We start from the raw sequence: 288,358 nt of genomic DNA on the forward strand, positions 1-288,358 counted from the left end.
TGCCCACCCCCAAGGTGAAAAATGACTCTGATGCGGTCCTCAATGAAATTGAGCTTGACACCCCTGCCGTAGGTCCTATTAAAATATCCATATAAACATATTTTCTGACTCCCAGAAAATAGACTGTATGTCAGCATTCCAGTTTAGAAGTTCTTGCCTTAGAAAAAAATTTGTGTGAAAGAAACACAATGATAACACTAGTATTATTGCCAGACAAGGGATACTTTTTAGTGTTTCTTACTTCTGTAAAATATGTGGAAGGCTTAATAATGAGAATTTGTTTAATTTTGACAGATTGAGAATAATTATTGAACACTGACATTGGCAAGATGAAGGAAGCAATGACTATTACAATGAAAATAAATCGCACAGGGCTAAATAATTGGCTACAGAGAGGCAGCAAAGAAATTGTCCTAGATACAATGGCAACCTTATTCATTCCAATCTGTTTCTGGGGATTGATTGGGAATGCAACTGTCCTTTGGCTTCTCTGCAGCAAGGTGGAGAAGACAACATTCAGAACTTATTTTCTCAATATGATTGTAGCCGATTTTATTGTGGCTGCTTACTATTTTATAACGTTTTTTATTTTTGTGACATCATATAATCCCAATTATCATTTTTCATATGCAGTGGAGAATATGTATTCATTTTCAAGCAATGCCAGCATTTTTTTATTAACTGTTATGTGCTTTGAAAGGTATTTCATGGTCTCTTTCCCACTCTATTATCAAAGGTACCGTCCAAAGGTTTCCACCATGAATGTGTGCGGCATAATATGGTTCTGGTCTTTCCTAGTGGCCCTGATAATATATATTTCCTGCTTCCAAAAATTGTTTTCAATCAACTCTTTATGTTACGACGCACTAATATTTGAAGGTATTGTTCACTTTGTGTTTTTGGTTCCCATCATGTCCTTTTCTGCTTTGAAACTTTTTATCAGAAGAGCAAAGCAAAGGATGGAATCAAGACTTGATATCACCCTCATAAGTATGGTTTTCCTTTCTCTTATTTGTATTTTTACATTTCAAATTCTTAATTTCTTAAGCTTTTGGATTAGCATATTTCGTAGCACAATTATATATGAACTCACTATGCTGTTTGTAGCCATCAAGACCTGTATCAGCCCTTTAGTCTATTTCTTCGTTGGAAATCGGCAAAAAGAGAAAGACACAGAACCCATGTATAAGTTGCTTGAGAGAGCTTTGAGCGAGAAAGAAAGCACAGACACGGCAAACACCAGTTAGCTACAGCTGGTCACAAAGGAATTTGGACTTCCGAAATGAAAAGAATATATAAAGACATATCTATGGAACTTTTTCTTCCCCAAAAATGCATATTACAGATACATTTACCGTTTGCTATTTCTAACTTATTTACTACCTAAGGCCTTTAGGGGAATCAGCTGATACTTTTTTAAAAATTGAATTTTAAGATTTTATATTTGTAAGAGGAACTCTATTAGGGGGCAAAAGCCTTCAAAAAGCATGATCAAAAAATACACATAAAAATAAAAACTACATATAACATGGACGATTAATATTGTTTTGCTGGAAAAAAAAACAAGCACTCTTTACCTGAAGCATTTCATCATGTGTGGCCTCTGAAGCTGGATTAATTTCTCCTACGAATAGGAAATGGCTATACAAATAAGTGTGTTTTTTCTATATCTATGGTACAAGAAAAAGAATGACAAAGAGAACACAAAGAAGATTCTACATCTATCAGGTCTTTCTGAAAAGATAGAAAGACTAAGAATACTACTGTGCATGGTAATGCCAGGGAATGGAACGGAAGAGAAGAGAGGAGAATCCTTATTCAATAAATTCAGTTTCTTCATTAATTCAGTTAAGAATTATTTATTGAGTACATGAAAACACACTTGAATCTGCAACACTTAAATGCTCTTTGTTCTATCTATTACACTGTTGATAAGGCATTAATCTATACACCATCTGGTAGAAAGTCATTGCTCCTCAAGAGTGGATTCACATAAAACAGCATATACTCTTGTAGTATAGGAAATGTTTTATGAATACAGAATTCCTTAGACAATTTCACAACACGGCAGGGACGTGCAGTCACTAGAGGCAAGGGAGGCGGAGCCTCACCACTCTCCTCAGGAAAAAGAAAGAAATTTAAATATTTTTTTTAAATAATTAAAGCCAAGATAGTTGCTACCAGATTCCAGGTCACAGTGGCTTGGTGTCTGCTTAGTGTTAACCAAAGCAGGAGGCGAGAGAACTCGGGGCCTCATTTCCATAAGGAATTTTTCGCCTTCTAAAAGTTAAGAAAGAGTTAAAAGGCTGTTCAGATGGAAAAGAGGCACTAATTCTCCCGCCTCCTGATCTGGAAGCAGCCAATCATGTCTTCTTGAGCACGCTTACGTTGGGTGGGTTATTTCGGAGAGCGTGCTTCAGAGGAGAGAGGAGTGGGGGAGAAGGAGGAGGCTCGCTCTTTGCTGCAGACCTGGGCGCTTGGCAGTTCCCGCGATGCAAAGTGACCCGCCGCTGCCACCCGCCCACTGCCCCAGTCTGCTTCTCCAGGCTCTGCTGCTGGAAGTCCTGGATCGCCTCTGGGGGAAGGCTGGGTGAGAAGCGGAGCGAAGCTTCTCCGCGGCCTCCCAGCGCTGCGCAGAGGCTCTCGCAGGAGCGCATGCCAGCGGCCGGCAGCCCGGAGCGGCCCTGGCTGTGAGACAAGAGGCAGCGGCTGTTTTAAGTGCTGCCTTGTCTCGCAGCCGGGGCCGCTCCGGGCCACCGGCCGCTGGCACGTTCTCCTGTAAGAGCCTCTGCGCAGCACCGGGAGGCTGCAGAGAAGCTTCGCTCTGCTTCTCACCCAGCCTTCCCCCAGAGGCGATCCGGGACTTCCAGCAGTGGAGCTTGGAGAAGCAGTGGCTGCAGGCTGGGGCAGCACGTGGACGGCGGCATCAGGGGCGTTGGGGCACTTTGCATCACGGGAGCCGCCAATCGCCTTTGCTGCAGACCTGGGCGCTTGCTCCCGCGATGCAAATCCCCCCCCCCGCCGAGGCCGACTGCTGCCTTGCTGAGCTGCTTAGCAAAAGGATGCCCAGCTGAGCCTCACCAGGTATAAACATCACCGCACGTCACTGCAACACGGGGACCACACATCAAAAAGGCTTCAATTATATCTTAGATGGATGGACCTGCAGTAAACATTTTAGGCTCTATCACATGTTAGAATGAGTGGTGTGTGTTGGGGAGGGGATTATGCTTCAGTTCAGTGGTGGGATTCAATTTTTTTTACTACTGATCCTGTGGGTGTGGCTTGGGTGGACATGGCATGGCTTGGTGGGCCTGGCCTTGTGGATGTGGCAGGGGAAGGATACTGTAAAATCTCCATTCCCTCCCCAGTCCAGGGGAATGTTACTTCAAAATCTACATTCCCTCCTGATCAGCTGGGATTCGGGAGGCAGAGAATAGATGGGGGCGGGCCCAGTCAGAGGTGGTATCTACTCTGAACTATTCAAAAATTCCCCAGTTCTGGTTCTCCAGAACTGGTCAGAACCTGCTGAATATCACATCTGATTTTAAGTCCATACTATAGAAGACTTTATTTCGTTTGTCTGAAATTATCATCACTATCCTATAAAATGTCTAAATATTGCAGCAAAGAGGAATAATTTGTTCTGGAAAATATGATGGGAAGGCAAGAGTTAAAATAGCAATTATTAACAACTAAGCTAGTGAGGGCTTCATTCAGGATCTTTAAATTTTGGCATCCGGTTGCATTCAGCACATCTGTAAACACATGTGTCAAATGCTCTGGCATTCATCCTTGTTCCTGAAGTTGGACCACAAAATGCAATAGGATTTGAGACATTTAGTTCAAATCCACTCTACCTTGGAAACTCACTAGTGAGTTTGGTATCTTTCACCTGGTATCTTTCAACCAATTTACTCTACAGGGTTGTTTTGGAGATTAATAAGAGGCAAGAGTATTATTTAGAGCAGAGGTAGGCAACCCGGAACACTTTATGATCTGTGGACTTCAATTCCCAGAATTCCTGAGCCAACATGGGAGTTAAAATCAGCAGGTCATAAAAGGCCATAGCTGCCCACCTCTGATCTAGAGCTGAAATTCCAGGAGGAAAGGTAGGATATTAATGTAATAGTACATTTTAGACTGAATAAGGTGACTGTATACTGTAGAATCAGACAAGAAAGTCCCAGCAAGCAATTTTTACCCCATCTCATTATTAATTTCTGAACATTTTCTGAAACCAGGACAAAGTTTAACTTTATTTTTATAGTGGTCTATAATCAATCAGACCAACATACAAAAATACCGAGACATTATACAGAGGCACTTCTATTTTGCACCCTCATCATCAGTTAAAAAAACTTCTACACTTTAATGAAATAATGGGAGGGGGGGACTGCCCAGAAAGCTAAAATTTTGTCTTTTAGGCCCAGCTCATCTGCCAACCGCTGAAATCTATTGACCTCCAAGCCCCCAGCCAATAGATTAGTGATAACTTTGAGAATGTCATCATGGCGGAAGTAAGAACCACTGTGAGGTCATAAGGTTCTCATATTCCTTGGCTGTACTGGAACCAAAGCTGTCCAGGCCTTGTTGGGTATCAATCTTTTGAGAAGAATATAAAGACGATAGAAGCAAAGTTGAAAAGAAGAAGAAGAAAGGAGAAGATTCATGGAGGTAATTCCAACAATGACTTTTTCTCTTCAGCAGGCATCCTGGAATGTTGCCAAGTTCATCCTTCTGGAGAATTAGTCATTTTATTTATTTATTTATTTATTTATTTAATATATTTATTTATTTATTTATTAAATTTTTATGCCAACCTGCCTCACTAACCAAAGTGACTCTAGACCAGTGGTACCCAACCCCATGTCTGTTATCTGGTACTGGTCTGTAGCACATTGGGAACCGGTACGTGCAAACAGCGGACGAGCAAATAATGCTCCATTTGTCCATGGGAATAGGTTGTGTGTGCGAAACCATCCCCTCCCCCCAGTGGTGGGATTCAATTTTTTTTACTACCGGTTCTGTGGGCGTGGTTTGGTGGGCATGGTGTGGCTTCGTGGGCATGGCAGGAGAAGGATACTATAAAATTTCCATTCCCTCCTCAGTCCAGGGGAAGGATAATGCAAAATCCCCATTCCCTCCTGATCAGCTGGGACTCGGGAGGTAGAGAATAGATGGGGGGCAGGGCCAGTCAGAGGTGGTATTTACTGGTTCTCCGAACTACTCAAAATTTCCACTACCGGTTCTCCAGAACTGGTCAGAACCTGCTGAATACCATCTGTGCTCCACCCCACAGTCACTACAAGTCTATGTTGCTGGGAAGGTTGGGGACTGCTGTTCTAGGCAGCTTACAATGTCATAAAAGTATAAATAAAAAAGCATTCAAAGCATTAAAATTAACAACAGTTAAATAAAGGTTGAAGACCAACAGCATGAATGGTACAGGGCAGACCTTTTGACTCTCACTCAACCAAAAACCTCAGGTATACCGCAATCCCACTAGGGCCTCAAGCTAACCTGCAAAGCCATGTTTAAGGACCTTCCAGAAGGCCAAAAGGGTGGAAGCGGATCTCACCTCCAGTGGGAAGATGTTCCAGAGGTCATGGGTTACAGCAGAGATGGCTTTTCTCCTTGACCCTGCTAGCTGAAATTCCCCGGCCAATAGGAGTCCATTGAAGGGCTCATCTGATGGAGTGTGTAGGGCAAACGAATCCCACAGTTCCTTAAATAACCTGGCCCCGTACCATGAAGGGCTTTAAACATGATAATCAACACCTTGAATTGGACTCTGAAATAAAGCAGTGCAGCTCACATAATAGCGGGTGTTATATGTACCACTTTAACGACATCCAGAACTGTCTGTGCCACTGTATTCTGTACAGTTGTAGCTTCTGAATACTCAGAATACAAGGGTCACACCATGTAGACCAGTTGCAGTAATATGTTTTTTTAAATGTTTTACTTTTCTCCTGAGAACACCAAATCAGTAACTATAATATGCATACATCTGTCCCTTTTGACCTCTTTCCAAAAGCAAGTCTGGTTTGCAATGATGGAGTTGGGGGTCTCCAAGGTGCAGAAACAAATGGCTAACTTGACAGAAAAGATGGCAAAGGAAGTACATTCCCTCTAGAATAGTCTCTCCTCCAGAAACTCCAGAATTTCCAGAATCATTCTGCCTTTTTGTGGCCTCACAGTTTGAATCTGGCCTCACAGTTTGAATCTGGAGGCCATGGAAGGGGTGGGGGAGTGGCTGTTGTCATCCAAAAATCATTGGCACCTCATAGGATCCCTGCTCTAGAGACTGTCAGGTGTGAGTCCCTGCTGGTGAAGCTGGACCTTAGGGGTCAAGTGGCCTTGTTGTTAACGTACCTACCTCCCAGCTGCGTTGGAACAGCCCTGCCTTCGCTCCTGGAGTCAGTAGCTGGTTTGGCAGTTGAGTTCCCCAGACTTTTAGTACTGTGGGACTTTAACCTGCCATCTCTCGGCGAACGCTCTGATGGGGTGCAGGAGTTCATGGCTTCCATGACAGCCATGGACTTGACCCAGGTAATTCAGGGTCCGACTCATACAGCGGGACACACTCTTGACCTTGTGTTTCTCTCGGGGCAGTGGAGAGGTGATCTGGAATTGAAGGGCATAAAGATCTTGCCCTTGTCATGGTCAGATCACTTCCTACTGAGGCTTCATTTTCTGAAACTACTCTCCCACTGCAGGGAGGGGGAACCGATTAAATGGTTCCGCCCCAGGCGCCTGATGGATCACTCATGCTCTCGTCACCTCTAGGCTTGATTACTGTAATGTGCTTTACTTGGGGCTGGCCCTGAAGAGGGTTCGGAGACTACAATTAGTCCAGAATGCAGCCACGTGAGCAATATCGGGTGTACCTAGGTACACCCATGTTACACCTAGTCTCCGGGAGCTGCATTGGCTTCCCATCGGTCTCCGAATGCACTTCAAGGTGCTGGTCGTTACCTTTAAAGCCCTACATGGCTTAGGACCTGGATACCTACGGGACCGCCTCCTGCCACATACCTCCCAATGACCTATAAGATTGGGCCTCCTTCGGGTACCGTCGACCGGGCAATGCTGGTTGGCGACTACTCGGGGGAGGTCTTTCTCTGTAGCTGATCCGGCCTTGTGGAATGATCTCCCAGCAGAGATCTGGACCCTTCCCACTCTCTCGGCCTTCTGTAAGGCCAGTAAAACCTGACTGTTCCAGCAGGCCTGGGGCTGTTGACCCCAAAATATGGTCCAGCTCCAGTTGGAATGGAGTGCATGGTGTGTTTTTAAATCTATTTTTTCTTTCCTTCTATTCCTTTTGATTTATTTGAGTTGTTAGCTGCCTGGAGTCCTACAGGATTGGGTGGCATACAAATGTTATTAAACTTTGAAACTTTGAAACACTGTTTCCTCCTCCCTGTCTTGGATCCTTGTTCCCATCAGGGCCTTATAATTCCTTCCAGCTTAACACAAGATACAGTGCAAGGTCCTATTGAATTCTGGCTCTGTTCTCCTGGAGTACGGGTTGCTGTGCCTAAATGTAAACATTCTCATAAAGCCATTTGTTTCCTGAGGATGGCTGTTTTTTCAACATAAATGCTTGCCCTGGTAATGGGATGTCCCAAAGGGCTGGTTTTTGTGCAAGGTTCCCTTTAACCAAATATTAATTGGGTCTCAATCTCAAAATGTTAGTTGGGAATAACAGAAATAAATGAGGCAATACTTTAAAGATGTTAGCATCTCCTGTCTTTAAGAAGAAATTAACAATAAATGGACAATGGACCATATCGATCCAGTTATCACTAAATTTGTTTCAGAATGGGATGGTGACCAAAATGCATAAAAATGTATTCTTGTATCATTCTGCACATAGTTGGAAGTAGGTTTTTGGCAAATAGGTTTGATAAAGGACAATACCAGTGTAGTGTTTCCAGGGAAACCATTATGCTATTAACAGTATTGCCATGGATAAGCCGAAGGACATTTCCAGAAGAGAGAATAACACCCTAGGTCTGGGATGTCAGGTGCTTAGATCTGGCCCACGGGACTGAAACAGCGAAGGACTGGCACACAGTGCCTCTTCCAGCAAAAATGGAGCTCGGGCGGGCTGCACGTGCCCCCCCCCAGGGCCCATGTTTGGCTGTGACAGTCTTCTGCAGTCCTCTGCCAGTGAAAACAGAGCTCGGGATGGGGGGCATACATACCCCACTCAGGCCTCATTTTTAGCCACAACATCCTCCTGCAGTGCTCTGCCAATAAAAATTAATCCCTTCAGCCCCACCTGGGCCACCACAGGTACCCCAGACACAAGCGATGTCAAGCTGGCCATGCCCATCCCCCAGCCATGCCCCCACACTTCCCAAGGTGAAAAACGACTCTGATGTGGTCCTCAATGAAATCAAGCTTGACACCCCTGCCCTAGGTCCTATTAAAATATCAATATAAACATATTTTCTGACTCCCAGAAAATAGACTGTATGTCAGCATATATTCCAATTTAGAAGTTCTTGCCTTAGAAAAAATTTTGTGTGAAAGAAACACAATGATAACACTAGTATCGTTGTCAGACAAGGGATACTTTTTAGTGTTTCTTACTTCTGTAAAATATGTGGAAGGCTTAATAATGAGAATTTGTTTAATTTTGACAGATTGAGAATAATTATTTGACACTGACATTGGCAAGATGAAGGAAGCAATGACCTTATCTTTCCACACTATTACAATGAATACAAATCGCACAGGGCTAAATAATTGGCTACAAATTGGAAGCAAAAGTTTTTTCCTAGAAATGATGGCAGCCTTATCCATTGCAATCTGTTTCTGTGGATTGGTTGGGAATGCAACTGTCTTTTGGCTTCTCTGCAGCAAAGTGAAGAAGACAACATTCATAACTTATTTTCTCAATATGATTGTAGCCGATTTTATTGTGGCTGTTTACTATGTTATAGTGTTTTCTGTATTTGTGACATCATATAATCTCAATTATCATTTTTCACGTGCACTGGAGAATATGTATTTATTGTCAAGCCATGCCAGCATTTTTTTATTAACTGTTATATGCTTTGAAAGGTATTTCAAGGTCTCTTTCCCACTCTATTATCAAAGGTACCGTCCAAAGGTTTCCACCATGAAGGTGTGCGGCATAATATGGTTCTGGTCTTTCCTAGTGGCCCTGATAATATATGTTTCCTGCTACCAACTATTGTTTTCAATCAACCTTTCTGGCTCTTTATGTAATGGGGCATTAATATTTAAAAGTATTGTTCAGCTCGTGTTTTTGGTTCCCATCATGTCCTTTTCTGCTTTCAACCTTTTTATCAGAAGAGCAAAGCAAAGGATCGAATCAAGACTTGATATCACCCTCATAATTATGGTTGCCCTTTCTCTTATTTGTATTATTACATTTCGAATTCTTAATTTTTTAAGCTATTGGGTTATGTTATTTCATGGAACGTATGTATATCAACTCACTATGCTGTTTGAATCCATCATGATCTGTATCAGCCCTTTGATCTATTTCTTCGTTGGAAATCGGCAAAAAGAGAAAGACACAGAACCCATGTATAAGTTGCTTGAGAGAGCTTTGAGCGAGAAAGAAAGCACAGACACTGTAAACACCAGTTAGCTACAGCTGGTCACAAAGGAATTTGGACTTCCGAAATGAAAAGAATATATAAAGACATATCTATGGAACTTTTTCTTCCCCAAAAATGCATATTACAGATACATTTACCGTTTGCTATCTCTAACTTATTTATTACCTAAGGCCTTTAGGAGAATAAGCTCATATTTTTTTAAAAATGGGATTTTAAGATTTTATATTTGTAAGAGGAACTCAATTAGGGGGCAAAAGCCTTCAAAAAGCATGATCAAAAAGTACACATAAAAATGAAAACTACATATAACATGGACGATTCATATTGTTTTGCTGGAAAAAAAACTAGCACTCTTTACCTGAACCATTTCATCATGTGTGGCCTCTGAAGTTGGATTAATTTCTCCTACGAATAGGAAATGGCTATACAAATAAGTGTGTGTTTTCTATATCTATGGTACAAGAAAAAGAATGACAAAGAGAACACAAAGAAGATTCTACATCTATCAGGTCTTTCTGAAAAGATAGAAAGACTAAGAATACTACTGTGCATGGTAATGCCAGGGAATGGAACGGAAGAGAAGAGAGGAGAATCCTTATTCAATAAATTCTTGTAGTATAGGAAATGTTTTATGAATACAGAATTCCTTAGACAATTTCACAACACGGCAGGGACGTGCAGTCACTAGAGGCAAGGGAGGCGGAGCCTCACCACTCTCCTCAGGAAAAAGAAAGAAATTTAAATATTTTTTTTAAATAATTAAAGCCAAGATAGTTGCTACCAGATTCCAGGTCACAGTGGCTTGGTGTCTGCTTAGTGTTAACCAAAGCAGGAGGCGAGAGAACTCGGGGCCTCTTTTCCATAAGGAATTTTTCGCCTTCTAAAAGTTAAGAAAGAGTTAAAAGGCAAAAAAGTTCAGATGGAAAAGAGGCACTAATTCTCCCGCCTCCTGATCTGGAAGCAGCCAATCATGTCTTCTTGAGCACGCTTACGTTGGGCGGGTTATTTCGGAGAGCGTGCTTCAGAGGAGAGAGGAGTGGGGGAGAAGGAGGAGGCTCGCTCTTTGCTGCAGACCTGGGCGCTTGGCGGCTCGCTCGATGCAAAGTGACCCGCCGCTGCCGCCCGCCCACTGCCCCGGTCTGCTTCTCCAGGCTCCGCCGCTGGAAGTCCTGGATCGCCTCTGGGGGAAGGCTGGGTGAGAAGCGGAGCGAAGCTTCTCCGCGGCCTCCCGGCGTTGCGCAGAGGCTCTCGCAGGAGCGTGTGCCAGCGGCCGGCGGCCCGGAGCGGCCCTGGGGCAGCATGTGGACGGCGGCATCAGGGGCGTTGGGGCACTTTGCATCACGGGAGCCTCCAATCACCTTTGCTGCAGACCTGGGCACTTGGCTGCTCCCGCGATGCAAATCCCCCCCCCACCGAGGCCGACTGCTGCCTTGCTGAGCTGCTTAGCAAAAGGATGCCCAGCTGAGCCTCACCAGGTATTAACATCACCGCACGTCACTGCAATACGGGGACCACACATCAAAAAGGCTTCAATTATATCTTAGATGGATGGACCTGCAGTAAACATTTTAGGCTCTATCACATGTTAGAATGAGTGGTGTGTGTTTGGGGGGGAATTATGTTTCAGTTCAGTGGTGGGATTCAATTTTTTTTACTACTGATCCTGTGGGTGTGGCTTGGGTGGACATGGCATGGCTTGGTGGGCCTGGCCTTGTGGATGTGGCAGGTGAGGGATACTGTATAATCTCCATTCCCTCCCCAGTCCAGGGGAAGGTTACTTCAAAATCTACATTCCCTCCTGATCAGCTGGGATTCGGGAGGCAGAGAATAGATGGGGGCGGGACCAGTCAGAGGTGGTATATACTCTGAACTACTCAAAAATTCCACAGTTCTGGTTCTCCAGAACTGGTCAGAACCTGCTGAATATCACATCTGATTTTAAGTCCATATTATAGAAGACTTTATTTCATTTATCTGAAATTATCATCACTATCCTATAAAATGTCTAAATATTGCAGCAAAGAGGAATAATTTGTTCTGGAAAATATGCTGGGAAGGCAAGAGTTAAAATAGCAATTATTAACAACTAAGCTGGTGAGGGCTTCATTCAGGATCTTCAAATTTTGGCATGCGGTTGCATTCAGCACATCTGTAAACACATGTGTCAAATGCTCTGGCATTCATCCTTGTTCCTGAAGTTTAAGGTGACCAGATTTTCAGATTGGTAAAGAGGGACACCATTGACGGGGGGGGGGCTTGATTAAAAAATTTATATTTTGTCAAAAGGTCACCCCAGGACACTGAAACCAGCATAAATACGAATCTGTTGCCAAACAAAATTTTGATCACGTGACCATGAGGATGCTGCAACAATCGCTAAGTGTGAAAAATGGTCGCAACGGTCGCTAAGTGTGAAAAATGGTCATCAGTCACTTTTTTCAATGCCATTGTAACTTTGGTCACTAAATGTTTTCCCCCCTCCTCGAGACACCTCACTTCTTCCTTCATTCCTCTTGCTTATCTACCTTCACCTTATCCGTCTTCTGCTCTTTCCCTCTCTTCCTTCCTTTCTCCTTCCATCCTCTCCTCTTTCCTCACTCACTCCCTTCCTCCTTTTCTCTTCCTTCCTCCTTCCATTCTTTCAGCTTCATTTCTTTTGCCTATCTACCTTCTCTGTCTTTCTGCTCTTTCCATTTCTCTCTTCCTCTTCGCTTCTGTTCCTTCCTCCTTCCATCCTTTCCTATTTCTTCCTTCTTCCTTCGTTCTGCCTATCTACCTTCACCTTCTCTGTCTTTCTGCTCTTTCCTTGTCTTCCCCTTTCCTCCCTCCCTCCCTTCTTTCCTTTCTAGTTCCATCTTTTCGTCTTTCCTCTCTCCCTCCTTTTCTTTCTTCCTTCCTTCCTCCTTCCTCTTGCCTATCAACTTCATCCTCTTTGTCTTTCTGCTCTTTCCCTCTCTTCCCTCTCTACCCCTTTTCTTCCTACCTCCTTCCCTCTTTTCTGCCTCCCTTCTTCTTTTTCTTCCTTTCTTCCATCTTCCTCCTTCTCCTTCCATTCTTTCTCCTTCCATCCATCTTTTCTCCTTCCATCTTCTCCCCCTTCTTCTTTTCCTTCCCCCCTCCCTCCTTCCTTCCTCTCCTTCCCTTTCTCGCACACAGGAAGGGGAGGGGGCAGCTTTCTAGTCGCTTTCACAGCATAATTTCTTTATCTAACTTTTAAAAAACAGTGTGCAAATCAAACTTGAGATTTTCGTAACCTGCGAAGCACCAAGTTATTATCTTCTGTTGTTGTTATAAATCCGCAGCTACTCCATTCTTTCCGATAGGGAACTGCATTTCCCAAGATGCCTCAGGTCCTCAAAGCGCTGAACGCGGTTTTGCAATTGACTCCAGTGAGGCCTGGTAGCCGCCAGCAGGGGTGGCTGTCAGGGCGCTGACAGCGGAGCAGATGCGCCCAGTTTGTTACTGCTTCCAGGGATCGAGATGGACGAGGGAAGCGGCGGTGGTGGACGTCGGACGTCGGCAGCGACTGTAACAACCGCTCGGGTGAGGTGCGGAGGAAGAATGGAAGGTCCCTTCCACCCATGACAACGGCTCCAGCCATGGACGAGCAGGCTGGCCCCGGCATCTTCAACAACAACAACAACAACAACACGCTGCTCTTGCCGCCACCTCCAGGTGGAAAGCAACCACGCATCGCGGACTCGCTTCCCACTGCAGCACAGACGCAGCACAGGCGTGGTTGCTTCCCACCCGGAGATGGCGGCAAGAGCAGCGCGTTGTTGTGTTTGGGGCCAGCCTGCTTGTCCATCTTGATCCCTAGGAGCAGTAACAAACTGGATGCATCTGCTCCGCCGCCAGCACCCTGACAGCCACCCTGGGCTCTGGAAGAGGCGGATGTAAAGAAGGTGGCGGCGGGGGACCCGCAGCTCGCTTCCCACCACAGCACAGGCGCCGCCAGCGGGCTTGCTTTGCTGAACATGGGGGCAACTGACACTAGTTTGAGCAGCCGCGGCTGGCACAAACTACCATCAGTCACTCCGTGCTCATCAAAAGAAGTCCCATTCCTGTTCTAAAAAAGCATCAAGGAGCGAGACCACATGGAGGTACTGCTCAGCACATGCTCAGCCCCGCTAGCTAGTCCCAGTGAGTAACATTAAGCAAAAGGGCAGAATAGCCCGACTTTAACTTGCTTCTTTGACAATTCTTCTGTCCCGAAGAACAGGAGAAAAGAGACTGGAATTTAGCCTGGCCACCATCCTTCTGCATTACAGACATACGAATCTGCAGGAAAGCGATAATAACGCACTGAGCATTAATCTCGTGTAGCCTCCAGAGAACACCAGTGCTACGGAAGGAGGCAAAAGACGCCCCGAAGCAAATCACCTTTCTCCTCTCGGCACTCACAATTGCTGTGCTCAATATTAATTGATAAGCCAGGCTGAAGGCACTTGTAAATGTTGGAATCCATAGTAAACTGCCAGAGAAATCTCAAGATGCCTGCAAACTAGCCCGCTACCGTACAAGAGCACTCAACCAACTGCCACCGTTTTGAATGGGGCGCGCCGAAAAGGCTGCCGGGAAACGACGTCCATCCAGAGACTTCGATGTTTGCAGAACTACATCTCCCAGCATGCAGTGGGAGCTCCTTGCATTGTCCACTTTAAAATTACATTTCTGAGAGGCTTGGGAGCAGAAGATGGTAAAATTGATTTAAATCTGATGCAGACAGTTCAGAAAGTGGTAGTCCTTCTCAGGACGGCCCGCCCAACTCCGCAAAGGGGGAGAAGGAGAGGAGGGCCGTCTCCTCCCCCCAGCCACCCTACTGTGGAGGAACAAAGGCTAGTGGAGGAGGCGGGGTGGGGGGGAAGCCAGCCCGCAGCGGCTACTGCCAGCCCATGGCCTCCCTAGGTGAGAGGTCCATCTCCACGTCCACATGTGGAATTCGCTTTGCCTGGGCAGCCGCAGAGGTGGAGCTGGCGGCTATGCACTGGGCCGGGCGGCAGAATTGGGAGGGGGCAGCAGGGGTTGCCGGCATTGCAGCATGAGCTGCCAAGTCACTCGGTGCACCCCGCTGTGACTGGCAGGGACAGCAATGAAAGCTTGGGCTCCACTTCTCCATCTGGGGCTGTGGCTAATGGGGCGGCCAAGCGCTTTCCTCAAAAATGGCACTTCCTATGACCTCCTGTCCCTCCCTGCAACTCCCCAGATTTTGGAAGCTGGGTGTGTGTGGAAGGCGGGGATGCGGGGGCAGGAAGGAAAATGCAGAGACCAGCAGCGGAGAAACAACATTACTCTAGCAAACAGAGCTGGCGACTGGGTTTTCGCTAGAACAATGTTTCTCTGCATTTTCCTTCCTCCCCCCGCACCCCCGCCTTCCACACACACCCAGCTTCCAAAATCCGGTCTCCCCCCCCCCCCGAGTTCCTCTCATGAGTAGCTCGCAAGGGAAGGCCTTCCCTTCCCTTGCTAAAGGCCACTGCCGCCCACCCGAAGCAGTGAAGCCTCCCGATTCTCACCGGCACTGCCGGAGTTACTCACCAGGGCAGTGCAGCAAAAGCAAACAGCGAAGGCGAAATGAAATGGAGACTCGTGAGAGTCACGACTCACGCGGCGTGCTTAAAGTTTTCCATCCCAGCCAGCTCACTGATTGGCTGGAGTCCAGGCCAATCAGTGAGCGGCAGGCTGGGGTGGCTTAGATTTTTAGTGTAGATATAATAGATGGGGGAACGGAACGAGCAAGCAAGCGGCAGCTAATGGGCAGGGGAGCCAGCGAGCACCAAAATAAAGCAGGGGTCTTTGAGAACGGCCCGGGATGCGGGAAAAATTATGAAAAGGCGTGCCTGTCCCGCCAGATGCAGGACATTTGGTCACCCTACTGAAGTTGGACCAATAGCAATAGCAATAGCAATAACAGTAGACTTATATACCGCTTCATAGGCCTTTCAGGCCTCTCTAAGTGGTTTACAGAGAGTCAGCATATTGCCCCCAACAATCTGGGTCCTCATTTTACCCACCTCGGAAGGATGGAAGGCTGAGTCAACCCTGAGCCGGTGAGATTTGAACCGCTGACCTGCTGATCTAGCAGTAGCCTGCAGTGCTGCATTTAACCACTGCGCTACCTTGGCTCTAAATGCACAAAATGGACCACAAAATGCAGTAGGATTTGAGACATTTAGTTCAAATCCACTCTACCTTGGAAACTCACTAGTGAGTTTGGTATCTTTCACCTGGTATCTTTCAGCCAATTTACTCTACAGGGTTGTTTTGGAGATTAATAAGAGGCAAGAGTATTATTTAGAGCAGAGGTAGGCAACCTGGAACCCTTTATGATCTGTGGACTTCAATTCCCAGATTCCTGACCCATGGGAGTTGAAATCAGCAGGTCATAAAAGGCCACAGCTGCCCACCTCTGATCTAGAGCTCAAACTCCAGGAGGAAAGGTAGGATATTAATGTAATAGTACAATTTACACTAAATAAGGTGACTGTATACTGTAGAATCAGACAAGAAAGTCCCAGCAAGCAATTTTTACCCCATCTCATTATTAATTTCTGAACATTTTCTGAAACCTATTGACCTCCAAGACCCCAGCCAATAGATTAGTGATAACTTTGAGAATGTCATCATAGTGGAAGTAAGAACCACTGTGAGATCATAAGGTTCTCATATTCCTCGGCTGTACTGGAACCAAAACTGTCCAGACCTTGTTGGGTATCAATCTTTTGAGAAGAATATAAAGACGATAGAAGCAAAGTTGAAAAGAAGAAGAAGAAAGGAGAGGATTCATGGAGGTAATTCCAACAATGACTTTTTCTCTTCAGCAGGCATCCTGGGATGTTGCCAAGTTCATCCTTTTGGAGAATTAGTCGTTTTATTTATTTATTTATTTATTTATTTATTTATTTATTAAATATTTATGCCACCCTGCCTCACTAACCAAAGTGACTCTAGGCCAGAGGTACCCAACCCCGTACCAGTCTGTAGCACATTGGGAACTGGTACGGGCAAGCAGCAGGCGAGTGAATAATGCTTCATTTATCCATGGGAATAGATTGTCTGTGCGAAACCATCCCCTCCCCTCCATCCCAGTGGTGGGATTCAATTTTTTTACCATAGGTTCTATGGGCGTGGTTTAGTGGGCATGGTGTGGCTTGGTGGGTTTGACATGGCTTGGTGGGCATGGCAGGGAAGGATACTGTAAAATCTCCATTCCCTCCTCAATCCAGGGGAAGGATAATACAAAATCTCCATTCCCTCCTGATCAACTGGGACTCGGGAGGCAGAGAATAGATGGGGGGCAGGGCCAGTCAGAGGTGGTATTTACCGGTTCTCCAAACTACTCAAAATTTCCACTACCGGTTCTCCAGAACTGGTCAGAACCTGCTGAATACCACCTGTGCTCCACCCCACGGTCACTACCTGTCTATGTTGCTGGGAAGGTTGGGGACTGCTGCTCTAGGCAGCTTACAATGGCATAAAAGCATAAATACATTAAAAGCATTAAAATTAACAACAGTTAAATAAATGTTGAAGACCAACAGCATGAATGGTACAGCGCAGACCTTTTGACTCTCACTCAACCATCAAGCTCAGGTATATTGCAACCCCACTGGGGCCTCAGGCTAACCTGCAAAGCCATGTTTAAGGACCTTCCAGAAGGCCAAAAGGGTGGAGGCGGATCTCACCTCCAGTGGGAAGATGTTCCAGAGATCATGGGTTACAGCAGAGATGGCTTTTCTCCTTGACCCTGCTAGCTGAAATTCCCTGGCCAATAGGAGTACAGTGAAGGGCTCATCTGATGTAGTGAGTAGGGCAAACCAATCCCACAGTTCCTTAAATAACCTGGCCCCGTACCATGAAGGGCTTTAAGCATGATAATCAACACCTTGAATTGGACTTGGAAATAAAGTAGTGCAGCTCACATAATAGTGGGTGTTACATTTACCACTTTAACGACATCCAGAACTGTCTGTGCCGCTGTATTCTGTACAGTTGTAGCTTCTGAATACTCAGAATACAAGGGTCACACCATGTAGACCAGTTGCAGTAAGATGTTGTTTTATTTTTTTATGTTTTACTTTTCTCCTGAGAACACCAAATCAGTAACTATAATATGCATATATCTGTCCCTTCCGACCTCTTTCCAAAAGCAAGTCTGGTTTGCAATGTCGGAGTTGGGGGTCTCCAAGGCACAGAAATAAATGCGTAACTTGACAGAAGAGATGGCAAAGGAAGTACATTCCCTCTAGAATAGTCTCTCCTCCAGAAACTCCTGCGCCCGGAAAAATTTCCAGAATCATTCTGCCTTTTTCTGGCCTCACAGTTTGAATCTGGTGGCCACTGTTTCCTTCTCCCTGTCTTGGATACTTGTTCCCACCAGGGCCTTACAATTCCTTCCAGCTTAACACAAGATACAGTGCAAGTCTCCTCTAGTCCTCTGCCAGTGAAAACAGAGCTCGTGGGGGCATACATACCCTCTCCACCTCATTTTCAGCCACAACATCCTCCTGCAGCCCTCTGCCAATGAAAATGAATTCCTTCAACACCGCCTGGGCCACCACAGGTACCCCAGACACAAGTGACGTCAAGTTGGCCATCCCCATACCCCGGCCATGCCCCCACACCCCCCAAGGTGAAAAACAATACTGATGCAGTCCTCAATGAAATCGAACTTGACACCCTCCCCTAGGTCCTATTAAAATATCAATATAAACATATTTTCTGATTCCCAGAAAACAGACTGTATGTCAGTATATATTCCAGTTAGCACTTCTTGGCTTACAATAAATCTGTGTGAAAGAAACACAATGATAACACTAGTATTATTGCCAGACAAGGGATACTTTTTAGTGTTTCTTACTTCTGTAATATATGTGGAAGGCTTAATAATGAGTATTGTGTTTAATTTTGACAGATTGAGAATAATTATTGAACACTGACATTGGCAAGATGAAGGAAGCAATGACCTCTTTCCACACTATTACAATGAAAACAAATCGCACAGGGCTAAATAATTGGCTACAGATTGGAAGCAAAAGTTTTTTCCTAGAAATGATGGCAGCCTTATCCATTGCAATCTGTTTCTGTGGATTGGTTGGGAATGCAACTTTCCTTTGGCTTCTCTGCAGCAAGGTGAAGAAGACAACATTCATAACTTATTTTCTCAATATGATTGTAGCTGATTTTATTGTGGCTGCTTACTATGTTATAGTGTTTTCTTTATTTCTGACTCCACTTATTCTCAATTATCATTTTTCACGTTCAATGGAGCTTATGTATTCATTTTCAAGCAAGGCCAGCATTTTTTTATTAACTGTTATATGCTTTGAAAGGTATTTCAAGGTCTCTTTCCCACTCTATTATCAACAGCACCGTCCAAAGGTTTCCACCAGGAATGTGTGCGGCATAATATGGTTCTGGTCCTTCCTAGTGGCCCTGATAACATATGTTTCCTGCTACACACAATTCTTTTCAATCAACTCAGGCCCTTTATGTAACGGGGTATTTATATTTGAAGCTATTGTTCGGCTTGTGTTTTTGTTTCCCATCATGTCCTTTTCTGCTTTGAACCTTTTTATCAGAAGAGCAAAGCAAAGGATTGAATCAAGACTTGATATCACCCTCATAATTATGGTTGTCCTTTCTCTTATTTGTATTTTTACATTTCAAATTCTTAATTTTTTAAGCTATTGGGTTATCTTATTTCATCGAACGTATATATATCAACTCACTATGCTGTTTGAAGCCATCAAGACTTGTATCAGCCCTTTGGTCTATTTCTTCGTTGGAAATCGGCAAAAAGAGAAAGACACAGAACCCATGTATAAGTTGCTTGAGAGAGCTTTGAGCGAGAAAGAAAGCACAGACATGGCAACACCAGTTAGCTACAGCTGATCACAAAGGAATTTGCACATCAAAATGAAAAAATAATATAAAGACATATCTATGGAACTTTTTCTTCCCCAAAAATGCATATTACAGATACATTTACTGTTTGCTATTTCTAACTTATTTACTACCTAAGGCCTTTAGGGGAATCAGCTCATATTTTTTTAAAAATGGGATTTTAAGATTTTATATTTGTAAGGGCCGCTCTATTAGGGGGCAAAAGCCTTCAAAAAGCACGATCAAAAAGTACACATAAAAATGAAAACTACATATAACATGGACTATTCATATTGTTTTGCTGGAAAAAAAACTAGCACTCTTTACCTGAACCATTTCATCATGTGTGGCCTCTGAAGCTGGATTAGTTTCTCCTACGAATAGGAAATGGCTATACAAATAAGTGTGTGTTTTCTATATCTATGGTACAAGAAAAAGAATGACAAAGAGAACACAAAGAAGATTCTACCTCTATCAAGTCTTTCTGAAAACATAGAAACACTAAGAATACTACTGTGCATGGTAATGCCAGGGAATGGAACAGAAGAGAAGAGAGGAGAATCCTTATTCGGTGAATTCAATTTCTTCATTAATTCAGTTAAGAATTATTTATTGAGTACACTAAAACACACTTGAATCTGCAACACTTTAATGCTCTTTGTTCTGTCTATTACACGGTTGATAAGGCATTAATCAATACACCATCTGGTAGAAAGTCATTGCTCCTCAAGAGTGGATTGAGATAAAACAGCATATACCCTTGTAGTATAGGAAATGTTTTATGAATACAGAATTCCTTAGACAATTTCACAACACGGGGACCACACATCAAAAAGCACTCAAAAGCACTTATATTTTAGATGGATGGACTTGCAGTAAATATTTAAGGCTCTATTTCATGTTAGAATGAATAGTGGGGGGAAATTATAGTACAGTTCAGTGATGGGATTCCGATCCTGTGGGCGTGGCCTGGGTGGACATGGCATGGCTTGGAGGGCCTGGCTTGGTGGGAGTGGCAGGGGAAGGATACTGTAAAATTTCCATTCCCTCCTGATCACCTGGGACTTGGGAGGTGAGAATAGATGGAGACGGGGCTAGTCGGAGGTCAAGGATGGGTTCCTGCTGCCGCTACTGCCAGTTTCCTCAGGGATGCGCTGCAGCCATGTGTGCTTCATGTGCACAATGCGCACTTGATGCATGCAATGCATGGATGCACAGTACTATAAAAATGCTGCTGCGCATGCACAGAAAAAAAAAAGATAGTGCCTATGGTGCCACTGATAGAACCGGTTCATGGGCATGCCCAACCGAGTTATATCTACTCGGCCAAACTGATCCAACTGGTAGGAACCCACTTCTGTCAGAGGTGGCATTTACCGGTTCTCAGTACTACTCAAAATTTCTGCTATTGGTTCTCCAGAACTGGTTAGAACCTGCTGAATACCATCTCTGGTACAGCTGTGCCTGGCAGGGATTAGGGTAACTGAAGCTTTAAATGATAAAACAATGATCTTTATACAGGATGGTAATAAACTAGAAGTTTGTCAAGGTGATCCCATAGAATAGGGGCCCCCAACCCCCGATCCATGGAACAGCCCAGGTCCATGGCATGCTGGCAACCAGGCTACACAAACAAGTGAAGCCCCATTGTGGTATACAGGCAGCATACAAAACTCTGGCCCCTCTCTCTGCAGAAAAATCTTCATCCATGCAACCGATGCCTGTTGCTGAAAAGGTTGGGAACCGCTGCCATAGAATCTCCTTTATGAAATATGTGACCTAAAATTTTAATTCTAAAATGTTGTAAATTGAGCTATTGTCTGCCTACTCAGACAAACAAGACAAGAAATAACAAGATCATCTAAGTCTGCTTTTATTGTAAAGCAGTGTTTCTCATCCTTGGCGACTTTAAGTCCTGTGGACTTCAATTCCCAGAATCCCCCAGCTGGCTGGGCGATTGTAAAGGCTACATTAACAGAATCTTGCAAGTCTGAAGGTACAAAATTACCCCTGCCACTTTTAACCCCCTGATCAATTAGGCCCGGTCTTATTTGCTTCTTCCTCTGACCATTAATCCATTGGGGTTCACCCTCTCTTGTTAGATCATTTCCTATGCAACATTTCTTTACCTCATCTTCAATGATAGCCAGATATACAATTACAACTATCAATGTCAAGTTCAAACTTATTACTTAGGCCTATGTGCGGGAATCTCCTCCAACTGATTGTTTGCATCTGGGTAAGTCTAGATAAGTTGGACTTCACCCTCTTGTGCCTGTGCAAGGACTCTAGATCAGGGATCCCCAAGCCCCAGCCCACTATCGGGCCTTGAGAAGTTAGGAACCAGGCTGTGGAAATGGCGGACGAACGCGCACATCCCCACTTGTGCAAGTAGCAGGTGAGCAAGTGTGTGTGTGCTCCCTTTACACTAGGGAGTGTGCATGCCCCCAACTTGCAAAAACAAGACTGCACGCACACATGCTCTTGCCCACTGCTTGCATGGAACCATCACATGCCACAGTGGCTCAATGGTTAGAATGCAGTACTGCAAGCTACTTTTGCTTCCTGCCGGCTGCAAACTGGCAGTTCAAATCTCACCAGGCTCAAAGTTGACTCAGCCTTCCATCCTCTCGAGGTTGGTAAAATGAGGACCCAGATTGTTGGTGGCAATATGCTGACTCTGTAAACTGCTTAGAGTGGGCTATAAAGCACTGTGAAGCAGTATATAAGTCTAAGTGCTATTGCTTTCACACATACACCCCTGATGGTCCACACAACCAGAGGTGTTGGGAAACTCTGTTCTAGACTATAATTCTCTGCTTGATTCCTCCCCTGGGTTTGCCACTTTGTCTCCAGCCATCAATGATTTTCAATCTGATAAGGGGGCAAGAACTGTGGTTGTAATTCTAATTGCCCAGGTTTTAATTCTAATTGCCCAGTAAACTGGGATAGGAGAGGACTTAGCTTGTTGGTTTTTAAATGAGTCTGAGATGGCTACTAAAGTAGAGTTAGAGAACTTGTATTCTGTTCTGTAATCTGAGGGGTGTGGGAATAAGTGCAGAGACCTGCTCCCACAGGATGTCCCATAGTGTACATGAAACAATGAAAGCGCATGGGAATGTGGAAAACAGGATGAATGAATCCTAAAAATAACTGGCCATAGGCAGTTCTGGCCCTAAGTGATAACATTGTATGCTAATGAGTGTAATAAGAATAAAAGGGAGTTTTCGGACTCTGTTCTGAGCTCTCATCCTGAGACATCTTGCCTGAGTGTCTTATTCCTCATGAGAGACCACCACACATGGTGACCCCGATGTGATCCTGTGCCAACGGATACGTCCCTGCTAACCTTCTGCTTACCACCTGGAATAGGCTCGGTGCACCCAACGACGTCGCTGGCGACTGACTTTAATTCGTAAGTATGGGGGGTAGAATGTCTGCAGCTCAGAAAGTTTATGTTGAAAAGCTTAGGCAATTAGGCAGGAAGAAATATTTAAGCACCCAAGACAGAAAAACTACCAAGCCTCTCTCTAAATCAGAGGCTGTCAAATTGCTTGCTTATGTTTGGGCTAACTGTCAATCTTATCCGGAACATGGCTCCTTAAAAGCCGACACATGGAGGAAAATTGGCGCAGTCCTCCACCAAGTTCCGAGGGCTCCCCCAGATGTTCTTTGTCTGTGGAAAATTGCCTATACATTGATTCAGACACATGCTGAATCCCCTCATCAGCCATTGTTGAATCCACCTCCTTATCCAACAATGTCTGTTATGTTAACAACTCCTGCTCCAGACATACGCTTTTGCCAACCCACGGCTCCTGAGGGTCTTTCCCAACCCACGTGCTGTCAGATTACTGCTGACAGCCCCTCTGGCCACGCCCAACAGCCAGGAATTATTAGAGGAGCTTATCAAAAAGCAATGAAAGAAGGACGTTTAGACACCTCCGATTTGCAGGATACTGAGTTGTTTCCAGTCACATACCAAAATACACAAGCAGGTATTGTTTTTGACTGGGAACCCGTGCCTCTGGTAATGATTAAAGAATTAAAAACTGTGGTAAAGGGTTATGGAATTACCAGTCACTACTCCAGAGGACTTCTTAATTCTCTAGCGGGTGCCTATCAACTGCTACCGCAGGATTGGAAAGATTTGGCTCTGATGTTGCTTAATGGAACCCAGTATGTGGTGTTTGAGTCCGAGTACAAAAGGGAATGCTTAATAGCCCTACTATGTGTCAGGCTTTTGTGGATTTTGCATTACAACCTTTCCGTAAATCTCATCCTACCTTTTTGGTTTACCATTATATGGATGGCATTTTGGTTGCAGCTCCTGGCCCAAAGGGTACAGTACAACTTGTGCTATCGGAGCTTGTTACATTATTGCCATGTTTGGTCTTCAAGTAGCCCCAGACAAGATTCAGACCCATGAACCTTTTTCCTACTTAGGCCATAAGGTTTTGGCCTCGTACTCATCTCCAGTAGTACCCTCCATCAAAATACCCTCGCCTTTGACTTTGGTTGCCTTGCAGCAAATTTTAGGCACCATAAATTTTGTAAGACCCTTTTTGGCTCTTACCACCACGCAATTAGCTCCATTATTTATGGCATTAAAGGGACCTTTAGGCCCCTCTTCTATTGTAATTCTTACTCCGGCCCAGGAGCAAGTGTTTAGTTTAATAAATGAGGCAATGACCACCCGTTGGATGGATCGAGCTCTACCAGACCACCCACTCTCATTGGCAATCTTTGCTACTCCTCCGTTACCCACTGGGGTGCTTATACAATGCCACGACAAAAAAGTTTACATTGTAGAATGGTTACACCTCCCTCATACCCTACGTAAGTCCATCAGTTTCCAGCCTCATTTGATGGCTCTTTTAATAAATAAGGCTCGATTTCGAGCTAAATGCCTTATTGGTTTTGATCTTGCTGGTTTGTATGTCCCCATTTCTCTTACTGTGTGGGAACCCCTCTTGGCTACATCTGATGTCTTACAACTTTCCTTGGTCGATTGGTTTGTGTCTTGTCATTTACCTTCTGATCCCCGTTTTCAACTTTTTCTCAACATTCCCCTTTCCTTGTCTACTTCCTTGGTAACCTCCCCTCTCTTGGATATGTTGACACTTTTTGTGGATGGGGGTAAAACATATGGTTCTTGTATGTGGCAACAGGATGGATCCTGGCACACAAAAATCACCCCGCCTCAATCCTCTGCTCAACGTGCTGAACTTGCCGCTATGATTTTGGCTTTTCAGACTTTTCCCCATTTACTCTTTAATTTGATTTTGGATAGACTTTATGTGTATCATGTTCTTATTTCTTTGCCTAATTCCTATGTTTCTCCCTCTTTGGACGACTCTCTCCTGAGCCTTTTTCTTACCCTTCAACTTCTTTTGCAATGTCGTGTTTGTCCCTTCTTCCCCGCCCATATTCGTAGCCACTTGCCTTTTTCAGGCATGCTTCAAGAGGGCAATGCTCAGGCGGATGGAGCTGCTTCTGCAGCCTCCTCCATTTTAGTCCTTTCCCCGGTTACTCCATGGGATAGTCATGCATATTTTCATCAGAATAAAAAAGCTCTTATGAAACAATTTTCTCTTTCAGCTCAGGAGGCATCAGCTATTATTCAACAATGTCCTACCTGTAGCCTTCAAGCACATGCAGTTCCCCAAGGTGTCAACCCTCGGGGGACGCAAAGTTGTCAATTGTGGCAAATGGACGTGACTCAATATTTGCCATTTGCCCCTTGGAAATATTTACATGTTTCCATTGACACCCATTCAGGCTTTATTATGGCCACCCCCCAACGGGGTGAGGCCACCAAACATGTTATTAATCATTGTATTCAGACTTTCTGTATTTTGGGTAACCCAACAGAGTTGAAAACTGATAATGGCCCGGCTTACACTAGTTCCGCCTTTGCGGCGTTTTGCCATCGCTGGTCCATTATCCATAAATTTGGTATTCCTTATAATTCCACTGGTCAAGCCATTGTGGAACGAGCTAATCAAACTTTGAAAACTGCTCTTACTGCACACTCCAAAAATAAAGGGGATAATAACCCTGGCTTACCTGGAATACAAAATGTTTTAAATCTTACTCTTTACACTCTCAACTTTCTTAATGTTACCGGCACTCCGGGTCTCACGGCTGCCAGCAGGCATTTTTCTGCTTCTCCCGCAGACACTCCACGTCCACAAGTGTACTACCGATGTCTGCCGGACCCGTCCTGGAAAGGTCCTGCCTGCCTCATTACCTGGGGACGTGGTTACACCGCAGTTGAAGACCATGGTGAAATTATCTGGACACCTGCTCGCTGTGTTCAGCCTTACATGGTGCCTGCTGATGTTCCCTCGGTGTAGTACACATGACTTGGGGGCTTGGGGTCCCAATTCTTATTTACAGGACTTGAAGAAGCTTTCACACCTTTTTAATTTAACTAATTGTTGGATTTGCTTACATATCCCAGCTGATAGCAAAGGTGGCATGGTGTTACACGCTATTCCCTTTAATGAGACAGGATGGAAACAAGCTACCTGGCCTAGAATGCAAAGTTTGCTCGGCATCACATGCTGTAGCCACCCGTGTGCAGGAACCTGCTCATTACTGTTTTTCAAGCACAGGCCAATGGACGAATGCAACATATCTTGGCACCTACACTAATTGTAAGACTCTGATTCCGTGGAATGGATTGTCTACTTGTTGTGATGCCATTAATACAACAGCGCAGATGGAGTCAATAAATACTGGGCTTGCAGTCAAATGCAGATCATGGTACAGTTTGCCAACTCCTCGAAAAAAGGAACTTATGACATACCTAATATGTGGCTCATATGTGGTAGAAGGGCTTACCGACAGACTCCATGAAATTGGCAAGGCGTATGTACGTTGGGATTGTTGGCCCCGGCTATATATACTATGAAAGAATTACCTAGTGGAAGAATTCGAAATAAACGAGACACCTTCTCTGAATCCCCCCTGACATTGGGAGGATCATCCTGGACTCAATTTTCTAGAGGTGTTCTCCCTCCACTAGGTGTTGCAATGAATTATAGAGATTTGCATTTGTTAAATTATTGGACTGTTGTTATGTTTAATGAAACTATTACTGCTCTAAAATTAATTAATCAAGAACTGGGGGAAATATGTAGTGTTAACATTGCAGAATTGTTTTGCTTTGGATATTATTTTGGCTGCAAAAGGTGGTGTTTGTGCTTTGATTCATTCACATTGTTGCGTGTACATTCATGATAATCAACCTAATATTTCTGCCACAATGGAAAAAATGGAGTCCTTGGTACGTAACAACCCCCTGCATAGTGATGGCTCTGGTACCATCAACTTATGGGGGGCTTTGTGGTCCTGGCTACCTGATGGCTCCTGGCTGAGGTCACTGATTCCTGTGATAATAACCATCATTGTAATGCTGGTGTTACTCTGTTGTTGTATTCAATGCCTCCCATCCCTGCTACAAGTGTGCAAAACCCTTCTTCCCTCTAATAGGGCGGACACTCTGGCCATGGAAACCAAGGTCCATCTGAACTTAGAGGAGGTCTCCATTGATAATATAAAAAAGGAGATGTGGGAATAAGTGCAGAGACCTGCTCCCACAGGGTGTGTACACGAAACAATGAAAGCGCATGGGAATGTGGAAAACAGGATGAATGAATCCTAAAAATAACTGGCCATAGGCAGTTCTGGCCCTAAGTGATAACATTGTATGCTAATGAGTGTAATAAGAATAAAAGGGAGTTTTTGGACTCTGTTCTGCGCTCTCATCCCGAGACATCTTGCCTGAGTGTCTTATTCCTCATGAGAGACCACCACAGAGGGGGAAAATGTTGGGAATAATAAGGCTATTATTATTTTAAGCGCAACCATAATTGTCAATTTGAAATGTTGTCTTTGCTTACATAGTAGTGACCCACAAGAAACACACTAAGATGATCAGCCATGACTGATACCTGGATAGTCAGCTGTCCTTATGCTGTGGGATTCCTTTGCTGCAGATATCTGATCTATCTTCTCCTGAATTTCAGGAGACCAGTTAAGACTTGGTTTTTTCCATCTAGTCGAAGAGGAAGGCATGGTATTTCTACATGAAAATTTAATGTAGATATTTAAAGCTCTGGTCATCAACTATAATAAGGAATTTGATTTGATACTTAAGAGCTGTGGGAGAAAACAGCACCCTCCAAAACAAGGTAAAGTTCTTACAGAAGAAAGACTCAGTTTGGCCTAGTGATTAAGGCAACAGGTTAGAAAGTGGGAGGCCATGAGTTCAAGTCCTGCCTTGGCCATGAAAGCCAGCTGGGTGACCTTGCGCTAATCATTCTCTCAGTACAACAGGGTTGTTGTTATGGAGAAAATAGAAGTAGGAAATTGTGTTGGATATGTTCAGAAGGAAAGTAGATATCAGTGGTGGGATTCAAGTTTTTACTATCGGTTCTGTGGGTGTGGTTTGGTGGGCGTGGCAGGGGAAAGATACTGTAAAATCTCTACTCCCACCCCACTCCAGGGGAGAGATACTGCAAAATCGACATTCCCATTCCCCATTCAGCTGGGACTCAGGAGGCAGAGAATAGATGGGGGCGGGGGCAGTCAGTGGTGGTATTTACCGGTTCTCTGAACTACCGTACTCAAAATTGTTTGCTTATTTGTAAACAAACAAGAATTAGTGTTTTGTGTCATTCTCTAGAACACAGCCAAAAGTGGAAGTTTTGTTTTTGACCACTATTCTGATCAGGCTGACTGAAAGATGTTTCGATTGATAAAATCAAAATGTATTCTAAACACTTTTTTAAAAGGACATATATTTCCTCTCTTTTCTCCACAATTCATCTACAAGAAAGACTCTAAAACTGGAGATAGATTAAAATAGGTCTCAAGTGATTCTATTGTGAACCTTACCATACTATAAATAACAACTGCTCTGAGGTCACGAGATTCTAGTATTCTATTTGTTACGCAAGGAACACATCATAATTGGGGAGCCAGCTCTATCTTGGCAGAATTATATTACAGTAATGTGAAAAACAGAAGTTTGATCAATGAAGCCTAAAAGGAGAACTGGAATCTGATGTTAGTATTGATTCTTTTGTTTAACAGATACTTAGTTTAATCTCCAAAAACCTACATTTCTTGCCACATCATCATTAGCTGCCTGATTAAGATGTTTATAGGAACTGGCCAAAAATACACTGTAGTATATGATTTGTAATATCTCCTTCTTAATAACATCTAGTCAGTGGATAGATTGTTCATTGATCTACCAGAAATGAATATATTACAACTGAGTTATAGAAAACAAAGATAAAGCCCAAGGATTTTAATGGCACTCTTCTGGAAAGAAGTGTAATAACTGTGCCAAAGGTTTAGACCCAAGCACTATGGATTAGCCAGAACTTTCTCCTTTAAGTGTTAACTGAGATTGATGTTCAAATGAGAAAATGAAGCAGAGGTTTGGCCAGTTTCTTATGGCTTTGGAAAATAGTGCTGTTTGAAGATCAGCCATGCCATTCATAAGGGCAACAGGATGATGTTCCTCATACTTGCCAACTCAATGGAAGAAAGCACCCCACTCTCTTTCTAATTTCAATCCTTCCTATCTCCAGACCATTCATCTGTGACCTATAAATTGTGATCAATCCTATTTCCCCTTGCTACATTTCATCAGATACTCTGCCAATCTTACAGTCAATCTATTTCTCCAATCTTTATTTCACCTACCATTTAATTCTGGGAAATGTTTCTTGCCTATTGATACTTTTAACACTTAAAGCATTTTTTAAAAAATCTAGAAGTAATTGATAGTATATATAGGCTGTAATATAGTTATATAATATTGTAAATGTATTGCTTATTCATTCGAGGAAGCAGGTTTTAGGACAGAGAAAGTTTTCACTTTTTATATAAAGATATTTAATTATTTATTTTCCTTGCCTGGCAGTCAGAGAAACTGGCAGAGAGCTGCCTATAACTAATCCAATGCCATTTAACATTATGCTTTTGCTCTTCTGCCGATCTGCTTTGGAAAAAAATAAGCGCTGAAAATTAAGATAATGCATCCTTAGTTAGAACAATATTTATTACAAATTAGGCTGCAATCCTCAGGTAATAATTTGGAATATATCTTGCTGCTTGGCGAAATGAGACTTGTCCATTGTCCATTAGACCTCTTGCCCATCATCCAAAATAAAGCAAAGGAAAAGAGGCATTTCTTTTCCCATGCCATTGATCAAAGAATTCACTTCAAAAGAATGTGATGAAAACACAAATGGTCCTCTTTGGAAGAGAATATTTGTAGATCAGGGTTGAAATAAGGGATCCTTGGTGCTCTGAGCTCTTTTTGCTTTTTTGCAGATGTTTTATTACCAAACTGGGTAACATCATCAGTGCTAGATTGTCAAGAAAACAACCAAGCTCATATGGCAGCAAGGACCCACAGACAGTCCTTGTTTAATGATCACCTGTTCAAGCAACCATTGAAAATTAGGATGGCACTGAACAAACAAGTTATGACCTGTTTCTCAGGATTTTGCCCATCACAGCATCCCACAGTCATGTGATAGCAATTTGCAATATTCCCAGCGGGCTTCCCACAAGCAAAGTCAACTGGGAAGCCAACAAGAGATGGGAAGTTGCAGTCACAAAGTCCTCACTTATTGATGCCAAATGGGACTGCTGGAATTGCTGTCACTAAGTCGCACAGGCACGTGTTGTTGCGCTTTAGACCTGTGTCACTTAGTGATGGCAATTCCAGTCCCCATTGCCATTGTTAACTGAGAATTACCTTTGCAACTTATGAGATTGTACAATATCCCTCAATGCTGGCTTTAAAAATATAGTCAGTTAAAGTCATATTCTGAGTGTGTACTGTATCGGGATACAGTATTTAGTTAGTGGGATGCAGGTAACATCATACTGGTCTGCAAGGTAGTTTCTAGTTTGGACAAACTTGGGAGTGAAATTGGACTTTGATGGCACCTATGCTACATAAGAGACATGGTGGCTCAGTGGCTAAGATGCTGAGCTTATTGATCAGAAGGTTGGCAGTTCAGCAATTCGAATCCTGTTATTTGTCCCAGCTTCTGCCAACCTAGCAGTTCAAAAGCAGGTAAAAATGCAAGTAGAAAAATTGAAAACACCTTTGGTGGGAAGGTAACAGTGTTCCGTGTGCCTTTGCCGTTTAATAATGCTGGCCATATGACCACAGAGACATCTTCGGACAATGCTGGCTCTTTAGCTTTGAAATGGAGATGAGCACTGCCCCCTAGAGTTGGGAACAACTAGCACATATGCGCAAGGGGAACCTTTACCTTTACCTATGCTACATTGACTATGTGTGCTACACTGGCTGAAATTGTGCTGTTAGCATGTAGCGTATTAATCCTACAACCATGGCTGATAATCTAACCTGTCTTTCTTTTGCTGAAAACTGAAGTGAATCCAGAATTACGGTAACTCAAGTAATTACAAAATGTAGAGGTCAGTATTTAGGGATTCTCCTGAGGAGTATCATGGCATATGGGAATATTTGTGCCTTGGAATGGAAGAAAGTAAATGGTAAAGTAGATAAGGCCGTCAACCTGTGTCTTCTCAAGGAGGGCTAACAAATCTCTGGTATTAAGCAGAGTCTCTAGGTTGGCTCTTCCCAGGCAAAGCATCTTATAACTTACAGGTGATTTTGTTCAGTTTCCTACATATCTTAATAATTGTGTTTGATTTGACAGGCTGAGAAAAAGTATGCAACATTTTTTATCAACATGGACTCGGAGAAAAGTTTCTTGTCTTTCTACTTTCTTGATGCAGAGAAATACAATTTAGAAGAAAAAATACTAATCATCTCTCTTCCGATCAGCGTTTTGGGATGCATAGGAAATTCGGTTATTTTATGGATCCTCTGCTGCAGGATCAGGATTAAATTAAATCTGTATTTTGTGTGTGTGGCAGCTGCTAATAACATTGTAGACTTTAGCATCATTGCTAAGTATGTTATGTTTTTTAGACCAGTGTCCTTCAGTTTAATGTATCACCGAGTATTGCATGTTTTGCATTTAAGCACTGATCAAGCCAGCTTTTTTATTTTTACAGCGATTGCTGCCGAAAGATGGTGCATTCACTTTTTCCCTGTTTGGTATAGAAGGTTTCGGCCCATAAATTTTTCAGCCATGGTGTCCTTTTCTTTGTGGGGATTCACCTCTCTGCTATCAATTGTGAACCATTATCTTTGCTCTCCAACAATTGAAGTACACTTCAAGGACATTGAGAAGTGTACAAGTTCAACCATAATACTAATCATCACTCAATTAATTTTTATTCCAAGTATGATATTTTTTTCTTTGGGCATAATGATTAGAATTCATATGAGACAAGAAGAAGTTTCTCCAATGAGACTAGATGTTACCATTGTAGCCACAGTTCTTCTCTTTCTGATGTTGACTGTACCATTTCACATAGCTAGGATCTTGTTATACTGGGTCGACAGCATTGATGGATATATTCTGGGTAGCCTTAACACACTATTGGAGTCTGTCAGCAGTTCTATCAGTCCTTTTATATATCTCATTGTTGGATGTTGGAAGAAGCCGAAAATGGAGACACCCTTTGTGTTTCTTGAAATAGCTTTGTCAGACAAAACAACCATGCTTATAAAAACACAAACAGAGACTTAAAAATCAACAACTGTATGCATAGAAGAAAACTGATGTGCATTCTCTGCTGCAAAATAAATTTCTTTACAAATATTGTATGCGCTGTTACTTACTTCTAGTACATCCTGTGTATTCTGAGTCATGGTGGCCCAGTGGTTAGAATGCAGTACTGCAAGTTACTTCTGCTGACTGCTGTCTGTAGTTCGGTGGTTCAATTCTCACCGGCTCAAGGTGGAATCAGCCTTCCATTTTTCCGAGGTGGGTAAAATGAGGACCCAGATTGTTGGAGGGGGGCAATATGCTGACTCTGTAAACCTCTTCAAGAGGGCTGTAAAAGCTCTGTGAAGTGATATATTAGTTTAAGTGCTAGTGCTATTCTGTGCTATGCCTCATAATATACCAAGCCCTCATAAATTGCTCCTTAACAAGAGCAGTAAATGGAGCAGGTGAACAAATCACATTGGCATGATATTCCCAGTATGAAAATTATATTGTGCATGCATATAAGATATATACGTATATAAAATACTACATGCAAATTTATATCATTTGTTAATGGAGGGGACAATGCTTATGCAGTCATCACCTGAGCCACCACAGAATAAATCAGTGATCCCTTGGATCAGGGGTGTCAAACTGACGGCCCTTAGGCCAGATGCATCACACGCAGGCCATGTCCACACCGACTCCGCAAGGGAAAAAAACAATACGTCTGTTTGACACCCGTGCCTTAGAGGGATCATTCAATGAAAACTCTAAAGAGCAAGAAGTATAGGCAATATAATGAGACCATTGAGAAAGGCAAGCAGTCCCCCAGGGCCAAAATTCAGGGAGTCCTCTACTTACAACAGTTCACTTAGTGACCATTCTGTTACGTCTCTGAAAAAAGTGATTGAACTGTGGATGCTGGGCAACTGGTTCATGTTTGTGAGGGTTGCAGTGTCCCAGGGTCATGTGACCATCTTCTGTGATCTTTTGACAAGCAAAGTCAATGGGAAAGCCAAATTCATTTAACAATCCTGTTACTAACTTAACTGTGGCAAGAAATGTCATAAAATTGGGCAAAATTCACTTAATGACTGTCTCACTCAATAGAAATTTTGGACTCAATTGTGATCATAAGTTGAAGACTTCCTGTATTAGAAGCACATAAAAGTGAGGATTTAGAGATTCTCATCAAAAAAAGAAAGAAATATAGCTAAGTAATCTCCTGTAAAAGTACAATGTGAATGATGATCAATTGAAAGCAACACTTTGGGTCTCTGGGATTCCCAATAATTTGAGGCTAGTGGCAATAGCCATCATCTGGAATCTTACTTTGTTGTAGGTTTACTCGGAAAACTGGACTTGCCCATTCAAAAAACATGTTTCCTTGAAAAAATACATAACATTTATTAGAAAACTGATAATGATTGGCTTCCAGGGCAGCATGGCAGATTGAGCTCAACTGTGCTTTTTCCAAAACCAGCAAGCACGGCCAAATTAGGAACCAATGAAGGGAATGGCTCTCCAGGTCAAGAAGGTAAAGATCACCCACATTTGACCCCTTACAGGCACTCCTTGTGAATAAATCACAAAAAAAGCATTCTCCAATGGGTTTGAGAGGTAAGGCAAGCTGACATTTTTATTTTCAAATGCTCTAGCATATGGAGCCTAAAAAAGCATTATTGGAAATAAGGATACTTGAGGCGATATTCCATTTTTTCAGTATTATCTATCTCTGAGTAACAAATGGAAAAATTAAAAAATAAAAAGCAAACGGAAAAACTAACAGCTGTCTAGAGAACATGTCCAAAGGCCTAACTGAACAATACTGAGGATCCCAGCAATACAAAGCCCTTTTACAGTCTGTCTGACAGACACATTACAGTAGATCTACATGATGTATACATAATGTGTTTAGTCTATGAGAACCTAGTCAATTATGCTTTGTCAACAAACCACAGTAAACCATGAAGAGCTAGTGATAAAAAATTTTGAGAGGCAGAAGAGAATGAGGAAGAAGTTTTACTCACATATTTGTTTACAATATGTTTATTTTTCTCAGGCTTGGGGTGGAATATTTGTTCTAATTAGACAGGAACAAATAAAGGAGCATAAGCTTATTTGCAATCTATGATGATGCTATTTACCAATTCAAATGGAATACAATTCATTAGGTAGCCAAATGGATGATGGCACAGCAATTAACTACTGTGCTTTGGGACATGAAAAAAATCTGCCAAGATTTTCAACTGGGTCAAAATGGGAGAAAATGATTCGCCTGTGGGGCAGATAACCGTAGTGTATATAAACCATTACAATTTCTCATTGAAAGGTGCAAATGTAGAAACGTTAACACAGAATGCTTCATGTATTAGGAGAAATTGCATATAAAACAATGTAGTTTAAAATGAATTCTAATTAGAAAAAAAGAATATATACAATCCAACAATACTAACAAGACAAATTAAAACAAGAATACTCCACATATTCCATGTTGTAATTTAAGGTTCTTTTGTAAGTACTAGTTATTAATATATTTTTTATTTCTAAGTCATCACTGGTTTCTGAGCTGCATATTGATAAACCAGAGCCCCGTAAAAAAAATAAAAATTGAATCTGGTGACCCTGCCTCTTTTACATTATACATCATCTATTCCTGTTGGGAAATTAACGCCCTCTGTGCTCAAACTAAGAAAAAATTCACAATGAAACTGATTCAGGAGGATACCCTTTTGAGCAGTTAAAGTGTGGTTAACAGTTGCTGTGAGGTCACATGATTCTCATTCTGTTGGTCCATCACAGATGCCTGGTCATAGAATTAGATATTTTATAATGAACCAGAAACCTGATCAGACAGTTGAAAAAATATGGTGCAGTAACCATGGTAGCATTTATTTTTCTATCTAATTTGATAAATAGATTAGCCACAAGTGTCTATTTAAGAGGGAAATGAAAATCATCTTTTCTCTTCAGTGTTTTGTATTGGCTTCAGAAAGGCAGAGTTAAGAGTTTGATCTGCAGGTGATCTTTAAGTAGACATTGATAGGCAACTTATTTTACATAGTGTCTTAATAGGTGGTTGTTGACAGTTCCAGTAAAGGTAGTGTAAGAATGGAGATCCTGTAGTCTTCCCAACATTGCCAAACTACAACTCCCAGCATCCCTTCCCTTTGCCAGTTAATAATATCTAAAGGATTACTGATACTTACCTTAGCAGTATTAAAAGAGGTATCTAGAATCATTTCAATTATTGGGCTCCAGTCCAGTATAGAAATTGCTATAAACAATCTGATCTCTAGAACCTGCAGCATTTCTGTTGTTTGCTGGTTGCCCTGGTTCATGGGGGAGTCATTGGGCATGAAATGGAACATTTAACATTTAAGCATAAACCTAGATATTATATTTAGAATGCAATACTGGTTCACATAGTAAGTGGCCAGTTCTAAAAAGGAGTCCTTGCATGTTGCAATTTTGTTCTAGAAAAGCCATTTAACTAAAAAATGTAAGAAAGGAGCTTTATAACGCATTTGTTGATTTAGATAAAATGTATTAAAACAAGTAGATTTGGTCCCTTTGCTCCTTATTATATAAACGTGATTTCTATATTTGAACAGCCATGTTATCACCAAGGAAACTATTTGGAAGATTATGTAGAAATTTGTCTGGATAAATAATCAGTTTAAATTCCCTTTCCTACCTCTTCTTAGATGAATGAACAAACCATAATAACCATGTATTGGGTATGTCTAGTTTAATGAAAAGACGGACTAGGGGAGACATGATAGCAGTCTTCCAATATCTCAGGGAAGAGGGAGTCAAGCTATTCTCCAAACCACCTGAGGGCAGGACAAGAAGCAATGGGTGGAAACTAATCAAGGAGAGAAGAAACTTAGAACTAAGGAGAAATTTCCTAAACGTTAGAACAATTAATTAGTGGAAAAACTTGCTTCCAGAAGTTGTAAATGTAACATGATTCAGGTAGTACTTGTTTAGCGATTGCTTCAGAGCACGGGTGTCAAATTCGCCTTGTCACATTGCCGTTACGTGACATTTCATGTCATTTTTCCCATTCGCAGAGCTGGGGTGAGTGTGGCCTGCACATGACACATCTGGCCTGTGGGCCACCAGTTTAATACCCCTGCCTCAGAGTGTGACCATTTGTATTTACAACAGCAATGAAAAAGTTGCAGCCAATCCTCACATTTATGACCTTTGCAGGTCAGTCAAGCAAAGCAAAGCTGACATAAGATCATAAGAACAGTTTCATTTTCTTTCAGCTCAATGACCAAATTGCCAATCCCACTTGGGGACATTTAGCAAGGACTACCTGTTGCTTTGGTCACCTGTGAAAAAATTATGGTTTGCCGAGTTTCTTTTTTGCAATATAAAATCCCTTATCTGCATGAACAGAGCATAATACCGTAATAACAAGAAATTGTGTTTCTTTTGACAGGTTGAGAAGAATTTCAAAACATGTGAATAAGCGTTGTGCCAGAACAAATTAGCAATATTCCATCTATGCTGACCCAGCGAATGAAAATGAGATTAAAGTGGTGCAGAAAGCATACCACACTGACATAAGCAATGATCCTCATTGCTATTCCGATCAGCATTTTGGGAATATTTGGAAACTCGCTGGTTATTTTTTTTCTTTCTTTTGCGATTAAGAAGACCAGGTTTACTGTATATATCCTAAATATAACTATTGCTGATCTTGGTATTCTAATCTATCTATATACTTATTTTATGCTATTTTTAAAACCAAGTATTGTCAGTGCATCTGTATCCTATGTAATAGAACTGATATATGCAATTGGATGCAATTCCAGCTTCTATATGTTAACAGCTCTCTGCTTTGAAAGGTATCTATTGGTTTTTCACTTTACCTGGTATCAATGTCATCGGCCAGAACATCTTTCTTTCTTTTTTGTCATCACATTGTGGACATTTTCTGGCCTGGTATCGCTTTTGGAATACTTTGCTTGCTATCCAAGGTTCTACATATACTTGGATGAAAATACTTTAAAGTGCAGAATCACAAATCTATTCCAAATATTTCTTGAGTTCCTGATTTTCATTCCCATCATGGTCTTTTACACTTTGGCTATTTTTATCAGAATGCAGAAAAAACCACAGCAAACTCCACCAACACTTGATATCTCTATTATTGCTACTGTTGTTCTTTTTCTTGTATTTGATGTATCGGTTAAATTTTTTAATATTCTTGAATTTTGGTTTGATGCAGTACATGTACCAACGTTTTCAGTGGCGGTATTATTTGACACCATAAGCAGCAGTGTCAGTCCATATATGTATTTTATTATTGGAGGTTTTCTGAAAAGGACTTATGATCCTTTTGATGTTTTTCTTGAGAGAGCTTTGCAAGATGAAGAAACAATAGTGGAGGGAACACAAATGCAGCAAGAACAGCTTTCCGAATGATTCTAAGAATCATTTTTGATTCTAAGAAATATCTTTGAAAAAGGAATCTCATGATTCTAAAAAATATCTTTGAAAAATACACTATTGGCATACAATTCCAAAATAATTTATTCATTACTTATATCATCCAGGTCCATTAATTAAATCAGCCAAATGCTTTATTTGGCTCACAACTCCGTCTATTCCTGCCATACAAAAAAGCAGAATAAAGAAGTCGGTGTCCAGAAAAGAAAGGTTCCTCTGAGGAGAGAATTTTAATTCTGCAAAGACTTTGTTGTGATTATGAGCTATGAGACCAAGAACTCCTAAGGCAGGAAGAGGGAAGGAGAAACTGCCTTTACACATGGAAGATTGGAAGGTAGCATAGGAAGAAGAAGAGAAAGCTGTGGAGTCAAAGGAAGCTGGAAGGAATGCAAAGAAAAATCTACAGATGGAAATATACTGGCATTTATATATCCCTTACGACTGACAGAGCAGCTTTATGTTCACCCAAACAGTATTCATCCCACATCTCCATCAGGAAGGTTTTGATAGTACAAAGTGATGCATCTTGACTCTGAGTTATATACATTGAAAAAGCAAAACTGTTTATCTTTAGAGTATAATGTACTGCTTTAAAGGACTTTAATATAATTAGAACACAAACGGGGAGGAATCACCAAACTTTTTGGATTTTGTATGTTAATGTAATACACTTTTTATTTGAAATTTTATACCTCTAATGTATTGAAAGGTTCCTGCTGATTTACTCTTAAAGAAAAATAGTAAAAATTTGCCAAATAAATGAAAAGCAATGCAGTGCCTATTTTTTTTTTTTAAAAAATCAAACTCAAAATCAGAAGCAAAAATAGATTTTAAAAAAAGCAGCAGCATAAAACAGTTCTAAATTAACTGGAAGAATTGAAAACAGTTCTTCACCTGACAGGGAAAAAAAATCTAAAGAAAACAAAATCTGGTATTGGGTAACCATTTCTGGAAAGACAGAATAAAACACTTCACAAAACAGTTTAATGCTTTAACCCAAATGAAGGCAGGGCCTTTCATCTCTGCCATTTTACTAAAGCAAGCAGGGGAGATACCATCATAAAGGAGAAAGAAACAGGAGCCGGGATGTTTGCAAGGGATTGTGGTAATTAATGAAGTCAAAATGGCAGTTGTGATCATGTATCTGAAGCCCCACCCCTTCTTGACATGTGTTGTAATAATCATAAAGTAGAATTTGATTACATGGTTGTAGTTGCTATATTGATTTTTTTTTGACTGTCACTTACAGACACCTCTGGCTGGGTGAAGGTAAAACAATTTGGAGAACTTGCTGCACTTCTTTCTAAAAAAAGGTGTTCCTCAGATCCCATGTTCAATTATCATGAAATTAGATACTGTGACATTATTTATTTGATGGGTTTATAGAGCCAACTGATCCAGTACGCCACTTGTGAATGCTTATGACGATACCAAACAGCTTCACATAAGTTATTTTGTTTTAAAGTCAAAAAGAGAAAGTTATTTCAATCCTTACCCAGAAGCTAATAACTGGGGTTTGAGACCAGAGTACCAACAACGGGATGAGCTCCTGTTACTTACCTCAGCTCCTACCAGTGACGTGCGGTGAGGTTTATGGCTGGTGAGGCAGCAATTTTTTTACACTTGTGGACTTCAACTCCCAGAATTCCACAGCCAGGCATGCTCAGTTCCGATTTAAAGCGACAGCATTTGTTTTTCTCCTTTGCTAAATAAGTTTCCTTCTTTTTTTCTTCTCTTCCCTTCCCCTCCCCCCTCTCTCAAACACACACACAGACACACAAAGTTGAACCAGGAGGATGAAGTTTGAATTCCTACCCTTCCCTCCGACCCACATGTATCTTTTCCAGCTGTTTCAGAGAGGATTTCAACTCTGCTCTTGCCTGGCATCATGAAAAGAAAAAAAATGTAAGAGGAAAAAGGCAAGAGTTGAGGTCAGGCTAAGCTAGTTGCTGCCAGAGTCACCGTGGATGACTCTGCTTAATTGTTTAAAAAAGCCTCTAAAAAAGTGCCCTCTACAGGAGGATGCAGGAGAACGACGTGCCTCATCTACATCAGGAATTTTTCGGTTTTTAACTCTTGCTTAACTCTACTCGAGTCATCATAAAAAGTCAGACTAGATGAGGCACGTCGTTCTCCTGCCTCCTCCTGTAGAGGGCGCTTTTTGGGGCTTTTTTAAACAGTTAAACACTAAGCAGAGTCATCCATGGTGACTCTGGCAGCAACTAGCTCAGCCTGACCTCAGTTCTTGCCTTTTTCCTTTTACATTTTTTTTTCTTTTCATGATGACAGTGGTGAGGCTCTGCCTCCCCTGACTGCACGTCCCTGGCTCCTACCTACCTAGCAGTTCAAAACCATGCAAATGTGAGTAGATAAATAGATGGCATCAGCCAACTGCAAAAAAACCTTAGTTCCTACAGTCTTCTTAGGAGAAGGTGCTGTCCAGGGACCATGTGGATGATCTCACAATCTCTACTTTCTCCAGAGTGAATTTGGTGGCCAAGATTTATCCTCTGACTGCCAATCTCTGCTGAATGCCATCACTCCTCATTGACAGATGCCTAGGTCACCATGTCCTCATTGAAAGTTCCATGAACGAGCAGTTCCCAGTAAATGTGAGTAATATGTGTCTGGGGTTGCATGTGAACTACACAAATTATAACCTTTATCCATTTTTAATCTTTCCACTTAGGTGCAACTTAAATTAAATTTTCCATTTTTTTCTACATAGGAACTAAAAACGATTGAAACCTGACTTGCAATTCCTTGGGTCCTGAATCCCATTCAGCTCAGAGACCAGAAGGAACAATGGGAAGAAGGCAACTTCTGTGGCTATCAAAGAGAACTGATTACATAAGTGCATTGTAATCCAATTTGACGTACTGCCCTTATAGCCAGTCTTGAGTTAATAAGACTGTTAAATTACACACACTTTATATTCTGAATTATTACCTTTTTTCCATGTTTCTTTTTGTATAGTTGAAATGCACTGTTACAATTATATTCATAGTCAATTTTTTTAAAAATTCAAAGGAGGGACTTAAGGTTTTACCATATACGTAGAAGGGAAAAAAACTAAATATTATATTTCTAAATTAAATTATAATCTTGAATTTCTGTTTAAGCAAGGTGGCTGGTCTAATTTTTGAAAAAGCAACTGGATTGGGCACATCCTTCTGCAAAAAAATAACCGGTGCCATGTTAACTTTGGGGTTTGAAAAATCCATTCAACCTACATAATCAACACCTAGAAATGCTCTATTTTCATCCTTTCACTCGTGGCAAATTAGAGACTGTTCTTTAGTTTGGGATACAATGATAGTGCTGTTCTGAAGATTATTCTTAGTGTGGAGAGATCACTGACAGAAACTTGAAAAGGGGCATTCAATGCCAATCAAACAACCTTTTTCCAGTTTTCTATGAAGGTTTTTATCCCTCCTTGCGGTTAGAGAAAGACCATTTCTGAAGAAAAATAAATGAAGATTGGAATAAATAATGAGTTGAGAATGTGCTATGAGTATCAATATCAAATTGCTTTGTTTTGAAAAATCAACAGCTCTCATAAATATCACAGTGTTTATATTGGATGAAACTAGGAGATATCTATTTACCAAAAACAGATGTAAACTTATTTAAAGCTTTTTGCAGCAGCAATGATGACTGGTGGTTTAAGATTGCTTGTCCTGAACATTGGAAACTGAGTTCAGGGTCATATATTGGAGCTTAAAATCATTAGAGGAATTTTTACTTTTTCTCAACTATAAATAGAAAGAAAATACATTCAAGCAGCATAAGCTTTTTCAAGAGTTATCTCTTCACATTCTCTGAATTACCGAAAGAAGGGTTGAAATAGGCTGTTAGTGAATCTGTTTGTTCGTGGAGAAAAAATTAGGAAGTAAAAAAAATAGGGCAGTGATGATAGCTGTTCTACATTTGGATATATTTTGGGTTTTCTAGGGCTGTGATGGTGAACCTAATGCCCGAAGTGGCATGCAGAGCCATATCGCCTGGCGCACGCAGCGCCACCCATTCCTCTTTGGGTTACTGTTGTGCATGCGCACACGATGATCAGCTGGCCTTTGTGTGTGCAGCAATACCGGAAACTGGAAGTGCTGGTCTTCCATTTTCCAGCGTGAGCGTGCAGTCTGGCCAGCTGATTGGCGCATGTGCAGCAGTAACCAGAAGACTTGCTGGCCAGCACACATGCGTGCGCTGAAAACCAATAGTTCATTTTGGGGGTATGCACATGGGCAGCTCTTCTTCTGGGCCACATCCCAGACAAGCGCTTGCATGAAGCTCTCTCTTTTTGGCATTTGGTGCCACCTACACGCATGTGCTCTCATTCGCCATCATTGTTCACTGGGCAGCTCCTCTTCTGGGTTGTGTCCCTGACAAGCGCACGCACAAAGTGTTCCCTTTTCGGCACTTGGTGCCACCCATGCGCATGTGCTCCCATGCGCATGTGCTCCCTTTTCAGCACTCGGTGCTGAAAAGGTTCACTATCACTGTTCAAGGGCATTTAACAGCCTAATAGCCCGATACATAATGCTATTTTTTCTCCTATGCCAACTTTCCTATATACAGAGCTAAACTTTTAGGGACCTTACTATGAAAAGTGAGCTACATGGTGACTGGAGTGTCTTGTATGTTACAAGTCTCTGCAAGAACTGCCTACTACTGCAATTAGCTTTTTAATATCAAATAGTTATTCCACTTCTTCCACAATTTGTGTAGTTTGTACACAAATTATTTTGGGTTCTCCAAATGAACTGCCCTGGAAGCTTCATATCTCTCTTGAAAATAAAGGAAGGAAAGTTGCTCAGTGCTGGGCAGATTATGTACAAGCAGCAAGCACAAAATATTTGGTGCAATACTTACGCTTTAAGAAAATCCGCAATATTTGTTCCATTACTCCTTTCCATTCTTCTATATATTTTTCCATAATAAAGAAGTTTGCTTTTCGCTGCATTCTATTGAACCAATTTCTCACCCTATTCTTCTTCCCATATCAGGAACCACACAACTTGGGGATCATTGCAATGTGTTTTAATCTATAATTGTGCAGCTTACATTGAGGGGAAAAGAAACCAAGCATTTCTAGTGGATGAGCTGTTGCCCACGACAACTATAAGAGCCTCCAAGCAAGAAAGCCAGCAGAGACCAAGAAGCCACAATGCCACATATTCTGAAAGGGCACAAACAAATAAACATAAATGCAATTGTTCCAAAGCCAAACAACATCAAGAGTTTAATATCAAGTTTAGTTCTACCTGCCTTAGATTCGGTTTCAACTGAATTCATCATTAAAAATAGGCAATTTAATTACAAGGGCATTACACAATGGTTTAGATACTCCATGCTTTACTTATTGTGTAAAACCACATAAGCAGCTTATAGCATAAAAATCTTTCAAATATATTAAGCCATATTCAATAAGCAATTTTAAATAAACCCACTCATAACGAAATACAGTTCCCTGTTAACACAATCCTATTAATCCTGAGAATCCTTCTTAGATTCTCTACTTGCTTAGTCTTTGTCTTCACTACTTGAAGTAGCACAACAAAATGAATATACAATATATATAAAAAGATTTCATGACCTACATCTGCCTTCCCTGAGCAGATTCTTCCAAGTATGTTGGAATACTGCTCACTTCAGCCTCAGCCTATGCAGCTATGGAGGCTAGAGATGATGGGAACTGCATTTCTCAGTCCAGAGCAAATATGTCTGTATATTCAATGACCATTAGAAAGTGGGAGGAACCGTGCTTAAGAGTGCAATATCAATAAAGCTTAAAATAAATCCTGCACTCTTTCAACCCTGGTTCTGTTCTATCTTCCTGTGGCTTTAAGCACTGTATATTATTGAGGTGAAGGACTGACAGGTTTTATACTGGTAAGATCACTACTGTATTCTACAAACAGTGCAATTTGGAGATGGAAGTGTTTTTGATACATCAATTCAACATCTTGAATAATTAAGTCCCTAAATGATGCTATCCAGGATGAAAACTTAGCAATAACTGTATTTTTTGGAGTATAAGATGCACCAGAGTATAAGACGCACCAAGATTTTGAAGAGGCAAATTAAAAAAAGGGTTTTGCACTCTGCAGATCTCCCAAAAATGGCCCGTTTTTCACGAAAACAGGACAGTTTTTTTTAAATCAAAAAAGGGCATGCATAGCCTTTAGGAGGCTTGTAGAGTGCTCCTAGGAGGTGAGGCCCCCCAAAATGAACAAAAAAATGGCCCATTTTTCATGAAAACAGGACAGTTTTTTTTTAATCAAAAAAGGGCATGCATAGCCTTTAGGAGGCTTATAGTATGCTCCTGGGGGCTGGGGGTAAAATTGAGCAAAAAACGACCCATTTTTTGCTCATTTCTGCACTCCCCAGCCCCCAGGAGCACTCTGCAAGGCTCCTAAAGGCTATGCACGGGCATTTTGATGAAGGAGGCAGGGTTTCGGGAGGCAAGTGCACGTATTCAGTGTATAACAGGCACCCAGTTTTTCAGCCTCTTTTTTGAGGGAAAAAGGTGTGTCTTATACTCCGAAAGATACGGTACATATAGTTTGAGAATTATCTCCAATGGTGTATTAACCATTAAGACTAAGCACGTGCTTAGGGCACCAGGCCCAAGAGGGCACCACAAAGTTGAAAAAGAAAAAAAAAACAATGAAGATTTGTAAAGTATGTACAAAGGAGGGGGGCATCAAGATTTGTCAGTGCTTAGGACACTGTGAGCCTTAATCCACCACTGGTATCTCATAAGTTCCTGCTGGTAGAAAAGGCAATTGGGTTAGTGTATGTCATATTAGTGTATGTAGCTGTTCTGTCTCTAATGGCATGAACATCTGAGAATGTCAATCTGGACGATACTCAATAAGCTTTTAATCATTAATACTTTGAAAATTGATGCTTGGACAATAGATGAGTGGCAAGAAATCATGGCAAACAAATGTAGCACACTTCTCTTAAAGAATGTACTTTTAATTGAGCAGTTGCAGCAGATGTAGAATGCAACAACTCAAGCACTTAAGCAGGAGTAGATTTCAGCATCAACACCCAGACTGAATTCAGATATGTAAACTACCATTCCAAAAGGTAGCATAAAGAAAATCTTACTTACTGTAAGAAACTAGTCACTCGTGGGGAATGCTTCCAACGGTGATACATGGAAATCTGCAGGTTGGGATGGGCTTTATATACTTTCATAACTATCCTGATGCTGTAAGAATAATTTGAAGAGAAAACTCAGTTTGCTGGCTAATACAGTAAAGAAGAATGCTTATACAACCAAATAACAGCTTTGCTACCAGAAGAAGCAGGCACTAATCAATGGTGGCAAACTGCTGCCTCAACTATAGTCCCAAAGGTACTTTTTTTCAAGAAGAAACTGGACTTCCTGGTTTTTCTTTGAAGACATTTCGCTTCTCATCCAAGAAGCTTCTTCAGCTCAGAACTGAAGTGGAAAGTGAAACATCTTTAAAGAAAAACAAAAAAGTCCAGTTGCCTCTTGAAAAAGCAACAACCATGAAGTAAACACAATGCATGTGTGTGAGATTGAAACAGTGTCAGTGCCTGGACCAGCTGAAGCCGAGGGTGGGATTGGATTCCCCTCACAGTGCACATAGAAGGACAGTTCAGGTAAGTCAACGGTCATTCTCCTGTGCGCTGCTTGGGGAATCCAAGCATGTGACATGCCAAAGCAATGAGTTTCAAGGGCGGGACATAGCCTGGTCAGGGGCCGTGGATGATGCTACCGTGGCACGACAAAACCGCGCTCCACTAAAGCGCGCCCGATTAAACCGCGTCACTGACGTCATCAGCAGGGTGACAACAGCGACCACGGAGAAAAAAGGGCGCTTTAAATAGCGCTTTGAAAGCAAGCCGATTCACGTTAAGGTAAGGGTTAGGTTTAGGTTTAGGTTTAGGTTAAGGGTTAGGGTTAGGGTTAGGTTAAGCGTTAGGGTTAGGGTTAGGTTAAGGGTTAGCGTTAGGTTTAGCATTAGGTTAAGGATTAGGTTAAGGGTTAGGTTAAGGGTTAGGTTAAGGGTTAGGTTTAGGATTAGGTTTAGGGGGGTTAGGTTTAGGGGTTAATTTTAGCTTTAGCGTTCTCAGCATGCTTTTTTTGTCACGCTGTGATGACGTCAGCTACGCGGTTTTGTCGAGCGCGCTTTAGTCGAACGCGGTTTTGTGGTGGAACCGATGCTACAACTCTCTGTAAGACATGTCGCCCAAAGGAAGCCTCTGCCGAGGCATACATGTCCACTTTGTAATGATGGATGAAGGGCGACGGTGATGACCAGGTCGACGCCCTACATATGTCTTCTACTGAGGCCTGCATTGCCCATGCTGCCGTGGTGGCCGCACTCCTGGTGGAATGGGGAGTGATGCGCCTGGGTGCCAGTCGAGATTGGGATTTGTATGCAAGGGCAATACACACTTTCAACCAGCTCCAAATGGTGTTTGAGGACACCTTCTGTCCCATGGATGCCGGCTGGAAAGACACAAAAAGTGCCTCTGATCTCCTGAATGACACCGTGCGCTTCACATGTTGATGGAGCACCCTGAGAATGTTGAGATGGTGCCACTTCCGTTCCTGAGGGTGTGACTGATTGGGACAAAAGTCAGGAAGAATAAGTTCTTGCGCCCTGTGAAACAAGGAGTTAACTTTGGCAGGAATGCCGGATCCAATCGCAAGATGACTTTGTCTTGATGGAATATACAGAGATCCTCCCGTACTGAAAGTGCCGCCAGTTCTGAGACTCTTGTAGCAGATGTAATCGCCACTAAAAAGATGGTTTTAAGGGTCAACAATCTAAGACTGATGGTACAAATGGGCTCGAAAGGCTCAGCCCTGAGAGCTCCAAGTACTAGGGGCAAGTCCCATGTAGGGTAACGGTGGACTACCGGTGGTTTGAGGTTAGATGCGCCCTTCAGGAAGGATCGGACCCTCGGATGGCGAGCGAGGGAATGGCCCTGGGTGCCTCCAACCACAGTCAATAATGCCGCAATCTGTCTACGTAGACTGCTGGGCATTAGCCCTTTGTCCAAACCTGATTGTAAAAAGTCTAAAACCCATGGAACGGAAGCCTTAAGTGGGTCCATGGATACTGCCTGGCACCATTTGCAGAAAGCCTGCCAGGTAGCCTCATAAATCCGTGTTGTGGACAGATGGCGAGCAGCTTGGATCGTGGCGGCAATGACCTGGTCAGAGAAGTGCTGATACATCAGGATTGTCCGCTCATGTGCCACATGGCTAATTGTAGTAGCTGAGGGTTCGGATGGATGAGAATCCCCTGCAAGAGAGTTATCCAGTCGTCTGGGATTCTCCAAGGTCAGGAAGTTGAAAGATGGACCAGGTCGGCGTACCAAGGGCATCTGGGCCACATTGGCACAACCAGGAGAACGTCCGCCTGCTCCAACAGAATCTTCTGGATGACCAGCGGTACGAGTGGGAGAGGTGGGAAGGCGTATAGGAGACCCTCCAGCCAGGGGCTGCGAAGGGTGTCGGTGCCTTCTGCTTCCTGAATGTAATACCTGGTGAAGAACCTTGACAGTGTGCATTGTACGGTTGAGCAAAGAGGGCCACCTGGGGCCGGCCGAAGCGGTGAGACAGTTCCTGGAATAGAGTCGGATGGAGCTGCCACTCCGTCTGGTCTACTGTGGTTCTGCTCAGCCAATCCGCCTGTACATTGGCTGTGCCTGAAATGTGCTCCGCCCGAAGTGATAACAGGTGAGTCTCCGCCCAATGGTGAAGATATTCTGCTTCCAGCATCAAGGCCCGGGACCTGGGGCTTCCCTGGCGGTTGACATGCACCTTGGAAGCTACATTGTCCGTGAGAACCAACACGTGGTTGGTCATCATCAGGTCTCGAAAGTCACGGAGAATTAGGCAGATCGCCTGAAGCTCTAGCCAGTTGATGCTGTTCTGCAATTCCTGGGCACTCCAGTGACCCTGTGTCACTCGGCCCAAGGCATGGGCTCCCCATCTGAATAGACTCCCATCTATTGTTACTACAACATGGTCCGGCTCCTTGAAGAGGCACCCTTCAAGGATTTTGGAACAAGTCCACCAGCGGAGCAAAAGCAATACCTTGGGAGACAAACGGACCTGGGTCTGTGAGTGACTGGTGTGAGCCCCCTGAAATGGGAGCAAGAACCACTGGAGAGGACGTGCGTGAAACCTCGCTCACGGAACAATATCTATACAGGAGATCATCTTCCCCAGCAGTTGGGAGAGGACCGCGAGGGGAAGAGATTGCTGCATTTGCACTTGACTCACCAGGGTCTGAAGGCTTCAGCGTCTTTCCTGGAAAAGCGACACCATGCACCGTTCGGAGTCGATGATGGTCCCGAGATGGAGGAGGAACATGGTCGGGTGCAAGTGGCTTTTTGGAAGATTCAAGACAAAGCCGTGGAGTTGCAATGCTTCGATCATGGTCTGCAAATTCTGCCTTGCCATATCTGGGGGAGACGATAGTATCAAGGTGTCGTCTAAATAACAGTTGACCCTTATCGGAATTGACTGGAGAGATGCCGCTATCACCGCCAACAACTTCGTGAAGGTCTGCGGGGCCGCTGAAAGGCCGAATGGCAGGGTACGGTATTGGAAATGGTGTCCTGCAAACTGGAATCGCAAGAACCTTCGATGTGATGGTGTATTGGCACGTGGAGATATGCCTCCTTGATATCCACAGAGGTCAGAAGGTTGCCCTGCCGGATGCAGGTCAGAATGCTCTTGAGTGACTGCATTTTGAACCTCTGATATTTCAGGTAGAGATTGAGCCGTTTCAAGTCTAGGATGGCTCACCATCCTCCCGAGCTTTTGGGGACCAAAAAGAGGATAGAGTAGAACCCTAGCCTTTCCTGCCCCTGAGGTACACTTTCTATAGAATTTATGGAAATCAGATGGTTGATTTCGGAGTCTATCAGGCATCTCTTTATCTGGTACCTTGGTATGGGACACTGATGAAACGCCTCGGGGAGATAGCGAGAAATTCCGGAGTGAGGCCCAGACTCATGGTCTGAAGTGCCCACGCATCCGAGGTGGTTTCTGCCCAATGGGAGGCAAAAGATGTGAGATGCCCACCAATGGGCCCCACCTTGTGTGAGTCACCATAACCTGCGAAAGGACCGGTTACTGTTCCCACGAAATGGCCACAGGGCCTGCTGTTGTTGGCCCTGTTAGCGACCCCTGTCCCTGATACCGGAGCAGTCCTGATTCCTGTCCTGTGGCTGGGTGAATGGCCTGGAATAGGGAGGAACGTATGGGGCAGTGTTGTACCCGGAGTCCCCGGCCCAAAAGGGCTGTCTTCTATGATATGATTGTTGTCTCCTGTCCCCACACCTGGTGGTTGAAGGAAGCACTTTGCATTTGTCCCTATTTTCAATTAAAATAGGATCCAACACAGCCCCAAACAGAGGACCTCCCTTGAGTGTAAATCACCTTGCTAATGGTGAAGCCTGAGGAGCCGGCGGGATGCCACGTTGGACGCTACTGCGTGGGATGCAAACTTGGCCCCGTTGAGTGTAGCATCCAAAGAGAACTCCAGCACTGCCACCAGTTTATTTACATCCTGTTGTAGTCGGAAGTCCTCAGGTGGAAGCCTAGACTGCAGCTGTTGCAACCAAACCAACAAAGTTCTATTAAGAAAAGAAGCTGCTATGGCTGTAAGGAAAGTCCAGGCAGCCTCCTGGTGCATTTTGCGGATGAATAGTTCGGCCTTTGTATCCTTGGCCTTAAGACCTTACTGGGGGGGGGGGGGGGAGACAGCCGTCAGTTGGGACCACTGTTTCTGAACAATGTCCAGAAACAGCTTCGGGAGAGGTATGACTTCCTGCTCCTGCACCTGTTCTGCAAAAAAGCCGTCAGTGGAATCAAGGCCCACAGCCGTACTGGCTTGAGTGGTAGCATCACCCATCTTGGTAGTTGTCTTAGCTTTGTACAAAAGTGATTTAAATAAGGCAGGCCAGAATAGGCCAGAGAAGGCCGGTGTATCTTGCACTGGACCGTCATCATCCGACAATTCTAGGGCAGCAACATCCTCCTCCTCACCTAGGATAGAGCCTTCGCTGTAAGCTGAAGGCGGTGGTGAAGGAGGATCAGCCTGAGAAATAGATAATTCCTGGCAATGCTGACAAGAACAGGGCACTGGGCCCTGCGCTGCAGCTCTGGTAATGCACGGGGGAGCGGGAAATGGCTGCAGAAATCATGCTATGAAGTTCTGGGGGCAAATTAAATTCGGGTCCATCCCTGGCCCTGAGGCCTGCAGCCATGGGTGTGAACGTGGCCGCGGGCTCTGATTGCGGGGATGCCTGACTTGTGGTCGGGCCCACCGCAGACAGATCTGGGGTAGATCGGGGCCCCAAATCCCCCTCATCTGCACCCTCCCCAGTGGTGTGGGAAGATTGGGGGACCAGCCCTGGATTTCCGCTGGAGGAATCGAGGGAACAGGAGAATGACGTTCGGCCACTAAAGTAGGAGGGGACCTAGTGGTGGGCCCAGGAGCCGAGGCCGAAGACTTGGCCTTCTCTTTGCACTTGGCAGCCCTATCCGGGGCTGCAGATGGCGCACGTTATTTATGTTTAGAGGCCCTAGTGGTGGACCTACGCCCCCCGGTGCTGGGCCCAGCGGTCTCAGAATGCAGCGGGAAGGAGCTGGAAGCTCCATCACTGCCTCTAGAAACAGAATGATCGGCCATGGTAATGCATGGGGAAGCGGGAGAGAGTTGAAAGGCTCAAGCTCACTTCTGAAACCAGGGCAAACCTCTGATAAATTGGCGAGCTGACTCGTTACGGTGCTAAATAATGGCGGTGAACCGACCTCTGCAGCACAATGACTCTCTCTATACTCAATCACAGTTGAGCATGAAAAGCAAACTTCACCCCTTCCTGTGGCAGATTTGGCACGAAGGCACTAACGGCTCAATTGGCTGGCGTCAGCTACTGTGTCGGTATGAAATTCAAAAGTGCTTCCAAAAAATGGCCGCCGTCGTTCACTGTCCGGAGGGAGGGGGGCGGAATGCCAGCAGCTGAAATGGTGCGGCTGACTCACCTGGAACTGTGCGGCGGCAGCAAGGCTCCCAAAGCGCTGGAAACGGCGATCCACGCCTGACAATTGCGCCCACGCCCACTGGAGGCAAGGTCGCGCTACCTTTATCACGGCAAGCGAAGAGAATGGGAAGCGGTACCAGTGGGTTGCTGAGTCCCGCGCCGACATGAGAGCACTGAACCAACTCTCACCACAGCCACTTATCAGGGAAGAGAGTGGCGAACCGACCCTCTACTGATGAGACCTGTTCCGGTCATCCGGCAAATAATCCTCCTGGCGAACTTTCCTGCGGCCGCTAGAGTAACAAAGGAACTGCGAGTTCTATAATTTTAAGGAAACGAACACCAACCATCCGTAATCAAACAGGTAGAGGAAAAAGAGGAAAAATCCAAGTCAAATGAGCTAATTTTGTCTATTATCCTTGAGGAGAAAACTTTTGCGTCTCTTTAAGGCTAGATTGAGTTAAAAAACTGAACTATCCCAGTCAGAGGAGACGTGGTCAACAATTATGAAACTCAGTCTCTAGGCTAATGGACAAAGTTAACCCTTGCTTGGATTCCCCAAGCAATGCACAGGAGAACAGGAAGGCAGTCAGAGGATGAAGGGACTGAGTTTTTTCTGCCTCTGGCCAATCTACAGCCGCTTACAGTAACTTACCTCCATGTCAACCTTACCAAAGCATGCTTACTCATATTCTCACAGTGCAAAGGTTTTATGTGTTAGCCCTTTCTCCTAAGGAAAAGAAGATGCCACCTTGTTTTCCCTCAAGTTTCCACCTTTTTCTTTTTAATTGTACTTTCTTGGCCAAAGCAAAATACCAAGAGGAACTATTTCACAGCAACCTCTGGTCTTACTTCTCCTACACAACCTCACATTTCATTTAAGTCAAGTTTCATTTCCTTATTTTGTTTTTAGGACTGATAATTAAAAGCTCAATCACAACACTAGTATATAATATACTTGGTTTAGTTTTGCCTTAATATGCAAATATGCATTTGCCTTATGAACTTATCCATTCTGGCACATAAGCCATGGTTTCATAACAAATCTTTAAACCACTGACGAATGAGGAAATAGCTGCAGAAGAGGGACTCAGAATTGTTGAGAAATTACCAATAATTTGTTCCTATTCTTTGAAGCTATAAGTAGTTTTGTTTTCAGATGGGAAAAGGGAAATGTAAGCAGGGGCAGAGGTTGAGAGAAAACAAAAGGTTGAAATACTAATGGAATTTGAACTATTTAAATCTCTAGATAAGTTCCAGATAGTACATAATTAGAAAGTGAGACCATTTTAAAGAAAACCAAGACAACAGATCACAAGACGTTTGAGCATGTAAAGATAATTTTAAGATTTATCCATCTTTTAAATATGTTTGAAAGATTCATTGTCATATTATTTGGGAAGAAAGACAGTATCACTGATAAAATCAGAGAGTTGGAAAGGTTCTTAGAGGTTATCTAGTCCAACCTCCTGCTCAGTGCATGATCCACTAGAACATCACAGACAGATGATCATCCAACTCTGAAAATCCCTAACAAAAGTGACCATACAGTGGCAACCTGGTCCATAGACTGAGAGCCCATACAGTCAGAAAATTGCAGATTCAGGCACAATTGCGATTTTAATCACCTACTCTTTAAAATAATTGGAGAGCAGGAGAAACTGGTTCATTCTTAGCTGACGGACATTAAACCTGCAGAAACTCCTCAACTCTTGATGAATCTGCTCTTCAGTTACCCCATGCCACCCCTTCACAGTGGCTAGTAGGAGGGGTGGACGTGATGTTAGGTCATCCGCGCCAGAAAAATTCTGAGGAAATAATAAATGTTCAGTTACTGAGAGAACCAAATATGTTTCAGACTATTAACTGAAATATTATGGCATTCTATACAAAACAGATACATGCTTGTATGGCAGTGGCAAGATTCAAAAATTTTTTACTACCAGTTCTGTGGGCATGGCTTGGTGGGTGTGCCATGGCTTGGTGTGCATGGCAGGAGAAGGATACTGTAAAATCTCCATTCCCTTCCCACTCCAGGGGAAAGATACTGCAAAATCCCCATTCCCTCTCAATCAGCTGGGACTCAGGAGGCAGAGAATAGAAGTGGTATTTACCAGTTCTCCAAACTACTCAGAATTTCTGCTATCGGTTTTCTAGAACTGGTCAGAACCTGCTGAATACCACTTCTGCTGTACATTGATGGGAACTTAGAATTAATGTAAACATTTTTTAAAAACTAAAGGATCATATCCTTTAAAGGCTGTCTTGCTTATTAAATATATTGATAACATATTAATGGCAAAGTCCAAGTCCAGTTGATTTTAGCTGATCTAAAGGAAAAGTTGGCCAATACTTGCGTGGAAAACAAGCAGGAAATCCCAGAGCTACAGGTTAGAAAGGGACATTAAAAAAAAAAACATTCAGGAAGAAGGTAAAAATGAACCATTTTTAACGTTGTTTGGACTTAACCTGGGAACAGAGGAACCATCAAGTCAATAAAAGGAGGAAGCAGAATCATTAAGGAAGAGATTCTGGAATCCAGGAGAAGGGCAGAATTGTGAGAAACAAACTCAAAAGTAACTAGCTTTCTTTTTTGCCCATTTTTAGAGACACAACTCTGGGCAAGCTCACAACAACAGTAAAAAGAAATTTAAAAAAATTAAATCGGTAGGAAAAACCTGGCATCTTAGCCATTCTCCATCAATGCAACTAAGTTTTAAACTAGGTATTAAGTTGATCTGAAGAATTATTTTGGCAAGCTTTCTAGGTTCTGTTACATTATCCTACTGGCATTAAAGACCTTATCCAGAAATCCAAGTGATACTTGCTTTCTAAATTTGGCAGCTTCAGAGGGATTGGCAATATTGCCACAGAACAAATTTTATGGCCTGATGCAAAAAAACACAAAAAATTGAGTACAATTCAAAACCATCATACAATCACAAACTGCAATGGTTGGAAAAGATCTTGGAGATAAGTACTCCAACTCCCTCCTTCCTGCTGGGGTTTCTCCTACTACAGCAGAATCTTTACTCTCTTCAATAATGTTACATGGTTGGGAATCCTGGATTTGATATTGGGGATAAAAACACACTTGACAGACTGTAGTCCTGAAAACATGAAATGTAAATTTGAAACAATTAAATCTACTAAGAATCTATGCTTTTGGAATATAACTTCACTATGGGGCTACAACATGAATGTTTATAAAGGAAATCTGCTTTTGGAAATTAAATAATGACTAATCACATGAGTCTGTAATTAAGGATGGCAATGTAGCATCCATATATATTTCCCACTGAATTCCAGGCCATCATCTAACCCTTTCCATTAAAAAAAAATTACATAATGAAGTTGGTGAAAAGATTTAAATATTGAGACCTCAAAGCAAGACAGGAGTGTTCTGTCACCACCAGTGGTGGGGTTCAATTTTTTTTTACTACCGGTTCTGTGGGTGTTGCTTGGTGGGTGTGGCATGACCTGGTGGGCATGGCAGGGGAAGAATACTGCAAAATCTCCATTCCCTCCCCAATTCAGGGGAAGGTTGCTGCAAAATCTCCATTTCCTCCTGATCAGCTGGGACTCGGGAAGCAGAGAATAGATGTGGGGTCAGTCAGTGGTGGTATTTACTGGCTGTCCGAACTACTCAAAATTAGTTCTCCAGAACTAATCAGAACTTGCTGAATACTACCTCTGATCATCACTACCCTCTTTTCCTTATATCATATCATATCATATCAAAGGGAATGGTATATTGCTGAATTTCTATCCAGCTACATTAAAACTCAAAAACAGAGTATGGAGAAAAACAAACAAACCAACCTCCCTGACATACCCAAAAATGTTAAAGAAAGCAGTGAAAAGGTCAAAGAAACTGCATGCTGTTCAGATGCCCATATTTAGAGAAAACAGAATGCTGTCAACATTGGGAATTAATGATGTTCCCAAAGTTCCTGATAGCCTATTTTAAGTGGGTCCCTGGAAACATATTTACTCAAAAGATCCTGGAGACTCACACTAAATTTGAAACATTTCTCTATTCATATGAACTAGGGCAAAACGTTTAATCAAATGTGGTAAACTAGGGCATGTAGTCAGCTGCCTTTATTATAGTGCTGCTGATTATTAATCAGAAAAATTGGACATTTACTTTCTTCCTATGATATGAATAACACATATGCTGCCATTAACAGTATCTTAATAAATGATCCTGTTTTGCTTCCTTGCCTATATAGGGAGAAAGGAGAAGAAAGAAAGAGATCCTTAATTTCACAGTTCCTCCCATAACAAATACAAGTTCTGTAAGGGAAAAGGTAGGCTCCTCTGGCTGCAAAAATCATGTTTTTTCATTACCCAACAGAAAAAGTGGTAAGTGGGACAGAAATCTGGTATAAGCAATTCATACGATGAAGTAATAATCCCTCTTTTCCCCCATATTCTGCACTCAAACATCCCAGTCTTTTACTGTGCAGTTATTACAAGCCTCCTGCCCCCAAACACCTTATTCCTGAGGCCCACTACATAGGGCAGGGGTGGGAAACTAGGGCCCTTTTACAACTGAGCCAACATGGCTGGCTCAGGAATTATGGGAGGTGAAGTTCACAGATCATAAAAGAGCCATAGTTCTCCAGCCCTGTTAGAGATCAATCTTGTAGAATTTAAGCAGATGAGGGAGAGTAGTGGCCATAACTCAGCTTTTGTGCTCTGATTAAAGACTCACAGAGGACATTGCTTGTGATGTTATGGTATCATTAGGGCAGCCAATCTAAAATTCAGGGCTTTTTTGTTCTTACTTTTTCGATTTTGGTATGGCTTTAAGGGACAAATGTGCAATAGCAACCAATCCAATTCGGGAATGGGAGGTGGGGGAATTGAAGGAATACATTAAGTGCCTTAATGAAAGATTTACTACATCCATTACAAGACAGAACAAAACAGGGTTCAAATAGTTAGCCCTGCCATTTCAACGGAAATCTGAAGCTGCTCACCCCAACTTGCTAGCTTATCTCTTCTCATAACTGGCTGATAGAATCCTTTTGTATTTCATACTCACAATTTTCTGAATTCCACCTCGAATCAAGTTCACCTGATTCACATATGCAGCTAATACATCAAGGTACTGAGAAAAAGTGGGTGCTTCTGTTTGATGACTAAATGAAAGGAAATAAAGTGAGTTTTTAATCATTTAACAAAGTTGGATTGGAGACAGATACCATGACTGCAATGTATAAATGCCAAATTCCCATTTAAGGCTTTTTGTCCAGCTTAAAATGTTTGTTCTTTGAAAAAAAGAAAATGTAATTAGACAATTTGCACCTTTTAGCCCAATAATCATCATATACAATATCTCAGTATGCCTTCTTCAGTTTCATTTTTTTTTTTAGTTTTTGAGCTGTCAAATCCAAGCTTAATGCTTCTTTTTCAAACAAAAATGCCTAACATTTAACCTTCCCCTTATATAAAAAATGCTCTTTCTTCTGTAACCTGTTGATTTATTCATATCCTTTTTCTAAATCTACAACACCTACCGATTTTACCAGAAATACATGTACCGTATTTTCACGACCAAAAGCCGCACCGGATTATAAGCCGCAGTATCAATTAACGTTAATTTTTCAAACTTTTTCCACATATAAAGCGCACCGGGTTATAAGCCGCACATTTCCCGACGCTTCTGGACATCTGTTGCAGTCGCGAGGAGCGGCACGAGGGTTCTTGGCGCTCCGGGGGGCTCCGAGGGTGGCTGGGAGGGGCGCGCGGCTTGGTTTCTCCTCCCTGGACGTCGCAGCGGCGGCCCCGGGCGCACCGATCTCTGTGTTTTTCGCATCGGGGCATGCTCTTGCAGCGCGCCCCGATGCGAAAGGCACTGGGATCGGTGAGTTTGGGGCTGCTGCTGCGGCGTCCAGGGAGGGGAGGCCGGGCCGCGCGCTTCTCCCAGCTGCTTTCGGTGTTTCCTGGAGCGCCGGGAGCCTTCGTGCCGCTCCTCGCGACTGCAACAGATGTCCAGAAGCGGCTTTTGGGGCTGGTGGGGATTGGATTTCCGGCTCGGTGGCCCCTGTCGCTTCTGGACGTCTGTTGCGGTTGTGGGGAGGCGAGGAGAGTGTGGAGGGGAGCGCGTGACGGTTCTTGGCGCTCCGGGAGGCGGGAGAGGCGCACGGTTTGATTTCTCCTCCCTGGACGTCGCGGCGGCGGCCCCGGGCGCACCGATCTCTGTGTTTTTCGCATCGGGGCGTGCTGCAAGAGCATGCCCCGATGCGAAGGGCGCGGGGATCGGTGCGCTTGGGGCTGCTGCTGCGGCGTCCAGGGAGGAGAGGCCGGGCCGCGCGCCTCTCCCGCTTCCCGGAGCGCCGGGGGCCGTCGCGCGCTCTTCTCCGCGCTCTCCTCGGCTCCTCACAGCTGCAGTGGACGTCCAGAGGCGACAGGGGCTGTCGAGCTGGGGGTCCGGTCCCCATTGGCCCCAGGGGCCGCTTCTGGACATCTGTTGCAGTCGCGAGGAGCAAAGCAGCTGGGAGATCTTTTTCCACATATAAAGCGCACCGGGTTATAAGCCGCACTGCCGATTTTGGATCAAATTTTAGGATTTTCAGTGCGGCTTATGGTCGTGAAAATACGGTATCATTTTGTGTGTAGTAATAAATATGGAGAAATTTATCTCAGTCTCTAAGATGTGATATCTAACTTTATTCACAAAAACCGAACATATTGATTCAACAAGAATTCCAAGGCCTCCTGATTAGTTACCATTAATTCAAATCCTAAAAAGGGGATGCTACTTAGGATTTTTGTCTCCTAACATAAAATAAATTCCTTTAAACTTCTTTAAGTGAAGAATATAACATTTAGAATTGTGAATTTTTTAAACTATTCTAAGTAATTTGGTGAGGTTATCAAATTTATTCACATTTCTGATAACTCTTTCAGACTATTTATCAGTTATGTAGATATTTCTCAACTTCTTACATGAAAGAGCAATCAATAAAAAAAAAATCACTCACTGCCATTCACACTTATCAATGAAAGGTCAAACTGTAACTTACCCAGTTTTTCTGCAAAGGAGCAAGTGAGCTATTTTAAGAAGAACTAGAAGAAAGGATATGTATACAGTTATATATCCATTGTTAGTTACTATTAGTGATATGACTGGAAAAAGAAATGGGAAAACTATTAAATGAAAAGAGAATCCCACAAGGACGTAGTTCTGTGAGCGTGGCTTGGTAGGCATGGCATAACTTGGTGGGCGTGGCGGGGAAGGATACTTTAAAATCTCCATTCCCTTCCCACTTCAGGGGAAGGTTACTGCAAAATCCCCATTTCCTCCCAATCAACTAGGACTTGGGAGGCAGAGAATAGATGGGGGTGGGGCCAGTCAGAGGTGGCATTTACCGGTTCTCTGAACTACTCTGAACTACTATATGAGCCAAGGTGGCGCAGTGGTTAAAGAGCAGCACTGCAGGCTACTGCTAGATCAGCAGGTCAGCGGTTCAAATCTCACCGGCTCAGGGTTGACTCAGCCTTCCATCCTTCCGAGGTGGGTAAAATGAGGACCCAGATTGTTGGGGGCAATATGCTGACTCTCTGTAAACCGCTTAGAGAGGCCTGATAGGCCTATGAAGCGGTATATAAGTCTACTGCTATTGCTATTGCTATTACTCAAAATTTCCACTACTTTAAACTTTAAACAGCCTTGAGTCTGTCTTGAGGGCACCCAACTAACTAACCCTTCAAGTACTCCTACATTTGCCGAATTGCAAAAGCTACAGTAGTAACATTATGGCTGGTTCCTTAGCTAAGAATTTACAACCATTCCCAAAAGGACTGGAATATGTACTCATGCAGGAGGCACAAATGTTACTGTTTCATTTGCTTTTTTTAAATACACTAATGAGGGAATTATAAAAGTAGTCCCTGATAAACAAGCATTAATTCAGCAGCCATTCAAAGTTAGTTATGACGGGACCTCAAAGTTATGGCCGTTGCAATACCTCTGCAGCTATGTCATTCCATAGCAATAACACTTAAGACTTATTTACTGCTTCATAGTGCTTTACAGCCATCTCTAAGTAGTTTACAGAGTCAGCATATTGCCCCCAACAATCTGGGTGCTCATTTTAGTAACCACGGAAAGAAGTTAGTAAAGAAGATTAGCTGGAAAGCTGAATCAATCTTGATTAGTTCAGGATCTGCTGGCAGTCAGCAAAATTAGTCTGAATACTACATTTTAACCACTGTACCGCCATGGCTCCAAAATTTGGGCAGTCCACCTTATTTCTGACTGCAGCATGCACTTCAATTCCTCCTACTTCCCTATCCCACACCATCTCTAGCCTTTTGGCTACCCTCCACTTCACTGAAACCTACCCCTGCTACCCCTCGCTGACCTTTGCCACTTTCTTACTTCTGCTATTGAGGCACATAAAGCATTGCAAAGGGAAGCAGCTGCCTCAGTTGGGAGAGGTGTGAGGTCTTTTCCTAACAACGGTACAGTCTTCACAACCAGGGGAAAAAAACTCCTGGAACTACCATTGCCAAGTGATGCAGTCGTGTGATGATTTAACTAAGAAACTGCTTCAATTAGCATCAGAAATTCTGGTCCCAAGTAGGATAATTAAATGAGGACTGTCTGTAAATGGAAATCGGGAGATTTCCAGCTGGGAATTTACTTTTCAGAGGAAAAGCATACAAATATATTTTTAAAAAATGAGTTATCCATGGAATTTCACTAGCAACAAATGAACATTTACAAATTTTATATATTCATGAGCTGTGAAGGTCAGGATACAGAGAACAAAAGCTGCAAAGTGAAAGATCTAACTATGCTGAAGTTTTCCTTTGTACATTATAGGAGAAAATAGGACAGAAGCTACTTGGTTGCATCCGAACAAGTGGACGGCATAATTCTATAAAGAGCTGTGGTGATGCAATGGTTAGAATCCAGTTTTGCAGGCTAATTCTACCGACTGCCAGCAGTTTGATTCTCACTGACTCAGTCTTCCATCCTTCCAAGGTCAGTAAAACGAGGACCCAGACTGTTGGGAGCAAATGCGGACTCTCTAAATCACTTAGGGAGGTCTGTAAACAACTGTTAAGTGGTATATAAATCTAAGTGCTATTGCTATAACTGTAAAGCTACCTGTTTCCCACCCCTTGGGAAGTCCATGTCTGAAATTGGACAAAGCCTAAAAAAGAAATACATTAGATTCTTAAAGATAAAGCACATACCTGCTCCACAGAGGAATGCATCATAGGCGGCCTCATGAGGATACTTATTTATAGCTGAAAGTTTTCAAATGTAGAGAAAAGATAAATCATGGAAAAAGATATTACAGTAGACATATAAAAGATGGCTGATGTTATAAAAATTAAAAGTGATATATGAACCAATAATTAAGAGAGTAACCAAAATAATTCCTCTACATTGGATTTACACAAAAAAATCTTGTGACAAGGGGGAAAGAAAAACTGAAAGGATATAAAGTTTTGCAACACTTTTTGAATGCACTGAAGAGTAAGATTGTTAGAACTGAAAGTAAGGAATATAAAGTTGGTTTATTTTATTAAAATAAAGTTATAAATGTATTATATGATGTAAAAATGCTTAAAAGATTAAAATAGATATGTTGATAAACAAATCTATAAACAATAAAGGAAAGAAGAGATCATTTATTGTAATTAAAAGGTGATAAACTACTAAAAGTATTTCTATTTGTTGTAATGAAGGTGAAAGTCACTTCTTTATGAGCTTTTTCTTTACTATATTTTTACTTCTTTCTTTTCTATTTTTCATTTTCCTTTCTTTTCTGTGCACTCTACTTTTCATTCTTCTACTTTCTTTAGTTATTTTACTTTTATAATTGTAATCTTTAATAAAATTATTATTTAAAAAAGAGAAGGTAGATAATAGTCATATTCTATTAAGTTGACCTTTCTCTTGTAGATAAGGAATAAGACAGCAATAGAACAGGTAACTCTGTGAAGAGCAGTGGGGTAGCTGATACTCCCTTTCAAAGCAAAGCTGAGTGTTTCCTGCAATGAAGGCAACTGAACTGTGTGATAGTTCTCAAAAGTATGCATATTAATGTGATTTTTTTCTTCAAGTATGAAAAATCTCTTCAAACTAAACAAAAGACATTTTTTAGATTTACCAGTGATAATGGTTTCATGGTAAGAGTTTCATTCCGAACCAGACGTACCATATCTGAGACAATCATCTGAGTGAAAAATCTCTGGACAAAGCTGGTCTGTTGGATTCACAACACTGTTAAGAGGCAGAAATCCTTTTTAGTCCTTGCATGTTTCTTTTTGATAGTACTAATAATCTTCATTGTCTGGCCCTTCTTGAAAAAACTAGGACTTTTAAAAAATAAAGCAAGAAAAGCCAGTTGAATGAGTGAATGTATAGTATAGGCGTATCCATTCTGCTAGCATTTTATTGTAGGGGTAAGAAACAGAATCAGACCTAATGATTCCACCTCCTAACTCCAACTACCAGTAGTTGGGACAAAATTTTAAGTAGGGCTTTGGGGAAGTCATCTCTCCCCCCAGTGAAATCCTATTGCTGCTGCTTTTCTTTTCATGAAGGGGTTGTATCCCTTCTCTCCCTCACCCTTCCTATTCACTCATTTGGCTCCTTTGAAACAGAGAAATTGAGTGGGACTAGAATTTCTTGAATAGGCCTCCAGAGGTCAGCTGCAAAGGCCTCATACCGCTGTTTTATATATACTTTCTTGTAACTTCTCAACCACACCATTTATATAAACTCCCTAATTTATCAGAAACTATGCATATGACAATCCTTTAAAGCAGACCAGAACAAGAAACAAGCACAATGCACATCCTAAAACTACTTTTAGTAAAATTGGCTATAGTAACACAATCTTGCAAGTATGAACATATTCTACTCAATCCTATTTTGGTGTGTGTGTATGCCTATCTGAGACATTTTTGCTCCTAGCCCCCAAATCTGGGATTTTGCAACCTTTATCTCCATCAAGGTCATCCTATTGACTGTCTACAGAATTGCAAATTTATGATCATGACATCAGCAAATTCTACAGATGGATTGACTAATGTTACTGTATTTTTCAGAGTATAAGACACCCCAGAGTATAAGATGCAGCAAGGTTTTGAAGAGGCAAATTTAAAAAAAAGTTTTTGCACTCTGCAAACCTCCCAAAAATGGTCCGTCTTTCGCAAAAATGGGCCTGCTTTTCTCCCCCAAAAAGGCATTAATAGCCTTTAGGGGGCTTGCAGAGTGCTACTGGGGGAAAGAGGGGGGGGGGGAGAAGCAAAAAAAGGCCAATTTTTTGCAAAAACGGGCCTCTTTTTTTTTTTTTTAAAGGGTATGAATAGCCTTTAGGAAGATTATAGAGTGCTCCTGGGGGATGGGGGGGGGGATAAAATTGCGCACAAAGCGGACTGTTTTTTACTCATTTTTGCCCTCTCCATCCCCCAGGAGCTTTCTAAAAGCTTCCTACAAGCTATGCACGGCCATTTTGGTGAAGGGGGCAGAGTTTTGGGAGGCAGAAAATGCTGTATTCAGTGTATAAGATGCACCCAGATTTTCAGCCTCTTTTTTGAGGGAAAAAGGTGCATCTCATACTCTGAAAAATATGGTATCTTAAAATCTGCTGCTTGAGAAGACTACTGTACTGAGAACGACAAAACTTTTGTGCAAAACATTGGTTGCTTATTCCTCTTTCAAATGTGAAACTGAGCAACGTGCCGTTTAAATAAAGGAAATATTGAAGACAGAATACAGAACTAAAACACCATTCAATTTCTGAGAGTTTTTACTGGAATAAACAGTCAGTGAAATGAAATAGTTATTAAGATTACTAATCAGATATTTAGTGATTGAACAGAGAAGAGTGGAGGAAAGAGACATGTGGCTGACCTGCACAGCATTTCATACAACTCCAACAGATAAGAAACCTGAGGAAACTGGAATTCCTGTATTGAAGGTGGAGAAAAAAAAAGAAACCAAATATTTTTAGGTGCCATGGACATGAATCAATTGGCAGGAGGAGATGCCTAGAGCACCGTTGGAGGTCCGATAAGTCCGAATCGAACCGAGCAATGGTAACCACCTGCACCAGGGAATACACCAGGGCACTCAGGGCAGCAAAAAGATCTCACATAGCCACCCTGGTCGCATCCGCTGAGTCCCGTCCAGCCGCCCTGTTTAGGATAACCCGCTCCCTATTGAACAAAAGGGAGGCGGGGGAACCCTTGCAGGGCAGAGCTGAAGAGTATGCCCAATTCTTAGCGGACAAAATTGCTCGGTTTCGGTCGGACTTGGACTCCACCCCCGCAGTTCCAGCCGAGACACAGGGGGACCAAGTAGAACAGCTCTGGGTTGAGTTTCAGGACGTTACCCCCGGGGATGTGGACAAGGCCATGAGAGCTGTAAGTACCTCCACCTGTGTTCTGGATCCGTGTCCCTCATGGCTGGTCACGAACTGCAGTGAGGTGACACGAGGCTGGATCCAGGCGGTCGTGACCGCCTCCCTTCAGGAGGGGAACTTCCCCGCCGCACTGAAAGCGGCGGTGGTGAGACCCCTCCTGAAGAAACCATCCTTGGATCCAGCTGTCCTTAATAGCTATCGTCCTGTCTCCAACCTTCCCTTCTTGGGGAAGGTTGTTGAGAAGGTGGTGGCCTTCCAGCTCCAACGGTCCTTGGAGGAAGCAAACTACCTAGACCCCTTCCAGTCAGGCTTCAGACCCGGTTACAGCACAGAAACCGCTTTGGTCGCATTGATGGATGATCTTTGGAGAGCCAGAGATGAAGGACATCCCTCCATCCTGGTCCTCCTCGACCTCTCAGCGGCTTTCGATACCATCGACCATGGTATCCTTCTGCGACGACTGCGGGAGGTGGGAGTGGGAGGCACCGTGCTACGGTGGTTCTCCTCCTACCTCTCGGACAGGTCGCAGTCGGTGTTAGTGGGGGGGCAGAGATCGTCCCCTAGGCCCCTAAATTATGGGGTGCCTCAGGGCTCGGTCTTATCCCCCCTACTATTCAACATCTACATGAAACCGCTGGGAGAGATCATCCGCAGGCACGGGATTAGATACCATCAATATGCGGACGATACTCAATTGTATCTGTCCGCCCCGTGCCAACTCAATGAAGCGGTAGATGTGATGAGCCGGGGTCTTGAGGCCGTTATGGACTGGATGAGGATTAACAAGCTTGTGCTCAACCCAGAAAAGACCGAGTGGCTGTTGTGTTTTCCTCCCAAAGATTTGACTAATATTCCATCACTCAGGCTGGGGGGGTCAAATTTTACACCCCTCAGAGAGGGCTCGCAACTTGGGAGTCCTCCTGGATCCGCAGCTGTCATTTGACCACCACCTAACAGCTGTGACCAGGGGGGCATTCGCCCAGGTTCGCCTGGTGCGCCAGTTGCGACCCTACCTGAATCGGGAGGCTCTCACAACAGTCACTCGGGCCCTTGTGATCTCCAGGCTGGAATACTGCAATGTGCTCTACATGGGGCTGCCCTTGAAGAGCATCCGGCGACTTCAGCTAGTGCAGAACGCAGCCGCGCGAGTGATCGCGGGTGCACCTCGATTCACCCGCATAACACCTATCCTCCGCGAGCTGCGCTGGCTACCTGTCGATCTCCGGATGCGCTTCAAGGTGCTATTAATCACCCATAAAGCCCTACATGGCAGTGGATCTGGATATTTGAGAGACCGCCTTCTGCCAATTACATCCCTGCGACCAATAAGATCCCATAGACTAGGCCTCCTCCGTATTCCATCGGCCAGCCAGTGTCGGCTGGCAACCACAAGGAGGAGGGCCTTCTCAGCAGTAGCCCCGGCCCTTTGGAACGAGCTCCCTGTGGAGATTCGTACCCTCTCCACCGTCCAAGCCTTCCGCATAGCCTTGAAGAACTGGCTCGCCCGTCAGGCCTGGGGATAAGGATAGTTACCCCTCCCGAATGATGAATGTATGTTGCCTACCATTTTATTATATGTCTCTATCTTGATGTTTGTATCCCCCCCTTCCCAGTTTTATGTGAGCCGCCCTGAGTCCCCTCAGGGAAAAGGGCGGCCTACAAATTCTAATAAAGCCAAACCAAACCAAACCAAACCATAAAAAGACAGTAAGAGCATGGAAGTCACAAGGAAAGTGTGAAACCTATTGTGCTTATGAATGTTTTTTTATAACACTGGCCTCTGGGTCTTCCACTCTCACCTTTGTTTTCCTATGAGGAAAATGAGATTATTATCCATTTCACTATTAAATTTTCTATGCTATAAACAAAACACCCTTAAATAAGCCTGGAATTTACATGCACCAGAACTGATTAAACGTATTTTTATTCTAGCTCCTCTGAAAACACATCTCAACTTCATCAACTACCCCTCCCAAAAACAGGAAGCCTGGGGAATAGGATCCTAAGGTGAAACTCAAGGAAGGCCAGCCCGTTCCTTAAATGAGGATAAGTATTAGCAATGTTCTTAGCAGCCTGCACTGTTGAGATCAGTGTGTAGAACTTACAAAGCAGCCCTCAAACAGGGATATCAGCACTGAGCCGAACCAGTTGTTACATGCTTCCAAATCATTTTTTTTGTAAGTTCAAAAATAGAAGTTCCTATTTGCTCAGCCTTAAAGTGTAAAACTTTTAATAAATGTAATACTCAGGTTCCCCAGGAACCTATCAACACTTTCTTCCAGTTCTTGCAGCACTGGCTTCATAAGCCTGGGACGTATGATAAAGTAGACCAGAAGTTGGCAAGTCACTTCTACTTAACTCTGGGATCACTGCTCTTCTAAGAAGTATTGAACAATGAAAAGCAAATAGTAAGCTTTCTTAATCTTTACTAAAAGCGGAAAATGACTATGTGCTCATTTATTTGAATGAATTAAAATAGTTAATTTGAAAGAAAATGAAGTATAAAAGTGACAGAGTTTGATAGTCTAACAGTCCAGAACCAATCACTTTACGTCAATGGCACTTTATTGCCTCACGCAAGTGTTTTTTCTTTCAGTCACAAACTGAGATTCTTCAGCTATTTAGTCTGGGACATTAAGCATACTTTTTTTTAAAAAAGTAAGAACTGAACTACAGTCCCTCACTTTGTGAGGAAGAAAGAATTGCAGATGAAAACAAGCTGGGACATTTTTAATTGTGGTAGAGAATGAAAATGACCTTCCACGTGGCTTTGGCGATGTTCTTCGTATCCAAAAGAACAGGAAACAGGAAGTGAATGTTATCTTTGAATTCCTCATACTTTTCTGAAAATTGTAAGTAAAAAAAGGGAAAAGGAGGGAGAACAAATTACTGACTTACAACCAGTTTATTAATGACTGTTCATAGTTACAAAGGAGCCCGCGCTAAAAGTACTTATGACTTGGTTCTGAAGTTCCATAGGCTGCCCTCTCCATAGTCAAATAGTCACATGATCAGCAATCAGCCTGAATTTACTCCTAGTTTTCAGTAAAAATGTCCCGTAGGACAAGGCTACCCAACCCCCAGGTTGGTGACCAGCACTAGTGCATGGCCCTCCAGGAACTGGTCTACATAAGTGAACAAAGGGCCATCCACCCACATGCAAGATCCAAGCAGCAAGCAAAACGATGCCCCCACTCCCCCCGGCCAGTCATGGAAAAACTGCCCTCCATGGAACCATCCCTGGCGCCCAAAACATTGGGTGCTGCTGCCTGTTGTGGTCTGCCAGTGTCCTGTGGAGTGAGGAGGTTAGGGAGGAACATTGGCCAGTCCTGGAGTCTGGGGAAGGCTCGGACAAGAGCAGAGAGGGGCCAGGGCCATCTGGGAGTTATGTGCTGCCTCCGTAGCCTGACATCAGCAAGGCAGAGGAACAGGGGGAGCCTGTTCCCAGTGCACACATGCACAGAGCTGCCAGAAGGCAAGAACAGTTAAAATGAAAGGGAGTAAGGCTTGGAGATGATTGGCCCCTCCCATAAGACATAAAGGAGGAGCAAAGGCACATGAGCCTTTACAGGAACTAACTTTGTTCATTCTGGTCAGTTTAAACTCTGAAACTCAGTTTTGAATCTGTGCTCCGTTTGGCCTTGCAAAGCTAATTGGAAATTAGGTCTTTGGCAGCATTTCAAGGGAGATAAAGGTGGGTGCTTATCAGCCTTATTTTGAAAGCCTGTCGGACTCTTTACAAACTATTTGTGACTCATTATGGGCTGTGAATGAACTTAATTGAAATAAAAAGAGGGTTTTTGGAACTAAGCGTGTGCTTTTTACTGTCTCAGGAAGCCTAGGTCAGAATACTGCCATAGAGAACAATGGGTTGACTTAACAACTGTTATTTGTTTAGTGACCACCATAAAAAAGGATTGTAAAATTGGATTGGTCATGTGGGTGACCTGCTTTATGACCATCAAGACTTAGGACCATTATGGTTGCAAGTTGAGGACTACCCATAATGCTTGCTTGTAAATTTATTAACCTAATGCCATTAAACTTGCAAGAGACCAAAACTGTGCCAGTTCTTTTCTAACAGCAAAGATCAAGAGCAATTGCTTAAGAGCTGAAAGAGGGATACGTTCTATACAACTGCTATTCGAAATGACTTTACCAGGAAGGGGTTTGTAAAATTTCTCGTGCAGATACAGAAGATCCATCAGCATATTGTGTCCCACCAGGGGCTACAGAGTATGGAAATAAAAACAAAATTTGGTAAGATTGTAGGCATATCATTGTGGTCCTGCATTGCTCCTTTAAAATCACTAAGTGCAATTTGCTTGCTAGGGCTATGCTTTGCAGAAGGGAAGCTTCCAAACCCAGGGACAGAGTGATTGATTATATGTTAGTGTTAACTTTTTTTCCCCCTAAAAACAAAAAAAGCACTAATTCAAATGCAACAGAATACACATTATAGGAAAGCATTCCTTTCCCTTGGAATACTTAGCAAGTTTGTAGGAGACATCCTATGTACAATTCTACTGGATACAAAAAGCTCCTAGTTTAGTTTTCCTTTTGCAAGCAGCTTTGACCTTGGAATTTGCATTTCAAATCAGGTAGACTCCTATCTTAAGCCTTACACTTGTCTTTTGGAATGACTTTAAAAGTTACTACCAAATTTTAATCTGATAGAAGGGAAAACAATTCTACAAAAACAGATTTATAGGCACACAGAATTTAAATGGATTTTAAATGCAAATAAAATGAACTTTAACTTTTGTCCACCCTTTGTAGAATGTGACCTTTGGAATACTGTTTAAAGGTCAACTGTAGGTCTTAGCCATGAAAGCTTGTCCACTCCTGTTATAGTTTTACATAATAGCAATATTTTTGAACATCATGGAAATATTGTCACTAGAGAATAAAATATTTAACAATATATCCAAAGTGAAAATTAATTTCCACAATCAGAACATGGGATCCAGCGATTTCACAAACAAGATTTCAAGATTATTCTAAATCATGTAGAACGTATATCTCCTACATAAAGTATGTGAATGTAGTTCCTGCTAGGACAAACCCATCCTATTCATGCTGGCAGAGAAGGCTTACTACGGATCCCATTGGTTAAAAAACTCTTTGACTATCAGGATCCAGAAGAACAACCTTCGCTGCCGCAGAACCCACTCTTTGAAACATGCTACTTTCTAGGGCAGGGGTCCCCAACTCCCGGTCTTTGGTCCAGCTCCAGGCCGCAATCAACCAGAAACCAGACCACTCAAACAAGCAAAACCCCATCTGTGGGATGCAAGCAGCATGGGAAACCACGCCCCCTCTGGTCTACGAGAAAAACCTCTCTCCACAAAACTGGCCCCTAGTGCTCAAAAGGGTAGGGGCTGCTGTTTTAGGGTAAATTCTGCCCCTCACTCTCCTATCCTTCTGCAAGAGCTTGAAGACCTGGCTCTGCCAGATGGCCTGGAGTCCCAATGGGAGAGTTCCAGGCTGCAGGTAACTGCTGGATTGATGGCAGACTCCACCTCCCGCCCCCTTGCTCTCTGTTCCCCACACATATTGTTCTATTATTTCGGTGTTGTTGTCACTCTTAATTTTTTTCTTTTCATTGTTGTAAGCCACCTAAACCACGTATATCAAACGTCACGTGACATTTTGTGACGTTTTTCCTATTCGTGGCCTGCATATGACACATCTAGCCCACGGTCCACCAGTTTGACACGCCCTGACCTAGAGTATCCCCAGGGCAAAATAGATGAAAAATAAATTTAATAATAAATAAGCATTTTGTAGCTCAGGTTTATATCATGAATGAACTTTCTAACAGAAAATTGGGCTTTACCTTCTTAGCTTTCACAAGTGTCTGGAAAATATTGGTGAAGCCCCTTGCGGAATAAAGAATTTGTTCTCTTTGACATGGATCAAAAGCAGTGTTTTCCAGGACCCAGCGGTATTGTGGATTCACCTTTTTCACCATCAACTAAGAGATAAGAACAGTAGTTGTCAGTAACTGATTCTCTTTTGTTACATCTGCTTGGGTAAATGTTTAATATACTCAGCCTTTTTAACTGTCAAAACATATTTGTCTGTTCAAACTGATGGTACATTTATTATATAATATTTAACAGAGATAATTTTTCAGTCTACAGTGACTGCAGAAAAATCTAGGCAATAAACCACTGATTTGCGGAGGGAGGGGCAGGGAAAGATTTTTTGTTCTAGACATAAGCATTTTCTGTTTCAACTGCATCAGTTTTTCCCCCTGCATCATCTACAGGTATGTGCGTTTCCTTTGGGCAAAATATAAATAAAGATAAAAAGGAAGATTTCTAAAGAAGAATGAAAGACTATTTAACCAAATGTATATGCATAGTTATATCTATATAATTTTGTTCCATTTATAAATGCATTAATAAAATTTGTAGCACACAAATGCTTAGTCTTCTGTATTTTTATTATAACTCTCAAGAAACAGAGTATCGGAGCATATATAGATGGACTCTAGAGTTTCTACGGAATCAGTCACAAAATAATTCAACTGTTATTGTTGCATGTTCAGTGAAAAGAATACCTCTGTGCCAAATTTTATTACTTTCTACTCTTCTTCAATACTTTTCCCCCTGTTCTAATTATGTTTTCATTTCATGCTAGCTGGTTTCACGGTTTAATCAAGTTCTAGTTGCCCAATGACATGAGTCCCAAAAATTCTTCCTAAAATTATACTGTGAATTTTTCCTTAAGACAATCACTACCTTTATTATTCTAGTATATTTCAAAGAGTTGATTATTTCAGAATTCAGTGTTTTCACTTACTCTATTTTTCGGAGTATAAGACACACCAGAGTATAAGACGCACCAAGGTTTTGAAGAGGCAAATAAAAAAAAAGTAGATAGGCAGATAGAGGGATAGAAAGGGATAGAAAGAAAGAGAAATACAGTAGATAGGTAGGGAAAGAGATAGGTAGGTAGGTAGAGGGATAGAGAGAGAGAAATACAGTAGGTAGGTAGGGAGAGAAAGTGTGTGTAGGTAGGTAGGTAGGTAGAGGGATAGAAAGAGAGAAATAGAGATAGAGAGACATACAATAGATAGGTAGGTGTTTCTGCTGACACGGCACTTAATCAATGTAATTCTCATCGATCAGTTAAAGAGCTTTCCAAAGAGAAAAAAAAAGTTTTTGCACTCTGCAAACCTCCCCAAAATGGCCTGTTTTTCACAAAAATGGGCCCATTTTGTTAAAAAAAAGGCATGAATAGCTTGCAGAGTGCTTTAGAGGCCTAAAAATGAGCAAAAAATGGCCAGTTTTTCACAAAAACGGGCTCGTTTTTTGTCAAAAAAATTGCATGCATAGCCTTATGAAGGCTTATAGAGTGCTGCTGGGAGATGGGGGGAGCATAAAAGGTCCATTTTTGCTCATTTCTGCCCTCCCCAGCCCCCAGGAGTTCTCTGAAAGCCTGCATAAGGGTATGCACGGCTATTTTGGTGAAGTGGCGGCGCTTCGGAAGGCAAAAAAATGCTGTATTCGGTGTATAAGACGCATCCAGATTTTCAGCCTCTTTTCTGAGGAAAAAAGGTGTGTCTTATACTCCGAAAAATACAGTAATTTTCCAACACATATTAATTTAACATTCCATAATACTGTATTTATTTTTTAAAAAAACTCCTAATACAATTTCTAGAATTATTCATAAGCAGACATTTCCTTAAAAGTGTTATTCCTTAAGAATTAGGCGGGATCTAAATGAAGCTCCCTCTATGCCCATGCCTTACATATAGCATAAACTGCTAATAAAGAAATATAGCATAAGCCGTTAATGTAGCAAGAAGTAAGCTGCTAATAGAGAAGAAATTCGCAAGGCTATATCATAAGCCAATTTTGTTCTGTGCCTAGTGATATGGAAAGCCTAATTTAACAACTACCTTTGTCAGAAATCTTTGTTACAAACTTGGGAACCTGTTCAATGGCAGGGATAGATTGACTTTGAGGATACCAATCTTATCTAATATTCTACAATATTAAACTCACTTTTTCATCTTCCAAAGGAATAGTCCAAATATCTGGAAAAGCTTTTCTTAGAATGAGTTGTAGTTCAATCACTTGAAAGCCTGTAAGACAAAGTGTAAATACCATAATGTACAGTTGAAAATAGCATAATCTCAACGTATTTTTCTGTTACTAAAAAGGTTCTTCAGCCTTGCATTAAAGCATTTAAGTGAGAAATTCATCACACTGTTATGCAATTGAGAGATGTGAACACACCAAATAAAAATGTTAACAGAACATAAGAAACACAAGTAAGACGATAAGAAACACACACACACCAATAGAAATGAGATTCATACACATTTTCTTATCCTTTATTCAATATATTATTATTATTATGGTTGGTCGCACAATCAACAACAATCAATGTTTTGATGGGGCTAAATATATCATCACAGATACTGTCATAAACCGTTCCAAATAAAGCTTCCTTTTGCAATTGACTGGTGGAGATTATTTAAGTGGAGCTCCAGATGTTCGGATTGCACCCAAGGTGTCTATTACTATTGAATATCTTTGCTTTTGCCATAGTTGCTCTATTTCTATTTGCAGATCTTTATGCTCTGTAATTTTTATGGTTGGTTGCATAGCTAGCCAGATGTTTAGAGTTGGCATTTTTAACTACCTATCAAGTCCTTCCCAAGGATCTGGGACAGGAAAGGACTCAAGAGGTGGATAAAAATGTCAAATCCAATCTTATTATATTGTTATCCCACCTTTTTATGTATATATTTATATATTTCTATCATCCCAAAAGTTTCATATCTATCTATCCCTATGGCAGTACTAGGTAGCAAACATATCTAATTCTCCTGCCTCCTATTTTCCCAACAACCCTGTGAGGTATGTTCAACAGAGTAAATGGCCCAAAGTTAACCAGTTGGCTTTCATGCCTAAGGCAAGACTAGAACTTATCAGCTCCTAGTTGCAAGTCCAACACTTTTAATCACTAAAAGAAACTATATATAGCAAACAAATATACTTTAAAAACTATAGCCTCTCCCCAATGCAAAAACCCTGCACCATTTCAAAACAGAGTTTGAGGGGAAATTTCCATATCAATAACACTGACCCTTTTGTTAAAAGATTGTACTCATGAATGGAGTTATATAGTTTATGAACTACTTCATATAGCTATGTATACTAAGTAAAGGTTCTCCTCGCACATATGTGCTAATCGTTCCTGACTCTGGGGAGGGGTATGCTCATCTCTGTTTACAAGCCGAAGAGCCAGGGCTGTCCGAAGATGTCTCCGTGGTCATGTGGCCAGCATGACTAAACAGCGAAGGCGCACGGAACGCTGTTACCATCCCACCAGTGGTCTCTATTTTTCTACTTGCATTTTACATGCTTTCGAACTGCTAGGTTGGCAGAAGCTGGGACAAGCAACGGGAGCTCACTCCGTTATGCGGCTCAGCGTCTTAGCCACTGAGCCATCTTACACACATATTAATACCTACAGCTTCCTGAAATAGAGTCACTCATACCATACTATCAATATCCACACCCATGAAGGAGAAAAATTATGCATATTAAGACAATCCTGCCCCCCTACAACCTGGAGAAGAAAAAAAGTTTTGAAGTTTTGAAAGAGAAATGGGACAAAATATCAAAAAATATGACTGAAGCAAGGCTGGGAAAGACGAGAGAGTTTGCAATTCCCCCAGAGCCTGTTTCAAATTTGGAAGCAAAGAAAAGCAGAATTCAAGATAAAAGGGGATTTTGTTTCTGGAATATGCTTTAGCCAGGAATCTATACCACATTCTTGACTTATGTTCCTTTCAGAGATGGGTTGCTCCAGGCATTATTGCCGGTTCGGTGCATGCAAAAATTTTGTGCGCACTGTCTCACTTCACTTGCACACATGCCAAATGCACTTGCTCATATATAGGTCAGTGCATGCGCAAAACTTTAAAAATGAAAATTAAATTTGCGCAATGAAAATTTTTCTGCGCATGTGCAGAACCAAAAATCAAGATGGCGCCACAGTAGGAGAACCTGTTCAGGGGCATGGCAGGCCAGTTCCAGTGACCCAGGTCACCAAACCACTACCAGTTCAGTTGAACAGGTTCGAACCAGTAGGAACCCACCACTGATTCCTTCATTGTGCTAAAGTCATTTTTATTTCTCTGTACTTCTCTTAAAATAATGCCTATATTTATGCATTCTGAAGGCATGTTCAAAATAAAACCTTGCTTTCTCCAGGCTAATACTTCTCAAAGTGTGGTCTGAAGATCACTGGGGATTCCCTAAGACCCTTTTACAAGACCTTTCAGGTGGTCTGCAAAGTCAAATAATTAAATAAATAATTTAAAATTCAGTGACGTGTGGTGAGCTTTACGGCTGGTGAGGCAGCAATTTTTTTAGACTTGTGGACTTCAACTTCCAGAATTCCACAGCCAGGCATGCTCAGTTCCGATTTAAAGCAACAGCATTTTTTCCCCTTGCAAAATAAATTTTGCCATTCTTTTTCTTCTCCCTCCCCCCCTTCCTCCCTCCCCCCTCTCTCAAACAGACACATGCGCACAGAGAAGTTGGATCCCTCTCTCACTCACTCTCAAACAAACACAAACACAGAAGTTAGATTGGATATATTTTCCAATGGCTTGAAAGCAGCTCCTCTGCCATACCCCCCCTCCCATTCCCCTGCTGCCTTCCGAGCCTTTGATTGCAGGCAAAGGGTGTCTCGTTTTGTTTTCCTCGGCTGTGCTTTGGGCTCTTTTTCAGCGGCAGCTTTGCCTGCTCCAGCTCCAGGGTAGACAGAAGAGGTCAGGAAGCGAAAGGCTCGCCCTTAGGAAGGTTGAGCCGTGCCAAGCCCCGAAGCGCGTTGCGCTCTTCGGCTGGCTAGCTTGCTTGTCCAGCAGGGTGGGGGGAGAAGGAGAGGAGCGGGACTCGGCTGGGTAGTAGAGAAAGCTGTGCCTTGCCTTGAGGCTCAGATTTTGCGAGCCGGGGCCTCAGGGAGCCCCCGCCACCAGGAGGGCTAGCGGCGTGCTGCTTGGAGCAAGGGAAAGCCGGTGCCTTGCACCCCAAGCGCGATTGGCTGCGTGGTGACCTTTCCCGCCCTTTGATGTCCCCCACCAGGACTGATCGGATGGGCTGAACGGGACCTCCGCCGGCGACCACCTCCCCCAGCTCTCATCCCTCAACCAGGCGATGGCATACTCCTCGGCTCCCCCTCTGTGCCACACACCGGCCTCAAACTTCCAGCCTCCTTACTTCCCACCCCCCACGCCTCCCAGCCCGGGTCAGAGCTGCTCCGAGCCCCCCCCCCAGCTCAGAAATGGAGAGGGGGATTGAGGCTGTGAATAGGATCCCTTCTCCTCCTTTCTGCTGCTGCCTGCCAAATAATTCTTCCTCACTGAGCATGTCTGGCTGCTGTGGGGAAGACTGCTCCTATGAGATCCTCAGCCGGAGGACTAAATTTGAGGAGAGCCAGCAGGCTCACTTGGGCACTCCGTGCGGAGGCTGTTACCATTGAGGTGCTCCTTCTGCGCCCTCCGAAATAACCCACCCAATGTAAGCGTGCCTTCCTCATGGCTCCTCTTGACCAACAAACGATTTCTTTTTCCACAGTCGCTCAACTGCAAGGCATGATTTGCTGCTCCCAGATCAGGAGGAGGGAGAATCATGTGCCTCCTTTGCATATGGAATTTTTTGCCTTTTAACCCTTGCTTAACTCTTAAAAGGCGAAAAATTCCTTATGCAAAGGAGACCCATAGTTCTTTCGCCTCCCCCTACAGTTAACACTAAGCAGACTCAAAGTCACTGTGACTTGGAGTCTGGCAGCAACTACCTTGGCCTTTTTAATTATTTTAAAAATTCTTTCCTTTTCCTCATGGGACTGGTGAGGCTCTGCCTCCCCTGCCTCCAGTGACTGCACGTCCCTGTTAAAATTCTCAGGCTTAATTTTTAACACAGTAAATATAGATAGATCTAACATAAATAAACCAAAACTCTCTGGACTCCTCAATCATTTTTAAGAATGCAAAGGGGTCTAGAGACCAAATTGTTTGCCTGTAGACTATCCTTGGGAACTACAATACTCTCTTTGCTTATTCCAGACCCAAGTAAACTAGTGGGACTACCCAGAATATTGTATTTCTTTTAGGGAACTTTTTTGTTTCCATAAATTTCTAGTTAAAAAAAATAACTTTAAATTATGTTTACATTTTATCTTTCCTTCATGTAAAAAAATATAGATTTTGTTTCCCTCTTATGGTCTAATTCCTAATGCGGGATATGGGAAAAGACTGAATCCTTTAGCACATTGGTATGCTCTATGACCACAAAGTGGTTTTAAAGATATAAATTAAACTTTTTAATTTTTATCTCTGAAATACATCTGTTTCACCGTCCAAAGTTGGGTCGGAAGCCAAGGCAGCTCCTGAAAAGTGGCAGAAGAATTATAAAGATGCTATCAAGAATTATAATGACACACTTTTGATTGTGAGGATGCTTATGACAAGATTATTATCTTTGCAACACGTACCATAAAGCAAGCAAATCTGCAAAAGTCTTTATTACATGTTGTTCAAATGATTTGAAACTATAATTATCCCCTTTATAATGAATACTGCTCCCTAAACCCAGGAACAATATAAAAATATTTTCAAGGCACCAATAAACAAGAATTTTAAAAATGAAAGAAGCTTAATTAATTCATACCATATATATCATGCAGAACCATAGAATCTTCCTCTTCTGCTGAGAATATCCAGCAAGTTACTTGATCAATCACTTCTTTCAACTTGTCTTTATCAAAACTACAGTAAGCAGAGTAAGACAATTGAATGACACTATTGTCCAACCCAACCTTTCCAGTACCTTCAGGTTCTCAGAAAATTAACACTATTTCTCAATAATAAATCTCTAAAAAGACCTAGCTTTTCAAGAAAATGCCTTCCAAAGGACAAAGCAAATAATAACTTAGATGCTCAATGATTTTTGTATCATCCCAAAAGTTTCATATCTGTCTCTGTCGATGTATTTGGCAGCAAACATATCTCATTCTCCTGCCTCCCATTTTCCCCACAGAAGCCTTTAGTGGTCGGATTGAATCAGTGGTGGGATTCAAAAAAATTTACTACTGGCTTTGTGGGCATGGCTTGGTGGGTGTGGCCTGGCTTGGTCGGTGTGGTTTGGTGGGCAGAGGAGGGACACTGTAAAATCTGCATTCTCTCCCCACTCCAGGGGAAGGTTGCTAAATTCCCATCAGCTGGGACTCGGGAGGCAGAGAATAGATGGGTGTGAGGTCAGTCAGAGGTGGTATTTACCGGTTCTCTGAACTACTCAAAATTTCTGCCACCGGTTCTCCAGAACCGCATTTCCTCCCCACTCCAGGGGAAGGTTGCTAAATTTCCATCAGCTGGGATTCGGGAGGCAGAGAATAGATGGGTGCGAGGCAGGTCAGAGGTGGTATTTACCAGTTCTCCAAACTACTCAAAATTTCTTTTACCGGTTCTCCCAAACTGGTCAGAATCTGTTGAATACCACCTCTGGATAGAATGGTGAGTAAATACAAATACAACACGATGCCTTTACAATGCTTCACAATTTTTATTAGTAGTTCAATTACTTTTCTTGATGTAAACAATTAAAAAACATGTTATGCATCTGTAATGAATAAGACTGAATCCATCCCTAGACAAATTGTAACAAAAAGGAGAAGGACAGAGCAGGTAGCCTATAGATAGAAGTGGGAAATATATGAATAGTAAGCTGCTTAATGCAGAATAAAATATATACTGACGATGAGAAAGAACAGATGCTGTGAATTTGAAGTTAAATAAAGGATAGTAGCTCACAAGACTAGAAAAGCAAAATGGCTACAGAGATGTGAGAAGGAGCACAGATAAATATTCAGGAAGAATGGCGGACAGTTAGAGAAAGACTGCAAGGAGAGTGTCTGAAATTAAGACTATTAGGGAATTGCTTTTTAATTTATCCTAAGGCCTACCAATAAACCTATCAAAGAATCTGAATATCATACAATATTAACAAAACTTTTTTAACAAAGGATTTCTGTATGTTTAGAGGCCTTTTGTTATGTTAATTATCCACAAAGTTTTAAAGACTTTAAATGACAACTGAAGTCTCACTTAGACGATTTCTGAATTTCAGTTCTTATAGAGTGCCATTGGTTGACAGCCATTGTTCTAAGAACAGGATCCTGTCACTCCAGTTACTTAAGTGCATAAAGAAACACAGGTGAAAAAAACCCCACATTAGTATAGAAACAATAGTGTGGAAGAGGGTTACCTTTGGACCATCCAATTACCAGATAACAGATGCTGAAGCTTCTTCTCTTGTGTTTCATTCATATAAGGAATTCCATCTTTAAGAAACTAAAGACAAATAGATAATGCTACATAGTATAGAATTCAGGCATCAAGATCATTTTCTCCTGACTTAAGATAAAATCATCTACAGTACTGGAGTAAGTAAAAAAAAAAAGTAAAGGTTCTCTCAGCTTGGCTTCTAATAATGACATGGACATATTCATATATTAAACCATAAGGTATTCGTTACAAATTCAAGATTAAAACAAAAAACAAAACATTGAAATATTTATCAACCACTTCTACTCTGGTGATAAGGACAATTCATCCTATCTTCAAGTAATCTGATAAACTCTAAAACGTTGCAAGCTGTTGACAAAAAGGATGGAGTAACCATTTACTCCTATAGCTCACAATGGCATAAAATTGAATATATATAACGCTGGTCTAAATTATTCTACTGAGATAGAATGATTGAGAATTAGTATGATTAGAAACCTTAAAATCTCTTACTTTTCATAGTAACCTTTTCATCCCACACTCTACATTCACTATAGTCTTTTGGGGGAAAATGTCGATGAAGATTCTCAGTCATCCAGGTAGTTTCTGGAAGTTAAGTCATGGCAAATGGACTTTTCTTTTTTAGTTTGAAATGTTTCATTGCTTATCCAAATAGCTTCATCAGTTTGAAGAAGAAGCCACTTGGATAAGCAGTGACACATTTCAAACCAAAAAAAAAAAAAAAGTTCAGTTGCCACAACTCAACTTCCAGAACTGGCGAGTTAACAAACCTACTGAGGAGTCTTGATCAAATATCAGATCTTCTCCCTCCTGAGACAGGAGCCCTGTTCTGACCTCAGAGAAAGAATGAAGCAATTCACGGGGCCCTGGGATATTGACAGTGATAAAAATTAACTCTCTATATCATTCAACTGGAAATTAAATATTGAAAATATATTTCATTATACTGAATTTCAACAGCATTTGAAAGGCAAAGTCCAAATCTAGTTTCTTCCTTACTTAAATTCTTTCTACTCCATTAAATAACATAAAATATACCTTATTATAGTCAAAGTCATAATGAGACAGGAATTGAATACTAGATGTTTGGCAGGAGAATTCGGAATCCATTTGGCCAAATGTGGCAGGGAATAGGAAGAAGTTGTATGAATGTGCGATATACCTATAAAAATTAACAAAAATAATTAAGGTTAGCTAACTGGCAGGGAAGACCCAAAAATTATCATCAGGTAAATATAATTGACAATAAAACAATTTACTTACTCATTTGACACCCCCTTGTAAAATATGGACAAACCTAAAAGAAAAAAAATGCAATTCATTACACAGCAATATGCTGACTACAGGGTCTCCTTTGGGTTTTTTTTCAACTTCTGTGTTAACTAACATCTTCAGGGATGCATTGTGGATCAATTTCCTTTGTTACAGCAATAGCAATAGCACTTGTATACCGCTTCATAGTGCTTTTTACAGCCTTCTGTAAGAGGTTTACAGAGTCAGCATATTGCTCCCAACAATTTTACCGACCTTGGAAGGATGGAAGGCTGAGTCAACCTTGAACCTGGTGAGTTTTGAACTGCTGAACTGCAGCTAGCAGTCAGATGAAGTAGCCTGCAGTACTACACTCTAACCACTGTGCCACCTCGGCTCTATCATTAGATATGTCCTATTTGGGAGGTAATGTGTTGAGTCTTATGTGTAAGAGACTTGTGAATCAACATCTTGGGTAAATGTGGGGGTAGTCTATCATGAGCCTTCACAGGGATCCCTCATTCACTACAGTCTAATACTGTATGTAGCAAAATCCACCCACCCCAGTTCCTTAATAGATATATCTCAAAATACATTTGGGAAAGAGGAGAGCATGTATTCTTTTAAGATAAAAACAATTTTTTGGGGGGGGAGAAATTAATATGACCTAGATACTATTCAGATACTATTTCTAACTTTTGATTGCCACTTTTTAAACTATCTTTTAGAAACTAGAAGACCTCACCAAGTTGATTCACTGTAAACCGCTGAACACTCAGTCTGCCTTTCCGATACCACTCATCAGGTAAATCAAAGAGACTGGGGAAAAGAAAGATATGAAGGATTTCCATGTTGTTCATCATGTTTCTAATTTCTATGGGGACACCACTAGAAATATATTTATTTCAACATGCTTACCTAGGCTGACTGTCAGAATGCAAACCTGTGAATTCCAAATCAAGGCCTGCAAAAGACAGAACATGTCCCTTCCACTATTATTAAAGGATGGATACAAAGCTTTATTTAATTCGTATATCACAATCTTACATATGTAGGATTCATAATAATTCATATTGAATATATTAATGAGTTATGTATTAATATAAAATATGTATGTAGTAGTAACATGCTCCTAAATTTTAAAATAAGGATTGAGATTTCTTTATGATCTATTGTACTAGAATAGAAGAGAATAGGATAACAGAGTTGGAAGGGACCTTGGAGGTCTTCTAGTCCAACCCCCTTAGGCAGGAAACCCTACACCACTTCAGACAAATGGATATCCAGTGTTGGAGCATTTACAACATCTGGAGGTAAGTTGTTCCACTGATTAATTGTTCAAACTGCCAGGAAATTTTTCCTTAGTTCTAAGTTGCCTCTCTCCTTGATGAGTTTCTACCCATGGCTTCTTGTACTGCTCTCAGGTGCTTCGAGAATAGCTTGACTCCCTCTTCTTTGTGGCAGCCCCTGAGATATTGGAACACTGCTATCATGTCACTCCTAGTCCTTCTTTCCATTAAACTAGACATATCCAGTTCCAGCAATCATTCTTTATATGTTTTAGTCTCGTCCCCTAATCATCTTTGTTGCTCTTCTCTGCACTCTTTCTGGAGTCTCAATATCTTTTTTACATTGTGGGGACCAAAACTTGCAGTATTCCAAGTGTGGCCTTTCCAAGGCATTATAAAGTAGCATTAACACTTCACGTGATCTTGATTCTATCTGTTTATGCAGCTTAAAACTGTTTTGGCTTTTTTGGCAGCTGCTGCACAGTGTTGGCTCATATCTAATGGTTGTCCACTAGGACTCAAAGATCCCACTCATAGTTACTACTATTGAACAAGGTACCACATATACTGTATCTGTGTGTTTTGTTTTTCTTGCCTAAATGTAGAATCTTACTTTTTTCACCATTGAATTTGAGTTTGAATTTCAAAATGCTTACAGCTGCAATCCTAAAGTTTTTGAGATAGTAAGATTATTTTAGCTTCCCCCATTTCAATAATTTTCTCATTACCCTGTGAGTATAAAATCTAAGTAAAGTTGAAAGAGGTTCTAAAAGAAAGTGAAAAGCCAAGAGTATCCATAGCAGCCTTCTAATTTGTTCCAAATTATGAAATAGATCTGATTTTTACAAACTTGAGATGTAAACATTTGATTGTTCAATAAAGTGGTTTCAGTTATATTTTAATGCACCACACAGATTTTTGTCCATCATTAACAGTATCTTCTCACCTTATCATATTCTACTAATGCATTTATTACACTCTTCAATGTGCTTTATATTTTTTTATCAGTTGGAGCAAAATTCTTGTCTTTATCAATTTTAAACATTAGCAACATTTCTACTATAAACTATAAGATTCAGATATGGAATACCATAAAGGAGGAAGGATACCAGATTCAAGCTCGTCAAATAATCACACTATAGAAAAATATGACTAAAGGATTTATTTTACTGGGGAATAGGAACTGCAGATTTTACAAATATGGAGCAATACATTTGCCCTGGCAAATAACTTATTTTTAAATCACAAAACAAGGTATTTTTGCTCCTCTTGCACAAAGTATCACTGTACTCACTTAGCATAACCCTGGAAGAGTTCTTAGAATTAAATACTTAAAGGTCTGTTAAGGAAACACTGTACTGATCTTGCTACAACTCTCAAAATCCCATGTTGGCTAGGATGGAAATAAAAGAGCTATGCAATTTCTTGAGAATTACAAATTACTTCCAAAATCAGAAGGCATAATCTATATAGCAACATATGGATACCTATTTTCATAAAATTTGCCTACGGCTCTCCTTATATCCTTCTTACAACAACTCTGTAAAGTTGAGATCATGATTGTGATAGATCACTAAACCATGGTTTGCTCCATCAGCTATTTAACCAGCCATAGTTGTATGAATTACATAACCATGGTGTATCAATTACACTGGATGGGTGAGTGTTTTGTGGTCTATTTATTTTCTATATATCATCTTTTGGCTCCCTAACCCAGTCGGTGAGTCATCCAAAGGGCCAAATGGGAATCAAATCAATGATCCAGTCCCCCATCTACAGTAAGCAGATCCTGGTAAGCCCCTGAAGTAGATCCAACGATTTCCTTGGGATCAATAACATTCTCCATTTAAGCTTTCTCCGTTTAAGATATATCCCAAAGTTTAAGGAGGAACGCGCCAGCCGAGACCAAAGTTTGCACGCATAAATGAGGGTGGAGGTGTGTGAACCACAGAACTCTTTCGTAGTTAGCTTATTAAAAAAGATGGGGAAGATTTCGCCCTCCATATCACACCCCTGCCTCACCAACGAAGTCGCAGCCCAGGACAAGCTCCTCTAACCGAGGCAACATTTCTGGAAACTGCGCGGCCCCCACATCCATCCCGCCCCGGCTGCTTTCTCTCCGCGGCGCCCGCCAACTCCTGCCTTTGCGGTTCGGTGAACTTCCCGCTTCTCCTCGGAGGCTGAAAGGGGCGGGACTAGCCTCATTTGCTACTCCGCCCTCCCTCCGCATTTAAAGACTCTTCTCCTAAGCACCCGCGTTCCCCGATCGCTGGAAACGATGGTCCGAATCAGGTCATTGGTCCTTTTCGTTGTCCGTCTGGGAAAGCAACCCTAATGGGGAAGGATTACAACGCCTAGGCTCGGTCAATGGTATAAGGGTCTGAGGAACGACTTAAACAAACGTTTATTGGCTAAAATTCAGATTGGCTATTTAGAAATTAACCCACTTGTATAAATCGATAAAGGTTGTTTTTGCCTTGGAAGTAGCATTTAAGTATGGATTAAGACTAAGGTTAACATTGATTGAATTTCTATGCCACATGACTCTCAGCGACTCTGGACCGTTAATATATATTTGTATACAGGTAGTCCCAAACTTACAACAGTTCACTTAGTGACCATTTGAAGTTACAACGGCACTGAAAAAAGTGAGTTATAGCTATTTTTCACAATTACAACCTTTGCATGATCATATGATCAAAATTCAGATACCTGGCAACTGTTTCATACTTCTGCCCATTACAGTGTCTTGGGGTCATGTGATCCTCTTTTGCGACCACTTGACAAGCAAAGTCAATAGGGAAGCCAGATTCAAAAATCAGATTGAACAACTTGCCTCCCGAAGTTGTGAATGCTCCAACACTGGAAGTTTTTAAGAAGTTATTGGATAACCATTTGTCTGAAGTGGTGTAGGGTTTCCTGCCTAAACAGGGTTGGACTAGAAGACCTCCAAGGTCCCTTCCAACTGTTATTCTGTTTCTGTTTCACTATTTCTGTTACTAATTTAACAACCGCAAGGATTCACTTAACTGGTGCAAGGAAAGTCATAAAACGGGGCAAAGCTCACAACACACTTCTCACTTAGCAACATAAATTGTGGGCTCAATTGCAGTCGTAAGTCAAGGACTACCTGTGTTCTTGCAGGGTTTTTTCTCCTTTTGTGCTCATAATAGGTATGGATTTAAATGGTACTGTAAGATCAATTATGGGCTGCTTAATTACCTTACTGAAAATAAAAACTGCACTGCCTTAATATATCTTGCTGAATATAGTGTCCACGCAGTCATTGAAAATGAGGTAGTCATATGTATTTTGTTTTCTCTAAGCAAAGGTGCTTTTTCAGGAATCAACTGGACTTTCCTGCTTTTTCTCTGAAGACATTTTGCTTCTCATCCAAGAAGCTTCTTCAGCTCCGACAGGATAGTGGGGAATGGAAGGATTTATACTCCTTGCAGACAGCTGGTCATTTGCTTCCTTTTAGAGCAGGGGTGTTGAAACTCGCACTCTGTGGGCTAGATGTGGCCATGCCCATCCGTTTTAGCAAAGGGGGGGAGTTGCAATATGTCATGTGACAATGTTGTGAATTTGACATCCCTGTTTAAGAGGGTCCTTGAAGCACTTGGAAGTTTATCTGTGTCCTCGGGGTCAAAAGTCCTCTACAGACTTTTCTTTAACCAATTTCTCTAGTTGCATCAATGGTCAAGAAGGCCTCTTAAATGGTATCTTCTGAGTAGAACAGAAAGCCATAGTAATAATGATGACCAATCTAGGCAAATAGTTGAGATTTTTTTTTCTCCTAAAGAGCAAGATAAGAGTAGTTTGATATGGTGGTCTAATGCAAATAAAATCTCTATTCTTTATGCTAAGTATCTCTTATCCTTTGTTTTATAAGGGAAATATTTGTTCAAAAAGAGACAAATGAAGATACTGCAAAGCAGGCCCATTGATAGTCCTAATCAAATTTCTGTTACAGAGATGAAACCTATTATACTTCCAGACTCAGCTGAAAATGTGCCAAACTCTGCTAGAATTTAATTAATCCCACATGGCTCAAGATCCAGAATGAATATTGGAATATCAACTTCCAGCATTTCCCATTAAGTAAATCATAATATATTAATCACTTTTGTTGACTAACAAAAGTTTAAACACTGTCAAAAGAAATCTGATATATGCATATTTGAAACAAAATGATTGTTTCTACCATTAAAAGAAATCACACATCACAGTCAAGTGGTTTATTTTAAAAAGCAAAAGGAAATAAAAGAGCCTTTTGTTACTGCAGGTGAGTGCACACCAGACCTACCAATTATTTTTAAAGAGAAATAATATTGGCTGGTTTTTTAATTTATTTTTTAAAAAGAGATATAGATACATTGACTAGGGAACCACCTGTAGCAGGTTATTGTTTTATGCTGTTGTAATATTTTATGAAAACAGTTAATAAGAAAGCAAACAAAAAACTGTCATCAGCATTTGCACATCTGTTGGATTTTTATTTAATATAAAAAGATAGGTATTAAGAGCAGCGTGTGATCAAATGTTTTCCAAGGATAGAATTGCAGGCTTCTAAGACTGTACTTCCTTTGGCAGCTTCTTATTACCATATTTATCATAAATTCTTTCAAGTTCTTTCAGTTCAACACCACCTTCCGTCACAGCCTGTTTGAAACGTTTCAGCTATTTGCATTTAAAAAGAAAGACACAACTATTAATTTTGTCAGTTCCATTAGTACTTTCAGCATACACAGTGAATTACAGTTCTTTCAATTCCTTTCTCTCCCCAAACAATGCAATTCTCATGTTAAGAGTATATGCCAACTCTGCACTAAGCCTTCATTGATATTTACACATTTTTAATGCTTTGGTCATAAAGCCATGCTATAAGTAAACTGTACAATATTGTGGTCAAGAATATAAAATGTAGGATACTGTACTTTTCAGAGTATAAGATGCTCCAAAGTATAAGACGCACCTAGCTTTTGGGGAGGGAAAAAAAATCTGCATTCCAGCAATTTACCTCCTTACAGAAAACAACAAAAGTCTATTTCAATTTAGCCTGATTAGCACAAATAAATCTGCCTCTGCCTCTCAGCAATTTACCTCCTTGCAGCAAACAGCCAGGTTCAGTTTCAGTTTAGCCTAATTAGCACAAGAAAAAAAAAATCTGCCTTTGCTTTCCAGCAATTTACCTCCTTGCAGCAAACAGCCTGTTTCAGTTTTAATTTAGCCTGATTAGCACAAGCAGCTGATTGTTGGTTGGATCTGCCTCCCAAGGATCAGCCGTTTCAAGCTACAGGGATTGCCATAGCCTATTGCCGCCTCTGCGCCCCCGTTTTCGGCCTCCGCATCTCATTTTGAGCTTCTGCACACACTCCATTTTCCACCCGTTCCGGGCGGCAGGGATCGGAATGGGCGGAAAATGGGATGTGCGTGGAGGCGGGAATAGGCAATGGCAATTCCTGCAGCCTGAAACAGCTGATGGTCAGGCCGATACCGACAATCAACTGCTTGTGCTAATCAGGCTGTGCTGAAGCTGAAACTGAAACAGGCTGCTGCAAGGAATAAAATTGCTGGGAGGCAGAGGCCGGCAGGTGGGGGCCGGCAGGTATTCTGTGTATAAGACGCACCAAAATTTTCACCCTCTTTTTTGGGGGGGGGAATGCATCTTACACTCTGAAAAATACGGTAAGTAGCAACCAAAGTAAGAAAAACAAAATCAACTTGCCCCTTCGCCGTGTTTTTCCCATGGAATTATAACCTTGTCATCCACAAAGTTGATTCCAGCTTCGAGACAACGTTGTGCTAATACACGCCCCACATTCTCACAGGCTGCCACACCAGTTGTTTTATAAAGATGCTTCTTAATAGCCCACTCGCGAGTGGAAGCAGAGACTACAATATGACCGCTGCAATGTTCAATGTAGCCTTCCACATGTTTTTGGGTTTTTTCAAATCGTAACCTGGATTGTTAAATATGAAAAACAAAATGTTACTGTTTTCTTTTATTATCAGAGGAATACATTTGCGATAACAAAAATTCCTATAGTTCTGTACTTGTAAATTTTATGTCTCATATTTGAAATTCTACATATCTCAGATTATTTGTATACTAACTTCTTTCTCTCTCCCTTTTCAAACATTAATTATAAACAGGAAAAGTTTGTAATAGGAGGTGAACAATGTTATCCTGAGTGAAAGGTTTGTCTGTGAGAAAATACAATCTGCATAATCCCCATACTTGAATTTTCTCAATGATGGCCCCCATTCTGTGGAACAGCCTGCCTCTGGATACCTGGACCACAATCCCTCTGTTGGGCTTTCATAGGGTAAAACATATATGGCTTTTCCACATAACATTTGAGGAATTTGAATACTAATGTATCCCTTGCTGATAGCATATCAAATGTTTATTTCTGTAATACTTGCTCATTTTGCTTTATTGATTTTAATTCTATGTATTGATGGATGTAAGCTACTTAAAACGTTTAGCATCTAAGTGGCACAAAAGCCTTTACAAATGAATTAACATGCACACATGCTACACTGATGAAAACAGAATTATTCCTCCGGAAAGTATAGGATCATTCCCCGCTAAGTATAGGATTTCCTGCGGAAACTTCTGTGATGGTAGATCCTCAAGTGAGCTCTAAGTCTCTTTGCTCTTGTAGATCCCACCCCCCAACAACAAACCTTTATTTTTAAACTCCATTTTTAGTGCAATAATCTTTCCCCTAAACCAGCGGTCACCAACTGGTGGTCCCCGAGAAAATGTTGGTGGTCCACAGAAAAATTATTTGCATTTTTATATTGCACTAATATATATATATTTAAAAAAAATCATATTAGTGATCCATGGGATTTAAAATTATGGATTTAGTGGTCCCTGAGATCCAAAAGGTTGGTGACCCCTGCTCTAAACTATATTTTCCAACCATAGATATCCCATTAGCTCATCTACAAAGAGGGCATAATCAGAAAGAGAACTCAAAAGAAATATTCAAGAAAATACCTGTAAATATAACTTTGAAACATTGTGGCTGAAATAACATATGGACTATTACAGGCTGTATGTTCTGTCTCCTGACAGAAATCTCAAGAACCAACAAATTGACTTTAAACAAACTATGTACAGTCTTGAATTTTGTCTACAAATGTACACTATAATGAAACAGGAATACAGGTAGTCCTCAACTTACAAGTTTGTTTAATGACTATAGCAGTAATAGCAGTAGACTTATATACCGCTTCATAGGGCTTTCAGCCCTCTCTAAGCGGTTTACAGAGAGTCAGCATATTGCCCCCAACAATCTGGGTCCTCATTTTACCCACCTCGGAAGGATGGAAGGCTGAGTCAACCCTGAACCGGTGAGATTTGAACCGCTGAACTGCTGATCTAGCAGTAGCCTGCAGTGCTGCATTTAACCACTGTGCCTCCTTGGCTCCTATTCAGAGTTACAATGGCACTGAAAAAAGTGACATGCCTATTTTTCATACGTATGACCATTGCAGCATCCCCATGGTCATGTGATCTAAATTTGAAAGCTTGGCAACTGGTGCTTATTTATGACTGTTGTAGTGTGCCAGAGTTATGCAATCGCCTTTTGCGACCTTCTGGCAAGCAAAGTCAACGAGGAAGCCAGATTCACTTAACAACTGTGTTACCAACATAACTGCTGCAACGTTTCACTTAACAAATATGGCAAGAATTCAGTATATTGGCTTCCTATGTGAATTGCTCTATAACTTGCTATATTCACACAAGGCATTGCCGTCAATAGGCAGAAAAGATTAGGGAACTGTGTAAACTGATAGAGGAACAGAATACAATAGCTCTTCAGATAGTCATTCGTGCTCTGGTCATTTCATGGCTTGACTACTGCAATATGCTCTATATGGGGGTGTCCTTGAAGACCATTTAGAAGCTTCAACTAATGGAATGCAGTAACACAAACAATGGTGAGCATATCTCAGCATGCCCATATAATAACTCTGCTTCATCAGCTGTGTTGGGGGCCAGTTTGCTTCCAGGTGCTATCCAAGTGCAATTTGTTACCTATAAAGCCCTACATAGCATAGGACCTGGTTATTTGAAGGTTCATCTGTCTCCCATAACATCTAGACAGCTTATTCGATCTGGCATGGTTTGCATGCTCCAATTCCTTCAATTAAACAATGCCATCCATTAGTACTCTGGAAGTGCACTTTCTTTGTCACAGCACCTTTACCCTGAGATTACCTCTGAGATTGGAATGTTCCCCATCCTGCTGGTGTTTCCAAGGGACCAGGCTCTTTATCGCAGTCTTTGGTAATCTCCTTTTATCCTAGGCTGTTTACTTTTGGTTTTGTTTCCAGCTTGTTTGTTATTCTGCCGTCTCTACTCTTTTCTCATTTTTGTTGTTTTTATTGTCATCCTCTTCATGTTTTAAATCAATTGTAAACCATCCAGGATCACTGGGCATTGGGCCCAATATAAATGTAGATAATAATAATGAAAAGGGATCTATAACTAGTAGTCAAAAAATCTCAAGTATCAATATTGGGAATTTGGAATCAATCAAAAAGCAAACTGGAATTGCTGCAGATTCATATGAACAGTAAGATAGAAAAGATCGAGAGGCTGACAACATCACTATCACTGACCACATATTTGCCCTCTGCAGAATAGAATAAATATTTGATAAAAAGTATTCTTCAAAATTAAGTTAAGTTCTATATTATTGAACATAGGCCATTTTGCATTTTTCTAATTTACCTGTACCAATAATCCCGTTTTGGCCATGAGGTTTTCCAACCTAGATCCTTTCTTGCTATAGCCAATCTTTCCAAATTAAGTGGGTTCCTATTTGTGAACTCAGGAGCAACAATCTCATTTTCTCTTGTATCCACTTCATCAGGAAGAGATATGGGATTGGGAACAGAAGAATTAAATTTAACTCCTACAAGAAAATAAAGAAAAACAAATGTATGCTTAAAGGTCTTAGAAAACAACTAAGAATACAAAAAAGATCATCAGTATAATGTATAAATGAAAATGTACTAGAGTTATCAGCTGATTGTGAAATGGGAATAAGGAAAACAGGTAAAAATGCTTGATATTGCTAATTTAAGCAAGCTGAATCTCATTAAAGTAATAATATATTTTGTATTTCCATTTATTTAAAAAATACCTGGCACATCATTATTTCTAATCTGTGGTTTAGACAGGTTGCAGAGATGCCCTTTAAATGTTTATTTAACTGCAAAATGTTTATTTCGAGATTGGCTATAGAGTATAATCCCCATCACCTACAGCAAAACAAATCCGTATTCCTTAATTCTCCCCGAAGTGCAAGTATCATAATTTTAATCAGTATTTTGCCTGCAATTCAAGTTAAAACCATCTGGAGAGTAAGCAGCTAAGGATGGCCGTCTGTCAAAATATTTTGAAAATCGCAGTCTTCTTATGCAGACTTCCAAAAGGGAAGGTTTATTCAACCTCAAAGAAACCCAAACATTACTGTATCAAAAAGACCCATGCAAAAAAGAGTTAGAAAAGAGAAAACTCTCGCGGGCTTAACCGTTCAGTCTCCTTCCGCATCTTTCTGAATGTCATATTAAAGACACCGATGGCTCTCCATCAAAAATCTGAATCTCGACGACTCCCTTACCGTGGTCTGGTTCCCCGAATGTCCTGGCCGCCCTATTCAGCGTCGGAGCCAACCTCCGGAACGCCATCACGCCTAAGAAAACTAACAGGAAGGGACCTAGCCGGACCTACAAGAAGCTGGGGGGCGCCACCTTTTCCTCTGTTGAGCTAACGTGTTTTTCCCATGGTCTCTTTCCGTTCTCCTAAAAACAAAGAGAGAGAAAGAAATTGAAAGCCTGATTGGTCAACCTCATATTAATCCCTTCATTTCCTCCAGAATTGTTGTATAAGCCAATGACATGCGGATGAACGTGTCTATAGATTTGTAACTGTAGAGCAACGTTTTTCAAATTTGGTGATTTTTAAGATACGAGGACTTTAATTCTTAGAATTGCTCAGCCGGCATGTTTGAAAAACATTGCTATAGAGGAATGGAAAAAATTCTGTTTTTTAAATCGGTAACTTTTCCATTCCTCTATAACAATGTTTTACTATCCTATTGCCTCTGTTCTGTGCACCAAAATCCCTTGCCTTAGGAAATCAATGGAGATATCTTTTAAAATGTTCTTTTCTAATTAGTGTCTCAGTCACCTAGGTCATGGTTGTCTCATGTCTACTTTTTCAAGAGGCAACTGGAGTTTCTGGTTTTTCTTTGAAGACATTTCAGAGCTGAAGAAGCTTCTTGGATGAGAAGAGAAACATCCAGTTACTGGATTTTCTTTGAAGACCTTTCGCTTCTCATCCAAGAAGCTTCCTCAGATCTAAAACATCTTCAAAGAAAAAACAAGAAAGTCCAGGTGCCTCTTGAAAAAAAGAACTTTGGATTTGTAATTAATGCTTTTGTTTTATGCAAGTGGTAGTTTAAAGAAATATTTTTAAAATCAATATATTCTCACGAACATAACTAGATTTATGGATGCTATTCAACAGCAAGTTTTATAGGTATATAGAAGCTTCTTAAAAGAAGTAAAATTAAGTGAGAACAAGACAGCTCTTGCATCAAAATGTGGATAAATTTGTTAGTATCAAGTCTATTAGCTATATCTTGTCCTGCCTTCAGGTACAATGGAGATGATCCAATGTAATAATAACCTCTTGCAGAATATGTATGTTTTATTGGCCCAAATTCTCCCTGCTGGCTTTCTGCCTAAGGCAGGACCACAACTCATTGCTTTTTAAGCCTGATGCCTTAAACTACTAAACAGACCTGGTTTTCAATAATCATAATGAAGATGTAAAGCATTTAAATGTTTCAATTTCACCTCCCTTAATCTGCAATATTGAGGGACTGATTCTGCTGAGACATAGTGAGCATTACTTTTTCCCCCTCAATCTTAAGAAAGCCATCAAGTGTTCTCTTAATTGGGCAGAAATGCTGAGTCAGAAAAGGCTGGCTCTGTGGTCCTGGTGAGTGAGACCACCTGTATAGGAGGGTAGAGACATAGTCTATATGATCTTGCAAGTTCTCCAAGAATAACTGTGTCAGCTGAAATTAAAGGTAAAGGTTCCCCTCACACATGTGTGCTAGTCGTTCCCAACTCTAGGGGGCGGTGCTCATCTCTGTTTCAAAGCCAAAGAGCCAGCGCTGTCCTAAGATATCTCTGTGGTCATGTGGCTGACATGACTAAATGCCGAAGGTGCAGGGAATACTGTTACCTCCCCACCAAAGTGGTCCCTATTTTTCTATTTGCATTTTTATATGCTTTCGAAGCTGAGACAAGTAACCGGAGCTTACTCTGTTACTTGACGCTAGGGATTTGAAGGGTTGTGGTGGCTCAGTGGCTAAGATACTGAGCTTGTCGATCAGAAAGGTCAGCAGTTCTGCAGTTTGAATCCCTAGCACCCCATAACGGTAAGCTCCCGGTACTTGTCCCAGCTTCTGCAAACCTAGCAGTTCGAAAGCATGTAAAAATGCAAGTAGAAAAATAGGGACCACTTTGGTGGGAAGGTAACAGCACTGCGCCTTTGGTGTTTAGTCATGCTGACCAGAGACATTTTAGGACAGCGCTGGCTCTTCAGCTTTGAAATAGATGAGCGCCACCCCCTAGAGTCAGGAATGACTAGCACATATATGCAAGGGGAACCTTTACAGCTGAAATTACAAGCATCCAAATATCAGACTAAATAAATTCTTGCGGATTTCTGAGTACTGCATGTAACATTTGGAATGCCGCTTTTCCTTTTTTCTCCTATCTCCGTTGAAAGGAAACAAGTCATATCCGGTGCAACCTTGATTTGGAGACAGACCACGTGATTGCGCATTTTTAACACGTTATGTACCGTGTTTAATTTCCGTTTTAAGAAGCCTTTGCGGAAAGTTTGATCAGCTCTTATAAGAAACAAAGAAGACATGGACCGTTCTTTTTTATTGACCATTCGTTTTCATTTAGCGAGCCCGCCAGGTAGAAGCAGCGCTCAACACGCCCTCGCGACTACTCTGACCTTCGCTAGAATCTTCTAGAACACATTGATCCCACCCGTCTGTTCCCATTGGTTGTTCCGCGAAACAAAGGGGCGGGACATTTTTGCCCGATTCACCAATCGTCTTCCAGGACCCAAAAGGCCGAGCAGGGGAGTTCGCTTCAACTCACGCTAGTTTTACGACACTCCCGGGCGGCCGATTCGCGTCTCATCCACCGATAGGCTTATAGGTCGCGATCGTGGGGGCGGAGCTTCCCATAAGGCCTCGCCTAGCCGTCCTCAATCCCTGCAGGCTTGTGCGCTGTTGCTGCCTCTGTCTCTTTGTCCGGGAAAATGGCGCTGGAGGGGGCTTTGGCGGTTTTTGGGGAGCGGAGCACCGGCGACAACGTCAGGACACAAAACGGTAAAATTCTCGGAAGCTCTCGGGCCTTAAGCCGCTACAGGCTCGAGCCACCGGAGAGTTAACGGTTCCTTCGCCGTTCGTCTCTGGCGCGTGGAAAGTTGGGCGTGGGCATCCAACGAGGCCGGCCGGGCTGTCTGAACTCGTGGTCTCGAGCAGGATGGCGTAGGCTCTGGGTGCGAAGTCGGCCCTACTGAAGCACGTGTACTTGATTAACCCGAAAGGGAAGAAAGATTGGCGGCGTCTCGTTAAGTGTCCGGAAAGGATTAGGAAGAAGGGGCCGCATTACAGTAACCTTACGGTCCTCTTCCCCCCCCCCCCCGTTCGGTTCTGCCTGGGCTCCATTTAGATCTGCCCGCTCTGCAACTGACATACAGTTATCCCTGATTCCCACGTGGGAGAATTTGAGTCACGCCCCGTATGAATGAGTATTAGGGTTTAGTTGCAACGGCACTGAAAAAAGTGACTTGTGACCATTTTTCACATCTGCGAAACGTTGCAGCACCCGAATGTTCACGAGGTTTGCATTTGGATGCTTGGCAAAGTGACTCAAGATTTGTGACAGTTGCAGTGTCCTGGGATTATGTGATCCCTATTTGCGATCTTCTGACAAGCAAAGCCGAGGGTGGGGAGCCAGATTCACTTAACAACCAAGTTACTAATTTAACAACTGCAGTTGTTAATATTTAACTAGTGTGGCAGGAAAAGTCATAAAATGGGGCAGAGCTCAGTTGACAAATTTCTCACTTAGCAACAAATTTGGGGGTCAATTGTGGTAAGTGGAGGACTGCCTGTAATACACTGGCAGTTGAGAAAAAGCTTGTTGCTGCACTTGGATGCAGAATCTCTTTGGGAGGGAAGATAAATTATCAGTGGGCTGTAAGAGTTTTAAAACCATAGTGAATATATTCAGCAGTTTAAAAGTAAGCTTGATAGTCGAAGCATTTTAGTCCTTTTTACACCATTTTTTTTTCAGAGTCAAATACTCCTTTATGTCCTATTAAAATATGTCATGAACTTCTGTTGAAGTTCTATGTCATTACTTCTGTTGAAGTTAGAGGTGTTTAAATTAAATGTCTCATTTCAGAGACATACAGTCTTGTAAAGTGGTTTGCCACAGTTTATATTTAAATACCAGTATCTAGCTTTCTGCTCCTGCAAGAAATAATGTGCAAAGCAGGCTATTGTAGAAAATAACTGGACTGGGTTCATTTTGATTATTAAATATCAGTATTGTGTTACAGTTAAAGTTCCAAAGTTTAGGAGGACAAAGACAGTGACAAACCACTTTTGTGTTGTTAAGTAAACAGCATGTTTCCATGTGGTTACCAGAAGCCCAGCTGAACTATGGGACTACTTTAATTATTTACATGTTAGAGAAGAAAACTACTGTAAATGCTGTCTCTTTTACTCTGGATCCTGTGGCATTATGCATTTATGCATCTCTTGTTTCAGTGTTAGGAGACAATGTAAAAATAGTGTTTGATTATCCAAGTATATATGAGATTTTTTTTTAAAAAGGGATGCTCTTATATTTGGATTGTCTGGATTGTCATACATTAATTTTCCTTGTTAAAATAATTCCAGAAGAAATTGCTAGGTGTTAGACAATGTCCCATTGTACTGCCTCTTATTTGCACTACAAAATAAGAGATAATCCTTATGGGATAAATAAATGTCTGTCATAGTCTGATGGAGAAGAATGAATATTAGCTTCTTTATATATATGAAATGGCAGAACAAAGCATTACAAAGACAAGTACAGTATTTCTAAGACTGAATCATGTTGTTCCTTTGTTGGTAGATGCAAAAATCCTGAAGATAATTATGCATAAAAGTCTTCATGTCTTAAATTTTGCTTATGATAAGCTGAATGGTTGGATCACAAACTATGCCCTGTGTATAAAGCTCCTGCTTTGTATAAGTTACAGCAGAGTCTGTTTTCAAATTCAACTACAAAATACGTTTGTGTGTAAATGAGACAGTAGTTAAATCCTAAACAAAATAGTAATTGCCAGTTTTATTGCCCAAATCTATTTGTTATTTTTAAAATATTTAAAAGCATGTATTTAGCACTTGCATTGCATCAGTTAAATTTTTAGAAAACAATTCTGCTTATGAAAAAAACAATCTTTTGTTGAAACAGTTACAGCTGCTGCTTCAATTGCTAATATTGTAAAGAGTTCACTGGGTCCAGTTGGCTTGGATAAAATGCTGGTGGATGACATTGGTGTAAGTAGATCTTCCTTTTTTGAAACTACCAGTAGAAAATAATGTGTCTTAAATTTAAAAGTAGGAAGCTGAGTAATCATTTTATTCAAGGTAGCCATTAATATGGTGGGAGGGTTTTTCCTCCACCCCAGCATTCTTTCCGTCTCCCTGATCTGAAAAAGAAGAAAAAAATCCTTTACCTCTACCTCTGTATGTATGTAGTTTTCCCACAGGTGTCAAAAAAGTCTAGAATACTCAGAAATCTATCATAAATAGCCAAACTAATAGCTTCTTCTTTTGCTCTGGAATAGCCAAAAAAAACACAAAAACACCTTGGTAGCAGTTTTTGGACTGCCTCACTAAGTCAACATTTATTTTTAACTTTGTACTATATTTCTAAAATAAAAAAGAAATAGAAACAGAATAAACAAAAACAGGATAAATAGAATTTAAAAAATGGCCAATAGTATTCCTGGCATTAGCCAACGATGGCATTCAAGCTCCTCTGTTTCTTTTTCTTTGCTTCTTTAGCTTTAATTTGATAGAGGTACTTTCACACTGATGTTTCCATATCAGGAAAATATTTTCCATATCAGGAATATATTTTGAACCAGTCACAGTCAGCCCAACCCACTTCATGAGGTAGTGGTTGTATGGAAAATAGGAAGAGGAAGGACAATTAGGTTGTAAAAAATACGGGTGGGATGAAACTAAATAGTAATTCTAGAACTTAATAAGGACAGTAGCATATTCTTACACATTTAATACATTTATATAGCCACACCTCACACATAGGTGGATCTGGGTGGCTTACAAAATTTAAAAAACCCACCATATAACCCTCTCCACTGCCATTCCCCATGGCATCAACAACACAATCAAATCAGCCACTTGATTGGGTCTGTTTCCATTTATAGTCACCAGGCTCATTGACAAAACCATGATTTTTAGAGGATAGATTATGCAAAGAAAGCAGCTATTATTTAGCAGTACCTACTGTTGGATTGTTAGCTATATGATGGTTACATAACTGAATACATCACTAATTGAAAGGCAACTATTTATTATATTCTGTGATCCAATCGATATTAAGCTTCATGAATTATTTTTGTGTATTTGGAATATTAGGATGTGACCATTACTAATGATGGTGCAACTATCCTGAAATTGTTGGAGGTAGAACATCCTGCTGCAAAAGTATTGTGTGAACTAGCAGAATTGCAAGACAGAGAAGTTGGAGATGGGACTACTTCTGTGGTATGTATGGTTATATTATATTCTCTCATGACCATATCAACATTGAAGTAGCATTAATCATATTTAAAACTTACATTTTTTAATGCAAGTATGTGAAATTAACCTCTGTCCCTTTTAATAATTTATAGCACCAAAACAGCACTAGCTCTGGCACTGTCTTCAGTTAAAATACAGTTTCACATGGATATGAAGAATTAGCATGATGTGTCTTCACAGACGCTACAATTCTAAATCCATTTTTAGGGCTAGTTAAATTTGCCTCTAAAAGATGAAACAAAAACATTCCCATTTAACTACCATTTATTTCCTCTACATAATAAATGGCTATGCTTATGGGATAAAGGAATGACTGCCAAAGTCTGAAGGAGAAGACTAACAATATCTTTTTCCTATATGAAGTGGCAGAACATATTATAGAATAATTTTAATTCTATGCAGGTAGTCCTCAAATATTTGTTCAGTGACTGTTGAAGATACAATTATGCTGAACAAGGAGAGTTATGGACAGTTTTTCAAGTTGTGATGGTCACAGTGTCCTCTGCGATCATGTGATCACAATTTGTGTCCTTGGAAACCGATCCACAATTACAGTGATCACAGGGTTCTGGGGTTACATGATTACCATTTATGGTCCTCACTACTGGCTTCCAACAAGCACAGTCAATGGAGAAGTCAGCAGGAGATCATAAATGGTAATCATGGGACTATGATGCTACAATTGCATGAGATTACTAACAACTGCAGCTGGAAATGGCTTTGTAAATTGATGTGCAAATGTGCTTTTATGACCACATCACTTAGTGACGGTGTTGCTGGTCCCAATTATATAGCTAATGAAGGGCTACTTTCAGAAAAAGAAGGCATGTATTTAATTGTGATGTGATCAACATCACAATTTAATTGTGACAAATGTGAGCAACTAACATTTTAATTTCTTGTCTATAGCCAGAGCTTGCTTATTATCTTGCCAACCTACTAAAAGAAATGCAAAAACTTGAGGACAACTAATCATTTTAAACTCTAATGATGGATTAAATAGTTTGTAATACAAGAATTTAAATCCAGAAAACGTTCTTAGGCTCCCAAGATAACTCTAGGGTAGCCTTCCCTTGGGATATTTTTACAAGTACATGCCAATGAGCTTGGCTATTCTAGGTCAGTCTTTTAGTTACGGTCAACAGCATCTGAAATGTCAGCTAAAGGCCTGTGCACTTCCTTGCCTTCAATGTGGCAAAATTATTTTCAGATTATTTTTTGTCCTGGCTGGTTCATTCTACCTCCATGGCTTCTCATTAATTTGTGATTATATTCCATGATCGTAGGGAATATAATATAGCTCTTTCAATGTTGAAAATTTCCAAGAAAATTAGATGTTCTGCACAACTTCAGGCTCAATAGTATTCAAAAGAAAAAGTTCTATACACCTGTAACTTGGACCGTGTGTTAGAGTAAATTGAATAGCTCTGCTTCCCGAAACAAATACACCTTATGAGTTTTTCAAGATGAAATAAAATTTATGTGCGTTTTTTATTTTTGATTTGTTTGCATCAAGGGCATAACTTTTTCACAGTAGTTTTAAATAAAATGTTCTCTTTCATAGGTAATTGTTGCTGCAGAACTTTTGAAAAATGCAGATGAATTGGTGAAACAGAAAATTCATCCGACTTCTGTCATTAGTGGCTATCGTCTTGCTTGCAAGTAAGACCTACTAATACACTTAAATGATAAATTGTATAAAATATAATGGGAAAATTTTACAATTAAGTTTCAAAGTTTCAGCTAATGCATTTTTTAAAATCAATATAGCATTTTTCAAATATCGATGGTCCACATAACTCTTTTTCAAATATTGATGACTTCCTATCAATGATGAGGTAACTGACAAATAGATAGAGCCCTTTCACTGAGGGTTCTATGATGCTGGAGTGCTGTTATCTGCCCGCAATAACAATCAACTGGAAAGCTAGTTTTGAACATAGATGCAAGCAGGTGTTTATGAGTGAGCATGTAAAAGATAAACTTTGTCAGAACGGATTTCACCAATGGAAAGAAAGGATTGTTGTTACTGTCTTAATGTTTGAGGGTTATAGTACAATTTTAGATTTGTTAGAATTCATTGTGCTACCTATACCAAGTTGTAATAAAGCATAAGGGTTTAGGGGCAAGTTGGTCAACAATAGTCTGACTTTCATTGACAGGGAACACTTTGTTCCCATTTTATCCTTTGGCCAAATGAATATTTATCTTTATATAAATCAGTCTATAACTCTACCCCATAGTATTTTGGTCCTGGCTTTTAAGTTGGTTCACTTCGTATTTAATGTTTTAATATTTTATACCTGTGTTTATCATATTTATAAAGTGCCCAGAGTCATTTGTCAATTAGATGGGTGGCATATAAATTTAATAAAACTGATCTAGCTGTTCTGCTAATGTATCTGTCATGATGGCAGCATATCTCAATCTTGATAGCATAATAGGGATTTTGCTAGAATATAGAATTGACCTATATTTCCCATGAAATCTTTAAATTGTTTGAAGCTTTTATGTTTAATGATTAAGTGCACTATAGATATGATATGCTTTGTTTAAAAACTAGATATGCATTTTTAAATGTTTAGTGATACGTTTTAAAATATTAGAAAGCAAGAAAATGCAGGGCCAATTTACTGTTTGGGGGACAGAACATTCTGGTTCTCTTTTCTTCTGGAAAACTCCAGAAGTAAATAGTTGGTCCACTCACCAGAATGGCCACAATTGTATAGTCTGGAAGAAAATAGAACTTACAATGATCCCTGAAGTAGTAAGTTTTGCACACTCCTATTATATGTATTTTAATCAACATTTTTAAATTGAAAGCTTTCAGTTTGAATTCTGATGATTCTGTGAAAATACTGAGTTTCTGAGTTTCTTTTCCCCAACAGAGAGGCAGTTCGCTACATCAATGAAAATTTGGTTATTAATTCAGATGAGTTGGGCAAAGACTGTCTTATTAATGCAGCAAAAACATCAATGTCATCCAAAATCATAGGAGTGTATCCTTTCACAGAGAAAACTTAGGAACGGGTATTGTGTAGAAATCAAATACTGACTGAAGTATTTAACTTCTGAAGAAAAATGGCATTTTTATTAGCATTTGTAATTCTCAGTGTTGTGAGACATATAGGATTTACATTTCATGTATTAGATTATGTTAACCTTAACAGTATTCTTGTAGTGACAGTGACTTCTTTGCCAACATGGTAGTAGATGCTGTACTTGCAGTAAAATATACAGATCAAAAGGGACAACCACATTATCCTATCAGCTCTATCAATGTTTTGAAGGCACATGGTCGCAGTCAGAAAGAGAGTATTCTTGTAAATGGCTATGCATTAAATTGTGTTGTGGGCTCCCAAGGTAAGATCATCCCACCCTATAAAGCAGTAAATAGACATAATTTTAAAAGTAATCACAGTTTTATATTTGCATATAAACAAGTTTTTAGAAATGGTATTTTTGACTGATGTTGGCTAGCTAGAAGAAATAATATAACAACATAGAGGTTGAAATTATTTTACACATTTGTAATAGAGTTGAGGCAAGTATTTTCAGATATATGATCATCCACTTTGGTTGAATGGAGATGACTTTTCTAAATCAGGTTTGTACTTTCCCTATCAGGGTAAGGTATTAGTTAGGTATGATTATAAGTTTAAATTTAATAGTCAGTTTAACTTTCCCCCCATAAATTGTCTGAAAGCATTTGACCAGGGCAGAAAGTGATAGTTCAAAGACTGAGAAAAGTGATAGGATTCATAATGGAACACAGAAATTCTTCGTTATAAATGTATTCTCCTATGGTGAACAGAAGACATCGGGAAACTTTTTGTTTCCACAAGAAAAGTAATTGTTTTTATACATCTCTTAGGGAAGAAAATTTTCTGATAAATTGATGATTGTGCAAGGTGATCTCCGAACATTTAGCTTTGTATTTCAGTAGTAATTAAGCAGAAATATAATTCACTTGATGTATGCAATGATATGCCTTCAAAATCTTGGAAGCAAAGGTGGCACGCGGAACCATTTGTCAGGGCACACGAGGCATTGCCCTGTCAGCTGGCCAGCGCGCATGCGTGCGCTGGCCAGCTGAGTTCAGCCTTTTTTTTTTAGTACATTTTATTTTCATTTTCATACACTCACATGTATACACCATACAGTATTAAACAATAATTGCATCAATTTCTCTTGTCGACAATGCCCCCCAAAATAAAAGCCCAATATACCTCTTCCATTCTCCATACACCTCTTTCTTCCACCACCCTCCAACTTTCTATCTTCCCTCCATCATCTCCCTCTACCCTACTTCCCCTCGCCCTCTACCACTCCTCTCTCCAGATCCGCTGCCCCCTTTTTGCCTTCCTCCCCACCCTCTCTCCCATCCCTCTCTACCCATCTTTCTTCTTTCCTCCTCCTCCTCCCCTTGGTGTATGTATTTCCACTATATGTTAATGTACTTGGCTTATCCTATTTTTAAAGAAAAAAATATAGAAAAACAGTATACATGTGAAGTCACATTGCATTGAGATCTAACACATCGTGTCTAGCCTAATATGTATCCCTCCCTCCTCCCCCCCCCCCGAATTCCCAGAACCCGTACACGGTATAGATTTTTAACAAACACAGTCTAAAATCTATTGAGAAAAAAGAAATAAAGAAATTAATAACATCTCTACATTGATCTTAGCTTCTTCTTGTTAAGCTAACTTTAAACAATTTAAATCATTCCTGATCTTAAGCATAGGCTAATTGGAATTTCTTGGTCCTGTATTTATTTTGTATATAGTCAATCCATTTTTTCCAGTCTCGTTTATATCTCTCATTTGAATGATCTTTAAGATATGCCGATATTTTAGCCATCTCGGCTAAATTTGTAACTTTCAATGTCCATTCTTGAGTTGTAGGCAGGTCTTCCTTCTTCCACTATTGCGCCACCAACAGTCTTGCTGCCGTTATTAAATGCAGGATCAAGTTAGTCTCTACCGCTGTAAAGTCAGTACTTATACCTAGCAAAAATAACTGAGGAGTAAATTTATCCTTTTAAAGATATTTTGCATAATCCACCATATTTTTATCCAAAATGCCTTAACCGTTTGGCAAGTCCACCATATATGGAAATAGGTAGCACTGAGAGAACCACATCTCCAACATTTGGGTTGTAAATTCGGATACATAGAAGCCAGCTTTTTAGGATCTAAATGCCATTTATAGAACATCTTGTAAAAATTTTCTCTCAGGTTTTGAGCTTGTGTAAATTTCACATTTCTTACCCAAATTTTTCCCCATGTATCCAACGTTATTGGTTCTTCAATATTTTGAGCCGACCTTACCACACAATCTTTAACTAACTCTGTTTCCGAATCTATCTGTACTAATACATTGTATATCCTCTATATGCATTAAACTTTGATCTCTTATTTGTTTAAATAAGTTGTCCTCAATTTGGACAAAACCAATTTTTTGATCTATTTTCCACCTGGCCTGTAATTGCCCATACTGGAACCATGTTTGAACTGCCTTCTCCTCTTTTAATACCTCTAAGGATTTTAATTGTAGTGCCCCTCCTTCCAAAATAAGAAGCTGTCTATAAGTAATTCTATCCTGTTTTTGTGCCATATTTATATTTTCAATTGCATGTCTAGGAATTAGGTATCTTATCATTTAATTTTTTCCAAACCCGCAGTAAAGTATTTCTTAAGATATGACTTTTAAAGTTTTTGTCCAGTTTTTTATTAAATAACAAGTAAGCATGCCAACCATATACCAGATCATATCCCTCAAGGTTCAGTATCCTATCATTAGTTAAATTGATCCAATCACTAATTACGGACAACAACACTGCATCATAATATAGTTTTAAATTGGGTAGTTTCAAGCCTCCCCTCTCGCGTATATCTTGCATTATTTTCAGCTTTACTCTCGGCTTCTTTCCTGCCCATACAAATTTATTGATACCCTTCTGCCATTCTAAAAGATTCGCATCTTTTTTAAGTATAGGTAACATTTGGAAAAGAAATAAAAATTTTGGTAAGATATTCATTTTCACTGCCGCGATTCTTCCCAGCAAAGATAAGGATAACTTCTCCCATTTTTTCATCTCTATCTTTATACTATGCCAGAGTGGTTCATAATTATACTTGTATAATTTCCCATTTGAGATTGCAATATTAACTCCAAGATATGAAATATGAACGCAGCAGGGATTTGATTGTTCTTTCCCAAGTATTCTAATGCATTAATAATTAATCTAACATTACTTTTCATCTGTCTCCCTTGCATAAAACCTGTTTGATCAGCGTGTATCAATTGTTGGATAACCAGCATTAACCTATTTGCTAGTATTTTAGTAAAAATTTTGTATACATTAAGTAATGAAATAGGTCTGTAGTTTTTTGGTTGAGTAGTATCTTGATCTTTGCGTATCAAAGATATAAAGGCTGTCTTCCATGAAGGAGGTACCTTACCTTCCATTTGAATCTTATTAAATAATTCTCTAAGAGGTTCTACCATTTCCAACTGTAAGTTTTTATAATAAGCCGCTGTCAAGCCATCTGTGCCTGGAGCCTTCCCTGACTTTAACTGTTTAATTACCTGTAAAATTTCCCCCGAGGTTATTGGTTGATTCGATTTTTGCCTGTGTTGTTCTTTAACTAAGGGTATTTTTTCTTTATCTAAGTATTTGTCTATATCTAAACCATTAATTTTATCCCCCTTATACAACTCTGTAAAAAATGTCTTTTTTACGGAATGCCTTTTGAATCTCATCCTGTTGAAATACCTCCTTCCCTTTGTAGGTCAATTTAGATATATTTTGAATTTTCTTTTTTTTCCTAATCTGATAAGCTAACCACCTGCCAGGTTTATTTGCATTACAAAAAGTATTGTGTTTTGCGTATAATAAACTGGTGGCTACCTGGTCGGAGATCAACATATCAAATTGGGATTTTAATATGGTGATTGCTTCCTTGACCTTTGTATCGGCTGGATTCATTGTTAACTCCAACTCTTTCCTCTTAATTTCCTCCTCTAACTCTGTTCGTTTTACCCCTTGTTTATGTCTGTGATTTATTTATATTTATCAATACTCCTCTCATATACTCTTTGCTTGCATCCCATACAGATTCCATAGGTGTATCCTTATTCATGTTAAAAACAAAGTATTCAGTTAGCAATTTTTTACAATCATTGATATACTTTTCATATCTAAATAAGTTTTCATTCAATCTCCAAGACCTTCTTGCTTGTACCACCCCTCCCAATTCCATCCAGACTAGGTTATGATCCGAAAGGACCCTAGCCGCAATCTTTGTCTTTTTCACCCTAGAAAGCAAATCATTAGTGGTTAATATGAAATCAATCCTGGAAAAGGATTGATGCCTATCAGAAAAAAAGGTAAAATCATATTCCTCTGCATTTCTTTCTCGCCAGATATCTCTCAGTTCAAAGTCATCCATCATGTCAAAAAAGGATTTAGGTAGTTTTGCTCGTATCTTAGTGTTTGGGCGAGAAATCTTCTTATCTCTCTTGGTATCTATAACACCATTCCAGTCACCCACTAATATACAAGACCTATAATCCCACTGTACTAATTTAGCGTGAAGATTTCTATAGAAACTGTCTTGCTGTTGATTAGGAGAATAAATTCCCCAAAACAATGTCTTTTTCCATTCTAGGATTAGATCTAATGCAATGTACCTTCCATAGGGATCTGCTTCAATTAATTCAGCTTTCATATTTTTTCTTAAGTATACAACTATACCATTTTTCTTTTCCATAGCAGAAGCTACAAAATGTTGACCGAATCTTGGGTTACCCAGATATTTTTGATCGGTTGATTTAATATGAGTTTCTTGTAAACAAATTATATCATTCTTGAACTGTTTAAGATAGTGAAATATTTTCCTTCTCTTCTGTGGAGAATTCAATCTGTTGACATTCCATGTTAAAATCTTAGTTGTCACCTTTGGTTAGCTGAAGCTTTTTTAGAGCCTCCTGCATGGCCTGTTTAACCTTTGGCCTAGCTCCTCCCACGGCTTCTGAGGTTGTTGCTCCATTCGTCTGGTAATCATACGGCTAGGTCTCTGTTCCTTAACACCTTGCGCTTCTAGAGGAGAGAGATGATCCATCTTATCTGGTAGTTGTTTGATTTGCTGTCTGTCTTGTCTTTCTTGTGATCTTTCTCTGGGTCCAGAAGATGCAGAATGTCCAACCTTCAAAATATTATGGTAGAAATCTCAGGCTTTCCATACGGAGTTGAGACGATATCTTTGCCTGTCCAGTGTAAGTATGATGCCAAATGGCGCGTCCCATCTGTACTGTATCTGATGATTTCTAAGTTCTTCAACTAAAAAGGCATAATCTCTCCTGGCTCTTAGCATTTGAGGTGGTATCTTTTTCAGAACTGTCAGATCTTGACCCCCAATCTGGAGCTTAGTTTTATAAGACTCTTGTAATATCGTGTTTCTGAGCTCTCTTGTAGTGAAATATATAACAATGTCTCGAGGAAGCTGCTTCTGCTTTGCCACCCAAGAGTTAACGCGATAAACTTTGTCGATTTGCCAGTCAAACTGAGCCCCCGGTCTTCCCACCAGATTATCAAAAGCTTCTGAAAGAATCTGTTTCAGGTTTTCCTGTTTTTCTTCACGCAACCCCCTTACTCTTAATGCGAGTTCCATTTGTCTGTACTGTATCATAATAATTTCTTTTTCAGCATTTTCAACTTTTTGTTGCACCGCCTCTGTTTTCAATGTCAAATTAGTATTAGCTTGATTAAGATCCTCTAAACTATCTTCAACTCCTGAAACATGTTCTGTCAGTACAGTTACAAGCCCCAGCATATCATCTTTAATTTTAGCAACCCTGGCATCAATTTTATCATACAAGTCCTCCTTAAGTTCTTTTATCTCCTCTTTTATCTCCTCTTTAAAATCTTTCAGTTTGTTTTCCACTTTAATTGTCAGCATGTTATGAGCTTCACTCAGTTCTCTCAGGAAGAGTTCTGTCGTTAGTAACTCTCCAGTAGGGGGCATAGAGGGCGGTGGCTGCGACTTTGTACCAAGTATTGGCAATGTGCTTCTGGGGGCTGAAGGAGGGGGTTTCAGATTAGGATTTGGTTTTGAGACCATTCCAAGTTTTATCTTCAAGCAATTAGGAAAACTCTACTGGCCCGCTATACAGTTGTGGAAAGAGGTACTAAATCACCCCTTTATTTTGAGGTTTTTTTAAAAAAAAAAACTTCGTAGGACTTTGCAGAAGGTTTCAAAAAATAAGCATTGTAACGAAACAGTTCAGCATATTCATCACCGTTTTGAATGTCTCTATATTAGCAAAGAGTCTTTTAAAAGTGAAACTAATTAGTAAAGATCTGTTGGCCGGCTGTGACGCAAAATAATAAATCACTCCCTTCCTTTGAAGTTTTGAAACTCCGTATAACTAGATAAACATTGTTACTCAGCAATTCAACTGGCTCGTCGCCATTTTAAGTGCCTCTTTAAATAGATAAAATAACGGACGAGGATCTTGTAAAAAAGAAGCTAGGATTTAAATAAACAATTAATGCTCTCGCATACGAGTTCCGCTCGTTTTGAAATCAAGTAATTCAGTCTTTGTTCTGAGTGGGAGGGACGCTTACTTTGTGCTGCAAAGCAGCTGGAGATTTCCAGCACGGAACAGTTCTGCCTTCAGCTGGCCCCCCTCTCTTCGCAGACACCGAATCTGCAAAGATCAGAAAGGCATTTGCTCGACAAAACTTCTCTCCTTCCCTTCTTGCCCGAAGAGTAAGGTGTCTGTCAGATGTCTGATAGATGATCATCTAAACAGATAACGCGACTGGTAATTCGGGAGCAGCTATGTTTAGCTGCTTCCATCAGTAAGTCCCGCCCAGGAAGTCTGAGTTCAGCCTTTTTTAAAGCCATTTTTTGCCCAGGCTCCAGAGGCTTTATAGAAGCCCGGGCAGGGCGAAAAGAGCCCCCCCGGAGGCTTCAGGAGCTTCCCTGAAGCCTCCAGAGCGCAAAAAAACTGGCCTTATGGGCAAACAGGAAGTTTGGAAACAGACTTCCGGTTTGCTCGGAGGGTCAGCTTAAGCCTTCCAGAGGCTCCTGAAGGTCCCTGAAGCCTCACTTCCTGTTTGCTGGTAGGGTCCTTTTTAGTCCTATGGAGGCTTCAAGGAAACCTCCTGAAGGTTCCTGAAGCCTCGGGGGGGCTTAAACCAACCCTCCGAGCAAACCGGAAGTGACTTCCAGTTTGCTCGTAGGGTCCTTTGTAGTCCTCTGGAGGCTTCAGGGAAGCCTCCTGAAGGTCTCTGAAGCCTCCGGGGGGGGGGGGGGGGCAGGGGAGGCTGTTTTCACCCTCCCCAGGCTCCTATAAAGCCTCTGAAGCCTGGGGAGGGCGAAAAAAGCATGGAAAAATGGGGCGGTCTCTCATGAGCGCATGCACACTGGGGGGAGTCGAACGTTGCATTATGGGTGCGGCACATCCACACACGACCTCCCTGCGCTCTTCCCCCCCATGGCACGAGAGCCAAAAAATGTTCATCACTGATCTAACCTCACTATTTATAATGAAGTGGGACCTTTTCCGTTTCGGAAAGCATATACAAGTCAATTTTTATAATGCTTATAAAAGTGAATAGATGTAAACTGAGGGATAACTGTGAAAAGAAGTTATCACTGTGTTTTAGATGCATTAAAGTTTTATATAGAATCTTAAGAGCATTTTTCTTTTTCTTTTAGGTATGCCTAAGAGAATAGTTAATGCCAAAATTGCATGCCTTGATTTCAGCCTACAGAAAACTAAAATGAAGCTTGGTGTTCAGGTGCTAATCACAGACCCAGAAAAACTGGAACAGATTAGACAGAGGTATTCTATAGACACAGCTTTTTAAACTGAAATGATGCTGATTGGCAGCTTTGAAATAGGAAAAATAAATCAATCTGTATATTTCTATCATTTGTCCCACTTAGTAAGAGAATGGCATCTTAAATCCAAAGTTTGACTAAGAATGTGACAGTATTCTGTCAAACATTCTTTCTATATCCAATAGCTACATTAATCTGTAATTTGCAAGATCTGGTTAAGTTTAATTTATCATTCCTGTACCTAGTTTTTTAAAAGTTAGTAATGCCTTTTATTTATTGATAGTATCCTGAAATATCTCCCTTGAATTAGTGTTAAAAATTAACCAAAAGATCCAATGTAATAATGGAGAAATAGATTTCATCTATACTTGATTTTTGAGGGAGGCATAGTTAAAGTATTATTTTGACACACTTCCAACAATTTTATTTAAAAACTTTTGTGATTCTCTTGAATTTAAGTTCATAGTTTAATCGGTGTGCACTTTCTTATGCAGAGAGGCTGACATCACTAAAGAAAAAATTCAGAAGATCTTGGTTACAGGAGCAAATGTTATTTTGACCACTGGAGGCATTGATGATATGTGTCTGAAATACTTTGGGGATGCTGGTGCTATGGCAGTGCGCAGAGTTCTAAAAAGAGACCTTAAACACATTGCTAAGGCTTCTGGAGGTAATTACAGGCATCTCTAAATATGATCACAGTTTACATGTCTTGTCAATACAGAGCTTAATTATGTAGAACGGGGGCCCAACCCCTAAGTCCATAGCCTGTTGGGAAATGGGTTGCACAAGCAATGGATGAGTGCACAAGCGTATAAAGCTACATTTGCGCAATAGGTGCACGTGTGCAAAACAAATCAAAGCCCACCCTGCTGCTGTCTGTTCATAGAACCAGAAAGGTTAGGATTGCTGATGTAGAAGATTACTAATGTTCCTTCAGACTAGTAGATATATACAATTGTGATTTTATCAAATCTTTTTTACTTTGTGTTAGCCACTGTTTGTTCTACTCTGGCAAATCTGGAAGGTGAAGAAACTTTTGAAGTATCAATGCTGGGACAAGCAGAAGAGGTGGTTCAAGAACGAATTTGTGATGACGAATTGATTTTAATTAAAAAGTAAGGAAATACCTACCTTATATAATTTGTAATGAATGCATTTTGTTGTAACCTTTGAAAATATTTCCCATTTAATTGCTGCCATGCTATTTTCAAATTGTATGAGCAGTTATACGCGTGGGATAGATTGATTTTAGTCCCCCTATAATGTTGAGACAGTAAATGTCTTGACTTCGTTGATGGACTTGGACACACTCAATTCTACCATTTTCCTACCCTCAAGGTTAGATAATTATTTCACAAGGAATTTTTTTCTCTTTCTGAAACAGTACTAAAGCACGGACCTCAGCTGCTATTATATTACGAGGAGCAAATGACTTCATGTGTGATGAAATGGAGAGGTCTTTGCATGATGCTCTTTGTGTAGTCAAAAGAATATTAGAGTCAAAGTCTGTTGTACCAGGAGGGGGTGCAGTTGAAGCAGCACTTTCCATTTATCTAGAAAATTATGCAACCAGCATGGTAAGTATTTAGTTAAAGTTTAAATTAAGTTTTTCTTAGGAAATCAGACTTCTATTAATATTCAGTCCTATCTATATCTGAAAAGTTTATAGAACTGGGACTGGAGGGGGCCATTTAACTATCAAGTCCTATATCCTGCTTGGTGCAGACCATATTAAAGCTTTATTTATGGTGGCTATCCAGTCTTCATTTCAGCACATCCAGCAAGTATAGCTTCATTACCTCTCTGTATTATTTCATCATATATTAACTTAAATATTAATAAAATTTTTCTTCAAATTAGGGGTCACGGGAACAGCTTGCTATAGCAGAATTTGCAAGATCTCTTCTAGTTATTCCAAATACGTTAGCAGTTAATGCTGCTCAAGATGCTATAGATCTTGTTGCAAAGCTCAGAGCATTTCACAATGAAGCACAAGTGAATCCAGATCGCAAAAATTTGAAGTGGTAAGTGTGCATAGAATTGATGGCGACATGAGAATATTGATTTGCTTTATGCATGTTTGCTTAATCTTGTTGAATCCGAATTGGGCATCCAAGGTCAAAATGATTTCTAGTTTTAAGATGCCTAGCATACAGTTTAAAGAAAGTGTTGGTGTTTGGTCTTATATAATGTGGAGTGTTCTTGATATTTATCAGAAGAAATGGAGTGGTATGTGTATTTGGGTGTGCAAAATCTAGAGATTGAGGTAGAATTTGAGGCCACTCCTCCGCCTGACTCCCCGCAGATTAACCTCAGTCTTTGGCCCAGAAAGAGTACTTTTCTGACTCTCGGCTTGGCTTCAGAGGTTTTTGCCTTAAGGTTTTAGTTCGTGTTTTTTCCTACTTGTGATTCCTCCCACCTCTCTCCCTCGAGTCTCTGTACTGCTGCCTTTTTAACTTTTTACCTTTGCACAAGCTGGTCTTGCTGCACTAACAGGAGTCCCGCACCGCTGGACAGTTAGAGAGGAGGCTCCGGGCTGTGAGCTTGAAACAAACTTTCCTTGGGACTTCACAAACGTTTTAATTTGGAGTATTAACTTCTGGAAAACGTATGAACCTTAGCAGAATCAGCATGCCCTGACCGGAAATTGCCATTGTTTGGAATATTTGGATTTTTTTATGCTACACATTATCTATTTACCCTATATCAGTGATGGTTAACCTTTTTGGTACCGAGTGCCCAAAGTGCGCACCTGTATCCCCAAAATGCAATGTGAGCTTGTTGATCAGAAAGGTCGGCAGTTTGAATCCCTAGTACTGCATAACAGTGAGCCCCCTATTACTTGTCCCAGCTTCTGCCAACCTAGCAGTTCAAAAGCATGTAAAAATGCAAGTAGAAAAATAGGGACCACTTTGGTGGGAAGATAAGTGTTCCGTGCACCTTTGGCATTTAGTCATGTCAGCCACATGACCCTGGAGATGTTTTCAAACAGCACTGGCTCTTTAGCTTTGAAACAGATGAGCACCACCCCCTAGAGTCGAATGACTAGCATATATGTGTGAGGGGAACCTTTACCTTTATTAAGTACTATTTGATTTATGTTGCATTTGATGCTGAAAAATTTGAAGTTGTTTCAGGTTCAGGTTTTGAGAATACTGAAGACATTTGAAATGTACATTCCAGTTTAAAACACTATTTCTTTTTCTTTTTTTAAGGATCGGTCTTGATTTAATCAATGGGAAACCACGTGACAATAAACAAGCTGGTGTATATGAGCCTACTGTAGTCAAAACAAAGAGTTTAAAGTTTGCAACAGAAGCAGCAATTACTATTCTTCGAATTGATGATCTTATTAAGTTGCACCCTGAAAGTAAAGGTGAAAAAGGAGGATGCTATGAAGATGCAGTTCAATCTGGAGCAATTGAAGACTAAATGAATTTTTATTTGCCTATTCCTGTGAAATTTTCTCAAGTCTGTATTAACTAGTATGTTGATGAAAGCAAGCTGTCAGACTTCTGCATAACTAGCAAATAAATGAAATATGGCCATATTTTGTATTTGTATCAGTAGTATAATGCAGATTGTAAAGGGGAAGATGTTGGAGAAAACCTGAGGGCTTCAGCACTAATAAAGTCAAGTTACAGCCAAACACATAGCTTTTGGTGCATTTCTTGTAAGTATTTTGCTACTGGGAATAATGCAGCCGAATATAAAAACCCCTCCCTTGTGTACACATAAACTGGTCGTAGCTTATGCTAGTATTGGAGAAAGGGGGAAAAGTTATAATGTAATGGCTATTTTTCTCAAAGGTAGGATGAAGTTATCGCTAGAGGTTATTGGGGTGGGTGTGAATAGTAGGTGTATAGGCTGCCGCCTTCTAAAAGATTCAGTGATCCCTTGTCTTCATTAGAAATCTGAGGCAAGACACCAAGTAGATTGTTGAAAGTTCTACTTAAACTGACAGCAGGATGCTTAGATCTTACCTAGTATCAATATATAGGTATTGGCTAATATTGTTTATTACTTACTAATAAAGATAAGTTGTGTTACAAATTGATATAAAATCAAAGAAAAGTTTCCTTTATCTTTCTATACACATAGCTATGCCCATTCCTCCTCCTATACATAAAGCTGCAACTCCTTGTTTTCCACCTGTTCGTTCTAGTGAGTGCAGAAGTGTAACTAGGATTCGACAACCAGATGCTCCAAGGGCGTGGCCAAGAGCAACAGCCCCACCTTCAATGTTTACCTGCAAAAGAAAGAAAAAGAAAACATCAGAAACATGTTAAATCAAATGTAGAAGTTTTCCTTTCCTACTTGGAACCTAATATTTAGAAAAAGAATTGAAACCTCTGACAATAGATTTAATAGTGAAGTGGGCAAGACTCATTTTCATGCTGAGATCAGAGGAAAGTGTCTGACTGAGCCATTGCTTACACAACACACTTGCCTGTTTTTATTCAAACCTATCTCTTAATTTTCTTAATATTTTTTAAACTAATGCCTGATATTTGGCTATTCAATTTTTATTCCCAACCACTAAATTTGTGGAAGGAATGTTCTGCAATGACCACCAATGTTACTGCTCACCTATGTAGTCCTGGAGCTAGCATAAAATGGTGATCATAACTTCTATGTGTTTTTATTGTCAAAAAAATCACTCTTGATAGCCAGCCCGAATGTTAACCAGCAATTAAAACCCATTCATTCTGATTCCACCCCCTGCGGAAATGGAGAAAAAATCCAATCCTTGGTAGGACAACCCTTTAGGTAAGATTTTTACCATACACCGCTTTAAGCTTCTCTTCCACAGCCTAAATATATCCAATTCCTTCAATCGTTCCATGTAGAACTTTGATCTCTGGACTTTAGTTTTTTTGTTCTCCTGTGTGCTGCGTGGGGAATCCAAGCATGGGTTAACTTTGTCCATTAGCCTAGAGACTGAGTTATGTAAATGTTGACCATGCCTCCTCTGACTGGATGGGTCAGTTTTTTAACTCAGTCCAGCCAAAAGAGACGTATTCCAATTTTCTCCAGACTAATTGACAAAATTCTACCTATTCTTGGATTCAACAAGTTGCTGGGAACGATTCAAAACAGGTTATTGCAGGATTAAAGGGACAGGCAGCAGTTCGCTGCCTGCCCAGACCTTCCGGAGCTCTTACAACGCCCGGGCTAGGTATTTACTGCCTTGGGGGCTGTTGCAATCAGAGCTCAGCGACCGCTGTTGCCGATGCGAGTTCGCTTTGCCGCCATTTGCTGTCCCTGCCATTCGTGCCTTGGGCTCGTTTCTCCACCCGCGCTGTCTGCCTTTAAAATGACTCGCCCTGAGCAGAGTGCCGTTTTCTGGATATTTGTCCACCGCTCTCTTGTGCGGAGTATGGGTTCTGCTGAAGGCATCCGCAGAGCGGAGAGCCTGTAAGCGACGTCGGCTGCAGCCATATTCAAATTTTAGCGCCTCAATTGCGGTCGCCATTTTGGGACCGTTCATGGGTGCGATTAGAGCAGCCGAAAGAGGGTGTTGCGAGTCTTCACGCCCAAAGGGAGCGACTGCGTCATCGGGCCTCCCACTTCCCTCACTTCAGCTTGGCTACCTTAGTGAAAGGATCGCCCTTGCAGCTCCTGCTTGCCACGTGGCCCGTTTCAGTTGCTACAAAAAACTTCTGATACAGTGTGGTTGAGTTTTTTCAATTCTTTCTGTAGAATGGCTGATCAATCCACCTCAGGAGGTATTGTAGAGCCCTCTACCGATTCCCAACCCCCTGCCCAGATGGGGGTTAACTTGAGGCCCGGCAGAGCTCCCAGCCAAAGGCCTAGGGACACATCCAGAGCTCCGGATAGGCCCACAGGCGGAAGGAAAAGGCCAAGGCAGCAAGTAAGGCTGCTGGGGAGGGTAGCAATCCCCCCCCCCATATTGCTGCCTCAACGTGCTTCACCGGCCCCAGTACTGCAGCCAGCAGGGAATCAAGGCTGGTCACCAGATCGTCCCTTGTCCGAAGCTTCTGATCCTGGGGAGGGGGTTTGGGGGACCCAGTTTCCTCCGCTCCTTTGGGAGGCCCATGCGGTCTCAGCCCATGCAATATCGCGTGCTGGGCCTTCTGCCACTTTACCCCTACTGCTGCAGGCCTGAAGCCAGCACCTGGGCCTTCTGCCAGACCTCTACCAGATGATTTCTGCAGCAATATCCAGGGGTGTGGATGCTGAAATGCATCGTAGAAATCAGGCTCCTAGGGTTACCAGCGCCCATGGTGGGCCTATTCCCCAGGCCCCACAAGTGGATCTCCCAGATCTCCAGGCAGTCCCTTCCTCACCTCTCCCCTCACTCTATAGCGAGGATTCGGCCTTGGTGGAAGAAGGGGAGGTGATAGACAGGGATTTCTCGGATGATGAAGGTTTGATTTTCGATCAACCTAATTCCTCTGGATTATTTCGCCCCACACTGTTTAAGTCCTTATTATATAAAGTTAAGACTACTACTCACATGGGTGAGACGGCCTCTAAGGATAGCACTGCTGTTGGCCTGGATGCAACTGAATGGCTTTTTGCTGAGCAGGAGGTTATTCCTTCTCCCAAGCTTTTTCTAGACCTTGTCCAAAAGCAATGGGACCAACCGACTGTGGTTGCCCCACCCAGCAATGGGGACAGGAAATTATACACTTCCACTCCTGACCTGGAGGGCATCCTGCAATTCCCAACTGTGGATCCGCCCGTGGCTGCTCTTGCTTCCCCAGCCCTAATCCCCCATCAGAAATTTCTGAAGGCCTGAAGGCTGAGGACCGTAAGGCCGAAACACTCATTAGTAAGACCCATAGGTTGCGGCCTGGGCCCTGAGCGCTGCCACTGCAGCGTCCTTCTTTAATAGAACCTCCATGCTCTGGCTCAAGCAGTTGCAGGATAGACTTGCTCCTGATGACGTGCGTCTACACCAAGACGTTACCAAAATCATGGCAGCCCTGGAATTTTTGGCAGATGCCACACTTAATGCTGCAAAATTTGCCTCCTGATCTGTGGTGTCGAATGTGGCATCCCGGCGTCTGCTGTGGCTCCGCCATTGGCAGGCCGATGTTAAATCCAAGTGGCGCCTGGCTTCCACACCTTTCAAAGGTGGGGCATTGTTTGGTTCTGTGCTCGACCCACTTCTCATAGAGACGAGGGATAAACGCAAGGTCCTCCCCTCCACTGGGGGGGCGCACCAATAGAAGACAGCAGCATTACAGTAGACGCCAGCCATTTTGGGCCGGTGATTCTGGATTCACTGCCGCCCCCTACGTTCCCCACTACAACAGGGCCTTTACCCAGCCACAGGACCGCGGTCAGGACCGTGCAGGGGCCAGGGATAGGGGCCGCCAGCAGAACCAGGCGTAATCCCAGAACAGAAGGCCATTTCGTGGGGCTGACAACCAGTCCTTTTGGAGGTACCGGTGACTTCCGAAGGGAAGATCCCGTGGGCGGGCGTCTCCTGGCCTTCGCTCATCAGTGGGCGGAGACCACGTCCGATGCCTGGGCTCTTCAGGTTGTGAGGCTGGGCCTCACTCTAAAATTTCTCTCCATCCCTCTGAGGCGGTTCATCAGGTGTCCTATGCCCAGGTGTTCGATAAAACGGCATCTCATGGACGCCGAACTACAACATCTCATCTCCATCAATGCCATAGAACAGGTTCCAAAAGGCCAGGAAGGGTTAGGATTTTATTCAATCTTGTTCCTAGTACCCAAGAACTCGGGGGGGGGGGGGGATGGCGGGCCATTCCAGATTTGAAAAGACTCAACCTGTACATCAAGTATCATAGGTTCAAGTTGCAATCCCTAAAAAGCATCTTGGCATCCATCCGCCAGGGCGACATGATATCAGTCGACATCAAAGAGGCGTACCGCCACGTGCCCATCCATCCCGCACATTGGAGATTTCTGCGCTTTCACTTCGCGGGCCGACATTTTCAATACCGGGCCTTGCCTTTCGGCCTGTCATCGGCCCCTCGAACTTTTACCAAACTCTTGGTAGTTGTGGCAGCGTCGCTTTGTTCGGTCCCGGTGAGAGTGAATTGTTACCTGCCATTTCGGGACCAGGCCCTATGGGATCTACAGATAACAATGGACTCACTGCGGAGATACGGGTTCGTCCTGAACCTCCCCAAGAGTCACCTGCAGGCAACCACGTCATTGCTCCACCTGGGGACCATCCTTCAATTCCATCACATGCGAGGTCTCCCTGTCCCTGGAGGGGCGACAGAGCATCCCACGCCTGGCAGCCCAGGTGTTGTCTCAGAGACTCTTACCTTTGGCTACTCTTTCCCAACTACTTGGGAAAATGATTTCCTGCATCAACATTGTCCCCTGGGCCAGGTTCCATGCACGCCCACTGCAATGGTTCCTGCTTCCCTTTCAGAGGGCACACACCAACCATTCCCAGCTCAAGGTTCGACTCCCACCCAAACCTCTCAGGTCCCTTCGGTGGTGGACGTCCTCCAAACTCCTCCAAACTCCTCAAAGGGTGCCCGTTCAAGGAGCCGGACCGCATCCAAGTTACGACAGATGCCAGTCTATTTGGGGGGGGGGGCATGTCCTGGACTGAGTTGCACAGGGCTGGTGGTCGAGTCAAGAGCTGAACAACAGTATCAATTGGCTGGAGCTCTGGGCCATCCTGCTAGCCCTCCGAGAGTTCCAGGACATTGTATCTCACAACCACATATTAGTCTTGACTGACAATGTGGCCTCCAAGGCTCATGTCGATCGCCAAGGGGGCACCCACTCCAAGGCCCTGATGCTGGAGGCGGAGAAATTACATCACTGGGTGGAGACCAGACTGCTGTCCCTTCGGGCAGAACACATATCGGGCGATTCCAACACACAGGCGGATTGGCTGAGCAGAGCCACTGGGAACAAGCGGAGTGGCAACTCCACCCCGATCTCTTCCAGGAGCTCTCTCGCCGGTTCAGTCATCCAGAGGTGGACCTGTTCGCGCAACCTTCCAACACGCAACTGCCGCGATTTTACACCAGTTACGCGACACCCGGGGCGGAGAGAGTGGATCCCCTGCGCAGCCCATGCCGGCCGGCCTCCTCTACGCCTTCCCGCCTCTGCCGATCCTTCCGCTGGTCATACAAAAGATGTTGACAGAGCAAGCGGAGGTCTTGTTGGTGCTCCGATGTGGTCCCGGCATCCCTGGTACGCAGACCTCGTACACCTATCGATCTCACGCCCGTGGAGGATTCCGGATGACCAGATCCAGCTCAACCAGCTGGGGGTTCGGGTGGCTCTCATCCACCCGAACCCCCAGCTGTTACAGTTAGCCGTGTGGCACGTGAGCGGGCTATTCTAACGGGCTACACTACTCAAGGAAGGTCATTGATACTATTCAAGCGGCCCGTCGTCCATCTACTACTCGTATATACGAGGCCACCTGGCAGGCCTTCTGACCCCCTCAAGGCTTCGGTGCCCCAAGTATTGGACTTTTTTCAAACGGGACTTGACAAGGGTTTAGCACCCAACACGCTTCGTAGGCAGGTCGTGGCCTTAGCCATAGTAATTGGGGGCGGCCAGGGCCGTTCATTATCTCAACACTCACAGGTCAAATCCTTTTTGAAAGGTGCAGCCAATCTCAGACCTCACACCGTGCACCGTTACCCTACCTGGCACTTGACATTAGTACTCAGGGCTCTTATGGCCTCTCCATTCGAGCCTATTACATCCATCAGCCTTCGGTTACCGACTGTGTTTTTGGTAGCTATTACATCGGCCAGGAGGGTGTCCGAATTGGCAGCGCTGTCAGTTCGAGTGGACCTCTGCATATTCCAGCCCAACAGAGTCGTTCTTCGTTTGGACCCAGCCTTCCTACCAAAAATCAACACGTTGTTCCACAGAGCTCAGGAACTCATCCTCCCGGATTTCTGCCCCCACCCTTCCCATCCGCAGGAACGCCAGTGACACCACCTGGATGTGCTCAGAACTCTTCGTCGCTATGTGAAACACACTGCGTCCCTCAGACGGTCGGAAGCACTTTTTGTATCCTTTCAACCATCATCCATGGGGCAGAAGGTGTCTTTCCATACCATCAGCCGATGGTTAAAGGTGTGCATCGCTCTTGCTTATGACAGCCAATCCCGACCAGTCCCTAGGCGCATTACGCCTCATTCTACCAGAAGTGCAGATACCACAGCGGCCTGGGCTACGTAAGCCTCGGTGGAGGAGATTTGCAGGGCGGCTACCTGGTCGTCACCATCACCATTTATTCAACATTACAAGGTTGACGTGTTTGCCTCGGCTGAGGCATCCTGACCAGCCTAGCTCCCACCCTGACTCTTAATTGCTTTGGCATGTCCCATGCTTGGATTCCCCAAGCAGCACACAGGAGAACGACCATTGACTTACCTGAACGGTCCTTCTATGTGTGCTGCGAGGGGAATCCAAACCTGCCCGCAGCTTCGGCTGGCCAGGGCTAGCGCATGACTCTGACTCGATGACTTACCTGTTTACTGACTTGACTTTACTCTGGACGTGACTACTGAGACTTGTTTGGCTACGGCCATCATTGACATTGCTACACGTTGTTAACTGGCTGACTTCGTACAAAACTGACCCATCCAGTCAGAGGGGGCGTGATCAACATTTACATAACTCAGTCTCTAGGCTAATGGACAAAGTTAACCCATGCTTGGATTCCCCTCGCAGCACATATAGAAGGACCGTTCAGGTAAGTCTATGGTCGTTCTTTTTGCTTTGCATTGCATTGCCTAGATATGTTCCTTTGGAAGTGCTACTAGAACTCTACAGTTCAACATAAGCTTTCTTTCCAAAAATCAATGACATTTTATTTGAATACTAGCATCACGGAATGCCAAATTCTATCTGATGTTCAATAATTCCTTGTGTGTCCAATCAAATAATCAAATCAATTCCTTGTATGTCCAAACAAATTTCTTGTCTGTCAATCTAATTGCTCTTGGCCAAAAAAGAATTCTAATATGTCTTTACATTTATCAAGCAGATTTTTAAAAAGTGAACAAGATTCTGAAAGGTTCAGGATCACAACACAGAGAAAGATACCGTAAGCTTTTAATCACTGAATACCAATTTACATTAGAAGGAATCCCCCATCTATATAGTTTTATCAAGTTTCCCCAAATTGATGTCCTGCAATTTATTTCAGATGACAAAACTAGTTTGAATGTTACCCTTTCCATCCCACCTAGCATTATTGCATGTTTGCATCAGACAAAAATATATTTCATTACTCTATTTATCTGGAGCAGCATATGCATTCCATGCTATAACTAATCTGCAATATTTGAGGTATTGTGTTTTTTTGCAATTTTAAACATACCTTTTCTGGCTTGAGTTTTAGTTCTTTTGTTATTGCAACACCTAATGCAGCAAAAGCTTCATTAATTTCATATAGATCCACTTGATCCAATGTCCAACCAGCTTTTTCCACCTGCAAAAGGTCAACAAGCTCATTCAGTTAACATGGTTAAAAATCGTGGCTGAATTCTGTTAAAAACCATGTGTTCTATTTTTTCCCCAAATTTGTAATAATTTGAGATAAATGAGACTGGTTTCAAATACTGTTCAATGCTCAAATCATTTAAAATACTTAAATTTAAATTTAAAATATTTAAATTTAAAATATTAAATTTAAATTTAAAATATTTAAAATACTGATTTGTATCTTAATAAACTCTAATCTGGAATTTAAACAAATAAGGGCCACAAATGCATACAACTCCAATGTTGGCACTGATACTGGACTTATCCCCTCCAATAGCTGTGATAAAAATGCAAAATTCAATTAACTCTTCAATCTTCACTAATGACCAATGCACTTGTTTTCTTTCCACAAAAACATATGTCCACATGCACAAGTGCATAAACAAACACACATTTAATACCCAGAAAAAATACCTGGAAAAATTCACTAATACTGAGAATAAATGAAACATTTATTAACAAAGCTACCATAATTCATTAGGATACAGATGGGCTATACGTATTACGATATGAATATACTATGCTTAAAAAACAGTTGGGTTTTTCAGAATATTAATTCAATGTAATGGACCCCGTTCCCTACTTACAGCTTTTCTTATTGCTGTGATGGGTGCTATTCCCATAACTGAAGGATCAATACCAACTTGAGCCGAAGACACGATCCGTGCCAAAGGAATGAGATTTCGTTTAATTGCTTCTGATTTTTTCATAAGAATAACAGCAGCGGCACCATCATTTATACCTGAAGAGAAAAACAACTAAACCTAGCTTTAAAGTATCTAACAAAGCTTGATAGATACAGCAGTTTTGCCCAGTTTTATCTTCATGGATATTTCCGTCATAAAGCAGTAATTTCCAGTGGATTTTTTTCAATTTGGCCAGGATAAGAAATGAAAGAAAAAGAAATTTCTCCTGGAAAAAATCTAAGATCTGCTCTCTTAAGCTGACATGGTTTTTATCTCTGAAACAACTCTTAACTTTTTAGGTTACATATATAGATGCTTTTTTAAAAAAAGGAAAGTTCATATTTAATTGAAGAGTACATACACCTACCGTATTTTTCGGAGTATAAGACGCACCTTTTTCTCTCAAAAATGAGGCTGAAAATCTAGGTGCGTCTTACACATTGATTACAGCATTTTTTTGCCTCCCAAAACTTCATCCCTTCACCAAAATAGCTTTTAGAAGGCTTTCAGAGAGCTGGCTGGGGAGGGCAGAAATGAGCGAAAAATGGGCCGTTCCCACGCTCCCCGAAGCACTCTTAGAAGCTTCCTAAAGGCTATCCATGTCTTTTTTCTTGTTTTGGCCCCACCACACAGGAGCGCCATACAAGCCCCCTAAGGGCTATTTGTGCCTTTGTTTGAAAAAAACGGGCTGTTTTTGGGAGGTTTGCATAGTGCAAAACCTTTTTTTAAAATTTTCCTCCTCAAAACCTTGCTGCGTCTTATACTCTGAAAATTACAGTAATCTCAGGGTACAAGCGTTCATTTAAAGCCCGTTTGACGTTACAAGATTAGCACCCCCTAGTGTTTACGAACAAGGAATAACTTACTTTACAAGATCTGTCTCCTCTCTGCTGCGGTTACTTTGCTTTTGAGCAAAAGGAGAATTGATGGAAGTTCCTGGGTGCCTGATATCACACAATATCAGAGGGATTTGAAATCAGAGGGATTTGCTTTGTTTTGAAATGCCCCATAGATGGCTATGAGGCCAGGGAAAATGTAGCAAATCCCTCCATTTTGAAACATCCCATAGGCACCTATGAGGCAGTGGTAGGTTTCAAAAAATTTTAGAACCTTTCTGTAGGTGTGGTCTACTTTGTGGGAGTGGCTTGCCGGCCATGTGACTGGGTAGGAGTGGCTTGCCAGCCATGTGACTGGGTGGGCGTGGCCAACTTGTAAAATGTGGTGAAACTAACTTAACAATGCTCTTGCTTAGCAACCAAAATGTTGGCTCAGAAACTCTGGCATTTGAAGCACGCAAGTCTTAAAGCTGTCAAGTTACAAGACCCTTGCACCCCTAACCCATTAGAAAAAAAACCCAGGGGTGTTCAAACTTGACAGTTTTAAGGCTTGTGGACATCAACTCCAAAAATCCTCCTCTCTTTATCTTGATGATGTGCGGACGGGTGGGGGGAGGGAGCTGGAACCGGTTCTAAACGGCACTGTAGATTTGTGGAACCTCTTCTATAGAAGAGATTAGAACTGGCAGGAACCCACCCCTGGTATGAGGCCTTTGAAATCAGAGGGATTTGCTTCATTTTGAAATGCCCCATAGATATCTAGGAGGCCTTTAAAAACTGAGCAAATCCAAATTAGCGAATGCCTTGGCAAAAGCATGGAGTCATTTCATTCAAGGTACGAGATTCACTCTCACGAATTCTCGAGGTACGAATGGAATGGGCAAGGTCCATTACATTCACAACTCGAGGACTACCTGTAGTACCAAAATCAAAACATTTGCAGTTGTAGTTAATGAGCAGTAGCATGGTTTCTTCTTCTTTTTGCCATTTTGAGGGAGCCAGACTTAGCATTAGGTACAATTTTGAATTTTTTGTTTGTTTTTCTTTAATTTAATGTATTTTCTATCTGGTCCTTTGCATTCTTCATCCAAGACCTTATTCACACAACGCTACACTCCAATAATTCATATTTTTTTTCACTAAATCCAAATTGTACCAGTTGAATTAGAAAAATGTACCCCCTCCCTTTATTCTTCATCCTTAATCAAAACAGATTGCTGCAACTGGAAAAGATCCAATTTTATAGCTTATCTTTAAATTGCTCAACAAACCAACCTGAGGCATTTGCTGCAGTCACGGTGCCTGTCCCATCGGTTATGAAGCAAGGTTTCAACTTTGCCACTATTTCTAGGTTGCACCCATGACGAGGATGTTCATCAGCTTTCACTTCCGTGGGGCCTGTCAAAAACAAATATTTCAGTAGCAGCCGTTTTATACTTGCTACAAAAAAGGAAAGGCGGGAATTTTCCTATTAGTAATTCTACTTCTCATTCTTTTTCATTAAAGATACACACTGCCCTTACTGATGGTATTTTACCTGTCAAAAATGTATAAGAATATGTCAAACATATGTTGGATAAAGGCTAAGAAATACTGGGATCAGATATGTACCTTGATTCAGAGAATTCTTGGAATGCAGAATTGAAACCAGATATTTCTCTTTTAGGCTTGATGGATACATTTCTTGAAAAAAATGGGCCTGCTTTTATTTATGGTAACATAAGCAAGACTTTTGTATGCCACAGGGATGGAAGGACATAGGGATACCGGCAAAGGAAGAACTGATGGTGAAATGAATGGAGTTGGCAGAGATGAATAAACATTTTGATCAAAGAAAGGACTTTGTTTCTACTTTGAAACCACTTTTGTATTTTTTTCCTTGAAACCAAGACAAATGAAACTTTGATTTTGGCATTTGACAATCACAACTGTTTTATGATTTCCTACACTCTTTAATTATATGTATTCAAGCATAGGAGTGATAAACTGAGTTCATATATTAACCCATAGAATTCTACATTGGGGATTAGGTACAGTATGAACCCAATCTATGTTGCTTGGTTGATTTTGTATTAACGTAAGAAGTAAAGCCCATCTGCTGTGATTTATTCAATAGATCGCTATTAACCAAACTATAGCACAGATAAATATATTAAACTCCTAATAAGGTGCCAAAAATTGATTTAGTAACTCTTGAAATTAACTCATGAGAAATTTTAAAATTGGGATATTCTTTAAATTACTATTAAATTAATACAATTTTTTTTAAAAAAAAACATGTTACTGAAACAGGAAGAAACTTTGGTTTAACCTATGAACCAGTTCAAAACTGACATTGTGGAAACAGTAATGATAGGTGACATTCTTTCTAGATCTGTAATTATTCTTCTCTTTTGCAAGTGTAGATGTTTATAATTGGCAGCACACAAGGGTTAAATTCACAATTTTATTTTCATCTAGCAGTAAAAATTAACTAATTATGCCTGAGGTTACTAACTGTCTCTGCCTTCCCAATACACCAACTATTCTAACACATGAGGGAGGAAGAATCGAAGCAAATAAAAATGAATACAAAGATGAATCATTATAGTAAGAAACAGGTCCTGGCCCCTTGTCCAGTATGTCAAACTGCTCACTGACCTCTTCTAGAAGGGACAACCACAGGTACAATCTCTTTATCAAAATATCCACCCTTCTGGGCATTTTCAGCCTTGTTCTGTGACATTACAGCCTGTTGGTCTTGTTCTTTTCGAGTAACCTTCCACTGTTTGGCCACATTTTCAGCTGAAACAATTAAAAAATACAGTAGACACTCTAATCACAATCATCAGAATTTAGCTACTATATACTTATTATATTTATTGCATATGTAATATACATTAAACATAAGTAGAAATATACAATAAATGCAATTATACTGATTATAGAATAAACTGTAGCTATTTATTACTATTTTATTATTTATATCACACCTTTTGGCAAGAGCTCCAGATATTATATATAGCACTCCTTCCTCCTATTTTGATAGGTGGGACTGAGAGAGAGAGAGAGAGAGACTGGCCTGAAGTACAGTGAATTTTCCTGGCAGAGGATAGATTAGAACCTGGGCCTTCTACATCTAGTGCAACATAGTAACCATTGTGCCAATTTGGCTTTCAGTGTGTACAATGATGACCTGGGAGAAGCTCTTTGCTTGGGGAATGTAACCCTAAATAGGGTTTCTTTATCTTTACCTTTTCTTCCTAGATCATACATGCAATAGCACTTAGACACCATATACCGCTTCACAGTGCTTTACAACCTTCTCTCTAAGCAGTTTACAGAGTCAGCATCTTGCCCACAACAATCTGGCTCTTCATTTTACCGAGCTCGGAAGAATGGAAGGCTAAGTCAACCTTGAGCCCATAAAAATCGAACTGCTGACCTGTTGGAATCTGGCAATCAGCAGAAGTAGTCTGCAGCACTGTGCCACCACGGATCTTAAGTAGGTATTTCTATTCCTTCGTAGTGTGTGGGGACAGGGATTCATTGCAATTACACCTGGCAAGCCTACATTGAAGTTGGACATTGCTCAATATTTTTCTTCCCATAATTCTTGCTTTCTCTCCACTCTTCCTTTTTCTGTCAAATAAAGCCAGGACATACTTTCATCCAATCTTCTTGTCAATGCTATTTTCATGTGGCTTACCTGTAATACCCATGTGATAACAGTAGAAGGCATCTGTCAAGCCATCTACGATAATAGTGTCTTGCAAAGAGGCTTCCCCCATCTTCACCCCATTACGCAAATGAATGACATGAGGAGCCTGGGGGAAAAATATTTTAGCACATTTAGGACATAGAAAGCAACTTTCTTTAGAAGTGAATGTAAATAACCTCTGAGGCGCCCACTCTCACTGAATGATCCTTCCATTCATTGGTCATATGTAAATCTAATATAGAGAAGGTATCCCAACTCAGTTGTAGAGTACATGCTTTGTATGCATTAGGTCTCAGCTTCAATTCCTATATTTCCCATTAGAAGAATCACATGGTATGTACGACTGAGAAAGACTGTAAGAAAAAAGAAGTTTCCATATTGTTTCCTCCTGAATTCTAGTTGGGAGGAAGGTGAAGGCTTGAAATAAGCTAAAGAATATTTCACTTTAAGACTAGAGGCATATGTAGCTGAAAGAAGTATAGACATCCACTATATGCACAATAATCCCCTTGGTATTTTTTATCAGCAGCAACAGTAAGACAAAAGGATCAGAAGAACTGTTTGGCCTCTGCCATGGAAGTTTCAGAAGAAATTGTGCCATTCAAATATGACATGTCAGGCCAATGTCCAAATGCCATCAGCATGAAGGAAACTTCAACAATGGCATTTTTTCTTTCTTGATTGTGTATATGTCCATCATGTAAGTCTCTCTCTCTCCCTCTCTGTCTGTCTGTCTGTCTGTCTGTCTGTATGTATGTATGTATGTATGTATGTATGTATGTATGTATAGACACATGCAATGATAAATATGTAACAAATCTAACCCTATGTACTCTCACACACTTACAATAAACAAATTCTTTCTAGCTATATTTCTCTTTGCCCAACTAATTCCTTACTACTTCTACTCATATATACTAGACATTCAAAGGAAAGAGTGAGTAAGTTCAATTCATGATAAATCATGGTTGGAATAACTCAGGTTTTAAAAAAAACCAGAAAAACCCTAGAAAAAAAGCTACATATTAGTTATCCAGGGTCATTTAAACCACAGCTGTACAATCGCCCTTACTCCCCAAAAAATGACTACTTGGGTCTATTTCAACTTCGTTTCTCTTCAAGAGAATAGCAATAACCCATTTTTCCTGTAAAATTGTTACTCCTGCCCTACAGGTTTTTTGGGGACATTCTTGCATTAGTGGCTGCTAACCCAAAGCCCTAGGAGTTCTTACTTGGGTTTGGCTGAGCATAAAGTGTTAAGCAATTTCTTAGCACAAAGTGCTAATTCTTCTGAAGAAATGACATGGTTGTGTGTGAGGGTATTTTTAAAAAACTGGACCATGCTTTATAAACTTTTTAAACTTCAAGAAACTTTATATACCCACAAAAATATGTCATTCTATCTTAATGCAAAAAATTCATGATTTATTTGGTTTTGTATTTTGCATGAATCAGGAAGTAATCTAGGAAAGCATGATTACTTGATCTCCTAGTGTTGTATGGAGCCACTCAATTCAATCACTCAAAGTTTTAGATATTGGTGTTCATATATGATTTGTTATGGCATCGAGTCATGTCTTGTTTAACAAACTGTGGTTTAATAACTCTGCTTAAGCTTGTGTGCCAATAAGCATCTCAAATTGGGCTGGACACGGTGCAACTATAGAATAATGGGATTGGAAGGGACTTTGAAGTTTTGTCAAGCCTCAGCCCACTGAAGCCCAAGCTGTTAGGGTTGCAGATGTAACTTGTGAGAAAGAAGTCACTCTTTCTAAAGGCTCAATGTACAGCTTGTGTACTCTTGAATACAATTAATTCTCCTATGGGAATCACACTTCCATGCCTTTTCAGCATAAGCATCTTTGGAGAGGCAAGCCTTAACCTCTCTGAACATCAAGCAGCCTTACCTTGCTCATGTTTTCCATACCACCAGCCACCACAATACTGGAATCTCCTGTCATAATAGACTGAGCCCCGAGCCATACGGCTTTCAGGCCTGATCCGCATATCATTTGACAACTCCAAGCTGGTATCTCATATGGAATCCCTGCCCCAACACTGGCTTGTCGAGCAGGATTCTGGCCAGCACCTACAGAAATAAACACACAGGAACGACTATACTAAAATGAACGTAAAAGTTCATTCTCCTACATCATTTCTTAGTGACAGACAGATGGGTGCCCATGTTATTTGCCTGTAAATTACTCATAACCAGTTTTAGTTTCAAATTGATAGCCTACCTCTTGTTTCCAGGTGCTGCTTTGTAAAAATGAATGTTTCACTCTTAATTTCAATGCCCATGTCTTATTGTTCAAGTTATTTAATTCTCAATTTTCTTAGGATGACCTTCATGGTCTTTGGGCTATATTCAACACTGCTGTGGATAGGTGAAGGCAGTGTATGGTTCTATTTTTGTTTTTAACCATCATAATGTAAATGTTTGTTTTAAGGTTGGTCTGCATTTATAGGATCAAAATAACATAAGTTTCTGTTTCTAACTGAGAAATAGGTCAGGTGAATCTCCTCACTCTTAGTGCAATACCTTAATCACTACACCATACTGACTTTCATAGAGAAACACATATGCAGGTCATGAAACTGGAGAAGGTTAAATTAGAAGGGGAAAATACTAGAAGGAGATCTGAAGCAGTAAAGTATGGGCAACAGTGCAGGAAGTTAGAACAGACTGTCACGTGGGTGATTTAACACACCCGGAATTGTAGGAAAAGAAAGGACCATGACTTCTTCATGACATTCCTGTCCTTGTTTGCCACCACCCACTCTTCTCTCTGATTTATGCGTTCATACTTGGAAGCCCTTCTGTTGCAACAAGTAAAGGAATGGCAGAAGGAAAATCTATGCAAGAATAAGAAGGAGATGTCAAAGTTGTTTCATTTGCTATTTCCAGGAACATTAGACATTTCTACACAAATTGCTAGTTTGGGAGATTGAAACCTTAAACATACGGGAAGAAAGAAAGTACAATTTCAAAATAAGTAAAACTAAAGAACTATAATTCATTCTCTTTCTCTCTATGTGTGTGCAGTTTCCGCATTACATAAACGCAAGAAAAGAGACCATAAATGGAATCCAGCTCAAAATTCTGATTAAATGCTTGATCAAGTTCTTACCTGCAGTCAATACTTGTCCAAGTATAACTTCAGATACTTCTTTAGGATCAATTTTTGTCCTCTCCAACAATTCTTTAATGACTACTGAAGCCAATTCATGGGCATGCAGGGTTGACAAGGCACCATTGAAGGATCCTAGATAAAATATAAACATAAGAAATAGGTGTGTTTTATTTCTACTCTATTCCCTCTTTCCTTTCATTCTATTATTCTTTTAAGCATTCTAGGTAACATATAAAGATTACAATTCTAGGAAAATAAACAAATATATTATCATGGGTATACTTGGGAATTAAGATATATGTATATTATTCATTGAAAGTCTGGCATTTTGTTTTATTATCTGGTCAAACAATTTGAGAACTGATTCTTCAAATATAGTAGCATTTTCTTGGTCAGTTCTCTGTATTACCAAAATTAAACAATCACTAGATTCATTTATGAATCAGATAACATCCTATAGTACAGTACAAGATTTTATAAGGGAAAGCAATATTCAATTTGTTATACCTAGTAAACCTCAACAAACAATTTTGTGTATCTATTTTTTCCTCCTTATGCTAAATAGAACTATTTGAACAAATACATTTTATTTACAGTTCTTTTAATTAGAAAAACCTGGATCATCTAATTTTTGATTATATGTACAAGAGTCTCCATTAATTTCTTGTTAAATATACTCACGAATTATTCATGTCTCTAACTATAATGTCTTACATGGATGTTTAAGAAACTGATTTAAGAAGTTTTTTTAAAAAAATCTTATCATACAAAACTCTAGGAAAAATGGGACTGATCAACTGTACTTGCTCCATCAGGAAGGCAAGCTGTAAACCCCATCAGATGAGGAATTCTACCTGGCGGAGTCCAGGAAAAGTGTTTTATTTTGCTGTGACTTTCAGCCTTTGAAATATTGTGCCACTCAAATGCAGTCTGCCTCTCCATCTTGGCCTTCCGAAAGGTCCTGGAAACCTGGTCCTGCCAACTGGCTGGGGGGCCCAATGGGACATCCCACTCTGGAATTGTTTAGTAAATTAAGAGTAGATCCCACCCCATACCATTTACATAGCCATCCCTTTTATCCAGTTTTGTTAACTTGCAATGTGCTCATTTTTAACCCTTAATTTTTTTTAACATTCTCATTGTTCTGTATTATCATTTTGATAGTGTAAGTCATCCATGATCACTTGACAGTGAGATGGATGGATGGATTAATAAATATAATAAATACATAAAACCATGTGGAAGAACTAATCAGAAGGGGAAAGGATCAAAGAGGATGGGAAACAACCATCCCAAACTAAGATGCAATACTGTGTTTGGAAGCCAAGTCTCCAAGGTTGTTTAGATTCTCTTCTAGATTGCTTGGACGACCTGAAGCTACGTTGCCTACAGTCTGACCTAAGCACAGTACACAAAATTGTCGCTACAACGTCCTACCTGTCAATGACTACTTCCGCTTCAACCTCAATAATACTCAGGCAAACAATAGATACAAACTCAAACTGCCCCAAACTCAGAAGTTTGCAGAAAATACGACTTCAGCAACATAATAGTCAACGCCTGGAATGCACTACCTGACTCTGTCATTACATCCTCAAACCCCCACAGCTTCAACCTTAAACTGTCTACCCCATTCCTAAGAGGTCCATAAAGGGGGCGAGCATAAGCGCATCAGTATGCCTACCATCCCTGTCCTACTGTCCCCTTTTATTTGTATTCATTTCTTTCATTCATGTCCATGTTTACACTTGCTATGTCCTTGTACTGTGTCCTATGTATACTTGTACATGTTCGATTTGCTATACCTGTTATCTCTTACGTGTTTGACAAAATAAATAAATAAATGATAGATGGAAGATTAGGAGTTGGGTTCTACTCATGGGAGGAAAGAAGAGCCAGCGACCAGACCGTTCTGGTTCTACCGGCCAAGCGCCAATCAGAGCAAGAGGGATTCCTCAGCAAGAGCCGCGAAGCAATCACAGCGCATCTTCAGGCGGTGGCTCTATAACGCATTGGCCAATCATTGAGAGAAAAGTACAGGCGAGGGAGGAGCTTCGGGGATTACGCAAAAAGACAAACAAACAAAGCAACTCCTGTGAATAAGCCAACAGATGGGCGGGGAAGAAAGCGGGGATCCATTCCCCCCACCCCCCACCCCCCGTAGAAGAAATACGTTGTTTCTACCGTATTAGCATCAACCCATTTTTTTTAATTGCAAGCCGTCTTGAGGCACTTAGGTGGGGTAGGGTGTGTGAATGAATTTGATAAATAAAAGAACCAGGGCGGCGGGAGGGATTTCACCCAACGTTTACCTGGAGCTTAAGAGTGACGAAGTCTAGATAGCCTCTTTGCTAATAATTTCCCGTGTGTCAAACTGCTCTCCTAATGTATCTCGATGGTTGCTCTGAAGACAAAGGGAGCGAAGGTGCCAAGTCGGCTCGAGCTTTGGGGAGGACAGGTTGAAGAAGGTATGTCGGTGTGGTGTGGAAGGGTAAGAAAATACGATAAAATAACGATTTAGCCTGCTCTTTTGCACACAGCAAGCTGAAATTAAAACTTGTTAAATTCCATCAGACTCCCAGAAATACAGACCGTTTCCAATCTGTTATCCGAATAGTCTTAATGATTACCTAAGCAGTTAACAAGCCCTATATCCTCCCGCCCTCGCAGTTCTACAGTTCTCCACCCCCTTCTCGCAGACCAATTCCAAGCTTGCCTACCACAATCCAGCTCGGTTCATTTTGTTACCTTTCTGTCAGAAAAAGTACAGGATTTCCTCCCATACCCGGCAGCATAAAAGGAGGGGGGGGGGAAACGGGCGAAGGCAAATTTCCCGCAGGCATCAGAATGAATGGACCGTTCAAGGTTGGGAGCAAAGCGGGGATGTCAGTCCATGAAAACGTCCCTTTCAGAGCAATACCAGATCGAGGCAGGAAAAGGCCCCAGGAGTAGCTTCTACTCACCGACAGGGGTCCTTGCAGCAGCAACGAAAACGACGGCCTCGTCCCCGCGATCCATGATGCTTCAAAGAGGCAGAAAACCCCGTCGCTCTTGCAGCCGCGTTCTTGCCCAGTGCAAGCTGCCTCGCGCCTCCTTTAGATTCCGGCAGCGATGCGCACCCAAGCTCTCATTTGTTGCCCCGGTCCCCGCCCACCTCTTATGTTATCCGACAGCGCTTAGATTGAAAGGGCGGCCGTCGTCATATGACAGAAACTGGGTTGCGGCTGACAGGACGGTTCAGCCGGAGACAATCGGGAGGGGAGACGAGGCAGGTCGTCCAAACGATTTCGGGGGTTGTTGCTGTGGGTGCTACGACTGCAGCGATGAGAACTAGGGAACCTGTTTATTCGTAACGAATTTTAGGTCACTGTAATGACGTAAATCTCTTCTTCCCGTAACTTTCTCCTTCCCTAGCAGAAAGCACGAGGACTTCGATCTCCTATCAAATGTATTATCAGAAAATCGCCCTGAATCTTAATGCCAGTTTTCCTACCTGGCACATTTTGTGCTTCTTTCTCCCTCCAAAATGTATAGTTAAAAACCAAATTGCCTAACTTCTTGCAACACTAGCCTGATATCATCACTGGAACTGGAGGAGTCCATATAATTTCCATTGCTGCTCTTTGAATTGCAAGTGGATTTTGCAAAATGATTCAAGGATTATTAATGAAATGTTTCAGGAATGATCAACTTGTCTCTACGAGTCTACTAATAAAATCTTTTTCTACAGGATATGGTGGCCAGTACTGCACAAGAAGTTTGAGGAATGTTGAAGAACTAGGATTAACTGGATTTATAATGCTAAAGCATAAATCATGTTTCTCAAACACTGACAGCTAGGTTTGCACAATGTAATAAGCCAAGGAGTTTTGACAGGTGAACTTTGACAGGAAGATCTTATCAAATAGGGATGGCAGATGTAAAATACAAAAATCTAAACAATCACTAATTAGCAGTTAAGAGATTTTGTGTCCTGTATTTTTTTTTCACTGTCAACTAATGATTGCCCAGATTTTTATATTCTAGATGTAGTAATTGGTTCCCACCTGAGTATAGTATAAGACTATAGCTTTGCTTTCTGTAAATAAGAAAGGATATTCCTCTTTTTAAACATGCCAATTCATTTATTTTCCCCTGTTTTTACAAGTGCTTTTCTTGCAAATTCTGAATTCTACATTTCTAAAATCAAACATTTGTGTATGTGTGTGTAGGCTATAAAGAACAAGCTTTGAAGTTCAAGTACTGTTGGGTCTCAGTAGATATAGTAAATACCTTTTTTTAATGAAAATTATCAGTACTTTTGATCAGTGATGTCATCAAAGTAAACAAACTCACGTGCTGATTACATCACCAGATCATGCCCCTAAAGCGGCGTGGCACGACAAAAGCGTGCTCGACTAAAGCGCGCCCGATTAAACCGCGTCACTGATGTCATCAACAGGGCGACAACAGCGAGCGCGGAGAAAGAAGGGCGCTTTAAATAGCGCTTTAAAAGCAAGCAAGATTCAAGTTAAGGTAAGGGTTAGGTTTAGGGTTAGGTTTAGGGTTAGGTTAAGGGTTAGGGTTAGGTTAAGGGTTAGGTTAAGGGTTAGGGTTAGCGTTAGGTTAAGGGTTAGGTTTAGGGTTAGGTTAAGGGTTAGGGTTAGGTTTAGGATTAGGTTTAGGGGGTTAGGTTTAGGTTTAGGGGTTAATTTTAGGTTTAGCGTTTACAGCGTGCTTTTTTCTCTGCGCTGTTGTCGCACTGTGGTGACGTCAGCTACGCGGTTTCGTCGAGCGCCCTTTAGTCGAACGCGGTTTTGTGGTGGAACCTAAAGCGGAAGTGACGTGGCAGCCCCCACCCTCCGGATGTGACGTGCATACCCCTCCTCTCCGGCTGGGATGTGCATAATTGACCCCACGTGGTACAGGTTTCACAAGATCATAACCCTAGCCGGATATGTTGTAATGGCCTAAGCCCATCATGATGAGTAGCCCTAACAGATAAGGTGTTGTGCAATATCCTAGCCCTATTTTTTTTCAGATAAGACGTTGTAGGAAGTTATCATCCAGCCCTCTCCCAGAAAAATGAAATATCCTAGGAAATATTGAAAAGGCAGAATATTTCTATGGATGTGAAAAGAAAGAAACATGCTTTAAAAGACAGAATAGTTGCCTGTAGCTTCCTGTCCATCCACACTTTGTCAATAGGCCATTGAGAAGGCCAGGCTAGCCCACTTTACATAATAAAGACTTCCCCACTGCAGCTGTAGGGGGAAGGGATATTACTCAACTCTCCACATGGCATCTGAGAACTCATCTATGGCTCGTCACAAGAGACCATCCAGACAGAGACCCAATATTGGCCTAGCTGATAAGGAGTCAAGCCCTGTAGCTCAATGGTTAACACATCTGCCTAACAGGCAATAGAGCACAGGTTCGATTCTCTTGTGACGAGCCGAAGGACAGAGAATGGAAGTGTGACCTTCCTCCCATATTTGGGCATACCAGGGGTTGTGACTTTAAATATATACCTTTCACCCTGGCCTCGCTGATAAGGAGTCGAGCCCTGTAGCTCAATGGTTAACACATCTGCCTAAGAGGCAATAGAGCACAGGTTCGATTCCCAACAAGGGTATGGCTAGCTGATGAGAGCTAAATAGCTTGAAATAGATCTATACTAGTCTCCCTTTATTTATTTATCAGCACAAATATAACAAATGTAACAAAAAGGCAACAGTAAAAAATATTGGGTCTCTGTCTGGATGGTCTCTTGTGACGAGCCGAAGGACAGAGAATGGAAGTGTGACCTTCCTCCCATATTTGGGCATACCAGGGGTTGTGACTTTAAATATATACCTTTCACCCTGGCCTCGCTGATAAGGAGTCGAGCCCTGTAGCTCAATGGTTAACACATCTGCCTAAGAGGCAATAGAGCACAGGTTCGATTCCCAACAAGGGTATGGCTAGCTGATGAGAGCTAAATAGCTTGAAATAGATCTATACTAGTCCCCCTTTATTTATTTATCAGCATAAATATAACAAATGTAACAAAAAGGCAACAGTAAAAAAAATATTGGGTTTCTGTCTGGATGGTCTCTTGTGACGAGCCGAAGGACAGAGAATGGAAGTGTGACCTTCCTCCCATATTTGGGCATACCAGGGGTTGTGACTTTAAATATATACCTTTCACCCTGGCCTCGCTGATAAGGAGTCGAGCCTTGTAGCTCAATGGTTAACACATCTGCCTAAGAGGCAATAGAGCACAGGTTCGATTCCCAACAAGGGTATGGCTAGCTGATGAGAGCTAAATAGCTTGAAATAGATCTATACTAGTCTCCCTTTATTTATTTATCAGCATAAATATAACAAATGTAACAAAAAGGCAACAGTAAAAAAATATTTGGTTTCTGTCTGGATGGTCTCTTGTGACGAGCCGAAGGACAGAGAATGGAAGTGTGACCTTCCTCCCATATTTGGGCATACCAGGGGTTGTGACTTTAAATATATATATATATATATATATATATATATATATATATATATATATATATATATATATATATATATATATATATATATATATATATATATATATATATATATATATATATATATATATATATATATATATATTTCTTTTCTGAAGAAATTGGGACATCAACAGATGATCCAATTCAAATTTTGAACAAAATAGTTGGAAGAGCTCCTTTTTTTTCCCTTTCCTTTTCTCTACCTTCTTTCTTTTCCTTTCTCCCCCCTTTTCCCCATCTCTCCCTCCTCTCCCCTGTGTACTCTACGTACTTCATCCATTGTACTTATAACCTTCCACCCTCTAATACTAATTGGCTATGAGTAGAAAAGCAGTTGCTTTTGGCTCTACATCAACCTCCGCCTCCTCACCTGCGGGAGGCCAGAGAACAACACAGACAATGTCCCAGCATGAAAAAGAGAAGGAAGCAAATTTTGAAACACTTATGCAAATGATGCAGAAAATGCAAGCAGGAATTGACAGTAAAGATAGCAAGTTAGACACCCTTATAAAAAAAATGGAGGTAATGGAACAACAAAATCAAAGCATAGTGCAAAAAGTTGATAAAATGGAAGGGAAAGTTGAAAGCATGCACAACTGGATGCTGAAATACGAAGACAGGATTCAAAAAATTGAAAATAAAATCCAAGAAGGAGAGAAGAAAACCGAGAAGCTAGAGACTAGACTAAGTGATGTAGAAAGAGAGAGCAGTGGAATATTAAGATGGGAGATGGATAGGTCTGAATTCTTCTTAAGATTTCAAAACATAGAAGAAGAAAAAGGAGAGGACTTAGTTCAGATAATTTCAAATATTTTGATAGAGGTTCTGGAGATGTCCCAGGACAAATTAATAGAAAATATAGACGAGAGTTTTAGAGTATACACAAGATATGCAATGCGAAATGCTCTCCCAAGGGAAGTGCATGTAAGATTTACTAAGAAAACAATTAAATCACAAATTTTACAGAAATTGAGAGATAGAAAATTAGAATATAAAGGTAAGGAGATTGTAGTTCTCAAACAAATTCCGAGAGAGGTGAGCGAGAGGAGAAGAGAATATCAATTTCTGACTAAAATATTGATAAAAAAGGTGTTAATTACAGATGGCTCATACCGGAAGGTTTACTATGTACATGACAAGGACAAAGACACAGGATAGATACAATTGAGAAGGCAGAAGCTTTCTACGAAGAATACTTTAGAGAAATGGCTGAGAAAGCTGGGAAAGACGACTCAGCGGTACAAATACTGGAATCACCTGCAACCGCGACCGAAAAAATAGAAGGAGCAGTAGGTGGAAGTGAGAAAGAAGGGGCGACAGGGAATGGAAGCCGTAAAGAAAAACGAGAACCTAGATCTACTAGAACGATAAATCCTGTATATAAAGTATAAACATGGAAGAAAGAAAAATGATTACAATTAACATTAATGGACTTAATTCGGTAATTAAAAGAATGAAAATATTTTATAAACTAGAGAAATTACAACTTGACATAATTTGCCTGCAAGAAGTACATATCCAAAAGAAATATGAACATTTATTAACTCAACCAAAGCTTGGGAAAATGTTTTCATCATTGGCGAATTGCAAGAAAAGAGGAGTGGTCTTTTATATTAAAGGCAACATCCCAGCAAAAGTAGTCTATGCAGAGGAAGAGGGAAGAATTTTGATGGTGGAAATTATGGATACCAAAAAGACACTCCTAATTGGAATCTATGCCCCCAATGAAAAACAAGATGAATTTTACAAAAAACTACACAAAAAAGTTTTGGAACTAGACTATGCTGATATTTGTATGATGGGAGACTTTAATGGCATTGTGAATCAAAATATGGACTATAAAGCACATAAAACAAAAAAATTAAATAGGAAGCCTCTGCCGAAATCCTTTTTTAGGATGACAGATGAAGTAAATCTAAAAGATATATGGAGAGAAAGAAATGCTAAAAAAGAACAATACACTTTCTACTCAAACAGACATTCTTCATTCTCTAGAATAGATATGATATGGGTCTCAGCGGAGTTGAGCTCCAACATAAAAGAAATTGAGATTGGAGCAAGTACCTGGGCGGACCACAATCCAATTTTAATTAAATGGAAAGGCCAAAGGGCAAGACCTAGATGGACACTAAATAACACTATATTGAAAGAAAAAGAGTTTGTACAAAAAATGGAAAAAGAGCTAGTCCTTTTCCTTAAAGAAAATAGGAAAGAAGATACGTCGTTGCAGAATCTTTGGGATACAATGAAGGCTGTTATCAGAGGTTTGACAATAGACTACACAAGGAAGAGAAACTTAAAGAAAAGACAAATTCATAAAGCTCTAGATAACGACTATAAAATACTTGAAAGAGAACTACAGAGAGCACCACAAAAAAAAGATGTCAAAATAAAAATGGACATAATTAAACACAAAATGGACCTATTAGAAAAGGAAGAACTGGCACAAAAATTTAGAGGTGCCAAACAGAATTATTTTGAAAATGCGAATAAGCCAGGCAGGTGGTTGGCATATAAAATGAAAAAAGAGAGAGAAACAAAGAAAATACTTCAACTAAGAGATAAACAAGGAGAAATTCAGTATGGAAACACTGAGAAAAAATATATTATACAAGACTATTATGCTTAACTCTATGAACAAGAGAAGGTGGAGGAGGGACGAGTTAAAAAGTACCTACAAGATGCCAATCTCCCCCAGGTACCAGACGAAACTAGAACAATGTTAGAAAGTAAAATAACAATGATGGAGCTAACAGAGGCACTTAAAAAGCAAAACAATGGGAAAGCTCCAGGACCAGATGGACTACCTGTGGAATTCTACAGAACATTTGAAGAAACATTGACCCTCCCACTCCTACAAGTCATGAATGAAGTGATGTCTGAGAGCAAAATACCGAAGTCATGGTCAGAAGCGTATATCACACTACTACCCAAGGAAGAGACTGATCTAACACAAATCAAGAATTATAGACCAATCTCTTTATTAAATTCAGATTACAAGCTATTTGCATCTATACTAGCTGAGAGACTTAAAAAATATTTAAATGGTTTCATCCACTCAGATCAAAATGGCTTTCTACCTAAAAGACAAATTAAAGACAATATGAGAATGATTTTGAATACCTTGGAATACTATGAGGCCCATCCTGAAAAACAAATGGCACTGATGTTCCTCGATGCGCAGAAGGCCTTTGACAATGTGAATTGGCAATTTATGTTTTTGCAACTGGAGCAGATGAATTTTGGCAAGAAATTCACTCAAACTATACGAATGATATACCAGAAACAAGCAGCAAAGATAATGGTAAATGGAGAACTAACAGATCCGATTGAAATAAAGAGAGGTACGAGACAAGGCTGCCTATTATCACTACCCTTTGTCCTAACACTAGAGGTCTTAAACAGAAAGATCAGAGAAGAAGAAGAAATAAGAGGAATGAAAATTAAGAGAGAAGAGTATAAATTACAAGTGTTTGCAGATGACTTAGTTTTTATTCTTGAAGATCCATTAGAAACAGCATCCAAATTGCTGGAAAGAATAGAGGAATACGGAGAAGTAGCAGGCTTGAAAATAAACAAAGATAAAACAAAGATCATGAATATCCATGCAACACAAAAGGAAGAGCTGTCAGAAACGTTGCAGATTCAAAATACAAGTAAGGTTAAATATTTGGGAATATACTTATCACCTAGATGTAGCACTCTTAAAGAGGATAACTATACCAGACTAAAACGACAAATAGCAATTGACTTGGAGAAATGGGAAAATTTGCACTTATCAATGATGGGAAGAATCTCTACAATTAAAATGAACATTCTACCTAGAATTCTATACCTGTTTCAGACAATCCCAATCAGATTGGGTAAGGATTTTTTTCAAGATTTAAATAAAATAGTTTTGAAGTTTATTTGGCAAGGGAAAAAAGCTAGAATAAAACTTAAATTACTACAAGATGCTAGATCTAGAGGAGGATTTGGGCTACCTGATTGGGAGCTATACTATCAGGCAACAAACTTGATGTGGATTAAGGAATGGATATTATTAAAAAACTCTAGATTATTGAATGTAGAAGGTCACGACTTACTGTTGGGATGGCATGCTTTCTTATGGTATAAGGGTACTAAATCACATGGTTACTTTAGAAAACATTATATAAGGGAGGCGTTGTTGTTAAACTGGGAAAAGGTTAAAAGACTACATTATTTAAAAATTCCAGTCTGGATATCAACAATTGAAGCATTTTCATATCCAATAATATATAAAAAGGAACAAACAGTTAGATATACAGAATTATTGAATACAGAGGGTGAGCTCAAATCTATTCAAGAGTTGAAACAAGAAGGGATGGAAATGAACTGGTATTCATATGTACAGATACAATCTAGATATAATGAAGATAGAAAAACTAAAGGTCTTTATAATAAAATGACTGAGTTAGACAAAATTTTAACAGGCACTGATGAAAAAGTAATTAAAAAACTATATGGATATTTATTGGAGTTTAAATTGCATGAAGAACAAGTTAAAGAAACTATGATAGCTTGGGGAAAAAACTTTAGGTATGGGATTGATTTAGAGAATTGGCAGAAATTGTGGTCTCAAAATTACAAAATGACAATGTCTACTGCATATAGAGAAAACTTGTATAAGATGTTTTACAGGTGGCACCTACCCCCGACCAGAATCGCAAGAATGTTCAAGAATAAATCAGAAATGTTGGAAATGTCACCAGATACCTGGCTCATACTATCACATGTGGTGGACTTGCACTGAAGCTAAAAGATACTGGACTAAAATCCACATGTGGTTGGAGAAAATGACACACAATCAAATAGACTTTAAACCAGAGGTCTTTCTATTGGGGATCATACCAGAAACCTACAAAAAGACTTAAAATATTTGATTGTAAATGTGTTAACAGCAGCCAGAATTGTATTTGCAAAAAACTGGAAAAACGAAACAATACCAAAACAGGAAGAAGTTATCTGAAAAATAATGGACTGTGCTGAAATGAGTAAATTGACATTTGAAATTAGAGAGCAAGAGGATGAACAATTTTATAAGATATGGGATTTGTTTTATCGGTGGCTAGGGGGAAAAAAAACTTTGGAAATGAAAAATGATATACTTATGCCTTAATTGAAGAAAGGAAATGATGATATAATTATGTTGTGAAATAATCTAATAATGACACAATGAAGTGTTAATATAAGGTCTGGGGATATAATGTATAAGGTTAAGAACTTATTATAATAATATTTCACTGCTGATAAGCAATTCTAATAGGGGAACAAATGAAAACTGGTATATATAGGCAGCGATGCTTTGTTGAAAAATGAAGGAATAAGATCTCTGTTTGAAGGTATGAAATGCAAGGTTAACAATAAATATAAATATACTTTCTGGGGAATAATAATGCTAATGTTAACTGAATATATATTGTAGAATGAAAATGAGGCCTTTAGTTATATTAGATGAAATATTTGAGACGGTAAATATTATTTGAAGATGCAGATGTTAAAACACTTGTAACCAAACGACATGCTGTATGTGATGATGGTTTTTTTTCCTTTTTTGTCTCCCCCCCCTTTTTTCCCTTTGTTTTTTTCTTTTCCTTTTCCCTTTGTTTTTTTTTTTTTCGATTGTTATGTGATGTTGTCTATGTAATAAAAAATAAAATTATTTTAAAAAATGATAAAGAAAGTTTTTTATTCAGACCTGTTTTTCATGGCTGCAACATGGAGTGTTGTAATTTTAACGATGATGTGCAGAGTACTTACCGGCCAGTATGTGAAGCAGCGAATGATGCTTCATTATCGCCCTGCAATGGTAAGTAAATATGTTTTTTTATTTATGATGTTGTAAATGACACTGGAGTGGATAACTCACTAACAAGATGTGGTTTATATTTTGCAGACTCCTAAATAATAACTCCTAGACAGCAAACTCTTCAAGACACTCCGATTTTATATTCCGGTGCTATTTGCTGCGGTCATAAAGCTTCTGCAGATTTTTATGATCTAGACTATAACTGGGATTCTGAGCTATCCCAGAGACCACGCTATCTAAACAGTGAGTTAAAGAGCTGCAATTTGTGTAAAGACTGGTTTGCTTGCGGCTGCGGACATGATTTGTGGAATACAGACTCAACGAATTGTAAAATAGCATGTTATGCACCTCTATATTCTGCTTCTGATAGTGGTGATGAGGAATATTTTTCTGATGAAGGGGACATGACCCTCTGAACTCTGTATAGCCAATAAAAGATTGTGTTAATGTCAATGCTTGCCCCATTTGTTGGTGTTCTTTCAATATAATGAAGCATGAAAGGCTCTAAGCCATATTTATTATACTCCAGGATATGTAGGGAGTTATGGAGGAGTAAATACCCTTTTCCAGGAAGCTAGAAAACATGATAAAAACCTGACCATGAAGCAAGTCAAGACCTGGCTGGCAGGGCAAGATGCTTATACGCTTCATAAGCCTGCAAGAATTAATTTTCCTAGAAATAAAACAGTAGTGCTTAGATCATCAATGGCAGGCCGACCTCATAGATGTCTCCAAAATTTCTAAAGAAAACCATGGAAAAAAATACATCTTAGCAGTTATCGAGGGTTATCTAAATATGCCTGGGCCTCCCCTTTATCTGATAAATCAGGGAGGGAAGTTACATCCGCCTGATGCAGGAGGGGGTGCATAGGTAAACCCACCAGTGGCTGGCCAGGTTAGGTGGTCTTAATAGAATGGACCTTATAAATTCATATTAGCTTGGCTTTTCATTCTAGTGCCCTGGAGTTCCAAAGTTGACTTTTAGCTGGAGTGAACTTTCTCTCCAACTTCCTCATAAGTATTAAAAATAGGGCTGAACAGTGTGGCAAGACCCTGTAAAGGAGGGGCACAGGAAGCCAGGCGTGGGTGAGAGAGAGAACAGAGGTGAAACAGCTAACATTCCAAATGAACTTCTCCTTTTCGAAATGTCATGCTTGTCTCGTGTATGGAAACGCCTTGAGAATGCACAATGTGGAACACGGCATAAAAGTAGCATCCTGGGCAGAGCCCAGGAGTTCAGATTTTGGTGTGTGAACACGCTGAACTCGATGCATCAAATAAACCTGTTTCTCTCACCTTCGTGGTATCGAGTCCTGGTCTTTTGTAAGTAGATTACAAACCTCAATCTGCTGCAACACGCCTTCCAGAATATCTTTAAAACAGGACGTGCACCCCGAAAAATACAGACAGATGCAGGTAAACAGTTCTTGAATACGGCGTTGAAGAAACTTTTAGCACGTTATGACATTCATCATTTTGTCACACATAGTGAAACTAAAGCAGCAGTTATAGAGAGGTTTAATAGAACCCTAAAAAACAAACTCTGGAGATATTTCACAGCTAGAAATACCCATCGGTATGTGGACATTTTGGCAGACACCCTTCAGGGGTACAATAGCACTTACCATCGTAGCATTGGGACTGCTCCTAAAACCGTAAATTTGTCTAACGAAAGGAATTTGTGGCTGAGACTTTATGGGGTAGGTTTAAAAAGTAAAAAAAGGAAAAATGTCTTAAGGTGGGGGATCATGTCAGGGTATCTAGACTGAAGGGGAAGTTTGAAAAGGGCTATCAGCAAACCTATACGGATGAGATATTCATCTTCAAAGAACTGGGGACAAGGGGGCAAGAGTGGTGTATAGATTAAATGATTACGCAGGTGACCCGATAGAGGGGGCTTTTTACTTTAAGGAGCTCCAAAAGGTTCCAGCTGACCAACAGCGTATATACAGAATAGAGAAAATTATCCAAAAAAGAGGGTGGGGGAGAGACAGAGTTTCTAGTCAAATGGAATGGCTGGCCAGAGAAGTTCAACAGTTGGGTTAAGGCTACTGAAGTACAACATCTTTGAAATGTCAGATTTTTACATCACCCTCCCAGCAATGCATCAGCAGCAATTTTCCCCCAAAACAAAAATTCTAATTTTACTATTCAATTAGCGAGATCGTTGGATCTTTCAGGGCCATGGGAAGTAGGTCTAGCAGAGATACAATATCCACATAGCTGGCATACATTAACATCTCCTGGATATTTTGAAATTACTAACGAGAGAAAGAAATGGCATTTTTCTTTGAGAAGCGGGTACTATAATAACATTCGACAACTGTTAGAAAATATGAACAAACTTATATCAAATGCCAAGGATGGACCCAAGACAACCCTACATTATGATTCAGTGGGTCGGAAAATTAATCTTAAAGGAGATGAACCGCATACCATTCTAGTTAGCGCGTGAACTTGGACATCTGTTAGGTATGTTCCCTGGATCCAGCACCTTATATGTTTACACAGACATTGTAGAGCTCCAGATAGTAGGTGACTTCTATGTGCCATTACTACGCTGTGTACCTGTGCAGGGACAAGACAATGATTTCATAACTATGACCTATGCCCGTCCACATTATGTGCCAGTCAGCAAACATCACATCGATACCGTTACTATAGAAATCAAAACCGACCAGGACAAAAATGTGCATTTTTATTATGGGAAGGTGATTGTCAAGCTTCATTTTAGGCCTTGGAAAAGTGAAGGATGGTTGTAAACAAGGAGCACGGGAGACCTCAAGACTATGTGGCTTACTACAAGACACAAGCTGGGGGAGGCCTTCCAGGCTTCCGAGGAGCCCCCATTATGTACGGGACCGGTTTAGGAGGGTTGTTCCGTGAACTTTTTCAAAAAGCAATGCCTTTTTTGAGGCGAGGATTAGAAATCATAAAACTGCATGTGAAATCTGCTGCCAAAAATATCGCCAGAGATGTTGCGGGGCATCTTGTATCCCGTGTTGTTGAGAACGGGCAGGATGGATCAGGGCTGGCCATAGCCAGGAAGAATTACGCATCGGGCCCACCTATTCCGTTTAAAAAGAGAAGACTTGTGAAAAAGCCCCGTCATACCAAGAAGAGACGTGTGCAGAAGAGGAAACCCTGTGACAAGGAAGATATATCTAATACATTATGTCATTTATTCATTCTGCTTCAGAGGAATGTGTCAAATCTGAACTGGATCTTATTCAACTGGCGCCTACACAGACCAGTATTGAAAACAGTACCTATATCGAAATCCCCCCTTTATCAGCGCTAACGCACAACAGACCCCTGGAATTTTTCATCACGGGGCATGGTGAGCATTACATGGATTTAAACAATACCCTCCTGTATGTGAGTTGCAAGATTGTAAAAGCGGACAGGTCGGATATTGATGACGGGGCAAGGGTGGCCCTGGCCAACTACCCCATAGCATCTCTGTTTAACCAGCTGGATGTTACCTTGGGAGATCGACTCATTACCCAGAGCCATCATTGCTATTCGTATAGGGCCTTAATTGAACTGATTCTCAACTTTGGTGGTGATGCATTGGGCACCCAATTTACTTCTGGGGGATTTTATAAAGATCACTCAGATCTCATGGAGAGTACTCTCCTGACAGCGGCTGGGAACTCTGGTTTCAAAGCGAGAGCGAGACACACGGCCGGTAGTCGAAAATGGGACCTGCTTGGGCCTCTGCATAGCGATCTGTTTTTTCAAGACAGACTGTTAATTAATGGCATAGATGTGAAAATCAAACTCACAAGAAGCAGAAATGAATTTTGCGTGATGAAGGATGGCCATGAGAATTACAAAGTGCAACTCCTGGCAGCTTCTCTCTTTGTAAAATGTGTGAAAGTAGCCCCGGGAGTGCGCCTTGGCCATGCAGAAGCTTTGCTAATCTCCAATACCAAATACCTCATTGATCAAGTGGGGATGAAAGTTTACAGTATTCACGCAGGTAGTCTTGTGTGTAATCAGGAAAATCTATTTCTGGGTCAACTGCCTAAACAATTAGTGATTGGGTTTGTGGACAATGCAGCTTTTAGTGGGGATTATGAAAGAAATCCATTCAATTTTCAACACTGCTATGTCAATTTCTGCGCCCTGCATTGTGATGGCGAACAGATCCCCGCAAAGCCTCTTCAGCCCAATTATGAGCATGATCTTTTTGTGAGAGAGTACATGCAGATGGTGCAAGCAACAGGCAAAGGCATGAAAGACAGACCGATGTTAATCAGCCGGGAAGAGTTTAACCGAGGGTATACTTTGTATTGTTTTGACTTGAGTCCTGGTCAGGGATGCTCTGAGCACTATTCATTGATCAGGAACGGCAACCTCAGAGCCGAAATTAGATTTGCACAGCCCCTCCCCAACACCGTTAACATGATACTCTATGCAATCTTTGAAAACCTTATTGAAATAAGTCACCCAAGGAATGTACTTTTTGATTATATGTGAGTATGGATACACAGCAGCTTCTCCACCTGTTCTCTGGAAATAAGGCCTTTCTAGGGGTCTACCCTTGTGACCTGTTACCCCAGAGACAGATCACCAAAAGTCCTTTTGGATTAATTGTAAATACCCATCCTCATACTCTTCCTGGGGAGCACTGACTGGCCCTCTACTTTCCATCTCCAGGATATGGTGAATTTTTTTATTCTTATGGAAGACCTCCGGATAGCCATGACTTTCCTGACACCGTAGTGATGTTTTTGGAGCAACAAGCTGAGAAGTACACATTTCACCAACGCCAATTGCAACACCCTAGTGCTGTGACCTGCGGACAACACTGTGCATTTTTTCTACTGAACCGTACTAAAGGAATGACCTATGAAAATATTTTAAAAATGTACTCCAATGCAGATATTAAAAATGATCAAATGGTAAAGCTGTTTGTAAAAACTATAAAGGTGGGGAGGGGGCTTGGACCCTGTAGCCATCACCAGTGCATGCAGGCATGCATGCCTTACTGTAAAATAAAGAAAAAGACTTAAATGTTTTAAAGTTCACTGTGTTTTTATTCATTTTAAAAATTGAGCCAGTCACCAAACCTGAGCTGACTTCTAGGTTTTATTGTCCAAGGGCTAGTGGGTGTGCCTGTAAACATAGCCTTCTGAGCCCCAAAAGGTGCTGTCATAACAGAGTCGGGGCTAGCAGCAGTTTCATCCTTAACAACCAGAGTATCTTTCAACTTTTCTATTTGCTCTTTAACAGCAGTAGACCCCAACACAGAAGTTGGAACATTCACTTCAGCCATAGTATTCATAAAATCATCCCATCCTTTAGGTTTCCGCTTCTCAGTAGGGGCTCAGTGTTGCGAGGCGCCTTTCACCAAGTCCAAAATATTAGTACCGGGAATAGGTACACCTTTGTATAAAAAGGTACCCCAATCATCCCAGGTTGAGACGTCCTGGTGTTGTTTCATTTTGTTCAGCAAAAGTTCTGCATTTTTCCTATAATGAGTGCTCACACCGCTTAGGATATCATCCATAGCAGTGGTCTGTGGAGTTGTTTGTGGGGGCTGTTCTGGTAATGTTGGAAGTGGCTGAGGCTCCCCCGGTGGATAAATGAGATTCAGTTTGTCCTTTTCAGACTCATTTTGCCTGGTCAGTCTTAGATACCTCTGCAGTACAGAATTGTAGAGCTTAATCTTGTCATCCTCACTCAAATCATGCTTCTGAAGTATGTTACGCATCTCATCATCCAACCGGTTAGTGGCTGTAGTCCCCATAGTAGGCGTCCTGCCCTGTAGCTGCTCCATCTGATGATGCGACACCAGATACATTTTCTCTGCATGGTCCATGGTTTACCCTGCTAACAGGCTAGTCAACAGAGGAATAGCAGCCCCTAGCAAGGGACCTATAAAACTGCCCAACTGAAGTATGATCTGTTTCTTCTTTTTGAGTGAAAGCTTTCTAACACTCAGCTTTTTAAGGACACCCTTCTTATTCTTTAGAGGCCGGAATTGTGAAGGTTTCAGAGGAAGATTTCCTTTTAGGGTGTTCAGTGCTATTTCTGCTATTGACCCCACCAGGTCATTATTAGCATTGCATAAAATGGCTTTTCTCTGTCTTGGTCCGGACTTTACTAAGATTTTTAAAAGCCCCCAATTTCTACGTAACCTCTCTGACATCTTAAATGAACTAGTGCTAAGATAACCGGGCTACAACTTTTTACTCTTCTTTTTCATTGTGTAAACAGTAGGCCAATCAGGGGAAGAGTCCCGTTCTTAGCCTATAGGATTCTGGAGTGGTGGCTGACAAATCTACTAATAGGTACCCGTGTGGTTTGTGAGTGGCATCTTGGAATACTTCTAAAAAATACTTTGTGTTAGTGGGATCGATTTGCATTCGATCACGAATAAAACCAAATATTTGGAATTCAGAGCTATTGTCCTCATTTTCTTACCTTGAAAAAACAGGTTTTGTAGTAAAAGCCTTCTCTATTTGGTCACTGTCACCGACAGATGCCATGAGATCATCTATCACAGCTAGAGTTATTTGATTTGGCGGAAACAAAATATCATCTTCAAAAGAAGATGGAAGACCTTCCATAAACTTAATGTAAGGGAATTTATTAAGCAGTTATTTGAACAGAGGTTGCCAACAGCTATAAAACCACACAATATTTTGAGGACTTTGAGACAATACCCCATCACCATGTTCTAACATTTGTTTGATAAAAAAAGATTTGCCAGAATTGGATGGCCCACTTATAATACAGGAAAAAGGGTGTAAAAATTGTGCAATGTTTTCCATAATCCTTAATAACCGTAAGGCAGTGTACAGTAATCCTCACTCTTTAATAACCTTTTATTATACACTACTTTTAGAGTTTTTCGGAGGATCCTCGTTTCTAGGGTCCACTGTTTCTTAACCCTGACAATTCCCAACTGTTCTACAATGATCTCTTTTTTTCTCTCTGCATCAGGCAGACAATAATCATTACCAAATCTTTCAAACTGTCAAAGTTAACTTTACTGCTATTACCACAATTTAGCGTGATACCCTTCACTTTTACCACTGCTTAACCGTTGGACAAAGCATAAGCATACATTTTGGGGCCGGCCGCAACAAACTCTGTTATCATAGTGTTTGGTGGAATTTCGCTTGTCAGTTGTCCTAAATAATAACCCAAAGGGGGTATCCACGCCCCCTCTCTACTTACAAAGATGACTGAATTGGTGTCATGGTACAGACATCTATCGCCCAGCCCCTCCAGTAGTCTATATAATTCTAGCCGTGCATAAGCGGTTGTAAAGCTGGAAATGAATACATTAGTGCATGAGGATTTGGTGGTTCTTGGCTGCTTTCCACGTCATGACAGCTGTCTCTGTATCCACAAACTCACATGAAGAAACATCATAATAGAGCACAAAAAGATATTTGAATAATTCCTCAGGGTTTGTCACCACTGATGAGGCCAGGTGATTGGTGCTCTGGCCAAACTTGCCCCACAATGAATTTAAAAAGAGTTTGGCAATCTGTCTTTTGGCAGGATTTACTTCAATGTGGTCACATCGTAAATGGACCCCTTCCATCTTTTCATAATCCTAAATATATTGCTCTTTATCCTGATCTGTTTTGCACCATTCAGTGTAACCACTGGCCTCCTGTTTCTGTCTGAGATGCATGTTCATATATCCTGAAAATAGCTCATTTGAAGTTCTTTCAAAATGCCAGATCTCATAGATTTCAACAATTCTGTAACCTTTTTCTAAGGCTACATTCAATTCAACAGTACACCATGTTCCGGTCAGAGTTCTTTCTTCATCACTGTGTTTACAGGGGGAGGTTTGCAGTTTTTCTGTGCAGGTTGCACACAAACTAAACATTAATTTGCCCCCTGATTTGTGAGTTAGGACTGGGAAATAGAGATTCCTTTGTGGGTACACTTTGACTTTGACTAGCCCAAAATATTGCTTTATGTCCCCAAAGTTTTGATAGATGATTTGAAGGTGCCCAATTGGATACTCCTTGGTCTTATTCACAAAAGGGTACAAACTGGTGAAATCATAGTATAAGATTTGTTCACCAGGTTTTGGTTTGTAGTACAGGCATGTAGCATTTGTTTTACCACCAAAAAAAGCATCTCGAGGATTCAAAGGAGTTGGGAGCTTATTCTCAACTAGAAACTGCTTCAAAGAGATGTCATCCTCCACCATGGCACGCCACTCATGTTCCCAGATGCAGCACACAGCATAACCCTGTGCCCTGTGCCCTTCTTTAATCCTAGTACGGCTGTGCAGGCTGCCATATGTTGAATCAAGTAATTTGTTGAAGTCTTTTTCAGAATAGCAGACAAGGCACCCATGAAAAAAACACCCGTGAAATTCAAAAGATGTGGGGGTTCTATTTATGACCGCAAAACCATCCAAAAAATATTTGCCCACTTTCTTTTCACCGCCCTTCAGAGCATGTTGAATATTGAGCTTTTCAGTGTGCTCTATATACAACAACCATTGAATCGCTGGAACCGAATACCTTTTCTGTGTATTGTGATAATTGTCCAAAGGATCTAAAGCAATGGTATTGCTTTTCAAATACATGAACAGGTACTGCGCCATGCAGACAGATGCCAATGTGATATATTGGAAGGGGTCAATGCATTGAATCTCCTCAACAATATCCAACCCAACCCCACTGTGGTACTCACGCTCAGTCATTTTCATCAACTGATCCCTAAATCGAATACAGGCCTCTCTTAATATATCTACATCCTGTCTGCAATAGTAAGCCAGAGCCTTCTTTAGTTTAAACACAGTACCTCTATTAGCAGTGTGCCATTTCAGGAATTCTTCTCTCTCCCCGGGCATCAAGGTTTCTGGGCTGTAATACTTGGTTTCAGGGAATGGTCGCACGTAGTCTTGATTGGCCATTGTATTGAACAAGTGAGGGAAATATCCTTTGAAACCCCATAGCTTTGGGTAATTTGGATAATTTAAGTGGTAAAAATGAGAGGCTATCAATAAACCGAATCTTATTGTCTGGAAGGGTAATACACAGTAGTTTCCTCCCCTGACTTATAAGTTGAACCCTAACCTTTTCACGGATCAGCTGCCTTAGTACAGTACTCATAACCTTTGGAGTTGTGTGCAATAAAAGTACATCCTTTAAACTTATGATTTATAAATTTCTTTACAAACTGCTCCAGGCATCTAACACCATAACAATCCCACTTCACAACATCTTTATCGTCCTCATCCTTCACATATCCCTGGCACATGTATAATTAGGTATATGGGTGCCTGTTTCTTGGCAGCATTCAAAATCATAAATAATGTATCTTTCGCCAATTCGTGGTCGGTCCAACGATTTTAGACAGCATAAATGACCTTCCAAGCTTTCAACCTTCTCAGAGCACTGCCCACATTTGACTTTCTTGCACTTTTTGTGGGGGGTAAAGACATAAACCCCACATGTTTCACAATATTTTTTAGTCTTACAGTCAACTTTTCCCTCCTTAGCGAGTTGTGTGTGTCTTTCAGCACATTCCTTAGACCGAAAAGGCACTTTGCACCTACAGCGCAGCACCTTCTCCACCTCAACCTGCTGACATTCTTGCTTTAGGCACGCTCTGCAAATATATTGACGCCCATGACTAAATTTGTGGTGGTAAGCCATGTGGCAGAAGTTACAGAAATAGCGTTCGCCCAGAGAGCCCTTGATATTTTTAATGCCATAGTAATGCTTGTCGTGTAATAATATAAATACTATTTTTTCTTGCTGGGGGTGACCTGTAACAAAAAAACGCCACGTGTCCTGCATGTAAAACAAGATCTTTATAGTGACCCGTAAATGTTTTTCACAGATGTGTACCTGAGAAAAGTCAATCCTGTTTCCTATGGAAATACCCAGTCTGCTGTGAAGTTCCCTGGCCCTGGTAATAATTTCTTGATTTCTACCATCAGAACCAATCAGACAGAGCAAACAGCTAGCAAAACAAAGAAATTCGCCTTCCACATTGAAATCTACCAGATGCTGTCTTTTTTTCTCCAGTAGTCTGGTGAGCAGCAAAGTATTTAACTTCCTAAGCCCTCCTCCCTCCTTGTTCTTCACGGTGGTAACCACTAATTGCAAATTCCCCCCCCCCCCAATATCTCAGCCTTACTTTGAAGCAGATTTTCAACACTGGTCAGAAAATCATCAGCATTTAAATCATTCATGCACCTCCTATGAGAAAAGAGAGGATGGTTTACCCCTCTGCATCCAACCGGAGTTGAACAAAATCATTTGGGCTGATGTTCATAGCTACATTATTCAAAAGAATCTGTAACACATTATGAATGGCTTCTATAGCAACTACAAAAGATCGGATTCGGTCAAGATTAACAAATCTGTATCGCTGATAGTATTCCACAGCTCTGAAATTCCAGATAGGATTTTCCCATGCCTGCACCATATCCAGAGAAACATTGTTCACATTCTGAGAGTTTACAGAGCTAGGAGATTGTAGCTGGGACATAGAATGGCGTGTATCTTCTTCTGGTTGAGAGACAATCATAGAATCACAACTAACACTGTCTGCTGGGGATTCAGGAAGTCCGGCGCCATGCATTTTTGCTTTTTTGCAGGGCGGCTCTGATTAAACAAACAAGCAAAGAAACAAAAAGTTATCACCAACATTCCTAATAAACACGCACAAACACACACACAAACACACACACACACACACATTTAGTTTCTAAAAAATAATACTAATAGAGTTATAGTTGGATAAAATGCTAGATATTATACCTCCTAATGGCATTCGTGCTGTGTGGCTTGTGGAAGACTGAGGGGTCATGTTATGCTGGGGCCCCTGGGGTTCTGCAGGAATAGTGAGATCCACGAATGCCTGATCGTCCACCCATTCTGGAGGAAAAGAAACCCCCCCCAATAGTCAGAATTGTTGCAGAATGTTTATAAGAATCTAAATATATGAAAGTATGAAAGATAAATACCTTCATATGCCCTCAAACATTCTGAGTCTGTCAATTCATTCCAGTGAAAAAAACCAAACAAACAGTCAAACAAGCAAGCAAGAAAGCAAGAATGTTATAAACACTTTTTTACATCTAACAAGGGGTCAGTGCATCAAAAAGAAGTTAGCCATTAGGCATAAAATTACTTACAATAGTAGATTCCATTCTGAATAGGGGTCTTCTTAGCAGTTCAAATTGCTCCAGAGGTATGTTTATGCCAGAAACCAGTAAACATGACTAGACAAGTATAGTCACCTACTTTTATACACCCTAGTGACGTCACAAATTAATCACATCAGAAAAGGGGAGTTCTTCACACCTTTTGCAAAAACTGTGCACCCTGCCTATTCGGAAGATTCATTTGAACAGAAGCTAACGTAGCAAATTAATCGCATCAGAGTTGATGAGTTCTTCACACCTTTTGCAAACACTGACCAGCCCCCCCCCCCAATCAGCATAGGAAATCCCGAATGAATAATATCACATGAGCTTTAATTAAACAGTATCCCTGTGTTTAACATCTGACAAGTTTAAACAGAAGGGTCAGCAAAAAAAAAACATAACACACCTTTCATATGTTTTGTAAAGCACATTTTATTATAAATTTCATAGCTTTAACAGTTTCTTGCAATTAATTTCTGTTACATTCTGGCATATGATCCTCTTCAGAGCCAATGGCAATTCAGCTTCAATCCTTGGCATTAATGACAGCAGTTTATGACTCTTCTCGATACACTGTATGAATGTCTTGAGATCATCAAGTGTATCCCTGGTGAAATATAATTTATTCACTTAGTCAGTAATACTGATGATGACACAGAAAATATGCGGCATAGAAAGCCGAATACATAAGCTGTTAATAAGTTCTGTTTCATTGTTTCCATCCACATTATCTTCTGATTTTAAACATCCCATTAAACAATGATGTATTATTTTAATAACACACACTTTCAGAACTTGCGGCATGCTGACATTTTGAGGCTCCATCGTTTCTAAAACAGGAAATAAGGTAGAATTAGATTGGGGTGTTTCAACTAATCAAAATACTGTTTTCTTAATTTTTATATTGACTTACCATTTTATATTTTGCAGAATCTGCAATAACAAAGCTTTATATGTTCATTCTCTTCAATGAAGCCAGGTCTTTTTCTTATTCTACGCCCATGCTTGGGAGGTTTGGGGGTCAAATTGATATCAAACAAATCCACTTCCGAGGTTGCCGTACAGGGTTTGTTGCATTCTGGTGGCAGGGGTCTTGTGTCAGAGCATTCGATGCTGGCTTTTGCTGTTGTTTTAAAAACATCTTTGGAATCAGAGGTTGCCATCTTCAAGAGACTGCTGAAATTAAGGCAAACTAACCAGCTCTTGTAATGACAAGTACGCCTTGCGCATGCCCAGAATCACAGGGGAGGGGGGGGCAGGTATGGCATGTCCGGATATGCCCCACACATGTCTCTTGTGCATGCCCAGAATCACAGGGGAGTGGGGTGCGCGGGCAAGTAAGGCTTGTCCGGACATATCCCAGGCATGAATGAACAGGCTTATCCATTGCATGCAACCTGGTGAACATATTGTGAACATTTTAATTCCTGTTAATATTCCTTGTCCTTTCCTGTTGGTGGGCTTCAATCTACCTAGAAATAAATATTTTTAGAGAAAAAATGGTTAAATGCAGACCCCATGTCTCAACAAAAATTAAAACCAACATTGCCTAGAAATAAATACCTTCTAGAGAAAAAAGTGGGTTTAAACGCAGCCCTTGGGAGATTGATTACAAATAAAAAACATTTTTTTTATTTTACAACCCCCCTCCCACCACCCTTGAATGTCCATAGAATTAATCTAGGGTTAAACTAATCCATGTACACAGAGTCTTGGCATCTTTCTTGATGGGGTAAGTTTCAACACGTCTTATCTGAAAAAAATAGGGCTAGGATATTGCATAACACCTTATCTGTTTGGGCTACTCATCATGATGGGCTTAAGCTATTACAACATATCCGGCTAGGGTTTGATCTTGTGAAACCTGCACCACGTGGGATCAATTATGCACATCCCAGCCGGGGAGGAGGGGTATGCACGTCACATCCAGAGGGTGGGGGCTGTGCACATCACTTCCGCTTAGGGGCATGATCTGGTGACATAATCAGCACATGGGTTTGTTTACTTTGATGACGTCACTGATCAAAAGTACTGATAATTTTCATTAAAAAAAGGTATGCACTATATCTACTGGTCTCACATCTTAGTATAAATACTATTATGTGACAGTAAATTAACCCATTTAATTGCTTAGTCAAAATCAATGTGAAAAAATGAAATCGGAAGCTTGTTCAATAATTACTTAAAATAGCTTTGTTATTTCCAAGTAAGCAGTCAATAACATAATATACAGTTTATATCTACTCCAATGGCTAAACTACAATGAGCTTGGTGTAGTTTACAGCATAGTGTGTGAATTAACCCAATGTATTGTATTGTATTGTATTTGGTTTATTTGTATGCCGCCCTTCTCCAGGAGGGACTCAGGGCGGCGAACAACTCAAAGGGGAAAGGGAACATAAACAACAGTACACATAATTAAAATACACGAAAATCACACAGCCATACCAGTCGAGAGGGGAGGGGAACTCATCAACCCCAGGCCTGCCGGCACAGCCAGGTTTTGACGGCTTTCCGGAAGGCCTGGAGAGAGGTGAGGGTCCGGATCTCCACGGGGAGTTCATTCCAAAGGGCCGGAGCTGCTACAGAGAAGGCCCTCCCCCGGGTAGTAGCCAGATGGCATTGGCTGGTGGACAGAACCCGGAGGAGGCCGACCCTGTGAGATCTGACGGGTCTTTGGGCGGTAATTGGCAGCAGGCGGTCTCTCAAGTACCCAGGTCCAATACCATGAAGGGCTTTATAAGTTACGACTAGCACTTTGAAGCGTATCCGGAGACCGATCAGTAGCCAGTGCAGCTCGCAGAGGATAGGTGTAACGTGGGTGTACTGAGGTGCACCCACAATCGCTCGCGCGGCTGCATTCTGGACGAGTTGAAGTCTCTGAATACTCTTCAAAGGCTGCCCCATGTAGAGTGCATTAACTTGTAACTTGTAAACCATGGTTTATGTCTTATGCTTTTCGTGTAAATGTGTTTTTTATTTTCCATTTTCATTTTCGTACAGTCACATATATACTGTGCATAACCGGGGCCATATAACATTAAACAATAAACACAGCCATTCCTCTTGCCAACAATACCCCCCAAAATAGAAACCCAATGTACCTCTTCGACCCTCCATACACCCTTTCTTTCACCCCCCTCCAACTTTCCATCTTCCCTCCATCATTCCCCTCTACCCTACTTCCCCTCCCCCTCTACCACTCCTCTCTCCCGGTACACTCCCTCCCTTCCTTCTCACCCTCCCTCCAATCCTCTCTCCCACCCTCTCTACACCTCTTTCTTCTATCCCTCAACTGCTCCCTTCGGTGTATTTCTACTATCTATTAATATATTCAGCTTGTCCTATTTTTACAGTGGAATTAAAGAGCAACAGTATACAAGTGCAGTCGCGTTACTTTGAAATCTAACACATACTATATATCCCCCTCCCCCCCTCCCCCCTAACACCCCACCTCCCTTCCCCCCCGACTTCCCAGAACCCGTACACGGTATAGATTTTTAACAAACACAGTCTAAAATATATTAAGACAAAGGAAATAAAAAAAAGAAGTTAATAACATCTCTGCATTGAACTCCGCTTCTTCCTGTTGCACTAACTTTGAGCAGTTTAGATTATTCCTAATCTTAAGCATAGGCTATCTGTAATTTCTTAGTCCCATATTTGTTTTGTATATAGTTGATTGATTTTTTCCAGTCTCGTTTATATCTCTCATTTGAATGGTCTTTAAGATATGCCGATATTTTAGCCATCTCGGCTAGGTTTGTAACTTTCAATGTCCATTCTTGAGTTGTAGGCAAGTCTTCCTTCTTCCAGTATTGCGCCACCAACAGTCTTGCTGCCGTTATTAGGTGCAGAACCAAATTAGTCTCTTCCGCTGTACAGTCAGTACATATACCTAGTAAAAATAACTTAGGAGTAAACTTTATCCTTCCTTTAAAAATATTTTGCATAATCCACCACATTTTTATCCAAAATGCCTTAACCTTTTGACAAGTACACCATATATGAAAATATGTAGCATCGAGAGAACCACATCTCCAACATTTAGGCTGTACATTCGGGTACATAGAAGCCAGCTTTTTAGGATCTAAGTGCCATCTATAAAACATCTTATAAAAATTTTATCTCAGGTTTTGTGCTTGTGTGAATTTCACATTTCTTACCCATATTCTTTCCCATGTGTCTAACATTATTGGTTCTTCAATATTTTGAGCCCACTTTATCATACAATCTTTAACTAATTCTGTTTCCGAATCCATCTGTATTAGTACATTATATATCCTCTTTATATGCATTAAACTTTGATCTCTTATTTGTTTAAACAAATTATCCTCAACTTGGATAAAACCAGTTTTTTGGTCTATTTTCCACCTGGCCTGTAATTGGCCATACTGGAACCATGTGTGAACTACCTTCTCCTCTTTCAATACCTCTAAAGATTTTAGTTGTAGAACCCCCCTTTCCAAAGTGAGAAGTTGTCTGTAGGTGGTTCTATCCTGTTTTTGTGCTATATTCATATTTTCAATTGCATGTGATTGGACTCATTTAACTAATGATAGAATATTGAATATTGAGAGACACGATCTGGTATATGGTTGGCATGCTTACCTGTTATTCAACAAAAAATTGGATAAGAATTTTAAAAGTCATATTTTAAGAAATGCTTTACTGCGGGTCTGGAAAAAATACCAATACAAATTAAATGACAAGATACCCATGTGGGCAATTCCTAGACACGCAATTGAAAATATGAATATAGCACAAAATATGCTGGATACATGGGAAAGAATCTGGGTAAGAAATGTGAAATTTACACAAGCTCAAAACCTGAGAGAAATTTTTTATAAGATGTTCTATAATGGCATTTAGATCCTAAAAAGCTGGCTTCTATGTATCTGAACTTACAGCCTAAATGTTGGAGATGTGTCTCTCTCGATGCTACATATTTTCATATATGGTGGACCTGCCAAAAGGTTAAGGCATTTTGGATAAAAATATGGTGGATTATGCAAAATATCTTTAAAAGAAGGATAAAGTTTACTCCTCAGTTATTTTTACTAGGTTAAGGTGACCAGACGTTCCGCTTTTGGTGGGACACCCCCGCTTTTCAATGCATTTTCCCGCGTCCCGCCCGCCTTTTTAAAAGGCACGGTTTTTTTGGCGCTCGCAGCTCCCGCCCATCAGCTGCTAGTTTGCTGGGCTGGCTCATCGTTCTGTTCTCTATCCTACCGCTGAGCCAGCCCAGCAAGCTAGCAGCTGATGGGCGGGAGCTGCGAGCGCCAAAAAAAGTGTGCTTTTACCTACCTACAAATTTAAGCCAGCCCAGCCTGCCGCTCACTGATTGGATTGGCCTGGACTCCAGCCAATCAGTGAGCTGGCTGGGATGGAAATTTTCAGCACGCCTGCGCGAGTCTCCATTTCCTTTCACCAAAAGACGAAAGAGGTTGCAGCTGCGCTGACTGGTGAGTATTAAGAGCCGCGAGCGGATGGTGTGAGATCGCCGCCCAGTAGCCGCCAGAAGCCGCTCCCGGCCGCGGGCCCCTGCCCTGCCGCGTCCAGCGTGTCTTCAACAGCAAGCGGGTTGCCCGCCCGCCTAGCTGCGTTGCCCACATGCGCGGGGATTCAAGAAATCCGGCTGGATACTTTGAATCCCCGCGCGTGTGGGTAATGCAGCTAGGCGGGGGAGGGGAGCTTCACTTGAGATGACCATGCTATGCCCTCCATAGCCTGGTCCTCCCAAGCAGAGCCCGCCTAGCTGCGTTGCCCACACACGCGGGGATTCAAGAAATCCGGCTGGATACTTTGAATCCCCGCGCGTGTGGGCAATGCAGCTATGCGGGGGAGGGGAGCTTCGCTTGAGATGACCATGCTATGCCCTCCATAGCCTGGTCCTCCCAAGCAGAGCCCGCCTAGCTGCGTTGCCCACACACGCGGGGATTCAAGAAATCCGGCTGGATACTTTGAATCCCCGCGCGTGTGGGCAATGCAGCTATGCGGGGGAGGGGAGCTTCGCTTAAGATGACCATGCTATGCCCTCCATAGCCTGGTCCTCCCAAGCAGAGCCCGCCTAGCTGCGTTGCCCACACACGCGGGATTCAAGAAATCCGGCTGGATACTTTGAATCCCCGCGCGTGTGGGCAACGCAGCTAGGCGGGGGAGGGGAGCTTTGCTTAAGATGACCATGCTATGCCCTCCATAGCCTGGTCCTCCCAAGCAGAGCCCGCCTAGCTGCGTTGCCCACACACGCGGGGATTCAAGAAATCCGGCTGGATACTTTGAATCCCCGCGCGTGTGGGCAATGCAGCTTATGCGGGGGTGGGGGACTCCGCTTGGGATGCCGGGTCATGCTGTTGAAGACGCGCTGGACGCAGCAGGGCAGGTGCCCGCAGGCGTGAGCAGAGCCAGCCACTGCTCCCAGTTGGGACCGAACGCCCTTAACTTAGCAACCCTGCATTGCTCGTAATCTTGAGGCTCCACGCGAAAGGGCTGAACGTGGAGGAAAGGAAGGCGCGGGCATCCAGATCGCAGCGAGGAGAAGGAGGAGGAAGTAAATACAAGTATAATAAATACAAGTATTTATTATACTTGTATTTATTATACTGTGGATTTGGTCTGCATCAACCTGCCGCCTCCCCTCACCAGGCAAATCGCGGTGAAAACTCTGGGTGAGTCTCCGTGGAGAGCTTGGCGGGCAGCTGGCTGGACTTCTAAGAGGTGGGGGGAGGAGCGGCAGCTCCTTGAAATGGAAAAAGGCTTGCTTCCTCCCCCTCCCCCAAATGAGACCGGGCTCCCAGCAGCGATTTGCCATTTGAGAGAGAGAGAGGGAGGGAGGGAGGGAGGGGGAGAACGTGAGTGTGTGTATCCCTCCTTCCTTCAGCCCAACACTCTAGCCTGGCTTGGCTCCCGCTTCGTCTCTCCTGCCTCTTCGCTTCTCTGTTCGATTGTTGAAAGTGGGAGCCAAACCGGGTCATTCCTTCCAAGAGGCAAGTTTCCCATTGATTGAATGACTCGCTGCCCTAGACCCTCTGCAGTCCCTCTCGTCTGGCCAGAATGCCAGCAAGAGTGTTGGGCTGAATTACCTCCCTGCGTTCCATCAGATCGCACAGGGTAGGCCTCCTCCGAATTCCATCCGCCAGTCAGTGCCGACTGGCGACTACGCGGAGGAGAGCCTTCTCAGTTGCAGCTCCGACGCTATGGAACACCCTCCCCGTGGAGATCCGCACCCTCACCACCGTCCAGGCCTTCCGCACAGCCCTCAAGATCTGGCTATCCCATCAGGCCTGGGGATAGGATTTATTCTCACCCCGCCCGAATGTTGAGTGAATGTTGTGTTTTTATGGTTAATTTCTTTATTCACATTTTTTTTCCTTTTAAGTCTTGTCTTGCACTCCCTTCCCCTATTGTTGTAAGCCGCCCTGAGTCCCCTCAGGGAAAAGGGTGGCATATAAATGCTCATTAAAATCTAAAATCTAAAATCTGAAGGAAGGAGGGATACACACACTCATGTTCTCCCCCTCCCTCCCTCCCTCCCTCCTTCCCCAGCCAGTCCCATGCCTTCTCCCAACCCCCGCCCCGTTCTCTTAGCTGCCCCGTTCTCTTAGCTACGTTCTGCCTTGTGATTGCTGTCTCCAGGCTCTCCTCTCCTATTATCGTGGAAGGTGTCTCATTTGGGGGAGGGTGGGGCAGGCCTTTCTCCATTCAACAGATTCAATATACAGAGTTTTATTTTTTGGCCCTAAAAATATTGTCACTGAGGATGAGAGAAATTTCTTGATCATTGCTATTGGCCTCAAGTAGCAAATAATTAAACATGGTTTTTAGTGTACTTAGTTAGCGATCTGCTTTTTAACATTACATGGTATCAGTTTCAAGAATGCATGCAATCCTGAAAATTTGTAACAAACTTGTTGAAGGGCCTATGAAATATTTTCTAGTTTAGTGTAGAATAAGTATTCTTAATAAAAGAAAAAGTCATTTTTATTTAATCAATTGCATTCCTGTTTATAATGGCATTAATTAACTAAACTGGAAATAAATCTATGTTTTGCTAGAGTTTTAAAATTAAAAAATCTTACATTTTGTTGCTATTATTTTAATCAGAGTTTTGCCAAGTGAAATTATATAATGGTTCCTCATGTCTCTGTAATTTTCTAAATCTCATCCAGAAGTACCACAGAATCTGGCATTTTCAGCAGAATGATGCTGATGCTAATAAAACATCCTGATTTTTGGTGAAAGGATGGAAAGAGGAAGGAAGGAGGAAGAGAGATCTAAAGTGCAGAAAGACAGAAGGCAGATAGGCAAGAGGAAGGAAGGAAGGAGAAAGAATGGAAAGGAAGGAAGACTAGAAGGAAGAAAGAGGGAGGGAGGGAGGGAGGGAAGGAAGGTGAAAGGAGGAAGGAAGGAAGGGTACTTCCACTTGTAGGCCTGGGACTGAATGCAGGAGGAGTCTCTCCATAGGATCAGCTGCTCCTCTGATCATGGTCTATGAAAATGTTACTGCCTGCCTGATGCAAATTTAGACAGATGGTGCTTTGGGCTGCCCCTCAAATCCCCCCTTTACTCCTCCCCCTGTAGAATTCAGCCCCCTGAGTTTTGCCTTTGAGGGGCATGTGTGGTTATGGCGGATGGCAGAGTCAGCTGGAGGTTGAGAGGGGATTGGGGCTTTTGTCCGCCTGTGGAGTTCTCCCCATGGACAGGATGGGATGTTGGCATGAAAGGGATCCGGGCACAATCTCACCTGTTCCAAGTAAAGTTGCCTTTTGCAATTGGCTACCGGTAATCCTCGACTTACGACCAGGATTGATCCCCCAATTTCTGTTGCTAAGGGAGACGTTTGTTAAATGATTTTTGCCTCATTTTGCGACCTTTTATTGCCACGTTAAGTGAATCATGGTGGTTGTTAAGTCAGGAACATGGCTGTTTAGTGACCAAAATTACAATGGCATTGAAAAAAGTGACTGATGACCATTTTTCACACTTAGCGACCATTTTCACACTTAGCGACCGTTGTGGCATCCTCATGGTTACGCGATCAAAATGTTGATGTTTGGCAACAGATTCGTATTTCTGATGATAGTTTGAAATGGTGACAGTATAAATTATTGCTGGTGTAATACTTAACAATGGTTTTTAAGGATTTCTTTTATTTATAGAATACCTTTTTTATTATTTTGGGGGGATTTTTACTTTTAAATTGTTTATAAAATGTATTTACTACAAGAAATGTTCCTTTTTGCAAATGTGATCTTTGCAAATCTTTGTGATGCAATATGTTCAGACCAGGTTTATGTGTCTCAAAGTGGCTGCTATTCTATGGGCAGGCCAGGTTGGTGCAGGGCAGCTTTGCCAGATTTGGTGTGTTTCACCCTCATTGAATTTTATATCGTATAAAGAATGGAAGGAGGAAGGAAGAGAAAAAAGGAGGAAGGGAGTGAGTGAGGAAAGAAGAGGATGGAAGGAGGGAGGAAGGAAGGAAGAGAGGGAAAGAGCAGAAGACAGATAAGGTGAAGGTAGATCAGCAAGAGGAATGAAGGAAGAAGTGAGGAGTCTCGAGGAGGGGGAAAACATTTAGTGACCAAAGTTACAATGGCATTGAAAAAAGTGACTGATGACCATTTTTCACACTTAGCGACCGTTGCGACCATTTTTCACACTTAGCGACTGTTGCGACCATTTTTCACACTTAGCGACCGTTGCAGCATCCTCATGGTCACGTGATCAAAATTTTGTTTGGCAACAGATTCGTATTTATGCTGGTTTCAGTGTCCTGGGGTGACCTTTTGACAAAAAAATTTTTTTTAATCAAGCCCCCCTCCCCCCCCCCCCCCGGTCAAGGGTGTCCCTCTTTTCCAATCTGAAAATCTGGTCACCTTAATTTTAGGAAATCCTAGGCATGAAAGGAAAGAAATGAAAGAAACAAAAGTGAAAGTAGAATGACTTGAGGACCAGAGACAAAAAGTAGTGGATAAATTAATTTTCCAAAGAGTAAATGGAAACTATGCAAGGAATCGGATGGTGAAGCTGCCAGGAAGAAAATGAAAATAATTATGTTACAGCATATTATGGAATTGTACGGCGTTAATGGAAAGTATAAAATAGTATGCTTGCTGGAATTATGAAGTGTAAAAAGCTATGGAAGACAAGAAATACATATAAGACAAAGTTTTGAAGAATTTAAGATGATAGAAAGCTTAAATGGTGTATATATTTAGAAAAAAGGTAATTGCAAGGAATATAGGCTGGAAGAATAAGAAATGCATAAAACTAACAGACACATGAAAATGCAAAGCAATTTCAATGTGACTCAATTACGTATTTCACAAATGGATAAAGGAAGTTAAACAATGAGCATCTGGTAGAGTAAATTGATTTTTAAAAAATGGTGAAGTGATTAAAGCTTGAGGCTGGAAACCAGGAGGCCATGAGTTCTAGTGCTACCTTGAACATGAAGTCAGCTGGAGACAGTATCAAACCACTTCTAAAAAACCTTAGCAAAAATTATTATATTATAATTTATAATAATTAATACTATTCAGATAATATTAGAGAAATCCAGTTTTTAAAGTCTTGATTAACAATGAGCCAAGCCCCACTATTGCCTCGTTTTTCTTTTGGGCCATTAATTTATTTTATTTATTAATTTATTTATTTTGTCAAGAATGTATAAAATAACAAATATAAATATAAACATGATTATGAATACAGGAAATGACTATGAATAAGTGGGGACAGTAGGACAGGGATGGTAGGCCTTACAGACCTTTTAGGAATGGGGTGAGGCCAACAGTAAACAGTCTAAGGCTAAAGTTATGGGGGCTTGGAGATGACCACAGAGTCAGGTAGTGCATTCCAGGCATTGACCACTCTGTTGCTGAAGTCATATTTTCTGCAATCGAGTTTGGAGCGGTTTACCTTAAGTTTGTATCTATTGTGTGCTCGTGTATTGTTGCGGTTGAAGCTGAAGTAGTATTGACAGGTAAGACATTGTAGCAGATTCCAGAATAAAGATTTATTAGGAATCCAGGCCAGGATGTATCTATTGTGTGCTCGTGTATTGTTGCGGTTGAAGCTGAAGTAGTATTGACAGGTAAGACATTGTAGCAGATTCCAGAATAAAGATTTATTAGGAATCCAGGCCAGGATTGTAGTTGCCAGCCGGCACTGGCTGGCCGATGGAATTCGGAGGAGGCCTAATCTATGAGATCTAATTGGTCGCAGGGAGGTAATTGGCAGAAGGCGGTCTCTCAAGTACGCAGATCCACTACCATGCAGGGTTTTATGGGTGACTAGTAGCACCTTGAAGCGCACCCGGAGATTGACAGGTAGCCAGCGCAGCTCGCGGAGGATAGGTGTTATGTGGGTGAACCGAGGCGCACCCACAATCACTCGCGCGGCCGCGTTCTGGACTAGCTGAAGTCGCCGGATGCTCTTCAAGGGCAGCCCCATGTAGAGCACATTGCAGTATTCCAGCCTAGAGGTCACAAGGGCCCGAGTGACTGTTGTGAGAGCCTCCCGATTCAGGTAGGGTCGCAACTGGCGCACCAGGCGAACCTGGGCAAACGCCCCCCTGGTCACAGCCGTCAGGTGGTGGTCAAAAGATAGCTGTAGATCCAGGAGGACTCCCAAGTTGCGAACCCTCTCTGAGGGGTGTAAAATTTGACCCCCCAGCCTGAGTGATGGAATATTGGTCGAATCTTTGGGAGGGAAGCACAACAGCCACTCGGTCTTTTCTGGGTTGAGTACAAACTTGTTAGCCCTCATCCAGTCCATGACGGCCTCCAGGCCTCGGTTCATCACGTCTGCAGCTTCATTGAGTTGGCACGGGGCGGACAGATACAACTGGGTATCGTCCGCATATTGATGGTATCTTATCCCGTGCCTGCGGATGATCTCTCCCAGCGGTTTCATGTAGATGTTGAATAGTAGGGGGGATAAGACCGAACCCTGAGGCACCCCATATGTTAGGGGCCTAGGGGTCGATCTCTGCCCCCCCCACTAACACCGACTGCGACCTGTCTGAGAGGTAGGAGGAGAACCACCGCAACACGGTGCCTCCCACTCCCACCTCCCGCAGTCGTCGCAGAAGGATACCATGGTCGATGGTATCGAAAGCCGCTGAGAGGTCAAGGAGAACCAGGATGGAGGGATGTCCTCCATCTCTGGCTCTCCAAAGATCATCGGTCAATGCGACCAAAGCGGTTTCTGTGCTGTAACTGGGTCTGAAGCCTGACTGGAAGGGGTCGAGATAGCTTGCTTCCTCCAAGGACCGCTGGAGCTGGAAGGCCACCACTAGCTCATCTTTAATACCAGCCCATACCAATACCCCACCTCCAACTTTCTGGCATTAAGTTGAAGTGGAGCTTTGTGCCTGTAACTGACCAAGCTACGGGCTCATCCATCTGGTCCGTCGAGAGTCACTCTCATTTCATCAGTCCATAAAACTTTTGAAAAATCTGTCTTTAGATATTTCTTGGCCCAGCTTGCCATTTCAACTCATGTGTGTTGTTCAGTGGTAGTCGGGTTTAGCCTTCCTTACCTTGGCCATGTCTCTGAGTTCTGAACACCTTGTACTTCTGGGCACTTCAGGTAGGTGGCAGTTCTGGAATATGACAGCACTGGAGGATAATGGGTTCCTGGTAGCTTCACGTCTTTTCAAATGTGGGCAGTAACATAAAAAGAGCATTCATCTTTTTTTCTCAACACATTTCTTGTAACCCAGTTGACCATTTGCCACAAAATGTTTGACGGTTCTGTGATCAAGTTCCAATATCTTAGCAAATTTCAATTTGCATCCCTCTGAAATATTTTTTACAATTTTTGACTTTTCAGAATCAGTTAAATCTCTTTCTTTGGCCGATTTTGTCTGAAGAAAATAGCTGTCTAATAATTATACATCTCAATATAGGGCAGCGATGGTGAATCTTTTTTGGCTCACGTGCCATAAGGGGGGAGCTCAGGGGGGTCATGCACAGGCATGCCGCCCCCATAATGCATCGCACGACCCCCCATTGCACATGCGTACATGAGGGCCGTGACCCCCATTTTTTGCATGCTTTTTTCACCCTCCCCAGACTCCAGAGGCTTTATAGGAGCCTGGGGAAAGCGAAAACAGCCCCCTGCCTCCCCGGATGCTTCAGGGACCTTCAGGAGGTTTCCCTGAGGACTAAAAATGACCCTACAAGGAAACCGGAAGTCCATTCCCAAACTTCCGGTTTGCCCATAGGGCCGTTTTTTTGCGCTCGGGGGGGGGGGGGGGCAGGGGCTCTTTTCATCCTCCCCAGGCTCCCATAAAGCCTCTGGAGCCTGGGAAGGGTGAAAAATGGTTTTAAAAAAGGCTGAACTCAGCTTGCCAGTGTGCACATGCGCGCTGGCCAGCTGACAGGGCAACGCCTTGCGTGCCCTGACAAATGGCTCCGTGTGCCACCTGTGGCACACATATCATAGGTTTGCCCTCCCGGATATAGGGTGTTGATCTGCTTAGGCCACATCCTCCCTCATTACACAAATACACATCACCTGATATGCTTTTATCCACTGAGCATTCAAGTTTATACTGCTTGGAGATGGAAAATATGCATAAATATGATATGGTCCACATACTCACTTGACTAATATTTGTGCATGCAGTGTAGCGTGCAACTGCAGATTCTTCTTGCTTGAATAATTGTATTGTACATCAATAGTTACAATGCTGATGTCCAAAGAGGCCCAACATTCAGAATATACACAATTGCTAAAACGAATATTAACCTCTTTTCATTTTTTAGAATCATATAGATTATACTTTCACTACCTACTGTATGCCTGCTGATTGAATTAATCAGCACTATTATTCATAGCCTAAAACTTAACTTTCTGATCCTTTAGGAAATCTATCACAACAACATAGGTGTCCAAAAGGGAACACATAATATCATGACATAGTACGTCCCATCATTTATGTGGAACTCAAATAAAACTGATAATACCCAGTGGTATGTCTCCAAACCTGGCCAACAAAATGATGTTGTCAAGGTTCTTTTCAGTGTTTGGAGTCTATGGGAACATGGATAAGGAGAACCTGGCTTAAACTTAAACCTTGTAATCTGAGCAACTGTGGACTCTAGGTTTCTTTACATCTTGGAATTTTCTGCCATTTTTTCCCAGTGGGGTTGCATAACCAATCAGGACATTATGATCTTTGTGTGTCCTAAACACTTGTCTTCATTGGTCCGTCTCTTCATAAAAATACTATTAAACATATTTCATATGATTTTCAATATTTTAATTGCATTTTATAGAGAAACAGGGAATACTAAATCATATTTTTATTGGTTTCTAACAATCACTGGCTATTAAAAGATGAAACTGATTTTCATCCTTTTATGTAAAAATCGAGGAACCTCACAAGAAAAGTGGTATAAAATTAAAACTTAGATAATAAAAGCAACATGGAAATATTGTTATCCAAATGTAATACTTACTTTTCCCTTACAAGTTTGTATAATTTAATATAACATACTCCTGTGAACATTAAAGGTAAAGGTTCCCCTTGCACATATGTGCTGGTCATTCCCGACTCTAGGGGGCTATGCTCATCTCTGTTTCGAAGCCAAAGAGTCCGAAGACATCTCAGTGGTCCTGTGGCCAGCATGACTAAATGCCAAAGGCACACAGAACACTGTTACCTTCCCACCAAAGATGGTTCCTATTTTTCTACTTGCATTTTTATATGCTTTCGAACTTTTAGGTTGGCAGAAGCTGGGACAAGTAATGGGAGCTCACTCACATTAAATCGTCAGTGGCATTAAATATATGACTAAGCTTTTAATTTGAACGGAATTATATTTTATTTTACTGTATTCGCATTCTAGTTACTGTATATATTTTCAAGGCAAAAAGCATGATTTCATTCCAGTGTAGTTTTCTGTCCCTATAAGGATAGGTGGAACACACTTGGGGTGGGGAAAACACTGGTTGTTGGAAAATGCTTAAGATATAAAACATGCTTTAGTTTAGTTTACTTTGTTGTCATTGTACCTCGTACAACAAAATTAAATGCCATCTTCAATGTACATTATAACTATAAAAACAAAACACAAACATACATCCTTCACACTCTATATCATGATGGCGAACCTATGGCACGTGTGCTCTATGGCACGAGAGCCTCTCTGCGGGCATACCAGCCGTTGCCCCAGGTCAGCTCCACTATGAAAGTGTGTGTGCTTCCCATCACCCAACTGGTCTTTGGGTCTCTGCTGCGCATGCGCGATAGGAAGGTGGCACCTTCCGCAGGTTCCCTCCCAGCGCACCCTACCTTTCTCCTCCATTTATGCTGTCCATGCCTTCCCCCATCTCCACAGGTTGCCCTCCAAAACGCCCTACCTTTCTCCCCCATTTCTGCCGCAGAGAGGCACCTGCGGAGGGTGGAACCTGTGGAGATCGGGGAAGCCAAAATGGGGCACAGGGGTGCCGTGAAAGTCCCCCCCCCCGTGGTGCCCCGTTTTGGGCCTGGAAAGCCTCCTGAACCAACCTGGAAGCCAAAACGGAGCGTGGGTGTGTGTGATACATGTGCAGGGGCGTGGGTGGAGCGCATGTGTGGGGAGCACCTGCGTTGCATTTTGGGGATTGGGGCACATATACTGCATTTGCGTTCACACACATGCACTTTGGGCACTCGGCACCAAAAAGGTTAACTATCACTGCTCTATACAATTGAATTGAAAACCTGATATTGCATTAATATTGCACTAAATAAAATAAATAAAACTTTTTTGAGATGGATCTTTAAGTACGTTTTGAACTGTCTTAAGGCAGTGGGAGCTATAAAGCTCTTTCAAAGAGGGCAGAGGGCAACCAATGATTCTCTGTGCAATGATGTTAACCTTCTGGAGTGCTGTCCTATCTGCCACTGTGCAATTGGCGAACCATACACAGGTGCAGTAAGTTAAAATGTTCTCTATGGAGCAGCAGTAGAAGGTTCATTCAGTTGTTATTTCCCGAGAAGTCTCAGGTAGTATAATCTTTGCTGGGCCCTTTTGACCAGTGCTGCAATGTGAGTGCCTTTTTTTGATAACACCCATAACTGGCCACTTGCTCCACTCGGTCTCCATTGATAAGCAAGGGCTGGATATCTGATGTATTCCTTCTATAGTCCACTATATGCTCCTTAGTCTTATTGGTGTCCACATCATGAACGCAACCGGTCTACCTCATCTCGATAGGCAGACTGATCCCCCCTGGAGATGAGTCCCACCACTGTTCTATCATCTGCAAATTTAGTAATAGTATTACTAGCGTGAGCGGGAGTGCAGTCATGCATATAAAGAGTATAGAAAGTAAGGGGCTCAACATGCAACCCTGTGGTATATCGCTAGTAAGAATAAGGGGTGAAGAAATACGAGAGAGTGGCCAGACAGGAAATCCATAATCCAAAGACGGATTGAATAAGAAAGTCCAAGATCCATAAGTTTAGACACTAGTCTATGTGGAAGTATTGTGTTAAATGCAGAGCTAAAATGTACAAAAAGCATTCTCACGCAGCCCCCCCTGCTGTTCCAAATGAGTCAGAGCAGTGTGAAGAATGATGATGGCTGTAGCATCCTCTGTAGATCTATTTCTTCTGTATGCGTAGACCAATTTCTCAAAGCACTTCATGATGATAGGAGTGAGTGCCACTGGTCTGTAATCGTTGAGGTTATTGATAGGGAACTTCTTTGGCAGCGAAACAATGGTGGAAGCCTTCAAACAAGATGGAATAGTGCACCGGGATAAAGACCAATTGAAGATCCTGGTAAAGACTCCAACCAACTGATCAGCACACCCTTTAAGCACTCGGCCAGAGATACTGTCAGAACCGGCAGCCTTTCTAGGGTCCACAGCCCTCAGAATGCTCCTCACCTCCTGTTCCTCCACAATGGGGTGGGGGCTACAATGGGCTGGGGGCTGAATTTTTGTTGTCTGTGATGTCTCCACTTCAAAGCGAGCAAAGAAATGATTCAGCTCCTATGCCAATGAAGCATCCCCCTCAGAAAGGATGACATTGGTTGGTTGATGGTTGGTAATTTGTTGAGTACTTCGCCACACCTGCCTCATGTTATTACTGTAAAAATTATCCTCAATCTTCCTCTTATAATCAGTCTTGGCCTTCCGAATACCTTTCTTCAGACTAACTCTGGCAACACTGTATCTTGCCCCATCACCGGACCTAAAGGCCTTGGTCCTGTCATGCAAAAGGCGCTGGACTTCCTTGGTCATCCAGGATTTTAGATTGGGATAGATCCTAATACGTTTATCCACAATGATAGCATCTGTGCAGTGTTTGATATAGCACAAAACAGCTGCAGTCTGCTCCTCTAGATCAGGGTGGTAAAAGATGTCCCAAATTGGGAAGAAGGACCACGTGTCGTAGTGAGACCGGCTGGAAAAAAGCAGGCTCTGCTGAACCTCGCGGAAATCCAGCCAAACAAACCGCTGTCAGGAAGTCTTTGGACTGAAACCTGTCCTAGAGGGACAGGGGAGAAGAAGAGATGACCTAGAGGAACCTGCAATTCCTCGGGAAATTGGAGAAAAACCCTTCAAACCGGCAGCGGGGGAGGCCATAACTTAATGACCGCTATAAAGCTGGGGCACCTGGACTAAGTTATTGTACTGGAGCAGTGTCTGGAGTGAAGTGTTGAAATCAGTGAGTGACTGACCAACTCACAGGAAAAAAGTAAAAGCTGGTCTTAATCTTAAGGAATGTTATTGAAAAAAAGTGGCAGAGGAGGCTAAGCACCAAAGCCTGTCTCAATTTGGAAGGGAAGAAAAATTAACATCTAAAAGGAAAAAGCCCAGGAGGAAGTCTCTCTTCTCCTTATCTGACTCTATACTTTGTGGATTAAGTGTTTTTATTGACAGCTAGCTGTGGGATTGTACTCGGTTTGGAGAGAGCCATTTATCTTCGAGCAGAAAATATTACACCGGCTAGTGAAGAAAAATAATAATAACAGAGGGAAATTCTTCTTCTCCTTATTTTAATTTTATTTTTGTGTGGATTTAAAGTGCTTTGAAAGAAAAGGGGAAAAAAAGAGTTGTAGCCACAGTGTGACCTTGGATTCAGAAAGAGACTTTGAGGCCTTGGGAGTAATTGGGGAGTAGCTGCCTTTGCAAGATTGTTTTGACTGCAACTATCTTCAGCTGTGGAAGAGAAAAAAACGTGGATTGGACTGGATTAATTTTAAAATTGGGCAACAAAATCTGGAAGATCCTAAATTTGCAACTAAATGTTGGCATAACCCAAAAATTAAAAAACTGGTTAAAATAGTTAAATTTGCATAATGGAGATTTGGATGTATGATGAATTATTTGTGATGTTGAAAAGCGTGTGTGAAACGTTAATTGGTAAAGGAAAGCTAGGAAATCAAAGGGAACATACAGAACAAGAAATAAGAGGAGGTAAAAGGGGACATAAATGAGGTAGAGGAAGATAAGGTGGAAAAAAATTGAAAATAAAATGCAGATACAAGATTTCACTGGGATTTACAGTCACAAAGGGAAAGTAGATAAAAGGGGAGATCTCCCAAAAAAGAAATCACAAAATAAGAAAAGGGGGAGAAAAGGGGAAAGCCTGTGTAAAGTTACTAGAATAATAAGAGTAAATACGATGAAGAAAAGATATAATAACTACAAAAATAGGGGAAAGAAAAAGTTGTTGTTAGGGGAAACGGGGAAAAGAAGGAAAAGAATTAAAACTGGGATTTTCGGGAGCTCAAAAGAAAACTGTTAAGAGGAAGAAAGGGAAAAGGAATTATATTAGTAGACTAAAGAGAATAGTAGTAAGATTTTATGTAACTAATTAAGAAATAAAAAATGGTAGTATATTGTTAATGGTAGAAAAAAATTGAAAGAAATGCTCTCTATGCTTAAATTGAATTAGAGGACGTATGCTATTTATAGCAAAATATATCAATGGAGAAAATAAGAATGAAAATTTGGTGTAACTTTGAAGGGGCAATTGAAGATATTGTTTATGTATTAAGAAAAAAATAACTAGAAATGGAAAATAATGAAAGAGAATAATTTGGCTGAAAGTGAAAACAAAACTATGATGTAAAAAAGACTATGTAATTGAGAACATGTAAAAGAAGAGACTCGGACAACTCTTTGTTCCTATAATATGTATAATTTGTATTAAAAAATAAAAAATAAAAAAGCCTTGAATGAGTAAAAAAAAAAGATGTCTCAATTTGTGTTCTCAAAACAATCCTGAAGTTGATGGGAAGCATCTTCTGGCCAAAATTTCACTGGTCAATTTTACAAGTTACATTGGTTAATTCAAAAACTATGCTGTAAACTACACCAAACTCATTGTAGCCGTTACAGTAGATATAAACTAAGTTATTGATGGCTTACTTGGAAATAAAAATAATGTATTAATTTAATAAAAAATAATTTAATAAAAATAATGTAATAAAATTTAATAATTTAATAAAAATAATTTAAGTAATGTATTGAACAAGCTTCCAATTTTATTTTTCACATTGATTTTGACTAAGCAATTAAATGTGTTAATTTACTGTCACATAATAGCCTTCATATTACCTAGGTAGAGATCTAACAGTACTTGAATTTCAAAGTTTGTTCTTTATAGCCAACACACAGACATACACAAATGTTTGAGTTTAGAAATGTAAAATTCAAAATTTGCAACAGTGCTTGTAAAAATAGAGGAAAATAAATGAACTGAGGTTTAAAAAGAGAAATATCCTTGTTGTTTACAGAAAGCAATGCACTCAGTGCACTCAAGTCCTACACTCAGGTGGCAACCAGCTACTGCATCTAAAATATAAAAATCTGAACAATCATTGACAGTGAAAAAGAACACAGGACACAAAATATCTTAACTGCTAATTAATGATTGTTCAGATTTTTGTATTTTACATATGCTATTCCTACTTGAGGATCTTTAATTTAGATCAATAGGATTTGGGGTATTTCTGTATTGACCACACTGAAAGTATTGGGAACCCCTAATTTTATAAAATGGACTGATTTGGACTGATTCTTCAGTCAGAAGTCATAATGTGAATATAAGGTTTACTGCAAGGGGCTTCTTATATTTTGTTGTATTGTGGGAAGTTATCATCCAACCCTCTCCCAGAAAAAATGAAATATCCTAGGAAATATTGAAAAGGCAGAATGTTTCTCCGGATGTGAAAAGAAGCATGTTTTAAAAGGCAGAATAGTTGCCTGTAGCTTCCTGCCTACCCCCACTTTGTCAATAGGCCCATTAAGACTAGCCAGGCTAGCTCACTTTACATAATAAAGACTTCAGCAGCAGCTACAGAAAGGCATGATATTGGAACTTTACTCTGCTGAGCACATGGCATCTGAGAGCTCATCCACACTTGGATTCAAAAACAGCCTAGAGAGTAGCCCCCTGCATGGCCCCATGGGAGTCTGACAACCAATCAGAATAATTTCTTACACAGGAACAGGAAACAGAGAGGTGGGACTAAACAGGGTATAAAAAGCCTAGCAAGCCCCTTCCTCAGCCCTTCTCTTCTTCACCAACATTGAAGCATGTGATCACCTTTTCTGTTCAGGGCTCAAGCCATGTGGCCCTGTCCAACAATAAACCATCTTTCCAAGCAGCCTCCATGTCTCCAGTGTCTTCTTCCCCACTTGGAGCTGAACCCAGAAGGACATTTCTTTCAACAGTATCATCACCGGAATGAAAGAGTATGTGCAATTATAAACGAGTATTTAGAATTTTAAAAAAAATCAACCTTTCCTGTACCCCAACGGATGCTTAAGTTTTACCAGAAATACATAAACTTTAAAAGCTTTGTTTTTTGGTTTGTTTACACAACTTCATCAACTAAAAAAAAAAACAATTACGACGCTTTCTACAAGTTGTTTACAACCCTTCTTGTCAAAGCTCACCTGTCAAAAATCCTTGGCTTACTACTTGTGCGAACCTATCTGTAGGTGTTTGAGAAACATGATTTATGCCTTAGCATTATAAACCCAGTTAATCCCAGTTCTTCAACGTTACTCAAACTATTTGTGCAGTACTGGCCACCATAGCCTGTAGAAAAAGGTTTTCTTAGTAATGATTCGTAGGAGGAGGTTGATCATTCCTGAAACACTTCATTAATAGTTTTCGGGCTGTTCCAGAACGGCAAAAACGTGCAAAACTGAATTAGAAACGAATCGATAATCTTGAAGAAAAGGATCACTCCTACGCAGCGAAAAGCAACAGTATTGCACTGGGCGTAGAAGAACTGAGCTACAATCCTTGAATCATTTTGCAAGATCCACCTGCAATTCGAAAAACAGAAATGAAGATTCGACTCTATTTTCTGTGGCATGTCTCCTTCCGCCAAAACAACCTCACTCTTGCAGGTGGTTATATACTATGATTCTGAATCCTTCCGCCGACAGCCCCCCTCCGCAAGTACCCATCATGCTTTGCAACTGCGCATCCTGACAGACGGAGTAGACCGATTTGACCGTTTCCCACCTCTTTACCATTCCCCGCCCTCTCCGGAAAATATTCATTTTTCTGTCCCTTTTCTCGAGCAACAGCTGTTTGTCTCACTAGAAAGCAACAGAAGTTAACGCCGCCCGCGCGCCGCGGAGGGGGGTAGTGGCAAAGAAGCGGCAGAGAAGTATAGTCCCGGCGCTAAGCGAGCGCCGCAGCGTCTGCTGCGGAGTCAGTTGTTGCCAGGCTGTTTGGGCCGGTAAGTGAAGAGGAGGCGGGAGGGAGCGAGAGGGCGCGCGAGTGGTGGCAGTCGGGCGGGGGAGGGACCGGGGAATTGAGTGGCAGCGGTTGGCTCCGCGCTGCGGCGGCGCTGCCTTCTGGCTGGGTACGAGGTGGGAGTGAAGGAAGGGGCGAGGCGGCTTTTCTCATTTCCCTCTCGGGCGCCATTTTGTAGCGCAGCGAACCAGCGAATAAAGAGCGGGCGGGAAGCGGAATGTGGCGGCGGTGGTGACCGTTTCAGGGCGGTGGTTCCTAAGTTTATCGATGCGACAGGAGAGGCCGTCCTTGGAAGTATCTGGAGCGCTCTGAACACGACGCCTTGGCGGCGCCGCCATCGGCGGGAGGTGAGTGGTGGCCTACTCTTCTTCCCGCGCGAATCGCCGCGGACTCCAGCCTTAACGAAAGACCGCCGGAAAGAACGAAGAAGAGATTGCGAAGGCCATCCGGTGTGCATCGGCGGGACCCCCCGAGCCCCTTGCGGCAGCTCTTCGCGGGCTCCGACATCGCCCCATGCCTGTAGCATCTTCTTGTTTGTCGCTTGCTCAGCCGCCCCCTCCCGCGATTGCTGCGATTTTCCCGAAGGCCCATTTTAGACAGGCGACCTATATTTTCGGGAAGATCCTGATTTGTTTACCTAAACGGCCATAAGGCGAGGAGGATCTAAAGCTGCTGTTCTTACATTATTCGCTTGCAGATCAGTTCCAAACGTGCGGGTTTTAAAAAATATTTATAGCCTGAAAAGCTTGAAATATAGATATAAAGTCACGTGTCTGCGTGTTCGTCTACAAATTATAGAGTCTTTATGCACGGGAGTGTCCAAATATTTTGAGTAAATTAGGTTGAATTGGGCTGCGGGATCACATGCTTATATTTTAAAGACCTTAGCTTGCAAAATGGTTTTAAGTTCATCAACATTTTATGTCTTAACAATTCTTTTCAATAAAAAATAGGATAGGTTATGTTGTATTTTATTAGGAGGTTAACAGTGATTCTGGAGGAAAATATAGATTTACTTTTAAAACCTTAAACTGACTGTAGATTTCATTATTTTTACATGCTCTGTTGAACTATTGGTATTTTATTTGGCAGTTTTGCCACCCTGTAGACAAAAGTTATATAAAACCTAAGGTGTGATTATTTTTCACATAGCAAATGACTCTTCAAAATGATTTCCTCCTCCTATGTTAAATTATAAATCATCTGTTTCAGCATGGTAATTGCTAGAAATGGGAATTGTAGCCCAATGCACTTGCAGAAGACCCAAGTTGGGGAAGGCATATCAGACACAAAATATTTTTGTTCATTCTACAGGTTGCTTAGAAAGAACTATCATCATTGATGTGCTAGAATGCAATGAATATGTTACATGTAGTGGTAATCCAGTTGGCTATGAATAACCTGCCCATGTAAAAATTAGTTGCATGCCATATGTAGAAAGTCAGTTGTACATGTAGAGTTAATATATTGATATGAGATGGGGTATTTGTACAACTGTTTATATTGAAAAGTGTTTTAATCATAGTTGCTATTATATCTATTCCATTGATTATTATGAAGAGAGGACAATATTTTCCACTAAAATATTTTTTTAAATTTTATTTAATAAAGAGGTTGAGAAAAGCATTTCATCTTAAATTGAAATTGGCTTGCTCTACTGAGTATTTATTTCGCAGAATTTACTACAGCATAGTAATATCAAACAATACATATTCTAATTTTTATTGTACTCGTATTTTTGGGGCTGTAGGTACAACTTTGGGGTCAGATCATGCTCTTAATTTTAGGGTTGTACATAAGACATGAAGGCTTTATGCAGAACAATATCTCAAGTCCCTAAATATGGTCCAAATACATGCAAAGAGAAGATAATTGTTTTAGAATTAGAAGTCATCTAATAGAAAAATGGATAATATTTATTTGCAGTAGAAAAAAATCAATGAAGTTGAAAATAATAGATTTACACAAAATTGTTATTGTAATTAGTTTAAAACAAATTATAGAAAGTCTGAGTTAATAAAATTTTATGGTACGATTAAAAAGTGAACTGTGGCTGATCCTTTTTGGGAGGAAACCCTTAAAAATAGTCAGACCTCAGTAATTGGATGGAAAACTACAAGAGAGTAGACTGAGAAGTCAAAACATCCTGTTAGAAAGTAAGCCAATTCTATAGTGTTGCCAAAAAATCTTATATAGATTTGTCCAGGAATTGAGACTTATCATTCAGAGGTACTTACTGCTTTCTTATAAGGTTCTATAAAATTGTGCTTAGTGTTTTTGTTTTTTGCAATTTATAAAAAAATCAATAAGATTATTAAATTATCTTTGCTGATAATTTAAGTAAAGCATTATTTATAGAGTCCTCAGATTGAATTTATATGGTGTTATATAAAACAACAGAATTGTTAATTGCTGCATGCTTGTTGCCATTTCATCTTTGGTTCTGTGAAATAGATCAGACTGCCTCATCTTGTAAATTAAAGTTTCATTGTTCTAGTCTGTTACTGATCATTACAACTATCAGTGTTCTAAAACTTGAGCAAAACATTCTCTCTAAGATATATTTATTTAAAGCATATATTTTCCCATTTATAAACAATAGCTTTCTACTAGTTATGGAAAATGTTAGTTTTAAATTAACCTATGTGGTGCAGAAAAATAGTAATATTTAAAGTCACTAAATATGATCCTGGGTTGTTTACTTCCTGAAATGGCAAAAACCATACATTTAATAAAACAGATTTATCTGTAACTGGATGAATCTGTATTACACAAGCAGTAGTGAGTTTTCACATATACAATCTCAGAAATGATTTTAATGTTCATTATTATTGAAAATAAATGTCTTAATTATCCACAAAATGAACATATTTTTACAATATAGAGTTCAATAGGGCTTAACTGATACATTTCTCAAGAGTTACAATGGGGTACATTGTTGAAACTAAAGTTTTTACCATTTTCCAAAGCTATTGTAAAAATGTATTACATATACTCAAACTGATTGGAACTTTTGTACTTTAAGGTGTATATACATTTAGTTACATTTGTAAGATGATAAAATAGTAATAGTGTTATTTCTTCTACAGAGTTCACAATGACTAATGAAGAACCACTTCCAAAAAAGGTAATCTGGAAACATGTATTCTTCTATTACTTTTCCTTTGTCAATGCTAGATGAAATAATTCAATGAAATTATTTTTGTGCAGGCCCGTCTCAGTGAAACAGACTTCAAGGTTCTACCTAGAGAGGAATTGATCTTAAGGTAAAATCATGCTCTGTCTCATAATAGCAAAAATTCATTTCTCATATCTTACATAGAATAATTTGGATCTTCACAATAGCTTATTGGATAAGAAGGACTAATGAACCATTTTTGCATATGAAAATGTTTAAAAGGAAAAGTAAGTATCCCATTATAGGCAGTCCTTGACTTAGGGTCACAATTGAAACCAGAATCTTTGATCATTGAGTGAAGTGGTCGTTAGGCGAGATGTCATGTGGCTGTTTTGCTCAATGACAGGTTGTGATCATTGAGCGATCTCTTGGGTGGAGAGAAAGAGCTGCCTACCAAAGGGAGATGACCTCATGGGGTCAAAATATTCCATTGAGCAGTACTTTCACTGTTAAACAGCTGCCCGACAGAGGGACTTTCCCCACATGAGTCTGAATCTGTGATGGGCAGCCCTTTCACTCTCAAAGAGACAGATTGAGAAAGATGTTTACAGCCAACTCCCAAAGATGAGGACATCCTCTGATTTCTGCAAATGCACCATGCTGCAAATGCTCTGTGCTGAAACCCTGTTTGGATCTCAGGGCAGACCTTTTTTAGCCTGTCTCAAGCAACCAGAGGGAGTTCTTTTAGCAGGCGGTAGTGGGTTTCCCTGCTAGTTCCCTGTTGACTTTCTGGGGAAGCTATCACAGAAGTTTGCAAATGGTTATCAAATGGTTGTGAGGTACTTGGCAACCCATTGTAAATGATTGCAATCATGTGACCACAGGAATATTATAATGACCATAACATCAGGTACAGCACATCAGTCCTTTTACTCAGCACTATCATAATTTTGAATGGTTGCTGAACAGATAGTCATTACGCAAGAATTACCTGCAGTTTGATCTAGATGTCTGTTTTGATCATAAGTGGCCCCTAGCCCTTTTTGGCTAACCTCTTTAAAAAAAACAGTGTTCATAGGATTCAGTTTAGAAGACGTCCTTTGAAATGTGGATTCACAAATTAGGATCTTTCTGCAATTTGTTAAAGCAGCTATGTTTTATGAGTTTGTACAATTGCTGCGGGGATGCTTTTGAAGTACAGGCCAAAAACAAGCATATTTTGGAGCACCTCTTCTAAATCCTGAAGTACTGCATAATTCTGGTTAAAATTTGAATTGAAGACTGTTAGAATAGCTAAGAGCTATTGCTAGATGAAGACTTTGAAAAAGACAAATTGGAAGAAGACAATGTCAAGCCACTTACTAAAGAACACTATGTTGAAGTGTCTATAAAGTTATCAGGACAGAAGCATTATTCAATCAACTCTTTACCCATGTAATGGATATAGGGTCCACATATTGCACTATTGTTTTTATTAATCTGGATTTACATAATACATAATGATTTATCTCACATGATAATTTGGAAAGCACAGTGGTTAGATTTTCACATTGCACTCAGCCAAAACAAGTAATTTAATCCAGGTGTAGGAATCTCTCTTTCTTTGCATATCTGAAATTAGTTTAAAGGTATGATTGTGTACATGTAATACATATTTGGGTTGGGCTAACGAAACATGGGAAAAAAACTCAATTCAGTTCAATTTAGTGACCTTGAGTCAGTTGCTTATAACAGCATCTCCAACCTTTGGCACAAGAAATCAATTTTGTGGAATTTTTCCATGGACTGGGGTGGGGTGGTGGTGGCAGCTTAGGTTTTGCTTGCTTGCCACTTACCCCCAGCTGTGTGGCACTGGATCATGACAGGCCATGGACTAGTGGGGGGTTGGGGACCCCTGTTTTATAGAATTACTTTTGACCCATCTTGTGCCCTAATACCAGTAGATTAAAAGCAGTTAACAATTTCACTGAGCTATTGAAATCTATTAGATACAGTTTGCAAGGATAGAAAAATATGGGCAAATGATTTTGTTATACATTATGTTTATCTTTTGATTTTCAGTTATGTCTTTATTTTACTTTTGTTTTCTTACTCCTTTTCTGCATTTAACATTATGTTGCTTATCCCCTGAAAAAGAATAGTGTGGGTATGTATATATTTTAAAAAGTGATCAAAATAGCCAGAGATGACTTAAGATGATGTGCAAATCCACCAAAAGAAAGGATTATTTTTGAAAGCAGATTGCAATTTAAAGTAGGGGCTTGTTGGTGTATGTTTCCTGTAACTGCTAAGGGTGTTCTTAGGTATTAAATTATACATATCTTATCATGATAATTAAAGTATTTAATTAGTGAAAGCTGTAAAATGGGTTTAATTCTATGCTGCTATTTTTTTTAATCATATATGCAATCCAGAAATGTTTTTCTTTCTTTGTTAGATGGAAGCAGTATGAAGCATATGTGCAAGCTCTTGAGGGCAAATACACTGATCTAAACTGTAAGTTGAAAATCAGCTGAATATATAATTAGACTCTGCCATATTCTTTGAAAAATAGAATAATAAAAATTGAGTTTGAATTATTGGACAACATATGGACATAGCAATATATATAGACAGTCCTCGATTAACAACAATTTGTTTAGTGAGTGGCTGTTGAAAGCTACAATAGTGCTGAAAGAAGTGACTTAATGAAAGATCCTTGTATTTAGAACCATTGCATCATCCTCACAGTCACATTATTGTGATTCCAGTGCTTGGCAACTGTTACACATTTACAAATTATGTCATCCTCCGGTCACATGATCATTTGTGGCCTTCCCAGCTAGCTTCTGACAGGTATAGTTAATGTGGGACTGGAGGTAGATCACATGTTGTAGTCACTTGATGTCTCACTTAACCATCCCAGGTGGTTTGCTTAATGTCCAATAAAAAAAGTTGCAAAATCAGGTGTGGTCACGTGAGGCATAACTTAATGACTGCACTGTTCTTAATTCTTTTGGTTCCAATTGTGGTTATAAATTGAGGACTATCTATACTCAATCTCTAATGATACATTAAAATTTATACACTGTCTGAATCAAGAATTTGTGATATGAAAGGCTTTCCCTTGACATATTCATTAGGCTAGATATTTTTTTGTAATTTTTTCAGTTCACCAGTACGTGTAAAAAACAAAACCCAAACCATGTTACTCTGAATACATTTATTGAAGCAAGGCTTTGCCAATTTCAGATATTAGCATATTTTCTCAGTTGACATGTGATAAATGTGTACACAATAGTTCACATAATTGATCTGATTTTATCAATTGTTTTCCAATAATTGTTAAATGAAACTGTTATACATAGCACATTTTTAAATTTCATTATTTTATTAGTTAAAGCTTTTTGAGGATTATCCTTTTGGATAGTCATTTCCTTATAAGGTATACATGAAAGCACTACCTGCTTGATAGTACATTTTATATGTGTTGTAATACATGTATTTTCATTAAACCTGATTTATATTTCACTTTCTAATTCTGAAATTGATATGGGGCAACTTTTATATTACTACTTGGCTCCTATTTTTTTTATTAGACAAAAGCAGTGATATGTTATTCTTGTATAGACAAACTTAATATGTTAACAATAAATAAGATAATCTAATTATTAAATAGTCTTTAGGGCACCAACAGACTTTAGGATTATGTTTTCTTCCTTTGGATAGTCAAGCTTGTTTACTTCTGATTTAACAACAATCAACAAGAAACCTTCATAGAATAATGAGCTTGTTAAACTGTGCTATATCTTTGGGATTTGAGTTTAGGTTATTTTAAGTTATTCATCCTTGTCCCAGAACTATCTCTTTAGGGAGAAAACATTGGCTTCACCTGGGATTAATATTGGAAACAATAATTAGGGACGGATTGTGTTTGCAGCCATACAATGCCCCTAGAGTTGGACAAATTACAATTTCATGTACCAAAAAATTGCTTCCTTTTCCTTAATATGAGTCTGCTGACAAAATTCAAAGTAAAATGCAAGTAGAAGAAAATTCTGGCAGCATTTATTATTGATGCTTTTGTGCTTCATGTAGAACTGATAGATGCAAATGAGCAGATTAGATTTTGTAGATCTTCACATTCTCATACAACAGACATGTCCAACCTCTTGGCTTGTCCTGGGATTTACTGAGTGAAGAAGAATTGCACTGGGCCATATAAAAGAAATAAGTAGTTGATGTATATAAATGCACATATTAATGTTAAAAATTAACGACTCTCATATTTGTAAGGTCTCTTTAAAACAAGCTGTTTTCCCCCCCATGGGTATAAAAGATTACATTTGAAAGTGATTTAGGACATTAGGACTGAAAAGGAGGATTATGACAGAGTCATATAGCTTGTATGATACACTGTCATGCCATTACTATTTTCTGTTCTTTTGTGAACTCTTAAAAGACCAGTAGAAAATAGTCATAGAGTGAATTTTGTTGTTGTGTTACCTGTGTTCTTATAGAAGTTATATCTTTCTTATATTTTCTTCCAAAGGGAAATGTATTTATGAATCACATTATTTTGTCTTTGTTTTGTTTATAGTATTTTTATCTTATTGTTTATCTTTTTATCTTACTATTTTGAAGGTTTCTGGTAATAATCCTTGTAATTTCTTCACTTTTTTACCCTAGCCAATGATGTAACTGGTTTGAGAGAATCCGAAGAAAAACTGAAGCAACAACAACAAGAATCTGCTCGAAGGGAAAATATCTTGGTGATGCGACTAGCAACTAAAGAACAAGAAATGCAAGAGTGTACTGTAAGTGAAATTAATCAGATCATTTGAGATTGTTCCTGTTGAAATCTATTGGTTTGTTTTTGAATGCTTTAAACAGAATTCTATTCATTTGTTGTGTTAATTATTCCTACTATTTAGCATGATTTGGAATTTTATATTTTTATCAGAAGCCTGTTCTAGTGATGTGAAATATATTGACATATTACTAATTTTCAAAGAGTTGTGAGCTACTATAATTCAATAGCAACCCTTAATATAGATGACATGATTACACAACATTCAATACAGAGTTCCGCTAGATTGATCACTAACATTAGAGAACCTATAAATAAAAATCATTAATTTGTATTACACAATTCTGTTGTAATGTTCATATTGATCTAAAACGTAAGCTTGCTTTTTCTTTTTGTTTGAGATGGTAATATTGTGTGCAGCCCTGAATCTAAAGTCCTTGAAGTCACCCCCAAATTACACTACTAAAATTTGATAGCAAATTTTGGTGTGTTTTCTCTGTCCATTTAGAGGTTACTGGTATTCCCAGTGTAGCAAACACAATTGGGGCATGCAATACTGTCAATAAGTGAAGCGTCACCAAGCTGGAGAATCACGTGATTGCACTTATACCTTCCTTTTCTCTACTCCACTGCCTTTTGGAATACTGACCCAAATGGCTATGGTACAGGGGGCTCAAAACTGGCAAAACTAATCAGTTTCACACCCTCCACTTTTGTTTGTGTCCTAACCACTCTCCCATACCCTGACTGAGAGGCACTGGAAACATGTAAATGTTGGTATTGGTCATAATTTATTTTTCAGCACCATAACTTTGAATTGTTTACAGTAAATTCAAATTAGCCTTAGGAAATTCAAGTTACCATATAAACATTTGGCGCATCTACTTCCAGTCTAAAAATGTACCTTTGGAAATAGGCCTAACTCTGGACTTCTGATAGATAAATGTGGCTCTTGCTACCAAGATTGCCTAACAGTAGTAGAAAATAAAGAGAATGGTATCCATGTATACTTAGGTAATATTACTGATGTTCCAAATAATGTAGAAAGATTCAGACATAGTAATCGTTCATTTATGCATAGTTATTCATTTGTGCATAATGAAAATCTTCACATAATTGGTTTCATTTAATTTGTGGTCACTGGGATATATCTGTAACAATTCAGAAACAAGATTTCCTGTCCAGTTAGTGAAGTATGTTAACTGAAAAAACTGGAATAGTTTTTGGTATTCCATGATAGTGATAGCATGGAGATTTTTGCCAATGATTCTTTAGAATTTACTATACCATTGATTGGTCTTCCAGTCAAAGCTATATTTTATTACTGTTACCAGTCCACTAATCCATTTTAATCCATGATCCCTTATAATATTACAGACATGTATACAACTCTACTGCATTTCATATATTTGTTGAGCATCCTTTCACATTTTCACAATAGATGCTTACAAAACTTGCAATCAGTACACGCTTGCAAAGCATTCACATTTTTGTTGCAATTGTATCATACTAGATGAATATAGCTCACTTTTGTTTATAGAATTATCTGAAATCTCATATATTTAAGCGAAAGTTCTTGATGGTTTTAGTTGGTTAGAATAAAACCCTACTGATTGTTTAATGCATCTGGTAGATTGTAGTCTGTGTCTCTCTTGTACCTTAATTGTTCTCTAGCATCTCAAAACCATACAATTGAAATTCAGCAGCAAAATGGCCAATTTGTAGTGTGTTCACGCTCAAAAATAATGATGGAAAATGGAGTGGGACACTTCCTAGCTGTGTGTTCCCTCACATTCATTGCTGAAATTTTACTACTGAATTTTAGCAGCATACTTGTTTTGGTAAGAGTTGGGTAATTTTTTAAGAATGGAAATGGAAAGCTTTCCTGAAGAGGCTTTCCATGCTCATCATAAACTATTGTCCTAAAACCCAGGAAAAGTTGAAAAAGTTATTCTGGCCCTTTTTGATGTCACCTACTTTTCAATGATACCACTTGCAACCCTCTAGCTTATTTGGATAGTTCCAAAAGTGGACAAATGAAGATATATTATTAAATTCACTGGAGTTTCTTGGGGTCATCTTCTACTATGTTTAATTCTCTTGAGTTTCCAATCCTCAGCAACCCTAACGTTGAGAATTTGTGATTTTTTTGAGGACAAAATTTATTTTATTAGTATGTTTCTCTAAACAATGTGTTTCCACTATAATAGATTACTGAATAATAAATACTGTATATATTGGAATATGTGTAATTGGAACTCACCATTACAATAATATTTATTCTGCCTCATTAAAATCAAAGCTTACATTTCTTTGCTTGCAATATGTAAGAATTAGGTTTTTCAGATTATGAGATGCTGCCACCACTAAAAACTAACCTTCACAAAAGACTGTAAATTTCTCAGTTTAAAAATTGTTTAAATGTTGTTAATACTTATTTATAAATCTGATTTTATAAAATATAAAATTATATGTATGTATGTATGTAAAATGGAAACATTGCCAACATATAACCTCTGACCTTTTGCACATGTGTTAATAGTGCATGTACATGCAGAAGGAGGGGAGCTGTATTGCAGTGTCATTCTTTAAATTTTTGATTAGTTCATGCATTGTTGTATGAATTATTATGGTGTTTACAGCACCCTATATAAATTCTATCATATAATTTTATTTTCAGATTGTGTGGACGATGATAGTATATATTGACTTAATATTTCTTTCCTTCATGCAGAATCAGATACAGTACCTCAAGCAAGTCCAGCAACCAAGTGTTGCTCAACTGAGATCAACAATGGTGGACCCAGCCATCAACTTGTTTTTCCTAAAAATGAAAGGTGAACTGGAACAGACTAAAGACAAACTGGAACAAGCCCAAAATGAACTGAGTGCCTGGAAATTTACACCTGATAGGTAAACAAAACATACTCCCCAGTCAAGACTTCCCTGACAGAGAATGCTTTGGTGGGACAACCACGTACTCGTTTCCACACCAAGACTCAGACGTTTTGAGCCAAAAGCTACATTTTATTCTGTCCAGCTTGTATTGCTTAATGTAAAACTTACCAGATGAACCTTGTGTTTCAGCTTTTCCCCCCCTTTGCTTCAGAGGCCTGACAGCGTCGGACTGTTCTGAAGAAGTGGCCACCACAGAAAATGTGTACTTTCTAGAACATGTAGACACTTGCAAAGTGGTTCTGTTTGAAGAAAATGAGGGAGAAGCAGAAGTCTAAAGTCTGTGGCACACTATGTCTACAGACAAATTGGAGGAGAACCTAGAGATTTTAAATCATGAATTGATTATATCAAATTCCAGTAAAACATATAAGTGGAATGTGCTTCGCTCTTAATCCTAAACCTAGTGATGTAGAGACTGATTAAGTCAGTTTTGCCATTAAGACTGTGGACTTCCTCCTTGTTCACTGAACTGCTGGGTCAAAACTCAAATGAGGTGAATTTTGTTTAAATCACATTTTTTGCTAATCAGATGTGAGAACATACACACATTTAAGTGTTGATTTGCTTAGCATTTGGGCTTTATAGGAATTCAGTGAAACTTGTCGTGGTTTGGATTAACAAATTATTCTGTGGATGGCTGGTAAAATGTAAATTCCTAAATCTAGTGCTGTACAAACAGATGCAATTTAATTACCAATTTTTATATTGTTGAACAGTTGTATACATGTGAATCTCAACTAGAATATATAAACAAAAACTAGTTGCGATTCCTATCCTATCCTTGACTATAAAATTGCCATATATATTATCCTGAGAAAATATACGGAAACTATACAAGGCATACCAGTCAGTTGCCTAGCTAGCATGATGCGTTTGTATATTTAGTTTCACATAAAGCTGCACTCTTTCTTAAACTGCTTTAAAATAGGTAATGTCAAGTAATTGAGAGACAGCTGGCTGAACCACTGTACGAAGCTCCAGTGAAATATGAACATAAAAGAATGGAGAACAGGCTGCTACCATGTTTTATCCTGTTCTCTGAAAGAAAGATAATGTCAAAGCTTATTGCATACATCCCATCGGTTTACAACAGTTCAAAATCATTGGTATTGTCTGGCGCCATGTCACGTCTAAGTGAATTTTAGGAATAGTTTTACCGGACATTTCAGTATTCTCAAGATTACAGTGGAAAGGCTTCTAAAATTACTTGCTTTGTCTTAGTACTTGTATAGTCTTCTCTAGTAGGTTGACTGAAAAAATTGAGGACTATTGCATAGGGTATCTCAACTGGACAGCATTCACATTCAGTAATTAATCTAAAACAACCATTTTACGAAATGCATATACCTGTGGTAAAATTATTTCAACATAAAAACATCATAGTATACAAATCATGGGTATTTCATCAAAAGGGGAAAAACATTCACACTAATTAAGGCTTTTGGAGATCATCTTGGTGGGATGGTATGGAAGATCTTTTAAAGGTCTATCAACCGAACTGAGGTAAGATTTCTGCAGAAAAAAGTATCCTAAAATGTTACACTTGTCTTTGTAAAACTTGTTGAATGTATAATCAGAAACCATTCTTCATAGGTATGTTTTAATTGTGCCATACAAATTGCCTGTGAATTCCCAACTTGATCAGATTTAGAAGGAAAGATAGTGTTTAGTTTCTATACATATCCAGCTTGTCTATTTTGTTTGCACTTAAAATAGGCACCTGCCATTTAAAAAATGGTTTCAGTAAATGACTAATTTATAGTCTTAATTCAATCTTTGATATGCACATACTTAATCAGATTAATAGATTAATCAGAAGTTAAATGTGAAATTGGTACTTTTAAGTACTCAAGTAGTTATGCTTATTCCTTTATTGTTGTTTCTATGAAATTGTAACAGTGTTTTTTAAGCTGTTGCTACCAGATGTTTTGAACTGCAATCCTCAATACCCCTAGCTACCATATATCAGAGATAGAAACAAGTTTTTTGAAACTTTAGAAACAAAAAACACAGAGGCTCCCAGATTGAAAGCGTTTGGTTCAAGAGATGAGTGTTAATTTATTGTTTTAAAAATATTTTCCTTAAGTTGTTTGTCTTCTGTGTTGTGACATAATTTATTTCTGCTTATGCTTCAAAATGGTAGTGTATTTTTCAACACTGTGAAAGTGATTCTGAAGTACTAAGGAAAGAATATTCTTGTATCTGCATATAATATTTTGTGGATCCTATGTCTTTGCAAGTTTGTGCTCAAAATCTTACCTTTTTTCAACAGTGTTTTAAGAATTGTATTGCATTGCCCTTGTTTACAGGCTTTTGAACTGCAGCAAGAGAAAATCATATTTACAGTATGAACATGAATAAGATACAATATTGGTGTTTCATTAGATATCATTACATTTTGAAATTATATTTGTTTAGTTTTTGAAACTTTTAAGCTAGTCTTTCTTGGCATCCTCCAGATGCTTTGGACAACATGAAACTATTACCTACATTAATTAATGTGTTTGGTTTTTGCTTATCTCAGTCTTTTATAAATTAACTTAGTTAATATGCATAAAATCTAGTTCAAGTTACAAGTTAGAGCGTTGCCCTAAGTTATTAAAAGACCTTTAAAATGTTATTCAGATTCTAAATATTCAGCATTTATGTATTTTATTAGTGGTAAATCTATTGTAGTCTAATTTCTTATTCTCAAGAATCAGGATCCAAAGAATCATCCACTTAATTACAGGAATTTAGAATTGGGATATGTCTTTTTTATTAACCTTCATAAAATACTGCTTTTTAAAGTGTTTAATATTCAATGAAGGTTGCTATTAAAAAAAATTAAGGCATATTCAAATATCTAAAATAGCTTTGTGACAAATTTTGCATTCACTTACTTCATCCAAGTTGTTTATGTATGAGAAAGAAACAAATAAGCTAGATATGCTGTAATATACATCCTTGGAGGCCAGGATTCACAATGGGTTCCACGCATGTACAATATGCACTGTTGGGCATTATGCTATATTTATAGTTTTCCTGTAGAAAAATAATTTATGTAGGAAACTACTTTGTATGATACCTTTGTGTCAGCCTGTTGAATGTCTCAGTTTTTTTCCAATCAGACAAAAAGTGGGATAATTTAATAATTCTGCATTGAGTTACAATTTTGAAACAGTACTTACTAAATTTGTTTTTTTTAAAAAATCCAATGGAAGAATGCTGAAATTAGCTTTCTTAGATTATGTGATAAAAACTTCAAATATATTTGCTAAGCTCAGAAAATAGGCATGATATTGCAAAGTATAACTTCCTAACAGAAAAAAAACTAAATTGGATATATGTACCCAGTTTTTGTGTTTTCTTTTGGGATTTTAGTTCTGGCAGTCTGTTAAACCATGTTTCTCTTTCAAAATAATATGTGTAAAGTTATCTTCCAATGGTTGTAATGTGCTTATTATGTTGAAAAGGTGCTTTCTTGAATTATTAAGCCTTTTAGGATAGGCATTTTGCCTTCTAATGGTGCTTTTGGCCAGATCATAACTTTTTTATTTATATTGAATCATACCATTAGTTTACCCAGCTCAGTTTTTAAAATTAGTTTAAATATAAAATAATTTTGCAAATGTTTGCTGCTTTACTACTAAGCTTGACTGCTTTATACAATTTTTTTAAATACGTGTAATAAACTATTTCAAATAGAAATAGTTCTCAGTTCGATACCACAATTCAAGAAGGATGTGACAGATATATACAATGAATGATAAAGTTGGAAAGCAATACCAAAGTTCCATGAGGACAAAGCTTTTAGCCTAAAAAGGCAATGTAAAGCATATCATTTTCCAATGTTTGAAGGACTTTTATATAGGTCACATTTTCAGTTACTCTAGAGATTTAGGCTTGAACCAACAAGTTCAAATAATAATCCAAGAAAGAGTTCAAACATTAGAAATAACTTCCTGATTAAATAAAATGTTAAGCTCTGAAAGGTATGTTACTCTTAGATGTTTTAGGGCAGAAGCTGGAGATTAAAAGGAATGGATTTCCTGGCCAAAAAAAGAGCAAACAAACAATTATAACTAAAGCAGCAAGTAACTAAATTGGGTTAGGGTAACCTTTTTTTTTGGCAATGCCCCACCTAAGCATCTCTAAAATTCTGACTTCCCTCCCTCCGACATACAATTCTTATTTTACTCAAAAAGTGAACTCTACTCATGAGGAGGAATCCTAAAAGGCTATTAACTTGGTTTAAACAAGATTCAAATTGCCCACATTAAAAATCAAATTGCCACCCTGTGGGGTGTGGGCTCCACGTTGGGAACCACTGGTCTAGGGGCAGCAGTGAACTTGTATACTATTGGCAGAGATTATGTTGGCATTTAGAAAATTTATTACAACTTTCATATTGGTCTTACACTAGCCTATCGCAATATGACTATTCCTAGATTGCTGACAGGCATTTAGGTGGGTGTTGCTGGTTCTGCTAGCATAGGCTGCTTATGCAAAGTAGCGAGTAGCTCAGTGTATATAAAAGGGAGGTGCAGAAGAGCTTTACTTTGCCAGAAACACTGCTTGTAATTGACACTGCAGCAGAGTATCTGGCATGAGGCCAATAGGAAAGACATGAAATGTTCAAACTTTGTTTTTGGTGATTCCAAATTTGGATAAATTCAAAGATATGGAGTTAAACTTACAGACATGACTAAGCTTTTCATTACATAAATCCATTCTGTTTTCTGTTCCTAGAAACCAAAATTTGAATGTTGATGTTTTCATCATTTCTGCCCACGCTTCCTTATTGAGTCCAGTTTCTACTGAAATTGCCTAGTCAGAAAATAAAAGAAATAGATACCTTTTGATCATAATTATAGTTTGCTTATTAAACTGTAGAAACTTGCCTTTCAGCTTGGCCATGTGGGGCCAGAAGACCAATAAACAATGTTCAATGGCAACTGGCAACAAGATACTATAGAAAGATGTGTTACAGAAATAGTGCTCCCAGTGGCAGCTTTTATCAAGGGAGATGAAAGAAAATTGTCTTCATTTTATGATAGATGGCTCTTTCCTTTACAGCCAAACAGGCAAAAAGTTAATGGCGAAGTGTCGAATGCTTATCCAGGAGAATCAAGAGCTTGGAAGGCAACTGTCCCAAGGACGTATTGCACAACTTGAGGCAGAGTTGGCTTTACAGAAGAAATATAGTGAGGAGCTTAAAAGCAGTCAGGATGGTAAGGGATTTTTAAAAAAGAAAATAGAGAATTGTACTGTGTTTGTGTAAGCTTCAAAAGTCAAACATTGTGGGTATTATACATTTCTACTATGGAACACCTTTAAAATGTTCTGGAAGGAATTTCAAGCTCATAAAACTTGTTATAGTTACCAGCACAACTAAATTTTATGGTGAGAATTAAGCATGACCTTTTTACACAATTAACTATAGTACATTTAACTTGTTTGATTTTGTCCTTTGCAAAAGTTTTCTTTTCCACTGAGCAAAATCATAATACAAATTAAGCATGTGTGGTTATTCTATAATATTTTGATTATTTTTTGAAAAGCAGAAGTCCTAATGGTGGTACATAAATTCTTAGTCTTTAAGGTATGCTTTTCTAGTTTCTTACTGTAAAGTTATTTCAGTGCCTTAGAAGACAGTTACAGAAAGTTAGCACTTAATTTAAAATGAATTTGGCAGTTCTTTAGTGTTGCTTCCATGTAAATGTGTGGTTGAATTGAAGACTTTTGTGTAATATTATCTTCGTTACATTTTGTTTTTTAGCCATTGGAAACTTGTTTTTAAAACTTCACTAAGTAATAGGCTCTCCTGGCTAGCAAACGTTAATTTAATTCTTCTAAAAAATTATTTTGAATGCATTTTTTATATTTAGTTATATAAATGCTATATCTAAGATACAAGTAAACAAATGAAATTGCGCTAAAATGATGTGTTTTTGCTATATTAGATACAAAAGGAAGATAATCAGTGCTGTTTCAATGAGCATAATTTCAAAATATTATCAGATGCAGTTACTAATGCTAATCTCCATATTGCTGTTTCATCTTTTGGGGTCTTCAGAAGCCATAGTTCAACTTAGTTAAATTGGTTAGTTATTAAATTGTAATACAACACAAACTTTAAAAATCTTTTTTAAAATTTACTTTTGCTGTCTCTGTGTTACAATGTGCTAAAAGATTTCTATACTATATTAGTCTTAATATTTGTTTGTTAAATGCCACAGAGAACTTATACGTCATTTAATTAACATTTAAATTAAATATATCATATGTCATTATAGTAAAGAGCAACTGCAATGCGATTCTATCCAGATCAATTAGATTGTGCTGCCTAAGAATCCTGGGAACTAAAAAAAAACCCTAGACATACTGAAGGAACTGTGTAGGAGATAGTTGATAAGTAACTTAGAATTTATAAAAAAGAAAATATGTGAACATACGTTTCTTGCAGAAAGGTGGAAAATATCTTGCTACTAATACCAAGTTCTTTTATTTGTATACAGTAAGCAAATCTTATTTATGAACATTATTAATGCATATATTTTGAGTTCAGTACTAGTTTTTATGTTAGGATTTGTAGATTGTTTTTGGACAGAAAATTGCTTAATTCAAAGCAGTTATAAGCAGCAATATGTAGTCATTTAAATAACAGATCCACCACTGGGACTTCTGCATATCTGTTGACCTTTTTACAAGTGTATTTTTCATGTATTTCCTTTATGCTGAATTTAGGCATAATTGCAAAAATCTGTTTACGAGCTTTACCAAAGCTTTAAACAAATAAAAAGCATTATGAATTATGGAAATTAAAATAGGGATTAGAATTTTCATTTTAAAGATATTCTGTTTGACTTTATTGCTCACAGGTGTGTGCGTGCATGCACCAGAAAATAGATTCAAAATTTATATTAAATTTATTTTTTTAAAGGGCTACGATGGAATGTGTTGATCAAGCAAGGTATTAATATCTGAAACTGTGCATGTTGTTTAGTTATGCCCAGTTTGAAGCAACAGATACAGAGCATTAAGTATATGCTTTAAATTGTTTTTCTTCATATAGAACTGAATGATTTCATCATCCAGCTTGATGAGGAAGTAGAAGGTATGCAGAGTACCATTCTAGTACTACAGCAACAATTGAAAGAGACTCGCCAACAATTGGTTCAGTATCAGCAGCAGCAGTTACAAGCTTCAACTCCAGGTACCAGCCGGACTCCATCTTGTGAAATTACAGATCAGGGTGAAACCATGAGCAAAGATTGCAGTCGCCTGGCCAATGGACCAAGTAATGGCAGCTCTTCACATCAGAGGACAGCGGGGCCTGGTTTTTATAGAGAAGGTAGTGGAACAGAGGATGATTTTCCACCCTCACCAAGCAATGGTAATAAGCTTTCCAACCACTCTGAAGATAGAACTGGCAGAGGATCTGGTAGTTATATAAATCAACTCAGTACTGGGTACGAAAGTGTAGACTCTCCCACTGGTAGTGAAAATTCTCTTACTCACCATTCAAATGATACAGACTCTAATCATGATCCACAAGAGGAGAAAACAGTCAGTGTGAAAGGTAACAGAACTTCGGGGTCTCGTCATGTTCAGAATGGTTTGGACTCTAACGTAAATGTGCAGGGTTCGGTTTTGTAACCTTTTTCTGCAAAAAAAAAAACCCAACATTTTTTATATAGTGTCACTTAATTGGGAGAAGAAACTGTCCAGAACTGTTCAAATTAGTGCATATATGTCACAATTCTGCCTTTGTGGGTTTTCTGCTTCAATACCTCTGCCACTTCTGAAATTTTAACAATTGATTACGTTGAATGTTGCTAAAAGGATGTTTGTGTAAGCTCAAGGTATATTTTGAGTTAATGTGAAGTTGAAATTGGAATTTTATTTCCAGGTATAACACAATGATGTATGTACAAATCTGTGTATATCTAGAACTTGTGCTGTGTAAGGGCATTCTTTACTCATACTGTTTATAACACTCAAAACTTTGTCATAATAGTTGTGGGTTAATGACTGCCAAGTTTGCCCAGTACAGTAGTTTTCTAACTAAAATAAACTTGGTGAGGGAGTCCTATAGTAGTTTGTGTTCCACTTTTGCCACTATGCATCTGTGTGTTCTCTTTAGGTGACAATGTTTAAGAATTTTGTGTGCATAGTTACTCAGTTTTAAGAACTGTTGTATCTCCTGTTAATGCATATTGCTCTGTGACTCCAATATTATCTTACCTGTACTGACCAAACCCAAATAAAATTTTTAATAATGTAATTTATTTGATGCTGCTGCATTTATTTATTCAGCATTGGATTTTTCTTCACTGCCATTTTCTGCATAAGTTTTCATACAATCTTTTAAAAATATTTCTTTAATGTACTGAATATATTGGGACAAAGGATGGATCTTGCATTGATGTTTTTACATGATGAAAATGATGCAGCCTACTTTCTGGACAGAAAGAGGAAATAAAATCTGAAGAACATAAATACTGAAAATATTCTGTATCTGAAAACCTTAGTTGCACTTCTCTTTCTTTTGTACATTTGGTACATTTCCTCTTCTATTGAAAAACTGAATTTCTAAACCTGAGGTTCATTGTTTAAGCCTATATTCTATTTGGACTGGTTATCTAATATAACTTCTATCACAATAAATTTTCTGTTTAGTTTAATGAAAATTGTTGGAGATTATCTCACAATAGTTTTCATCTACCTGTCAACTGACATGCCTCAATGTGACTGTAGTCAAGTTGTCTATATATTGCAATTAGAATGTCTTATGTGCAGAGGAATACACATCTTGAAATTTGTGTATTCCTCTGCATGTAAGAATAAGTCTATAAATGTAGCCTATTATAGCCTTGTCATGAATGGTAAATTATAACCATTATAGAATAAATATAAATATATTATAAAAAGCATTATGGATCCTTAAAAGCCACTACAGAGAGCCATATAGTAGTTAAGGCACCAGGCTAGAATCTAGAACTGTGCTGTAGTTCTGTGTTAGGCACAAAACGATTTGGGTGACCTTGGGCCAATCTCTCACGCAATCCAGGGAAAAGGGACGCCACTTCTGAAATCTTTATCAATCTTGCAGGAACTTATCCAGACAGTTGTCACACATCAACACTGACTTAAGGGCACACATACAACGCCTCCCCCCAATTACAATTGATGAATTAGAGATAGCTACAATTTTGATATATTTAATATAAACGTGCATCATTCTAATGTAAAATTGTACTTTAAAAGCATCAATAATTAGTATTTTGGGGGGATCTTAAGTTGTCAAGTAACTTTGTATAAATGATACATTTGCTTTTAAGCTTCATGGTACTTGCACAATGTAGTCCAGACCAGTGTTTTTCTGAATGTTCAAGAGAACCCTAAGTTTCCAGGGGAACATGACGGAATTCTGTGAGAAACAAAGGGCAAAAAAGTTCACTTAAACAAGAGAATCCATAACAGTTTTTCTAAAATACTGTGGGAAGGAGAGGACATATCAGAATATTCAGAAACGCTCCCCCAGAGAGCAATTGTGCTTATGTCGACACAGCATTATGTGTGTTGAGAGACAGGCAACAGAACTTCCAGTAAATTATTTTAATAGGCTTTTCTAAAAAACTTCAAAAACCCCTGGTCTAACTGATCTTGCATTCTGTTCCTTAACATCCTGGAAAATCAGCAATGCCTGGGTAAGTTTGACAACTTATTTTCTGTAATGATCATATAAATATCTCTGATCTCATCTCCCAATATGGCACACTATATTCCTGTAAATCCATCAGCAACTTACCGGGCTTCCTGACCTATCTTGTTTTTTTCTTTCCAAAAGTTCCTTTCAAGTAAAAATGTATGCAGCTTTGCAACTCGGTGGAGGGGGGAGAAGTCCCCAGCTCAAACTAGCCTTTCTTACTTTTTGTTCAGGTTCACCAATTGGAAGAATCCAAGCAAGAATAATGAGAAACTCTGTCTCTCTAGCCAGACTGAGAAGAAAAATGGGGCTCAGCCAAGAGGAAGAGTCATGGCCAAAGCTTTTCACTTCTCAGTCTCTGGCCAAATAGACAGAAGATAATTCATGCTTGGACTCTCCAAGCAGCGCACAGGAGAAATCTGTGATCTCAACTTCCAATATGGCACTCTATATTCCTGTAGATCCATCAGCAACTTAGATGCTTACCAGGCTTCTTGACCTATCTTGTTTTTTTTTCTTTCCAAATGTTCAAGTAAAAATGTATATAGAAAACAAGCAAGTTGTAAAACACTAGAAGATGGAAACACCCAAAGGCATTCTGAGAAAATTAAGTGTGGGGAAGTATAACCAAGCAGCTAGTTTGGAAGATGGTTGCCTGGCTTGAAGGGAGCGAGTGGGGGGGGGGCAATCATATCATAAGCTAAAGGTAGAAAGGAGCTTTGCCATTTTGTTTTCTGGTAAATCCATGTAACCACATCTTACTATGATAGGTCATGTCATGCATTCAAACTTGTAGCTATTTTCCACCATTAAATATACTTAGCTTAGAGAAAGCTATTGGAAAGAAAAAAGCAAGAAAACTTCAGGAAAATTTGATTTGAAAACAGCATGCAGGCAAAGATTGCCTACATTTATAAATGTATTTATTTTTAAAAGCCTGTTAGGCTAATGGTCATTACTAAACCGTAGCAGCAAATTCCAAGTAATTTTAACATAAAATATTGTTTTGCTATTGAATTTCTCATAAGTTCGTTTAATTGGTTGGTCTAAAGACCAGGTTTTTTTCAACTGAAGTAATGAGCAAATTTGAGAGCCATCACACTCACTGTCTAGACAGCCACCTTTTGTCTTGTCCAGGCAGAACAAGAGCAGAGTCTGGCAACAATTCTGTGCATTGCAATTCTGTGCATTGCAAACCAGGTTGTACCCAATGCAAATCACTCAGAATGTTGTGAAGTTGCCAAGGGCAACTTCAACATTTTACGGTGTCCATGCCCTTTTGCTTTGGATATCCTTTCATGTTTAAGTCACTTGCCTGACCACCAAGCCACACTAGCTGCCCTCACACATCTTATTTGGCCTTTCTGCTCTCCTTGAAGCCTGCTGTTTTTCTATACCCAGTGGCATTCCTCCGCACATAACAGGCAAAGATAGGGAGGCAGCAGGGTGGATGGTGTGAGATTGGCACTTCTTAGGACCTTGTGTTCCATGTCGCTATCACAGAACACAGAAGACCGGCTGCTTCTATGGTAGAGGGCAGAGCTGAGAAGCAGCAACATCATCTCAGCAAATCCTAGCAAATTTGGCTAGGATAAAGAAAATGGAATGATATCCTAGTCCAGGGATTAGAAGGAAGGCTGAACTCCTTGTCTGGCCTCTGCTAGTTGCGTTTGCTACTAGCAAAACTGTATTGCCCACACAACTCTCCCATAAGAGATCTTCCTTTATCTGTCTCCCATGAACTTGTAGAAAGCCAGAAATAACTTCAAAATTCTGCTACTAAGGACTATATCAATATTGTTCCACTTAAGCTTGTGGCGTCTGTTTCTTGACCTGCTCTATCTTAAGAGTGTTGGCATCAAATTTGAAAGGCTGATTGTGTTTTCTTTTCCCTGTCTCCTATACCCCAGCAAATTATGGTGGAGCCAAACTGAGCTTCTTTACCACGTTTCTTCTCTTTCCTAGACTTAAAGTGGGCTTCTCTTTTTATAACCATTTCTGTGTATTTTCTCCAAGGTCATTCATGTGGTTCATATTGTACAGAACTACACTTTGGTGCCAACCCTTGCAAAGCAATGGCCATCTTCTTCCTGTTGCTAAATTACCATCCTGCGCATCTCAAAGGAGATGGTCCCTGTTTGTATCCCACACTAATCATTTCCCCTTCTAAAATCCTAAGATATTCTACCTGCACTAGAATTTGAGCCAATCCCTACTTTTACCATATTGACAGATCTGAGCAAAGTTGGACCATCTGAAAGGATCTAGAACTCAAGATTCAGAAATAACTCGTGCCTGGGATACCTGTCCTGAGCTGGGTAAGTTTCCATGTCATCTCTAGCAGTCCCCTAATGCATTTGTGAAAGTTTGCCTTGTCCTTATAGTGGATCAGATGGAGGTTTGATCCTGATGCTCAATCCTATGCACTGGGATTGCCAGCATAGAAGGAGAAACTATGCTGGTAGGAAAATTATCTTACTGGTCTAGACTCCACCAAGTTATTCTGGACTCCAAAAAGATACCTCCAGAAATGGTGAGACTCTGAAAGGGTTCTTGCTGTTCTGTCAAGTCAGCTTGACTTTTAACTTCAGATTGTTTGTTGCCTATTATTTTAAATAGGACCAAAGTCTTCATTATTTGTTATTTAACTATCCTGTTGATTTAGGAAACAGCACTTCCAACAGACTCCAAGGAAGTAACATCAAAGAGATACAGGAGGTCTTCACACAGTACATTTTCTGAGAGGTAACCTAACCACAGTTTACTCAACCCAATTGTAGATTATATCAGAAACCATGACTAACAATACTTGCTGGGATACTTAATGCATTGTGGTATGCTAAAATCAACTAGTTTGGAGTGACATTTTTGATTCAATGTGCCTTGGAAATCCAGATAGCTGAGTTAATTCAGTAACCACAATTCAATTAGCCAGAGAATGAGGGAAAAAAGGAATTGTGTCATCTTCTCTAGCTTTTTATATTCAGCAAATGTTGCAGGACTTGATGGATCGACTAAATTCTGGTCACCATATAGTCACCATGCTTATCAATGCTTTTAGAAGAAAATTGCACATGGACACACACAAAAATCCCTGAACATCTTCTTGGATTGTGAGAGAATTAAAAATTCTGCCTGTTTGGGGGACTTTAGAGAACTATGAAATTTTTTATTTGCTAAATCAATCAGGGCTGCAGAAATTACGGCCATTAATTTCCATTATTATAGAAACTAAATTAATTTCTGCTGTTACCTCTGTGAGGTGGGAGTGAGCTGCATTTTAGTAATATTTGTGCAGCAAAGGTAACATGAAATAACTTCTAATGTATTATGAAATAGTTACCCTAGACACTGGACAGTTTTGCTACATTCTCATTATTTAGTTGTTAGGATGGAAGTAGTCAGTTACTCCACTGGTCAGGTAGCTCTAGCCCAGGGCTCTCCAAATTTGGCAGCTATAAGACTTGTGAACTTTAAGTCCCAGAATTCCCCAGCCAGCTTATAGTTGCCATGTTTGGACAACCCTGCTCTAGGCCAGATCACAAACCATTCAGTTATAGCAGGAAGGGTGTGGACGGAGTGAAAAGTTTTACTTTCTCCAGCGCAAGTTGTATTGCCACAACAGGCCACATCTGGTTAGGGGACAGGAGGCTAAAACATATAAAGAATGATTGCTGGACTTGGCTATGTCTAGTAAAGTTTAATGAAAAGAAGGACTAAGGGTGAAACGATAGCAGTGTTCCAACATCTAAGGGGTTGCAATAAAGAAGAGGAAGTCAAGCTATTCACCAAAACACCTGAGGACAGGACATGAAGCAATGGATGGAAATTAATCAAGGAAAGAAGCAACCTAAACTAAGGAGAAATTTCCTGACAGTGAGAACAATTAATCAGTGGAACGATGTGCCTCCAGAAGTTGTGGGTACTCCATTACTGGAGGTTTTCAAGAAGAGATTTGTCTGAAATGGTATAGGATCTCCTGCTTATGCAGAAGGCTGGACTAGAAGAGCTCCTTTTGTTATTCTGTTAACTGAAAAGGACTAGTACAGTGTTTTTTAACTTTAATACCTTTAAGACAGGTAAACTTCAATCCCCAGAATTGCTTGGCTAGCTTGGTGGCTGGGGAACTGGGAGCCAACCTCCCTCTCTCACCTGCGATGAGAAGGCATCCAAACTGGTCATTGCTTGTGAATAAATAAATAAATAATAATAATATAATAAATAAAATAAATAATAATAATAATAAACAAATAATAATAAACAAATAATAATAATAAACAAATAATAATAATAATAATGAATAAATAAATAAATAAATATATAAGTAAGTAAATAACAAACAAACAAATGCACGAACAAATATTTGGAAAAGAAACTCCAACTCGGTGGCAAACCAAAGTCAGCCACACCCATCTCCCAATTCCTTCCAGGCTACTGCTTCCGCCTCTCCGCCTCTGAGTTCGGCACCTCACATTATAGGCCCGGTAAGAGAAGATGCCCTCCGCCAAAGAGGAGGAGGGCGAGGCGGATCTGCGCAGGCGCCGTAGTGAAAAAAAGGGGCCCAAGGCTCGCGGCACGCCGAGAGCTGCGCGCGCGACGTCGTCCCCCGCGGAGGGTGTTTTTTCTTTTTTGGTGTGCGCCGTCCTTGTTGTCTCGTGAACCCCGCGGCCGTCATGCTCTGCCGCTTAGCTGTCGCGGCCGGCCGTAGGTGAGAACCTTGCGGGGTCCGAAAGCCCTTGAATTCCCGGCCAAGGACGTGACGAGAGGCGGGAGATTAGGAATGGGCAGGACGCGAGGGAGGATTGTTTGGGAGGAGGAGGAGAGCACTGCTGGAAGGACGCTTGGATTCAGTCGAAGACGGCTGCCCCGAGCTAATAGCAATAGCGCTTCGATTTATATACCGCTTCATAGTGCTTTACACCTCCCTCTAAATGGTTTACAGAGTCAGGCCTTCAACTCTCTGGGTCGTCGTTCATTTGAGTTGCAGGCTTATCGTCCCAGTGAAAGCCAGTATAGCTGGAAGGGTCTGCATGAAGCTACCCCGTTAATTTTTTGCATATAGTTTTTATTCTGTGTCCAAAGGAACTGTGCAGCTTAAATGTACTGTTATTTGTCCCTCGCACTGACAGTCCGCTAATGACATGCTTTTCGTCGTTCATTTGAGTTGCAGGCTTATCGTCCTAGTGAAAGCCAGTATAGCTGGATGGGCAAAGCATGAAGCTACCCCGTTAATTTTTGTATATAGTTTTTATTCTGTGTCCAAAGGAACTGTGCAGCTTAAATGTACTGTTATTTGTCCCTCGCACGACAGTCCGCTAATGACATGCTTTCCGTCCTTCATTTGAGTTGCAGGCCTTCATTGTTGGGGTCGTCATTCATTTGAGTTGCAGGCTTATCGTCCCAGTGAAAGCCAGTATAGCTGGATGGGCAAAGCATGAAGCTACCCCGTTAATTTTTTGCATATAGTTTTTATTCTGTGTCCAAAGGAACTGTGCAGCTTAAATGTACTGTTATTTGTCCCTAGCACTGACAGTCCGCTAATGACATGCTTTTCAATAATTTTGGAACCGGCTTTGGCAATTGCACATTAACCTTGTTAGGTAAATTATTGTCATTAGCCAAAGTCATTGGTTCCTCCCTCTATAAACCGGAGTTTTTTTATTCATTGAATTTGGATGCTACCCATGTCACTGTTAACGGTGACTCTTGGTGGCTTACAAAGTAATTAAAAAGTTTAAAAAAGATAGTACAAAAAGTAGGAAGATTAAATAAACTAAAAAACAGAGAGGACTAGCAACGTGGAGGTGGGGATCTTCTCTCTATCTCACCTCCAGCTTACAACGCCCCTATTCGGACTCCATACCAACTGGCAAATAGCTTAGTGCTCTGATGATGTTCCATTGGACATAGATTTCCATGAACATGCTCTTCTTTAATACTTGCTTTTTGGAAGTTTCCACCCCCAGAATTAAAATGAGTTTTCTGCATGTGCTGTCATTTTGTGTTAATCTGGATTTAGAGGCCAAGTGTAGTAACCCTGACAACGTTTTTCTAGCACTTTCCCCTTTGACAGTTTATTAGTAAACATTATATATATTCTTCCATAAAAGAGAAACAAAAACAATAATTGCATTTTATAGCTTAACTTTGGTGTCACATTTTAATGTTTGTGGAGATATGTATGTTGTTTTATTATGTTGTTTTAACTCTGCTGGGAGCTACCCAGGATTTGATATAAGATAAGCACCTGTATAAATGTTGAAAGAAAAAGAATGAATAAATGAATTGGGGGATGGGATGGCAATAGCTTTATTTACTGATTAAGAACATAATTTTGACTAGAAGCACAAAAGAAATCTAATATCAACTTTAATGAAAAATAAAATTCAGACTTTTATTTTTAGCAGTAATAAGTGATAAATGATAGTCAGTGCTTAGTGTTCCCAATCCACATGCACAATACAGCTCATATTTGTAAAATACATTTAAAGAATAAAACAAATATTAGATGTAGTTCAGTTTGAAAGAAATGTGTATCACAGTACAGAAGATATGAAAGAATCTCCCATGGAGAGGAGGGCACGTCTTACACTCTTGGTAAAATTAGAAGAAGCTGTTTCAAACAAAGGAATACAGGTAGTCCTCGACTTACAAGCATTTGCTTAGTGACCATTCGATGTTACAACTGCACTGAAAAAAGTGACATGACTAGTTTTTAGGACCATTGCACCATTCTTCTCTTACGTGGCAACTGGCATGTATTTATAACAGTTGCAGTGCCTCAGGGACCTTGACAAAGTCAATTGGAAAGCCAGATTCATTTAACAACCATGTTACTAACCATCGCAACGATTCTCTTAACAACTGACAAGAAACGTTGTAACATGGGACAAAACTCACTTAACAACTCTCTTGCTTAGCAGTGGAATTCTTGTGCTCAATTGTAGTTGTAAATCGGGGGCTACCTATATGTAAATAAGAGACTGCTGGAGATGATATCTACAGATGGCTGCAGAGCTTGAGATCAGTTGTTTGCTTGTTGAATTTAATGCTTATGTTGCATTTCAGAGGACAGTTACCTCTTTCCCATACCTCATCTCTATCTCAGGTATGAGTGTAATGAGAGCGAACAAATTAATTGTGTGATATTAACATAAACCATACTTAGGGTGATCCCTGTAGCCCTGTCATTGTCTTGGGCTAGGTTTTGTTTCTCTTCAGTTCACAGGGAAATAGAAGTAATGATGATATGGGTAATTGTGGCAATAAATGATAGATAATAATGATTATGAAAATTTTAACAACTAAATGTATTGGGTGATAGCAAAAAAAATCCTACAAAATGAAAATCAATGCATGTTTATTATATAATTTATTTATTGTCTTTCAGAAATAACACTGCGCTGATTACCTCTCTTGGTTGCCTGGCCTCCAGAAAAAAGCACACTCTCCCTGACTTGCCCTATGATTATGGTGCTTTGCAACCACATATCAGTGCAGAAATTATGCAGCTTCACCACAGCAAACATCATGCTGCATATGTAAATAATCTGAATATTGCTGAAGAAAAATACAAAGAGGCTTTGGCAAAAGGTACTGGGAATAATATATCACTGTACATCTTTCTGGTTTTATTCCTGCTAAAACTGACTCTTTATGACTGTTCTATGTACATTTATTTCCTCTGTGCTAAGAGGAATAATTATTCAAGGTGAAAGCTATCTTCTTTGAACTGTCAGTGAGTCAGACCCTCACACAAACTCTTTTGAATTCTCAGAGGAAAACATGGCATATACCGGTAAATGCAGTAATTTTGTTCCTATCTTCTCTTACCCAACTGGAGTGCAATAGGGGCCATTGTAGAGTCCAGGATCCACATGTCAAATTTGAGTTTAAAAGACTGACAAACAATAATGAAACCAATTTGAGGAGTTGTATGCAAAATGAATATGTTAAAGAGAAGGTACTGTATCATATCAGCTAGCAATTGATAGTAGCCTTAACATATTTAGGTTATGAGGAAATCATAGTTGAAATTTATTGTTCCCTTACTTGTGCAGGTAAGCAGAGGAAGCCATTTGTCGTTTGTGCCTTCCACTGTCATGAGATTGCAAACTAATACAGTAATATCAGTGGAGTTAGCTAAACGTATATACAATTGCCCTCATGTTATTGAGGATTATGTTATCCCAGATGGTAAGTTATTGAATATAACTGTCAATCCTTGCCATTTGGAAGGTAACTTAAGTTTATAAGTTTGTTTCTAAGGTACCGGCATACTATTCATGAGGACTTTGTATGATGTTTCTCAATAATTGCTCATAGAAGCTTTACAGATAGAATACGGAGAAGAGATATAGTCCCTAAGAGTTTAATAATTAAACTGGAACAGGAGTGCTTTTAGTTGATGGTTGCAAGAAAAGCAAATACAGTTATCCAAAAATCTTTATTCATAGGATGTAGCCAAGCATTGTTCTTGGTGTGTGGTCTAGAGATAAATAAAAAGAATCTTATTCAAACTGCATGAAGCAGAAAATAATCAATTTGCATAAAGCCGATTTATATTTGCATTGTATTTCAAGTTGCATTCTGTGTTTCATCAGAGGAAAATTTGATTAGTCTGATGATTCTTTTTTTATCAAAACAAGCTTTCAGCATAAGAGTTTTCCTTTTTGGCATTATTTCCATTTCTAATTAAAGATACATTCAAGAAAAAAAGGCTGGGAAAGCAAGTTTTGTTTTATCTTTCCCCTAATTCAGATGTGGGTCAGGAAGCAGCAATTACAATTCCTTGAAATTGATATGAAGAAGCATGGATTTGGAGTATTGGAACCCAGAGCTAAAGGGAGCCAGGTTAAGTTCCTAACAGTTTAGAGATTTTGCTGAATTGAAGAATGCCAACACATGTTTTAATTCAGAATGTGCATGACAGTACTTGAATACATGTGTGAATTCTTAAATGGAAGGCACTTGCATAAGATGTTTTGAGTTAGAACTTAGTACTGCTTTTCCTCTGTTCTTTCCATCTTCAGGGGATGTAACAGCCCAGGTGTCTCTTCAACCAGCTTTGAAGTTCAATGGGGGAGGTCACATTAATCATAGCATCTTTTGGACAAATCTGTCTCCTAAAGGTGGAGGAGAGCCAAAAGGTTTGTATTTGAACTGGTTTATGGTAATAGAAAGTTCGGCAGTTTGAATCCCTAGCACCGTATAATGTAGCGAGCTCCAGTTACTTGTCCCAGCTTCTGCCAACCTAGCAGTTTGAAAGCATGTAAAAATGCAAGTAGAAAAATAGGGACCACCTTTGGTGGGAAGGTAACAGCACTCCGTGCGCCTTCAGCGTTTAGTCACGCTGGCCACATAACCATGGAAATGTCTTTGGACAGCGCTGGCTCTTCAGTTTTCAAACGGAGATGAGCATCGCCCCCTAGAGTCGGGAACGACAAGCACATATGTGGGAGGGGAACCTTTACCTTTACTTTTACCTTATGGTAGTTTTTAGTAATATTGATACAGGCTTAAGTAAACTTTGGGTTTATTTTAGAAATTTTACTTAAGTTTTAAATAAAACAAATTGGGTTCTTTATCAGCGGCAAATAAAAATCAGATCTGAATGTTTGACCTACCTCACTCCAAAATGCTTATTTAATGTTTGCAACGTGGGTGTCCACAGGGAGGATCAACAGTAGCAAAATGGCAGACAGGCCAGATAATTAAAATCCTGCCCCTTTTTACAGGCATCTAATGTATAAAAAGGGGGCACAATGTCTTAGTGGTTAAAGACATGAGTTTGTCAGCTGGAAAGCTGACAGCCTGAGTTTGGAACCAGAGTGCTGTAGGATGGGGTGAGCTCCCATTCCTGCCCCAGCTCCTGCCAACCCAGCAGTTCGAAAGCATATAAATGTGAGTAGATAAATAGGTACCACTTTGGTGGGAAGGTAACAATATCATGCACCTCGCTATATAGCTATGCTGGCCACATGATCACGGAAGGGTCTTCAGACAACACTGGCTCCCTTGGCTAAGAAACTGAGATAAGCACTGCCCCGTAAAGTTGGATATGACTGGACAGGGGAAACCTTTACCTTTATAGTGTGTGCAACACATGTTAAAAAAGTGGGACTTTGCCCAGTTACTTCTGCCATTTTGAACCCCTCCCACACTCCTGTTTGCAGCCTTCAGGATTAGCTTGACACAATGATAATGTCTGGTATGAGAAATAATAATTATATAGATACAAAAGTTCTGTCTTCTGCCTCGACGATATCCATGTTCTCAGGGTCTATTAACAAAGAAAATTCTTCATGTTACTAATATTAGAGTTAGTTTTACAGTGTCTGCAAATTCATGGGCCTAGAGGTGGGGCATCTTTTCAGATGCCATGCTGGGACATATTTATTAGTGGCAACTAAAATATTTCTGTATAGCACTTAGACTTATATATTGCTTCACAGTGCTTTTCAGCCCTCTCTAAGCAGTTTGCAAAGTCAGCATATTGCTCCCAACAATCTGGCTCCTCATTTTACCCACCTCAGAAGGATGGAAGGCTCAGTCAACCTTGAGCCTGGTGAGATTCGATCTGCCAAACTGCTGGCAGCCTGTGATCAGTAGAAGTAGCCTGCACTCTAACCATTGCGCCACCACGGCTCTATATGGTTTTCAAAAAATATAAATTAGAAATCAGGAAAGAATTTATGAAAGCAAACCAAAACATTGGTATTAACATTTATGTCATTTTAATACCAATATTTTAGTTTGCTTTCATAAATTCTTTTGGTCCAATACAGCAATTGATAATCATGAAATAAATCAAGATTATGGCTTTCACCAAAAGGCCGGAGCTTTGTTTATGGAGCATTAATGGCCAATAATAAAACAAGTGATTCGCATTAAGTATTTAGGAGTTGTCATTTGTGCCACTGGTTTGAGGAAAATCCATGGGAATATGTTGCTGGTACTGGACAAAGATCTGACAGTCCCTTGTTTTTTTCTGATCCAAAGGAGACTTATGTTCCAGCTGCACTTAAGCTCTTTCAGGCTGCGTTGCTAGCCCAGTTCTTTTAAGGGACTCTGGTTGCCCCTCCAGCTTCATGTTTGACCTCTCTGGAGAGGGTACAATCTAAATTCACCTGAACAGCTCTCTACACATCTACAACGGAATCAAGATCACGTGAAGTGTTAATACCACTTTATAATGCCTTGGTAAGGCCACACTTGGAATACTGCATCCAGTTTTGGTTGCCATGATGTAAAAAAGATGTGGAGATTCTAGAAAGAGTGCAGAGAAGAGCAAAAAAGATGATCAGGGAACTAGAGGCTAAAACATGAAGAACAGTTGCAGGAACTGGGTATGTCTAGTTTGATGAAAAGAAGGACTAGGGGAGACATGATAGCAGTGTTCCAATATCTCAGGGGTTGCCACAAAGAAGAGGGAGTCAAACTATTCTCCAAAGCATCTGAAGGTAGGACAAGAAGCAATGGGTGGAAACTAATCAAGGAGAGAAGCAACTTAGAACTGAGGAGAAATTTCCTGACAGAACAATTAATCAGTGGAACAACTTGCCTTCAGAAGTTGTGAATGCTCCAACATTGGAAGTTTTAAAGAAGATGTTGGATATCCATTTGTCTGAAGTGGTGTAGGGTTTCCTGCCTAGGCAGGGCGTTGGACTATAAGACCTTCAAGGTCCCTTCCAACTCTGTTATTCTATTCTAACTATAGACAGGTAAGATAAAAGCTGAGTCAAGAGTGCCCAACTTCTATAAACATTTGGTTAAAACTCAAGTTATATCTTCAAGAATTAGCATCTTTCATTCTTTAGGACAATTTTCAATCTGTTAGATTCAAGGCTGTTGAATCTAATGTTTTAAATCTTGGCTAATCTCCCGCCTCAGTTCTTAAAATGGAATATGATCAGGTGAAACACGCCCTGAAGCAAGGGATAAAGGATACAAAGAGGCAAACAGACCTAGAGAAGGCCCCAGGCTTCCTGTTACCAGTATGCAATAGATATATTGTCTCTTCTGCCACCTACCTTACATGGCTAGAAATACCCAGCCATCAGAAAACTTTCTTGCCAATGTCAAACTCTCCTTCTGCAGTATTGGATGGTAAAGATAAAAAAATACCAAGACTCTGCCCCTGTGATTCCAAAGAAGTGGAAACTACAAAATATGTTCTTCGTTGCTCCTTTTATGGAGATGTCCATACCAGATTTATACTGCCTCTGATTAGATATTCTGATTTGCCCAAATTTGGCTTCTACCCAGATGCTGCTCATAGATAGAGAACCCAGTGGTGGGATTCATTTTTTTTTACTGTCGGTTCTGTGGGCGTGGCTTGGTGGGCGTGGCATGGCTTGGTGGGTGTGGCAGAGGAAGGATACTGTAAAATCCCCATTCCCTCTCCACTCAAGGGGAAGGTTACTGAAAAATCTGCATTCCCTCCCGATCAGCTGGGACTCTGGAGGCAGAGAATAGATGGGGGCGAGGCCGGTTAGAGGCCGGTTCTCTGAATGACTCAGAATTTCTGCTACCGATTCTCCAGAACTGGTCAAAACCTGCTGAATACCACCTCCGATATCCCTTCTTTTACAAACACGAAATAGCTCTTGACTTTTGCTGCTTACTGTTCTGGTGGATCAGCATTATAGTAGCAGCATTGCTAAACAATTACCATTAACTAACATATCCTTCTCTAATCTTGATTAGGAGGCAGCTTGATAAATTACAATTATAATCCGGATGATAATGGATGTCTTACTATGATTAATATTGCATTGAATTGATGGGAGGAACATAACAAAATATGTACTTTTTTAAGGCTGCTTTTATTTTCTTCACCTTGGTTAAGATTATGTTGATTTATTTACACCAACTGTCTTTGGAATTAATCTGAAATAGTTGTTTGGGCTACCTGATTAAAAAAAGACAAGTGCTATGTAAATGCAGACTCTTTATATATTTCTCATTTTAAGGAGAGCTTTTGGAAGCCATTAAACGTGATTTTGGCTCATTTGCAAGTTTTAAGGAGAAACTTACAGCTGTTTCAGTTGGTGTCCAAGGCTCAGGTTGGGGATGGCTCGGTTTTAATAAAGAATCTAATAGACTCCAGATTGCTGCCTGTTCCAATCAGGACCCTCTCCAGGGAACCACAGGTAAGATTCTCTAGGTGGAAGTTGACTACATCTGTTAAAGACCATTTTTAGCTGCAGAAGGAATAAAACAATAGCAATTAGCATTTAGACTTACAGTATATATATACTGCTTTACAGCATTCTGAATGGTTTACGGAGTCAGCATATTGCTCCCAACACTCCCTCATTTTACAACTTTGGAAGGATAGAAGGCTGAGTCAACATTGAGCCGGTCTGGGTCAAACTCGAGGCAGGGAGCAGAGTCATCCTGCAATATTGCATTCTAACCACTGTGCCACCATGGCTGCAATATGAGCCTTGATGATTCTGCTTGTGTTTCACTAGTGAATGCTTTTGCTTTATTCATGAGACGAACTAGTTTCTGACAGTCTCACTTGCATAGCAGTTCGGATAAAAAAACAAAAGAGTAAACCAGACACGAGCAATGTTTGTAGGCATATTGATGTTCAGACATTGATATAAAATAATACCTGTTGGTGGAAAAATTTCCAAACTGCTTCTTCCCTGCAGGTAAGAAATAACTTAGTCTCTCTTTCCAGCTTCTCATTTCAGTCTTGTGGTGGCTGACCACCTGTTTTGAACCTGAACCTGTTTTGCATTGAATAAGAATATTTTAGGAGGTATTTTCTGTATCTATAAGAGGAGCATTTGCTTTCTCTTTCTGTCTTAAGACAAAAACGCAATTTTTACAACTTTCTAGGATTAACAAAATAACTCTTCTTTCTACACCTTTATAATTTGCAATACCGTATTTAGAGAAACACTACTGTTTCCTAGAGCAGTGTTTTTCAACCACTGTGCCGTGGCACACTAGTGTGCCGTGACATAGTGTAAGGTGTGCTGTGGGAAAAACACCCGCCGGGTGTTTTTGCCTCGGGACATCTCTGTGTCCCGAAAGTTGCTTTCAGGACACAGGGATGCCTCTATTAAGTCCCTGCAGCCACTGTTCCCTCTAAGGTGCGCGGCTGCGCGGCCGTGCACGTGGCAAGAAAACACCGCGCAGCCGTTTCAAACTGCACACAGTGATTTCTGCCACAGGCTCCTGAAGCTGAGGGGAATAGCTGCTGCTGCCTCCTCCTCCTCCAACAGCACTGCCGGATTTGCCGCCAACGCTGCAGCCGAGGTGAAGCCTCCAAAGCTCCCGCAGGCGCCCCCGCCCATGGCAGCAGCAGCGGTGCCTCCCCCTCCGCTCGGAGCACCTCAGCTGGGCTCTGGGTTACCCCTGCCGCCGCCTCCACCTCCGCGGTTTTTCAGAAGCCATGAGGCCTTTTTCCCTGCCCCCCCTCCGCCGCCTTCCTACTAGCTCCCGCGGCCAAATGGCTCCTCAAAAGCACGGCGGAGGAGGAAGGGGGAGGGGTAACATGGGGGTCAGCTCAGATGTTCTGCGTGGAGGCTAAGTCAAGGACTGGCTGTATTGCAGAGGAGCTGGGAGCCACCCAAGGATTTCACGGCGCTACGAGGGGGAGAGCGAGCCTCTGAGCAGTTGCGGGGAGCCTGCCTGGCCAGGAGCGACCTTCGGCTGGATGGAGGGGCGAGGGCTGCCTGGAGAAACAGCAAGGGTCCTTTTGAGCTAGTGAGCAGGAACAGTGAGCAGGAACATTTGTGGAGCACACCGGTTGTGTGTAGAGGCTCCACGCAGGTGCTGTTGGAGGAGGAGGAGGAGGAGGAGGAGGAGGCGCAGCTATTCTAGTGGCGGCGGGGGCTCGTTGGCATCTTCAGCCCTGCCCTCTGTGAAAACAACCGAAGATGGAGCAGATCCACGCAAATGACGTTGCTGCAACATGACTGGAGGAGGAATTCTGGGAATTGAAGCCCACAAGGCTTAAAGCTGTCAGGTTTGAAGACCCCTGGGTTTTTTTTCCCTAAAGGGTGTGCAAAGGTCTTGTAACTTGACAGCTTTAAGACTTGCATGTTTCAATGCCAGAGTTCCTGAGCCAACATGACTGGAGAAGGAATTCTGGGAGTTGAAGTCCACAAGGCTTAAAGCTGTCAGGTTTGAAGACCCTTAGGATTTTTTTTTCTAAAGGGTTAGGGGTGAAAAGGTCTTGTAACTTGACAGCTTTAAGACTTGAATGCTTCAATACCAGAGTTTCTGAGCCAACATTTTGGTTGCTAAGCAGGACCGTTGTTAAATGATACTGATATTATATAACACTTTTAATTAAGTGGGTACCTTGAATAAACATAACTTTGAGTTTCAAATAAGTTTCGCACTGAGTAAGTAAACGGAAATATGAACAATTATAAAATAATTTCTTTTTGTTTATTTGATTCCTATTCAAGAGAATTACTTTATATATAGTCAATATAGGCACAGAGTTAAATTTTTTAAACATTTTCTAATGGTGGTGTGCCTCGTGATTTTTTTCATGAAAAAAGTGTGCCTTTGCACAAAAAAGGTTGAAAAACACTGTTAGAGGAAGAAGGTAATCTTTGATTTACAATCACAATTGAGTCCAAAATTTCTGTTGCTAAATGAGACATTTGTTAAGTGAACTTTGCCCTATTTTACAAAGGTTTTTTGCCACACTTAAGTGAATCACAGCGGTTGTTAAGTTAGTAACACAGTTGTTAAGTGAGTCACTTTTTTCAGTGCCATTGTAACTTTGAACGGTCACTAAATGAACTGTTATAAGTCAAGGACTACCTGTAGTTCCTTCCAAGAGGCATGATGGGTGTGTAATGAGAGTAATTAAACCTGTCAGGAAATAGGTTCATTTTGAAAAGTATGTTTTATATGCCATTGAAAGAAGCTAGTACTAGTAACTGGGTGGTCAGTGTTTATTTGGGTAATAGTCCTATAGGCTTTTTTTAAAATTGGGGTTGGGGGTATGTTTGTGGCAATAACTTGTTAAAGTTTGCAGTATTTTAGCAATATTTTTCCTCTTTTTTTAGGACTGACTCCTCTATTGGGAATTGATGTATGGGAACATGCATATTATCTTCAATATAAAAATGTTAGACCTGACTATCTCAAAGCTATATGGAATGTGATCAACTGGGAAAATGTATCTTCAAGATATACAGCTTGCAAATAATAGAACAGAAAATCTTATAGAAACAAGATCTAAGTGATCCTCAGATTATTTTCATAATATGTTGCAGTTCAATTGCTAATTATTCCATCACTGAAAATATCACATCACCAGAAAGTCCTCTCTATCAAGCTAATTTGAACCTAATTGTGGCAAACGTGTAGGTTTGAAGTGCTAATTGTATCTCTTAAAAAACGGGTTAGCCGATTTTCTGAAAGAATGTAAATTTCTAAAACTTAAAAATGGATTACAAATTAAATTCCTTTTAGTAACATGGGAATTTGAATGCTTTTGAATAATTTCTTGCAATTTGAGGAAGAGTCCAGGAAATAAAATTTAGAGAACATTTAATAAATTAGATTTTTTGAAAAGTTATGTATCAAGAACTTCACGGTACTTAAATAAGTTATACTGTTACACTCATGTTAATGATAAAAATTTGGCATGTTCATTATAAAGATTCAAAATCTCTGTAAGTTGGTAAATATAGAAAGTTAGCTTGTGAAATTTGAGCTTCTGAAAGGAGGAAAATCAGTGATAAATATAGTGTATCAAGTATATAAAATAAATTGATTGGATTAAAGATGTAATTTGCACTTTGTGTCTTTGAGTGAAATATATCCATTTATTGCTATATCTACTATATATCTCACTATTGTATATACCCTCCAAAAATAAAAGTGCAAAATGACTCTTAAGTCATTAAATAAACATGTATAATGCTAATGGACAATTTTAGAATGAAAGAACTTTAGGATTAAATGCGAAAACTATGGGGATTGGTGTATTGAGTATGCTTGGGAAAATGGTTGTTAAAAATTCAGAATATCATATTCTTATATACTTTATAAAATATGGAAAAAGTGAAAATGAAAAAATTGTAGGTTTAGATATAAGGCAAGCTGAATAGGCTTAAATTATAAAACATTGCACATAAATATGATATTGAAAGTTGGTTGCAGAATACAATAGACTAAATAGAATGCCTGACAAATGGTTCAGCTGTGAGCAGGGAACAAGCCAAGGTTTGATTTGTGTAAGGAATATTTTGATACCAGAGATGTGTTTGGGGACATGAATATGTGTGCATTTTTGTATGCAGATCATGCTGTGTTGTTGGCTGAGAATCCAAATTTGCAGCAGATGTTAGGATAGATAATGCAATGAGTATGGATGAAAAATATAAGATCAAAATAAGTGTTTTTTGAATCAACAGATGTAAATTATATATATAAATGACCAAAAATTAGAGCATGAAAATGATTCTGTGCACCTTATAACGATCTAAAAAACATTAATCCATATCACTTAATATATCAGAAGCAGGGAGGGGATTCAGTTGTCTAGGAAGTACAAGATGTGGATTTTGTGTGTTTTATAAGTGTTCCTTAAGTCATTTCTGTAAAGCCATGAGGGTGAATGAGTACAAAATGTTAACTCAAGTGTTTATGCAACCTGATCATCAAACAGGGAGGCCATGGCTATGTCTGTTGCTCTTGGATTGAGTATAGTAGACTTCCATCCCTTTGAGAATTTACAAATCAGTATACAGTATGTAGAGATGGTTGATTTTCTATTATGTAAAGGTAGCAGAAAGTCTTTAACATTGCCACTAGATGGCGGTGCTGTACCATACTTAGAAATTCTGTTTGGCTAATGTAATAAGTTATAGGCATTTTTAAATACTAATTTGTCAGGTCAACAAATGTAGAAAGTGTGTGCATAAGCTTGAAGAAGTGTGAATATTAGTTATCCAACTCAGCAAATGGAAAGATACACTATATTTTATGGCAGGAAACCTGTTAAAGACTAAACAGATTTTATCATTTTTTTCTTTTAACGGCTTTCAATCCACTCTCCCCATTGCCTCAATTGACATAGATAAGAATAAATATCTATCCCAGAATTGAGGACCTGTATACAGCAACCCTATTTATAAAGACTTACTAGGGAATGGAGGAGCTTTGGAACAACAATATCCAAAGATTTTGCCTAAATCAATGCCAACAGCTGGTTCTATTCACAGAGATATCATATTACACCTCCCCCCTCATTCCTTTTCAGTTAGCAGGTCTGGCATTTGTGTGTGTGTGTGTGTGTGTGTGTGTGTGTGTGTGTGTGTGTGTATGTAATGATCACAGACAAAAAATATGTAACTTGCAACCAAGTAGAAGCTCTTGATTTTTTTCAAATGGGAGAGAGATGGTTTTCAATATCTGCCCTTTTTTTAAACAAATGAAGTTTTCAGTGAGTGGCTGCGATGAAAGTTCTCTTTTTAGTGTTGACAAAATAAACATGGCATAAAAATGGGAACATGTCTCTTCTCTGAAATCCTCTTGGGATTGAGGATCTCAAGGGTGTGTATCTTGGGGACTGCAGTCAAGAAATTAAAAGATGCTCCTGGGGAGGAAAGCGATGGCAAATCTAGACAGCATACTAAAAAGCAGAGACATCACCCTGCCAACAAACGTGCATATAGTCAAGGCTATGGTTTCACCAGTTGTATGCTGTGAAAAATGGACCATAAGGAAGGCTGAGTGCCAAAGAATTGAGGCCTTTGAACTATGGTGCTGGAGAAGACTCCTGTGAGTCCCTTGCACTGCAAGGTGATGAAACCGGTCAATCCTAGAGGAGATCAGCCCTGACTGCTCTTTAGAAGTCCAGATCCTGAAGATGAAACTCAAATACTTTGGCCACCTAATGAGAAGGAAGGACTCACTGGAGAAGAACCTAATGCTGGAAAAGATTGAGGGCAAAAGAAGAAGGGGACGACAGAATGAGGTGGCTGGATGGAGTCACTAAAGCAGTTAGCTTGAGCTTAAATGAGGATGGTAGATGACAGGAAAGCCTGGAGGAATGTTGTCCATGGGGTTGTGATGGGTAGGATATGACTTTGCGAATAACAACAACAAAGTGTGGCTTCAGCTGTAAAAGCATTGAATCTGCGAAATTGGAATTTCTGATTTTTCTAATATTTTACCCATTAATAATCATATTTAAAAAGAAAATTAAATGGCATTGTCTTGTTCATTCATGTATAAAGTTGTTTCATCCACTACAAGCACAATAGGATCTTGTTTATTTAAAGTGTATTCTTTCAACTGATGTTCCAAAAACAGTCTGTTAAACAGAAATGTATGATCTCATAAGTTTAAACCAACTGAAATACTAACGTCCCATAGGGCTTTTGTTGCAGAATAATGTACAAAATACTACACACAAATTCTTACCTATGTTTAAATTGAATAAAATTGCAAATAAATTGACTAAAGGCAGCAGTCTTCTGATCCCTGGAAGTAAGCTCAGAGACTTTTCAGGATTGTAAATAAAGTAAATCAAGAGTTGCGTAATACTTTACCAGCTGAGATAATGCGTATTCTGTTATTTGCAAGCTTTACCTAGTAAATAAATGTACGCAGACACTGCATAGTCAAATGTATGAACTTTCCATCAGTAGAGGGAGTTCTTTAGCTGGTTATGGTTGTCTAGCCTGGATATTATAGCAACTTGTATAAATAGCTCATATTTCTCTGGATATTTTTCTGTTTGGGGGTGCACACAAGCTTCCTCGTGCTGTCATCATGCATTTCTTTCCATGTTTATAACTATTTTTAAAAACTGAAATTTCCACACTGTCTAGCCTATATCTTTAAACATAATTAACAATTGTGAGACTTCAGAAGCTTTAAAACAGGAAAGAGGTAATTGAAAAGACACCAAAGATTCTTGATCCTTTAAAATATATGCATGTGCAGAATTGCTACACATGCAAATATTATATTAAAAAAACATAGCTGACAAACTGACCAAATCTATTTATTTGAAAATCTAAATTTAGGATGGGGAATTTCTTGGCCTCTATGCTTGACCAATCCAACTTGTGAGGCTTAAGGCAAGGTTTCTTTTTGTATGCAATATCCTTTATCAATATCTTGCTATTCTAGTACTGTTTTTATACTTTCACAAGATTATTAGCAGGTTTTGGTTGGCTTTAGCTATATTAAGCTTCTCCCACTTTCAGATGAAGAAATGAAGCAAGGGCCTCTGATGCTGCTTGAAGATCATAGTCGGTCATGTCTAGGTGAACTGTTTTTCTAGGCTGTGGTCTTTTTCATTTAGGAAGAATCCTGTTGGGATAATCTCTTGTATTCCCTGATCCATGATCTTAGCTGAATCAAATCTTACCTTTTGGGGCAAGTGGTGGGCCAGATACATGATGATTCTACTTCCAGAGACATGGATGCCCATCACAAAAATGAATGGGTGATGTCAGAAATCGGTTTACATGTGTCATGAAGTAATGTCAATCAAACCTCATTCCCTGGTGGCATGAAGGCTGCCAATCAAGTGAGGAGCTGCATCCAGGCCATCCACATCAGTTTTCCCCCTAGATGTACTTCATTGTAAGACTGAGAGGGATTGTGGAGGTTTTAACAGAATAACAGAATTGGGAAGGTCCTTGGAGGTCTTCTAGTCCAACTCCCTTCTCAAACAGGAGACTCTATATCATACCAGACAAGTGGCTATCCAAACTCTTCTTAAAAGTGTCCAGTGATAGAACACTCACAATGCCTGAAGGCAAGCTTGTTAATTGTTCTCACTGTTTTGAAGAAGAAACATTCACATCTTCTATTTGATCCTTTCCACTAGAACTTGAGGTTTTCTGAAAACAAAAAATTGTAGACACATTTTTTTACCACTTTATTTTATTATTTTGACACATGAAAGGATTTTTTTTCCATATGTGCTTTGATGAGTCAGGACAACATTTGGTGGGGGCCCACAAATTCTCAACCACTTTAACAGGACCTCTATCAATGGTATATATACCATCTCAATCACTAAGATAATGGGGCAGGTTGGAGCAGATTTAAAGGTAGGAATGATTCACTTTTTGCTTTTATCATACAGGGGCGCAAAAATGTGCTGCTGATATCAGACTGCTTTGATATACACTTTGGCGAAGTGTCAGATTCCTCCTGGGGCTACAAATTGCAGGATGAAGTCTTCGGTTCCACCACAAAAGCAAAGAGGACAAAATCGCGCTCGACGAAAGCGCGCATTTGACGTCATCACAGCGCGACGAAAACATTGCATTGTGATAGAAAAATGTAAAAATAAAGTGAAAACCTTACCCTAACCCCCCCAAACCTAACCCTAAACCTAACCCTAACCCTTAACCTAACCCTAAATCTAACCCTAAACGTAACCCTTAACCTAACGCTAAACCTAACGCTAACCCTTAACCTAACGCTAAACGTAACCCTAACGCTCTAAACCTAACCCTAACCCTAACCCTTAACCTAACCCTAAACCTAAACCTAAACCTAACCCTTACCTTTATGTGAATCGGCTTGCTTTAATTTTAATTTTATTTCAATTTTTAATTTTTTTCGTTGCGCTGTGATGACATCAAATGCGCGCTTTCGTCGAGCGCGATTTTGTCCTCCGCGGTTTTGACGGGTCACAGAAGTCTTCACGTGGTCCATGCATATTGCCCTCCTTTGGAAATATTGAAGAAAAGGCAGAATATAGAAGAATCAGTAGAACTAAAGATGTATCTTTGTATGACTCTTAAAGAAAAGTAAGCAGGCCAAGAAGATGAACACTGTACTTATAGTCAATAGAAATCCAACCTGATTTAGTGACAACTGTGTAGTGATATAATCATTTACATTGTATGCAACTAAAAAAAGTGACACCAAGAATGCTACTTGGTTTCCCCTGTAAGTGATCATGATGGAATTTTTTTACATGCTAGTTTTCTAAACCAGAATTTTGGAAGGATACCAGACTGGGAAAAAAACTAAATTAGTCAATTCCTGTGGACTATTGTAGTTTTAGTGTATCATGAGATCTTAGGCTAAGAATCTTTCTGGTGAAAATATTTCTACTTTCTTAGTAGTCTGCATCTCAGAACCAATGAACAATATAAGTATATTATATATTCATGTTTATTATGTCATTTATCTGTAATATTCCTTCCTATACAATGAGCATTAATTTCCTTCGTCCTGTTGGTTTGATAGAAACCTAGTCCAAAAGACAGGTCCTTTCCACCAAAAATATGGCTTGTAGAACACAAGTGTGAAATCCATCTTACTAACAAGGGCCATTTATAGATAGGAGTGGTTGCCAACATCAATATCACAGAGTACTTGAAATATTTATGCAAAGCAAAATACTGTCTTGGAATCTTAGTGCAAATGTACTAAGTGCAAATGCAAGGGACATATATGGAAGTTTCCATACACATGAGTGCCATATCTAGACTAGTTCAGCCCAATCAGTTCAGTGCTTAGGAATTTGGGACACTGAGAACAAAGCAAGTCTCTTTTCCTAAACCTACTTACATATACGCCTCCCAAAACTCCTGCAGTCTTTATGGGAGAGACAGTTGTTTAGCGTCCAAACTTCTTTTTTCCTTTGCCTTGGAAAATAACTTACTTTGCCTTTTGTAAAGTAAGCCATAGTAACAGTCTGAAAATACATCAGTAGTTTCCATGAGCCAATTTGGAATGAAATACACACTACTATGGTAGCCTGGAAAGTCAGCAATCAGGGCCAGACATCAACGTACACCATCGTTACAAGCTGCAACTTACCTATGCAGAAGACTCCAAGCTTGTTGAAATTCCTGAAAGGGCCAAATGTGTGTGTCATTTTGGATCAGTTATAGTAACTCACCACATCGTGAATGAACAAAGCAGTGGAATAACTGCAAGGGTTTGGCCTGTTAACCCCTGAGAAGCTTGGGTTGTATAAAGACTGAAGTATTTCACCGATTTCTTTGATTTAACTTTATTCAGAGCAAGCAATGGGTTTGTAATTAATCATAGGTTAACAACAATGTTTCCCACTCCATCTCTTTTAAAGTGCCTTTCTGCTAAAATGAAAGTAGGCAATGAAGTCAATTTGATGTCATGGTTGAAGGCATCACTCTGGGAACTGGTAGACCATGAGTTCTAGTTTGACCTTAAGACATAAAGGTAGCTGGGTAGCTTGGACCAGCCATTCTCTCTTGGCCCGGCCTAGGAAGAAGACAATGGCAAACCACTTATGCAAATATTTCCAAGAAAAATGCAAGGACTGGTTCAGACACTTGTCAGGAGCCAACACTGATGTGAAGGGTGGGAGGGCGGGAGGGAGGGAGAGAGAGAGGGAGAGGGAGAGGGAGAGGGAGGGAGAGAGAGAGAGAGAGAGAGAGAGAGAGAGAGAGAGAGAGAGAGAGAGGGAGAGAGAAATCAGGACTGAATAGGAGGTAAAGGAGTGTGATGCAGTATGAGCTAAGAAGTGAAAGTTGTGTGACAGGTTTTTAGTCTACCCAAGTGTATCAACCTGGTGGCCTGTGGGCCAGATGCGTCATATGTAGGCCACACCCACCCCAGCTCCGCGAATGGGAAAAATGTCATGAAACATCACATGATGGCAAGGTGACGCAACAAGTTTAACACCTGTGCTCTACACAATGGCCTAACAGGCAGCCCTTCACAGAAGCTGCAGAAGGAGTTTTCATTTGGTGAAAAACATGAACATTTTTCAACTTTTGTATAATTTTTCTAGGGAAAAAGGAGAACATTATAATTATATTTGGTATCAGTTTGCTTGTTTGCTATTCTCTTTCACATTGCTGTACTATATATTTACACTAATTGTTTGGTTTCTCCCAAAGAATCCAGGGATTATAGCTAGTTGAGGGCACCCAGAATAACTATATTTACCTGGGGGGAAAAAGGAACAAACCAATTTCAGGGTACAATGAACATCTTAAAGAAATGCACCTTACTGACTACATTACTTGGCTTATAGCAGTGATAGTGAAGCTTTTGAGCTCTGTGTATCAGAAAACCCTACCTTGACGTCTGCTAGTATGTCACACCCTACACAAAAGAAAAACAATTCATAGCTAAGAAGAGTAATAAATTAAATAAATTAAATTATTTAGTACTTATGTAATTGAGAATATTTTTCAAAACCCTTAGGTGAGGCAGCCCCAGGTTGCATGAGGCCTAGAAAAGAAGGTATAAATTAAAATTTAAATAAAATCAAGGCTAATGGATAGTCAGTTAGGAAAGAGTGATTGATGACTGGTTTTTGTATATGGTATTCACAGCCAAGTGCATAAAGATAAAAGAATATAGAAATATCTACAATAAAAATGGATTGTGAAGATGGTAAAATGTGCAGAAATGGCTTATTTGGCTTCTGATTGGGGAAGGAACAACTACTTTTATGAAAGACTAGAAACCCTTTATGGACTTTTTGCTGGAAATGGATAAAAATAAACTGGTTATTTCTATATTTAGCATTTAATAAGAGTTGAATAAATGGAGAAGGGAAACATAATTTAGAAGGGACAAAATAGTATCCTTCCCCTGCCATACCCACCAAGCCACACCCACAGAACTGGTAGTTAAAAAAAATTGAATTTCACCACTGCATACAGCTTACCAATGAACAAAACTAGAAGTAGGGGAAGAAGATTCCAGAGCAAGCCTCATATTCAAAAGAAAGAGCCTGACTGCCTTTGATAAAGTTTCCATAATGGATTCCCATAATGAAATAGGACAAATGGCTGAAGAGTATGTATCCTAATGGACTCTTAATTCCCAGAGAGATTTTGATTGAATTAGATCTGTTGAAATCTTTATGTTAACTGAGGGGAGCTTTGCAGCATTAGCCTAAATAATGATAGATAATGGTTCATAGTAAATGTTATTGCATGCTGTATGGGTCTCTGTGTTTTCTGAATATCAGAGAGTTTCTCCACTCAGAGATTAATTTGGGCAAAGATGAGTTCTTCCTGGCTTTCTAATCCATTTTCTTCTGAGAGGAAACATCTGCTAAAGCATTTCTTTTTCTTTGAGAGGCTCTGAACAGTTCCTTTGCAATAAATACACTTTCCATGTGATTTTGATTTAAATATAAAAAGAATGATAGTTTTGCAGCCAAAATACTTTCTCACATGTGTGTTTATATATGTTTTTCAAAACTATCATGCAAGGTCAAACAACAAGACATTATGGAATCCCTTGAATGATGTGAGAGATTGAATTATAATTTTGGAAAACAGAACAAATGGAAACAGCTTAAAACACATTTTATCACGCTGCACTAGGTGTGTACAGATGTGCTTTGAAAATATGCATTAGTTTTTAAGCCAAAAACTTTTGTTTCAAAATTCTGAGGCAATAAAGAAATGCTAAAGTATGTAGTTAGTCAATGGAACATAATATTACCTACTCCATCAAAAACTGTTTTAATTTGGTTGACTAACTGTCTTATTCTTCTGTTTCAAAGATTCTGTTTCAAAGGCTTAGCAGTTCATCAGCTCTATAGATAAAAAGGAGGGAGAACAAGGCCTTAAAATTTTATCCATTAATAATTTAAATTGATAAATTAAATAGCAAACTTCTCTAAGTGTGCAAGTTACTGGGTGGAGAGGAGAAACTTCCCCACTAGGACAAGAAGCAATGGGCATCTTGTTTATCTCCCTCTACTTCTTAATTAAATACCAGTAATTACAACTAAAAATATTCCTGGGTCATGATATTTTATTAATCCATTCAGAGCAGGGATGTCCAAACGTTTTGCAAGAAGGCCAGATTTGGTGAGGTGAAAATGTGTGGGGCTGACCATTCAGCCTGACATTCTTTGAACCATTAACATTAATGTGCAGTGAAGAAAAAAACGCCGGCCAGCGGGGATGAGTGACAGCTGAGCTGGCAGGGAGAAGAGGCTGTGGGCTGCTCAAAATTTGAAAATGGGCCACAATTGGCCCCAGCCAGATTTTGGACATGCCTGATTTATAGAGGGAAGAGAAGTGGATGTCTTTGCAGTGTTTTAGATACTGTCCATACTGTACATTGATGCATATATAAATATATTCTAATATATATATTCTATGCTATAGAACAGTGTTTCTCAACGTTGGCGACTTTAAGTCCTGTGGACTTCAACTCCCAGAATTCCCCAGCTCGCTTAAAGTCGCCAAGGTTGAGAAACACTGCTATAGAACAAATACCGTAGGTGAGTGAAAATGATGAAATAATTGAAAGACCTTATTAAGAACATTATTTTTTAGTAAGTGTAAAAAATGCAAAAAAGAAAATAAGAAAAAGAAATACATAAAGAAGTAACTTCTGAGTAAATATAAACAAACTCAAGAACTCTTCACCCCAGTTAAGTATACAAACAAATCTTTCCTCTTCCCAGATCCCATTTAGTATCTATATACAAATCCATAATTCATCAACCTTTCAGTCCTGGTGTCAGCAAACAGTCCAGTAAGGATTATCAGAACTTTAGAGAAATGCTAGTTTGATCTAGTGGTGAAGGCATCAGGCTAGAAACTAGGAGAGTGTGAGTTCTAGTCCTGTCTCAGACATGAAAGCCTACCAGAGTTCCAGAGATTGCACCAGGCAACACCAGGTATGTAGTGACATTCAGTTGTTTTTGGTCAATTAAGTTTGTTTTGTAATTTTCCAAATGTTTTAAAAAACAATTAACTGACTTAAGTGTAACTACTCCATTCCCAACCCATATTTTCCCCAAAATATTTTCCTGCCCAGTTAGACTTAGAGCAAGATTATACTAATAAAATAGTAGATTCAAATACTACTGGAGTAATAAAATAATATAAAGTGTTTATATTTTACTGAAATAGTCCCCTAGGGGGAGCTATACCACGTGGTAATGGCGGAGGGAAGGAATATGTAAATGCTTGAGAGGAGAACAATGAACTGTAAGAGGAGTGGCTATGAATTGAGCGGGAAAAATGTGATTGCTTGATTGGCCAGAAGGATGCCAAGGGCTAATTGGTTAAAAATTGTATTCCCAAATAAGGTAAAAGATAGGGTAATTATTGTCTCTGATTGGTCTGTAACCACCCTCGTCAGGCTAGCTGACCAGGAGTAGGAGGAGTTAGGTAGGGTATAACTGTTGTTTCACTTTCGAATTTGGTGTGGCTCTCCTTTGTGACTCAGGTGAAGTCAGGGTGAGACCCACCAACGCTTTGCAAACCGTTTTCAAATTAACTCTGATATTTGGATAATAAAAAGGAACTTTATTTTTCTACCCCGAACCTCGTCTCTGGAATTCTTTTAAAATTCTACAAACAAATTGGGGGCTCGTCCGGGATTCAATCTCTTGCTGGGCTCTAGGGGGGTCTCCCTTGGGTGCACCCCTCTCCGAATTTGAGAGGAGGGGGAACTACCTAGAGAACTGCGGAGCTCTTGGAAGCCCGTAAAAATTGTGCGATAGACGAGTAGTAGGGGGAGTTGAATAAAGGGAAAGAGGTTGAATAAAGAGGAAAAGACGGCTTGGAGATCGACCGGGAAACATCTGTGCACAGAACCCTGAGTGAGTACCTGGTAAAGGCACCAGAACACGACCCAGGGCGGTCACGGTTAGAGTTGTGTGGTGAGAATCAACAACGGGGGCTGGGAAGAAGTCCTTTTGAGGGGTCCTGGGGGACCTGCAGGACGGAGTGAGTGAAGGGGATATTGTTGAATGTCCGGGGACGGTGACGTGTGAGTTTGGAAGGGTTGTTGAGAGGGACATAGGAACACATACTCGGGAGAAAAGTTAGCCATCAATCGGGAAGATGGGTGGTGGAAGTTCAATTAAACCAAAAATGAAGTGTGTAAAGAAAATGAGAAGGAATCCCAAACTTAAAATCAATCCAAATGGCCCGTTAGGCCAGATATTGGCTGGGTGGGGGTCCCCACCCTATAATCGAGAGGTTTTAAGGCTGGGATTAACTAAAGAGAATATGGTAAATTTGTGTTGTTTTATTTGGTGGAAAGATAATAATGTTGAGTGGCCACGAGATGGCGCTGTAAAATTACTTTCAATGCCGTAATCTGTATGATTACATGAAACAAAAGGGAGGTTTGTGGGGGAAATGAGCTAGCAAACGTGAGGAAAGATTTAACAAGGCAGATGGAGGAAGAGGAACTAATTAGACAGCCTCCTTTGGATTCCACACAAGAAGGAGAACAAATTAAGCAATTCCCTTTAAGGGAAACCCCGAACGGAAATGATCCCAATGGGATTCCGATCATAACATATGTACATGAACCCTTGCGATCGTCCGAAGTACGGGCATTTAAGAAAGAAATGAAAAGTTTTGTTGAAGATCCCCTGACCGTAAGCGATCAGTTGGATGCCTTATTAGGACCTAACGTTTATACCTGGGATGAAATGCAAAATATAATGAGAACTTTGTTTAGCCCAGAGGAAAGAAATTTAATTAGGACAGTTGCAATGGCAATTTGGGAAAGGGAGAATCCGGGAGTACAAGGAAATCAAATCAGAGGGGACATTAAATACCCATTGGTGAGACCAAATTGGAATAATAATGATGCAGAGGGAAGACAGAATATGATGGATTTGAGATCAATAATCATAAAAGGAATGAAAGAAGCTATTCCACAAGCACAAAACATGACCAAAGCAGTAAATATAAATCAAGGGAAAGATGAGGACCCGGCGATAGATTTGCAGCGTCTTAAAGACGGAATGCGGAAATATGCTGGGGTAGATCCGGACAATGCTCTAAATATCCAATTGGTGAAAATCCAGTTTGTTACCAAAGCCTGGCCGGATATTGCTAAGAAGTTACAAAAGAGAGAGAATTGGACCACAGAAGCTATGGAGGTTCTGTTAAGAGAAGCACAAAAGGTTTATGTAAACAGGGAGGAGGAGGTAGTGTCCTGAGAACACCCCTCCAGTGTATGTTGAAGAATTTTAAGAAGGCATATAATGGGGATTATGGGGACCCCCCAGCAACCCAGGCTAATTTAAAAATATTTTGTGAGTCAGAATGGCCCACTTTTGGTGTAGGATGGCCCCCAGAGGGAACTCTGGATCCTAGGGTTATAAGCTTAGTCCACCAAGTTGTAACAAACTCAGGAACTGGCCACCATCAGGTGAACTGAAGAGAAGTTCTACCTGAGTTTCTTCCCCAAAGCGATTAAGAAGTCCACAGGGACATGTTAGAAAGCTGTTAATAGTTGTCTTTTAAAAGAAAAGTAGAGCTCGAGCCCCACCCAGATGCAAATGATGTGTTAATAAAATATCTATATATCTTGCTCTTTAAAACTATGCCAGCGTTCTGCTGGGAGAGCTAAGAGTTTGGACCTTTAAAACTATGCCAGCGCTCAGCTGGGAGGACCAACCTGGAACCCTGTTCAAGCAATGTGTGGACAAACATCCCTATACATTGTCTCTATAAATCTTGACCTTTATGCCAGCGTTGCTGGGAGATCAAGATAGAAATGGAACACCCCAGGGCAGAGACAGGTATTAACAATTTAGTGCTTAAAGAGATAGAACAATGGGTGTAACTTCGAGCAAAAGTAAGAAAGTTAGCAGATAATAAGGTAAAGCCTGACTGAATGGGAAGACCTAGGTAATTGGACTTGATTAATTTGATATAATGTCTGTTTAAAAAAATAAAAAAAATAAAAATTATTAGGCGTGCATCTATACTAATAACATGTAGAATTGAATGGCGTTGAATTGATTGTGATATGTTTAACCAAGCTAGCAGAATAAATAAGCTTATCAGCTTGGGCTTGAAGCTATGGGGGAGGGGAGAGTAGTTAGGATTTAAACTGCTCTCTCTGAGTTTCTCAGCTGCTTGGAGAATGAGCCATAAGTTCTCCAAGGAAAGAAATTTGAAGATTTAAAGTGACAGGACCTCCCCCAGGCCTGAAAGTGTTGTTTCATGGTATGTGTGCATGTGTGTGTGTAATCATTTTCAGACCTGGAGGGAAGTTGAGATTTCTTAATAATAGAAAAAGGAGCTCATTGGCTTATGTACAGCTCCCTGAAATAATTATAATAATTGCTTTGTATGAAAGAAGAATGAAATGGGATATTTGTATGTGAAATTAATCTAAACAAGCAGCCTGATTGCAGTGCAAATGTATGTCATGGTAAAAGTTGATATGAATGTACTATAAAGAAACAGTAAGCTGCAAGATTGTTTAATGGTATATGCATGTATGCTTGTGTGTTATCATTTCCAAACCTGAAAGGAGGGTGAGATCCTCTAATAAATAAAATGAAGCTTGGTGGCTTGTGAAAAAGCTTCCTGAAATAATTATAATGATTGGTTGGCATGAGCAAGCATGATTACAGTATGAATGTATATGTCCCCGAAAGTGATAACTGAAGAGATCCAAAGACCTGTGATCGCCTGCGTGAATCCCCCCCCCTCTTTTCCCCCTGAGTCATTCTTTGGAGGAAAACAGGAGAAGTGGGGAGAGAGTGTATGTATGTGTTTGAGTGAACACATGAGGGAATTGCGCCTATTTAGGGAAGTAGGTGAGTTATTGCAAACATGATTAATCAAAGATAAGTATGGGGACAGGTTGGACAGTAGAGAGTAACGAGAAAGTGATAAAAGAGTGGGAGAGAGGGAGAAAGAAAAAGAGTGAAAGAGACAGAAAGAGACAGGACAGAATTGTTGCCTATAGCTTTCTGCCCACCCCCAGCTAATGGGCCAATAAGATGGCCCGGCTAGCTCACTTTACATAATAAAGACTTCTCCTCACTGCAGCTGTAGGGGGAAGGGATATTACTCAACTGACCACAAGGCATCTGAGAACTCATCACAGCCTAGATGAGAGAGAAGAATGGAAAAGAAAGAAACAGAAAGTGAACAGAAACAAAGAGATAGAGGATGAGAGAAACAGAGAGAGAAGAGAGGAAGAGGAAGTGTTGGGTTTAGAGGAAGAATGAGATGTGCAGATAGTTAAAATTCAGTTTGTAACTAAGGCGTGGCCAGACATCGCCAAGAAATTGCAGAAAAGGGAGATGAGGTTGAGAAGAAGGGAAACAGGTTGGCAGACCAGGAAGCTAAAGAAGCTGGTATGAATGAAGTCATTGAACAGATCAAAATTATGATTCCCCATGTGTATGAAGTGAAAGAAATACCAATTTTAATGAGAAGGAGGAGAATAAAATTAAACAAATGGGGGGAAAGAAGGATGAAGAGGGGAGATGGTGGTTACCAGATGGGAGACAAATCCTCAATTACCCCCTAATGAGACAAATCTTTGAGAGATTACATGAGGGGAGCCATTGGGGAACTCAGGCTTTGATTGATGAAGTACTAAAGAAGTATGCAGGAATAAAAGTTTATACTGCCGCGCAACAAGTGACCCAAAAATGTATAATTTGTCAGAGGGTAAATCAAAACTAATTAAGGGAAAAACAAAGGGGAGGGAGGCCTTTAGCGCTTTATCCTTTTCAAAATATACAAATAGACTTTACTGAAATGCCACAGGTGGGAAGATATAAATATTTGTTGGTTATTATAGATCATTTAACGGGGTGGGTGGAAGCCTACCCATGTTTTGATGAAACTGCTAGAACTGTTGTCAGATTAATCTTAGAGCATATTATACCAAGATATGGAGTGGTTCAGAGAATCGATAGTGATCAGGGAAGACATTTCACGGGGAAGATTACTCAAGGAATTGCTAATGTATTGGGAATTAAGTGGGACCTGCATAGCCCGTGGCATCCGCCCTCTAGTGGAAAGGTGGAGAATGGAATGCCACTAAGGAATGCTGGGATACGAATGGGGAATTTACCTAGTAAAGACAAAAGGTTGATACAATACTTGCAAATACTGTCCCAGACTTTTGATTCTTTCAGAAAAGCGGGCTATTTAATACAGACTCCTCCATTGAGCTTCAAAGTACATTCCATTGAAGTGGGAGACCAGGTGTGGATAAAGACTTGGAAGGACGATTCCCTAAAGCCAAAGTGGGATGGACCATTCCTGGTGTTGCTGACCACTGACACTGCCATCCGGACGAAAGAAAAAGGCTGGACCCACTACACCAGAGCGAAGAGAGCCAACTTGGAGGAGTCGGAAACATGGAAAGCCCTTCAAAAAGAACCATTGAAACTGGTGTTAAAAAAAAAAAAAAAAAAAAACAACAACAACAAAAAAAAAAACAGTGACTTATATCCTTTTGAATATAACCCTAGTGGCGGTTGGGGGAGAATTATGGATTGAACCGCCTAGAATCTTTGAACCTGATGGAACTTGGACACAAATTCGGTGTTATAATGACAAGGAGAGTGAGTGTTTTCCCATGAATTGGATCTTTGAACCCAAAATTTGGTGGTATGAATCTAAGTTACAACCAAACTGGCAACAAGTAGGTCAGGAGGAAAGTTGGATAGTGGTAACACAAAAGAGAGGGTGTAAGTGTCAAACCACTCTATATTTGCAAATAAACCGAGAGACTGTAGGAAGATATACTTGTACAATGTGGGAGGAGAAAGACTATTTAAACACAAGCTCTTTAGTGGTCTCCCCAAGTTCTTTCGAATTTCCTCCTATCCCCTCGTGGATGCTGACTGCTTCGGCTATTAGGAGACGCTCCCTGCGGAGAAAGAATAGAGCCGTTGGTATGGTGATCTGTTCAAAAAGTGGGGGACATCGAAAGGGAGAGTTCCAATACTGGAAAACTGCCCAATATGGATGTAATCTGACTCTGGAGGTAACACCAAGGCAAACTCAGAGAGATCCAGCTTGGACTTGTAAAAATCAAAGTAGAGAGTGGATGAGTGGAATCACCCAGATGTGTGAAAATGCAACCAGGGGAGACTCAAGGTGCTATTGGATAGGGAAGGCCTTGTGGTTCAGTGGTTGTGGCACGGAAGGGGAAGGCACTGAGAATCTCCACTTTCTATGTGATAATACTAGGAGTCAGTATTTACAACCAGGAAGGGGTTGTGTAAAGTATTGTGGGAACCTGCTCGGAGTCATCAACCAGCCTATCCCTTAAACCCCCATGGAAAAAGAAAGAACAGAGCATTACTTGCCATAACCCAGGCCTACTCACAAGGTATAATGTGACCCTGTGGGTTGGACTGGGAATTATTAGTGGACAACCTGGGGCAGCATTACTAAAATATCTTAATCATACGGTGGTCACCAAAGAAGAAAAATGGGAGCTTTCATTAGATGTATGTAGAGCAATGGATATGATAGCCTTCCGAAAATGTGGTTCACAAACCTGGACTGGCCTGTTAGATGAAGGAGGGTTCCTAGGGGACATTTTCAGAAACTGGAAGCAAGCCTTATTTATGATTGGTGTAATTTTTATTGGATTAATGTTGTTGCCATGTCTAATCCCGGTAATAAGAAACTTAGTAATCACAACTGTGAAAAGTATTATGCAGGCCCAACAAACAGAGAAAACAATGATGGTACTAAAGGAAATTGGTAACCAAATACACCTGTTGGAAAGTATGGACACTCTACACCCTATGAAAAATACTGAAACTGAGAAAGAAAGATTGAAAGAAATAAAAGAAAATATTAAACAAATCACCAAATAAGAAATGGGGGAATTGGAGTAATAAAATAATATAAAGTGTTTATATTTTACTGAAATAGTCCCCTAGGGGGAGCTATACCACGTGGTAATGGCGGAGGGAAGGAATATGTAAATGCTTGAGAGGAGAACAATGAACTGTAAGAGGAGTGGCTATGAATTGAGCGGGAAAAATGTGATTGCTTGATTGGCCAGAAGGATGCCAAGGGCTAATTGGTTAAAAATTGTATTCCCAAATAAGGTAAAAGATAGGGTAATTATTGTCTCTGATTGGTCTGTAACCACCCTCGTCAGGCTAGCTGACCAGGAGTAGGAGGAGTTAGGTAGGGTATAACTGTTGTTTCACTTTCGAATTTGGTGTGGCTCTCCTTTGTGACTCAGGTGAAGTCAGGGTGAGACCCACCAACGCTTTGCAAACCGTTTTCAAATTAACTCTGATATTTGGATAATAAAAAGGAACTTTATTTTTCTACCCCGAACCTCGTCTCTGGAATTCTTTTAAAATTCTACAAACACTACTTCAATTCCAGTTACTAATGTTCTTCAGTTCCTTTTTTTGTGGTTCTCTCTGTAATTCTAGTTCTAATATTTTATGTTCTTCTTCTAACATTATCTTATTTTGTTTCTTCCTCTTATTTTTCTTTCCCATATACATTATTGCTAGTCCCTGTGTGTATGCTTTAACTTTATCCCATACAGTTTGTAGAGAGATCTCTTCCTTCCCGTTCTCTTTGAAGAAAAAGTTCAATTCCGTCTTTTGTATGAATTCTTTTTCTTGCAATATTGCTTGGTTTAACGTCCATCTCCATTTTCATTTTTGTTCTTTCCATACTATTTTCATCGGATTATGATCTGCCTAAACACTGGGTTCTATTACTGTCTCTTGTACACATGCTTTCAGTTCTGGTGTCATCCATGCCATGTCTATTCTGGACCAGGATTTATGCTCATTTGAATAGAAAATTGATGTTGCTTAGGGCGTGTCTCTCTCCATATATCTTGCATTCCTAGTTCTTCAGTCATTTTAAAGAAAACTTTTGGAAGTGTTTTCCTGGCTTTTTAAACCTATTTTACTACTCATATAGTCAAGTTCTGTATCCACAATTGCATTAAAGTCTCCAACCACACAGATGTTTTCATATTCCAATTCTATTATTTTCTTATGTAGTTTCCCATAAAACCATCTTGCTTATTATTGGGTGCATATATCCCTATCACTAAAATTTATTTTTGATTTATTGTTATCTCCACCATCAGTATTCTCCCCTCTTCATCTGCAAAAAATTGTCTAGCCTTTATTGTTTCTTTAATATATAGAGCCACCCCTTTCTTCTTTTGCTGTGCTAATGAAGAACATAATTTCCCAATTTTGGGGTATTCTAACAGCTCACTGTCTTGTTTTTTAATATGAACTTCTTGTTGGCAGATTAAATTTAGTTTTAATTTCTTTAATTCGTTAAAGATTCTTTTTCTTTTTGTTGGTGAATTTAGTAGCCTAACATGGATGATTGGGTCATTTTCTTAATCATTCATTGCAGAGGTGGTTTGCTTCCGGTTTGGCCCGGTTCAGCCCGCGTTGCATGTGAGTTGCGTACTGTTAGTAAAACCTGCAGCAACCCACCCCTGATTCATTGGAAATGGTATACAGGTAAAGGACTTACAACCATTCATTTAGTGGCCATTCAAAGTTACAAAGTGATTTGTGATCAGTCCTTGCATTTATGATTGTCACAACATCCTCGCAGTCATATTTGGCTGCTGTACAACCGGTATAGATTTAAAGTGATGGCAACATCCTAGGGTCATGTTACAACCTTTCCAGACGGCTTCTGAGAAGTCAACAGAGGAAGCCAGCTTCCCTTAATCACTGCAGTGATTTGCTCAACTGTAGCAAAAAGGATCATAAAACTGGACACCACTTACTAACAGCTGCCTTGCTTAGTTATGGAAATTCTAATCCAGACTATGGTTGTAAATTGAGGATTACTTGTAGGCAGGTGGTGGGATTCAATTTTTTTTACTACTGGTTCTGTGGGTGTGGCTTGAGGGCATGGCTTGGTGGGTGTAGCTTGGTGGGCATGGCAGCGGAAGGACACTGTAAAATTTCCATTCCCACCACACTCCGGGGGAAGGTAACTGTAAAATCCCCATTCCCTCCCAATCAGCTGGGACTCGGGAGGCAGAGAATAGATGGGGCGGGGCCAGTGAGAAGTGGCATTTACCGGTTCTCCAAACTATTCAAAATTTCCGCTACCGGTTCTCCAGAACTGGTCAGATCCTGCTGAATACCACCTCTGCTTGTAGGTGGATACTTAGAGAGTCACAGTTAGCCCAAGGCCAGCTGAGGATAAATATGAATAAGGCACTTTGCAACTCACGCTGTCTCTCTCTCTCCACTCCCTTATATATCTTTGCATTTCTTCCTAGTTTTTTTTTTTTCCTGGAGATCTGAAACAGATTGAGAGCAGCGCTAGGGTTTTTGTTTATTTATTTGAACTTTCATTTTGACTTTTAAAAAAGAAACATGCTTCTTAATGTAAAGCCATGAGTCAAGCCAAGCTAACATGCAGAAACAGCACATAGATAATTTCCCTCTCCTAATCCAGCATGTTTGGTTGAATGTGACTTCAGCTCTGCTCACCACAAGCAAGCCTTCAGGGTATATAAAATAGACTTATTTGGCAGCAGCCAAACTGTCTTGAACCCAGTTTAATTCTAATTGTCCTTTGGGCATGTTGTTTTAGTTATTTCAAAGCTAATAAAAGCAGTGGGGAGTTGATATGTACTGAGTATTCCTAGTCTAAGGTGACCAGATTTTCAGTTTGGAAAAGAGGGACACCCTTGACCGGGGGGGGGGGGGGGGGCTTGATTAAAAAAATTTTTTTTGTCAAAAGGTCACCCCAGGACACTGAAACCAGAATAAATACGAATCTGTTGCCAAACAAAATTTTGATCATGTGACCATGAGGATGCTGCAACGGTCGCTAAGTGTGAAAAATGGTTGCAACGGTCGCTAAGTGTGAAAAATGGTCGCAACGGTCGCTAAGTGTGAAAAATGGTCATCAGTCACTTTTTTCAATGCCATTGTAACTTTGGTCACTAAATGTTTTCCCCCTCCTCGAGACTCCTCACTTCTTCCTTCATTCCTCTTGCTTATCTACCTTCACCTTATCTGTCTTCTGCTCTTTCCCTCTCTTCCTTCCTTCCTCCCTCCTTCCATCCTCTTCTTTCCTCACTCACTCCCTTCCTCCTTTTTTCTCTTCCTTCCTCCTTCCATTCTTTATACGATATAAAATTCAATGAGGGTGAAACACACAAAATCTGGCAAAGCTGCCTTGCACCAACCTGGCCTGCCCATAGAATAGCAGCCACTTTAAGACACATAAACCTGGTCTGAACATATTGCATCACAAAGATTTGCAAAGATCACATTTGCAAAAAGGAACATTTATTGTAGTAAATACATTTTATAAACAATTTAAAAGTAAAAATCCCCCCAAAATAATAAAAAATGTATTCTATAAATAAAAGAAATCCTTAAAAACCATTGTTAAGTATTACACCAGCAATAATTTATACTGTCACCATTTCAAACTATCATCAGAAATACGAATCTGTTGCCAAACATCAACATTTTGATCGCGTAACCATGAGGATGCCACAACGGTCGCTAAGTGTGAAAATGGTCGCTAAGTGTGAAAAATGGTCATCAGTCACTTTTTTCAATGCCATTGTAATTTTGGTCACTAAACAGCCATGTTCCTGACTTAACAACCACCATGATTCACTTAACGTGGCAATAAAAGGTCGCAAAATGAGGCAAAAATCATTTAACAAACGTCTCCCTTAGCAACAGAAATTGGGGGATCAATCCTGGTCGTAAGTCGAGGATTACCGGTAGCCAATTGCAAAAGGCAACTTTACTTGGAACAGGTGAGATTGTGCCCGGATCCCTTTCATGCCAACATATCCATCTTCTGCTCTTTCCCTCTCTTCCTTCCTTTCTCCTTCCATCATCTCCTTTCCTCACTCACTCCCTTCCTCCTTTTTTCTCTTCCTTCCTCCTTCCATTCTTTCAGCTTCATTTCTTTTGCCTATCTACCTTCTCTGTCTTTCTGCTCTTTCCATTTCTCTCTTCCTCTTCGCTTCTGTTCCTTCCTCCTTCCCTCCTTTCCTATTTCTTCCTTCTTCCTTCCTTCTGCCTATCTACCTTCACCTTCTCTGTTTTTCTGCTCTCTCCTTGTCTTCCCCTTTCCTCCCTCCCTCCCTTCTTTCCTTTCTAGTTCCATCTTTTCTTCTTTCCTCTCTCCCTCCCTTTTTCTTTTTTCCTTCCTTCCTCTTTCCTCTTGCCTATCAACTTCATCCTCTTTGTCTTTCTGCTCTTTCCCTCTCTTCCCCTTTTCTTCCTACCTCCTTCCCTCTTTTCTCCCTCCCTTCTTCTTTTTCTTCTTTTTTTCTTCCATCTTCCTCCTTCTCCTTCCATTCTTTCTCCTTCCATCCATCTTTTCTCCTTCCATCTTCTCCCCCCTCCCTTCTTCTTTTCCTTCCCCCCTCCCTCCTTCCTTCCTCTCCTTCCCTTTCTCGCACACAGGAAGGGGAGGGGAGGCTTTCTAGTCGCTTTCACAGCATAATTTCTTTATCTAACTTTTAAAAAACAGTGTGCAAATCAAACTTGAGATTTTCGTAACCTGCGAAGCACCAAGTTATTATCTTCTGTTGTTGTTACAAATTCGCAGCTACTCCATTCTTTCCGATAGGGAACTGCATTTCCCAAGATGCCTCAGGTCCTCAAAGTGCTGAACGCGGTTTTGCAATTGACTCCAGCGAGGCCCGGTAGCCGCCGGCTGGGGTGGCTGTCAAGGCGCTGACAGCGGAGCAGACGCGCCGTTTGTTACTGCTTCCAGCAATCGAGACAGACGAGGGAAGCGGCGGTGGCGGACGTCAGCAGCGACTGTAATGACCGTGCAGGCGAGGTGCGGAGGAAGAACGGAAGGTCCCTCCCGCCCGCGACGACGGCTCCAGCCATGGACGAGCAGGCTGGCTCCGACGTCTTCTTCAACAACAACAACAACGTGCTGCTCTTGCCGCCACCTCCGGGTGGGAAGCAACCACGCCTTGCCGACTCGCTTCCCACCGCAGCACAGGGGCCGCACAGGCGTGGTTGCTTCCCATCCGGAGGTGGCGGCAAGAGCAGTGCGTTGCTGTTGTTGGGGCCCGCCTGCTCATCCATGGCTGGAGCCGTCGTCACGGGCGGGAGGGACCTTCCGTTCTTCCTCCGCACCTCGCCCGAGCAGTCGTTACAGTCGCTGCCGACGTCCGCCACCGCCGCTTCTAATTAATATAATTCTCCCTCTCTTTTTCACTTTCTCTCCAGCACACAAACACAAATGCATAGGGCAGCCCACCTCACACACAGGTAACTCCGGGCAGCTTACAACATTATGATGCACGTCTCCCCATAGGAGAGGAGATGGGGAAGCCGGGGGCCCGGAGATCACCTGGGGGATGCCGAGGATGCCTTAACCAATCGAAAGCCGGCGTACCTCGTCATAATGGGGGATGGATTTCTTGCCAGGAAACGCGAGGGTTGGACAACGGCGGAGGCTCGGGTTTGTTTTTTTCCCCAGGAATAAAAGTAAACATAAGACTTCTAAATCCCCAGCAAGAAAAGAAATGCAACTGTAGTGGTCTCTCCCCCACTTCCTCTAAAGAACAAACGTTATCCTGCCGCAGAAGCGAAGAAATCTCAGATTTCGCCCTTCTGCAACAGCCTCCCTCAGGATCCCGCTCCTCCGCTACAGATGCATCGCGTCCCAACAGCGGAACTTCACAGCCCCAAACCCAGTTTCTGAGTGACCCGTCGAGAGACTAACTGCTTCTTCTCCCCACCCCGAAGACTGTATTTCCCCGCCGCTCCCTCCCCCCGCCCCGCAAAGCTCTCTACAGCCCTTCCAAGCCTACCCAGCACCACGTCCTCCTCTCCAGCAAATCCTACATGCACCCGACACTCCTCAGTGCACATGTCCCTTGCTTGCCGGCTCCGGGAGAGCTTTTTGGAAAGGCGCAGCTGCTGCTTCTCTTTCAAACTACACAGCTCCCAAGTCGGGGCATCTCTCCCTCCCCTCGCTCCTGCTGCTGCGGCGGCTCCCCCAGCTAGCGCTCCGTTTTCAGAGATTTTCCAAAGCGCTCACCCTCTTCCCACCCGGCCGTCTCCTTTTAAGCCCCCCCCCCAAGTAACCCCTTCCTCAGGCTCTCCGCCAGCACTCTTCAACTTCATCCCCATCACTGCCCGCTCCTCCAGCCCCTAAAAGCGGTGGGGCTGGGGACCGATCCTGAGCTAACCTACGCCACGAAGGCTGCCCCTCCCCGGTACCTTTGGTGCATCATCCCATCGCTCCCTCCCCCTGCCCCGCAAAGCTCTCTACAGCCCTTCCGAGCCTACCCAGCACCAAGTCCTCCTCCTCTCCAGCAAATCCTACACACACCCGACGCTCCTCAGTGCACACGTCCCTTGCCGGCTCCGGGAAAGCTTTTTGGAAACGCGCAGCTGCTGCTTCTCTTTCAAACTACACAGCTCCCAAGTCGGGGCATCTCTCCCTCCCCTCGCTCCTGCTGCTGCGGCGGCTCCCCCAGCTAGCGCTCCGTTTTCAGAGATTTTCCAAAGCGCTCACCCTCTTCCCACCCGGCCGTCTCCTTTTAAGCCCCCCCCCAAGTAACCCCTTCCTCAGGCTCTCCGCCAGCACTCTTCAACTTCATCCCCATCACTGCCCGCTCCTCCAGCCCCTAAAAGCGGTGGGGCTGGGGACTGATCCTGAGCTAACCTACGCCACGAAGGCTGCCCCTCCCCGTACCTTTGGTGCATCATCCCATCGCTCCCTCCCCCTGCCCCGCAAAGCTCTCTACAGCCCTTCCGAGCCTACCCAGCACCAAGTCCTCCTCCTCTCCAGCAAATCCTACACACACCCGACGCTCCTCAGTCCACACGCTGGCTCCGGGAGAGCTTTTTGGAAATGCGCAGCTGCTGCTTCTCTTTCAAACTACGCGGCTCCCAAGTCGGGGCATCTTTCCCTCCCCTCGCAGCTCAGGGGCTCCCTTGAAGGGCTCCTGCTGCTGCGGCGGCTCCCCCAGCTAGCGCTCTGTTTTCAGAGATTTTCCAAAGAAGGAAACTCACGACTCGCTCGGAGCTCTGCCTTATCCGTCTCCCCACCTCAGCGTGGCCCGTCTCGGTCCAGACCCTCCGCGGCTCCGCCCTCCACTCATCCTTTTCGCAGCCGAGGGAAGGAAAGGGGGGGGGAAGGCTTCTGGCGGCTCCCGTGCGGCGACCCCACTGCCATCCGCTCGCGCCTCTTCTTTGGATGCCCAAAGCCTTCCAGCCCACTCAGGGCGAGTCAGCTGCAGTGCAGCCGGTGGTGGGCAGGAAGGTTTTCGGGCAGCTCCTGGGCGGCAGGTGTCTGGGTGGGAAGAGCCAGAGGGGGTGGCGGTGGCATTTTCGCTGCAGAGCAGAGGCGCACAATCACGAACGGACTCCACGGCAGGAGGAGAGGGGGGGGCAGCGGCAGCCGCCCGCAGAGAAACTCCATGCGGTTCAGAGCCCCGGAAGCGAGAGGAACTTCTCTGCGGGTGGCTGCCCCCTCCCTCTCCTGCCGCGGCGATCCCAAATTTAATTCATTCACTCAGCTGGGGCAGGCGGAAAATTCTCTGCACGAACGGACTCCGCGGCAGGAGGAGAGGGAGGGGGCAGCCGCCCGCGCTTCAGGGGCTTCTGCCAGGCAGCGGGAGCCCCGGAAGCGAGAGGAACTTCTCTGCGGGCAGCTGCAGCTGCCCCTACCCTCTTCTCCTGCCGCGGCGAGCGGAAAATTCTCTGATTATTAGATAGAATAGATTAGATTACTCACCAGTGAGTAAGCTCAGCTGCAACCCCAAAAGAGGAAAGGAAATGGAAACTTGCGCAGGCGTGCTCAGCTAAGCGGAGTCCAGCCAATCAGTGAGCTGGTTGGGATGGAAAATTTTCAGCACGTGGCGTGCTAAAAATTTCCCATCCCAGCCAGCTCACTGATTGGCTGGAGTCCAGGCCAATCCAATCAGTGGGCGGCAGGCTGGGCTGGCTTAAATTTGTAGGTAGGTAGGATAGAGAACAGAACGATGAGCCAGCCCAGCAAGCTAGCAGCTGATGGGCGGGAGCTGCGAGCGCCAAAAAAAGCGTGCTTTTTAAAAAAGCGGGCGGGACGCGGGAAAATGCATTAAAAGGCGGGGGTGTCCCGCCAAAAGCGGGACGTCTGGTCACCTTATCCTAGTCCAACTACACTAATTGAGGAGATGTTTCCAAAAGTCAAAGACAATGTGACAAGAGGCAAGAGTACTACCAAAAGAGGTCCCCTCAGTGAGCTATTCTGGTTAAGTGTTTGATTTATCTAGCCGAGGGTTGTCAAACTCAAGGCCTGCGGGCTGGATTTGGCCTGTGGGATGCTTAGATTTGGCCTGCGGAGCTGCCCTGGAAACAACGAAGGATCAGCTTGCAGTGCCTCTGCCAGCAAAAATGGGCTCCAAAACTCCATTTTCGGCTGCAACGGCCTCCTGCAACCCTCTGCCAGTGAAAACAGAGCACGGGACAACTGCAACAGGCATGCCCGACATGAGTGATGATGTTGAGCTGGCTATGTCCACCTGGCTACGCCCACCCCAGGCCCCTAAGGTCAAATAACAACCCTTATGTGGTCCTCAATGAAACTGAGTTTGACATCCCTGATCTAGCCCTTTCTCTTGTCTTTCCATGGCTTTGTACTTTCTGACACTTCTGGGTGAGTGAGAAACTACTGTTTCTATTATTTTGAACATTTAATCTGAATCTGCATTTTATTATTCCATGTCTTTCATTCTAGAATGATGGAAAACAGGTCTTAACTTCCTTTCTGGATGCTGTTATATGTTTGATGACCCAAAGAAAGTTCAAACCTGTTATGTGTCTGTTAATTGTACTGCTCTCAGGCTATACTTAATTAGCTTACTAATCAGATTGTCATGATGCATTTTGTCAAGCATGTTGCTGACACTAAGAAATAACAATGTACAGATTTCTCACAATTTACTAAGGAAACTACCCAACCTGGACATGCAGTGTTCACTGGTTTTGGAATGGGACTTCATTACATTTGGTTTCCATTCTAGACCATGCCGAACTTCCCACAAACTACATGGTTCTGCAGGTACTTGTGGTGTTTCCGTGATTCCAGTATCTCCCACTTAACAATTTCTGAATCTAGGTATCTGCTGCTTATATATTTAAAAAATGTGGCATTGTAGAATGTAGATCAAAAAAATTGAAGTATCCAACAGATTAGCAAACTAGGATGATGCAAGGATATTGCTGAAAGGGAACTGCTGACTCCCCAAATTTGATATCTAACTTGAAGCATAGTTCTTGTAATTCTGACATCTCTTGAAGGCATGTTGACTGTTTTGGGTAAAACACTTCTAAAAAGATTCTTGAAGCAGCTTATTTTTAAGGGTCTGGTCTAATTTAATTTACATTCTCTAACCCTCACAGCTTCAACATCAAACTGTCTACCATGGACCTCACTCCATTCCTAAGAGGTCCATAAAGGGGGCGTGCATAAGGGCACCAGCGTGCCTAACATCCCTGTCCTACTGTCCCCATCTATTTGTATTCATTTCTTTCATTTATATCCATGTTTATATTAATACCTGCTATCTTATATGTGTTTGACAAACTAATAAATACAAATGTATTTCCCAAAATATGTTCAAATTTTCTTGTGGCCTTAATAGATCAGTCTGAGAGGGAGGGTGGATATAGAGAAAATACCCCCCCCCCCCAAGAGCTACTGGTAATAATAGTAGTGTTACCTTGGAACAGTCTTTGATCAGCTCAAAAGACAGAAGGGTTTTTTTTAAAAAAAAATTGAAACAGCAAATAAAAACCCCAAGAAATAATGACTAGGCTGGGGTGGGGAAGGTATGCATGCTTAGATATGAATTTTGGTTTTGGTTGTACCTGCCTCATGGTGTAAAATTATGTTAGAAAAACAACATAGAACTTAATATTCATTCCTTAACAATATTATATATATATAAACTCAGAGAGGCAGACTTGGTGCCCCTCCACCTTTGTCAATGGACCATTAAGGCCTAAGCCAGTCTCTTCTACATAACAAAGATAGGATTAACTCTCTATCCACCTTACCACATGGCACCTGGGAAGATTATATCAGCCAGCAAGGCAAAGCTTGGGTCTCAGGACAGCCTGCAAAGTTAGCTAAGACCCCCTGCCCCCTGGGAATTGACAACCAATCAGAATACATTTCTTACACAGGAACAGGAAGTGGGGCCCAGAGAGGGCATAAAACCAAGGGACTTTCAGCATCCCTTTCCCTTTTCTGCTCAGGAACTCAAGCCATGTGATTTTGCTCAGAAGCTCAAGCCATGTGATCCTGTCCACCATTAAATCATCTTTCCAAACAGCCACCATGTTTCCAGTGTCTTTTTCCCCACTTGGAACTGAACCCAGATGGACATTTCTTCCAAGAAAACTGTTGTTCAAACATTGTTAGCTTCTTTTGTAATATTAACTCACTGCTTCAAGAAACAACCAGTTAACATTAGGAGAATTCAGGATCCAGGAATAAGAAAGTTACCACTGGGTGCCCAGAACATTGACCTCTCAGAAACAAAAATGAGGCAACACAAAGGATTCAATCTCTGAGAGGAATGCAGAAAGATAGAACATAATAGACTTCTTAGCTTAGACTTCTTAGGCAGATAAATAAATTCAGTGCATATGTACAAGGCAATTTTCTGGACAGATGTTTTCTTTAAGGATTTTGGGCAAGCATCTATGAATGGTAAACAAACACCCTGACAATATGTGGTTCTCAAACGATGATGACAGCCAAATGATCTAGGACCTTTGCAGATGATTTAAAAGACCAGATTTGTTTTTCTTAGTTCAATTTATTTTTCCTAGACAAACCCCACACAATCTTCTTCTAATGAAAAGGGAGGGGGGAGGGTAAGGTGACCAGATTTTCAGATTGGAAAAGAGGGACGCCCTTAACCGGGGGGGGGGGGGGGGCTTGATTAAAAAAAATTTTTTTTGTCAAAACGTCACCCCAGGACACTGAAACCAGCATAAATACGAATCTGTTGCCAAACAAAATTTTTATCACGTGACCATGAGGATGCTGCAACGGTCGCTAAGTGTGAAAAATGGTCGCAACGGTCGCTAAGTGTGAAAAATGGTCATCAGTCACTTTTTTCAATGCCATTGTATCTTCCTGATTATTAAAAGTGCAAATTCACTCAGTGTCAATCATGACTCCATTTGTCAATCACTGAGTCCATTTCAAAGTATTGTGCATATGGCAAATGGCTTGTTTCAATTTATTTTGGATAGAATCTTTTTTTAAATAGTTTAAGACAATTTAAAAAAAGAATCAACACAGAATAACACTATTTTTAAAAATCATATGCACAATAAATAAAATATTATTTTAAAATACATTAAAAAAATAAAAGAAAAAACCCAGCTCACTTACCAGCAGGCAGGCAGAGTCAGCAGATCTTCGTAGGGATGGATGGAAGCACACAGGGAGCCTATATATACGCAACTGCAGTGACAATGACAATGATGAAGGATTGGATTGAGTTAAAGAATAAAAGAATTCTGATCTTAGAAGGCCATGACCTGCAGGCAGGCTGGCATAATTTCTTATGGAATGAATGACAAACATAAAACGCACAAATACTTTCAAAATCATTTAATTAGAACTTTACTGCAACAATGGCTCAAAATCAAAAAAATCCACTATGTGAAAACCCCAAATTGGCTATCACCAACAGAAAGAACGACACACCCAAATTTTACAGATTGGAACAAAATTCTAAGATACAGAGATCTAATTGACAGACAGGGAAATTTAAAAACAATTGAAGAATTGGCAGATCAGAATATGAAAGGTGACTGGCTAACCTACCTCCAAATTAAAACTAAATACAATAAAGACACTAAAATATATGGTATTGAAACAGAACCACACAAATTGAATAAAATTATTCAAAGTCTGGACAGAAAGATGATAGGGAAAATATACAAATTCCTCTTGAAGTATCAAATGGAAGAGGAAATTGGAAACTGTAAAAGAACCAATGATAAAATGGGCACAGAACTTTGGCTATAACATTGAACTAGACAAATGGGAAAAATTTTGGGGAATAAATTTAAGAATGACACTATCAATCCCATACAAGGAAAACCTTGTTCTTTCAATCCTTCCAATATTTTTTTCCTTCATTCCCTTGTCTGTTTCAATATTAAGTACATTTCTTCCTTTCTTCCTATAATTTTTTCCATTTTCTTCCTTATATTCTTTTCCATTTCAACATTGTCTTCCTTTTTTCCTTCCTTCCTTCCTATACGTCTTTCCATTTTCTTCCTTATATTATCTTTTCTGTTTCAACAGTCTTTGTTTCTTCCTTCCTTCCTATACTTCTTCTTTCATTCATTATATTTTCTTTTCCATTTCAATATTAAGTGTAATTCTTTGTTCCTCCTTCCTTCTTTCAATCCTTCCAATACTTTTTCCTTCATTCTCTTTTCCTTCAATATTAAGTGCAATTCCTTCCTTCCTTCCTTCCTAAGTTATTTCCATTTTCTTCCTTATATAATATTTTCTGTTTCAACATAAACTGCCTTCCTTCCTTCCCTCCCTCCCATCCCTTTCTTTATGTTTTCTTCATGCTTTCTTTTCTTTTTCCTCTGCTCTTTTTAAATCCCCCCCCTTCTTCTCCTCCTCTACATTTAGGTTGGATTAGTTTGTTTATTAGTTAAGTCAAACGTTTTAATAAAAGTTTCATCTTTTAAGATTCGTCCAACACATCCAATTGTAACCTTAACAGAATCCCATTGATCCACAGACAGCAGCGGGGAGCCCCAGAAGCCAGAGGACGTTCTCTGCTGGCGGCGCCACTCCCCCGATATCTCTTCCTTCCGCGGCGAATCCCATGGATTCACGAACGGACTCCACGGAAGGAAGAGAGATCAGGACAGCAGCGGGGAGCCCCAGAAGCCAGAGGACATTCTCTGCTGGCGGCGCCGCTCCCCCGATGTCTCTTCCTTCCGCGGCGAATCCCATGGATTCACGAACGGACTCCGCGGAAGGAAGAGAGATCAGGACAGCAGCGGGGAGCCCCAGAAGCCAGAGGACGTTCTCTGCTGGCGGCGCCGCTCCCCCGACATCTCTTCCTTCCGCGGCGAATCCCATGGATTCACGAACGGACTCCACGGAAGGAAGAGAGATCAGGACAGCAGCGGGGAGCCCCAGAAGCCAGAGGACGTTCTCTGCTGGCGGCGCCGCTCCCCCGATATCTCTTCCTTCTGCGGCGAATCCCATGGATTCACAAACGGACTCCACGGAAGGAAGAGAGATCAGGACAGCAGCGGGGAGGCCCAGAAGCCAGAGGACGTTCTCTGCTGGCGGCGCCGCTCCCCCGATATCTCTTCCTTCCGCGGCGAATCCCATGGATTCACAAACGGACTCCGCGGAAGGAAGAGAGATCAGGACAGCAGCGGGGAGGCCCAGAAGCCAGAGGACGTTCTCTGCTGGCGGCGCCGCTCCCCCGATATCTCTTCCTTCCGCGGCGAATCCCATGGATTCACGAACGGACTCCGCGGAAGGAAGAGAGATCAGGACAGCAGCGGGGAGCCCCAGAAGCCAGAGGACGTTCTCTGCTGGCGGCGCCGCTCCCCCGACATCTCTTCCTTCCGCGGTGAATCCCATGGATTCACGAACGGACTCCACGGAAGGAAGAGAGATCAGGACAGCAGCGGGGAGCCCCAGAAGCCAGAGGACGTTCTCTGCTGGCGGCGCCGCTCCCCCGATATCTCTTCCTTCCGCGGCGAATCCCATGGATTCACGAACGGACTCCGCGGAAGGAAGAGAGATCAGGACAGCAGCGGGGAGGCCCAGAAGCGAGGGGACGTTCTCTGCTGGCGGCGCCGCTCCCCCGACATCTCTTCCTTCCGCGGCGAATCCCATGGATTCACAAACGGACTCCACGGAAGGAAGAGAGATCAGGACAGCAGCGGGGAGGCCCAGAAGCGAGGGGACGTTCTCTGCTGGCGGCGCCGCTCCCCCGACATCTCTTCCTTCCGCGGCGAATCCCATGGATTCACGAACGGACTCCACGGAAGGAAGAGAGGTCGGGACAGCAGCGGGGAGGCCCAGAAGCGAGGGGACGTTCTCTGCTGGCGTCTGCCGCTGCCACGACCTCTCTTCCTTCCGCGGCGAATCCCATGGATTCACGAACGGACTCCACGGAAGGAAGAGAGGTCTGGTCTGGGCAGCACGCACAGAGCGGGAAAGGCAGCACCAAAGCCTGGCCGCGAGCGAGGGAGCGCGCGGTGAGCAGCGACGCCGGGCTGCTTCCTCCTCCGCCGCCGCCGGCGGCTGCTCCCTCCGGGGCAGGAGAGCTGGGAGCAGCCGCCCGAGAACTTCCACGTGGTTCCAGAGGTTTTGCCGCCCGTTCCAGCGCAGCACAGGGGCGAACTCCACAAGGGGGCTGTCTCCTTCCCCCAGCCCAGCGCCTCCCAATTCCCACGGTACCAAATTTAATACAAAACATGATTTACTCACCACCAGTGAGTAAGCGCAGCTGCCCAAAACAAAGACGAAATAAAATGGAGACTCGCGCATGCGTCCTCAGCTAAGGAGTCCAGCCAATCAGTGAGCTGGTTGGCCAGCTCACTGATTGGCTGAAGTCCAGCCAATCAAATCAGTGAGCGGCAGGCTGGGCTGGCTTAAATTTGTAGGTGGTAGCATAGAACAGAACGATGAGCCAGCCCAGCAGCTGATGGGCGGGAGCTGCAAGCGCCAAAAAAAGCGTGCCTTTTTAAAAAGCGGGCGGGACGCGGGAAAATGCATCAAAAAGCGGGGGTGTCCCGCCAAAAGCGGGACGTCTGGTCACCTTAGGGGAGGGCCTTGCTGAAGCTTCATGGGTTATAGTGGGAGACAGCTATATTTAGATCGCTTATCTTGCAACACAGGCTTTAAGAAATATGCAAATAATTTCATCAGAGGCACAAAATAATAAGAGTATTGCTTTAGGGCAAGAAGATAGTTTATTAATATTATTTTTTTAAGGGAAGGGTAAGAGATTTCATGAACAATGCAGAGGACAATTTAGTTTTTCAAATAAAATAAAACAGCTAATTGTAATGTGACTCCTGAAACATAATATATATGCATTTCAGAAATTGCTCCAATAAAATGATATATGTTGGAATTGGCCTGTTTGTAATAACTGAAGTTATTAAGTATATGTAGGAGGAAATACACACATGTGAACTGATGTAGTGGCACACTAGGAACTCTAAATGTGGGCAATTCTTCCTTGCCTCATTTAAGTAGACTTAAAAGACAAAAAATGGACAAAACAGGGGTGGTTAACAAATTTAAAAATGATGATATCCATGAGAGAGAGAGAGAGAGAGAGGGAGGGAGAGAGGGAGAGAGAGATACAGTTGAATGTATGCATGTTCACCTGGGTTGCAACTTTCTTTGGGCAAATATCTAGCCATATGTAGGCCTACCTAAAAGGGATGCAGTGGCTCAGTAGCTAAGACGCTGAGCTTGTAGATCAGAAAGGTTGGTAGTTTGTTGGGTTGAATCCCTAGTGTCACGTAACAGAGTGAGCTCCCGTTACTTGTCCCAGCTTCTGCCAATCTAGCAGTTCGAAAGCATGTAAAAAATGCAAGTAGAAAACATAGGAACCAGCTTCGGTGGGAATGTAACAGCGTTCCGTGCTCCTTCAGTGTTTAGTCATCCCGGCCATATAACCACAGAGATGTCTTCGGACAGCGCTGGCTCTTCGGCTTTGAAATTGGGATGAGCACCGCCCCCCCTAGAGTCGGGAATGACTAGCACATATGTATGTGGGGAACCTTTACCTTTACCTTTAGGTCTACCTGCCTTCCTTTCAAGCAGATCAAAATAGAGTAAGAAATTGGTTAAAAAACTCCTATCAACTCTAGGTGAGTTCAAATCACCAGGATCACATGGATTATGTTCCAGGTTTCTGAAGGATCTGGCAAATGTGATCTCGGCACCACTAAACAAAATCTTTCATGGTCTTGGAGCATGGGGGACCTGCCTTGCTTTTTGTCAGATGCTTTGGAGAATAAGTCTATTCCACCTTCCTATGACTACCCTTCAAGTACCAGAAGACCCTTTATGCCAATTCATAGTAAGCTAGTTTGTATATCACACTAAGCCAAAAATAAACAAAGCATATGGCTTAGTGTAATACACAAATCCAGATTAAGTACCACCTGATTGTTTTGTTTTTATTTTCATAAACATATTCACAAAAAGTGCAAGGGGTGTCTTCTCTGGAGATAGTACAGGGCGGGGCATAACCTTTTCCTAGGGGGTCACAGCAACACTTGTAATAACAACACAAATAATTCATACACCATTCGAAAGCCCATCAAAAACTGAGTTTATTGACACGATTTAATAGTCAGTATGACCACCATTAGCCCTTCGAACAGCATTCAAACGAGGTGGATAAGAACACAACAAATCTTCAAACAGTTCCGTTCGATTTTCCAGATTTTTCAACACAGTTTCCAAATTCATTCTCAAAGTTTCAACCGAAACAAATTTAACATTTAATAGCTCATTCAATTCAGTTTTTTATGGGCTTTAAAATGAGGTGTCGCGGAAGTTGTAAACTGCTGTCGATCTTGCTGTGACCCCCTAGGAAAAGGTTATGCCCCGCCCTGAAAATCGAACGGAACTGTTTGAAGATTTGTTGTGTTCTTATCCACCTCGTTTGAATGCTGTTCGAAGGGCTAATGGTGGTCATACTGACTATTAAATCGTGTCAATAAACTCAGTTTTTGATGGGCTTTCGAATGGTGTATGAATTATTTGTGTTGTTATTACAAGTGTTGCTGTGACCCCCTAGGAAAAGGTTATGCCCCGCCCTGTATGTCACATGGCTAGGTTTACACAACCTTTTTGAACTGCAAACTTTCCAATCATGTTTTAGTTTTATGTGTTTAGTAAAATTTAATCTTGTCTGTCAATATGAGCCAGTGTGTTGATTGAACCCAGATGGCACTTTAAAAACATGTTTCCCATCATAGTACCTTCTAACTGTCCTGTGATTATAATGCCACTAAATATCAAACCCAGGACAACTATTAATCTGGGAGCAGAGTAATTTTGTCAATTGTAGCTCTGAAATAACAGGAAGGCGCCAGCTTATTGTGCACCTCAGTACACTGGATATTAAGACAAACAGTGTCTTATTGGTGAGTTTTTCAGAGATATTAGTTTGGCTGTGTGAGCAGAATCCTGTTCAGATGTAGTTCAGTAGAGCTAATCTCACAGATTTGTCTCAAAGGTTATATTGTTTTCTAGAAGTTCTATCTCAGTTGTTTGTATATTTAACAAAAGGCTTAGTGGGATAAATGACTTTTATTTTTCCCTGATTTTGTGTTAAGAAGGTCATGCAATGGCTTTTCTAGGTAGACCCTCAGTTTTATAGATGTATTATTTATGTCTAAGGTACAATTAAACCAATTAGCAATTTCTTTTATGATCTATGTTTATATTTATCTAATCTTGGTAAGTAGTAAAAGAAACAGATGTCAAAGTCTGAAAAGTATAGAATTCATAGTAATGAACATAAAGCAAAAAAGCATAGGGGAAAGAGATTAATAGGCTATTCAAAAGACAAGTAGAAAGGATTAGAATTTGGGGATATCCATCAAATTATCCCGAGAGCAGCTTGCAAGAACTGTGTTTGTATAGTTAGCAATACAATACTTGAAAAAGAAATGATAGAATTCAGAACAAAATAAAATCACTCTTTCTCTTGTCTCCTTTTTCTCCCCACCCTGCCCGCAAGCTATAACTGAGACATGATCTCAGCTACAGCTAACTGAAAAAGCAACTAGACTTGGCCAACAAGAATCTCATGTCTTGTTCCAAAAAGCCTTGAACTGGACAACATAAGAAAAGCAGTTGCAAAATGGGTTTTCAGCATGCTTGGGCTGATGAATGCAGTATGTTAATGAAAACTGCTTCCCCGGGGCTTTCGTTCATGCTGTGGTATGAAAAAACTGAGTCAACTTTGGATCCATGACCTCTTGGGATGGGCCAATTCTCTACTATCTTACTGTCCAGCCACAGAGCAGAATTTGGATTAACCCATTTTTTGTTATTTTTTTAAATCTCTGCTGATGATCCTTTCCTAGCACCATCCCTACAAAACAGCCTACCATCCACATTATTAATATTCAGAAAATTCATGAAAACTTGGTGGTTTAGGAAGTTATTTCTAACAGAAGAATTGAGGATGCACAGTATGTATCTAGGATGGGTGTGGGCATTGCTGATGATTCATGATTGTTGTTACTATTGTTTTTTCTGAAATATTATTTATATATAGCACAGTTATTTATTTGGATTCTTTTGTAAACTGCTTAAATTTGGCATAAATAAAGCAGGGTAGAGGGAGTTGTAAATAAATAAAAACATAGCAACAATGTGAAGGCAAAATCTGGAAGGAGACCACGGTGAGGATGAAAACATTTCAAACTGTTTACTCTTCTGTCATGATTCACTCCAGGTTGTGTATATTTGAATTTTGTAGAGACAGGGTGTGGAGATAAAGCGTTAATAGAAATAAAATTCTTAACAAGTGCAGTAATTCTTGGCTCTTGGCTGCAATTTCAAATTAACCACAATTTAAAAAGGTTTGCCAACAATGGATTTAGTGTAATATTTAGCTTAATGGCTGGGCAGTCAAAAAGTAAACATATTCACTATGAGGTAAATACTTTAGAAAATAGGATTCAATCTCTAATCAAATCTCAGATGCCATTATTAATGAATGCCAATAAGGAGCAAAGCAGTCTAGTTTGCATATTTTAGGTCAGCATAGATATGAAACCAACATATCTAAAGCTTTCTTTCTCATACCTATCTATCATCCATCTATTTATTCATCTATCCTCTATGTAATTATAAAGGGGTAAAACCAACCAAGGCAGGTAGAATTGGCTTAGTGAAATGGCATTCACTTTAATGAGTCAAGTCCTTAACACACCACTTTTAAACCCTTGCAGAAGCTTAGATAAAAAGCTGTCTACTTTAATGAATAGCTGAGAGGTGCTGTTCTTGCACAGGGTCTGAACCAGTTGTTCAAATCATTTTTGAAAGGTGCATGGCCTTGGTAAATTGATATAGTTGCAAGGCATGGAGGATACAGGTGTATATTGAATAACCTTCAAAAGATATTGTATAATAAATAAAAATATTTATATATTTATTCCCCCTAAACTCTGCTGAAGATGTTACCTATCCTGGTAATGAAATGTTCCAAAACCATCCCACAAGCTCAGAGAATGACCCTTCATTCTCAAATAAAAATAATTCATAGAGTACTCTATGAAACACAGAAAAATAGGAAATGTATGTTTAACAGTTATTTTACAATTCTGGATTAGAGACTTTGATATTTGATTAAGATTCTCCATCATTGGTTCCTTTTCCCTTAGCTTTGATGTTGTTTTAGACAAACTTCTAAAACTTAAGAATAAAGCAAAATACTGCATAAAACTTTTAATGTACCAATTTGTACAAGTACTGTATATGGAGAAACTGGCTCATTGGTTGGAATATGTGATTATTTTTTCAATAATTTCTTATCGCTGTCATGGCCATATATTTGCCTAAGAGCTCTAACATAAGCCAGGCACATTCATATCCTGCCAAAAGACCGTTTTGTGGGCTGTTCACCAACTAAATGACTTCTTTTCTACTGCCAAAAATAAATCTGCCTTTTGTTCATTTTCTGCTGCATATCTGTTTGGGACTCTGAAAGAGAGTTTTATGTTTTCTTCAACTACTATTTTTTGTTTTTGCCATATCTGAAGGCCAACATATGCTACATTTGTGCATTCAGAAACTCACCGTTACTTTTCCTATTAAGGTGAATAATTTTACACATTCTGGAAGAGCTTTCAGGAACAGAAATGATGTGCGATGACAATGTCAAAAAGCAAAGCTACTTCTTCATCGTTTTTGTCTCTCTGTGTAAAACTGATTTCCTTAATCCCTTTATGCTCAGAACTGGATTTAATGGATGTAGGAAAAAATGTAATACTTTTTAAGGAAGTTATGCATAGGAATATAATTGCATAGGAATATAATTGATGCAAGAATGTCCAAATGCAAAGCAAGGAAGAACAGTCTTCACCACCAATGGACAAATAGGATGACTCAGTACATGAGCAGGACACAGAATTACAAGAAGCATGTCATTCATTCTAGGCCATTTGCATCCACTTCATCTTGAGTTTGATTTTCTCTTACAGTACCTAAGGATGCTTAAGGAACCAGTGTAGAGTAAAGGAAAAGGCTTCTGGCTATATACTGGGAGACAATGAGTTCTAGGCCTTCCTCAAGAACAAAGCTGGCTGTGTGACCTTGGGCCAGCCACTCTCTTTCAGTTCTAGGAAGCAGGTAATGGCAAGCCATTTCTGTAAAACATTGCCAAGAAAACTGCAGGGACTTGCCAGGAGTCAAAAATTGACTCAAGGTCACACACAAATAATGTTTCTGGATCATTAATCCAGATGTTTTAGGTAAGAATGTTTTGTATTATAATATCACCGAAGCATTTTAAACATTATCCTTTTAAAGAATCATGGATCTTTTATTAGTCATCCAAAGCAAGGATAATTCTATTGTTTAAATTTTCATTGCACCGCAAAATTCATGCAATTATATTCAAATGGGAAAGACTGAAATCATTCAAGCTGGGGTCCTAACATTCCTATGGATTAACAGTTGAAGGATTGCAAAAATATTCTTGAAAACAGCTACATCTGAATCTGGAAGAAGGACCAATATCCCAGTGGTGGGATTCAAAAATGTTTACTACCAGTTCTGTGGGCTTGGCTTGGTGGGCATGACGTGGCTTGGTGGACTTGGCTTGGTGGGTGTAGCAGGGGAAGGATACTACAAAATCCCCATTTCCCTCCCCACCCACCAACCTGTTATCCAGCTCCATTCTCCTGTTCAAGGCAACAAAAGAAGATCAGCGGGGAGGCAGCAGTGGTGGGGCCAGCCTATTTGTCTGTTCTCCGAACTACTCAAAACTTCCGCTACCGGTTCTCCAGAACCTGGCAGAACTGGCTCAATACCACCTCTGCAATATTCTTCATACTCCCAGTTAATTCTACATCTTAATATTTCAAGCACAGAAGCTCTTCTGTGACTCTGTTAGGTGCCCTTTGCAGAAGCAAACTTATCGTGAGGCAAAGTGAACAGAGCTGGGCACAATGGCTTCTGCCTTAAACTGGTATTCTTAGGTCAGCAGAGAAGAATGTCCTGTCACCACTTATCTTAACTTTTGCCCCAGATGACAAAAAGTCTTGAGCAATCCTTGGTCAGGGTCTATAATTATGCCTGCTTTGAGTAGACAGGTTTAGAGGGTTATATACTCCAAAACCTTATCTGTAGGATCTTGAGTGAATTCTAGGAATACAGAACTCCATGATACTAGTGGGAGCAGAACCTGTAATAGCTTCAGTAGAAGGAAGAAATAATGGATTTAATTACATTTCTACAGACTTAATTTTTGTATACACAAAATCTACATCATATATATTTATCTTAGGAAGAAAACATGAGAATTGTAAAATTGTAAAACAGGGGTATCTAATCCCTGGTCCGTGGACTGGTACAGATCCACGGCCTATTAGGAATTGAGTTGCACAAGTGAGCATAGCTTAATCTGCACATGCAGGATATAAGTAGATGTGTTTGGTCTTAAGAGAAAAAGACATGAAGGCATAATTATAGCCCAATCTCAGTATTTCTTAACGTTAAAATGTTTTTATTTTCCATTTTTTCATTTTCATACACTCACATATATACTGTGCATAGACGGGGCCATACAACATTAAACAATAATCACAGCAATTCCTCTTGTCAACAATACCCCAAAAAATAGAAACCCAATATACCTCTTCCACTCTCCATACACCTCTTTCTTCCACCCCCTCCAACTTTCTATCTTCCCTCCATCTACCCTACTTCCCCTCCCCCTCTACCACTCCTCTCTCCTGATCCACTCCCTCCCTCCCTTCTCACCCTCCCTCCCTCCCATCCTCTCTCCCGCCCTCTCTACCCATCTTTCTTCTATCCCACTCCTCCTCCCCTTGGTGTATTTCCACTATATGTCAATGTACTCAACTTGTCCTATTTTTACAGAGAAATTAAAGAGAAACAGTATACATGTGAAGTTGCATTACATTGAAATCTAACACATAGTATACATTCCTCCCTCCCCCCCAACACCCCACCTCCCTCCCCCCAAAGCCCGTACATGGTATAGATTTTTAACAAACACAGTCTAAAATATATTGAGAAAAAAGAAATTAAAAAAAAGAGGTTAATAACATCTCTACATTGATCTTAGCTTCTTCCTGCTACACTAACTTTGAACAGTTTAAATCATTCCTGATCTTAAGCATAGGCTATCTGGAATTTCTTAGTCCCGTATTTGTTTTGTATATAGTCAATCCATTTTTTCCAGTCTCGTTTATATCTTTCATTTGAATGATCTTTAAGATATGCCGATATTTTAGCCATCTCGGCTAGGTTTATAACTTTCAATGTCCATTCTTGAATTGTAGGCAAGTCTTCCTTCTTCCAGTATTGCGCCACCAACAGTCTTGCTGCTGTTATTAGGTGCAGAATCAAGTTAGTCTCTACCACTGTAAAGTCAGTACATATACCTAGTAAAAATAACTGAGGAGTAAACTTTATCCTTCTTTTAAAGATATTTTGCATAATCCACCATATTTTTATCCAAAATGCCTTAACCTTTTGGCAGGTCCACCATATATGAAAATATGTAGCATCGAGATAACCACATCTCCAACATTTAGGCTGTACATTCGGATACATAGAAGCCAACTTTTTAGGATCTAAATGCCATCTATAGAACATCTTATAAAAATTTTCTCTCAGGTTTTGAGCTTGTGTAAATTTCACATTTCTTACCCAGATTCTTTCCCATGTATCCAACATTATTGGTTCTTCAATATTTTGAGCCCACTTTATCATACAATCTTTAACTAATTCTGTTTCCGAATCCATCTGTATTAATACATTATATATCCTCTTTATATGCATTAAGCTTTGATCTCTTATTTGTTTAAACAGATTATCCTCAACTTGGATAAAACCAATTTTTTGATCTATTTTCCACCTGGCCTGTAATTGCCCATACTGGAACCATGTTTGAACTACCTTCTCCTCTTTTAATACCTCTAAAGATTTTAGTTGTAGTACCCCCCTTTCCAAAATGAGAAGCTGTCTGTAGGTAATTCTATCCTGTTTTTGTGCTATATTCATATTTTCAATTACATGGCTAGAAATTGCCCACATGGGTATCTTGTCATTTAATTTATATTGGTATTTTTTCCAGACCCGCAGTAAAGCATTTCTTAAAATATGACTTTTAAAATTCTTATCCAATTTTTTGTTGAATAACAGGTAAGCATGCCACCCATATACCAGATTGTGTCCCTCGATATTCAGTATTCTATCATTAGTTAAATGAGTCCAATCACTAATTACAGATAGTGCCACTGCATCATAATATAGTTTTAGGTTAGATAATTTCAAGCCTCCTCTCTCGCGTACATCTTGCATTATTTTCATCTTTACCCTCGGCTTCTTTCCTGCCCATACAAATTTGTTGATACCCTTCTGCCATTCTAAAAGATTCGCATCTTTTTTGAGTATGGGTAACATTTGGAAGAGAAATAAAAATTTGGGTAAGATGTTCATTTTCACTGCCGCTATCCTACCCAACAAAGATAAGTCCAATTTTTCCCATTTTTTCATCTCTGTCTGTATGCCAAAGTGGTTCATAATTATGCTTATATAGTTTCCCATTTGAGGTTAAAATATTAACTCCAAGATATTTGACTTTTTTGACTATCTCACATCCTAGCATCCCTCCTAGTTCTTCCTTTTGTTTAGTATTCATATTTATAGCTAATATTTTTGTTTTTCCTAAATTTATTTTAAAACCAGACACTTGACCATATTGATTAATTGTATTCATTAAAACCATACTGGATTTCTGTGGTTGTTCCAATATTATGACCAAATCATCCGCAAACGCGCACACTCTGTATTCTTGCTGCCTAATCTTGATCCCTTTTAGACCATCCAGGCCCCGTATTTTATTCAACAATACTTCCAGAGTTATAATAAACAATAGTGGGGACAAAGGACAGCCCTGTCTTGTACCTTTTCCAATTTGAAAAGAGTCTGTTAAACTTCCATTGACTATGATTTGTGCTGTTTGCTGTTGGTATATTGCTTTAATTGACTGTAAAAAAATCTCCTAACTGCATTTTTTGCAATATCTTCAACAGAAATTGCCAGTTAACTCGATCAAAGGCCTTCTCAGCATCCAAAAATATGAATGCGGCAGGAATTTGGTTGTTCTTTCCCAAATATTCTAATGCATTAATAATTAATCTAACATTACTTTTCCTCTGTCTCCCCTGTATAAAATCTGTTTGGTCAGTGTGTATCAATTGTTGAATAACCAGCATTAACCTATTTGCTAGTATTTTAGTAAAAATTTTATAATCTACATTAACTAATGAGATAGGTCTATAATTTTTTGGTTGGGTAGTGTCTTGATCTTCTTTGGGTATCAAAGATATAAACGATGTCTTCCAAGATGGAGGCACCTTACCTTCCGTTTGAATCTTATTAAATAATTCTCTAAGAGGTTCTACCATTTCTAACTGTAAATTTTTATAGTAAACCGCTTTCAAACCATCTGTACCTGGTGCTTTCCCTAACTTTAGTTGCTTAATTACTTGCAAAATTTCCCCCGAGGTTATTGGTTGGTTCAATTTTTGCCTGTGCTCTTCTCTAACTGAGGGTATTTTCTCTTTATCTAAATATTTGTCTATATCTAAACCATTAATTTTATCCCCTTTAAACAATTCTGTAAAAAATTCCCGAAATGCCTTTTGAATCTCCTCCTGTTGAAACACCTCCTTCCCTCTGTAAATCAGTTTAGATATATTTCGAGTTTTCCTTTTTTTCCTAATCTGATAAGCTAACCATCTGCCCGGTTTGTTTGCGTGACAAAAAGTGTTGTGTTTTGCATATAACAAACTAGTGGCTACCTGGTCAGAGATCAACATGTCAAATTGAGATTTTAATATGGTAATTGCTTCCTTAACTTTTGTATCGCCTGGATTCAATGTTAACTCCAACTCTTTCCCTTTAATTTCCTCTTCCAATTCTGTTCATTTTAGCCCTTGTTTATGTCTATGTGTTTTATTTATATTCATCAGCACTCCTCTCATATATGCTTTGCTTGCATCCCATACGAATTCCATAGGTGTACCCTTATTCATATTCAAAACAAAGTATTCAGATAACAATTTTTTACAATCATTAATATACTTTTCATATCTGAATAAGTTTTCATTCAGTCTCCAAGACCTTCTTGCCTGCACTGCCCTTCCCAATTCCATCCAAACTGGGTTATGATCCGAAAGGACCCTAGCCGCAATCTTTGTCTTCTTCACCCTAGAAAACAAATCATTAGTGATTAGTATAAAATCAATCCTCGAAAGGGATTGATGTCTATCAGAAAAGAAAGTGAAATCATATTCCTCTGCGTTTCTTTCTCGCTAAATATCTCTCAATTCAAAGTCGTCCATCATGTCAAAAAAAGGTTTGGGTAGCTTAGCTCGCATTTTAGTATTTGGGCGAGAGGTCTTCTTATCTCTTTTAGTGTCTATCACACTATTCCAGTCACCCAATAGTATACAAGACCTATAGTCCCACTGTACTAATTTAGCATGAAGATTTCTATAGAATCCGTCTTGCTGTTGATTAGGAGCATAAATTCCCAAAAGTAATGTCTTTTTCCCTTCTATGATTAGATCTAACGCGATATATCTTCCAAAAGGATCTGCTTCAATTAATTCAAATTTGATGTCTTTTCTTAAGTATACGACTATACCATTTTTCTTTTCCATAGCAGAAGTTACAAAATGTTGACCAAGTTTTGGGTTAAACAAATATTTTTGATCAGTTGATTTGATATGAGTTTCTTGCAAACAAATTATATCATTCTTAAACTGTTTAAGATAGTGAAATATTTTCTTTCTCTTCTGTGGAGAATTCAGTCCATTGACATTCCATGTTAGAATCTTAGTTGTCATCTTTGGTTACCTGAAGCTTTTTTAAGAGCCTCCTGCATGGCCTGTTTAACCTTTGGCCTAGCTCCTCCCACGGCTTCTGAGCTTGTTGCTGTAACTCCTTGATCGATGGCCGATAATTGTTGAGGTTGTTGCCTTTTAGCTTGTTTTTCCATTCGTCTGGTAGTCATATGGCTAGGTCTTTGTTTCATAACACCTTGCCCTTCCGGGGAGGGGAGATGGTACATCTTGTCTGGTAGTTGTGTGGTTTGCTGTCTGTCTTGTCCTTCTTGTGGTCTTTCTCCAGATCCGGATGGTGCAGAGTGTCCCGCCTTCAGAATACTGTGATAAAAATCTCGAGCTTTCCATACGGAGTTGAGACAATATCTTTGCCTGTCAAATGTAAATATAATACCAAATGGTGCATCCCATCTGTACTGTGTCTGACGGTTTCTGAGTTCTTCCACTAAAAAAGCATAGTCTCTCCTGGCTCTTAAGATTTGAGGTGGTATTTCTTTCAAAACAGTCAAATCCTGGCCCCCAATTTGAAGCCTAGTGTTATAGGACTCTTGTAGTATCATGTTTCTGAGCTCTCTTGTGGTGAAGTATATAACTACGTTTCGGGGAAGTTGCTTCTGTTTTGCCACCCAAGAATTAATGCGATAAGCTTTATCGATCTGCCAGTCAAAGTTGGACCCCGGTCTTCCCACCAGACAATCAAAAGCTTCTGAAAAAATATGTTTCAAGTTCTCCTGTTTATCCTCACGCAATCCCCTGACTCTTAATGCCAGCTCCATCTGCCTGTACTGTATCATAATAATTTGTTTTTCAGCATTTTCAACTTTTTGTTGCACCACCTCAGTTTTGGATGTCAAATTGGTATTAGCTTCGTTAAGATCCTCTAGATTATCTTCAATTCCAGAAACATGTTCTGTGAGTACAGTTACAAGTCCCAGCATATCATCTTTCATTTTAGCAATCCTAGTATCAATTTTATCATATAAGTCCGCCTTAAGCTCTTTTATCTCCTCCTTTATCTCCTCTCTAAATTCTCTAAAAGTTTCCAAAAAAAGTTCTTTCGTTAGCAAATCTCCACTAGGGGGCATAGAGGGCGGAGGCTGCAACTTTGTGCCAGGTATTGGGGATGTACTTCTAGGAGGAGGTTTCAGCCCAGGATTTAGTTTTGAGGCCATTACAAGTCTTATCTTCAAGCAATTAATCAAACTCTACTGGCCCACTATGCAGCTATGAAAAAAGGTATTAAATCACCCCTTTGTTAGCTCCGTAGGACTTTTCAGAAGGTTTCAGAAAAAAAAGCATTGTAATGAAGCAGCTCAGCATATTCAGCACCATTTTAGACTTCTCTATATCAGAAATATATATTAGCAAAGTTGATAAGAGGAAAGTCTTGTAGAATCTTGTAGAATCTTGTAGAAATGAAACTAATTAATAAGAAGCTGCTGGCCGGCTGTTCCCTCCCTTTGAAGTTTTATAGCTGTTCTTTGCAAAAAGATTAGGGAGGTGAGCGTTGTTACGGAGAATACACAATCGCCATTTTAAGAGCTTTTTTTTAGGTAACCAAATTAACAAAGGAAGATCTTGTAAAAAAATGAAGCTAGGATTTAAATAAGCAAATGAGGTTCTCAGATACGGGCTCTGCTTGTATTAAAATCAGATAGATAGCTCAAATATTGTTCTAAGTGGGAGGATCTTACTTTGAGCTGAAAAAAAAACAGCTGTAGATTCTGGCATGGAGATGATTCGGCTGGCCCCCCTCTCTTCGCAGACATAAAAGCTGCAAAGATAAAAAAAAACGCACTTTGCCAGCTGTATCTCTCTCCTTCCCTTCTTGCCTGAAGGATGAGGTATCTGTCAGATGTCTAGGCAGATAACGCAACCAGGAACTCGGGAGCAGCTCTATTAAGCTGCTACCATCAGCAAGGTCCCACCCAGGAAGCCCCAATCTCAGTATTTCTGACAGGGTAGAGGGTCCCTTGGCAAAATGCCATTCCTTTAAGAAGAACTTAAATGTAAAGAATTTAAATTTCTTGGGAAATTTAAGATGTTGAGGAGAGCTATAGTTATTTTCTCCATACTGTGCCCAAACGTCTCTCTTAAGCTTTTTTTAAAGACATAAATGTATTGATATGTTTTTATTATTGACTAGTAAGGCAAGAAGAATGAATGATGGAAGAGGAACAGATATAATTATATGACCCAACAAGCAGGGGTGAAATTAAGCAGGTTCTGACAGATTCTGAAGAAACAGTAGCAGAAATTTTGAGTAGTTCGGAGAACCGGCAAATACCACCTCTGGCCGGCCCCAGAGTGGAGAAGGAATGAAGATTTTGCAATATCCTTCCCCGAGGAGTGGGGAGGGAATGGAGATTTTGCAGTATCCTTCCCCTGCTGCACCCACCAAATCATGCCCACAGAACTGGTAGTAAAAAAAAATGAATTTCACCACTGCCTACAAGGTTTTGGGACTCTGGTTCTCCACCAATAGGCAGCCATCAGAACCAAAATTAATATTCATTTGTTCTTTTCCTTCATAATCCAGAAAAATCACTCCAGACTATTTTCTGACTTTGTTATAATTAACATCAGATTTTCTAAAGTTACTACAATTACTATACAACTCTTTCTTGCAGGCAAATATCCAGGAGAATGTTGCTTGATTGTTTACATTTAATTGATGACAGTCTCACTGAAATCTTTCCCGAAAAGGCTGAAATGTCCATAATATTCCCATAGTTCTTCAAGTAACACAATATACTTAAGCGTCATGCCCCAAGCAAAATCATAATATAGCATCTGCTTCACAAGCATCAAGAAGAGAGAAAATGCAATAAATTTTGAGCAACTTAAAAAAAACCCCAACATACAACAGATGTGGCTAAACTGTTCCATCCAATATAAAGCTTGGTTTCATTTTATGTTATATGGTTTTGAAAACTTGATAACCAGCCAATGAAGGAAAAGTTTGCTTGTGATGTCACTATGTTGGAACATTACAATATGAATCATATATTAGAAACATATTGTGCTGTTGTTCAGTCAACTGACACTTTAGAATGCTATCAACATGAACATTTATAATGCCTTTACTTATGCACCAGCTATGTTCATAGGAGCCAGTGTGACTCTAACTTGAGAGATAGGATTTCCATTTCTTATGAGGACTTCCAAATTTTATTGCACAGGCTGTTTATGTGATATTCCTGTCACATAAGTTTGTGCTTGATGACACAAAATAGGTGAAACAAATGTTTTTTGTTTATTCAAAGAAGGTTAAAATACAAAACACCAAAATATCTGAAAAGGACAAAAGAATAAAAAAAGCAAACAAATGTTTCTTGAGTAGAAAGATGAGGAACAATAGCAGACTCATATTATGGTTGTGATAAACATGCTTCCAGGAGGTTAAATCCCATTCAATTCAGAGATAATCTCTTCTGAAGAAGGATGCCAGAGTTTGCTCTCAGTCAGAGATGTACAACCCAGCCCTCCACAGTAAAATACTACAAGAAGGCATAAGCATAAAATGCCAACATGCTTGGAAATAAATATTTTATAGATATGTATATCGAGCAGAGGAACATCTCCAATAGAAATGGGATCTAATGTAGACAAGGCCGATTTGTGACATGTACTCCCAGTGTCAAATGAAGCACAGATTCTTCCGAAGAGACCTCTTTTGCAAATTCTGTTCTATGTTATGCTAGTAAAGTAATTATAACCAATTCTCTCAGATTTTCTTTACATGTCACTTTTTGTGATCCTGTCTTTGGCAGCAGTTCTAGGAAGATGGAATGGGAGATTTTCTTCATTCAGCCATGTGTGTTGATTGGAACTGCTTCAATAAGTGCCTAAACCATCAGACAGGGGGATTGAGAAGGATTGTTCTCCTTCTCTACTCATGCTTTTTAAAAAATTGATGACTGTTCAGAATGCTTGAGAGGAATTACCTCATTCAGATGTGTTTGTTTAACTGCAATAAAGGCACATATCTATTGAAGGCATTAAAGAGATATAGTCAAGGTATTAGGATATAGAATTTGGGGAACACATGTGAACAAATCTCTATTGTTTCTTTATATATGTCTCTCCAACTTTCATTCCACTTTCCAAAATCATTTTATTATCTGGGGTAGGAAGCGGTGTTTAGTTTTACAGATTATAAACTGGAAAGCATAAAATGTAGATTAAGACAATTCAACATTGATTAACAAGAAACATCTTATTCTTTTTTAATGTGGAGATTAGATAAGCTTTTAAGAAAGTGGAATGACATTCCCCAAATTTATAAGAGAGTTAATAATACCAAAATGAAAACATTTTTAGAAATTAAGATTGTGGGCCAAGTTTATGGGACAGTTTATTAACACTGAAGCAATGTTTTAGGAAAGCTATAAATATGTTCTCATTTTTGGATGATATCATTTCTTTTTGGAAACTCACACAATGCGAAGAGAAGAGAAATTCGGACTCAGGAAAGATTATATTTTTATCCAGAGATACTATCTCGTTTTTAGCCTGTGCAATATTAAACGCCTGTAATTGCTAAGAAAATATATATCAACCTTTAACTGGACATGTGTGTTATTTAAAAAAAATGGACAAGGGAGCCAAAGATTTCTGTCGTGAACTATAACCCACCATACTAGTTTATGTATTCATTACATGATGGGTTTTTGTCTGTCAACAGGTAGCCAATAGCTTCTGTGAACCTGAACTGTAGGAAGAATACATCATTACAGATAACACCCAGTTTGTTATCTATATAACATATTTTATCTTTCTAGTGATTGCTCGGAAGAAAGAAATATGGAGCAATGCGATTTACCTTTCCCTCCCAAGAATTTTTAATCAGTTTACATGCTCAGATCCCCCTGATTTCCCTCTGCCATCAATAGCAAGTAATTTCGGACCTACTAGCCAACTTGTTATTTGGGTTAGATGGGAAAATGGGTAGAGGTTCCTGCAACACTATCAACTGCACATGTCCTATACATGTGATGGCGAACCTATGGCATGCATGCCACAGATGGCACACAGAGCCATATTTGCTGGCCTGCCAACTCTCAGCCAGCTGATTTTTGGTCTTCCGGAGGGCCGGGGGAGGCTGTTTTCCTTCTCCCCAGGCTTCAGAAAAGCCTCCAGAGCCTGGGGAGGGCGAAATCAGGCACAACAGACCAACTAGAAGTTTGTTTCCAAACTTCTGGTTGGCCTGTTGGGCCTATTTTTTGCCCTCCTCAGGCTCCCCAGGCTGTGGTGTGTGTGTATCGTGCATGCATGCCTAGGTGGGTGGGGCGCATTCCATTGTGGGTTTGGGCACGCACTCACACGTGATAGTATGCACGCAGACAATTTTGGCAGGCCTTTAGAAAAAGGTTAGCCATCACTGTCCTATAGACTATTTGATGTTGCAGTAATAAAAATGGCCAGTTATTTTATTTCTGATTATTTGTAATAATAAGAAGGAAAGTGAAATAATGGTATGTAGGAATAATGTTGGGAGATGGGAGGAAAGAGCAATAGACCGGACTACCAGCATGTAGGAGGTAACTCGGTTAACAAAAGGAGAAGTGGTATGGGAAGCATTTTAGAAAGAACCCTCCCTAGTTTTCCAGACAATAAAAGGAGGGACAGGAAGAAATGCTTTCAGTTTTGTAAGGTTTTGTTAATGTAACCTTAAAATAAAGATAGTTCTGATATTCCTGATAATGCTTCTTGTTTGGATGATCTCAAAGAGCTAACAGGTATTTAGTTTACAAGATGATAAACACTGTACTTCTCTAGCATTGGTAGTCCCCAGCAAATGTAAAAGTGGATAATTATGCACTCTGTATATATACAGAAATATGAAGAAACTTTTATATAAAAAACCCAAATTTTAGATTTTAGCTAAGAGAAATATAGTGTGAATTAGCAGAATAGCAAAAATCTATAAAATAACACGTAGGAAGGATGCATCAGAAAACTATGCATAAAAAATAAGAAGCTGGAACATATTACCACATGATGTCAGATGTTATGATACCACTAATTTGTATGGCTCTGAATGGAGTAATCAAATACATAGATATTAAGGCTATCTGCATCTATTAGTGATGATGAATATACTGTACATGGTAATATGACTAATATCAGAATGCCTCTCATAGACAGCTGGGAATATTGTCACGGCAGGAGATAGTAGTGTATACTTTTTCCTCTATATGGCAAGAATTAGTTAGCCAGTTAAAGCAATTTGTAACTTTTAACAAACTATAGATTACTTCGGTATAGCAAGCTCTGTGGATTGCATCATACATTATAAATCATTCCAGCCTTTGAGCGTTTTATCTGCATTTTTACTAGTAACAAGAGAAAGAAGACAGCAGGGATTCCTTAATCTGATACCTGCTGAAAGAATGTTCTTAGCAAAGAGTCGACTGCCTTAGTTTCTAAATTATTGACAAGACCATCCCTAGGTGTTCCCTGCTTAAGGACATCATTTTATCTAAAATATTCCTGGCAGTGGGTCAGCTATTTCATGTTATAACAAAGTCACTGATAAGATGTGCTCCAGGTGTTGTCATTTATATTCTGTCCCTTGAGTATAAAAAGGTGGCCAAAGTCCCAAAACAATTAGAACTTCTTGTGGAACTAAAATCCTGGAAAGATATGTCACACTTCCAAAATACTAAAAAAAAAAAAAACAACAAAAAAAAAACCCTACAATGCTACGTCATGAAGCCACTGGAAATCCCTAAGGTGCTTTTCAAAAATCCAGTTGCCCAAATTAAATGAGACCTCCCCCCCAACCCTTCTGTTCAATGGGGTTTGATTCTCAGAGACAGTCTGCAGTTTCTTATCAACATTTTTCAGAAGTGGTTTGTCTGTGTATTAAATAGGCAATTTGTTGTTTTTACTCTTTGCCAAGTTCACAGTCCAAGTTGAAAGTTGAATAGCTATAAAATGAACATAGGGTTTTTTTTAAAATAAAACTTTTCTATAGTTAGTATAATATGGATGTCAAGGCCATGTGATGTCAAAGTTTGCTTAAGAGACAGCCATAAATACATGAAAGAAGAAGACAGGAGATATTTCCCTCTCCCTTACACTGGAGATCATCCAACAAAGATGACTGGCAATAAATCCATGCAATACAATGTAGCTTCTTTCATTTAATGAAAATGGAGTTTATTGTGAAAAATGCAGGGATGACCCCTGGCAAGCGGTTCTTAAAGATGTATTTGATGCATTCATAAAAGAACAATGACAACTGCAGAGGTGGGTTCCTGCTGGTTCGGCCTGACTTGGCTGAACCGTTAGTAGCGCCGGAGGGAGGCTCTGCCCACCTGCTTGGATGCTTTTGCTCATGTGCAGAAGCTTCTGCGCGTGCACAGAAGTGTTGTGTGCATGTGTGCCCCCACTAGTAGTAAAGAAATTGACAACTCACCTCTGAACAACTGGTTGTAATGACTAGGTCAAGGCCTGTAAGAACATACTGCTTTCAAACCATCAGACTGGCAGCTATTGAGGAAGATGGATACTTATGTCGCTACAACAGAGCATTCACGGTGTTCTGATCACCATAAATGAGGTGGGTGGAAGGTGCTGAAAGATTTCAAACTGATTTTGCTACTGAAGGAGAACTAGAACAGGTATTATACTAAACTGCATTTCCATCACTCAGCCAAATGCTAGTGTCAACATTATTGTGGCTCCTATCTATTACTGCCTTTCCCTACTTAAGCCAGCTCATGAATCTGGAACATGGTTTGAAAAACTGAACTGCAGTTGGCTTGGGTGGAGTTGGAAATGAAGCTCTTTTGCAATGCAGAGAATATTTCTTGGCAGTAGATAGACTGCTCTATATAAGCAGTTCGGTTTCTTTACAGTTGTTGCTGAGTCTGTAAAGACAGGAAGAGAAAAATATCATAGTTCATGAAGTGGTTTTTTGGCACTAGCCAATTGTGAGAAAACAATCCTAAGAAAATAGGAATTGGGTTTCTGGAGAGTAGTTTTTATGGATTTCAGTGTACAAAAACAACATGGATAAGTGTCTATGGAGATTTTCAGTCATCCAGGTCATGGTTGTCCCAAAGCTGTAGAAGTTGTCTCTGAAGCTGAAGAAGTTTCTTGGATGAGAAGCTAAACGTCTTTGAAGAAAAACAAGACACTCCAGTTACCTCTTTGAAAAAAAGCACCTTTGGGACAAAATGGACACATGTTTTGTTTTGTGCTAATGAAATGTTCTGTGTAAACAATGCCATGAGTGTCCCAACCAGTTCTGTAACCAGGTTGATTCTTTGTCTCAGATACAAACTATGAAGTATACCTGTAATCCTAATAGATCATTTTTGAGAAATTAACCGATGAACAGCAAAAATGGCAGAAATCAGAAAAGGGCCAGTTGGCTTGGAATCAATTCATCCTGTCTTGCTCATTTGAAAAAACAAACAAATGCATCCCTACTAGAATTTTAAATAGGTGTCTTTATTCATATATATATCCACAATTTCCTTACTACAGTAAGGAATGGTATATTTACTTACTACAGTATACTTTAAAATCTTTTCACACCTAAACATATTTTTGAAGCCCCACTGAGTACAATAACTCTGATTTATGAATAAACATTCGGCACTGCACTGCACTTCAAAACATCTAAAATTTGATAACCCAACTGGTGCATATTCTAGCAGTTAAGCATTTCAGTATGTTTGTATTTAGGCTTGCGCATATATTCTGACATACCTCTAAAGGCTCTGAATGACTAAAAATGAAGAAATCCTTTTAAAATGATGGTGATTATGCTGGAGCCCATGGTTGCAGGTTTTTGAAATTTTATGACTGTAAAGTTTTTTTAGTCAGTTTTGATTAACTTCTAGACCTTTTATTTTCCTAAACATCTTTCCTTCATGTTTTTCTCTCATTCCTCTCCCTGTCTTTTTCTCTTTTCGCCCTTTCTTAAAGCAATCAGAGTAATGCAATGAAATTAAATGCTTCTTTTTAATTTAATTTATCCCCATTTAATTTGGGGAACTTCAACTAGATGTTTACTCTCTAACACAGGAGTGTCAAACTCGATTTCATTGAAGGCTGCATCAGGGTTATGTTTGACCTCGGGGGGCTGCAGTGGGCCTGGCCAGGGTGGGTGTGGCCAGCTCAACATCACTCCTGTTGGGGGCACCTGTGGTGGCCCGAGTGCTCTGCCAGCGAAAACAGGTTCCCAAGCAGTGGTGGGTTCCTACCAGTTCAGACTGGTTCGGCCGAACCGGTAGTGGTTTGGGGGTCTGGGTCGCTGGAACCATGCCCTGCCACACTCCCGAACTGATTCTCCTGGTAGTGCCATAGGCACCACCATCTTATTTTTCAGTTCTGTGAATGCTCAGAACAATTTTTATTGCTCTGGGCATGTGTAAGATGGGCGCATCCACGAGCAAACTGACAGTAGAGACTGCCGGAAACCACCTCGATTCCCAAGCTCCATTTTTGGCTGCCACAGTCTCCTGCAATCCTCTGCCAGTGAATATGGAGCTCAAGAGGGCCGCGGGTGAAATTACCTCAAATAAAATATTTAATAAAAAGAATGACACAGAGCATGAGAAAAGTCTCTTCTCGTTTCTGATGCAGTAAGCTTCGATTGCTTCAATCTGAGACTCAAATAACGCATTAATTAAATGTATTTTTCACTGATATTTCTGTAAAAATTGCTGTAACTTCCAAGTACAATGTTCTGTTTGTGAAAAGAATAACATTACTGTATAAATGACTTCAGCTATAAACTTATCTTGGAATAAACAAATTGAAATCAATGTATTAAATTTGTTTAAACTGTTTAAACATGAACACAAAATATTATTGAAAACAAAACGAATAGATTTAATATGAGATTAGCTCAACAAACACACAGACAAATGAAATCAATTTAGTTAATATATGTTCTTCAAGTAGAATATCTTTGTAATTTATTGCAATAACATTTACTAAAAACTAACAGATATGTAAATATATCTTTTGGAAAGTCTGAGAGAAATTCATTCAAAACATTTATTAGTGATACCTCAAAGATGAGAAGTAATATTCCACAAAAAAAAGGGAGAACACAAGGAAGATTTGAGGATAGCAGTAGTATTTATCTCCTGTTGCCTTCCACAATGAGCACTTGACAATATGTGTGGATCAGTGGTGGGATTCAAATTTTTTTACTACCGGTTCTGTGGGTGTGGCTTGGTGGGCATGGCTTGGTGGGTGTGGCAGGGGAAAGATACTATAAAATCTCCATTCCCACCACACTCCAGGGGAAGGTTACTGCAAAATCTCAATTTCCTCCTGATCAGCTTGGACTTAGGAGGCAAAGAATAGATGAGGGCGGGGCCAGTCAGAGGTGGTATTTATCAGTTCTCTGAACTACTCAAAATTTCCGCTACTGGTTCTCCAGAACTGACCAGAACCTGCTGAATACCACCTCTTTTCAGCTATGTTTTTTTAAAAAATGCCTTTAGTGTCAGTTTGTTTCTAAGCAAAATGTAAATAATAGATTGTTATCTTGAAGTTTAGGCTTTTTGACTGAACCTCTCTTATGTGCACTGTGAAAGGAAGCCATGGTTATTTATAATAAGCAAAATTAAGAAAGAGTTTGGTAACATTTTTTAATACAAACATATTATAAGACATAAGCTTCCATGAAAAGGAGATGGGGGTGGAGACAAGGGTCAGGGAAGGAGAGATTGCTTATCAAAATTTCTTGGGAGGCGCATCTGCTCCCTCCCCCCTCCTTGCAGAGTAGAGAGATTGCAAAGGAAGGGATTACAAGAGAGTGTGAAGGAAGACAATGGAGAATCCCTCAAGCTGCTTGTGTAGGGTATTCACCTCTATCAGTACCAGAACATTGATTTTGGTGTGTATTCCCTAGGGTGTGCCTGTTTACTCTCTTGTAATCCCCACTGAACATAAATACAAACCAGGGATGAAATTCAGCAGGTTCTGGAGAACCGGTAGCGGACATTTTGAGTAGTTTGGAGAACTGGCAAATACCATCTCTGGCTGGCCCCAGAGTGGGGTGGGAATGGAGATTTTGCAGTATCCTTCCCCTGCCATGCCCACCAAGCCATGCCCACAGAACTGGTAGTAAATTTGAAAATTTGAATTTCACCAGTGCTTACTATCTTCCCGAGAACAATCTGGCTGGCTGAAGGTTTTGGACAAGGCAGTCCCACACTGATTACAATATGTAATCAAGCTTGGAGTTTACCAGCACATGTATTGGACTTCTAAGGTTATCACTTCCAGAAAAGGACTCAGTTGTCTTATCATCGAAAGTTGATAAAAGCTGTTACCTCATTTTAGGAATTCAGGGAGAGATACAGGTCCCAAAACATTCCCTTCACCTTCCTGGAAATATGGCCTTTCATAGAGAGCATCTCCCCCATCTTTCTAGATTCTGTTAAGATTTATTATTCTAATCTAGCCCACTTCTGACTATGAACAGGCATTAAAGAAAGTTGCATCATTATCTGGAAATGTTACAGAGAAATAAATTAGAGTGTCATCAACTTGTTGACGGCATCCAGGTCCAAATTTCCTGATGAGCTCCATGATTTCATGTGAACATTCAACGAGAAACAGCTGTCTTATGACACTCTGTGAATGTACCTGAAAATTAAGAAAATAATCACTGCAAAACAATGCCTCTTATTCTCAAATCTTTTAGATAATTCAGAGAATGATCCTGGAAACTGCTGAGAGGTCAAGAAGAACCAAAATACCATTTCTTTTTTATCCCCAAGTCTTGATTATCCAGCAGGTTGCCAAAGTCCGTGGGTCCTGAAGATAGTATGGAATGAGGTACAGACAGTCCTCATTTAGCAACTGTCTTGTTCAGCAGCCGTTTCCAATTATGATGGCATTGGGAAAAAATAACTTTATGACCAATCCTCACATTTGCAACATTCTCAGGTCTGTAAAGCAAATAAAAACCAAAGCAGGATCATAAGCACAGGTGCCTTTTTGCTTAGTAACTGCTTCATTTAATGACTGAGTTTCTGATCCCAGGTGTGGTTCCTAAATGAGGACTACCTGTATTGTGCAGAAAAAATGTCTTACATTTTGTCCCCACCAATTCTTATTCAATATGATAAAAAAAAATCAGCAGAGGAAACGATTTTGGAGAAATTGCCATAGATATAGTATATTGTTCTTGATTCTGTTTAGTTATGAAGCAGTCAAATAGTATGTGAGAATGTCACATCTTTCTTTTTCCATTAGTCTCTGGTCTTCTTGGCTTCCTGAACTTCTATGAAATACCAAGAGAAGAATTCATGAGACCAGATGGGCTTTTGCAGACTAGAAAATTGATGTTTTTTTATTTTGTTTATGTATAATGTTTATCTGTAAGCTGCCCAGAGTCATTATGGATTTGGGTGGTCTCAAAATTAAAACAACAAATAAAAAAATAAGATTGGGCAGCCAGAGAACTTTCAAAACAGAAAGCTATAAAATCAGAAGTATCTGAACTCAGTAGAGCAATCTTAAAAAAACCACCCTTATTGTGTTTGAAAAAAATTTCCACACATCCTGAGAAAAAGAGGAAAATGAAAGTCCTTCTTAAAGAGAAAGAGAAAAATAATGTTTTTTAAAAATATATATTTAAACTATTTTAAAAGATTAAGGGATATACCTATCACTGACATGTTTCACCCTAGCATATAGAAATTCTTGACAGGGAAAAAATGCTGACTTCTCTCTGATATTTTTTTCTTGAACATTCTGAATTGTTGATTTATTGAATGACAATTGGCTTATCATGAAGTATCTTTGAAAACAGAGTGTCTTACTTGCTCTCAGTAAGAAAACATTATAAATTAATGCCAGACACTGGCTTTGAGATCCTGAGATCTGTTTTTAGTGGCCAAAAACTGCAACTAAAACTGCAAGAAGATTTCCTTTAGAAAATTCAACACTCTAACTCAAAAAAGGTTCCTGGGAAATATATTAATGAGTTAGTAGGATGGAGAAAAATATGTTAGGGGCTTGGGGGCCAAAGTTGCAAAAGGATCTTTAAAAGCAGCTGTTTGTAAGAAAAGGACAATTTTTTTATCAAGCACAATAACAGGATTTTTTCCAATGTAAATCTTCAGCCTTGCTTAGTTTATTCAATAAGCAGTTTCTTGCGTAGGGATTTACAAAATTTATAGAGACATGCAAACATCCCTGCTAACTAAGCAGTTTGGCTGTACTTTTCCTTGTGAAGTGAAATGGCAGCAACTGAGCAGAATAATTGTTTAGAACAGAACACAATGTATTTGGCATGATATAGCTTCATAAAAGTGCTTTATCAAAAGAGACAGAACTGAGAGTAAAAGCAAATGATTTGATCAAAAACATGCTAAGCTGTGGCAGATGCAAAATTCTGAATTTTCTGTTCACTCCAAATAATAATAATAGAAACATTGATTAGTTGCAGGCTGCAACACACAAATAAATCCCATCAATTCTGGTAAATTCTTTGTGTGTGTGTGTGTAAAGTGTGTAAGATTAGATTATTAATGAACACATGCATCTAACATAATCGTTAGCAGGACACAAGAGGAAAAATACCAAATATATCATTCATCTTAGAAGAAACACTTTCCCTGAATACTTTCATTTTATGCCAATGTCACCCTCATGAGAAGCAGAGTGGGAAAAGGAAAAAAATAATTTTGTTTTGTCTGTTGCATTTCTTTCTGTTCAAAAATATACCATGGTAGATAATATTGAAAGGCATTGGGAACACCAGGACAAATGCACTAGCCTCTGTTGCATTAGATCAACAAGTGTTTTCTGGATGGAATTCAGATTGAAAGGTATCCAGATGATCTATTTCTTCCAGAGTTCTTTGGAGCTGCAAACTGATCTTCACAACTTTTCATAAAAAGGCACATAGAAATTGTCTAACGGTGTTCTCCTCCTCCTCCTCCTCCTCCTCCTCCTCCTCCTCCTCCTCCTCCTCCTCCTCCTCCTCCTCCTCCTCCTCCTCCTCCTCCTCCTCCTCCTTCTATTCCCCTTTTACCATTTTGGGTGCTGAGAGAAATACAAAGTTCTGGTTCTTGCACTTCTGGCAGCCTTTTTCTGCTCTTTTTCTATATGTCTTGTATGGCAGTCTCCCCAATCTTTTGGGCACCAGGGACCGGTTCCATGGAGAGAGGTTTTTCTGAAGATTGGAAGGGGTGTGGTTTTGCGTATTCTGGACCCCTGTTGTATGGTATAGAATGCCAAGACATTCTCTCCAGGAAAGCAAACCACTTGCATTCATCAGTGATGTCTTAAGGAGAGTGTGAACTACCCCCTCCTTAAAAGCGTACAAAAACTCTCTCTGTCAAAGGATGCATTTACCAATGCATGAATTCAACCAGAGGTGAAACAACAACCCACAGAATGTTAACGACTGGATAATTGCTGACTGCAAAGAGTATAAAATCCTTCCATTCCCACCAGTTAGTTAGATCTGAAGGATGAGAAGTGAAACATCTTCAAAAAAAAAATCAAGAAAGTTCAGTTGTGGGGATGAGCAAATCAGGAGTGTCAAACTCAAGGCCCAGAGGCTGGATCCAGCATGTGGCATGCTTAAACCTGGTCCATGGGGCCTCCCTAGAAACAGCAAAGGACCGCCTCACTATGCCGGCCCACTATGCCAGTGAAAACAGCTAGGGAGGGCCACGTACAGTCCTCCCAGGCAGGACCGGATTTAGATGAAAAGAGGCCCTAGGCTATTCCACTTATGAGGCCCTTTCACCTCCCATTTTTAAGTTTGTAAATTACACGAGAGACAATAAAATACATCATTACTGTGATATATATCAATATATATCAATATATATAGCTGGCCTGCCGACGGAGGGCGGCTCTGCTCTGTGGCAAAGGCAGTGAGGCCAGCCGCCTCCCCTGCTGTGCTCAGCTGCCCGGCTCGGCCCCCTCGCCCTCACCTGCCTGGCCGCTGGTGGGCTCTGCGTTGACGGGGCGGCTACTGGGAGTGGCCGTGCCTCTCGCCCGACCGCCGGTGCCAGGAACATGGGCGGGCACCCCAACTGCCGCAGCGCTGGAATGATCTTAATCAATACATTTTTATGTTTGTTTATTAGTCATATGCGTAGAATTTCTCCTTATTTTCGGTTCAGTGTTTTAGTGTTCACTGTTTTTAGAATAGTGTAATTTTAATTTTGCTAACAATTTGAATGTAGGCCCCTCTTGATCTTGAGGCCCTAGGCTGAAGCCTAGTTAGCATATAGGAAAATCCAGTGCTGCTCCCAGGCTTCATTTTTGGCTGTGACAGCCTCCTGCCACCCTCTGCCAGTGAAAACGGAGCTCTGTTTTCCCTGACGGAGGCTGGCAGGAGGTCATTGCAGCTGAAAACGGAGCTTGGAAGTCCATTTTTACTTGCAGAGCACTCGGGCCACCACAGACACCCCCCGGCATGAGTGATGTCAAGCTGGCCATGCCCACCCTGGCCACGCCCACCCTGGTCCCTGAGGTCAAAAACAGCCCTGATCCAGCCCCAATGAAATCGAGTTTGACACTCCTGAGCTAGATCTTTTAAATCTCTATTATTTCTTTCTCACCATTCAAAAATTGCTATTGAGCAACCAGTGTTTTATCAGGTGCTTACACAGGAGTTGTAAAAGGAGACAAGTAGATGATACCCATTGCATCACTTATTAATTTTCCCCAATTCCTATCTCTGGATGGAGCAAACCTAGCCTTACTTCTCTTTCCAGCTCAGCTCTTCCCCTGTTCCCCCTCTAGCCCCTTGAAGGACAATTTGTAGTTGTGCCAATAAACGTTTTTCTCCTCGAACAACCAGCAGTCTTTGGTGTATGTGATTTTTCCCAGAATAATGGAAAAAAATCAATCCCACTTTGCTGGCCTTTCCTCAATCAAGATTCCCACAACTGCTATTTACATTGGGAAAGCACAATCATTTATTAATTGCAGCTGCTCAATTAACACAAGAGTTTGCTTGGTCTTCAAGCATTGCTAGTCAAATACTCGTGTTTTAACATTAGTTTCCCACTATGTAGAAAGTATCATGTCAACATTAAAAAGATTATTTGGAAGTCATTGATTAAATTAATTGCCATACTGGAAGACTTGTCTTGTGTTCCAAATACCCTTTTTATGATTATATTTCAGTGTTCCGAAACTTTGGAAAATAATAATTCGAACATTTTATTTTTTATGTAGAATTTGTCACAAGTAAAAGACAACTCATGATGAAACACATGTGACCTTTTCCTAAGCCCATAACTTGGCGACAATGTGCTATTGCTTGAAAAGTATCCCTTTGTAAGTTTATTATACTTTCAGATAGCATTTGGAACCACAACATGAATTTGTCAAAAACTTTAGAAGCCAGGCTTCAAAGACTTTTCTCCATCCCCCAGCAAAAGTCAATTTCCCTGGCTTGCAGATGGTGTACAGTCCTTTCTCAACTGAATGCATGAGGTCATTTTGTTCAAAGGCAGCTGTAGGCCACATCATGAAGCCAAAAGTTCATGAATCCGCCAGTCCCATTACCAGCTGGAAGTTACACCGAAGTTGTCACTGTACATTCTATTGTTCCAATTGAAATGCAAAACAATAACCTCAAGCAAACTATGGATGTTTGGAGATGGGAAAATATCACATGCTGTCTGGAGAGAATGTATCACTGCCAAAAGATAGCATTTCTACAGCAGTGCCTAGTACACATTATCTCCACCATTTCTTCCCACAGTCAAGGATATAAATAAACAGACACCACAGGGGGAAGGGAATAGAAACATCTCTTCTGGCCTTACCTAAACTCTGCATGATTGCTAGCTATTTTCATGCTCAGTGTAGAAGAGTTGTGTTGATCAAGGGTGGATTGCTACCAGCATTTCTGCCGGTTTGGCATGCAAAAATGTTTGCGCATGTGCAGAACAAAAAATAAAGAGGGCGCCGCTGACAAGAGAACCGGTTTGGGTGCGTGAGCTGAACCGGTTACTACCTACTCACCAGAACTGTTCCGAACCGGTAGGAACCCACCTCTGGTTCAAGAACCAATGGAAATATAATATGATGCACATCCAAGCCCCCCCCCCCCCCGCTCTCTCTGTGTATATAAAACAAGATTGAACTTATATTGATTGCCTAGGAAAGGAATCTTAGGCCATGATGGATATTTCAGTAGCAATGCTGGCCATGTTTGGCAGTTGTGGAAAACCCAGATTTCATGTGGGGAGAAAATGGATTGAAAATAAAATTAGGAATATAATTAGTCCTTGTTCAGTGACCACAATTTGAAATGGCAACTGTGTTTCCCCCAAAATAAGACAGGGTCTTATTTTCTTTTGATCCCGGAAATAAGCACATGGCCTTATTTTCGGGGCGGTCTTATTCTTTTGAGGTGCAGGAGCATGGTCACCTCATGGCTGCTGCTGTGTTGTAATATTTTTGGGGAAGGCTTATTTTTGGGGGAGGGCTTATTTTAGTGCATGTGCTGAAAAGCCTGATTGGGCTTTCTTATCCAGGGAGGTCTTATTTTCAGGGAAACAGGATAAGCAATGTAGTCACTAAGCAAATGGAAAGTTGCACAACTGCAATTCTGCTTCCCTTTCCCCCTACCCTTTGGAATGCTCACCTCAGAGCCAGAATAATTAACAAGAAAGGAATTCATGTTTGTATTTATATTCATAAGAGAGGAAGGGACTGCAAGAGAGTAAGCAGGAGCACAGTGGAAGGGATCACAAGCAAGTAAGCAGGAATACAATGGAGAAGGCACATTGAAAGAAATGCACTGGCCCTTAGTTCCCAACCCTGAGCAGCTCCCAACCTTCAGTGGTCTAGACAAATGTCAGGGGCTACATCATCTTTTTATTTCCTTATAGTTTGGGAAGGAATGTTGAGATATGAAATTGTTTCTTGATAACTTTAAGTCTACGTCTGTGTTTAGAGAACCAACTTTACATTTGCAGATATTTTCTAAGTCAATAGCATCTAAAAATAAACTTGTATATATTAATCAAATTAAAATGAAATATCATTTAAAATGTATGGAGTCCAGTGTATTTATGTATTAGCCCTTCATTCAACATAGTGAACAAGATTCTTGACCAATTTAATTGGAACAGAAAAATGCACCTGCATAGAAAGGCATGGCTTCTAAAGTTATTAAGTTATTAAGCTTCACCTCTCATTACCTCCAATAGACCGATTAGATCCCACAGATTAGGCCTCCTCTGAATTCCATCCGCCGGCCAATGCCGACTGGCGACTACCCGGAGGAGAGCCTTCTCTGTGGCTGCTCCGACCCTCTGGAACGAGCTCCCCGTGGAGATTCGAACCCTCACCACCCTCCAGGCCTTCCGCATAGCCCTTAAAACCTGGCTGTTCCGACAGGCCTGGGGCTAAAGAGCTTTTGCCTCCCCCCTCGAATGGTATGGTTGTTGTGTGCTTTTAAATTGTGTATTGTTTTGTTCGTCTTTTTTATCCCTTATCTGTACCCCCTTCCCTGACTTGGATTGTGAGCCGCCCTGAGTCCCCTTCGGGGAAAAGGGTGGCATATAAATGCAATAAATTCAATTCAATTCAATTCATTCCTTTCTTTTATTTAAATTAGGTTCAGCAAGAAAAATAATAAATGGATTTTCAGAAATTGGCAGTATGAACTATCCCTATTTCAAAATAGCACGTAGTACTTAGGCTTATGTTACCACCCCATAGTTCTTTACAGCACTCTCTGGGCAGTTTACAATGTGAAAGCATTATTTGCATATTGCCCCTAATGACTTTTGAAGGACGGAAGGCTGAATCAACCTTGAGCCGCATCAGGTTCGAACTCCAAACTGTGGGCAGAGTTTGCCTGCAATACTGCATTTTAACCATTGTGCCACCAGAGCTCCTTATAAGGCTTATAATATTTCTCAGCAATCTGTTATTTAAACAGAAACCAGAGGAGGTCTTAATGATGAGAAATATTAAATTCCAGTCACTGGGGAAAAGCAAAACAGAATCATTCTATTTAACCAGTTTGTTAGATTTCTCCTTTCAAATATGAGTCACCAGGACAGAAATAGTAAAAGTTAACATTTAACATTTTCTTCTGAATCCTTTACACTTCACCTCTACCTTCTTAGAAAAAAAAAAGTCTTAGAGCTTCTGATACATTCAGGCTATATCCTTTCTCTTGTCTCATTTTTTAAGAAGAGCTTAACATGCAGGTGAAGTTAGAAAATAAATAGAAAAAGAATTGTATTTTTTTCTAAATGAATGGGTCACTTTGAAAGCAACAGCAGAAAAATGCTGGAATAGAAATGGAGAGGTTCTTGCTGACTATGCTTATTTCATCTTTTCCATACAGTGATTTGAGAAGCTACATTTATAGAACTTTAAAAAGGCACAACTTTTTAGAGTACATTCACGTTACAGTACTTTTGAATGTTGCACATCTATCCATTCTTACTGGGGCTAAGCTTAATGGAACACATAAGTACTTAGTTCCAAGAGCAGATGCATTATCTTTATTGCATTACTGTATACATTTATGTACATTTTCCATCATAATATTGCTGGTATATTTTATCAACTCTATCAATCAACTCTATGTTACATAACAAAGTGCCAGAGAGTACAAATACTTAAAGCTAACCCCCCCCCCCCCAGCAAAATAGTTGAATATGTTAGAAATGGACTATAGTGGAGTCCTTTAATTCCTTTCTCCTTTCAATATTATACTTGTTGGCAGCCGGATCTTGGTGAATTTTCCAAAGCAGTGCTTTAAATTAAAGCCAGTGCTAAAAGAAATTCACAGGTGTGGTTGAAAGCTTGAAGGGGGAAGGAATACATTCACTAGGACAGTGATGGCGAACCTATGACATGCGTGTCAGTGCTGACACGCGTAGCCATTTGGGGTGACACGCACAGGATTTCATGCGATTCATCCTCGGCTCCTGCACGGCCGCCGAGGATGAAAGAATCTGTGCTGGAGGAACGGGGGGGGACGTGTGATCTCCCCCGCCCACACTCACTTACTGTATCGCCGCCGCCCCTTTCTGAGCGCAGGGGCTGCTGGTAAGGCGTGCGTGCCGTGCGCACACACGTCATCAGCGTGGCGAGGGAGGACCCTCAGGAGAGAAGCGCGGGAACAGTGCGCGCCTCTCTCCAGTCAGGCCGGCACAGAGAGTCTACTTCTGGGACTGTCGGTTACGACCACACCACAGTAGGGAAGTAGTTTAAACTATAAATTGTGCAAAATTATGTTTTTGTCGAAGTGACACACAACGCGAGTTATGCTCGATTTTTTGCCAATTTTTGACACACCACGCCAAAAAGGTTGCCCATCACTGCACTAGGAACTAGGAACTGAAAAAAACAGTATTATGTTTATGTAAGCAAATTAACCCAGACAACACACTGTTCACAAAGCACTTATGTATTTAAAGAGAAAATGTAACAACAACAACAACAACCTAGAACGCTGGCAGCAACCCACATCAACCATTAGCACCAGTCAATGGTATTTGTGATGCATTTTTGAATGTTCAGTTGACTGAGTTTCATGTTTAATGAATAAAGTATAATAATAATAATAACAACAACAACAACAACAACAACAACAACAACAACAACTCCGCCGTTGCCGGTCCCAAGCCCGGATGAGAAAGGAGGAGGGTTGGGGTCAGGTTGGCATCTGGTCCCGTAAAAAAAACCCCACCAACCCATAAAATATGGTGAAAAAAACAAATAAGAATTCCATACCGCATCGGTCATCGCGCGGGTTAACAAGGGCCGTGGCGGATGTTGGGGTCCCTGGACATCCGTCGACAAGTTGGCTACAAGTGGACCAGCCAACAAAACGACAAAAATATAGTGCAGATGAAAACCGTGCCATAATGGCCTGTTACTACAACTCAGAGCCAGAAAAAAGAGGCTATTTAAAGCGAATGTATGAATTATGGAAACAACAATATCCAGATTCAAATGTTAGTGAACAACGACTAGCAGATCAAAGGCGATTTATTATACGGAATAAAGTGTTTAGTGAAGTTGAACATGAGGAAATTCAGGCAAATTGCAAAACCCAAAGAACAATATCACAAGCGGAAATAACTGATATTCAAGACACAACTAAAGACATTATAGTAGAACTCCCAGAAAAAGCTCTCGGGGAGGAAATAACATCACCACCACTAGAACCAGTTATCACTGAACCAACTGATGAACTAACCAGGTGGCAGAGGATTATTACAAGTGAAGCAAACAGTTGAAGAAGAAAAACATGCACTGGCTGATTATTTAAAAGAAAGTCAAGAACATCTATTAATCGAAGTAAAGAACAAAAATCTACTGAAGGCCCAACAGACGAAACAAGAATACAGAAAAGATGTGATAAAATCAAGAATAGAGAGTTGGCAGAACAAAGCACTGCATGGCCAATTTCTGGAAAAAATAAAAGATAAAGTGGACAGTGAACAAACTTGGTTATGGTTAACAACAGGTACATTAAAGAAAGAAACAGAGTCACTAATCCTGGCTGCGCAAGAACAAGCTATCCGCACCAATACCATTAAGGCCAAAATCGAAAAATCCTCTGATGATGCCAAATGCAGACTTTGCAAAGAAGCTGATGAAACTGTTGATCACATACTCAGCTGCTGTAAAAAAATCGCGCAGACTGATTATAAATTGCGGCACAATTCAGTAGCACAAATGATCCATTGGAATTTGTGCAAAAATTATAATATTAAAACAGAAACAAACTGGTGGGAACATCAGCCTGAAAATGTCACCGAAAATCAGATGGTCAAGATCTTGTGGGATTTTCTCATACAAACAGACAAAATACTGGCGCATAATACACCAGACATCACATTGGTTGAGAAAAATAAGGTCACAATCATAGACATCGCAATACCAGGTGATAGCAGGGTCGCTGAGAAGGAACATGAAAAAATTGCAAGATACCAGGACTTAAAAATTGAAATTCAACGACTATGGCACAAACCAGCAGTGGTAATTCCAGTGGTAATTGGCACACTGGGTGCTATTCCAAAAGCACTGGAATTACATTTAAAACAGTTAAAAATTGACAAAATCACCATCAGTCAAATGCAAAAAGCTGCACTGCTTGGATCTGCACGCATATTACGAAAATATGTTACAACGTCCTAGGCCCCTGGGTGGGGCCCAACTAGTAACCAATGCCAAATCCAGCGAAACAACTGGCCGCTGTGATACAATTGTATAATAGATGATTGCAATTGTTTTTGCAAGTGGTAGACTTAAAAATATAGATAGGCCCATAATTATAACTCTATTATTGGCATAGCTATGAAAAAAACTTGAAAACATCCTACTTTTATTAAAAAGTGTACATTTTGGGGCTATGGCATAACCTATCCAATATGAATAGCAAAACACAGATCAGCTATTAGATGGCAGCAAACAATGAAATTTTCTTATTTCTTGCCTGCCATCTGATGGTTATCCACATTTTTGGGGCTATAATAAGGAGGGGCTAGCAGACTGTAAAACTTTTTTTATGTAAGGTCTTCTGAAACACGTTTATATTTATTTTTAAAAGGCTAGAAGAAGTTGCAAGGGTGCCAAGCATTGTGTGCTGCTGAAAGTCTGAATAAAGAAAACCAATCTAGAAAGTGCAAAAGTATTGAGTAACATATGAAAATATAAGGTGGGAATTTTGGAGCCTCATATTATTGGAGACATTCTCTAATACATCATATTACTCTGATTCCCACGTATACATGAGTTGTTTTTGCTAGGACACAGACAGAAACTATTGTATTTTTCAGAGTATAAGGCGTACCTTTTTCCCTCAAAAAAGAGGCTGAAAATCTGGGTGTGTCTTATACACTGAATACAGCATGTTTTGCCTCCTGAAACCCTGCCCCCTTCACCAAAATGGGGGTGCATTGCTTTTATGAGGCTTTCAGAGAGCTCTTGGGAGCTGGGAAGGGCAAAAATGAGCAAAAAATGGTTCCACCACAAATGCGCGCACAACAAAAGCGCGCCTGACTAAACCGCGGTGACTAAAGCGTGGTGACAAAACCGTGCGATGAATGAGCGACTAATTAGCCCTAAAGCGCGCCGACAAAAGCGCGCCGACAGAAGCGCGCTGTAACGGAACCCTAACCCTAACCCTAACCCTAACCCTAACCCTAAACCTAACCCTAAACCTAACCCTAAACCTAACCCTAAACCTAACCCTAAACCTAACCCTAAACCTAACCCTAACCCTAACCCTAAACCTAACCCTAAACCTAAACCTAACCCTAAACCTTACCTTAAATTAAATCGCGCTTCTGTCGGCGCGCTGTTGTCGGCGCGCTGTTGTCGGCGCACTTTTGACATCGCGGTTTTAGCCCCGCGGTGTTGTCGGCGCGCTTATGATGTTCGCGCTTTTGTCGGGTCACGCAAAAAACAGGCTTTTTTCTCAATTTGCTCCCCCCCAGTCCCCAGGAACACTCTATAAGCCTCCTAAGAGCTATTCATGCCCTTTTTGAAAAAAAAAATGGGCCCACTTTTGCTAAAAACGGGCCATTTTGGGGAGGTTTGCAGAGTGCAAAAACCTTTGTAAAAAATATTGACTCTTCAAAACCTTGGTGTGTCTTATACTCCGAAAAATACAGTATTTTATCATATTTGATAAATCGAAGGGAGAGCAGATGCTGTATTTCAGATTAGGTCATTGCTTGTCTAGAAAAGCTCCCATTCCTTTCCTCCAAAACCACAAAGTAACAAGGTGCATCTCCTTAAGGGCCAAATCTACTTTCCACATTCCATTTGTTGATTTTGAATTTGCAGTTGTGGACATTTACACAGTTACAGCAAAGAACAGAAACCTCACGTTTTTCTCATATGTGGATTATGTCAGATGAAAATCTTTGCTGACTTTCCCAAGAGGGAAGGGCTGGCCTTTTAGAAAAAATAATAAGTTGGACAGTGAAGAATTTAAAGGAGCAGTTCTATCAAGAGCTTTTTGGAACAGAGGAATAGCTAAAAGCTCTTAACGTTGATGCTGGATAAGAAATAATTTTGTAGAACTGCTTCTGGCTACTGGGAGCTTTTCTGCATACCCTGGGAGCCTCAGACAAGCATTGACATTTGTGCCACAGTTTGGCGCCTTCAGTGCTTACGTCTTAAAGCAAAAAGAAGTTTGAAAAGTTTAGCTTTCATAGTTTTTGGAAGGAAAAGAGGCTGAAATTTACAACAGCTGAGAAATGCCAGCTGGACTTCTTTGTTATATTAGAAGCATATTAAGGTTTAATTTGAAATAGTAAATGTCATAAAATACTCTTCAATCCAAACTGGATTGAGACCTGGTACATAGGTACCAAGATAGGAAATTTCCATTCCATTTTGGAAACATGTCCTCCCTTCACCAGGTAATCAATTCCCCAGTTGGCTGGGGAATTCTGGGATTCAAAGTCCGCAAGTCTTAAAGTAGCCAAGGTTGGACACCTTTGATCTACAGGAAAACTATATTAAGTGTGCTTCAAATAAATCTCTACCTCATCTCATTGTTTATAGAGGTGCAGATCACAGCATAAACAGGCAGTGTGCAGACCATTTATGATTCATTTACATGAACTTTAAACATATATGGGAGGTGGTGACACATGGTAGTCTAACACATCTTTTTCCCATTTCTCTTTTCCTGACCAAAGGCGCTTCTGGAAGATTTCACTGCTGTTTTCCATTGGATATTCATTGAGCTTCTAAGACATGGCTGTTAAACTCATGGCCCCTGGCCCAGATGCGTCACGTGCTGGCCCCGCCCACACCCAGTTTAGCAAAGGGGAAAAAATCCCGATACGTCATGTGACGGGACGACGTGGGTTTGACATCCCTGTTCTAAGACAACTCTTTTTCTGTTGTGTCATATGATAAGCACCAGTTTGGTCTCTTTCATCACTTCATTAAACTCTTCTTACAATACAATACAATACAATACAATACAATACAATACAATACAATACAATACAATACAATAGCAGAGTTGGAAGGGACCTTAGAGGTCTTCTAGTCCAACCCCCTGCCTAGGCAGGAAACCCTATATCATTCCAGACAAATGGCGGTCCAACATCTTCTTAAAGACTTCCAGTGTTGGGGCATTTACAACTTCTGGAGGCAAGCTGTTCCACTGATTAATTGTTCTAACTGTCAGGAAATTTCTCCTCAGTTCTAAGTTGCTTCTCTCCTTGATTAGTTTTCACCCATTGCTTCTTGTTCTACCCTCAGGTGCTTGGAGAATAGTTTGACTCCTCTTCTTTGTAGCAAGCCCTGAGATATTGGAACACTGCTATCATGTCTCCCCTAGTCCTTCTTTTCATTAAACTAGACATACCCAATTCCTGCAACCATTCTTCATATGTTTTAGTCTCCAGTCCCCTAATCATCTTTGTTGCTCTTCTCTGCACTCTTTCTAGAGTCTCAAAATCTTTTCTACATCGTGGCAAACAAAACTGAATGCAGTATTCCAAGTGTGGCCTTACCAAGGCATTATAAAGTGGTATTAACATTTACGTGATCTTGATTCTATCCCTCTGTTTATGTAGCCTAGAACTATGTTGGCTTTTTTGGCAGCTGCTGCACACTGCTGGCTCAGATTTATATGATTGTCCAGTACACTAGGATTCTCACAGTTACTCCTATTGAGCAAGGTACCGCCTATACTGCACCTGTGCATTTCGTTTTTCTTGCCTAAATGTAGAACCTTACTCTTTTCACCATTGAATTTCATTTTATTAGATAGTGCCCAATGTTCAAGTTTGTCAAGATCCTTCTGTTCTTAAGCCTGTCTTCTGGAGTCTTGGCGATTCCTGCCAGCTTGGTATCATCTCCAAATTTGATGAGTATTATTATTTTTTGAGTATTTATTAATACTTATAGGCCGCCCTTTTCCCTGAGGGGACTCAGGGCGGCTTACATAAAATGAGGGGAGGGGGTATACAAACAATAGACACACACAATACATAGAAGTAAAATAATAAGCAACATTCATTCATCATTCGGGTGGGGGCAATTATCTTTGTCCCCAGGCCTGACGGGCTAGCCAGGTCTTGAGGGCTGTGCGGAAGGCCTGGACGGTGGTGAGGGTACGAATCTCCACGGGGAGATCGTTCCAAAGGGTCGGAGCTACTACTGAAAAGGCTCTCCTCCGTGTAGTTGCCAGTCGGCACTGACTGGCAGATGGAACTCGGAGGAGGCCTAATCTATGTGATCTAATTGGTCGCAGGGAGGTAATTGGGAGTACCCCATTTATTCCCTCATCCAAATCATTGATGAAGATATTGAAGAGTACTGGGCCTAAAACAGAGCCTTGGGGTACTTCACTGCATACTTCCCTCCATGTAGATGCAGTTCCATTGAGGACTACACGTTGAGTGCGGTTGGTCAGCCAGTTACGAATCCATCTGGTGGTGATGCTGTCTAACCCACATTCTTCTACTTTATCTTCATACAACTCTTCTTCATACAACCTGCGAAAGAAAGGCTTTTGGTGTATACGTAGTCCTCAACTTACAACCACAATTGAGACCAAAATTTCTGTTAAGTGAGACAGTTCAGTGAATTTTGCCTCACTTTATAACCTTTCTTGCCACAGCGTTAAGGAAATCACTGCTATTGTTAAATTACTTACACAGTTTTAAAGTAAACCTGGCTTCCACATTGACTTTGCTTGTCAGGTCGCAAAAGGTGATCACAGAACATGAGTCAGTTGCCAAGCATCTGAATTTTGATCAGATGACCATGGGGATGTTGCAATGGTTATAAGTGTGGAAAAATGGTTATAAGTAACTTTTTTCAATGCCATTGTAACTTCAAGCAGTCACTAAACAAATGTAAGTCGAGAACTACCTGTACCCAGTGGTGGGTTTCAATTTATTTTACTACTGGTTTGCTCACATGCGCGCATGCTTGCATGGCGTTTCTGCACATGCACAGAAGTGTCCGGGTGGGTGGGTGGAGCCTCCCACTACCACCACTACCGGTTTCCCGATCTGGGGTGAACAGGCAGAAACCCACCTCTGCCTGTATCAATGCATCAGATCAACCAAGTATTTTTTTCTGAAAAATCACCATGAGTGCTCTGCAGAGGGATTACATAGTAAATATTGGCAAGTAAGTTCTTGTAGGAAGTGACATCTGAAAATAAAACAAAACAGAGCAAAAAACACTGAACCTAACAATTATTATGATAAATTATTGTGTGCCAACAAGCGATGCTGTCACATATTAAATACCTTAGTATATAAATGCTTGTTCATATTCCCTTTCTCAAAATGTAATACTAAAAGGAGTTGAGACTTATATAGAAGAAACATGAAGCCATATTGCACTTATTAAACAAAACAATATGCATGTACAACAGAAAAGAAATTTAAAGAAAACAAGGCCCCATGAAGAACCCTGCTAAGTAATTGTTTGTTTGTTTGTGTGTGTGTGTGTGTGTGTGTATGTATGTATGTATGTATGTATGTAATTCGAGGCCCAACCCATTCAGCGGGACACATGCTTGACCTCGTATTTCTCTCGGAGCAGTGGATTTGTGATCTTGGTCTGAGGGGGAGTGACATCATACCCCTGTCGTGGTCAGACCACTGCCTACTGAGGCTCGACTTCCGGAGGCCAAACCCCCACTGTAGGGAGGAGGAACCGACCAGGTGGTTCCGCCCCAGGCGTCTTATGGAGCCGCTAAGGTTCCAGACAGAGCTTGGGGTTATTCCTGACACTCTCGCCCACAGTCCGGCAGAGACTCTGACTGCTGCGTGGCACTCGGCAGCGTCGGAGGCCCTCGACCGGATTGCGCCACTGCGGCCCCTCCGAGACAGCGGATCCCGGAGACCTCCTTGGTTTACCGAGGAGCTCCGGGAGATGAAGCGCCGGAGGAGATGCCTAGAGCACCGTTGGAGGTCCGATAAGTCCGAATCGAACCGAGCAATGGTAACCACCTGCACCAGGGAATACACCAGGGCACTCAGGGCAGCAAAAAGATCACACATAGCCACCCTGGTTGCATCCGCTGAGTCCCGTCCGGCCGCCCTGTTTAGGGTAACCCGCTCCCTACTGAACAAAAGGGAGGCGGGGGAACCCTTGCAGGGCAGAGCCGAAGAATATGCCCAATTTCTAGCGGACAAAATTGCTCGGTTTCGGTCGGACTTGGACTCCATTCCTGCAGTTCCAGCCGAGACACTGGGGGACCAAGTAGAACAGCTCTGGGTTGAGTTTCAGGATGTTACCCCCGGGGATGTGGACAAGGCCATGAGAGCTGTAAGTACCTCCACCTGTGCTTTGGATCCGTGTCCCTCATGGCTGGTCAGGGACTGCAGTGAGGTGACACGAGGCTGGATCCAGGCGGTTGTGACCGCCTCCCTTCGGGAGGGGAACTTCCCCGCCGCACTGAAAGCGGCGGTGGTGAGACCCCTCCTGAAGAAACCATCCTTGGATCCGGCTGTCCTTAATAGTTATCGCCCTGTCTCCAACCTTCCCTTTCTGGGAAAGGTTGTCGAGAAGGTGGTGGCCTTTCAGCTCCAACGGTCCTTGGAGGAAGCAAACTACCTAGACCCCTTCCAGTCAGGCTTCAGACCCGGCTACAGCACAGAAACCGCTTTGGTCGCATTGATGGATGATCTTTGGAGAGCCAGAGATGAAGGACATCCCTCCATCCTGGTCCTCCTTGACCTTTCAGCGGCTTTCGATACCGTCGACCATGGTATCCTTCTGCGACGACTGCGGGAGGTGGGAGTGGGAGGCACCGTGTTACGGTGGTTCTCCTCCTACCTCTCGGACAGGTCGCAGTCGGTGTTAGTGGGGGGGCAGAGATCGCCCCCTAGGCCCCTAAATTATGGGGTGCCTCAGGGGTCGGTCTTATCCCCCCTACTATTCAACATCTACATGAAACCGCTGGGAGAGATCATCCGCAGGCACGGGATCAGATACCATCAATATGCGGACGATACTCAATTGTATCTGTCCGCCCCGTGCCAACTCAATGAAGCGGTGGATGTGGTGAGCCGGGGTCTTGAGGCCGTTATGGACTGGATGAGGGTTAACAAGCTTGTGCTCAACCCGGAAAAGACCGAGTGGCTGTTGTGTTTTCCTCCCAAAGATTTGACTAATATACCATCACTCAGGCTGGGGGGTCAAATTCTATACCCCTCAGAGAGGGTTCGCAACTTGGGAGTCCTCCTGGATCCGCAGCTGTCATTTGACCACCACCTAACGGCTGTGACCAGGGGGGCATTCGCCCAGGTTCGCCTGGTGCGCCAGTTGCGACCCTTCCTGAATCGGGAGGCTCTCACAACAGTCACTCGGGCCCTAGTGATCTCTAGGCTGGAATACTGCAATGTGCTCTACATGGGGCTGCCCTTGAAGAGCATCCGGCGACTTCAGCTAGTGCAGAACGCAGCCGCGCGAGTGATTGCGGGTGCTCCTCGATTCACCCGCATAACACCTATCCTCCGCGAGCTGCGCTGGCTACCTGTCGATCTCCGGATGCGCTTCAAGGTGCTATTAATCACCCATAAAGCCCTTCATGGCAGTGGATCTGGATACTTGAGAGACCGCCTTCTGCCAATTACATCCCTGCGACCAATAAGATCTCATAGGTTAGGCCTCCTCCGTATTCCATCGGCCAGCCAGTGTCGGCTGGCAACTACAAGGAGGAGGGCCTTCTCAGCAGTAGCCCCGGCCCTTTGGAACGAGCTCCCTGTAGAGATCCGCACCCTCTCCACCGTCCAAGCCTTCCGCACAGCCCTGAAGAACTGGCTCGCCCGCCAGGCCTGGGGATAAGGATAGTGACCCCTCCCGAATGATGAATGTATGTTGCTTACCATTTTAGTATTTGTCTCTATTTTGTTGTCTGTATCCCCCCCCCTCCTAGTTTATGTGAGCCGCCCTGAGTCCCCTCAGGGAAAAGGGCGGCCTACAAATTCCAATAAACAAACAAACAAATTTGTATAAATGTAGAGATTTCTGAAGCTATAGAGACACGCTTCTAGCTAATCTTAGGTCTTTAACCCCATATCTTCAAGGACAAATTTGTTCCGGACATAATCTCTATCCAAATCCATCTTTTTATTAACCACAGAAATAAATCAATATGTTTTCAGATGAAATTCTGGTTCTTGAATGTTTATGTGTCAGGATTTTCTTCTAAAGGCAAACTGGTGTCCTCCAGATGTGTTAGGATTGTCTAGGAATGTTGAGAATTATGGTCCCAGGTCAATGGGAGGACTCAGTTGGAAAAATTTATATTTTAGCCTCACATTCTTGATAATTTACATACCTTTAACCCCTCTAAACCAAAAGCCTGTTTTATTTTATAATGTAAACCCTACTCTTCCAGATATAAGAAACTAGCATTGATAATGAGCAGAATGGGGGAAGAAACCACTTCTGCTTCTAGTTATATGCACTGGATCCAGACATGATCCAATGATTTTACAGGATACTGTAAAATCTACATTCCCTCCCCACTCCAGGGGAAGGTTACTGCAAAATTCCCATTCCCTCCCAATCAGCTGTGACTGTGGAGGCAGAGAATAGATGGGGGCGGGGCCAGTCAGAGGTGGTATTTACCAATTCTGCGAATTACTCAAAATTTCCGCTAACCGGTTCTCCAGAACTGGTCAGAACCTACTGAATACCACCTCTGGCTTGGATGCAGAATCCCAGAAATTAATTAGGCATGTCTTTGAGTACAGGCAGTCCTCAACTTACAACCATTAGTTTAGTGACAGTTTTAAATTACAACAGCACTGAAAAAGTGATGTATGACCATTTTTCACACCATTGCATCAGACCCTATGGTCACATGATCAAAATTCAGACATTTGGCAACTGGAATATGTTTATGACCATCTCGGCTAGGTTTGTTACGTTCAATGTCCATTCTTGAATAGTAGGCAAATCTTCCTTCTTCCAGTATTGCGCCACCAACCATCTAGCTGCAGTTATTAAATGCAATATCAGATTAGTCTCTACAACTGTACAATCAGTAATTATGCCTAACAAAAATAACTGAGGGGTAAACTTATCCTTTTTTAAAGAACATTTTGCATAATCCACCATATTTTTATCCAAAATGCTTTAACCTTTTTGCAAGTCCACCATATATAAGGTGACCAGACGTCCCGCTTTTGGCGGGACACACCCGCCTTCCAACGCATTTTCCCGCGTCCCGCCCGCCTTTTTAAAAGGCACGCTTTTTTTGGCGCTCGCAGCTCCCGCCCATCAGCTGCTGGGCTGGCTCATCGTTCTGTTCTATGCTACCTACAAATTTAAGCCAGCCCAGCCTGCCGCTCATTGATTTAATTGGCCTGGACTCCAGCCAATCAGTGAGCTGGCTAGGATGGAAAACTTTAAGCACGCACGAGGGTGCTTAAAATTTTCCATCCCAGCCAGCTCACTGATTGGCTGGAGTCCGCTTAAGCACGCCGCGCAAGTTGTGACTCTCACGAGTCTCCATTTCATTTCGCCTCCGCTGTTTGTTTTTGCTGCACTGCCCTGGTGAGTAACTCCGGTGCCGGTGGGAATCGGGAGGCTTCGCCGCTTCGGGTGGGCGGCGGTGGCCTTTAGCAAGGGAAGGGAAGGCCTTCCCTTGCGAGCTACTCATGAGAGGAACTGGGGGGGGGAACCGGGCAACCTGAGAGAGGGGAAGAAGATCGTCCCTCCCCGCAACTCCCCAGATTTTGGAAGCCGGGTGTGTGTGGAAGGCGGGGTTTTTGAGGAAAGCGCTTGGCCATCCCTGTTAGCCGCAGCCCCAGACGGAGGAGTGAAGCCCGAGCTTTCATTGCCGTTCCCGCCAGTCGCAGCGGGGAAGCCGGCATCGGTGACTCCGAGGTGCGCTAACTGCGGGCTTCCTTTAGTCTCTGCTTGCAGTCTCTGGGATGATCGTTGGCGGGTGGGGGAAGCGAGGGCGCAGCTGAGCCGGGGAGGCAGAGATGAGAAGTGAGGGCTAAAAATGCAAAGCGCACCGAAGAGAGCAAGCGAAGGATCCCCAAAGCGAAGGACGGGCGGGTAGCGCTTGACCAGCATGTGAGAAGGCAGGCTGGAAGTGGCCGCGGAAGGGAAAAGAGGCGGCCACGTGTATCGGTTCTCCTTGTGGAGGTTCGTAGCAAGGGTCCGCTGGCAGGTAGGTTTGGGCGGGGTGAAGGCCTCAGTCAAGGGAGTGAAAATGGGTGGGGAGGAAATGGAGCCGAGCCCGGGGAAAGCAGGGAGACTAGCCGCGAGGAAGCCACGGTGCCTGCCCTCCAGCTCAATGGATACCTGGCCGGTAAACTCATGGTACAGGCGAGGGTTGGCCGGCTGGGGGTGGGGGTGGCTGCTGCCGAGGCCTCCAGCCTTGCAATCCTGGGCGGGAAGGCGAAGGTTAGCTCCGGAGCTGCGGAAGACCGTTGCACCGGGAGGCCTCCGCCCTGGGGATCCCCTGCTCCACCCATTCAGATTAGCCCCAAACCCAAAGGAGCCTGGGCGCAGGGGTGCAGGCCAGGGATGACGGGGTTTGGGCGCTCGGAAAAGGAAGGGGTGATCTCCCCCTCCATTCGTCTGTCCCGCTGCAGAGCTCCTCCCAGGGGAGGGGGAGGCAGCGAGTGCGCTGATCCCCGTTTGCAAGGGAAGCGCCGCTGCCCACCCAAAGCCTCCCAATTCCCACCGCCGGAGTTACTCACTTACGTGAAGCTGCCCGCCCTTCCCTTTTTCTTTAAACGAGCTTCAGTTTCCAAGGGGGGAAAAAAGCTTTATGTGCCACCATTATTGAGTTCCTCATCAATTGAGATCCGCCCACGATCAACTGAGGCACCTGCAAAGCAAAGGCATCACATCGCCACCACCCATGTTCACGAGGCGCCAGGCATCGCAGGGCACAGAGGAACTCAGCAGACAGACGGGAGACCGGGGGGTGGGGGAGGAAGAGATCCCGTCCAGGGTAGGCTCTCCGCTTTTCCCTCTTTTCACCCTGGACGGGATGTCTTCCTTCCCCCCTCCCCAAGTCTCCCCTCTGTCTGCTGGCTTCCTCTGCGCCCCCCAACTGGCAACGATCAATTCCAGACCCTCTAACTGGTAAATAGACCTGAGGCCATAAGTGGAATTGGGGTCCGTGGGGTCCGTGCAGGGAGGAGAAGAGAGATTCCTCCCAGCACGAACTCCACTGACTAAAGAGCTTTCACATGGAGGGAGGAATCTCCTGTCCCCCCAGCTCCCTTTCGCCCGCAGCAGAGATCAGGCGGGCCAGAGGAAGCACTTTATTCAGTGGATGCATGCAGGGAGGAGGGGATATATTCGTTCCTGCGCATAGTCCACTGATTAAGGTACTTGCTTTTGCTCGCCCGAGCTCTGATGCCGGCAAAAGAAAAGTCCTTTCCTTCACCTGAATCCCGCCCGAGCTCTGATGCAGGCACCGTGGGGTCCGTGCAGGGAGGAGAAGAGAGATTCCTCCCAGCACACACTCCACTGACTAAAGGGCTTTCACGTGGAGAAAGAATAAACTGACAGTTGGTCGGAGGGAAGGTGGGGGTGGGGGTGGAGGCTGAGTGTCCAAGGAAGCCAACCCAGACAGGCATCGCAGGGCGCAGAGGAATCCAGCAGACAGACGGGAGACGGGGGGGGGGGAGAGGGAGGAAAAGATCCCATCCAGGGTAGGCTCTCCGCTTTTCCCTCTTTTCACCCTGGACGGGATCTCTTCCTTCCCCCCTCCCCAAGTCTCCCCTCTGTCTGCTGGCTTCCTCTACGCCCCCCAACTGGCAACGATCAATTCCAGACCCTCTAACTGGTAAATAGACCTGAGGCCATAAGTGGAATTGGGGTCCGTGCAGGGAGGAGAAGAAAGATTCCTCCCAGCACAAACTCCACTGACTAAAGAGCTTTCACATGGAGGGAGGAATCTCCTGTCCTCCCAGCTCCCTTTCACCTGCAGCAGAGATCAGGCGGGCCAGAGGAAGCACTTTATTCAGTGGATGCATGCAGGGAGGAGGGGATATATTCGTTCCTGCGCATAGTCCACTGATTAAAGTACTTGCTTTTGCTCGCCCGAGCTTTGATGCCGGCAAAAGAAAAGTCCTTTCCTTCACCTGAATCCCGCCCGAGCTCTGATGCAGGCACCGTGGGGTCCGTGCAGGGAGGAGAAGAGAGATTCCTCCCAGCACACACTCCACTGACTAAAGGGCTTTCACGTGGAGAAAGAATAAACTGACAGTTGGTCGGAGGGAAGGTGGGGGTGGGATGGCAGCTGAGTGTCCAAGGAAGCCAACCCAGACAGGCATCGCAGGGCGCAGGGGAATCCAGCAGACAGACGGGAGACCGGGGGGGGGGAGGGGAGAGGGAGGAAAAGATCCCATCCAGGGTAGGCTCTCCGCTTTTCCCTCTTTTCACCCTGGACGGGATCTCTTCCTTCCCCCCTCCCCAAGTCTCCCCTCTGTCTGCTGGCTTCCTCTGTGCCCTGCAATGCCCGGCGCCTCGTGAACATGGGTAGCGGCGATGTGATGCCTTTGCATCCGTATTGAGGTTGGCATGTTTCCGGTGGTGCTCTGGGAGGAGGGGGAATGATGGAGGGGAGGACGGCGGCGCGGCGGCCCGTGCCTAGAGCGGAGCCAAAAGAGGTCCGTGACGGTGGCTCGGAGCAGAACGGGAAGAAAAGGCGCTGCAGGCCTGGGGAGTGGGGGAGCGGGAGGAGCGCTGGTGGTTTGTTTTTGGGGTGGGGGGCGTGACGGGGAAGGGGGTGACTGCGCGGAGAGGCTCAGAGGCAGACCGCGCAAGCTCCCTTTCCCAGCGCACGCCCCTCTCAGCACCGTCCCCATCGACTGCCAGGCGTATCCGCCTCTGAGCCTCTCCGTTTTGTTCCGAGAACGGGCTGCTTGGTGAGAGGAAAGGGAGCTCCCTGGGAAGCGAGAGCAGCGAAGAGGTGATGCAGTTGCAGAATTCCCCGACACTCGCTTTTTTAAAAAACCCAGCCTACCTCGTAGGGTTGTTGTTACGAGGCTAGACTAGGAAAGGCAGCCTCTCTCCCGTTTTCGAGAAAAAGTAAGGATGTCCATCTGGTAGAACAACCACCTGTGCAATTTGGTGGCGATCCGCGAACGTTCAAGCCATGTAATGCGTGGGAAGGCATAGAATAAAGTTAGCATACTTGAAGTGAAATAGGCTTTGGTTATGTTTAGGTTGCATTAGCTAAAATGTGCCAATACCGTCCTTGTTGGTAAGAATTGTTGTCATGTTAGAAGAATGACTAAGGCTGACAGCCTAATCTACTCTGTATTAAATAAATAAATGGATGGAAGGAAATGAAAGAATACAGAAAAGGTTGGTGAGGCATTTAGTGGCCTATGGATGAGAATGGTGGCTGTTTAGTAAGAAAATCTGTTTGGAATGTGCATATATATTCATATGTGGCCATAGCAAAATAATAAATAGAAATAAAAAAGCATGAGTGATTTTTACTGTTTTTGATGAAAGTGAGAGGATTAGAGAAGGCTTGGTGCAGCAAGGATCCCACTATCTTACCATTTTATTTTTCTTCACTGAGAGCATATTCACCAAAGACAAATTCCTTGTGTGTCCAATCACACTTGGCTAATAAACTATTCTATTCTATTTTACTCTACTCTATTCATTTCTATTTCAATTCTAACAAGGAGTTTAGCTTCTCTCTCTTGAAAATGTAAGCTGGCATAAGGCATTATAATGCAAGTCTCAAACAGTTCATTTAGTGACCAAAGTTACAATGGCATTGAAAAAAGTGTCTGATCACCATTTTCACACTTAGCGACCATTTTCACACTTAGCGACCATTTCCACACTTAGCGACCATTGCAGCATCCTCATGGTCACGTGATCAAAATTTTGATGTTTGCAACAGATTCGTATTTATGATGGTTTCAGTGTCCTGGGGTCATGTTTGACAAAATATAAAATTTTTAATCAAGCGCGCCCCCCCCCCCCCGGTCAATGGTGTCCCTCTTTACCAATCTGAAAATCTGGTCACCTTAACCATATATGAAAATATGTAGCGTCCACACAATCACATCTCCAGCATTTAGGTTGTAAGTTCAAATACATAGAAGTCATTTTTTTAGGATCTAAATGCCATCTCCGAGTCAATTTCTATTAATACATTATATAGTCTCTTTATATGCATTGGA

At 40.9% G+C, this 288,358-nt stretch overlaps 9 protein-coding genes, 2 long non-coding RNA genes and 2 other non-coding genes across 14 annotated transcripts; 9 read left to right on the forward strand and 4 right to left on the reverse strand.

The window, feature by feature from the left end:
* The first annotated feature begins 18,554 nt into the window (after positions 1 to 18,554).
* On the forward strand, positions 18,555 to 19,499 carry LOC148045037 (mas-related G protein-coupled receptor member D-like). Its single transcript, XM_087719012.1, has one exon. The coding sequence runs from the start codon at positions 18,555 to 18,557 to the stop codon at positions 19,497 to 19,499; it is 945 nt and encodes a 314-aa protein (XP_087575138.1).
* A 17,084-nt stretch (positions 19,500 to 36,583) lies between these two features.
* On the forward strand, positions 36,584 to 37,895 carry LOC148045038 (proto-oncogene Mas-like). The gene has a single exon (XM_087719130.1). The coding sequence runs from the start codon at positions 36,710 to 36,712 to the stop codon at positions 37,565 to 37,567; it is 858 nt and encodes a 285-aa protein (XP_087575256.1). The 5' UTR covers positions 36,584 to 36,709; the 3' UTR covers positions 37,568 to 37,895.
* Positions 37,896 to 42,618: 4,723 nt separating this feature from the next.
* On the reverse strand, positions 42,619 to 82,159 carry PNLDC1 (PARN like ribonuclease domain containing exonuclease 1). Its single transcript, XM_087718225.1, has 19 exons — positions 81,952 to 82,159; positions 79,559 to 79,604; positions 79,386 to 79,459; positions 78,653 to 78,686; positions 78,428 to 78,551; positions 77,349 to 77,434; positions 75,756 to 75,853; positions 71,073 to 71,152; positions 68,891 to 69,028; positions 67,211 to 67,280; positions 65,809 to 65,894; positions 62,541 to 62,596; positions 60,838 to 60,902; positions 59,867 to 59,920; positions 57,685 to 57,727; positions 55,701 to 55,797; positions 52,280 to 52,455; positions 44,718 to 44,816; positions 42,619 to 42,773 (listed from the first exon to the last, which is right to left on the reverse strand). Exons 1-19 carry the CDS (start codon positions 82,157 to 82,159, stop codon positions 42,686 to 42,688), a joined length of 1,722 nt encoding a protein of 573 aa, XP_087574351.1. The 3' UTR covers positions 42,619 to 42,685.
* A 2,241-nt stretch (positions 82,160 to 84,400) lies between these two features.
* On the reverse strand, positions 84,401 to 89,745 carry MRPL18 (mitochondrial ribosomal protein L18). Its single transcript, XM_014051907.2, has 4 exons — positions 89,580 to 89,745; positions 88,685 to 88,868; positions 85,658 to 85,892; positions 84,401 to 84,609 (listed from the first exon to the last, which is right to left on the reverse strand). Exons 1-4 carry the CDS (start codon positions 89,644 to 89,646, stop codon positions 84,499 to 84,501), a joined length of 597 nt encoding a protein of 198 aa, XP_013907382.1. The 5' UTR covers positions 89,647 to 89,745; the 3' UTR covers positions 84,401 to 84,498.
* Positions 89,746 to 92,225: 2,480 nt separating this feature from the next.
* TCP1 (t-complex 1) lies at positions 92,226 to 110,393 on the forward strand. Its single transcript, XM_014051905.2, has 12 exons — positions 92,226 to 92,381; positions 94,525 to 94,610; positions 95,718 to 95,846; positions 97,447 to 97,544; positions 98,771 to 98,881; positions 99,064 to 99,245; positions 106,616 to 106,742; positions 107,236 to 107,411; positions 107,736 to 107,859; positions 108,129 to 108,321; positions 108,605 to 108,768; positions 109,960 to 110,393. Exons 1-12 carry the CDS (start codon positions 92,312 to 92,314, stop codon positions 110,174 to 110,176), a joined length of 1,677 nt encoding a protein of 558 aa, XP_013907380.1. The 5' UTR covers positions 92,226 to 92,311; the 3' UTR covers positions 110,177 to 110,393.
* On the forward strand, positions 93,990 to 94,127 carry LOC148045039 (small nucleolar RNA SNORA29). The gene has a single exon (XR_015697224.1). It is a non-coding gene; the product is annotated as a small nucleolar RNA SNORA29 (small nucleolar RNA).
* Positions 96,128 to 96,262, forward strand: LOC148045040 (small nucleolar RNA SNORA29). Its single transcript, XR_015697222.1, has one exon. It is a non-coding gene; the product is annotated as a small nucleolar RNA SNORA29 (small nucleolar RNA).
* A 350-nt stretch (positions 110,394 to 110,743) lies between the features above and the next one.
* ACAT2 (acetyl-CoA acetyltransferase 2) lies at positions 110,744 to 129,698 on the reverse strand. Its single transcript, XM_014051904.2, has 9 exons — positions 129,545 to 129,698; positions 126,579 to 126,713; positions 125,355 to 125,536; positions 123,436 to 123,553; positions 122,388 to 122,531; positions 121,023 to 121,145; positions 118,813 to 118,967; positions 118,062 to 118,172; positions 110,744 to 110,993 (listed from the first exon to the last, which is right to left on the reverse strand). The coding sequence occupies exons 1-9, from the start codon at positions 129,597 to 129,599 to the stop codon at positions 110,826 to 110,828; spliced, it is 1,191 nt and encodes a 396-aa protein (XP_013907379.2). The 5' UTR covers positions 129,600 to 129,698; the 3' UTR covers positions 110,744 to 110,825.
* A 12,396-nt stretch (positions 129,699 to 142,094) lies between these two features.
* Positions 142,095 to 143,405, forward strand: LOC148045041 (uncharacterized protein F54H12.2-like). The gene has a single exon (XM_087719013.1). The coding sequence runs from the start codon at positions 142,095 to 142,097 to the stop codon at positions 143,403 to 143,405; it is 1,311 nt and encodes a 436-aa protein (XP_087575139.1).
* A 28,157-nt stretch (positions 143,406 to 171,562) lies between these two features.
* Positions 171,563 to 190,936, forward strand: WTAP (WT1 associated protein). 2 transcript variants are annotated; one of them, XM_014070565.2, is made up of 8 exons: positions 171,563 to 171,785; positions 174,892 to 174,929; positions 175,013 to 175,068; positions 177,358 to 177,416; positions 179,589 to 179,716; positions 182,444 to 182,622; positions 187,726 to 187,880; positions 189,725 to 190,936. In XM_014070565.2, exons 2-8 carry the CDS (start codon positions 174,900 to 174,902, stop codon positions 190,306 to 190,308), a joined length of 1,191 nt encoding a protein of 396 aa, XP_013926040.1. In that variant the 5' UTR covers positions 171,563 to 171,785; positions 174,892 to 174,899; the 3' UTR covers positions 190,309 to 190,936. The 2 variants fall into 2 exon arrangements, with proteins under 2 accessions (XP_013926040.1, XP_013926039.1); XM_014070564.2 differs by lacking the exon at positions 171,563 to 171,785 and adding an exon at positions 171,933 to 172,149.
* A 921-nt stretch (positions 190,937 to 191,857) lies between these two features.
* LOC148045042 (uncharacterized) lies at positions 191,858 to 196,875 on the reverse strand. Its single transcript, XR_015697015.1, has 3 exons — positions 196,719 to 196,875; positions 196,430 to 196,545; positions 191,858 to 192,082 (listed from the first exon to the last, which is right to left on the reverse strand). It is a non-coding gene; the product is annotated as an uncharacterized LOC148045042 (long non-coding RNA).
* Positions 196,876 to 196,901: 26 nt separating this feature from the next.
* On the forward strand, positions 196,902 to 209,146 carry SOD2 (superoxide dismutase 2). Its single transcript, XM_087718226.1, has 5 exons — positions 196,902 to 197,069; positions 199,752 to 199,954; positions 201,394 to 201,510; positions 205,336 to 205,515; positions 208,411 to 209,146. The coding sequence occupies exons 1-5, from the start codon at positions 197,035 to 197,037 to the stop codon at positions 208,551 to 208,553; spliced, it is 678 nt and encodes a 225-aa protein (XP_087574352.1). The 5' UTR covers positions 196,902 to 197,034; the 3' UTR covers positions 208,554 to 209,146.
* Positions 209,147 to 219,623: 10,477 nt separating this feature from the next.
* On the forward strand, positions 219,624 to 224,510 carry LOC148045043 (uncharacterized). Its single transcript, XR_015697016.1, has 2 exons — positions 219,624 to 219,911; positions 224,223 to 224,510. It is a non-coding gene; the product is annotated as an uncharacterized LOC148045043 (long non-coding RNA).
* Positions 224,511 to 288,358: the final 63,848 nt, after the last annotated feature.

This window comes from Thamnophis sirtalis, unplaced genomic scaffold (genome assembly GCF_051295495.1).
Source record: "Thamnophis sirtalis isolate CommonGarterSnake01/CBP01778 unplaced genomic scaffold, rThaSir2_p1.2 scaffold_6, whole genome shotgun sequence".
NCBI classification, from domain to species: domain Eukaryota; kingdom Metazoa; phylum Chordata; class Lepidosauria; order Squamata; family Natricidae; genus Thamnophis; species Thamnophis sirtalis.

What these genes read in the sequence shown, in the direction of transcription:
- LOC148045037 (XM_087719012.1), top strand. Translation starts at nt 18,555, where the DNA reads ATGAAGGAAGCAATGACCTCTTTCCACACTATTACAATGAAAACAAAT.
- LOC148045038 (XM_087719130.1), top strand. Translation starts at nt 36,710, where the DNA reads ATGATCCTCATTGCTATTCCGATCAGCATTTTGGGAATATTTGGAAAC.
- PNLDC1 (XM_087718225.1), bottom strand. Translation starts at nt 82,159, where the DNA reads ATGCGGAGGGAGGGCGGAGTAGCAAATGAGGCTAGTCCCGCCCCTTTC. An exon ending in GGTTCTGCATGATATATATG is followed by an intron (nt 71,153 to 75,755) that starts GTATGAATTAAT and finishes TTTGTCTTACAG; the next exon opens with GCTTTCAAGTGATTGAACTA. An exon ending in GAGGTGGAATTCAGAAAATT is followed by an intron (nt 52,456 to 55,700) that starts GTGAGTATGAAA and finishes TTATTTCCTCAG; the next exon opens with AATTTTTCTGGCGCGGATGA.
- MRPL18 (XM_014051907.2), bottom strand. Translation starts at nt 89,646, where the DNA reads ATGGCGTTCCGGAGGTTGGCTCCGACGCTGAATAGGGCGGCCAGGACA. An exon ending in ATTCGGGGAACCAGACCACG is followed by an intron (nt 88,869 to 89,579) that starts GTAAGGGAGTCG and finishes ATTTTCTTGTAG; the next exon opens with GAGTTAAATTTAATTCTTCT. An exon ending in AAACGGGATTATTGGTACAG is followed by an intron (nt 85,893 to 88,684) that starts GTAAATTAGAAA and finishes TTAACAATCCAG; the next exon opens with GTTACGATTTGAAAAAACCC.
- TCP1 (XM_014051905.2), top strand. Translation starts at nt 92,312, where the DNA reads ATGGCGCTGGAGGGGGCTTTGGCGGTTTTTGGGGAGCGGAGCACCGGC. An exon ending in TTGTGTTGTGGGCTCCCAAG is followed by an intron (nt 99,246 to 106,615) that starts GTAAGATCATCC and finishes TTTTTCTTTTAG; the next exon opens with GTATGCCTAAGAGAATAGTT. An exon ending in CTGGAACAGATTAGACAGAG is followed by an intron (nt 106,743 to 107,235) that starts GTATTCTATAGA and finishes TTTCTTATGCAG; the next exon opens with AGAGGCTGACATCACTAAAG.
- ACAT2 (XM_014051904.2), bottom strand. Translation starts at nt 129,599, where the DNA reads ATGGATCGCGGGGACGAGGCCGTCGTTTTCGTTGCTGCTGCAAGGACC. An exon ending in GTATGGAAAACATGAGCAAG is followed by an intron (nt 123,554 to 125,354) that starts GTAAGGCTGCTT and finishes TTTTTCCCCCAG; the next exon opens with GCTCCTCATGTCATTCATTT. An exon ending in GACTGCAGCAAATGCCTCAG is followed by an intron (nt 118,968 to 121,022) that starts GTTGGTTTGTTG and finishes TTTTCTCTTCAG; the next exon opens with GTATAAATGATGGTGCCGCT.
- LOC148045041 (XM_087719013.1), top strand. Translation starts at nt 142,095, where the DNA reads ATGTCATTTATTCATTCTGCTTCAGAGGAATGTGTCAAATCTGAACTG.
- WTAP (XM_014070565.2), top strand. Translation starts at nt 174,900, where the DNA reads ATGACTAATGAAGAACCACTTCCAAAAAAG. An exon ending in AGAGAGGAATTGATCTTAAG is followed by an intron (nt 175,069 to 177,357) that starts GTAAAATCATGC and finishes TTTCTTTGTTAG; the next exon opens with ATGGAAGCAGTATGAAGCAT. An exon ending in GCTTAAAAGCAGTCAGGATG is followed by an intron (nt 187,881 to 189,724) that starts GTAAGGGATTTT and finishes TTCTTCATATAG; the next exon opens with AACTGAATGATTTCATCATC.
- SOD2 (XM_087718226.1), top strand. Translation starts at nt 197,035, where the DNA reads ATGCTCTGCCGCTTAGCTGTCGCGGCCGGCCGTAG. An exon ending in CAAAGAGGCTTTGGCAAAAG is followed by an intron (nt 199,955 to 201,393) that starts GTACTGGGAATA and finishes TTCCATCTTCAG; the next exon opens with GGGATGTAACAGCCCAGGTG. An exon ending in CCCTCTCCAGGGAACCACAG is followed by an intron (nt 205,516 to 208,410) that starts GTAAGATTCTCT and finishes CTCTTTTTTTAG; the next exon opens with GACTGACTCCTCTATTGGGA.